The sequence below is a fragment of the Chelonia mydas genome, chromosome 3, assembly GCF_015237465.2.
Source record: "Chelonia mydas isolate rCheMyd1 chromosome 3, rCheMyd1.pri.v2, whole genome shotgun sequence".
In the NCBI taxonomy this organism is placed as follows: Eukaryota; Metazoa; Chordata; order Testudines; family Cheloniidae; genus Chelonia; species Chelonia mydas.
This window is the reverse complement of record NC_057851.1, coordinates 99,866,874-100,155,231: the sequence shown is the minus strand read 5'-3', so window position 1 is coordinate 100,155,231 and position 288,358 is coordinate 99,866,874. Positions and strand designations below refer to the sequence as shown.

The 288,358-nt window shown below is 42.4% G+C and overlaps 1 protein-coding gene and 1 long non-coding RNA gene across 19 annotated transcripts; one reads left to right on the top strand and one right to left on the bottom strand.

Moving 5' to 3' along the window:
- Positions 1-78,675: 78,675 nt before the first annotated feature.
- Positions 78,676-81,821, bottom strand: LOC119565788. The gene is made up of 2 exons (XR_005224713.2): positions 81,129-81,821; positions 78,676-79,617 (listed from the first exon to the last, which is right to left on the bottom strand). It is a non-coding gene; the product is annotated as an uncharacterized LOC119565788 (long non-coding RNA).
- A 220-nt stretch (positions 81,822-82,041) lies between these two features.
- On the top strand, positions 82,042-259,559 carry AHI1 (Abelson helper integration site 1). 18 transcript variants are annotated; one of them, XM_043542959.1, is made up of 28 exons: positions 82,042-82,188; positions 89,137-89,189; positions 91,380-91,462; positions 95,162-95,242; positions 95,448-95,519; positions 95,980-96,101; positions 102,618-103,228; positions 103,993-104,177; positions 106,976-107,195; positions 108,098-108,290; positions 110,414-110,509; positions 118,812-118,997; positions 122,534-122,686; positions 123,737-123,869; positions 125,164-125,287; positions 126,876-127,105; positions 130,425-130,528; positions 131,231-131,349; positions 136,673-136,803; positions 138,861-139,001; positions 145,098-145,300; positions 161,869-161,986; positions 209,670-209,728; positions 224,034-224,099; positions 225,989-226,151; positions 227,591-227,670; positions 248,523-248,602; positions 258,241-259,559. In XM_043542959.1, exons 5-28 carry the CDS (start codon positions 95,510-95,512, stop codon positions 258,449-258,451), a joined length of 3,738 nt encoding a protein of 1,245 aa, XP_043398894.1. In that variant the 5' UTR covers positions 82,042-82,188; positions 89,137-89,189; positions 91,380-91,462; positions 95,162-95,242; positions 95,448-95,509; the 3' UTR covers positions 258,452-259,559. The 18 variants fall into 18 exon arrangements, with proteins under 18 accessions (XP_043398894.1, XP_037750759.1, XP_043398893.1 ...); XM_037894831.2 differs by having other exon boundaries at positions 227,591-227,694; XM_043542958.1 differs by lacking the exon at positions 95,162-95,242.
- Positions 259,560-288,358: the final 28,799 nt, after the last annotated feature.

The following is a 288,358-nucleotide window of genomic DNA, read 5'->3' as shown; positions in this document are numbered from 1 at the left end:
GTCAGATCAGGCTCCTACTGAAGTCTATAGGAAAATTTCCCTGGTTACAGCAGGGTTTGGATCAGACCCAGGGTGAATTGTGGCAGAGGCTGGGTTAGAAGAACAGGAACTCCTGTTTTTCAGTCACATGCCTGGTCTCCTAAACCACACTGCCTCCTGCTTCACAAGTCTTACAAACACACCACACCACTAAGCTTTTTGTTTAAGACATGGGTTTTGCTAAGGTTTTATGGGGATTTTAAGTATTTATGCTTTTTCCATTTGAAGTCTTTTAGTTACTATTAAAACAATCTGAGATTGCTTTGGATGGAGTTTAGCACCATCCATTGTCAGTTTATTCCATAACTTTTGACATAATGGAGCTTGAGGTAGTATTCTGCCCACACACACACACACACTGTATAAATTTATCAGTGCCTTTCATCTAACACCTTATGAAATTATTCATATTTTTCTTCCAAAACACACTGCTTTGGCTCCAGGCTGTGTTTTGACAGTCTGCACTTAAGTATGAGTGAGGATAGGCTCATCTTACATCGGGACATGAATCCCGTTGTTGCAGCTTCAGCAAGTCTTTGTGTAGTTGAGTTATTCAGTATCTTCACTACTTGGCTTGTAAGACAACCCAGTGACTCCTGATTAAATCAAGGACATTTGATGGGTCCAAAGGAAAGATCCAGGTTAGGCTACGCAGCTGATGCAAATCTTTTTGGTCCTGTAACTAAGCTGAAAGGGCAGCAAGAACATGTTATTTCATGAGATTCTGGCACTTCTTGTTAGTTGCAAGGTAAGGAATAAAGAATTTTATTTTTTTGTGTGGCATTTCAGTTTTGGCCAAAAAAGAAAACGAAAAGGTGCACAAAAATGAAATATTAAACTAAACTTTTCCCCATTAGCCTCAGAAGTCTGAGGTTAGGATAATATTTCAGATAATTCTTAATCTACTGGAGTACCATTAAAATGAGCTGAACACAAGCGATTAAGCTTTTACAGGGTGAGCCTAGCTTTCAAAAGGTCTTCAAGTTCTGACCTGTGCCTGGTTTCCCTCCCAGATGGAAAAAAAATCCTGGGACTTTTAGTCCAAGGATAATTGAATCTCTAGGTACAGCAAGGCATGCTGGGACAGTTGCCAGGGAAGTGTAAAAAATCAACCTTTCCTCAGATTAGAAATGAAATGGTGGTGTCATTGGGTCTCTAGAGGCAAAGTGCCCTGGAGTGGCTTTGGAAGTGGCTAGGAAAGAGGTCACACCCTGGTGTGGCTCTCGCTGCATACTGAAAGAGACCCCCTACAGAGAACAGCAGCTGCTAGGAGGACTGTAGTGCTGAAGTCTGATGAAAACTTGTGAGAGGTTCTCAGCTAATAAGGGAGCTAACAAAGGGCGTAGCCCAGGGGGACTGTGCTGAAGAAGCCTGGGGAAAGGCTGGGTTGGAGGTCCAAGAGGCAAGCAAGCATAGGAACTTGACCTGAGGGAAGAGTGAAGTTGGATGTCTGAGGACAGAGGGGGCAAAAGCTTTATAACTGAGACACACTATTCTAGACTGGTAGGCATCAACCTGGAGGGATGAAAGGCAACCAGGAGACTACTGAAAAATCTTATACAATTTCAAGTAAGAGAAAAATCTCACTTCCCACACAGCCTTACCATTCAAGGGCAACTATTAAGAACTTAAGAACAGCCATACTGGGTCAGACCAGTACTCCATCTAGCCTGACTACCTGTCTACCAACAGTGGCAGGGGACAGATGCCTTAGGGGGAATGAGTAGAACAGGGAAGCTGTCCCCGGTCATCCACTCCCAGCATCTGGCAGTCAGAGTCCTAGGGACACCCAGAGCATGGTGTTGCATCCCTGGCCATCTTGGCTAAGATCCATTGATGGACCTATCCTCCATGCACTTAACTAAATCTTTTTTGAACCCAATTATACTTCTGGCCTTCAAAAAAATCTGCTGGCCAGAGTTCCATAAGTTGACTGGGTGTTGTGTGAAGAAGTACTGCCTTATGTTTGTTTTAAACATGCTGCCTATTAATTTCATTCGGTGACCCCTGATTCTTGTGGTTGTGTGAAGGGGTAAATAACACTTCCTTATTCACTTTCTCCACATTATTCATGATTTTATAGACCTCTATCATATCCCCCTTAGTCGTCTCTTTCCTAAGCTAAACAGTCCCAGTCTTTAATCTCTCCTCATATGGAACCTTTTCCATTTTCCTAATCATTTTTGTTGCACTTCTCTGTACCTTTCCCCCTTTCTAATATATCTTTTTTGAAATTGGGCAACCAGGCCTGCATGCAGTAATCAAGGAGTGGGTGTACCATGGATTTATGTAGTGACTTCATGATATTTTCGATCTTATTATCTATCCCTTTCCTAATGGTTCCTAACATTGCGATGGCTTTTTTGAATGCTGCTGCACATTGAGCAGATGTTTCCACAATGACTCCAAGATCTCTTTCTTGAGGGGTAAGAGCTAATTTAGACCCCATCATTTTATATATATAGTTGGGATGTTTTCCAAAGTGCATGAATTTGTAATCATCGGCATTTAATTTCATCTGCCATTTTCTTGCCCAGTCACCCAATTTTGTGAGATCCTTTTGTAACTCTTCACGGTCAGTTTTTGACTTAACCATCTTGAGTCATTTTATATCATCTGCAGACTTTGCTACCTCACTGCTTACCCCCTTTTCCAGCTCATTTATGAATATGTTGAATAGCACTGGTCCCAGATCAGATCTTTGGGAGGCGCACTATTTACCTTTCTCCACTGTGAAAACTGACTGTTTATTCCTACCCTTTGTTTCCTATCTTTTAACCAGTTACTGATCTATGAGAGGACCTTCCCTCCTATCCCATGACTTGTTACTTTGCTTAAGAGTCTTGGTGTAGGACTTTGTCAAAGGCATTCTCAAAGTCAAAATACACTGTATCAACTGGATCACCCTTGTCTATAGCATTTTGACACCCTCAAAGAATGTGGATAGATTGATGAGGTGTGATTTCACTTTATAAAAAACATGTTGACTCTTCCACAACAAATTGTGTTTTTCTATGTGTCTGATCATCCTGTTCTTTATTATAGTTTCAGCCAATTGGCCTGGTACTGAAGTTAGGGTTACTTTTCTGTATATGCCAGTATCGCCTCCAGTCAGCTGGTATAGAGGCTGATTTAAGCACTAAGTTACATAATACAGTTAGTAGTTATACAATTACATATTTAAGTTCCTTCAGAACTCTTGGGTGAACACCATCTGGTCCTTGTGAATTATTACTGTTTAATTTGTTCCAAAGCCTCTTCTACTGGCACCGCAGTCAGGGACAGTTCCTCAAATTTGTCACCTTACAAGAATGGCTCCAGTGTGGGAATCTCTCAAATCCTGTGTAATGAAGACCAAAGAAAAGAATTCATGTAGCTTCTCTGATACAGCCTTGTCTTTGAATGATCCTTTAGCACCTTGATCATCCAGTGGCCCCGCTGATTATTTGGCAGGCTTCCCACTTCTGATGTACTTAAAAAAAAAAAGATGTTTGTTTTTGTCTCTTTTGCTAGTTTCTCTTCAAATTCGTTTTTGGCTTCCATCATTATACTTCAACACTTGACTTGCCAGCGTTTATGCTGTATTTTCCTTCATAGAATTGGACTTCCAATTTTTAAAGGATGCCTTTTTGCCTCTAACCCCTTCTTTTACTCTGTTTAGCCATGCTGGCTTTTTTTTTTTTTTGGACCCTCACTATTTTGTTTTGTTTTAATTTGGCGTCTATATTTAGTATGTGCCTGTTATGGTGTTTTTAATTAGTTTTCATGCAGCTTGTTGGCATTTCACTCGTAACTGTTCCTTTAAATTTCTGTTTTAGTAGCTTCCCCCTTTTTGAAGTTAAATACTAATGCGCTGGGTTTCTTTGGTATTTTCCATCCTAAATTAAATAAAATTTAATTACATTACGGTCACTATTACTGAGCAGTTCAGCTATATTCACTTTTGGGACCAGATCCTGTACTTCATTTAGGACTACCAGTGGCTCTCAACCTTTCCAGAAAAGGAGACACAAAAGAATCCTCTCACATGTCAAGGCGATTTCAGTCATCTACTCCACTGGTTCTAAACCTTTCCAGGCTACCGTACCCCTTTCAGAAGGCTGATTTGTCTTGCGTACCCCAAGTTGCAACTCTCTTAAAAACTACTTGCTTACAAAATCTGACAAAAATACAAAAGTGTCACAGTATACTATTACTGAAAAAGTGCTTACATTCTCATTTTTACCATATAATTATAAAATAAACCAATTGGAATATAAATATTGTACTTGCATTTTAGCTTATAGTATATAGAGTAGTATAAACATGTCATTGTCTGTATGAAATTTTAGTTTGTACCGACTTCACTAGTTCTTTTTATGTAGCCTGTTATAAAATGAGGCAAATATCTAGATGAGTTGATGTACCCCCCCAGAAGACCTCTGTGTGCCCCCAGGGGTACATGTACCCCTGGATGAGAACCACTGGACTAAATCAAGAATTGCCTCTCGCCTTCTGGTTCAAGGACTAGCTGCTCTATGAAGCAGTTACTAATGATGTCTAGAAATTGTGTCTCCATCCCATTCTGAGGTGACATGTTCCCAGTCAATATGGGGATAGTTGAAATCTCCCATTATTATTGGAGTTTCTATTTTTGTAGCTCTCAAATCTTTAAACATTTCACAATTACTGTCACCAGCCTGGTCAGGTGGTTGGTAGTATATTCTTACTGATATATTCTTATTAAAGCATGGCATTTCTACCGATACATATTCTATGGTACAGGTTGATTCATTTAAGATTTTTACTGTATTTGACTCTGCTTTCTGTCACATAGCACCACTCCCCGACCTACTCTGTCATTCCTATATTTTGTATCTTGTATTACCATGTTCCACTGATTATCATCATTCCACCAAGTTTGGGGTGCTTATTATAGGACTATCCTCATTTAATACCATGCACTGAAGTTCACCCATCTTTGTATTTAGATTTCTAGCATTTGTATACAAGCACTCATAAAATTTGTCAATATTTAGTTGTCTGCCTTCATGTGATGTAATTGAATGGGATTCTTTGTTTGACTGTTTCTCTTCAGTTCCTACCTGCACTTTATAAACTTCTATCATCTCCTCTTTACTAGGATATAGCATATCCCCTTGAATAAATCCTCCCCAAGGGATGCATCTGTCCAAACTGTGTGCTCCTTTGCACCTGTCAGCTTTCTTTACATGCCAACAATCTGGTTATGTTTTGCTTTAGGCTGAGCCCATCCTTTCTGTATAGACTCCTCCTTTCCCAAAAGGTTCCTCTGTTCCTAATAAACCTAAATCCTTTCCCCCACCCCCAAACAATTTTCTCATTCATGCATTGGGACCCTGCAGTTCTGCCTGTCTAACTGGCCCTGAGCATGAAACTGGAACCATTTCAGAGAATGCTGCCTTGGAGGTCCTGGACTTTAATGTCTTACCTGGCAGCCTAAATTTGGCCTCCAGGACCTGTCTCCTACCTTTGCTTATGTCACTGATAACAACATGTATCAAAACTGCCAGCTCCTCCTCAGCACTGTATATAAATCTGTTTAGATATTTTGACAGCTTCCCAACCTTTGTGCCCAGCAGGCAATTCACCGTCTGGTTCTCTTGGTCATCACAATCCCAACTATCTAGATATCTAATTATCAAGTCCCCCATTACTATTAACTATCTCTTCCTAATACCTGGGGTCCTCTGCCCCAGAGGGTATCCTAAGTGCAAGAGGAGGATACCATGACATCATCTGGAAGGAGGGTCCCAACTATGGGATTGTTTCTCTCTGCGACCACTTGATGTTCTCTGACCTGAACACTTTCATCCTCAACGGCACAGAGGCGGTCAGACTGGGGGTGGGACCTTTCTCCTGTGTCCCTGAAATTCTTGTCTATGTACCTCTGTCTCCCGTAGTTCCTCCAGCTCAGTCACTGTGGCCACAAGAGTCCATACTCTGTCTCTGACACCAGGAGTTGCTTGCACTGAATGCACACACATGCCACCTGCCCACGAGGCAGGTAATCGTATATGCTGCATTCAGTGCAATAAACCAGATAGCCCCCACTCTGCTGCTGGACTTCTGCCAGCATTATTTTTACTCTTGCAGGGTTTTTTGTTTGGTTGGGGAAGGGTTATTGGCCTAAGTTTAAAATATGTTAGGTATATCTGACACTCACGTTCCCTCTCTAAACTCCCTTGCAAACCTCCTCGGTTGCTAGCTCCTCTGGTCGCTTAAGAAGTGGCTTTTTAAATCCCTGTTCTCCCTGACACCTCTGTCAAGGGATGCTAAAGGGGTTAGGGATCAAAGGATAGCAGGCTAGAACCTCATTAAGAAGTTCTCAGCCTAGCCTAGCAGGCCACTTGGCGCAGCACACAGTGTCCAAAACAGACCACACTATAAACTTTGAAGAAGTAGGCACGTTGCAAACAAGCAAGCACACAACAAACAACAAAGTCACCCCAGTGGGCACGTAGTTGCTCCTCCTTCACTTGGAGAACTCTCGTGTGAAACTCTCCTGTTTGCTACTCCTGTTCTCTAGCTCTCTATCAGCTTGCCAACATGCACAAATAAATAAATCATAGTTATTGATAAATTTACTATAAAACAAAACATGTAGCAGTGTCAAAAATGTTTGACTTCAAAAGAAAGGGATCACCAACCTGCAAACATTAAGGAACATTGGTTTAGAACATCAGGCCTAGACCTCATGATAGAGAGAGGATATGGGCTCCCCTACCTATACCTCAGTAGGGCCACCATGGAGTGGTGACCGAGACCCTTGTAACCAAAGGGGTGAAGGGATGTTTGTAGGGCTCTGACAGCAACTAGACAAAGGCCATATAGACTCTGGACAGAGGGCTGTGAGCCAGAAAGGGTGAAGGGTTTTGGGGAGCCTTTACACAGTCAGCTTCTGCTGTTTCTAGGTTTTGTAGGAAGCTATCCCTCAGACTTATAATGCAAAAATCAATTATTTTGTTTCCTTGTTTCTTCCTTCTGGAGTGGAAAAAAATACATCCAAAGAGAGAGTCATTCAATAAATCCCAGGATTGCCCCTAAACTCTTGTGATGCTCAGATGTGGATTCAGAAAGCTGATTATCCTGCTGCCCTGAGTCACTTGTAAAGGACCACCCAGCTCGTTTCACCACTATCCTGCAAATCCCTTTATTCAACTTTCCTGATAAACAACCACACCAGGAGGACTTTTCTGAAAAGTCCACCCTACAAAGTGATCTTAAAATAGAAGCCCATCAGGTGCTGACCAGATTAATCAATTGGTAACAGGCCCAACAGATGCTTGGTTGTTCTGATCTAATGGCTATATGTGCATATAACAAACCTTCCTTTCCTGCTGGTTTCTGGAGGTTGGCATCACACTATAATCATGACACTATTTCCAGCAGGGAGGGCATGTAATAGGCAGTGAAGGTTTTAAACGGTCTGCGGTAAAGCAGGTGAACAGTTACTGAGACTACCACTAAGCAATGCCAAATGCTTGATGCTGAACGAGCCATTCTGCTTATGGGGTATTTCCCAATATAATGAAATTTAAATGTGAAATCCATTTAGACTCCATTAAAATAAAACAACTTCTGCAGTAGCCTAACACAGTTACTGTTGCTCTAACACAAGAAAGTCTAGTTCAAGTTCAGTGACTATATAAATGGAGATGTAAGCTGTATGCCATGAATAAGTGTAACTTACCAAGTTAGAGTCCAACTCTCATTTACACTATGGGTCCTTGACACTGATGTGCCAGAACAGTGTCAAGAGACCTCAGTATAAATGGGAACCAAGACCCTAGTATTCAGCGAGGTCCAAAGCAGGGGTAGCCTACACCAACTTGATATCCTCCCACCCCACCCTACCTCACCCCAAAAAAACCTACCACCATTCTTGATCACTGCTATCTGGGCAACTGAAAGAGGGGAGGAAATCCAAGAGGACACCCAGGTTGCAAACTGCATCAGAGGAGCAGATATGGTTCCAAACCTTCTGGTTACTTCCATAGCTTGCAAGTACCCTCCACAATCATAACCAGGCCTAAAACTGAATTTACTCGGGTCAAGAAGATTTAGCAATTTCAATAAAGTTATACTAGGTATGAATTTGGCTCACTGGAGTTAGTACCACCTTAGTCTATGGCTCACCTTGGCCCTGAAAGCACTGAAGATGATGGGGGCATAAATTAAAGAGGAGACTTGTTTTATCTTGTACCCTCCTGTGTTGCTTCCCCTGCTTCTACCCTCTCACTATGTACATTGTGTTCATTTTGCACACCCATTGAATACCAAAACATTGCAAGCATCATTTACACAAAATGTGCATCTTACACTATTGCTGAATTTGGCCAAAGATTTATTTTTTTTAAATGTACTGACTTGATGCTGCATTTTAGCTGAATTGGGTCCATGTCCTGTAGGATGTTACAATGGATCCTAATTTATTGTATTAGGAATGGGCAATTTGACCTTCTAATCATTTTCATCATGCATCACAAAATTTGGTGTTACTACAGCAACTGTCCTCAGTTCTTGAATGGGCAACTATCAGTTTTAAAAATCCTTTACGAAGGGCCAGTCCTGTCTTCAATCACTGTAGGTTCTCATACTCCCTTGCATAGCTCATTGTTTCGGTGGCATTGTGCCTTTACAACATAGCATCACTGCTGATTTTCAACATTGCAGGTCAACCATATTACATTGCTGAAGTTTTGACAATGTAAAACAAATCATTAGCTAACAATTGTCTGCAGCACAAACATAGCAATGTTCTGACAAACTGACATCTTGTGGTAATTTTGAAGTACCCTTGGGATGGGGAGGGGGGAAGAGAGATTGTATGTATGTTATAAACTTTTTGCATTAGACAACTGGAGCAGACACGCAAAGAAACACCTCACTCAGGGGATACAGCATTGCATTATATTACTGGAAGCAGGATTTAGTGTCCAGTATGGCAAAATGCAATGGCAGTAGCTGAAGTATGTATCAGACATTCCCCTTCCACCCTCCCACAAACTGTAACTACCACCCTTGATTCCAGGCAGCTTCGCTGTTCCAGCAACCATCATTTCCTCTTTTCTGCCCCAGATGTGCAAAGCCTCATACCCACCACTACAGTAACAAACACTTGTATTGTTTGTTAAAACTCTGTGTAAATTTACCATGCTCAGTACAGTGTCTCATAGACTTTAAGGCCAGAAGGAAGCATCATTATCTTCACAGTATTATTCCAAAGCCAAAAAGCTTCATTTACAAGAAAACAGTGGCGGTTACTAAATGATAACAGTGCACTTATCTGTCACACCATTTAAAAAGCAAGGAATTAAAAATCATTAAAGCAACATTAATCCCACTCTCCTGCTGAGGCAAATCAGCAAAATGCAATCTTAGTTAGGTGCTTATTATGTATTATGGTAATGGCCGCTATTGAAAAGAGATTTTTTTAGATGGAATGGGGGAGGAGAGAAAAACGTGCTTTGCACATATATAATGCTTTTTCTTTTAAATGATTTAAAATCATTGTCAGAGGCAGGAAATCAACATAAATGGGCTAAGAACAGATATTTTGAAATAATTTGGATGAAGGCACAGAAGTTTATTGGATGAGATGTGGGTCTGTTGTTTCACAGGGCCCAGGTTCTGTTCCTTCCTCTAGTCTAGACTTCCTACATAACCTTTGGTAAGTCACTCAAACTCAGTTTAGTAACTTTCCTTACAGTAAAATCTCCATGAAAACTCATGTGCTGACTATATTTTCCCCTCTCCTTTATGAGTAGTTTTTGGCCCAATTCTGATACTGTTGATATCAATGGACAACATTTTTGGCTTTGACTTCAGTGGGAGCTGGATAGATCATTGTAAGATATCTGTTTGAGTCTGATACTCACTATAGGTTGGTTGTACTTGTGGCACCTTAGCGACTAACAGATTTATTTGAGCATAAGTGAATGCATCCGATGAAGTGAGCTGTAGCTCACGAAAGCTTATGCTCAAATAAATTTGTTAGTCCCTAAGGTGCCACAAGTACTCCTTTTCTTTCTGCAAATACAGACTAACACGGCTGGTACTCTGAAACCTATAGGTTGGTTACAGCTCTAAAACATACAGTTTCTTTTGTAGTTGACAGCTAATAGCACTCTTGCTTTATCAACGGTGGTAGAGGCATGTGTTTTTGGAAATGTAAGACCTGGGTACCACTCCTGGCTATCTAGGTTTGTGAGGCATCACTATGGAGGGTTACCGCCCCTCCATGAAGGCTACAACACCAGTCTCATTATAAGAGTGATTTTGATCTCCCTTTTAGCTTTAAAGTGCTCATGTTTTCAATGCTTTAGGGTTAAGTTTCATTGTAGAACTAGTCAAAATCTTTTGCCTCCGTTTTTTCCCCTTCTACTGAAAAATGGCTGGTCTCAAACTTACAATTTTCAGAAAAAGTTCTGAATTGAAAATAAAAATAAACCCCCAAATTTTGTAATTTCATATTTTGAATTTCTGTTTTTTCCTTCTCCCCCCACTTTTTCTCTCATGAATACAAACAGAATAAATATGTTTTCTTCCCCTCTCCTCCTGCTCTTTTTGCTACTTTGTAACTTTTCAAAGCTTTCTTGCCTGTGGAAAAATTAGAGTGGCAAGAGGAAAAAAATGAAAGAGGGGAATAAAAACCCTGGACATCATTCATTGTACTGCACTTTTGGGGGAAGTGGGAGAAAAACATAAAATTTAAAAATTTCACTTAAGGAAAACAGTACTCTTTGAGGTTAACAGATTAAAATGTCCCTGTCTAAAATGTTTGCAGAGTGAGTATTTGAGTCCATTGATTTGCCCCCCCCCCCGCCAAGTGAGGGGAATATCACATCACCTTCCTCGATATTTGAAACTTAGGTAACTATGGACAGTGGCTCATGCAACAGTCAGTTTTCAAGTGCAAGAATAGAAACTTTAGAAAGAATAGTTTATGAGTTTAGAAAGAATAGTTTATGAGTTATTTGAAAACAAGACCCAATTCCCTATCAATTAGGCCAATTAAGGCAGACACATGGTTATGGAGAATGTCCATCACTGGCCTCCTCCAACCTTCAGTATTCCATACTGTAACAGGGTTGGCCACCGCCTGTGTCCCCCGATGGCTCAGAAGTATCCTACCTCAGTTCCCTTCTTGATTCCTCAATGACTTAAAAAAACCCCAAAAAACAAAAACAAAATAAAAACAACCACCCTTACACAAGTCCAATAATAGCCCTTATTGAAGTCTGCTTTCATCAACATAAAATTCAAACAAACACTCTCCTTCCTGCTCTGAGTCACTGGAGAAGACACAAGGTCTGGCCTGCCTTCTTTGCCACATCCCAAAAGGCAAAACAAAACCTCTAGCCCGAGCCAGGACTTTCTACCCAGCTACATCTCCCTTCCTCAGGGACTACTGCAGGAAACTCTCTCTCTCATATCCAGCCCCCTTCTGGCTGTCCACACACTTCTGTTTTTCCACTGCCAGAGGTCGGGTTTAATCACAGGATCATCTGTCATATGATGTAATGCATTCTCTTCACCTGGGGCATAGAATCAGCTGCATCACAGGTGAGCTGAGAAATATCTTCCTTTAGAAGGGACATCCACTCTCATATCCTTAGAACCAAGGGAAAATTCACACAAGCTGGTTTTGTGTGTGTTTGGGTTTGTTTGTTTCTTTTGGTGGGGGGAAGCACACAAAGAATTGTTAGACAGAATTCAGAATGGAGGTAATTTTTTTTATAGTGACCCAACTCAAAGAAATTGATACATTTTCATCAGACTTTGCAGAAACATTCTTCTTTACCTTCAGAAGAAGTCTTGCAGTTTTCAGGATAAACACATTTTTCCAAGCCAAAGTTATAGGATTGCTAAACAGAGCTTTAATGGAAGTTAGTTGCAATCATGACTATGAAGAGTCTGCTTCCTTTCTAAAATACATCTAACATTTTCATTAACTGTGCTTTCTTTCACACCCTGGGCTTAAAATTTATCCAAATCCACAGTTGTAAATTTGACATTTGTTGTTTCAAAGCTGGTGTGCTGAGGACAGCTGTGATAGTGTTATTGTGTAACTCAGTCTGCTGGTTTGCAGCCCAGTCTGTTATTCGGATGTTTGATAGTGTACCCATGCTATGTTCAATTACAGATCACTGGGAACATGATACTTGACAGAAAGGAAGCTATTAGATAGTGTCAGGTTTTATCATCTACGTTTGAAGATGGTAATCTGACTATGTGACTATGCTAAGGCAAGTGAAAGTAGTTAGCAATACAATTTTAATTCTGCTTTGCATATATGAAGGATGTCTATTCTTATAGAAGTGAAGACAAAATAAGAAGGTGGACAAAACCCTAGTGTAATGAAACAGAAGAGGAGTCTATCTCATGGGTTTCTCCCAGAAGCAGATAATGCATTTATCAGATCATTTTTACTATTCTTCAAGGAAATATAAATCACTACTGTGTGGCTAGAAATGAACTATTGAGAACCAGAAAGGATTAAACTCTAAAGAATCCTGATATATCATGAATCTTGCAGACCCAGGGAACTGCTTTGTTTGGTGGGGGGTTTTGTTTGGTTGCAGGGTTTTTTGGAGGGGAGAGGGGGAAAGAATAGGCAACCTCCAGATCTCTCTTCCTATCCTCTTTTCTAGTCTTTTATTCACCTTCTAAAAAGCCTGCACCTCCCATTCCTTTCCACATCCTATCAAAAATGGGAAGTGCTGCTAGCCAGGGAGTGAAAAACAAGTTCAGGACCCGACCTCAAATTTCCCAAAGGCCAATGAGCCAGCCCCTTTGAACTTCTTCTTGAAAGGTTTTCAAATGCTCATTATGTAAACTTACCATCAAAAGTCTGCTCCCCCTTCATACTAGGGTTGTGCAGGAATATTTTATTCTACCTGTACTATAAAGGTTTCTGCCGAAACTGACATTATGGGAGACTAAGTAAGTCCTATATCTTATTTATAGTATTTCTAATTATGTATGCATTAAGTGACAGTTGCACTTAGATATGCTTTAGGCTAGCTTCCTATTCTACTGACTGCGTGTTTTTGCAGGTTGGTTTCAATTATTTCAAGGAGTCAAGCCGGATGTACTAATATACACCCCCACACTCAGGACAGATACAAAATGGCAACATCAATCTGCACTGAGGCTAGCATTAAAAAGGTACAGTACACAAATACTGTTCCAGGTATATATCCACTAGCCAAGAGTCTCAGCAATGCATATCTTGTGTGGGTATCTTTTTATCCTGTTGTAGGTCAGTTATGGTTTTTTGACCCTTACTACCATCCCCCAATCTTGTCAGACATATTTTTGATGTTCACAGATCTTCAGTCACAAAATGCTTTGCCTCACCAGAATTGACCCTAGGTTTTGCAAGACCCTTTCCATTGACTTATGTCCCACCTAAACTTAACCCCAGATGCCTGGGTTATTAATGTCAGGTAGGAAGCATAATGACCAAATTTTGCTTTGGGGGTATGAAGGGAGAAGAGGTGATGCTCCCCACATAGTCATACCAGTGCCCACCACTGAGACAATGAGAATTTCAAAATGTATAGATGAGAATTCAACTCATGGTGTGACATCCTGAACCACTGATATCAACAGGAATTATGCAACCCCACTGAAATAGGTGGGGATAGTGCAAGTGTAACAGAGCAGAATTTGGACCATTATATGCAATTATTAAATCGTACCAGTATAACTTTTGACATCAAACTTAAATCCTACTTTAGTAGGCTATGGGCCTTGTGATTGCCCCAAGAAAGTAACAGAAGCAACCCAAACGCTGCTGTTGTCAATAACTGAGCTAACAATAACTAAGGATAAGATTCTCCTTTGTGCAGAGGGCAATCTATTATTGTGCATACCACGCACATAGGAAACTACTTTTTTTGTACCATATTTTCAGAATATGGGTAAATGTGACCTACTAAGACATAGGCTCCTAAAGCACTTCAGTGCTTTTGAAAGTTTTATCCTAAGTCTCATTGACTTTCAATGGGAAGAGGCCCTTGTTTCCATGGGAAAGTTTCCCAGGTATAATGATATTGTTACAGATATAACCCCCGCTCCCCCACATAGGCACTCTCATTCCAGTGTAAGAGTGGCTTTTCCCCGACTTCTTAAGAGATATATGTTAAAAGCCAGAATAGGAATTTTCCCACCAGAGAGAGAAAGAACTGTACCAGTTTGAATTCACACCTTAGGTTATACCAAAAATTCCCATGTAGATTAGGCTTTAGATTCCTCACTCACTTGGGATGGCAGGGGGTTTGAAGAGCAGTATGGGTCTAGTGGACAGAGCACTGGCCTGGGACCCAGCAGCCCAAAGTTCTATTCCCAGCTCTCCCACCAGCCTGTTGTGTGATGTTAGGCTCAGAGATTGAAAAGCACCCTCAAATCTGCTATTAGAAAGATACAACACAAAAATACATATTCAAGAGAACAGTTTTGTAGTCTTCACTGACAATTCAATTGTACTCTAATAAAAGAGTGCCAGAAATGTTCTGTGGGTTCCGTATGTTTCTTACCAATTACATACTTTGGGTATTCTGTAAATCATTTCCCCATCCCCACCACAAACACAGCAATGGTACTTGTTCTCAGAGAGGATGCATTCCCTGATAGTTTGAAGTTTAAAAGTGAACTTGTATTTTTAAGGCATTTGCTGAGGCCGCAGAAAGCATCTATAGTTTTTCTTAAGGAAAAAGTAATTTTTGTTAATAAACCATGTCACAATACAAATTGTTTGTATTGCTGCAATATTTCAGGTAGATAGATCCACTGTGGCTGATCAAAAGCCTTTTCAGTTTCTTGTGAAGTTATTCCGGGGGAAAATGGGTTAAGATGCAATGACATATAGCAAATGCAATATATTTGCCATGAATCATCATTCAGGTATAAAACTAGACAGATCATTATGTATTAGTGAAGTGACCGCTTTCCCAAATGTTATTTATTTTTAAAATCTAAAAAAGCAATATTACCCTATAGGAGGCAGAGTTTATTGGGGCCTCTCCTTTCTTTGGAGGAAAGGAAGTGATGTTAACAAGTCTCCATGCTGCTGTGTATTATTATGTAGGGGTTATACTGCACTAGTGCTGAGAGACCACAACCAGAACTAGCATAGCACTGTACTGGGTGCTAACTGACATATAGTAAGTGACAATCCTTCCCCAACGATCTTATAGTCTAGACAGACAAGGAAAAAAAAAAGATGGAGGGGAAAAATCAGCAAGTCACTTTATCTCTGAGCCTAACATCACACAACAGGCTGTTGGGAGAGCTGGGAATAGAACTTTGGTGTGCTGGGTCCCAGGCCAGTGCTCTGTCCACTAGACCCATATTGCTCTTCCACCTTTTTTAATACTATGGTATATGGAGATCCACAAACTTTTCTTTCAGCAGTGATGGAATACAAGCTGCAGCTAACATCCTAATCTAGCCTATGTTGTTTGAACTCTAGACCTCTCTTTGAAACTTCCTCTTTATTGTACCTCTGTCCCCTCCCCTCCATAAAAAGAACACAAATGTATACTAACCTTTATAATTGACCTACTGCACAATGAACAGGGCTGATGAGGACTTTGACAGCTGATATATGTTCAATAACTGCCCTGCAGTCATTTATTAACATTTTGGTCAATGCTCATTCAGTAAATTTATTCCAGGAAATCCTTCTATTCACTCACAATCTCCTGAGGTGGATGAGCTGGGTGTGGGTACAGTTAACTGATCTCAGGAAAGTTGTGTACTCTGCAGACTGATGCTCCTGCTGAAAAAAAACTCTTCTAGGAATGCTAAAAATATCACTCTTATCCTGTGTCTTTAGCTTCACAAGTGACATGTACGCTCTCTCTCACACACACAGGAGACTGAACACACTCACTCCACTAGGTTTCCCTCACTTCTCTCTCACATACGCCCACCCTTATATTTTAGTCTTCCCAGTTAGACCACTTCTAAAAGAATAATGTGAGGAACTGTGGTGCTCATAGCCATAATGGGGGAGACCTCTGTGCATAGATCTCCCCATCCTGCATGAAAGGAGGTTTCAGTCACCTCTACAGCATCACCCCCCTGCCACACGGAGACCTCTCTCTGCTTGTCTGGGGAGTTGCACAGGGGAGAGGTGGGGACCTGGCAGGCTGAAAAAGCCACTCCTTGTGCTCAATGCGGGGTTTGAGAATAAGGTGTTGCACCCTTTTTCCACCAACCCCACTCCACCCCCACTTGGACAATATTGTGAAATCCACACAGGAGTCCCCCGAGAGAGATTTCCTCTCACAAAATCCATTGAAGGGAGCTCTACTGCAGGCAGGGTCAAGCTGACCTTATATTCTTGTATCGGGGGATAGCCATGTTAGTCTGTAGCCACAAAAACAACAAGGAGTCCAGTGGCACCTTAAAGACTAATAGATTTATTTGGGCATAAGCTTTCATGGGTAAAAAAAAAAAAAACGCTTCACAAAAATATTTATAAATATATCCACACGCACAGAGCAAAGCTTTTTATTAGTGGGGAATGGACTGAAAGTGAGCCCAACCTTTTAGAGATTTCAAACTGAAGTGCAGTAATATTGTTTGGTTGTTTTCATCGCCTCACACATCTGCACTTCCAGGTTCTAGCCAGGAATAGAAAGAAAGTACGTAGACAGGACAAAACAAAATTGGAAGCTCTTTCCCTTCAGCTCCTGGTATATTTTGTGTCACAGGGGATCCCCATTTGCCCCCACCCCTCACTCCTAAGGAAGTCACCAACAAGATACAAATATGCTTTACAGAATTAGAGAGAATGTGGAGTGTATGAGAATTACACTTGCATTAAAACAGACTCTCTTTTCTGAATTTCATTTTGCAGCAAGAAGAAAGCCTGCTTGAAGACAAATTTCCATTACAGAAAGAAGGTAAACCATTAGGCTTTCCTGTAATGAGTAAGCATTGCTCTGGTCAGATACATGTTTTTGCATCATACTATGCAGCTTTACAGTGGCTTATAAAATATCCTTTTTGGGTAGATCTATGTGTAATGTTTAGAGCTGGTTGAAAAGGGGTTAAATTGTGGGTGAAGTTTTACTAATTTAGAAAAATGTTCCTTGTCGTTGAACATTTTCAAAATATGAAGTTTTTAAGTGAGCTTTAATTTTTTGTGACTAGTGTTTTGATGTTAAGCAGTCATTAACAATCTTATGGGAAATACAGTGACTCAGAGTCTGCATTATGATCCATTCATTTGTAGTGCAAAGTAGATAGATTCAGGCTGCAAATGGTCTGTGGAGAGATCCTCTTACGGAAGGGAACTCCCTACTGGTATAAAGCAGGTGGAGATAGCAGACCTGCCTCCTTGTGCCAGCCACCTACTCCAGTGTATGTCGGGGGTAGGCTGGGGCAGGGCAGGGCACAAATGTCACATTGGCTCTTCACTAGTGTAAATTCATAAATTATGAAGGTCAGATCGTCTAGTCTGAGCTCCTGCTTAACACAGGCCATAGGACTTCCCTGAATTAATTCTTGTTTGAATTAGAGCATATCTTTTGGACAAAGATCCATCTAGATTTAAAGACTTCAGATGATGGAGAATCCATCACACTCCTTGTTGAATTGTTCCAATGGTTAATTACCCTTGTTAAAAAGTTGTACCTTATTTCTAATATGAAAGTGTCTCACTTCAGCTTCTAGCCATTGGATCCTGTTATACCTTGGTCTGCTAGACTGAAGAGCCCTTTATTATTAAATTTCTGTTCACCATTCAGACATTCTTTAACCTTCTCTTTGGTAAGGTAAGTAGATTGAGCTCTGTGAGTCTTTCACTAGAAAGGCATGTTTTCTAATTCTTTAATCATTCTCATGGCTCTTCTCTGAACCGTGTCCAATTGATTAACATCTTTCTTGAACTGTTGATATCAGAACTGGACACCGTATTCCAGCAGTGGTCACACTGCTGCCAAATAAAGAGGAAACAACATTTATTCCTACTGGATATTCCCTCATTTATACATCCAAGGATCATATTAGCTCTTTTGGACACAATGCCATGCTGGACACTTATGTTCAGCCCTTTTTCCCTTATGACCCTTAAGTCTTTCAGAGTCCCCCATCCTGTAAGTACGGCCAACATTCTTTATTTCTTGATGTATAACTTAACATTTGCCCTTTGTCATGGCTGGGTCCCTGGCAGCCAGACCTAGTGGTCAAAGCTAGAGTTCACAGTCATGAGACAGAAATCAAAAGTCAGCTGGGGGGGTCAAGAAATCAGAAGCAGGAAACACACTGGAGATCAGAACCGCAAGTCAGACAGCAGGAGTCAAGCTGGGTTGGGATGCCAGGAAGTCGACTGGGAAGAGCAGGAAGTACAGGCACACAGTCCAGAGCACGGTAGAGACCAGTTGTTCAGAAAGCTTCCTGTTCCTGGCTTAAATAGGGCCAGAGGACCAATTGGCTGCTCTGGGACTCCTCTAATAAGACCTCAAGGTCAGAGCCTCAAACTGGGTTTGGGATTCATGGGTCCTGGGTAAGCAGTTGTCAGCAGGCTGCCAAGTGGAGAGTTGGTCCATGGCTCGTCCTGTGAACCGGGGTTTGAGGTCCATGGGTGATGACATAACCTCCTCCCCTAGGAGCACCCTCTAAGCAACATAGGTCCAGGGTGGCTCCTACAGAAGATCTACACCAGGGCTGGAGTGAACATTCTCAGCTAGTTCTGAAGTGTGTTCCTGAGAGCCATAAACTTCCCAGTCAATCAGGTACCACATTTACACTACTTGACTTTGGAATCAAGGACTTTGTAGAGTGTGTATTCCTCCTGACCTTTTACTTGACCAGATGGGAGTGGTGATTGGGCTGTATTGGGAAGTGTTCTGAGTGTAGAGTTTTAAGAGTGTGAGATGGAATATGGGGTGGACTCCAAGGGAGCTGGAGCTCAAAGATGACAAAGTTGATTTGTTGCCAAATCCAGAACAGGCCAAGGAACTGGTGGCCTAGTTTCCAAGGTCTGTCTACATGGAGTTGTTCTGTAGAAAACTTTACTTTTTGCCCTATAGAGTAGTGGGGCCTTGTGGCTTATACTCGTCTGCATAATTTTTGTAGTCCTCCTTTATCTTCTCAAGCTGTCCCTTCACCTCTTCTTGGATGTAATGGATGTTTTGTATTAGGTCCAAGGCCAATGGATTGGGAGAGAATGTCTGCAGTTGTGGGTAAAATCAGGGGTGGCATCCATAGTTGAAAAAGAAGGGGATTTGGCCTGTGGATGCGTGGTCTGAATTATTGTACAAGAATTCAGTATATGGTAATAATGTAGACCAGTCATTCTGATGGTAGTCAGTGTAGCATTGTAGGCATTGCTCTAGGATTTGGTTGATTCTTTCCAGTTGGCCATTTGACTGAGGATGGTATGCAGAAAAGGTGCTCATAGACCCGTAATAGACATGGGGCCTTTTGCCAGAAGCAGGCACTGAACTGGGGCTCCTGGTCAGACGTGATCCAGGAGGCCATGAAGACAGACTATATTGTTTATCCAGAGCCAGGCAGTTTCTCCTGAGGAGGGTAAATCCATGCAGGGAATGGAATGGATCATTTTTGAAAAGCAATCCACCGCTGTCAGGATGGTTGTGAAACCACTGGATTCTGATAGTTCTCCTATAAAGGCCAAGGAAATGGTCTACCAAGGCCAAGATAGGGTGTCCAGAGGTTGGAAGAGACCACAGAGTTTCTGGCATGGGATCTTAGTGCAGGCACACCTCTGGCAGGAAGCAACAAAAGTCTCTATTGTGGGGCACATATGGGGCCACCAGATGAACCTGGATGTTAATCATTGGGGTTTATATCACCCCACATGTCCTGCCAGGGTAGAGTCATGGCACAACTGAAGAACTCCAACTCTTGCAGATCTAGGGGGAGAAACAGATGTAGTTCCTTATGAACACGATTCCCTCCTGGGTGTCGTGTGGCTCTGGTCAATAATGGCCATCTCGTCGGGTGGAATTCCAGAGACAGAGGCAGAGTCGATGAGCATCAGCAGGTGCTACCAATTGGGCATGTTGGGGAAGTTATGGGACTTGAGAACATGGGCTGGTTCCAGAATGCTGCTGGCTTAAGTAGGGCCAGCAGGCCAATCGGCTGCTTTGGAACTCCACCAATAGGAACTGAAGGGCAGAGCCTGAAACTGGGTCTGGGCTTCATGGGTCCTGGATAACAATTGGCAGCGTTCTGTCAAGTAGAGGGTTGAAGCATGGCTGCTCCTGTGAACCCTGCAGACCCAGATTTGAGGCCTGTGAGTCATAACACCCTTACTGAAACATAGTGTTTGCTTGTGCCCAGCTCACTAAGTGGTCCCAATCGCTTGGTATCAGGGACTTGTGCTCTTCATTGTCTATCACTCCCCCAATCTTTGGGTCATCTGCAAACTTTCACTAATTATTTTGTTTTCTTCCTTAGCGACCTTATTCTAATGATAAGAATTAGTTATAATAGTTCAAGGGCTACTCTAATTCTGGAGGCTGGGCTGGTGCAGAATCAGGAAGATGTAATTGGCTCCCTGATGAGCCTTCCACTCCCCTACAGCAAACTGAGTTCAGATGCAGGTGAGACTTGAGCCTGTGGCTTTAAGTCGCAGCTTTCAGTACAGGATAACGTACAGGCCCAACAAGTCAGTGGGACCTTCAGGAAGCAGCATCTCAGATATAGGCTCAATAGACCTAATTCTTCACTCATTCATGCCAGTGTAACACCACCAATTTTAGTGAAGTGTCACCCAATTTACACCAGAGCTATGGTGGAACAACCTGTGCAGGGTGCAGACCTGCATACCATAAACATGGCCCTATCACCTTCTTCCTCTTTGGTGTTAGCCAAGAGTAGTCCTTTGAGCACCAGGACTAGAATAATTACTAGATCCTGCTTAGAAGTGCAAGGAGGAAGGAAAGATGTTTTTTTAAATGAGCTGACTCACTTGCACAGGACTAATCATAGAATCATAGAATATCAGGGTTGGAAGGGACCTCAGGAGGTCATCTAGTCCAACCCCCTGCTCAAAGCAGGACCAATCCCCAATCAAATCATCCCAGCCAGGACTTTGTCAAGCCTGACCTTAAGAACTTCCAAGGAAGGAGATTCTACCACCTCCCTAGGTAACGCATTCCAGTGTTTCACCACCCTCCTAGTGAAAAAGTTTTTTTCTAATATCCAACCTAAACCTCCCCCACTGCAACTTGAGACCATTACTCCTTGTCCTGTCCTCTTCTACCATTGAGAATAGTCTAGAACCATCCTCTCTGGAACCACCTCTCAGGTAGTTGAAAGCAGCTATCAAATCCCCCCTCATTCTTCTCTTCTGCAGACTAAACAATCCCAGTTCCCTCAGCCTCTCCCCATAGGTCATGTGTTCCAGACCCCTAATCATTTTTGTTGCCCTTCGCTGGACTCTCTCCAATTTATCCACGTCCTTCTTGTAGTGTGGGGCCCAAAACTGGACACAGTACTCCAGATGAGGCCTCACCAATGTCGAATAGAGGGGAACGATCACGTCCCTCGATCTGCTCGCTATGCCCCTACTTATACATCCCAAAATGCCATTGGCCTTCTTGGCAACAAGGGCACACTGCTGACTCATTTCCAGCTTCTCGTCCACTGTAACCCCTAGGTCCTTTTCCGCAGAACTGCTGCCTAGCCATTCGGTCCCTAGTCTGTAGCTGTGCATTGGGTTCTTCCGTCCTAAGTGCAGGACCCTGCATTTATCCTTATTGAACCTCATCAGGTTTCTTTTGGCCCAATCCTCCAATTTGTCTAGGTCCCTCTGTATCCTATCCCTGCCCTCCAGCGTATCTACCACTCCTCCCAGTTTAGTATCATCTGCAAATTTGCTGAGAGTGCAATCCACACCTTCCTCCAGATCATTTATGAAGATATTGAACAAAACCGGCCCCAGGACCGACCCCTGGGGCACTCCACTTGACACCGGTTGCCAACTAGTGACAATCTAACCTTTGTATTTTGTAGGACTAGTATTTTAACGCCCTCGAGATGCCATCCTGCATGGACGGCTACTCTGTACTCCCAGAAATTCCTTGCCATACCAGATAAAGCTGCATCCACTGCTGTTGTTGAATCAAGCAGAACAGAATTCAGCTTACTCTCTTATAGCAGTGTTGGTTCTACACTATTACAGGAATTTGAGAGACTAGTTATAATAAAACAAACACATTTGTGTCACTAAAATGAGTATGTGTGACTCTGAATACACAGAGGGAAAAGATCTGCTGATTAAGAAGCCACTTTTATAGTCTCTTTTCAGACCAGAAGCACACTTCAGGATATGGAAGGAAGGATAAAGAAAGATGAAACATGTAAAGAGGTAAAGTACTGATGAGGCAGAAGATAGGTAGGCACACGAATAAGCCAGCAGAAGTTTTCTCTAATTACTGTGGATGCTGTTCTGGTATTTGTTTACAGTGAAATAGTCACTGTTGGTTAATGTTGTTGCAGTAATGTTTGGTCACTGAACTTTATCCATGTTCTCTCTCCAGTCTTCCCCCACCCCTCACCACACACACACACACACTTTTTGATTCATTGTTAAAAACACACTTGTTAGTCTACAAGCAGGCTGAGACGAGAGATTCACTCAGTTTCATTCTCTAACAGTGTGACTCCAGTTTGTGGCCCTTGGACTTTATGCTCAGTCCCTTCTATCTTTAGAGATAGAATTTTTCACACATAATCTATGCAACATAAGGCTGTAGTGTATCTCAAGACGCTTGACAAACCTCAACAAGAGAGCGTGAGAGAAATTAAGAGGTATAATAGAAGGTGGAAAATATGCTTTCAACTACATTTTTAAAGGAGATAGGAAACCCAACAAGATAGTGAGATACAGGAAAGTTGTTCAGCTAGCACAAGGACAGTGTCTTTGGAATTCTTCCTTTGGGTGAAGGAAGTTTCTTCCAGCAGGGAGAGTATGGGGCGGGGGAGAGGGAAACACTCTACCTTCCAAACACTTAGCCTTCAGCAGAACCCCTCACATATCTTTCCTGAAAAGGCCCCTTACCTTCAGCTTGCTGCTTACCCACTGGGAGGTATGGCAAAGTACCCCAAGAGCAATGATGTTGGAGCACATCCTTACTGGAGCACCTCCTTGCACTGTTGTGCTGGGAAGCCACTACTCAGCCTCAGTTTCCTAGCTGGTCTTCCACTGCTCCACCCAGCCTCCAGTGCCTTCTGGGTAGCAGAGGATAAGCCCCCCAACTGGCTTACTTACAGTTCTACCCCTTCCAAGGGCACTCCAAGTCTAACACAAGTGTGAAGCAACACAAACAAACTCTTCCCCTTCCTCCAGGAGCCCTGCTATATACCAGTCTTGCCCCATGTCAGCAAGCAAACATTGCCAACAACTAAGCAGAGCTCTTCCTTTTAAGCCCCTCCTGGGAAAGCCTACCACCTGCTCCAGGCCTCTTGATTTGGGCTGACTGGGCCTTCAGTAGCTCATTAACCCCTTCCTGCCTTGCATAGAAGCTGTGGACTGTAATAACTTTTAGTTAGTATCAATCTGGATGAATTTGAACTGGCAGCATACCACAAAACACAGATAAGTGCTGGGACAGTTTGATTTTCTCAGCTTAAAAAAGGCAAAGTATAACTGGGACATATGCTGCTCTGCTATTGGAGACAGAAAATGAAGATCAAGAAAGAATGAGAAAGATTTAGCATTTTAACAGGATTCTGAGATAGGTTTTAAAAACAAACAGACCAAAACAGAACAAAAAACCCCAAACAGTAACAGAAGACTAAGTTTCCCAAACGTAAGGTTGGGAAACTAATTTTATTTAATGTCTGTGACAAACTTAAAATACAGTGAAGGGGCTTTAAAACGTTCAGTAAAAAGAAGCTATGTTTTACTCTAGTGGTTAAAAAAGTCACCATTGCACTTCGCTGCCTAGCTACAGTATCTTTCTTAATAACAATGGAGACACAACATGGAGAAGCAAGTTATACTAATCAATTTCTTGTTGCCGCTTTAAAGGGAATGATTGTATATTCTCCCTACCTCACACACACAGAGCCCCAGTAAAAAAATGAATGTTATGGATTAGCACTTTATCCATCTGTCCTAGGAAATGCTGACTAAAGTGATTGCCATTTGGATACCACCCAATTTTGAAATGATTTTTCCATAATAGGAAGCCACATCATTCCACCAATATGCAATTTATATGGGATGCCAAATGTAGAGTCACTGAAGTTAGAGCCAAAAATCTACAGCTGGTTATCAGGTAATCAGCAATGATCCATGTCAGACTGGCAAGATTCACAAGAGATGTTTAATTGTGAATTGTAATTTAATTCTTTTAAAAATATTTTTCTCAATTACATAAACATTTATTATTTCATATGTTTCAGATGATTGTGGCTAATAGCCTCAAGTTTGTTCAGGACTCGAGTCCTGAAACCTTCCACTCCCGTAGAGCTATAGTCTAAAAACATCCTATGAAAATTACTAGGGCCATCACCAAAGAGTCAAGTGAAGTATTCAGGCATCTGCCTAAATCTGCTGGTGCATTAAAATATGCTCACATAAAAAAACTCTGTAAGATATATTGCTTGCATGCTAATTAATTCAGTCTCGATGGCCCAGATCCACAAAGGTACTTAGGTGCCTAAATCCCAGACTTAGAATCATAGAATCATAGAATCATAGAATATCAGGGTTGGAAGGGACCCCAGAAGGTCATCTAGTCCAACCCCCTGCTCGAAGCAGGACCAAGTCCCAGTTAAATCATCCCAGCCAGGGCTTTGTCAAGCCTGACCTTAAAAACCTCTAAGGAAGGAGATTCTACCACCTCCCTAGGTAACGCATTCCAGTGTTTCACCACCCTCTTAGTGAAAAAGTTTTTCCTAATATCCAATCTAAACCTCCCCCATTGCAACTTGAGACCATTACTCCTCGTTCTGTCATCTGCTACCATTGAGAACAGTCTAGAGCCATCCTCTTTGGAACCCCCTTTCAGGTAGTTGAAAGCAGCTATCAAATCCCCCCTCATTCTTCTCTTCTGCAGACTAAACAATCCCAGCTCCCTCAGCCTCTCCTCATAAGTCATGTGCTCTAGACCCCTAATCATTTTTGTTGCCCTTCGCTGGACTCTCTCCAATTTATCCACATCCTTCTTGTAGTGTGGGGCCCAAAACTGGACACAGTACTCCAGATGAGGCCTCACCAGTGTCGAATAGAGGGGAACGATCACGTCCCTCGATCTGCTCGCTATGCCCCTACTTATACATCCCAAAATGCCATTGGCCTTCTTGGCAACAAGGGCACACTGCTGACTCATATCCAGCTTCTCGTCCACTGTCACCCCTAGGTCCTTTTCCGCAGAACTGCTACCTAGCCATTCGGTCCCTAGTCTGTAGCGGTGCATTGGATTCTTCCATCCTAAGTGTAGGACCCTGCACTTATCCTTATTGAACCTCATCAGATTTCTTTTGGCCCAAACCTCCAATTTGTCTAGGTCCTTCTGTATCCTATCCCTCCCCTCCAGCGTATCTACCACTCCTCCCAGTTTAGTATCATCCGCAAATTTGCTGAGAGTGCAATCCACACCATCCTCCAGATCATTTATGAAGATATTGAACAAAACCGGCCCCAGGACCGACCCCTGGGGCACTCCACTTGACACCGGCTGCCAACTAGACATGGAGCCATTGATCACTACCCGTTGAGCCCGACAATCTAGCCAGCTTTCTACCCACCTTATAGTGCATTCATCCAGCCCATACTTCCTTAACTTGCTGACAAGAATACTGTGGGAGACCGTGTCAAAAGCTTTGCTAAAGTCAAGAAACAATACATCCACTGCTTTCCCTTCATCCACAGAACCAGTAATCTCATCATAAAAGGCGATTAGATTAGTCAGGCATGACCTTCCCTTGGTGAATCCATGCTGACTGTTCCTGATCACTTTCCTCTCATGTAAGTGCTTCAGGATTGATTCTTTGAGGACCTGCTCCATGATTTTTCCAGGGACTGAGGTGAGGCTGACTGGCCTGTAGTTCCCAGGATCCTCCTTCTTCCCTTTTTTAAAGATTGGCACTACATTAGCCTTTTTCCAGTCATCCGGGACTTCCCCCGTTCGCCACGAGTTTTCAAAGATAATGGCCAAGGGCTCTGCAATCACAGCCGCCAATTCCTTCAGCACTCTCGGATGCAACTCGTCCGGCCCCATGGACTTGTGCACGTCCAGCTTTTCTAAATAGTCCCTAACCACCTCTATCTCCACAGAGGGCTGGCCATCTCTTCCCCATTTTGTGATGCCCAGCGCAGCAGTCTGGGAGCTGACCTTGTTAGTGAAAACAGAGGCAAAAAAAGCATTGAGTACATTAGCTTTTTCCATATCCTCTGTCACTAGGTTGCCTCCCTCATTCAGTAAGGGGCCCACACTTTCCTTGGCTTTCTTCTTGTTGCCAACATACCTGAAGAAACCCTTCTTGTTACTCTTGACATCTCTTGCTAGCTGCAACTCCAGGTGAGATTTGGCCCTCCTGATATCTTTCCTACATGCCCGAGCAATATTTTTATACTCTTCCCTGGTCATATGTCCAACCTTCCACTTCTTGTAAGCTTCTTTTTTATGTTTAAGATCCGCTAGGATTTCACCATTAAGCCAAGCTGGTCGCCTGCCATATTTACTATTCTTTCGACTCATCGGGATGGTTTGTCCCTGTAACCTCAACAGGGATTCCTTGAAATACAGCCAGCTCTCCTGGACTCCCTTCCCCTTCATGTTAGTCCCCCAGGGGATCCTGGCCATCTGTTCCCTGAGGGAGTCGAAGTCTGCTTTCCTGAAGTCCAGGGTCCGTATCCTGCTGCTTACCTTTCTTCCCTGCGTCAGGATCCTGAACTCAACCAACTCATGGTCACTGCCTCCCAGATTCCCATCCACTTTTGCTTCCCCCACTAATTCTACCCGGTTTGTGAGCAGCAGGTCAAGAAAAGCGCCCTCCCTAGTTGGCTCCCCTAGCACTTGCGCCAGGAAATTGTCCCCTACGCTTTCCAAAAACTTCCTGGATTGTCTATGCACCGCTGTATTGCTCTCCCAGCAGATATCAGGAAAATTAAAGTCACCCATGAGAATCAGGGCATGCGATCTAGTAGCTTCCGTGAGTTGCCGGAAGAAAGCCTCATCCACCTCATCCCCCTGGTCCGGTGGTCTATAGCAGACTCCCACCACTACATCACTCTTGTTGCACACACTTCTAAACTTAATCCAGAGACACTCAGGTTTTTCCACAGTTTCGTACTGGAGCTCTGAGCAGTCATACTGCTCCCTTACATACAGTGCTACTCCCCCACCTTTTCTGCCCTGCCTGTCCTTCCTGAACAGTTTATAACCATCCATGACTGTACTCCAGTCATGTGAGTTATCCCACCAAGTCTCTGTTATTCCAATCACGTCATAGTTCCTTGACATCACCAGGACCTCCAGTTCTCCCTGCTTGTTTCCAAGGCTTCCTGCCTGTGCTTCCTCCCGGTATCCCGCTTTCCCACTTACCTCAGGGCTTTGGTCTCCTTCCCCCAGTGAACCTAGTTTAAAGCCCTCCTCACTAGGTTAGCCAGCCTGCTGGCAAAGATGCTCTTCCCTCTCTTCGTAAGATGGAGCCCGTCTCTGCCCAGCACTCCTCCTTCATGGAACACCATCCCATGGTCAAAGAATCCAAAGCCTTCTCTCCGACACCACCTGCGTAGCCATTTGTTGACTTCCACGATTCGACGGTCCCTACCCAGGCCTTTTCCTTCCACTTAGGCACCTTAGTCCCAGTTTTGGCTCCACTGTGATCCACAAAACTCCACTGAATTAGGGTGACCATATTTCCCTATGCTGAATACGGGACACCTGGTAAAATTACTCATATTCAAGTGAGTTCAACGACAATCAATCAGAACTATGCAGTACAAACGTGCAAATTAACATCAAGATGACTGAGACCCTGTTAACTGGGACCCTGCATAGTTAGATTCTTTTTATTTACCTTCTTATCTTTAAGGCTTTAGGGCTCACATGGGGAGAGGTGACACACACACACTCCCATACACCTCTGTCACACAGGGGGATGATTGACTGACCCGACCCTCCCTGCCTAGAGCTCTTCACCCTCTATGCCTGGCTGGCCCCCAGGACAGACCCGCCTCTCCTAGTATCTGGCACCGCATCTTCCCAAGGCAACACGTGGGGAAGGCAGGCAAAGTCACATACTTCCCCTCCCCAGATTTGTGCCAGGGTTCATAGCAGAATGTGGCCAGCAGCAGCTTTTCAGCACTATGCAGGAGAGAAGGCATGGGAGCTGCTTCCAGCCGCGGGGAGGGAGCGGAGCTTTGCAGAGCTCTTCTCTTCACCACCTCCACCCCTGCTCCACCCCCGCTCCCCTGTGGCTGGAAACAGCTCATACCTTCCTGCCCACAGCGTGTCGAAAGGCAGCTAACACCTCCGGGCTGCGGCTGGCCACCAACATAACCCAGCCACCTCCTGTCCCCTGGCTACAGCATGGGCAGGAAGGAGTTAAGCCCTAAGGATGCATTGTGCACCAGAGCCCAGGGAACCTGACTGCAGGGGCTTCAGCGAACCTGGCCAGAGAGGTGGCTCAGCAGGAGAGGGTGCCTAGGGGACGGATCCACTGCCACTACCCCACCTAATGACTTGTAGACCAGTGGTTAAAGTATAGGACATGGTAGACCCAGGTTGGGTTCCACCCTTAGCTGCAGTGAAGGGAAGAAAAGGATTTGAACATGAATCTCCCACCTCGCAGGAGAGCTCTCTATCTACTGAGCTATGGTATATTCAGATGTGGGGTACCCTCAGTCTCTCCTGTTTATTTATCCACAATGGAACAGCTTCAGCAGGAGAGATTGAGGGAGCCCAGGTATCTCACCTCTCAGGTGAATTCTTTAATCTCTGAGATAAAAGTTATAAGGTGAGCACCACCACCACCGCCTCTGGAGGTTTCGTTTGGAGTGAGGCAGATGCCTAACTCATTCCTACAAGAAACTACTTCGGCAGATAAGCCATCTGATTCTGTGAGAGGGGTTTCTGTTTGTGGATCTCTAGCAGAGATAAGTGCTGAAGTCTGGGCTGCAGGGAGATGCCTATCTCAGTAAGAGGGCAGGGCTCAGTACACACCCTGTTGTTAGCATCTCCCATTGGCTAGCTTAGGTGGCTTCCCATGCAGTGTCCTGGCTTTGTAGATCACATTCTAAGGTAGGGTTACCATATGTCCATATTTTCCCAGACATGTCCAGCTTTTTGGTTCTTAAATCGCAGTCCGTGAGGAATTTTTAAATATCTAAAAATGTCTGGGATTTTGCCGTTATTATTTTTCCCCAAAGAAGAGTTGATCATTCAAGAAAGAAAGTGAATGTTGATCACCCAAGAGAGTGCCCGCTTTTTCCCCCTAGCTCCCAGCGCTTGCGCTGTGAAACAGCTGTTTCGTGTGGCTGGGAGGGAGTGGGGAGGAGGGGGAACATGGTGCGCTCGGGGAGGAGGTGGGGCTGGGGCGGGGATTTGGGGAAGGGGTCCAATGGGGCAGGGAGGGGGCGGAGACTTTGGGGAAGGGGTTGGAATGGGGACAGGTAAGAGGCAGGGAAGGGGTGGAGTTGGATGGGGGGTTGCGAGCAAATACCCCCCCCCCCGGAGTGTCCTCTTTTTTGAATGTTCAAATATGGTAACCCTATTCTAAGGTGCCTATTTCTCCCCATTCATTGTATAGGGAGCCTAGGTACTGAACTTGGACTTTGGGGATTGCAATATTGTTCCTGTGATTTTTCTAGGCACTTAACTTTTAGAGTTTAACACCTAAGTCCCTTTGTGGATCTGGGCCTCGGTGATGAGGAGGAGACTGATACAATCTAAGGGCCCAATCCTGCAAAGACTTATTCACACACTTAACTTTAAGCAAAGTAAGTAGTCCCCATTGTCTTAGAATGGGACTAGTTGTGTGCTTAAAGATTAACATGTTCATAAGTCCTTGTGAGATTGGGGCCTAAAAGAAAAAAAAGTTCTTGTTAGAACAGGAGCAGATTGCAAAGAAAACCAAGTAGAAGCTAATCAAAGTGGCTTTACACCACTGAAGGTGCTACACTGTAGAAAAGAGCAATTTTGCACCAGGGGAGTGGGACAAATCTGCCTTAATGCAGCCCAGAATCTTACCAAAGTATATATTGTTCACTAGATTTATCTAAATTTCCTTTCCTCATTGCATTTGTCTCCTTGGGCCAGAGCAAGTTTTGCCACTGACATCAGTGGTCCAAGCAGGAGCAGCAGCAGGCTTATTAGGTATGGTAAACCCCTTCTTTTGCTTTCTGACAAATGTAATTCTCACACAGACCTTAAAGCTTTCCCACCAACAGCAGTAGACTCAGTGTGAGAAAGGATCCAAGCTCACAAAACTAGTGAAGAGCACTAGAAGTCAGAGACAAGATTGGTAAATATCATTTAGATTTTATTTGGGGATAGGGTTGAATGCGCTTCTTTTAAATTTGCAATTTCAAGTTAGCAGCAGCAGATTAGGCTATGGCTATGAGTCTATTTGATGATCTTTCTTACAGGAAAGCTTTATACAGTGTAGCAAAACATACACTCATGGACAAAATTCTTTGGGGGCAAGGTTCTTGGGACTCACACTAGGTTTTCTCTATGACTCTGATCTTCTGCAACTGGGAGAGATTAGATTTTAACAGTGCATTTCAGAGGTCATCTCGTTCTCGCTACATCCGGAATGCAAACTGTCTTGCTACCTTTGCATAATCTGTAACTTACCAGTATCTGCAGGAAAGCCACAAGAGAAACCTCATTTACGCACATATTCACCACAGCAAAACCACGTGAGCAGCAAGGTGGAAATAACAGACTGATACAGCTGGAATACACTTGCTATATAAATAGCCAGAGAAACTCTGCTCCTTAAAAAAACAGACACCCCTAGAAGCACTTTTTGGTAGGCATTTTTAAATACATTTCAATGTAAAGTTTATAAATGTGTATTATACACACACACACACAGACACACACACACAAGTAGAGTACTATTGTATGTCTAAAAGTATTTTTTAGTAGGCTTGAGATTGGGATCTTTGACTTTTGTCATTTGTTCTATTAAATTCTTTACGTGTACCCAGCTTATGAAGTTGGAAACGGTTTTTAATAAAAATCACTAAAATAGTTTTCAAGAGAAAGTTGTAGGCCCCAGTTTAACCTACAGGACACTTCATTTTTTTTTACCACTATCCTCAAGGGGATGCAAATATTTTTAGTCCTACAAAGAGGTGTTGGATTATGATTATTTTGTTGAGAACCAATATAACAGAGTATATGTCAGAGTTTTATAAGGGAGAGCTTTATAAAAAACATGGGCTTGACTTCAAAAAACGGCACGTTAGTCTTTAATTGTGCACAAAAATACACCACAGGACTAGGGAGGGGTGAAGTGGTTTAAATAAATCAAGAGGCACTTGACCCAAGCCTTCGCCCACAACTCAAACCAAATATGAACCTTTTCTGAGGTTTGAAAAGGTTCCATTAACTTTGTTTGTTTGTTTTCATTTTTATGCACTGTGGCACTTCCTGGTTTCAGCCATAAGCAGAAATATCATAATACAGTACGAAGAGAAAGGCTGTTCCTCTGGTACTGTATTTCTGGCCTGATGAGCAACAGGAAATACCAGGAGTCTCATGACAGTATCTGTTCTCAGAAGATCTCTAGCCCAATTTTGGATGATTATAGGAACCCAGCTGAAAGTCAGAACCTTGTGAGGTTTGCCCATTGCTAATGGGAAGATGAAAATCATTGCAGGAATTCAGCAGCTTGATCATTAAAAATATAGCGTGATTCAGTTACGGTTATAAGCACTATTGCTTGACAGAGCTCCCTGCAGCAAGGACACACTTGACAAATGCTGAACGACAATGGTTGGTGACGCTTATAAAAAGGCCACAACATACCTGGCCCTTTACAAAACAAAGCCCAAGGTAAAGATTTTCAGAAGTGACTCACAATTTTGGGTGCCTCTGTTTTGGGTGCCCAATTTGAGATACTTTAAAGGGGCTGGATTTTCAGAGGGCAGGTGCTCAGCGCTCTCTGAAAAAAATCAGGCACCTTTAGAGACTCTCAAATTGGGCACCCAAAACTTCAGACACCCGGAGTCACTCCTTTTGAAAATTTTGGCCAGAATCCTCTCCCCCCACCACTAGAGTTTACCATTTAAATTAAGTCAACAACAACAACAAGAGAAGATAATGCAAGGAGGGATTGGTATGGGAAGAATTAAAACAAAGACACAGATACATATTTTTTTCCGAAGATACCCTGTCAAGGCTGAATCCCCACCTGGCACTTTGAGTGCAGAAGGTAGGGGCCTGCAAAGATTCAAAAAAATTAATATGTGCCACTCCAGGCTTGTATTAAACTCCCAAGGTTACAGCTTTTCTCTGACCTTGGCTTGGTAAACGCTACCACCACCCTAATGCAAAAAACAAACAAACAAACAAACAACCCAACCCTTAAACCCAGGAAGGAACACTTGGGAATTCCTCCCTGTGGGGTATCCTCAAGCCCTTTCAACTTCACCCCCCACCCCTGGGAAAGAGCTGAGAAAGAAAACAAAGGAAATGAGAGGTTTCAGAGTAACAGCCGTGTTAGTCTGTATTCGCAAAAAGAAAAGGAGGACTTGTGTCACCTTAGAGACTAACCAATTTATTTGAGCATAAGCTTTCGTGAGCTACAGCTCACTTCATCGGATGCATACTGTGGAAAGTGTAGAAGATCTTTTTATATACACACAAAGCATGAAAAAATACCTCCTCCCACCCCACTCTCCTGCTGCTAATAGCTTATCTAAAGTGATCACTCTCCTTACAATGTGTATGATAATCAAGTTGGGCCATTTCCAGCACAAATCCAGGTTTTCTCACCCCCCCCCCCCACACCCACAAACCCACTCTCCTGCTGGTAATAGCTTATCTAAAGTGACCACTCTCCTTACAATGTGTATGATAATCAAGGTGGGCCATTTCCAGCACAAATCCAGGGTTTAACAAGAACGTCTGGGGGGGGTGGGGGGGGAGGGTAGGAAAAAACAAGGGGAAATAGGTTACCTTGCATAATGACTTAGCCACTCCCAGTCTCTATTCAAGCCTAAGTTAATTGTATCAAATTTGCAAATGAATTCCAATTCAACAGTTTCTCGCTGGAGTCTGGATTTGAAGTTTTTTTGTTGTAATATCACAACTTTCATGTCTGTAATCGCGTGACCAGAGAGATTGAAGTGTTCTCTGACTGGTTTATGAATGTTATAATTCTTGACATCTGATTTGTGTCCATTTATTCTTTTACGTAGAGACTGTCCAGTTTGACCAATGTACATGGCAGAGGGGCATTGCTGGCACATGATGGCATATATCACATTGGTGGATGTGCAGGTGAATGAGCCTCTGATAGTGCGGCTGATGTTATTAGGCCCTGTGATGGTGTCCCCTGAGTAGATATGTGGGCACAGTTGGCAACGGGCTTTGTTGCAAGGATAGGTTCCTGGGTTAGTGGTTCTGTTGTGTGGTATGTTGTTGCTGGTGAGTATTTGCTTCAGGTTGGGGGGCTGTCTGTAGGCAAGGACTGGCCTGTTTCCCAAGATTTGAGAGAGTGTTGGGTCATCCTTCAGGATAGGTTGTAGATCCTTAATAATGCGTTGGAGGGGTTTTAGTTGGGGGCTGAAGGTGACGGCTAGCGGAGTTCTGTTATTTTCTTTGTTAGGCCTGTCCTGTAGTAGGAGACTTCTGGGAGCTCTTCTGGCTCTATCAATCTGTTTCTTCACTTCCGCAGGTGGGTATTGTAGTTGTAAGAATGCTTGATAGAGCTCTTGTAGGTGTTTGTCTCTGTCTGAGGGGTTGGAGCAAATGCGGTTGTATCGCACAGCTTGGCTGTAGACGATGGATCGTGTAGTGTGGTCAGGGTGAAAGCTGGAGGCATGTAGGTAGGAATAGCGGTTAGTAGGTTTCCGGTATAGGGTGGTGTTTATGTGACCATTGTTTATTAGCACTGTAGTATCCAGGAAGTGGATCTCTTGTGTGGACTGGACCAGGCTGAGGTTGATGGTGGGATGGAAATTGTTGAAATCATGTGGAATTCCTCAAGGGCTTCTTTTCCTTGGGTCCAGATGATGAAGATGTCATCAATATAGCGCAAGTAGAGTAGGGGCGTTAGGGGACGAGAGCTGAGGAAGCGTTGTTCTAAGTCAGCCACACGCTCTCAAAGAAACTGCGGAATCACCTGATCAACATTCTCTACAGCAAACAGGGAAAGATTAAGAATGAGCTCTCAAAAATGGATACTCTCATAAAAAACCAACCTTCCACACAAACTTCCTCGTGGCTGGACTTTACTAAAACTAGACAAGCCATTTACAACACACACTTTGCTTCTCTACAAAAGAAAAAGGACACTAAACTTTCTAAACTACTACATGCCACAAGGGGCCACAGCAATGGTTCCCTCAACCCACCCAGCAATATTGTTAACCTATCCAACTATACTCTCAGCCCAGCAGAAGCAGCTGTCCTATCTCGGGGCCTCTCCTTCTGCCCTTCCACCCCCACGAACATGATACAGTTCTGTGGTGACCTAGAATCCTATTTTCGACGTCTCCGACTCAAGGAATATTTCCAGCATCCACATGGCCCCACAGTATGCCAACATTTTTATGGCTGACTTAGAACAACGCTTCCTCAGCTTTCGTCCCCTAACACCCCAACTCTACTTGCGCTACATTGATGATGAAGTGAGCTGTAGCTCACGAAAGCTTATGCTCAAATAAAAAGGAAATGAGCTGTTGCTACCAGCTAATCAAACGACATGCACAAACCTCTTAGGATACCAAAAATCCAATCCTGTTCTTAAAAAAGGTAAATTTTATTAAAAACAAAAAGGAAAAAAATACATCTGGAACTTAGGCTTTTGCTAGATTTTAAAAGAGAAATTCTAAAAATTAAACACCCAAACTAGCTTTCTTGGGAGTTCAGCTTAAAGGTTACCAGCAAAAAAAGCATCAGGGGTTAGCACAGAGGAGATCTACAAGCCAAAATAAGAAATAAACCTGATTGTATGTAACTAAACATTCCCTATCCAAATAATTTCTTCTAGGTATGGAAGATACTTTTTCATACCTGGTTCAAACCTTACATAACATTACTGCTCCATGTCCCTCCAGCCCAGAGAACAAGAGACAAAGTTTCTTTCCCAATTTTTAAAAGTTTTAGCCTTCCCATTGGCTCTTTTGGTCAGGTGCCCATTTTTTTTCTTTACCTGGGGGACTTTTTAAACTTTTACAGGTAAAGCAAGTAGAGAACAGCTACCAAGAGGGATTTTACAGCTAACTGGCTGGCTGGGTGTCCATCAAAGGGAGCTACCTGCCCACGCCTTCATTATCACATACCCTATGTAATCCTCAATACACATGTACTACTCTCCCAAGCAACTGCTTCTTTTACTGTCATATGTACATATACAAGAATCCTTGAAGAAGTTTCAGAGTAGCAGCCATGTTAGTCTGTATCTGCAAAAAGAACAGGAGTACTTGTGGCACCTAAGAGACTAACACATTTATCAGAGCATAAGCTTTTGTGGGCTACAGCCCTCTTCATCGGATGCATAGAATGGAACATATAGTAAGATAGATATATATATATACAGATATATATATATATATACACACACACACACACACACACACAGATAAGTTGGAAGTTACCATACAAACTGTGAGAGGCTAATTAGTTAAGATGAGCTATTATCAGCAGGAGAAAAAAACTTTTGTAATGATAATCAAGATGGCCCATTTGGACAGTTGACAAGAAGGTGTGAGGATACTTAACTTAAGGAAATAGATTCAATATGTGTAATGACCCAGCCACTCCCAGTCTCTATTCAAACCCAAGTTAATGGTATCTAGTTTTGCATATTAATTCAAGCTCAGAAGTTTCTCGCTGGAGTCTGTTTTTGAAGCTTTTCTGTTGCAAAATTGCCACCCTTAAATCTTTTACTGAGTGGCCAGAGAGGCTGAAGTGTTCTCCTACCGGTTTTCGAATGTTATGTTTCCTGATGTCAGATTTGTGTCCATCTATTCTTTTGCATAGAGACTGTCCGGTTTGGCCAATGTACATGGCAGAGGGGCATTGGTGGCACATGATGGCATATATCACATTGGTAGATGTGCAGGTGAACGAGCCCCTGATAGTGTGGCTGATGTGATTAGGTCCTATGATGTGTCACTTGAATAAATGTGGCATCAGGCTTTCTTGCAAGGATAGGTTCCTGGATTAGTGTTTTTGTTGTGTGGTGTGTGGTTGCTGGTGAGTATTTGCTGTCTGTAAGCGAGGACTGGTCTGTCTCCCAAGATCTGTGACAGTGAGGGATCATTTTTCAGGATAGGTTCTAAATCTTTGATGATGCACTGGAAAGGTTTTAGTTGGGGGCTGAAGGTGACAGCTAGTGGCGTTCTGTTATTTTCTTTGTTGGGCCTGTCCTGTAGTAGGTGACTTCTGGGTACTCTTCTGGCTGTGTCAATCTGTTTTTTCACTTCATCAGGCAGGTATTGTATTTTTAAGCATGCTTGATAGAGATCTTGTAGGTGTTTGTCTCTGTCTGAGGGGTTGGAGCAAATGCAGTTGTATCTTAGAGCTTGGCTGTAGACAATGGATCGTGTGGTGTGTCCTGGATGGAAGCTGGAGGCATGTAGGTAAGTATAGTGGTCAGTAGGTTTCCGGTATAGGGTGGCGTTTATATGACCATCGCTTATTAGCACAGTAGTGTCCAGGAAATGGACCGCTTGTGTGGATTGGTCTAGGCTGAGGTTGAGGGTGGGATGGAAATTGTTGAAATCATGGTGGAACTCCTCAAGGGCTTCTTTTCCATGGGTCCAGATGATGAAGATGTCATCAATGCAGCGCAAGTAGAGCTGGGGCGTTAGGGGACGAGAGCTAAGGAAGCGTTGTTCTAAGTCAGCCATAAACATGTTGGCATACTGTGGAGCCATGTGGGTACCCATAGCAGTGCCGCTGACTTGAAGGTATATATTGTCCCTAAATGTGAAATAGTAGTGGGTGAGGACAAAGTCACAAAGTTCAGCCACCAGGTTTGCCGTGACATTATCGGGGATACTGTTCCTGATAGCTTGTAGTCCATCTTTGTGTGGAGTGCTGGTGTAGAGGGCTTCTACATCCATAGTGGCCTGGAAGATCACCGATGGATTGTAGTTTCCTCAGGAAGTCAGTGGTGTCTCGAAGATAGCTGGGAGTGCTGGTAGCATAGGGCCTGAGGAGAGAGTCCACACAGCCAGACGATCCTGCTGTTAGGGTGCCAATACCGGAGATGACGGGGCATCCAGGATTTCCAGGTTTATGGATCTTGGGTAGCAAATAGAATACCCCTGATCGGGGTTCTAGGCATATGTCTGCACAGATCTGTTCCTGTGCTTTTTCAGGGAATTTCTTGAGCAGATGGTGTAGTTTCTTTTGGTAATCCTCGGTGGGATCAGCGGATAATGACCTGTAGAATGACCTGTCATGAGAAGGCAGCAAATCACCAGAGAGCATTCCATAGGTGGAAAGAGCTTGAGATGAGACTAAGGTTAAAGGCCACCATAGATGATCAGCATGAAGGGAAGATTGCATCAGAGTCTCTTTACTGGCAAAATGTTCTGAAAAGGCTCATTGCCATTGTGAGAATGCTTGCTACCATGGCACTTCAGATCAGCTGTATGTGCCAAACAGTGGAAACTTCCTTACAATTGTGGAGCTGCTGGCTGAGTTTGATTGTGCACTCCAGGAGCATCTAAGAAGAGTCACCGTCCAAGAAACGTACACACACCATTACCTTGGAAAAACAATTCAAAATGAGATCAGTTACTGGCAACAAAAGTCAAACAGAAGATTGTGGCAGATCTGAAGTCAGCAAGATATTACTCTGTTATTCTGGACTGCACACCTGTCATCAGCCATACGGAACAAATGACTTTAATGGTGCGTTTTGTAACAACAACAGAACCTAGTGAAAATGTCCCTGCAATGGTGACCGTCAGAGAACATTTTCTAGAATTTATTGACATTGATGATACTACAGGAGCTGGTTTGACAAATGTGCTTCTTTTTTTGGATCTGAGTCTTGGGATGGCCTTCTAGCCCCAAGTGAAGCCCACTACATCACCACTTTATTGGTATGAAATATCCAGCACTATATGTATACTGTTTCCAAAAAACAGATTACATGCAAAATGTTAAGGTTACAAAGTAAAACACTCAAAGTCAGGAGACAGCAAAGCTAAGGTTATGTGTGCAGCCTTAACTCTGTCCTCTTTTGCATATATTACTATTGTCATTATCCATTTCTGGTGGCAGATGAGAAGTGATTTTAAAAGCTAGAGGGACAAAGGTTAGGGGAAAGGGCTTCAAAATATACAGTAAGCAGAGTATTCAAGGTGGTGCATGGCCACTCTATGGTCTAGATCAGCGCTTCCCAAACTGTGTTCCGTGGAACACTGGTGTTCCGCATGATGTGAATAGGTGTTCCATGAAAGAATCTAGAATTTAATTTTGACTCTTGTGCTTGATTTTTGTATTACTTTATACACGCTTTCCAGTTAGAAATTGTTAGTTCAAGTTATTTTAAATTTTTATTTTTGCTTTGTTTTATAAAATAAAATATATTTGAGCATAAATAAAGCAATTTTTTATTTGAAAACCAAACGACTACAAAATAATATTATAAGTGTTCCATAATAGGCTAAAAAGTGTTCCCTGGCCAAAAAAGTTTGGGAAACGCTGGTCTAGATATAAGACTAATCAACTAGGTTCCTCATAGGCAGCACATCAGGAGGGGGTTCTAAAGTTATACAATATGAAGGAGAGCAAGTCTAGCAGAAAGGCTGCTAGACTGGCTCTTAAAAAGGAGAGTTGCAGATCTAAGAGATAACTTAATGGAATAAGAGGAGCTGGTGCCATGGACTGAGAGATGGCACAGGGAGTGAGAGCCGTGGAGGAATGGGAGAGTGTTAGGCATGTGGAGAAGCCTAGAGTGGTTGGTTGTAGAGATGCCAGTATGAGAGGAGATAAAAGCAGTGTGGGATCAGTGTAAGGTTGTGAGGAAGAACCAAGACCTTAGCTGGGGAAGTAGAGATAAGAAACCCAGGACACAGTGGTCAGGGTGAATGCAAGACTGCCTTTATTGCCTGTTTTTACTGTCTCTTGCCTCCTTACTTTGTGCCCCCTAGTGGCTACCTGAATGGTATCTCTATAGGTTCACACATCACAAAAGGGTTGCTCCTTAACTGAAACGATCCCAAACCTTGATACCATCATCTTTAGTTTGGAATTGGGCTAAGGTTCAAACTGGCCCTTGTAAATACCAGTTTGGCGAGCCCTAATATCAAGTTTTGGAACAGGAACATAGAATTTGCCATACCAGATCAGACTAGTGCTACATCTAGTATCTATAATCAGTATCCTGTCTGACAAATGGCCAATACCGGATTTTTCCAAGGAAGGAGCAAGAGATGTTGTAATAAACAATTATAAAATAAACTAGCCATGGGGGAAAAGAGCCATGGGGAAATTTCTTCCTAGCCTCCTTAGCTATAGGTTAGTGTGATGGGCTCCCGCCCCACAGGGTGCCACTCAGGGAACCACTGGACCCACCTGACCCACCAGCCTGGGCTCCCTTTACACTGTATTACTGAGGCAAGCCAGCCAAGCCCTCCCTCAGGCTTCAGACTGCACTTTACCAGCACACATACAGGTAGGGACCCATCCAGCTGGAGCTGTCCACACAGATGCTGAGATCAGCTCTGAATGGGAAGGCTCAGCTAAGGAATTGCCTAGTACTCCGGTACACACCGCCCTCTAGAGAATAAACCCAAAATTATATCATCTTACGCTGCACAGAGAACTGTACAGTGTAAGCTCATGAAATTCGCCCCCTCTATCAATGTGGAGAGGAATATACACAGCTTTCTGCCCCAAGTTATGATTTCCACACACACAGGTTTTAGACAAAACAAAAACAAGTTTATTAACTACAAAAGATAGATTTTAAGTGATTATAAGGGACAACAAACAGATTAAAGCAGATTACCTAGCAAATAAAACAAAACCAATAAAGCAATCTAAGCTTAATATACTAACGAAATTGGATATGAGCAGCAAATTCTCACCTTAAATGTTGTTCTAGGCAGTTTGCAGAGAGTCTTGAAGGGAAGCTGCACTTGCTTGCAGCTTAAAACTCCAGATCAGACATGCCAAACGTGCAAAAAAAACAAACAAACAAAAAAAAAACACACCCCAACGCAGAAATTGGGCTTGTTTTTGGCTTAATTGGCTTGTGAATTGCTTGTTGGCTAGTTTTTTGCTTGTAGTTTGTTTGGCTTGTAGTTTGTTGAAGCTTGTTACTTCTTTTTTTGATCATCTCCTGGCAAGCAGGGGCATGGGGGGAGAGAGTCAGGGGTGTACAGTGGGCCCACCACAGTCTCAGACTGCATGCTGGGTGGGTTGTGGGGGGGATCTAGTCACATAGAGTGTTGGGGTTCTTAAGGATTGGCTTGTTTTGGCCCTGTTTTGAAATGGAATTAGCTTGATTTTTGGCTTATTGTGAAAGACAGGGGGCTTATTTACCACGTGAAAGTTGGCAACTGTGCTCCAGATATTTCTTTCACAGGCCAGACAACCCTCCAGCCTGGGATCAGCCCTTCTCCCCTAGTCCAATCTTTTTGTTCTCAGGTGTTTCCAGCAGTCCTCCTCTTTCTTGGGCGGGGAGTCAATGAAGAACCAACCTCAATGATGTCACTCCCCTGCCTTAAATAGTTTTTGCATATAGCAGGAATCCTTTTGTCTCCCAGTGTGATTCCCACCACCTGGTCAGTGGAAAAATACTAGTATCATCATGGAGCCTAGTATCAGGTGACTTGATCACATGTCCCTGCAGCCATAACTCAGAGGCTTCCCAGCAGGAAATTAGCATCTTCAATGACCTATAGTTTTCCCTAATGGCCCTTCCCAACTGGCCATCCAGACTGATTGCATTCTGTCTAGTGGACCTTCTCCAAGTATAAACACATTTGTAATAGATGCATAGACAAATATTACTAACTTCAGATACAAAAATGATGCATGCATACAAATAGCATAATCATATTCAGTAAATCATAACCTTTCTAATGATATCTCACATGACCTATCTTGCATAAAACACATCTTAGTTATGCCATAATCATATCATAACCATATCTCTATGAAGAATATGGGGGCGGGGTAGTGTCACAGTTAGTATGAGGATTTACATCAAACTGTTAGAAGTCCTATCTAGTATAACTATGAGAGTCTGGCCTTTTTGGAATCCTCATAAGCTCTTAGCCTCTGATATCTTGTGGCAGGGAGTTTCACATGAAAACTATGGACTATGAAACATTTCTTTTCTTAGTTTTAAATTTACTGCCTTAAAATACCATTTTAATGTGCCCATGTTCTTGCATTTTGAAAGACGGCCTATAGGAGCACTTGATTTGCCATTTACCTAAACTTGTTTGTAATCTAATAAGTTTTCACCCAAAACTAGAACCGAGCCTTACAAAGTTTGAAAGATTGCATGAAATTGTTTTATTTCACCAAATGATTTTCATCCATATCTCTACTTTTTAGCTCTGGTCAGATGCATGTGTCAATACGGAAAAAAGACTGTTCCCATAGAATCTTTGGCTTGACCAGAAACAAGAATCACTGAAAATTACGAGAAAGCTTGTTCTCATGAGACCTCTAGCTCAAGTTTCCAGACCCAAAAGTTTCAGATAATTTGGGTCACGTTCAAAGATGCACTGGAAATATTGGCTGCCTATCAGAATAGAAGCTCTAAGACTCATTGTTTCCCTCCGTGTCACTATCCAAGACTTTTTCCTTTTCTTTCTCCTCTCTCAGATGTCTTTGGTTCTTTTTGTTTTTCAACCCTTTCCCACGTATTTGATAGTTTAACCTTTTGTCATTATTTACATTCTGCAAAGTACATATCCGGATTTTTAATAGATTTTTCTGTTGTCACTTTATTATGAAATCAAGCACTGACCAAAAATAAGATTGTGAACACTTTTTATAATCCTTTTGTAGGCTCCCATGATAGAACACTATTAGGATGACAAATTATACTGTTAAAGCAATGCTGCACTCTTCATTGCTACCCATAATGTGTAGGGCCAAAACAAACAAACAAACAAACAAGACAGACGAAATGTGACACAGTGAACTAGAATCTATAGGAATCATATGAGGAAAATAATTTAAATGTTTCTCATTTATATTTTCTGTAGTGGTTTTATGGTTATGAGACAAGTATAGCTAATATTGTGACTGGTTAGGATTCATTAATAAAGCAATAGTATCAAGAAAGAAAATTTAACTGATCTAGCAATCAGGGGACGAACTCATCCTAGCAGAAGGATAGGGTTCATTAACTAGGGCCAGATCTACACTACAAACTTTGGTCAGCATAGCTACATTGGTCAGGGGTGTGATCTCTGACCGAGATAACTGTACCAGCAAAAGCCATAGTGCAGATGCAGCTATACTGGTAAAACTTTGCTTTAGTTTACTTCAGTTGCAGGGGGAGGCAGGGGCTCCTAGTGTACACCTGGCCTAAGAGAGAATGTGCTTGTGCTTGGAAAGATCTAGGACTGAACCATAACAATAAAGTAACATGTCCTGACAGAAGGATGGAGCTTGGAAGAGAAGAGAACATACAGAGGGATGGAATTCAGTAACAAAAGCAAGTGAGCCCATCTTTACAGAAGGATGGAATTTGGTTAACAATCAAGAGATGGAGAGATAGTTCCCTTCTAGTTCATTGGGGGTACCTGCTGCCATGCATCTTCGTGGCCTATCTAAATGAAAGACAGAATGACAAACAAAGGAGCAATTCTCCCATACCACTAGGCTGACCAGATGTCCCGATTTTATAGGGATAGTCCCGATTCTGGGGGCTTTTTCTTATATAGGTACCTATTACCCCCCACCCCCGTCCCAATTTTTTACACTCGCTATCTGGTCACCCTACATACCACACCCTCAGGTACTTTTAAATAGTATGTCAACCCACGTGCTAGGATTTGGACACACCTTTTGTACAAATAGGACCATTTCACTCTTAAACACACATATTACAGGGCATGTGTTTAAGTTGTTTATGAAATTGGATGCACTGACTTTCAACTGCATTTCTACTGTTATAAAATAAGATGTTTTCCTTTCTTTATTTTTTGTTATAGTCCCTTGAGGTTCATTGCTAGCTTAGTTTCTGGTTTGTGTCAACTTGTTTATATCAGCTGCTGATTTGCGTCATTGGATTGGCTTTGTGGTCATGTCTGTGACCCAGTGGACACCCCAGTGCATGAAGAAAGTCACCACAACAGCTCAGCATATTGAGATCAGCTAGCATACCCCACTGTTGCACTCTCTCACTCACACACACACAACCCTAGCAAGTTCCTGAAGACAGCTAAGGGAAATAGATATCTGCATGATGTTGACCAGTCTGGATTCTTTTAGATAAAGAGGACTCCCTTGTGTGCATCCCCCTCTCCCCCCACAAAGTGCAATGAGGTTTGATTTTTAAATTTGGAGCAATCACTATAATTAACTTCAGTCCCAAAAAGTCACTGAATATTTCAACTGGAAAATTTGGCTTGTTTATTGTCCAGGAGTACCACATACTTTAGGCAGTTGAGTTGTAAGACACAAATTTTGTGAAATATTCACAATACTCCAGGATGCACATGCAACAGAAGCTATGATTAACTTTTAGGCTATGTGCCCTTGTTTAAGATGGCTGCTGTTTATATGCTTAATGAAATGGCTATTTGAACATTTTTTACACATGCAAGGGCTTTTAAATGGAGTCTTCTTGCAGCTTCTACTCCAGATGTCACATAGTCGATAAGAATGAGCACAGGGCAAGGCTTCTGGAGGCAGATGCTCAGCTTGAAATCCAAATTTGCATCCACTAAGATAGTCTCAACTGATATTTTTAATCAATGTAGGTTTATTTAAAATGACAAAGAGCAAGAGGCACTCAAGAAAAGAGTGCCCCATGGCATTTTAGGGACATAGTAGAACAATTTATAGACCTGAAAGAAAGAAGTGTTGGAAGACGTTGCATGAGAGGAGAACAGATTACCTGGAATCTAGAAACGGTTTATTTGGATTGCATTTTGGAGTAAATAACCCAATGTGGTTATTATGCTATACTTTTCCAACATAACAAAAAGAACTGTCAAACCTTGGAGACAATTTTCATTGCTGGTTAAAGGCTGCCATTTAAAACAAGAGGAAAGGGTTTTTCATTTAGTATAACATCTAGTTTATGCATTTTCACACCTCTCTGCGTGTCATCATGGCAGCCACAAAAAGGAGAGATTACAAAAATATTTACTGTGTGTACTCCCTTCTGCACATCTGCATGGGAAGGCAAAGTGACCATGGTAAAATCTGAAATCAATGCTTGGCACCACAGGCGCTGAATTTTCAAAGTGCCGGGGGGTGCTTGGCCCCCCCGGCCCCACCCTGACTCCACCCCTTCCCCCAAAGCCCCCCCCACCAAACCACTATAGCCATCTGGCTGATTACTGAGTCTGCAGTCTGCTGACACAAGATACCCAGTTACTCAAACATACACCTCTCCCAGAACTCCATCCCACATGTGTGAAGCTTCTGGTTTACAGTTTAAGTCTCTCAGGAGCATGCAGTATTTGTAAAGCATATAACACACACTTTGCTCAGTGTCGAACACATTTATGTTTTTTTATACTTACTCATGTAAAAATACATGAATCTAGGTCATACAAAAACTCTACACACACGTCCTTGTCTCACTTTCCTTACCACTCCAGGGAATTCTCTGGACTGGGGTCCAAGTCCCATAGTCCTTGGACTGTCCAGGCTCAGAAAAGTGGACAGGGCCTCCTGGCCCCATGAGGCTATTACATGCTGGATGACTTGCCCAGCTTTTGTGACCTTGCTCTCTCTTGCCTCATGCTTCCTCTTCCTGTCTGGTTTCCCTGTTCCTCTGTGTTTCTTTATTTAAACTCCTCCTGGTAACTTGATGTTTTTTGTTCTACTTGTGGTAAAGTTTCCACTGCTGTCACCTCTCCTCCTTCCATCAGGTGGGTAAGCTAGACTGGACTTCCGAGGCTTGAGCTACTTTTTAAACATACTCTTTACTAGGGCCAAGGACATTGTTAACCTTAAGTATTTCCTATTGTCCTTGACTGGTGTGTATCTGCTACAGGGCCTGTCATCAATGGTGGATCCACATGCATATAAGCACTCTTTATACAGCTGTTTTTCATAACACAGCTTCACAATATCAATCAAAAATTATAAGTTTTACAGCTATAACAATAGGGAAGACAGAAATTAATCTGTGGGGCTCTGACATTAAACTATTCTTGGTAAAGAAGGTTTTTCTGAAATCCTCATGCCACTAGGCTAGTAACCAGTGTAGCTCAACCAATGCCAATAAAAATGGGAGCACTAGTACAAATGGACTACTGGCATTTTTAGCCCCAGGCCAGCTTGACTGCTTTAGCAGGGCTAGACAACATAGAAGTAAAAACACCACTTGTCAATCCATCTCTCCCCGCCCATGAACTCTCCAGTCCCTATTGCTAGCACCTGTTCAGAACACCACTGCTAACGCAAGAGTCAGAGACTAATAAAAACGACAAGTGTAAACAATATAGCTATAGTTACAATGATGTTACCCGAACATTTTTCAGGGATCACTCTGACTGCAGGGTCCCAAATACAGCTAAAAAATAGAATTCTGGAACACACAAAGTGGAATATCTTGGACTTCTTCAAAGTCTCAAGCCATAACAACATGAGATCTGGTATTGTAGTAATTTTGTTTCTTCAGCCACTGAATTTTTTAAATTTATTTTAAGATTCAGATACAGTTTAAAATATGCAAATGTACTTAATTCTTTTACATTTGATAACTAGGGTACTTCTAAAATAACCAGGTGTGTATAAAAAAGTCAAATGAGTATTTTGAGTATTGCCACTTAATTTTAAGTAGTTGACATGGTAGATATATAGGAAAGAAATAACTAGAAAATTAAGTATCGTTTTATTACATAATCTGCCCCAGGGCTAGATTTTTTTAAATGGCCATTTGTCCAGAATTTCATTGTATGCAACAATTGCCAGCTGGAATTCACTACTCTGTGTTATACTTATAAGAAGCACATGGGATCTTTATGGGGGAGAAGGCAGCATGCCGCATTTATTGAGAATACAACAGTTAGCATACGCTTTTCTGGGAAGTTAGTAAAACACAGAGGTATATTTTGTGAGCTACCAGGAACCTTTTGACAGCCAGACCTGAATGAGAGAAGGAAAGCTTGTTGCAGGGGCAGAGAGAGCAAACCTGAAGGCTGAGCAAGAGGAGAGGATGGTCTGGGGACTCTGAAAGGAGTGTCTAAAAACTCAAAGGTCTCCTGGAGCGGTGAGAACACTTGAGGAAGGGGTTTTGCATGAACATTTTGTTTTGTTTTGCAAGATCTGCAAGTTTCTGTGAATAAAGTGTGCGTGTTTACTTTGTAAAGCCTCTAGATTCCTTGTTGTAAATCTCAGACATCCCCAAAGAGTGAAACTGGAAACCAGAGTATTTGCGAGAGTGAAGATCTGTGAAAGGGTGTGCTTAAGCTCCTGGGGAGAGTTGGGCTGGGTGGGTGGTGGGAGAGCAGTTCACCACTAGTCTTGGGGCCCAGGGCAGCTGGGCCATTGGGTCTCACTTACAAGGGTTACCCAACAGGCAGTCTGCTCCCTGGGAAACCAGAGCCTCGATGCTGGTCAGACTAAGTGGGCTGGGAAAGACGGAACCTAACACAGGAGCCCAGTCATTGTCCAGCAAAGGGAGCTTGACCAAGTCTGACATCTCCTAATGCCCAGTACAATTGGATGAAAGCCACTGCCTTGCAAAGTGGAAGCCCTGACCCTAAGGCACGTAATGAGTTTCTCAAAACCTGAATGAGTAGATAGGTGGGGGAGGGGAGAAGAGAAAACAAAACCCATACTTCCTATGAGTGCTAGGGAACATACTGATTTGTGAGAGATTCTTTGAGCAATACTGCTCCTGGAAACTTTTTGCACTCCGCTGTCTCAGCTCTTTTGGGGAATGTTAGCCTGTCAGCACAAAGCAGTTACACAGCTTTGTCTATTACAGTCTACCTTGCAGAGGCTGGTTTATAAGTAATGTGCAACTTTATTTGGGGTTCAGGGGAGTAGGGGAATAATATATTCTAAAGTTGAGAGAAAAATCCCACAAAGGAAAAGACATGATTCGGAGTTGCCAACTGGTAAACAGTCTAAATACAGCTATCTATCTATATCTTCCTTCCAGTATAGGTTACACTCCCTTTCACTGACTCTAAGGGTCCTTAAAAACACTGCTTGCATTAAGTCCTTCAGAATTCAGTCTATAAGTCCCAGCTTGCATTTTAACTTGTATTTACCAAAGGAAAGAAGTTAAGCAACATCCAACTGTCCATGAGTTCCTGAGAGGTATTATTTAAAATGCAGCAAACTGACAATGATTGCTTCATACACATTTATACCATTTCTGTCCTGTAATGAGTGAATTAGTAAGTACTTAGTGATTTAAAAGCATATGTTGCCATTATATCCATTTATTAACTATAATTAACTTGAAAATTCACCTTAAAGATGACAAATACAGTCATTCTATCTGACTTTGGGAATAGTTTCCCCGAGGGCTATTTGTGATTAGATGCAATATTTTTCCCATAAAAGTCTCTATATAAACAGAGACAGAAACCAAATCCACAGGATAATGCAGCCTCAGTGCAACTTGTCTAATTTTGCCTACCCAGATGACATCAGTGATCTGCAAGGCTTCTTTCCTGTTCTTAAATCTTTTCAGATTTCAATAAATCAGCATTTTAAAGTTAGTACCAAAGGAGCTCAGTCAATAGTATTTAATGGGTTCAGTAATCAAAGCTATATAATAAAACCTTCATGACCAGCATTTGCTGTCTAATGAAACATGTTATAGTATAAATCAGTGGTTCTCAAAGCCAGTCCACTGCTTGTTCAGGGAAAGCCCCTGGCGGCCTGGAGCGGTTTGTTTACCTGCTGCGTCCGCAGGTTCGGCCGATCGCGGCTCCCACTGGCCGTGGTTCACCACTTCAGGCCAATGGGGGCTGCGGGAAGGGCGGCCAGCACGTCCCTTGGCACGAGCCACTTCCCGCAGCCCCCATTGGCCTGGAGCGGCGAACCTGTGGACGCAGCAGGTAAAGCAGTCCGGCCCTCCAGGGGCTTTCCCTGAACAAGTGGCGGACCAGCTTTGAGAACCACTGGTATAAATGCCTTATAGTGACTTAGATATAAGATGATAACCTTTATTTTTAAAGTTATTTGAGAATGTATAATTGATTTTCAGATGGTTTGATGGAAACAAGAGATCCTGAAAGTATAGCAGATTAAATGCTAGGATTCATGTTGCAGAAATTAAGCCAAAAGATTGTGTGGTCAACTTCCATAAATATTTCCTCTCTCTATATATATATATATGTATAAATAAATATGAAACATAAGCAAAGTAGTGTTCTGCAGATCTATTTTGTTTTTATTCTAGAAAGACAGTTATATCTTTCTGGAGTCTGGAATGATGACTGATTTTCTGATTAGGGTTGCCAACTTTCTAATCGTACAAAACCAAACACGATTGCTCTGCCCTCTGCCCCTTCTGAGGCCCCACCTACCATTCACTCCATCCCCCGTCCCTCCATCGCTCACTCTCCGCCACCGTCTTCACTTTCACTGGGCTAGGGCAGAGGGTTGGGGTATGGGAGAGGGTGAGGGATACGGCTGAGAGTGAGGGCTCCGGGGTGGGGCCAGAAAGAGGGATTCAGGGTGCAGGAGGGGGCTCAGGAATGAGGTAGGAGGTTGGGGTGCAGGAAGGGGTGTGGGCTCTGGGAGGGAGTTAGGTTGTGGCAGGGGGTTCCGACCTCAGGTAGGGGGTTGGGGTGTGGGCTCTGGCTGGGTGGTGCTTACCTTAGGTGGCTCCTGGAAGCAGCTGGCATGTCCCGCTCCCAGGTGGAGGGGCTGAGGGCTCTGCATGCTGCCCACGGTACCACCCCTGCAGCTCCCATTGGCCACGGTTCCCAGCCAATGGGAGCTGCAGAGCTGGCGCTCAGGGCGAGAGCAGCATGCAGAGCCCCCATGGCCACCACTGCACCTAGGAGCCGGACATGCCGGCCACTTCCGGGAGTCATGTGGAGCCAGGGCAGGCAGGGAGCCTGCCTTAGCCCTGCTGACCGGACTTTTAGCAGCCTGGTCAGCAGTGCTGACCAGAGCCGCCAGGGTCCTTTTTCGACGGGGCGTTCCGGTCAAAAACTGGACACCTGGCAACCCTACTTCTGGTTCTGAAGCTCTAAGGATACACCTACACTGCAGCTGCGAGTGTGTTTCCTAGTGTGGGTAGGCAGACAACCACTAACTCTGATCAAGCTAGCATGCTAAAAACCAGCCACATAGCTGGGTGCAGCATGATGGCAGCTTGGGCTAGCTGCCTGAGTATGTAGCTTGGTAGTCTGGGTGTTTTTGTATTCAGGTAACTAGCCTGAGGCACAGCTTACTGCCCATGCTATCTTTAGTGCACCAGCTAGTGCAGAGCTAGGATATGTCTGTCTACCCACACTGGGAAGCACTCTCCCAGCTGGAGAATTGCTAACATAGTTCCTATTTTTAAGAAAGGGAAAAAAAGTGATCCGGGTAACTACAGGCCTGTTAGTTTGACATCTGTAGTATGCAAGGTCTTGGAAAAAAATTTGAAGGAGAAAGTAGTTAAGGACATTGAAGTCAATGGTAAATGGGACAAAATACAACATGGTTTTACAAAAGGTAGATCGTGCCAAACCAACCTGATCTCCTTCTTTGAGAAAGTAACAGATTTTTTTAGACAAAGGAAACGCAGTGGATCTAATTTACCTAGATTTCAGTAAGGCGTTTGATACGGTGCCACATGGGGAATTATTAGTTAAATTGGAAAAGATGCAGATCAATATGAACACTGAAAGGTGGATAAGGAATTGGTTAAAGGGGAGACTACAACGGGTCCTACTGAAAGGTGAACTGTCAGGCTGGAGGGAGGTTACCAGTGGAGTTCCTCAAGGATCGGTTTTGGGACCAATCTTATTTAATCTTTTTATTACTGACCTCGGCACAAAAAGTGGGAGTGTGCTAATAAAGTTTGCGGATGATAGAAAGCTGGGAGGTATTGCCAATTTAGAGAAGGACCGGGATATCATACAGGAGGATCTGGATGACCTTGTAAACTGGAGTAATAGTAATAGGATGAAATTTAATAGTGAGAAGTGTAAGGTTATGCATTTTGGGATTAATGACAAGAATTTTAGTTATAAGGTGGGGACGCATCAATTAGAAGTAATGGAGGAGGAGAAGGACCTTGGAGTATTGGTTGATCATAGGATGACTATGAGCCACCAATGTGATATGGCTGTGAAAAAAGCTAATGCGGTCTTGGGATGCATCAGGAGAGGTATTTCCAGTAGGGATAAGGAGGTTTTAGTACCGTTATACAAGGCACTGGTGAGACCTCACCTGGAATACTGTGTGCAGTTCTGGTCTCCCATGTTTAAGAAGGATGAATTCAAACTGGAATAGGTACAGAGAAGGGCTACTAGGATGATCTGAGGAATGGAAAACTTGTCTTATGAAAGGAGACTCAAGGAGCTTGGCTTGTTTAGCCTAACTAAAAGAAGGCTGAGGGGAGATATGATTGCTCTCTATAAATATATCAGAGGGATAAATACCAGAGAGGGAGAGAATTATTTAAACTCAGTACCAATGTGGATGCAAGAACAAATGGATATAAACTGCCCATCAGGAAGCTTAGAGTTGAAATTAGACGAAGGTTTCTAACCATCAGAGGAGTGAAGTTTTGGAATAGCCTTCCAAGGGAAGCAGTGGGGGCAAAAGATCTATCTGGCTTTAAGATTAAACTCGATAAGATTATGGAGGAGATGGTATGATGGGATAACATGATTTTGGTAATTAATTGATCTTTAAATATTCATGGTAAATAGGCCTAATGGCCTGTGATGGGATGTTAGATGGGGTGGGATCTGAGTTACCCAGGACAGAATTTTCTGTAGTATCTGGCTGGTGAATCTTGCCCATATGCTCAGGGTTTAGCTGATTGCCATATTTGGGGTCAGGAAGGAATTTTCCTCCAGGGCAGACTGGAAGAGGCCCTGGCAGTTTTTCGCCTTCCTCTGTAGCATGGGGCACAGGTCACTTGCTGGAGGATTCTCTGCTCCTTGAAGTCTTTAAACCACGATTTGAGGACTTCAATAGATCAGACATCGGTGAGGTTTTTCGCAGGAGTGGGTGAGATTCTGTGGCCTGCGTTGTGCAGGAGGTCAGACTAGATGATCATAATGGTCCCTTCTGACCTTAGTGAATCTATAAGCTGCAGCATAGACGCGGCTTAAGTTTTGTGGTCCATATTTTTAATCAGTCTTAGTCATGGCCTTCAATTTTTCATCTGTGCCACAATTACTTTCCTGATGAACAAATTGAGAAGCAGGGTACCTAACTACTCAGTTTCCACACGCAAATATCTGCTTGCTTTCACAAAATACAACAGCTGAAAATTTGTCCTTGTTGTCAAACTTGAGAAACAAAATTTTGCAGACAAACTGTAATCAGTAATTGAACATAGAGGAGATAGTCATAGCATATGCCATTATCTCCTTAGGTGGTTCTGAACAGCCAGTATTCTTCAGTTTAGTTAACAAGAATTATACTATTGCTAAACAGTGGTCATATGAAGTAATTTTATTGTTTTATTAATGTTTTAAATGAGAAATTAATTACACACATTGGGTGGAATTTTCAGAAGCACTCACTCTTGGCTTAACTCTGTTCCACAGGAGTCAGTGAGAACTTTACTATCCATTTTAAATAGGAAGTTTACTATCCATTGTAAATAGGCTAAGCACTTTTGAAAATCCATTATGTTGTCAGTAAGATGACTGGCAACATAAAAGACAGCTTTCAGGCAGGATGGATAATGATTATGGGCCAGATTCTGCATTGCCCTTATATAGGCATGCAGTGTATGCAGGCAAAGTGTAAGGAGCCTTCATCCCACCCTCCTGTGCGCCCCACAAGAGCCAGCCAGAATCACCGTCCTTGTGTTCTGGGTTGCTCCATCTTTACTTCTTCAGCCTCACTCCCTGTGCACCAACCAGCCAATGGAGCTAGCTGGTTACATGAGTAGTAAACTAACCATTCACAAAGGAATATAGTAGCTGGCCCACTGATTGTATGCTAAGGAGCTCCAGGAGGCAGAGTGGAGGGTTAAATGTTACCTGTATGTGGGTTGTAATCATATCCCTAATAAATAGGCCCAGTTACAAACACATCCATCCATTTATAATGCTCTGGTTACTGTAATATTTAGACATCACCCAATTTGAAAAAAGAATTTGGGCTGTATGGGTTTAGCTAAATATTACAGCTGTTCCATCCCCACTTTTACATTTCCCTTCTATTTTAGCAAGAGTTCAGTGTGACTGCAGGGTGGGTTCATTGGACAAGTGTGTTTCAGAGGATATGTATTTATACATATGTTTCACCATGAGATTTGAGCATAATACACTCACTTCTGGAAAAAAAGAGGATTTTAGTCACTATAGAGTGTGCAAGCCTTGTGCCAAGAGCAGTCCTCTGTTTTATTTGAATCTTGGTCTCAATATTTGGTTTGTTCCCTGTAGTCAGAGTATTGACAGCTCATCTGACCTTTGAAGGCCATGTGAGTTAGACAAATTCCCAGTGCACTAAACTGGGTTGGGAACTACTATTTGTAAATCTCATTGAAAGTGCAAACAGTATTGAAGTTTTCTAGTTTGGCTCACTGTTTAACATGTAGAATTTTATATAACTGTAAGGAACTGGACACTTTTGCAACAGACTCTTTTCAAGTTCTTATAAGTATCCAAGAGTCCCATAGAGAAGGAAATCTTCCTACTGATTTTTGGCCAAAATGTTTTATTTTGTTAATATTTAACATGGACATTTAGTTTGGCTATGTTATAGTTATCTGAGCATGGGGGCAGAGGGGTGGAAGTTGTCTTCAAAATTTAAAAGGAAGTTCAGAAATTTTTTTTGTATGTGTCTAGGTCACAAATGGCTTTGTTTTCAAAATTTAAACTTGACAAGTGAGGAAGTCTAATTTGACAAGTCTGAGATAACATTAGGGAAAAAAATACAAACCCTGTTGTACATGCAACGTTATTCTCTTTTCTGATTCAAGAGTATCTATTTTGTATGTCTGGTTATACACTGAGAATATTGAAAGAGTACATTTATTGTGCTGTGCAACAATTTGATTCTTGCATCAAAAATTAAGTTTCTCCTTTCAAGGTGAAAATAAAATTCACCACACCATTTATATAATCCCCATTCATACAAAACTGGATTCAATATCTACTTCGAGAGGTACTGCAGATTTTAAATGTTAGTCATTTAAAGCCAAGTGCTTTCTCTTTTGTATAAATAGATATTTCACTTCAGAATAACAATCCTCAGCAGTTTCATGCAAGCCAAAATCTTGTGTGTGACCTCTGAAATAACAAAGTGACACAGCTGATATGACAAATCTAATGAGTAACTTGCAGGAAGGATAGAGTCAGATTGATTCGCAGCACTAGCGCTCCCTAGTCTAGGATAATGGAGACCCAATCCCAACTAAGATCTGGAAAGGTGGAGAAAAATTACAGTGACATTCTTAAATTGAAAATATACATGTTCCATACACAGCATAAAAAAAATATGGCACTTTGTTAGTTTAACTTATATCAAGTGTCCTAAACCAGGGAAGAAAAACAGCTTGTTTGTTCTACAATATGGTATTCCAAATGGTGTAGGAAGAAAGCAGTAAAGTGACATTTTTAAATAAAAACAGACCACTACTTTGATTTCTGTAAGGCCTTTCATACTTAATTATATTTTATAGTGTTCTAAATGGTAGTGAGTTAGAAATCAATAGTGAAGTGACTGCAGGCAGAAATGATTCAGAAGTTTTAGTCTTAAAAATTTTGATTTCTAGTCATCTAGCATCCATTCAATGTTATAGGTGCTCAAGCACATGCTAGATACATATGCACTCATGCTCAATTTGTGCAGGCATTTGCATGTGCAAATGCAATAACTGATCATGTGTGTGCACGTTAGCTACACAGATGCATTTCTGGACATAAACCTTTTGAAAAACAGACTATTTTAAAACATGGTCAGCACAGTTCTGGACATGAGGGATAGCTTGGTGGTTTGAGCATTGCCCTGCTAAACCTAGGGTTGTGAGCTCAATCCTTGAGGGGGCCATTTAGGGGTCTAAGGGCAAAAATTGGGGATTGGTCCTGCTTTGAGCAGGGGGTTGGACTAGATCACCTCCTGAGGTCCCTTCCAACCCTGATATTCTATGAGGAAAAAAATCTGAGAGAACGATGGAGAGTCATATCCGAGATCATTGCCTACTCCTGTCAAAGAGTGGCTTTGGACCTGTAACATCCATATACAACACAGCCATCAGAGACTCTAACCTGAAGGAAAACACCTTTAACAATGCAGCATTCCCTTTAGTCCTCTACTGGATCACCATTAGTACTGGTTTGTGGATGGAGCTATACAAAGCTACCCTAAAACTCTGAACTTTACAAGGCTTGGTTCTTATTTACACTAAGGTTCCTTTACACCACTCTGGCAGTGCTGGGAACAAATGTAATTTACACTGCCAGAGTGGTGTAAAGGAACCTTAGTGTAAATGAAAACAGCCTTGCAAGCCCAGAACTCAAGCAAGGCTCATAAGGGCTCACAAACTTAGGCAATTACAGTTTGGGGTAAAAGCCACATGAAACTCATTGGCTTTCTATAACTTTGACCCTGAGGCAAAGACTCTGTATCTTCAGGTAATTTTAACTTTGCAGTTTGTGTGAACAGGGAGTTCAAATCAAAACACCGGGGATAAAAACTACATGAGCCAAAACTGGAGAAAAAGGCTTGCACAAATCCATCAACTGAAGCAGCAAGAGTTAAGAAGCTGCATTGCACCCTATCTGTAGAGGAGCAACAAGCCATCATAGGCGTCACAAACAAACATACTTCAGCAGGAGGTATGGAAGAGAAATCCTTCCCTCTCTAGTTCATTCTTAGGCCCTTCATGTCCCTCAGGTTTTTATAAAAATTTTGTACACACAGCAGAGGGGAAAACCCACATGCAGCCAATCACTAGGCTTTTCCTTGCCCCAAGGAAACCAGACCAATCTTCCCACTTACGAAATGGACAAATAATGGTGGTTCCTTTCCCCTCAGGGAAGCTCTGTTGCTCCTTTCCACTTCTCCAGTCAGGCTTTGCTCCTCAGGTGCCACGCTCCTCAGTCACACAAACTAAAGATCCTCTCTCTGCCAAAGCAGCCAGCCCACTAAAGCCTACCTCCTCCCTTATATTTGCTGTTTCCCTCCTGTTCATTCCTTCCAGATGGAGCATTTCTGGCAGGTGACATTGAATACAGATGACTGCAGGTCAGATCATGAACCCTTCCAGCCCTGGTCCAGGGCATTGTTTGTACATGCTATGAAATTCTGGATCAAATGTGAGAACGTTACCAATGTAACCAATCTGGCATAAACGGCCAAATCTTCCATGTCTTTGCCATTCGAGTAGCCTTACTGAGGGCAATGGACTGTTTGCGTGAGTAAAGTGAGAAAGACATGACCTCCAAATATACAGATACTCTTTAAAAAACAGTAAGCCAAAAAGCATGATGAGGGAATCAGCGTAAAAAGAATACAGTGTTTTATGCTATGACAAAATATTTTCCTAGTAGACCTTTACCATTCTTTGTTAGTTAAACTTTCCTTTTTGAATTGTCCAGCAATGCTTCCATTCAAAAGAAGAGACTGATATTTTCCCACAGAGAGATAAATATTGAGCACTCTCAGCTTCCATAGATTCCAGTGATGATTGCACAGCACCTTACAGATATGGGCCCTAAGAACAACAGGTATATGGTAGCAAAGACCTTTTTCCTCCTTTCTGGCTAAGGGGCACGGTGACATTGTAAATATGTACCGGTGTTTTTTAAAAAAGGAAATCAGAACTCTGACCCTTGATAATATATGAAATTGAAGTATCCTATCTTTATTAAGTTATAGGTGATAGTCAATCCACTAATAAGGGCAGACATTTCAGACAGGAAAATCACTGTTTTATTCTTATATATCATAAAGTGCTTTTGGCACAAGTCTTCTTTCACAAGGTGATTCTAAAAGGAGACCAGGCCATCTCTCTTCCTCTCCAAACAGGGTTTTGAAGTTCACAACTGCAATGCAGTCATTACTAGATGGAAGTGAATGCTTTTGACAGGCTTTGGTCAGCAAATCTGATCAAACATAGTTTAGTAGATGGAAACAAATGGAATAGCTTTCATCTACATTGAAGATACTACTGCACTTAGACTGCCTAGGAACCTTTATTATTATTTTGTGTGTATTTTTATAACTAGTCCAATTATATTTTACTATGTCACTCAGAGATTCTATTGTACTTTTTTTTTTTAAAGTGAAAAACATCTGGGCTAAATAGATATTTTAGAAAGATCAACAGACATGTCCCCCAATTGACTGTGGAGCAGCAGAAGTCAATCTAAATTCTTCTCTGCCTATGTGTTGTAGGAAGCTATGGAAGGAATTTTCAAATCAGCAATTTGCTTGTACACAAGATCACTATTCAACCAGCTTACAGCTCAGTTTTGGAGGCTACAGTTAAGTGTTTGTCGTTACTGTGTTGGTGACACTGGGCACTACTCTAGGTAACTCGGGAGGGTGGAAGACCACGAGTGTTGATGAAGCCCTCTTGCTCTAGGCCCAGGCAAACTGACGCCCCTCTGTTCCTTGAACATTCTGCGACCCTGCACAACTATGAGGAAGCTAGCACACAAACAGACAGGTTTGCACACGGCTCGCTAGCCAAGGCCAGCTTCGGCCTGGGAAACGTATAGATAAGGCAGAAATGTTTAGCAAAAACCAGTAACAAATAGAACCAAGGCAAATAGAAATAAGGCAAGGCCCGGGCAATGCTAATGAGAAAAAACATAACTGGCTGCTTTAGCTGATTGGCTACGGTATTGTACGGGGCAACAGGTAATTGGTTGCATAAGCTTGTGTAGTGAAGTAGGCAACAGGTATAAATTGTATACTGTAATCTGCATTCGGGGCTGCAGGATTTGAGACAGTTCAGTCTCCCTGCGCCCTATCTGATGCTTCAAATAAAACTCTCTGCTTCTCCACCCCGTTGTGGTCATCGGCGTGACGCACACCGGGCAACGAACCCAACTGTTGCTTGCCTCGGGCACTCTGTGCCGGCAACAACTGTATGAAGTTTATTAACAATCTTAACTTGGACTAAGATTATCAGAGGAAGCACACTTTTATGTATGCTGAAAAGCAAGGAAAACAGAAAATCTGAAGGATTGTTTCATAAGAGATTATTCTAGATGTTTCCTCAAATTATAATTTATCCAGAAACTAAAGAGCTTGATTCTCCACTACAATGCACCTTGTATAGTCATTTACACTTGTGCAAAGTGGGTATAAATGCTACTCTTCTGATCTAATAGCATTTTACACTGGTGTAAATGACTACACAAGGTGCAATGCAGAGGAGAATCGGGTCCCAAATACCATTTTGTCTTTTGTGTTTGATAACAAGGAGAATACAATTTCAGACAGCAGTAGAAGTGGTTGCCAGATGTTGTGATATATATAGCAATAGTCATTTCGTTCTATAACTCACTTGATTAGTGGTTGGGAGATGCTAGTCAGGCTCTTCCATGTCACAAAGGGCTAAATTCAAGCAATACAATCAAATGGCAAAAGCCATGTAAAATCACTGATACCATTCATGACAATGTACACTGAAGAGTGAAAAATAAGCCATATCATAGCCATCATTTATAATAGGAATTCCAGAGTTACATGTGAGTGAGGAGTCAGATATTCTTTAGAATCACCCAAAAATTCACAAGTAAATCATTTAGCAGGGAAGACAACATGGACTGTTGAAAAGGAGAAAGTGGCAAGAGAATCCAAACTGTTAAAAAAAAATTGGGGAAAGTGAGAAGTGGCCAAAAGGACTCTATGTGCAGGGGCTGAAATTGTGGAAAAGCAGCATCACTTGCCCCATAACCTCAGCCATGCTGAACATAATGCCATCAACAGCCTCAGGAACAACTTTGACATCATAATCAAAAAGGCTGACAAAGGAGGTGCTGTCGTCACCATGAATAAGTTGGAATATGAACAAGAGGCTGCTAGGCAGCTTTCTAACTCCACATTCTACAGGCCAATCCCACTGAGGATTACCAAAAGAAACACCATCTGCTCAAGAAACTCCCTGAAGAAGCACAGGAACAGATCTGTGGAGAAACATGCCTAGAACCCCGACCAGGGGTATTCTATTTGCTCCTCAAGATCCATAAACCTGGAAATCCTGGACACCCCATCATCTCTGGCATTGGCACCCTAACAGCAGGATTGTCTGGCTATGTGGACTCTCTCCTCAGGCCCTATGCTACCAGCACTCCCAGCTATCTTCGAGACACCACTGACTTCCTGAGGAAACTACAATCCATTTGTGATCTTCCAGAAAACACCATCCTGGCCACTATGGATGTAGAAGCCCTCTACACCAAAATTCCACACAAAGATGGACTACAAGCTATCAGGAACAGTATCTCCGATTATGTCACGGCAAACCTGGTGGCTGAACTTTGTGACTTTGTCCTCACCCACAACTATTTCACATTTGGGGACAATATATATCTTCAAGTCAGCGGCACTGTTATGGGTACCCGCATGGCCCCACAGTATGCCAACATTTTTATGGCTGACTTAGAACAATGCTTCCTTAGCTCTCGTCCCCTAATGCCCCAACTCTACTTGTGCTACACTGATGATATCTTCAATGTCTGGACCCTTGGAAAAGAAGCCCTTGAGGAATTCCACCATGGATTTCAACAATTTCCATCCCACCATCATCCTAGACCAATCCACACAAGCAGTCCATTTACTGGAAACTACTGTGCTAATAAGCGATGGTCACATAAACACCACTCTATACCGGAAACCTACTGACGGCTATACTTACCTACATGCCTGTAGCTTCCATCCAGGACACACCACACGATCCATTGTCTACAGCCAAGCTCTAAGATACAACTGCATTTGCTCCAACCCCTCAGACAGAGACAAACACCTACAAGATCTCTATCAAGCATGCTTAAAAATACAATACCTGCCTGATGAAGTGAAAAAACAGATTGACACAGCCAGAAGAGTACCCAGAAGTCACCTACTACAGGACAGGCCCAAAGAAAACAACAGAACACCACTAGCTGTCACCTTCAGCCCCCAACTAAAACCTCTCCAGCACATCAAAGATCTACAACCTATCCTGAAAAATGATCCCTCACTCTCACAGATCTTGGGAGACAGACCAGTCCTCATCTACAGACAGCCCCCCAACCTGAAGCAAATACTCTCCAGCAACCACATACCACACAACAAAAACATTAACCCAGGAACCTATCCTTGCAATAAAGCCCAATGCCAACTCTGTCCACATATTTATTCAAGTGACACCTTCGTAAGACCTAATCACATTAGCCACGCCATCGGGGGCTTGTTCACCTGCACATCTACCAATGTGATAGATGCCATCATGTGCCAGCAGTGCCCTTCTGCCATGTACATTGGCCAAACCGGACAGTCTCTATGCAAAAGAATAAATGGACACAAATCTGACATCAGGAAACATAACATTCAAAAACCGGTAAGAGAACACTTCAACCTCTCCGGCCACTCAGTAAAAGACTTAAGGGTGGCAGCTTTGTAACAGAAAAGCTTCAAAAACAGACTCCAACAAGAAACTGCTGAGCTTGAATTAATATGCAAACTAGATACCATTAACTTGGGTTAGAACAGAGACAGGGAAATAGATTCAATATGTGTAATGACCCAGCCACTCCCAATGTTTAGTATCCTCACATCTTCTTGTCAATTGTCTAAATGGGCCATCTTGATTATCAATTGATTGTTTCCTGCTGATAGTAGGCCATCTTAATTAGCCTCTTACAGTTTGTATGGCAACTTCCATCTTCTTTGTATGTATATGTATATTCTTACTATATGTTCCATTCTATATGCATCTGATGAAGAGGGCTTTAGCCCATGAAAGCTTATGCTCTAATAAATTTGGTAGTTTCTAAGGTGCCACAGGTACTCCTGTTAAGCACTTTCCTTAATATCACAGCCCTTCACTATATTTATAGTGAAAACAAAAATAAGTTTATTATCAAAGATTTAAGGTTCAAATGATAGTGAGGAAGGATATTGGAACAAATGTTAGATATAAAACTAAATCATAACATGCTTTCTATAGACTAAACTATAGGTTACCCTCCAGTCTAAAAAAGTTGCTCACCCAAAATCTTTTGCAGCTTTTCAACCAAGGTTGGCTGAGATGCCGTTTTCATGGATGTAAACACACTACCTCCTTATTTTCTAGGTGCAGGATGAGGGGGTGTCTTCTTTGCCTTCTACTTATACCCCCAAAGTTAGTTGTCTTTACTCAGAGACAGGATAACCATCTGTGGCTGTTTTTCCTGTGTGCTGCTTTCCCGCTGACTTCACTTCTTTGTTGACTTTGTATGCAAAAGAGCATCCATTGTGTAAGCTTATAATGCTTAATTTACATCCTTACCAAGAGATAGTTGAATAAGCATTTGTCTCACAGAAAACCTGTTTTGTCACCTCTGCTGGTGACTCATACCTTGATACAGACTCTGAGAACATATTTTCAGTGTATATACGAAACTCCTTACATAGTATCTGCACATACATTTCACAACAATATTAATGACCACTGTGACCCCAGCTTTCATTTAAGACCTCACATGACATTCTTTGAACCAGAATGTACATAGAATCAGGAAATTCCTGTCACCCCCTTGCCAGTTAGTTCACAAGAGCTAAGTACAAAGCAAGGGGAAAAACACATTTGCCAAAAAAAGAGTATAGGAACCAAAACATAGCAAAGACACAAAGCATATAAAATCATACATACTTTGCAGAAACATTGCCAATAGAAACATCTAGTAGATAAACTAGTAAAAGAAAATATAATTACTGAGTTAATCTATAAGTCAATGCATGTTGCTATTTTCTCTTTTCCAATACTATGGTTGGTGATGCTTTTGCAAACCAAGTTTTCCACTTGCATTGTTTTTGCATATTGTGACAAAGTTCCTCCTCTGCCTTGGTGGGTCCTGCGCTTATTGGCAGATTTGCTTGCCTCAGAGATTCACAGCAGCCCTCAGTTTGGCCACTCTTGCTAGTGGCTCAAACCTGCTGTTCACTCAGCTAACCTCATCACTGGCCAGCATGGGGGAAACGGAGAACAATCCCCGCAGTCTCTGTATCCCACCTAGTGGGTCGGGGACAGGGCAGATCCCTTTCCAATTTAGACCTTCCCTTGTGGTGTTTCTCACAGACCAGGTCAACTCCTCCTGTGTCCGATCAGGAGTTGTGTGGAAACCCATGCCCACCCTCTACACCAGGTTCCAGCCCAGAGCCCTGTGGATAGCAGCTGTCCACAATGTTCCCTGTATCAGCTGCATGACACCTACAACTCCCTGGGCTACTTCTCCATTGCCTTCCCCCCAGCACCTTCTTTATCCTCACTGCAGGATCTTCCTCCTTAAGCCTGATCACGCTTGAACTCTTCACTCCTCCAACAGCACACCTTCTCACTCCCTGCTCCTGGCACGCCCCCCCTACTTACTGATGAGAGGTCCTTTTTAAACCAGGTGTCCAGATTAGCCTGCCTGCCATAACTGATTCTAGAAAGTTCTTAATTGGCTCCAGGTGTCTTGATTAGCTTGCCTATCTTAATTGGTTCTGGAAGGTTCCTGATTGTTCTAGGGCAGCCCCTGCTCTGGTCACTCAGGGAACAGAAAACTGTTCATCCAGTGGCCAATATATTTGCCTTCGACCAGACTCCTGTATCGCACTGGTCTGGGTCTGTCACAACATATAGGGTTTTGGTCACAATGTTTTTAAATCCTATACTTTTGTCTTTGTGGTTTGCTTGCTGTGTCTTTGTCCCACACTGGTTTTGTTTGTTTGTTTGTTTTGTTTTGTTTCCCCCCTGCTTTGTATTGACATGGAAACAGTGACAGAGGACAGTGGTAATAAGATTCTGCTTCCTGCAGTGAGAAGTCTTCAACGCTATTCTCACTTCAGTCACTATTCTCTTGCTCCTATAAGAATCTCTGGTGTTACAAAGTGGAGATTTAGGGAAAAAAAGAAGCTGTGTTAGTCAAGAAGGAAAGTGGTAATGGCAAGGCTAAGAATTTCAGAAGGGGCAAGGACAAATTTAGACAGTCATCCAAAAACGGTTAGAGAGAGTTTTACAGACAAATGGAATGTAGAAGATAAAGAGAGGTGGGAGGATCAAGGATACCTCCTAGATTCCTGGTTTTAGAAGCAGTCTGAGTTAGCATAGGGAACAGTGAAATCACAGACTGGAAAAGAGAAGATTTTTCTTTTTTGCCATGAAGGATTTAATTCTATGAAGGATTAAATAATAGGAAATTATGGTTGCATTCAGGAGATGACAATCAAGCAAGACATGAGTGGGTGATAGAAAATGCTGAAAGAGTTATGGAATTGAGCAATATCTGCACACAGATGATGTACACCATAGATACTAGTGATAAAGATGTTACGGAGGGCCAGGATATATGGAGAAGCCTGCCAAGGGTAGAGACTTGAAGCTGTACATAGAGGAGAAGGGGATGGGAAGTTGTAAAGCTTCTGAAAAAGAATGAAAAGTGAGCAGTTAGATAAGTATGTTTCCAACCACGTGAGTTTTTTGCTCAAGATGATAAAGAAGGAGGAGGAGGAGAGAAAGAGAGTGTATCTTCTCTACAGTGGGGATGTGCACTCGTTGTGGGGTGGGGGCTAAGGCAATAAGCATTATCAAAAATGCTTTCCACTGCATTTCCCTTAAAAAAGATGCATTTTATTCAGTTCTATACTCACTGAGTCTTTGTTTCATCTAACTGGTTCTTTTTTTTAAAAAAGTCCTCTGGTAAATTGGATGCAATCTTCACCAAGTTTTACTTCGAGATTTTGATTTAATTTGAACTGGTGCCAAACTACACTGCCTGAAATCACAGAATACACATCCTCACAATTCTCTTATGTTTCTTTAGCAGGATCAGTTGTTTTAAGTAAATCACTTGTGAAATGAAGCCTTGGCTAAACTGCGGTTTTCAAATTTCATGGCCAGACACCACAGTATGGTGCCACCCCAAACCCCGCTAATGTAGACAATGCCAGTAAAAGCTCTCTGCTGCACAGGTTTAACTCACCCCACATCCTGTAGAGGTAAGTTGCACCACTGGAGTCACAGTTCAGCCTGGCCACATGAAGTTTGGAGTTCAGTTTTCACTCTGGGTTTCAGATTTAAATGAACTCAACGTCTCAAAGTGAAACTTGGTTCAAGTTGCTGAGTTTCACCTGGTTTCCCAGCCTGCTCCAAAACACCATGAAGCCCAGCCAAAACTTACCCTGACTTTTTGGGGGTTTGGCTGTACTAACAAGTTAATATAAAAACACAGCATAATCTCGAGCCCAAGCCTTCTCCCCAAACTTGGTGCTTCCGACCTCAGACCTGTTCAAACCCAGATTACTGTCTATAAAGGTTTCAGAGTGGTAGCCGTGTTAGTCTGTATCAGCAAAAACAACGAGGAGTCCTTGTGGCAGCTTAGAGACTAACAAATGTATTTAGACATAAGCTTTTGTGTGCTAAAACCCACTTCATCAGATGCATGGAGTGGAAAATACAGTAGAGAGGTATAAATACATAGCATATGAAAAGATGGGAGTTGCCTTACCAAGGGGGGGGGGGGTAGTGCTAATGAGCCAATTCAATTAAGGTGGAAGTGAGCTATTCTCAACAGTTGACAACAAGGGGTAGAAATCACCTTTGTAGTGCTAATGAGGCCAATGTAATCAAGGCGGCTCATTTCCAACAGTTGACAAAAAGGTGTGAGTATCAGCAGGGGGAAATTAGTTTTTGTAGTAATCCATCCACTCCCAGTCTTTATTCAGGCCTAATTTGATGGTGTCCAATTTGAAAATTAATTCCAGTTCTGCAGTTTCTCGTTGGAGTCTGTTTTTGAAGTTTTTTTATTGAAGAATTGTCACTTTTAAGTCTGTTATTGAGTGTCCAGGGAGATTGAAGTGTTCTCCTACTGGTTTTTGAAAGTTATAATTCTTGACATCAGATTTGTGTCCATTTATTCTTTTGCGTAGAGACTGTCTGGTTTGGCCAATATACATGGCAGAGGGGCATTGCTGGCACATGATGGCATATATAGATGTGTAGGTGAATGAGCCCCTGATGGTGTGGCTGATGCGGTTAGGTCCTATGATGGTATCCCTTGAATAGATATGTGGACAGAGTTGGCACCGGGGTTTGTTGGAGGGTTTGGTTCTTGGGTTAGTGTTTTTGTTGTGTGGTGTATAGTTGCTGGTGAGTATTTGCTTCAGGTTGGGAGGGGGCTGTCTGTAAGCGAGGACTGGTCTGTCTCCCAAGGTCTTGTGAGAGTGAGGGATCGTCCTTCAGGATAGATTGTAGATCCTTGACGATATGATGCAGAGGTTTTAGTTGGGGGCTGTAGGTGACAGCTAGTGATGTTATGTTACTTTCTTTGTTGGGCCTGTCCTGTAGTAGGTGACTTCTGGTTACCCTTCTGCCTCTGTCAATCTGTTTCTTCACTTCACCAGGTGGGTATTGTAGTTTAAAGAATGCTTGATAGAGATCCTGTAGGTGTTTGTCTCTGTCTGAGGGATTTGAGCAAATGCGGTTGTATCTTAGAGCTTGGCTGTAGACAATGGATTGTGCGATGTGGTCTGGATGAAAGCTGGAGGCATGTAGGTAAGTATAGCGGTCAGTAGGTTTCCGGTGTAGGGTGGTGTTTATGTGACCATCGCTTATTTGCACTGTAGTGTCTAGGAAATGGATCTCTTGTGTGGACTGGTCCAAGCTGAGGTTCATGGTAGGGTGGAAATTGTTGAAATCCTTGTGGAATTCCTCAAGGGCCTCCTTCCCATGGGTCCAGGTGATGAAGATGTCATCAATGTAGCGCAAGTAGAGTTGGGGCATTAGGGGACGAGAGCTAAGGAGAGGGTTGTTCTAAGTCAGCTATAAAAATGTTGGCATACTGTGGGGCCATGTGGGTACCCATAGCAGTCCCACTGACTTGAAGGTATAAATTGTCCCCAAATGTGAAATAGTTGTGGCTGAGGACAAAGTCACAAAGTTCAGCCACCAGGTTTGCCGTGACATTATTGGGGATACTGTTCCTGATGGCTTGTAGTCCATCTTTGTGAGTAATGTTGGTGTAGAGAGCTTCTACATCCATAGTGGCTAGGACGGTGTTTTCTGGAAGATCACCAAAGTATTGTAGTTTCCTCAGGAAGACAGTGGTGTCTCGAAGATAGCTGGGAGTGTCTCAAAGATAGCTCGACTATTCTCCCCTTGTTGTACCCAGATGGAGTTCTTGAGTCACCTGCAAGAAAATCAGTGGGACTCAGATTTTCCCAGGTGGAACAACTGTTAACAGGCTAGGTCCAAAAGTTCATTACTCCCTTGTCAGTATCAAATCATAGCATTTTTAATGGTTTCAGTGTGAAACCATAAATCATAGACAATAAGTATACCTTCCAACAAATGTGGGCTGAGAATAGAGATCATAATGAAACCAAGTATATTCACAGGGTTAGGTGTCATCATTCACTTTTTTTCTGAAGCTCTAATCAGACTTCACCAAAAATTAATAAGAATCTAACAAAGACAGGACTGCATTACAACAGATATGCGAAAGGGCTTTCAAAGTTAAATACTGGGACCCCTGTTTGGGCATATAGTCATTCTGATGCAGGTGGCAACTTAAAACACATCTTACTGAAATAAAATAAAGAATTTTATTTTAAAGAATAAAATATTCCAGTGCAATAGCCAACATGTGATTAACAGACAGGATTGAAGGTTTGGGGGACTATAGTAAAGAATACCTGTTTAAAAAAAAGAAAAGAAAAAACTCCCTAAGCCCTGGTCTAAACTAGGACTTTAGGTCGAATTTAGCAGCGTTAAATAGATGTAAACCTGCACCCGTCCACACGATGAAGCCCTTTTTTTCGACTTAAAGGGCTCTTAAAATTGATTTCCTTACTCCACCCCTGACAAGTGGATTAGCGCTTAAATCGGCCTTGCCGGGTGGAATTTGGGGTACTGTGGACACAATTCGACGGTATTGGCCTCCGGGAGCTATCCCAGAGTGCTCCATTGTGACCGCTCTGGACAGCACTCTCAACTCAGATGCACTGGCCAGGTAGACAGGAAAAGAACCGCGAACTTTTGAATCTCATTTCCTGTTTGGCCAGCGTGGCAGGCTGCAGGTGACCATGCAGAGCTCATCAGCAGAGGTGACCATGATGGAGTCCCAGAATCGCAAAAGAGCTCCAGCATGGACTGAACGGGAGGTACGGGATCTGATCGCTGTATGGGGAGAGGAATCCGTGCTATCAGAACTCTGTTCCAGTTTTCGAAATGCCAAAACCTTTGTCAAAATCTCCCAGGGCATGAAGGACAGAGGCCATAACAGGGACCCGAAGCAGTGCCGCGTGAAACTTAAGGAGCTGAGGCAAGCCTACCAGAAAACCAGAGAGGTGAACGGCCGCTCCGGGTCAGAGCCCCAAACATGCCGCTTCTATGATGAGCTGCATGCCATTTTAGGGGGTTCAGCCACCATTACCCCAGCCGTGTTGTTTGACTCCTTCAATGGAGATGGAGGCAACACAGAAGCAGGTTTTGGGGACGAAGAAGATGATAGCTCACAGCAAGCAAGCGGAGAACCCGGTTTTCCCGACAGCCAGGAACTGTTTCTCACCCTGGACCTGGAGCCAGTACCCCCCGAACCCACCCAAGGCTGCCTCCTGGACCCGGCAGGCGGAGAAGGGACCTCCGGTGAGTGTACCTTTTAAAATACTATACATGGTTTAAAAGCAAGCATGTGAAAGGATTAATTTGCCCTGGCATTCGCGGCTCTCCTGGATGTACTCCCAAAGCCTTTGCACAAGGTTTCTGGGGAGGGCAGCCTTATTGCGTCCTCCATGGTAGGACACTTTACCACTCCAGGCCAGTAACACGTACTTGGGAATCACTGTACAACAAAGCATTGCAGTGTATGTTTGCTGGCGTTCAAACAACATCCGTTCTTTATCTCTCTGTGTTATCCTCAGGAGAGTGAGATATCATTCATGGTCACCTGGTTGAAATAGGGTGCTTTTCTTCAGGGGACACTCAGAGGTGCCCGTTCCTGCTGGGCTGTTTGCCTGTGGCTGAACAGAAGAATTCCCCGCTGTTAGCCACGGGGAGGGGGGAGGGTTGAGGGGGTAGCCACGCAGTGTGGGGAAGCAAAATGCGACCTTGTAACGAAAGCACATGTGCTATGTATGTAATGTTAACAGCAAGGTTTACCCTGAAAGAGTGTAGCCACTGTTTTATAAAATGTGTCTTTTTAAATACCGCTGTCCCTTTTTTTTCTCCACCAGCTGCATGTGTTTCAATGATCACAGGATCTTCTCCTTCCCAGAGGTTAGTGAAGATTAGAAAGAAAAAAAACGCACTCGTGATGAAATGTTCTCTGAGCTCATGCTGTCCTCCCATACTGACAGAGCACAGACGAATGCGTGGAGGCAAATAATGTCAGAGTGCAGGAAAGCACAAAATGACCGGGAGGAGAGGTGGCGGGCTGAAGAGAGTAAGTGGCGGGCTGAAGAGAGTAAGTGGTGGGCTGAAGACAGGGCTGAAGCTCAAATGTGGTGGCAGCGTGATGAGAGGAGGCAGGATTCAATGCTGAGGCTGCTGGAGGATCAAACCAGTATGCTCCAGTATATGGTTGAGCTGCAGCAAAGGCAGCTGGAGCACAGACTGCCACTACAGCCCCTGTGTAACCAACCGCCCTCCTCCCCAAGTTCCATAGCCTCCACACCCAGACGCCCAAGAACGTGGTGGGGGGGGCCTCTGGCCAACCAGCCACTCCACCACAGAGGATTGCCCAAAAAACAGAAGGCTGGCATTCAATAAATTTTAAAGTTGTAAACTTTTAAAGTGCTGTGTGGCATTTTCCTTCCCTCCTCCACCACCCCTCCTGGGCTACCTTGGTAGTTATCCCCCTATTTGTGTGATGAATGAATAAAGAATGCATGAATGTGAAGCAACAATGACTTTATTGCCTCTGCAAGCGGTGATCGAAGGGAGGAGGGGAGGGTGATTAGCTTACAGGGAAGTAGAGTGAACCAAGGGGCGGCGGGTTTCATCAAGGAGAAACAAACAGAACTTTCACACCGTAGCCTGGCCAGTCATGAAACTGGTTTTCAAAGCTTCTCTGATGCGTACCGCGCCCTCCTGTGCTCTTCTAACCGCCCTGGTATCTGGCTGCGCGTAACCAGCAGCCAGGCGATTTGCCTCAACCTCCCACCCCGCCATAAACGTCTCCCCCTTACTCTCACAGATATTGTGGAGCGCACAGCAAGCAGTAATAACAGTGGGAATATTGGTTTCGCTGAGGTCTAAGCGAGTCAGTAAACTGCGCCAGCGCGCCTTTAAATGTCCAAATGCACATTCTACCACCATTCTGCACTTGCTCAGCCTGTAGTTGAACAGCTCCTGACTACTGTCCAGGCTGCCTGTGTACAGCTTCAAGAGCCATGGCATTAAGGGGTAGGCTGGGTCCCCAAGGATAACTATAGGCATTTCAACATCCCCAACAGTTATTTTCTGGTCTGGGAATAAAGTCCCTTCCTGCAGCTTTTGAAACAGACCAGAGTTCCTGAAGATGCGAGCGTCATGTACCTTTCCCGGCCATCCCACGTTGATGTTGGTGAAATGTCCCTTGTGATCCACCAGTGCTTGCAGCACTATTGAAAAGTACCCCTTGCGGTTTATGTACTCGCTGGCTTGGTGCTCCGGTGCCAAGATAGGGATATAGGTTCCGTCTATGGCCCCACCACAGTTAGGGAATCCCATTGCAGCAAAGCTATCCACTATGACCTGCACATTTCCCAGGGTCACTACCCTTGATATCAGCAGATTTTTGATTGCGTGGGCTACTTGCATCACAGCAGCCCCCACAGTAGATTTGCCCACTCCAAATTGATTCCCAACTGACCGGTAGCTGTCTGGCATTGCAAGCTTCCACAGGGATATCGCCACTCGCTTCTCAACTGTGAGGGATGCTCTCATCTTGGTATTCATGCGCTTCAGGGCAGGGGAAAGCAAGTCACAAAGTTCCATGAAAGTGCCCTTACGCATGCGAAAGTTTCGCAGCCACTGGGAATCGTCCCAGACCTGCAACACTATACGGTCCCACCAGTCTGTGCTTGTTTCCCGAGCCCAGAATCGGCGTTCCACAGCATGAACCTGCCCCATTAGCACCATGATGCATGCATTGGCAGGGCCCATGCTTTCAGAGAAATCTGTGTCCATGTCCTGATCACTCACGTGACCGCGCTGACGTCGCCTCCTCGCCCGGTATCGCTCTGCCAGGTTCTGGTGCTTCATATACTGCTGGATAATGCATGTGGTGTTTAATGTGCTCCTAATTGCCAAAGTGAGCTGAGCGGCCTCCATGCTTGCCTTGGTATGGCGTCCGCACAGAAAAAAGGCGCGGAACGATTGTCTGCCGTTGCTCTGACGGAGGGAGGGGCGACTGACGACATGGCTTACAGGGTTGGCGTACAGGGAATTAAAATCAACAAAGGGGGTGGCTTTACATCAATGAGTATTTCAGGCAGGACTTCACGGAGGGTTCCGATAAGAAATGGTGCACCTAAGTAATTGTTCTTATTGGAACAAGCAGGTTGGTCTGGCCTCTGATTGATACATGGCTAGATTTACCTCACTGCACCTTCTCTGTGAGTGACTGCAGTGTGACCTAGAGGAATGAGTCCCCTGGACGGGGGAGTGAGGGAAGCAAATGAGTACAAAACAAATCTGGTCAATTTCTTATTTTGATCCACTCCATCTATCTTTTACATCTTTGGCTGGCAGCAGACGGTGCAGAAGGACTGCAAGCCATCCACATCTCATGGCTGCTCGGCAGAAGATGGTGCAGTAGGACTGCTAGCCATCCTCATCTCTTGCCTGCCTGGCAGAAGATGGTACAGTAGGACTGCTAGCAATCCGTATCGCCTGCCTGCTCACCATAAGATGGTTCAATAGGACTGACTGCAGGACTAAAGAGAATGACCTGGTCAAGTCACTCCAAATTTAGTCCCTGCGCCCATGTCTGCCCAGGCGCTCCTGATCGACCTCACAGAGGCGACCAGGAGCACCTTGGACATGACGATGACGGCTACCAGTCCTATTGCACCGTCTGCTGCCACAAGGCAATGGGTTGATGCTGCTGTGTAGCAATGCAGTACCACATCTGCCAGCACTCAGGAGACATACGGTGACGGTTACCTGACCGGGCTCCATGCTTGCCGTGGTATGGCGTCTGCACAGGTAACTCAAGAAAAAAGGCACGAAACAATTGTCTGCTGCTGCTTTCATGGAGGGAGAGAGGGAACGGGGGCCTGATGATATGTACCCAGAACCACCCGCGACAATGTTTTAGCCCTATCAGGCATTGGGATCTCAACCCAGAATTCCAATGGGCAGCGGAGACTGCGGGAACTGTGGGATAGCTACCCACAGTGCAGCACTCCGGAAATCGACACTTGCCTCGGTATTGTGGAAGCACTCGGCCGAGTTAATGCACTTAATGCACTTAGAGCATTTTCTATGGGGACACACACACTCGAATATATAAAAATGATTTCTAAAAAGCCGACTTCTATAAATTCGACCTAATTTCGTAGTGTAGACATAAGAACTAACAACTCCAAATGCATCCCAGTTACAAGAGGATTAAAAAAAAATGAAGATGTCTGGCAAATAAAAGAAACAAATAACAGAATAAAAGAATATCTTTCTTAGGATTTTCTAAGGAAAGACTGTGCTGTGGAAAGTAATCTATAAAGGAAATGTTAATTACGGTAGACAATAGGGAGATAAAAAACTTTCTTCATAATTAGTCTCCCTTAAAATGGTATCCTAAGGAGTGTAAGATGAAAATAATTAAAATGTATCCACACTGGCAGTATGACATGTTAATTGTATAAATGAAACAGTAATATGCTAAAAAGATCAAACATAGTAATTGTATACCTACTGTCAGAAAATTTAAGAGCCAGTGTTATGGTAATAGTTGAGAAATTAGATGAGATGTGTTGCTACACTGCCACCTAGTGTTGAGGTGGATACTTGTACTTGCCACTTAAAACCTTCCCTCTGAGACATCAAACTGCTTTACATATATTAATTAATTTAGTATCACAACAGCCTCCTGAGCTAATGTATATTAGTCTTATTTTACTGATGAGGACAGTGAGGCACAGAGGTTACAATACATGTCCCAGGAGAGACAGTGGATGAAATCCTGACTGTACTGAAGTCAATGGAAAAATCTCCACTGACTTCAACAGGGCCAGGATTTCTCCCAGTAAGACTGTCAGATTCAGGCAGGACCTGAATCCCAGTTCTCTGGCAATTAAACAAATAGATTTAACTAATTCCTTATGTTCAAGTTGTATATATTATGTCTTGCCATACACTGCTAATGTAGACAGTCTAACATACTGCAATACAAACTGATATAAGGGATTTTTCACAACTTTTCTTTATTTAATTACAGTCCATTTAAAATGAATAATAAAATTACCAATTAAAATTCTAGAAGCCTTAAAATCCCTAAAAATACTAGATCTCAGTGGTTTGCTAACTTCTGGTTTCAGCTTCAGTCCAGCTCTCCACAACTTGTACCCTTAAAGCAGTCCTGGCTTGAACTTCTTAAAGCACCTGAAAGCCAGAAATTGGATAGACTCTAGAAAAGGCTTTCAAATGGACTAGAGTTTTTTCAGATGTTTGTTTCTCAAGTTTTCAATACAAGAAACTATTTCAAAGGTAGCTTATATGGCTTTGGCTGAGGTGAAAGACTGTAGCAAATTTTGAAGGACTTCTGGATCTTAGTAATTTTAGCTCCTGGAGAAAAGGTGTCCACATTAAGAAGACAAAAACAAAAACAACCCCACATTATAAATGATACTTGCCCTTATTCAGGAACACATACGCATGTATTTACATTTAAGTATATGCTTAAGTCCAATAGAAGTCAATGGGTTTTAAGCATGTCCTTAAAGTTATGCATGCATAAGCATATACTTAATTTCATCCCTATTCAGGAAAGTGCTTACATGCCTTCCTGAATTGCAATCACTAACATTGGCATCTCCACAAAGATTGAACTGGTATGGAAACTAACGTACCTTTTCACCCCTAGGCATTGAAGCACATGGGTAGGAAGATGTATGTGAGCTTGCACTGCTAATTACTGTGTTGTACTTAAAAAGAAAAGGAGTACTTGTGGCACCTTAGAGACTAACCAATTTATTTGAGCATAAGCTTTCGTGAGCTACAGCTCACTTCATCGGATGCATACTGTGGAAAGCGTAGAAGATCTTTTTATACACACAAAGCATGAAAAAATACCTCCCCCCATCCCACTCTCCTGCTGGTAATAGCTTATCTAAAGTGATCACTCTCCTTACAATGTGTATGATAATCAAGTTGGGCCATTTCCAGCACAAATCCAGGTTTTCTCACCCCCCGCCCCCCCACAAACTCACTCTCCTGCTGGTAATAGCTTATCTAAAGTGACCACTCTCCTTACAATGTGTGAATTGGAATTCATTTGCAAATTGGACACAATTAACTTAGGCTTGAATAGAGACTGGGAGTGGCTAAGTCATTATGCAAGGTAACCTATTTCCCCTTGTTTTTTCCTACCCCCCCCCCCCCGACGTTCTTTTTAAACCCTGGATTTGTGCTGGAAATGGCCCAACTTGATTATCATACACATTGTAAGGAGAGTGATCACTTTAGATAAGCTATTACCAGCAGGAGAGTGGGGTGGGGGGAGGTATTTTTTCATGTTTTGTGTGTATAAAAAGATCTTCTACACTTTCCACAGTATGCATCCGATGAAGTGAGCTGTAGCTCACGAAAGCTTATGCTCAAATAAATTGGTTAGTCTCTAAGGTGCCACAAGTACTCCTTTTCTTTTTGCGAATACAGACTAACATGGCTGTTACTCTGAAACCTGTGTTGTTCTTCTTTAAGAGACTTCAGTTTACAAGACTGCCAGAGACCAGGACTGCTCCTTTCATAGCACTAGAAACCTGACCCTGCAGACACAGTACAGGAAGGGGAGGGTGCTCAGCACTTTGCAAGATTGGGCCCTAAATTTACCATAATTCTGTGATAATCTTAGGCTTTTAAAGGCTTTCATTGCTCTTATAAATTCATTTTCAAATTACAACTGTATAATATAGTAGGGGAAAAGCTAAAACATTTTTTCTTATATTTTTTCTCCTTGGCATATTACTTCAAAAGACCAGTGTCACTAACAAATTCCACTGTGACTGTTGCCATATAAATCACGCTGGTTGGGCATTGTAAACCTGCCCACTTTATAAAGAAAAAGAATAAATTACTATCAAGGTAAAATAATCTATTATGTAATTCTGGTAAATAATAAAAGCTTCTGTCAGGATACTTTACCACTGCATTGATTTTCTCTGAAGCCTCAGTTACAGATGTAAAATTTCCAGAAATTTTGCAGGTATGGGGAAAAGCCCCATTCCCCCCTGAAAACCCCCCAGAAATTTTGGGGAAAAGTTTTGGGGGAAATTGAAAACTCATTGACACTAAACTTTATTTACTTCATTAAGAATGAGAAATGTATTATGTGAATTTAGTTAGCCCATTAAAAAGTACTGCTAGGTATATTTATGAAATAAGTATAAATTCTTTGAGTTTGAATAATGACAAATATACCAAGTGTCAGAGATGGAGCTGCATGCTAAGGTACTTAAGAATATATTTTTTGCCTGTTGACATATCTCTAAAAGAAGAAAAATAATTAAAATGTTGAAAATTAAAAGCATCAATATTGTTGAACTGTAAACAAAAAGGAAATTTATATCTGTAGAAATAGTATGTAAAGAGAGATCTGATGTTATAATGCAGATACAGAAGAAACTCATGTTTCTAGAGTAAAAGGTTGGAAAATGAACATCCCTATACATATTCTTTATAATATCATTAACACAGAACAACATTATGCAACATTAGTAAATTTGGGTATATATTAGGGCTGTTGATTAATCGCAGTTAACTCACACGATCAACTCAAAAAAATTAATCGTGATTAACACAATTAATTGCAATTAATCGCAGTTTTAATCACACTGGTAAACAACAGAATACCAATTGAAATTTATTAAATATTTTGGATGTTTTTCTGCATTTTCATATATATTATATTGTGTGTTGTAATTGAAATCAAAGTGTATGTTATTTTTATTACAAATATATGCATTGTAAAAATGATAAACAAACAGTATTTTTCAGTTCACCTCATATAAGTACTGTAGTGCAATCCCTTTGTCGTGAAAGTGCAACTTACAAATGTAGACTTTTTTTTGTTACATAACTGCACTCAAAAACAAAACAACGTAAAACTTCAGAGCCTACAAGTCCACTCAGGCCTACTTCTTGTTCAGCCAGTTGCTGAGACAAACAAGTTTGTTTACATTTACAGTTGCTAATGCTGCCCTCTTCTTATTTACAATGTCACCAGAAAGTGAGAACAAGGCATTTGCATTGCACTTTTGTGCATTGCAAGGTATTTATGTGCCAGATATGCTAAACATTCATATACCCCTTCATGCTTCAGCCACCATTCCAGAGGACATGCTTCTATGCTGAAGACGCTTGTTAAAAAAATAATGTGTTAATTAAATTTGTGACTGAACTCCTTGGGGGAAAATTGTATGCCCCCTACTCTGTTTTACCCGCATTCTGCCATATACTTCATGTTATAGCAGTCTCGGATGATGACCCAGCACATGTTGTTCATTTTAAGAACATTTTCACTGCAGATTTGACAAAACGCAAAGAAGGTACCAATGTGAGATTTCTAAAGATAGGTACAGCACTCGACCCAAGATTTAAGAATCTGAAGTGCCTTCCAAATCTGAGGGATACGGGGTATGGAGCATGCTTTCAAAAGTCTTAAAAGAGCAACACTCCGATGCAGAAACTATAGAACCCAAACCACCAAAAAAGAAAATCAACCTTATGCTTATGGCATCTGACTCAGATAATGAAAATGAACATGCATCGGTGCGCACTGCTTTGGATTGTTATTGAGCAGAACCCGTCATCAGCATGGATGCATGTCTCCTGGAATGGTGGTTGAAGCATGAAGGAACGTATGAATCTTTAGCACATCTGGCATGTAAATATCTTGCGACGCCGGCTACAACAGTGCCATGAGAACACCTGTTCTCACTTTCAGGTGACATTGTAATCAAGAAGCATTATCTCCTGCAAATGTAGACAAACTTGTTTGTCTGAGCTATTGGCTGAACAAGGAGTAGGACTGAGTGGCCTTGCAGGCTCTAAAATTTTATGTTTTATTTTTGAATGCAGGTTTTTTTTTTACACAATTCTACATTTGTAAGTTCAACTTTCATGATAAAGCAATTTTACTGCAGTATTTGTATTAGGTGAATTGAAAAATATTATTTCTTTTGGTTTTTTACAGTGCAAATATTTGTAAACAAAAATAAATAAAGAGTGAGCACTGTAGACTTTTTATTCTCTGTTGTAACTGAAATCAATATATTTGAAAATGTAGAAAACATCCAAAAATATTTAAATAAATGGTATTCTATTATTGTTTAACAGTGCAATTAATCATATGATTAATCGCGATTACATTTTTTAATCACTTGACAGCCCTAGTATATATCCAAATTTTATAGTAAACACCTGACTCCTTAATAGTGCATTATCATTACACAGTAAATGACATAGCTGTAGGCAAAAAAAGCCATCTTATAAATAAACAAGAATAATATAACTTAAACAATTTAGTTACTAATATAATCTTGGAAACGCTAGCATAGCTCAAGTTTTTCCTTGTGATTCCTCTAATCAGAATCTATTTCTGAAAGATCCACAACTTCTGATTCTGAACTTTCACAATGATCTTCAAGTATTTCAATAAACTGAAGATTTACCAAATGAAGCAAGCTTCTGAACTCTTTCGCATGTTAGCCTATTTCTTGATTTTGTGTGCATATTTCCAAATATGGACCAGTTTCTTTCAAATGCTGCAGAAAATGGAGGAATCCGAAGCAGATGAGAAGTCAGAGGTTGTGTTGTACAAAAGTCTTGCTACCGTGTTGTAGGAGCAATACGCTTGGCAAATTCCCAGACTGCACTCCTGGACCAACTATCTGAAGATGTTCTGTACTCTGCAACATTTGAAAGTACTTTTCCAATATCCAGTGCTAAGTGTGTTTGGTTGTTTAGCAGTCCAGTCAATGCTGTAACATCACTACCATTACTACCTTTGAACCTTGGATCTATGAGGTTTGCAGCAACATGTACTGGCTTGCAACAAAATTCTTCTCATCTACAAATGAAGTCCTTCACTTTTACTCCTTCCTGACTTGTGGGTGGAGATGCACTTAGATTCTCAAAAAACAGTTGACTTTATCTTGGCCAGAAGATGATGAATGTTTGACGAAAGTGCTTTGTCTGATTCATCTAGTGATTGCAGAAACAATTGGCTGTAGAATCTTCAGAGAGTTCTGCATGTGAACCCAGAAGATAGCCTCATCAAGTACACCTTTAAGATCTTCAATTATGATTTTTTCTGGAAGAGCTTTCTTTGTTTTAAAAAAACTTTCAAATGACATCATCGTTTTTCTCCATCTCATTTTGCTAGATAGTTTCAGTGTTACCATTTTATTCTTACCAGGCTTTTCTTCTTGCTTCTTCTTTAAAGACTGCAGCTACAATATGAACATATTTTCACCTTTTATAACTCGTTTTTTTCTTTTTATAGATCTTTTCCAGTGTGCCCAACTGCATGAAATCATTAAAAAGCTGTTTTAGGCCATGGGAAGCACGTCCTGTTGCAGTAATATGTAGATATTTGTCCATTATGATGTGCCATGCTGCTATCGTATTACTGGCATTTTGACTCAGCAGAGCAAATACTTTCCCACTTCCAATCTTCTCTAGTACTTCACATATTTTTCTACTAATATACTCTGTAATATGTCTGTTCTCCTCTTTCAATGCTTTTTTAAAAAACCTGGTTTAGGTGTTATCACAAATTTTATGATTCTTTCTCCCTATACATTTGTCCATCTATTTATAGGTACTACTAGACGAAGTGCTTCATTTATTTTTGTCTTGCACAGTTTGCTGACTGGGAACGGTAATAATGTGCCCTAGGGGATTACATAGATAACTATGGTATATTGGCCTACTTGTGTGTAGGAATAGTAATTGCTTAATACTATAAATTGAATTATAGTAACTTCATTTGAAATACTTATTAGTTTTTAGACATCATTTTGAAGGACTGAAGTGCAGCAGTAATATTTTAAATATTACTCTAAAATTTCTTTCACTGTTCATTCTGAGAGAAAATATTTCACACAAGTTTCTTTTCAGTTTTTCCCAAACTTTCCAAATGTAAACAGGATCTGAATGAATGCTTCCCTGACAGCTAGCTGGGAGGAGAAGAGACTATGGGTGTGTTTATGTAAATACAGTTTGCTCCTGTGCTGTTTACATATTCATCATTTACAGCTGTGTCAAAGGATCAACTTTGTCTGGTGTTGGGTACAAATGACCTTAGTACTGAATGCAGGGGTACTGAAATATGGTTACCAATGTTGTAATTATCGTAGGAATACAGGAAAGCAGGACTGTGCTTAACCTGTCCCAAATGAGGGGGGGCACCCTCAGTTGAAAGAACCTTATTAAGCAGGGGCTTGAATGTCAGAGCCCTGTGAATGTAAGAGGGGTGCGGACAAGCTTTTGGGCAGATTATCTCAGTGGCACTCAGACTAGAGATGTGAAGGTCCAGAAAAACCCTGTAAACTTTAAGGGGAAAAAAGCTCTTTTCCCCCCAGAGGCCTAGTATGGAAAAATTGTGTAACCCTTCTGCCACGTGGAGCCAGCAGCAACCAGGGACAGGTTCAATATCCAGGGGTTCCTTTCCATCGATACAACACAGAACTGGCTCAAGTCCCCACGCAGGAACCTGGGAAAATTACACACCACCCCTGGGGGCTTATGAGAGGCAATACTTTCCCACTCGCAAGCACAGAGTCCAAGTGTAGAAAATAAACTTTTAATAAAAGGAGGGAAGTAACTCAGAGTTAATTTGGGAAAAACACCGCAAACAGGTTCATGAACATATACCATGAGTAAAAGACCCACCCCCAAGTAGGTTGGGCAGTGCCCTTTTCCCCTCAAGTTCTTAATCCAACCCAAAAGTCCCTTTCACATGCACGACCCTTCTCTGCACCCCACTCACAGTTGCTGTCCTTAGTCAGTGCAGACCGAGAGTTCAGAGGTGTATCTGCAGAGTTCACCTCTTACCCTGGGGGTTGGGGGTAAAAAGGCATCTTACTCACTCTGCTGGCCGCTCACCGGCCACCTGCTCACCACTCTCACCATGCCCCTCCACCAGCCGGCTGCTCGTCGCGCCTCTCCTCTGCCACCCTGGTAGCCGCTCCTCACGCCTCTCCGCTGCCGCCCTGCTGGTCGCTCATTCACCAGCTGACTGTCAGTCACCTTCTGCATCTCTGCTGTGACCTCTGCACATCAGTCTCTCAGTGATTTTCAGCTCTTTTGCAGGCTGGGCAGAAACACTGCCCCCTCTCAGCTGATTTCAGCTCTCAGTGATTTTAGCTCTTAGAAGGCAGGTCAGAAACACAGTCCTACCACAACCACACAAAGTGACGTGACCCCCTGGTCAACCTCCTCCTAGCCCTGGCCAAAATGGCCATCTACAAAACTAGGGAGAGGAGGTTGGCCGACGGGGTTTCCTGTGACTGCTGGGCCTATTTCCACTCCTCAGTCTGTTCACGTATCTGGGCAGAGTTCTTCTGGGCGGCGTCTGCTGACTCCTTTGACACCGGCAAGGAGCAGTGGGTGCTGTCCGGGGTTCTCTGCTCTGTGTCCCCATCAGGTTCCCTTCGTTTAGCCCTGTGATCTCACTCCCGTTCCTGTTATATCTTTAGTTGTCCCGCACAATCATTTGGAATCCCAGACCTGGGGAGGAAAGAGGATGTGGGCAAAAATCTACACCGTGACAAGTTGGGGGTTCACGTTTAGACATACTTTCCGTCTCCTGAACCTCAGCTGGAGATGATTCTTAAAGAAACGAAAGAGCTATAAGAAGAGAAAGCAGATCCCCCAAATTACCTCTCCCTTTATCTCCACCTATGTGTAATGGGGCATGCATGCCCTGCACTGGGACTGCAGGAGTTAATTCCTCTCTTTGGGCCAAGGAGTCCATGCCCCCTTGACTCTGCCGGGTCCCCCTATCCTGGCCACCGCCCACCCTGACGTGGTGGCCCACCTCACCAACACTATTGATTCTGGCTGCTAGGCCGCCCAGCCCTGATCGTGAGAGCAGCTCTCCTGACTCTGGCCACTAGGTCACGCAGCCCTGATCGTGAGGGTGAGTATATTGACTTTGGCTGTTGGACCACACTACTCCGGGACTCAGGGGGGGCGCGTAGACTTCACCGTGGGCCTATAATGACCCTTGCCCCATCCCATAGGGGGATGGGGAGTGCATGACCCGCGATGCTAAAGCATCCACAATACCTGAAGAACAAAGGAAACAGCTTTGGACTGGGGGAGGGATCCTGACTGAGAGAAATTCAGCCAGAAGAACTGTTGAAACGTGGTGAGAGAGACATTTGCTTTAAATTTACTTAGCTTGTTAAGTTGGGTATTAGTTGTGTTTTACTTTTATTTTCTTGTAACCAAATCTGACTTTTATGCCTCATTACTGGTAATCACTTTAAATTATCTATTTGGGATAATAGGATTTGTGCATATCATTTTCTATTAATAAAATGGCAGACTTTGAGTTTGTATTGTTCAGGCGAGAGCTGGGCAATACACGACCTGCACTTCTGAGGAAAGTCTGGGACTGGGAATTGGCTGGTGTTGTTCTGCAGTGTAATTCAAGAGTGGCTGGCTATAGCACTCATATACTGTAACTGGGAGTAATTTACATGTTGGAGGTTTTGTGAACAGACCAGGAGCGGTAACTGTAACTGTGAAGCAATGTAAAAAGCATCCCAGATTGAAGAACTGAGGGAACTGTTCATCGGTCCAGATTGTACTCTGGGTAATGTCACAGTGTCATAATTGTACTAAGATTAACAAAACGTGTTTTATTAGTTGCATATAATTTTGACAAATGTAGGGCATCAGCTTTCAGAAATCTTATGGACTTGATCATGCTACTTTTACTACTCATGCGAGTAGTTCTAATGAGAATGGAGTTTCCAGACTACCAGTGTAGGTACACTGAAAAACTTTGGCATTTACTAACATATGTGAGTCTATTTGTACTGCCATTTATAACTGAGGCAAAGACTGAAATTGTGTCCTCACCGAAGTCAATAGCAAAATTCCCACTGACTTCAGTGGAGTCCATGATTTCATTCAAAGACTTTCATTTTACAAGTTAATTTTCATAGTTAATTGCACACACACAACTGGTAAAAAAATTAACTTTTTCCCCCCATCAACAAATGACTTACTATTGAAAAAACTGTCTGTTCTCTGCTTTTTTTTGCAAATATTTTTCTGTTCTTTGAAACTGGAAGTCAAGCAAAGCTTTTGAACTTGAATTTTACTGGGCCATCACCCACTACAAGGGCAACAACAGAAACCGATTTGGGGCTTCCCAAATAACAACAGGATAGCTGGTGGGGTTAGGGCCTGCGCCGGCTGGGGCAGAGGGGCATGCACTGCCCCACCCCATGCCCAGCGGGCTCCTCGGCTTCCCAGAAGAGGTCACTTGAGGGATCGGGGATGTGAGGCTCCCCTGCCCCAGTGCCGAGCCCCTGGGCGTTGCAGAAAGGAGAGCGGAGGTGAACCTGATCACACCCCGCAGGCGTGGGGCAGCCTGGCAGGATCGCCACTGCGGGGAATGGGGCTGCTCAGGGGCCCAGTCTGTGGGGACACAGGACCGGCTGACGGGCCCTCTGGCGTCAGCAGGAGGCTTCCCCGCCACCTCCCTGAGCTTTGGGGCAGGCGCCTGCCGCGGCCAATCGCCAACGCTACCAGGAGCCGGCTGCGGGGGCATTAAACCAATGCAGGAGAAGCCGTTTACGCACGTTCCTAAAACGCAGCCTCCAACAACGTCCCGCCCTGAACACTGCCGGGCTAGGCGGCTAGCATCATAAGCGCCAACGTCATGCGCCGCGCATGCGCATCACGTCTTGCCCGCCTCTCCCCGAATGGCATGTACTGCATCACTCTCTAGCGCAGGCGCCTTTCCTCCCCCTTAATTCTAAGGAGCGCGCGCGCGCGTTTCATCTTCGGGACTCAGTAGTGGAGCATGTGTTTCCGTTGTCGTTGAGGTGGGAAGCCTGCAAAGAAGTCCCGGATGCCTCTCCACTCCCAGCGTTCGCCCCAGTTTAGGCGCATGCGCATTCTGCGGAGCGTTGTTTCCTTGGCAGCTGTTGTTTGTTTTCGGCAAAACGAGCGTGAGAGGCCGCGGAGGGGGATGAGGAAGAAACCAAGTGGCGGGGGGGAGAAGGGGCAGCCGCGGCAGTCGCAGCTCTAGTTCGAGGCCGTGCCGGACACCCGGTGAAAGTGAGTGAGAGCCCCTGCCCCGCGCGCTCTGCCGTTTGCGGAGGCACTGGGATGGGGAGCGGGGTAAGAGGCAGCCGGGGCTCGGGGGGCGGGGGGAGTGGGTCTCCACCCGCTACCCGCTGGGCTCTGCCCCAGTAACTGCACACTGGGTCCCTGACTGCTGGTGACACTGGCCGCGCGCTGCTGGTCTCGCGTTGCCAACTTTCTAATCCCACAAAACCCAACGCCCTTGCCCCGCCCCTTCCCCCCTCCTCGCGCTCTCCCCCACCCTCCCTCCTCTCCCCGCCCTGCAGCACGGGGATGGAGTGCGTGGGCGGGGGTGCAGGCTCTGGGATGGGGAGTTTGGGGGGGGCTGAGCCTGGGGCAGGGGTTTGGGAGGGGGTGGGGGCTCAGTTACAGCACAGCAGGGGGTTCGTGCCTGGGGCAGGGGTGGGGGTCAGTTACAGTACACCAGGGGGTTCGGGCCAGGGGGTTTGGGAGGGGGTGGGGGCTCGATTACAGTACAGCAGGGGGTTTGGGCCTGGGGGTGGGGGCTCAGTTATAGCACAACAGGGGATTCGGGGCAGGGGGTCGGGCTGTGGGCTCCAGCTGGGCAGCGCTTACCTCAGGCAGCTGCTGGAAGCGGACAGCATATCCGGCTCCTAGGCAGAGGGGACAAGGGGCTCTGTGGACTGCCTGCCCCCGCAGGCGCCGCCCCACAGCTCCCATTGCCTGCGGTTCCTGGCCAATGGGAGTGTGGAGCCAGCACTCAGGGTGGGTGCAGCTCATGGAGCCTCCCTGGCCGCCCACGCACCTAGGAGCTGGACATGGTATCTGCTTCTGGGAGCTGCACGGAGCCAGGGCAGGCAGGGAGCCTGCCTTGGCCTTGCTGCACCGCTGACAAGACTTTTAGCAGCTCGATCAACAGTGCTGACCGGAGCTGCCAGGGTCGTTTTTCAACCAGACGTTCCGGTCGAAAACTGGACACCTGGCAACCCTATGCTGACCACTGCCCTACCTTGGGGTTTGAGGGGGGCTGAGACTGCAGGGGAGGAATGTGTGGTGCTGTGACATGAGTCGCTAACCCCACTTGCTAGCAGCTGCCTGGGTACTGGCCGCTGGATTTGGGCTCAGGCAAACTTGGGCAGACTCCTGAGTGGAGGCTACTCTTGTGGGAATTCTGTGTGAAAAAATTAAAGATTCTGCACATATTTTAAAATTCTGCAATATTCTCCATATTTTATTGGACAAAATAACACAATATAATCACACAAATTTCAATTATTTTGGTAATTTATTTCAAAATACCTGTCAGCAAGTATGTCTGTAACAGTACAGACAACGAATAAGACTAAGAAATGTTTTTTTGTCAAATAGATTCCTTACTAGGCATATAAATACAGAACTTTGAATAATTAATTTAAACTGCAATGCAGAACCGTATTTCCCGCCCCCCTCAGAAGCAGTGCAAAAGTTTGGGGGAGTCAGGGGTAAACAGAGGAGCTGAGGGAGAGGGTAGGAGCCTGGGAGTGAACCTGGGGGTTGATGGGTATGGGTGGGAGAAATATGGAACAGGTTTTTGGGGGGGGCAGGAAGGGATTGTTAGGGGAGCCTCCCCTATGCAGATCCTGGCTGACCTCTAGCCTCTCCCATTCAGTCAGCTACATCTGCCCTGTCCCCATGTGTCCCTGTACCCTCCTGTCCTTGCACCCTTTCCCCGGTCCCCAAGTGTCCCTCCCCCCCCCCCCCCCACTGAGACACCCCCTCCCCCGTGCCCATGTGTCTCTGTACGCTTTCGCCCATCCCCATGTAGCCTTGCACGCCCTCAGCCAGCCCCCTCCCCCCATGTGACTCTGCACCCTCTCCCCCTGTCCCCCCACTCAGCCACCACCCTTCCCCTATGTGGCTGTGCACCCCCACCTCCGTGCCCATGTGGCTCAGCACCTCCACTCCCATTCATCCCCTGCCCTAGTCTGTTCTCCCCCACTAGCCCTTATGAACCCCACTCTGTGATCCGCCAACCCCGCACTGTCTGTTCCCCCATATTCCCTGTCTCCTGACCTGGCCCCACAGGCACAGCGCTGGGCAGGCAACCTCTTCCCTTCCATATCAGCAGCTGGGGCTACTCCTGCCTTGGAATGGCTGCTCTGTTCTAGTGCCACTGCAGTAACTTTCTAGTAGAAGTTATTTTCTGCAGGGGAAAAAAATTATGCACGGCACATTAATTATGTGCATGCGTAGTGGTGCAGAATTCTACCTGGAGTAGTGGGGGCAGAGCGGCTGCAGCAGGGATGGCAAGGGGAACTGCTATGTTGTAGGCAGTTTCCCACCCACCTGCCTTACCTGAGCCCTGCTGCTTTCCCAGCCCTCGGGACAGGTGTCTGAGGAGGGGTGTTTGCCTGCCCTACAGGGAGTGAAATTCACTCAGCCCGCCAGCGCAGACCTACCTGTTCTTCCCCACAGAAACCTGCCTTGGCACTTCGGAGGAAAAGAGATTAGGGATGTCTCCCCCGGTGTCATGAGGCTGTGCCGCCCAGAACAGTGCTGGTCCCAAATAATTGCTGGTGAAGTTGAGATGAGTGTACAAAACTGAGAATGGCTGGCAACACAGGTTGTACTGCAGAGCCAGTTTTTTAAAAATGGCTGGTACAGGCCGGTAAGCCAAAGTTCAGTACCAGGGAAATTGGTTGAAACTAGTACAGAACAAAATTATGAGACACACAGGTGAACGCTATTTGGGGAAGAATCAACATGGCTTTTGTAAAGGAAAATCATGTCTATCAAAATTCTTTGAGGTGTGTCAACAGACGTGGACCAGGATGATCTGGTAGATACAGTGTATTTGGATTTTCAGAAAGCCTTTGAGGCGGTCCCTCACCAAAGACTCTTAAGCAAGGTAGCCAGTCATCAGAAAAGAGGTGAGGTCCTCTTAGGGATCAGTAACTGGTCAAAAGATAGGAAACAAAGGGTAGGAATAAATGGTCAGTTTTCAGAATGGAGGAAGGTATGTAGTGGGGTCTCCTAAAGATCTGTACTGGGACCAGTGCTGTTCAACGTCTTCATAAAAGATCTGAAAAAAAGGGAAAATAGTGAGGTAGTGAAGTTTGCAGATGATACAAAATTGCTCAAGATAGTTAAGTTCAAAGTAGAAGAGTTACAAAGGGATCTCACAAAACTGGAAGGCGGGGCAAGAAAATAGGAGATGAAGTTCAGTGTTGATAAATGCAAGTAATGCATATTAGAAAACATAATCCTAACTATATATCCAAAATGATGTGGTCTAAATTAGTTATGACTCAGGAAACAGATCTTGGAGTCATTGTGGATAGTTCTCAGAAAACATCTGCCCAGTGTGCAGGAACCATTACGAAAGACATAGTAAGAAAGTATATGTCATAATGCCACTATATAAATCCATACTGCATGCAGTTCTGGTTGCCCCATCTTCAGAAAGATATATTAGAAATGGAAAAGGTACAGAGAAGAGCAACAAAAATGATTAAGGGTATGGAACAACTTCCATATGAGGAGAGACTAAAAAGACTGGGACTCTTCAGCTTGGAAAAGAGATTACAGTGCTAAGCAGGGATATGATAGAGGACTATAAAATCATGAATAATGTGGAGAAAGTGAATAAGGAAGTGTTGTTTACCCCTTCACATAATGCAAGAACCATGGGTCACCCAATGAAATTAATAGGCAGCAGATTTAAAACAAACGGAAGTACTTCACTCAATATGTGGTCAACCTCTAGAACTCATTACCAGGGGATGCTGTGCAGACAAAAAGTATAACAGGGTTCAAAAAAGAATTAGATAAGTTAATGGAGGATAGGTCCATCAGTGGCTATTAGCCAGGATGATCAAGGATGCAACCATGCTCTCAGTGTCCCTAAATCTTTGACTGCCAGATGCTGAGACTGGACAACAAGGGATGCATCACTTGTTGATTGCCCTGTTCTGCTCATTCCCTTTGAAGCATCTGGCATTAGCCAGTATGGGATACTGGGCTGGAGGGACCATTGGTCTAACCCAGTATGGCCACTGCCCCTCTGTTTGGAGGGTTTAAAACAGGCGTGCTTGGAGCATGCACCAAGAACACACTGCTGACTGAGACTGGGGTGAGGAGGCTTTACACACACGAGAAACTCTCCAGCACTTGGGAGGGGGATGGAAAAACCCACTGACATGAGTGGAGCAGTTCACATGTCTCAGACCTGTTGTTCCAGGCTGTAGTCATCTCTTTCAGGTGAGAACATTTCACTGAGATGAATGGGCCACTTTAGAAATCTGTGAGCTCACAGAGGTGTTGTTTTAAACCCACCATGGGCAGAAATCTGAGAATGATCTGTCAATGTTTGGCAAAAAATTTGCCTCTATCAAGTTTCCCAGTGGTCCCCCCCCACCCCCACTCAACATAGTTCCCGTCCCGTGATCCTCCTGAATTTTCCCCTTCTGTGTGTGTACTGGGATCTAAGGGAGCCCTACCTCTCTGCAGGGGTCTGACCCTCTCTCCCAGCCTCTCCATGTGAGCTGAAATCAGATCTGGAGTGAAGAGGGACTGAAAGTAATCAACATGGCCGTCCTTAGGCATATGCAGAATACGCAACTGCGTAGGGCACCACGTAATTTGAGGCACCAAATTTCATGGTGCCCCAGGCAGCTGCATGGTGCGTATGCGGCACTGGCTCCAGCAGCCAGCCCCACCTCTTCCCGCCTCTGCTCCGCCCCCACCCCACCCCCATTCCACCCCTTTCCGACAGCCCCCTCCCCCGAGTGATGCAGCCCGGGATTAGTGTAGGTACTGGAGCTGGCAGAAAGGGTCGCTCCCGCACTCCCTAGCGGCGGCGGGAAGCAGAACTACCCAGCCCCAGCCTGCTCTGCTCTGTTCCACTTCCCGCTGCTGCTGCTGGTGAGTGTGGGGGTGGGCCTGACCCCTTCCTTCAAGCCCCTTCCCACAAGCAACAGGGCTGGGAGCTCGGGGAGCGGAGCAGGCTGGGGCCAGGTCGCTCTTCTCCCCGCTGCGACCGATGAGTAAGCAGGGGGGTGGGTCTGACTCCTGTTGCTGGCACCAGGCCCCCCGCTAATCCCTCGCACTGCCCTAGGCCTCCCTGTCCTGCTGCTGCCCCCCACAGCTTCTGCCCCTGCAGCTCTTGAGTGCAGTTTCCCCCTCTCCAGCAGAGGGGGTGCAGTGCTCGGGCCATCTGCCCCACCCCACCCCCAGGAGCCACTGCCAGACATGATGGCCACTTCTGGGAGTGGCACGGGACCAGGGCAGACAGGCACGCTGCTGCCACCCTGGAGCTGCTAGAGGTACACCCCTGCACCCCAAACCCCTGTCCTGAGTCCCTTAGCCTCCTGCTGCACCCTCCTGCACCCCAACGCTCTGCCCTGAGCCCCCTCCTGCACTTCACAACTCTTCTGCATCCCAACCCTCTGCCCTGAGCCCCTTCCTGCACTCCCTCCCGCACCCCAACCCCCTGCCCCAGCCCTACATTCATGGCCCTGTACCCCTCCTGCACCACCAACCCCGTATCCTGAGCTACTGCCACACACCACACCCCTCCTGCACCCCAAGCCCTTCCCCTGAGCCCTACATTCATGGCCCTGCATACAATTTACCCACCCAGATGTGGCCCTCAGGCCAAAAAGTTTGCCCATCCCTGACTTAACCTATGTCCTATTAATAAATTTGTTTTATTTTAATATAAACCAATTCAGTGCTGTGTTTGAGGGGAAAGGTGTCTTTACCCCAGTTAAGTTAATAAACTGTAATATGCTTTTCTCTCTTTAAAGGCACAACAAACATTATTTCTCTGAGCTGTCCAGGAGAGGACTGGACACTCCAGGGCACAAGGTTTGGGGGGAAATTTGGGACTGGAAGTGCGGTAGGGTCATCTTGCTGGTTATAACCAGGGCTGGCAGGAGGTAGAACGGAGGTGTGGATAGGTTGCTGAGGATCAGAGCTGCTGAACTAGGGCTTCATAGCACATAGGCACAGAGTGTGACCTGCATTCTTGTAGGCTAGCTGTGAGCATTCGAGGCTGGTAGCTATAGCAGCAAAGCATTGTAAGGCACCCAGGGTTGCAGGGCAAGTGGTGACACAACTCTTTACTGGTCTGGATTGCACTCCCAAACTCAGTGACAGAATGGTGGGGCAGACACACTCTAATCTTCTGTCACATGTTTAGTGGCACTCTAACAACCATGTAATAAAATTGAAGGTTTTGGGACATAGACCATGTATGAGATTTCTCTCACTGGCCCTGTTAACAACTACGCATTGCAAACATTTCCAAGTGAAACTATTATGTTAATTCTACTGTGACGGGTTGGATCACAGAAACCCCCTTTGGGACCTGCCATCTGATGTGCTGAGACTACCTCTGAGCCCATTTTCCCTGGCAGCTTGGGACTTCAGACATGCTAGCCTGCCACAGACACAGACTCAGGTCTGAACCACGCCCCCCACAAGCTGCAGGGCTTAACTGAAAACAGCTTAAGAAGTGTTCCTATCTCCAACACTCAGGTACCCTGCTCCCAGTGGGGTCCAAATCCCAAATAAATCCATTTTACCCTGTATAAAGTTTATACAGGATAAACTCATAAATTGTTCACCCTACATAACACTGATAGAGAGATATGCAGAGCTGTTTGCCTCCCCCCCCCCCCACCAGGTATTAATACATACTCTGGGTTAGTTAATAAGTAAAAAGTTATTTTATTAAATACAAAAAGTAGGATTTAAGTGGTTCTAAGTAATAACAGACAGAACAAAGTGAATTACCAAGCAAAATAAAAATATAATATGCAAGTCTAAGCCTAATACAGTAAGAAAGTGATTACAGATGAAATCTCACCCTCAGAGATGTTCCAATAAGTTTCTTTTACAGACTAGCCTTCTTCTAGTCTGGGTCCAGCAATCACTCATACCCCTGTGGTTACTGTCCTTTGTTCCCGTTTCTTTCAGGCATCCTTTTGGGGTGGAGAGACTACCTCTTGAGCTAAACTGAAGACAAAAAGGTGTGGTCTCCCAGGACTTTGTATAGTTTCTCTCTTCTGGGTGGAAACCCCCCTCTCCGCCTGTGTAGAATTACAGCTACAAAATGGAGTTTTGGAGTCACATGTCCAGGCATGACTCAGAACTTTACAGGAATGTTTCCAGGAAAGCTCAGATGTGGATTGGCATCTGTCAAAGTCTATTGTCAGATTAAGTGTTTCTTGATTGGGCACTTACTGAGAATAGTCTTTTCTCAAGAAGCTGACCAAATGTTTCACTGAGGCTACTTAAAATCAAACAAGTACACAGCCAATATTCATAACTTCAAATACAAAAATGATACATGCATACAAATAGGATGAATATATTCAGTAGATCATAACTTTTGGAGAGATATGTTACATGACATATGTAGCATAAAACATATTCCAGTTATGTAATATTTACATTCATAAGCATATTTCTATAAAGCATTATGGGGTGCAACATCACATCTACTATAACAAAATGTGTAGCAGTGAAGAAGAAGCACTGAGGAATTATGTAGTGACTCTATGGTCTAGCGAAAAGACCACTGGACTGAAACTGTTCCTTACTCTGCCACTGGGCCTGCTGGATGATCTTGGGGAAATCACTTCACCTTTCCGTGCCTCAGTTTCCCACCTGTAATATGAGGATAATAATGTAAAGTTCTTTAAGTTATACCAATGAAAAGTACGATATAAATGTTATGTCTTTAATTATTACTAGGCTTGGAAGGATTAGGTTTTTATTGGTAAATGTCAATTTCACCATACACATACACAAACAGATGAAAAAATATATCCATTGACAATAATAGAAATTTACAAATAGGCAGAGAGAGAAATGCTGCTTGAGAAATTATTAGAGTCTGATTTAAGGATATTTGCTCTATATTTTGACATGTGATGTTTGTGATTGGTGTTTTAATTGTTTTAAAGCTTTAACGTTTTGAATCTCAAGGTCTACTGTCATTGAATAATTACTGTCTGACAACTCACCCCCTAAATTTACACAGTTGCAGGAAATTAAATCAATTAAAACAGAAAAAATACCTAAAATAAACATTGATACTTGCTCAAAATTATTTATGTAAAAAAAATTTAATTGTGCCAAGCCTAATTATTACCTAGACATGGGAGCATATAAACAGCAAACCTAGGTGAGAACCACAACTGTTGAAAAGACCATTAACTCCTACCAGCAAACATTTCACTTTCTGTTTAAAAAAACCTAGGAAATTAAATGGCAAAATACTTCATTAGCTCAGAGTTACATTTGCCCAGTGATAGCTCCTGCCCTTTTAGAACATTATTTCAGTAAAGTCTCAGACTTCTGAAAGTCAGGAAGTGCAGAGTTAAGGTAAACTCATGCAACCTTAATTTTGCCCTCTTTGAGCAATGCCCCAATATGTCCATAACACACATGCGCCCATTCTCCCTTTTCACTGTAATGGACAGCTGCATTTGCTGTACACTCAAACACCCAGCCTGCTGCCTCAACAGAATACAACACTTGTAATATTTAAAAACTACTTCACTCTTTTTATAGTCCCTTCACACTTGCATGTAAGATACCACCTAAACCTCTACTTTCCCCTACCCATCATTAAAGCCACAGACTGCTCTCATATCTGGCCTTTCTACTGACAGTATCAGTGCCCTGCCACTCACACAACCTGTACCATTCTGTATTGAAATGATGCAGAGTGGAAACTCAAGGTATATATACACCTCTTTCCTTTCATAAAACACATGGGGGAGAGGACTCAGAACCACATCTTCTAGTATGGCAGTCACAGCTCTGTGATGCTCCTCAAACTAATCCCCAGGTCTCCTAATATCACTGTCACAGCTCTTCCACCTTATTTCTCTTCCACTGAATCTACACCTAACACAGTGAATGCAGCAGGAGTGCATGTAGATCATTCTCAGTGCTATTGTCACCTCCGTGGATGTAGAGTTAAGGTTGTATAGGCATTTACCTTAACTCTATGCTTACTGGTTTTCAGAAGTTTGAGTTTTGCTGAACTTAATGTTCTGGAAGGGCATGAGCTACTACCAGGCAACCTTAACTCTGCTTTAACAAAGTGTTTTGACATTTAACAGATTGAGCTCCTTGCCTCTCTTACTATAAGGCATGTTTTCCAATCCTTTAATCATACTCATGGCTCTTCTTTGAACTCTCTCCAGTTATCAGCATTTTTCCTGACTTGTGGACATCAGAACTGGACACAGTATTCTAATGATGGTCTGCACCAGTACCAAATAAAAAGGTAATGTAATCTCAATACTGATATTTCACTGTTTATACATCCAAGGATTGCTTTAGCCCTTTTGGCAATGGCATTGCACTAGGAGCTCATGTTCAAGGGATTCTCCACCATGAACCCCAAGTCTTTTTCAGAGTCACTGTTTCCTAGGATAGAATCCCCCCATCCTGTAAGTAGGACTACATTCTTTGTTCCTAGATGTATGACTACATTTGTCCATATTATTATTATTATTATTATTATTTATTTTATTTATTATAAATGTGTATTATCATAGCACCTAGAGAACCTGGACCCCATTTGCTATGCACTGTACAAATATAGAACAAAAAGACAGCCTCTAACCCAAAAAACATTCTCATTTTTTGTCTAGTTTCCTCCTTTGAAGTTAAATGCTATTGTGTGTTTCTTTGGTATTTTTCCTTCTACAAGGAATTTAAATTTAATTACATTATGGTCACTGTTACTGAGTAGTGCAGCTATATTCATCTCTTGGATGTGCTCATGTGTTTCATTTAGGACTAAATCAAGAATTGCCTCTCCCCTTTTGGGTTCCAGGACTATCTGTTCCAAGAAGTAGTCATTAAGGGTGTCTAGAAATTTTATTTCTGTATCTCCTCCTGAAGTGACACGTTCCCAGTCAATATGGGGATAATTGAAAGCCTCCTTTATCATTGGGTGTTCAATTTTGTAGCCTCTCAAATCTCCCTGAGCATTGCACAATCACCTGGTCAGCTGTAGGTAGTATGTTTCTGCTGCTGTACTGTGATTATTCAAGCATGAAATTTTAAAATTTCTATCCATAGAGATTCTGTGGTACAGTTTGATTCATTTAAGATATTTTACTATATTTAATTCTGTGCTTTCTTTGACATGGAGAGTTATGTTAGCTGGTGTTGCCAAGTTAGCATTTACATGGTATTAATAAGGCTTCAGAAATGATGCCTAGTTAATCACTCTCTTGACTAAAGTACCCCATTGAGGCGAATGAATAAAAACCTAACACACTTTTTGTTTTTGCATAAATAATAAATGGTGATGAATAGGAATAGTTTGTATTTTTGTGCCATTTTGTCAAGTAATTCTGGGTTGCAGTCTTGTGAGATCTCAAGCTAAGCAGTTACATCTAAGTTACACTAAGCAGTGAATCCTTGGATGGGAAACCTCCAAGGAAAACACGGGGTGCCTCAAGATGGTGCTGGAGATTCAGCAGCTTGGCCAGTCAGTGTCCAAGTTCAGTGTTGGGAAGCATTTTGCTGTGCAGATGCTATCTTTCAGGTGAGATGTAAGCAAACAAAGTCTGGAGTCATGACCATTTGTGATCACTAAAAATTTCATTTCACTTTTTGCAAGAGGGTAAGGGAGCTAGTCTGATCAAATTCTAAATTGTGTAATAAGGTCCACCTACCTAAATTCTTCTGTGGCTCATATTGGATGAGGAATTCTTCAGTTCCTGTAGTGTAGCATTTAACAGTAGACACACACTTCTGCTTTGTTATATCCTACGTGTGGCTGCTTTGCTGTGGTGGCTGGGGTATTTTTTTTCTTTGCAGCATAACCTATACAGCCCCTGGGATCTTTCAGGACAGAAAATGTTACAGAAGTATAAAATACTGAAGCAGCAATACTACACTATCTGTTTATAGACACAAAAGACAATGATGGACAGTACATTAGTTGCCATTCTGAAGATTATTTTTGCTACTTGATGAATTTGAAAAATGTAGTTTAAAAAATGATAGCTTAGATAGAGAAAATGAGAATGTGCAGGAAGATATACAGGAAATTTTTAAAATCTCTGGCTGCAGATTTCTGTTTCCCAGATTATATCCTGGTGTCTGGAATATAACCCTGTACTGTATTATGTGTGTTTGTCATTGCTGGAGGAAAACTGCTTTATTAATCAATATGCTAGAAAAATAATAGATTAAGGAAAACTCTAGCTTTAGTCATTTTGGGATTCTCTGATTGCTGAACTTTAACACAAGATTAAATCTCTCCTATTTTAAAATGAGATTATATAGGGGGAACATCCTTGTTCTTATCCATGTTGATTAATGGGCTATATTTAGATTCCTGATACTGTTAATTAAAGGCTGTGTGTCAAATGTTATGTAATTCTTCCTTCCTATTACAGTGGATAAAAATAACTATTAATATTACGGGTTTTAATTTTGTTGTCATGAAAGGGATAATTTATTCAGCAGGAGAAGAGTGGTGTGTAGAGAGTTCAGTGGTCTTCAGTCAAGCCTGGTGGATCTGTGCAATTTATAGCACTCAAAGCAAAAAAGTGGCAGTGAGAATACTAGCCTAGCCTGTAGAGAAGATGATCAGCTGTGGACAAAATTTATTTGCTTGTGGCCCTCTTTTGTTGTGTATATTTGGATACTAATGAAGATATTTCAGCCATTAGATTGGAAGCAGGTATGCGCTACGCATATTTTATTTGTTTTTTGTCCTGTGTTCCTTTTTATATACTTGAGAGTACCTGCTTTCTTGGTGCTCAGACTCTTGAGAGAATAAAATCAATCACAAAATGTATTCTTCCCTACTCTCCAAAAGACAAAAATAATTGATAAACTGCAGGGTATTATAATTTAACAGTGTTTTGGTTTCTACCTTAAAGTAGTAAATGTTTTCTATTTCTATCTGAGTCTGAATTTGAATTGTGTGTAAAGCAGTGGTATCCTGTTGAGACACATACTTTATAGTGCCTTATAGTGACAATAAATCTAACTTTAGAAATATTCAAATTGATCTTATGTAACTAAAAAACCCCCCTAAGACATGATTATTTAAAAATACATTTTCTCTTTTTTCATTTCTTTTAAGGGTTATGACCATAGGGATGCATAGTTTAACAATGACACTGAAGTAGTTTTGTTTCTGAGCTAGAAATAAATGATATTTCTTTTGGGGGAAAAAATATTGTTGTTAGCTGTTAAATGACAAGCTACATTTTTACAAGAAAAGATGCTCCCTGCAGCCCCCCATGTAAAGCCACTTTTGGTCATACCTGTCAATTTCAAACACCTTTCAGAATGTAAAGTTGGTATGGTTTCCACCTCAAAAGACTGCCTAGCAGCAAGAGGTAGAATTGGTATAACTAGATGTTAATGCGTAGCTTCTGTTTCTCTCTTTTTGGTTTCTAGAGCTGTGCAAATATTGGAATTTTGGTTTGTTGGCAGTTCTGAAAAATAAAATAATTTAAAAAAACAACAACAACTTTTTTTGGTGTATCAAAAAGTCAAATTTCATTTCAGTGTGATGATCATTTTATATTTTTATTAATAAAAATAAATATTGAAATGAAGAGTCGTTTCAAACTGAAAAATCAAAACACTTTGATATTTTTCAGACTTTTTTTATAATTGTTTCAATAAAAAAAATTAAGTGTTTTGGTGTTGCTGAACGTGCATATTTGATGGGTGTGTGTGTGGGGGGGAGGGGTTGGCCAATAAATTTCACCCAACCCTATTTAGTACATCATGACAGTTCAGTAATTGCTAGAACTTATGCTTGGCATATCCACTCAAGTTTCTTTTAGAACTAATATACCTCACATTTTGTAAGAAGGAATTTAGGACCCTGTCCTATGATCTTTACTCCACCAAAGCTAATGTTGACTTCATTTGGAGTATCGTCTGAGTGAAGAGGGTGTGCAGGATTGAGTCTTAATTGTTTTTTTTGTTTTTTTTAAAGAGTGAATCTGTAAAATCTCTCTTTAGAGCATGCCACAAATTAAAGGGAAATGGATTCTATTTCATTGACTCTGTTTATATGGTGAGAAGTATTTCTTGCATTGTTCCATATAAATTGAATTGCATTTTAGATTTATTCCAATCAACACTGGGTTTTTTTTAGTTTGGTTTTTTTTAGTCTCAGTATTACTAACCCAGTCATTCAGGCTGGCATAAATTTATACTATACATTTTGTAACTTAGTTTTGTTAATTAAAATATTCTGAATGTTGGTGTATGTTTTGCAGAATGTTGAACTTTAAGAAAGAAAGGTGTAGTGTATTGAGCCATTCTTAATATAGGACTGAAAATGCCACCAGGTGAGAACTTCTACATTTTTAATTTCCAAAATGCATTTTATTCTTAGAATTGGGTATTAATGTTCTGTTACTTCCATCAATTGATCTTTAGTGCTGCCTTGGATTAATTCTTGGTCAATGCTTATAGCTGATTTTGTTTTGTTTTATGAACTTTTTTATTTAACATTTGCAGGATTTATAAAATTGATAGTTAACATGTGAAACAATGTATTTGAGAATTGTCTTGTTGTGTACAATAGATAGATGATTCTACCTATATTGCTTCTTTGAGTTATGTTCATCTGGTTGCCATTGTAAATGGAAACTTTTTCTCAGTTTCACAAGGTAAAATAAAAGTCTTGATTAGTGTAATTCATCTCTGGTGAAAATGCTGCCCTCTATGCCTAAAAGTGTAATCAGGTGCTGTTGTAATGAACCTAATTATTTGAGCCAATTAATCTTATTTTAACTTTTTTTCCAGCGGAGAGTGAGGCAAAGGCAAAAACCAAAGTTCGCTTTGAGGAAATATTCAGGAGTCATTCTGGGCTAACAGAAAAAAAGAAATCAAAGAAGCAAAAATTTCACTCTCATGAGAATATTATGGTGAGTTTGTTAACCTGAGAACAGTGATTCTGCTTGCCTTCGTGGAAAAAATCCCATATCTCTCAGCAAAGGAAGTATGCTTCCTCCCTCCCAACAGAAAGGAGATGCTGTAAGCTTCAGCAAGCACTATGAAAAGAAAACGTGGTGTTTGCTTCATAATAGAAAACTTTCATTTTTAATGTATGACTTTTATTCATTATTGATGTCCATACTGAACAATAAGAGTAAACCCCAGTAGTTTACAATTTACAGTGACCTAGTGATACTAGTAATGTAATTCGAGGTTAATGTTCAAGGATGCCTACTGGCATGCCTACAGTTAAAATTGTGTCAACCTATTCTTATCCACCACATTTTTCAGTAGAATTTTGGAGGCCATCCTTCAAGCTTTCCAAATTCACATTAACTTCAGATGGAGTGTCGTGTGTGAAGGGCTTGCAGGATCATTCCCACAGTAATACTAGTAGTTAGCTCTTAGAGCATATAGCTCATGTCTGTGAGTTTTACAGATGCTCATCAGTTGTCTAGTTGGTAACAAAGGTAAATGTCAACTTTATTAAGTTTTCCAAAGCTAGTATCATGAAAATAAGAATATTAAAACAAAATTAAATCAAACTAGAACTCCCTCTCCTCTTTCCCACTCATTTCTCTGCTTCTGAACAGCACTGAATATGACTCTTCTCTCCTCCCACCCTCCAGGAGTTGTCATCTAACATCCACCCAGCTCCTTTCCATCAGCCTTCCTCTCTTGATTTTGATTCATGGCTGTCTATCTTCCTTGCCTCACAATCTCCCTCACTCATTTGTGGTGACTTCAGGTTCCATGGTGACGACCCATCCGATCCCTAAGCTCAGTAGTTTTCAACCTTTTTTCATTTGCGGACCCCTAAAAAAATTTTGAATAGAAATCTTAGACCTAGTCTTTGGACCCCCAGGGTGAAAACCACTGTTTTATGGTAATGACAACCTTTCACAGAGCCCTTAGATATAGTCTGTGGATCCCCAGGGGTCCATAGACCACAGGTTGAAAACCACTCGCCATCATCTCTTCGTTCAACTTGCAACGCTGGTCAATAGTCCACTCACCAAAATGGCCACTCGTTTGACTTGGACTCCACCAACCACTGCTCTCATTTATCTCTCTGTTGCTGAGTTCCCCGTCCAGCCAGTAAAAGCTGGCAAATTACAGGAACATCAACACACTCTATTGGTGGCCCAAAAAGCTGCCTGTGGCTTAGTTCCTTAGACAGGGCTTAGTTCCTTAGACAGCTCCAGCCTGTACAACCTTAATTCATGCCACTGGTACGTATGCATTATGATACCGTCTTCAATTACATAATCACATATTCTTTTTCCACAGGACCTTTTCTTCATTCAGTGCACAGCATGGATGGTACTCTCTCAGTTGGTAGCCGGTCAATATTTCATTTCATTCTCAGCACTCCATGTGTGGCCTCAGACCTTATTGCATACCTTTCAGAGCCTGTTCTGAATACAAAATTATTAATTTCCTCGTGGTGCTTATCACCTGTGACAAAGTTCCTGCTCTACCTTGGTGGGTCTTGCGCTTATTGGCGGATTTGCTTGCCTTGGAGCTTCACGGCAGCCCTCAGCTTGGCCGTTTTTCTGAATTCACAGTCCAAGTTGACTCCTCCTGTGTCTGACCAGGAGTTGGGAGGATTTGGGGGGAACCTGGGCCCGCCCTCTACTCTGGGTTCCAGCCCAGGGCCCTGTGGAATGCAGGTGTCTAGAGTGCCTCCTGGAACAGCTGTGTGATAGCTACAACTCCCTGGGCTACTTCCCCATGGCCTCCTCCCAACACCTTCTTTATCCTCACCATAGGATCTTCCTCTTGGTATCTGATAATGCTTGTACACCTCAGTCCTCCAAAAGTCCGCATTCTCGCTCCCAGCTCCTCACACACACACCACAAACTGAAGTGAGCTCCTTTTTAAAACCCAGGTGCCCTGATTAGCCTTCCTTAATTGATTCTAGCAGCTTCTTGATTGGCTACAGGTGTTCTAATCAGCCTGTCTTAATTGTTTCCAGAATGTTCCTGATTGTTCTGGAACCTTCCCTGTTACCTTACCCAGGGAAAAGGGACCTATTTAGCCTGGGGCTAATATATTTGCCTTCTATTACTCTCCTTTTGCCTTCTGGCCCGACCGTGTCACACACCATAGTGCTTATCACCATGGAATCAGAGTGCTTCACAAATATAAATTAATTTATTTTCAAAATACTCCTGTGAGGTAAGTTATCATCCCCATTTTACAGATGGGGACCAGAGTAAAGAGAGATTCACCTCAGAAGTGTCCACTAATTTTGGGTGACCAACTTGAGTGCCCAGCAACTGGAATTCATCTACCAATAAGCCCTAGGGACTGATTTTTTTCAGAGTACTTAGCATTTTATAGCAGTTTATCTGTTTAGAGCAGAGGTGGAAAACTACGGCCCGTGGGCCACATTCAGCCTGCGGGACCCTCCTGCCCGGCCCCGAGCTCCTGGCCCGGGAGACTAGCCCCTGGATCCTCCCCTGTTGTTCCCCCACTGCCTCAGCTCACTGCGCCGCCGGCGCAATGCTCTGAGCGGTGGGGCTGCTAGCTCTTGCCAAGCAGCACAGCTGCAGAGCCGCAGCCTGACCTGGTGCTCTGTGCTGTGTGGTGGCGTGGCTGGCTCCAGCCACGCAGCATGGCTGCCTGTCCTGGTGCTCCGGGCGGTGCGGCTGTAGCAGCGCCAGTTGCCGGTGCTCCAGGCAGTGTAGTAAGGGGGCATGGAGCAAGGGGGGTTGGAGAGAGGGCAGGGGAATTCGGGGTGGTGGTCGGGGGTGGGGGTGTGGATGGGGGTCGGGGCGGTCCGAGGGCGGGGAACAGGGTGGTTGAATGGGGGAAAGGGTCCCAGGGGGCGCAGTCAGGAAGGAGGGGGGGGTTGCATAGGGCGGCAGAGGGCAGTCAAGGGACAGGGAGGGATGGATGGGGCAGGATTCCCAGGGGGGCCGTCAAGGGACAGGGAACAGGGGGGGTTGGATGGGGCAGGGGTACTGGAGGAGCTGTCAGGGGGCGAGAAGTGGGGGGGTCGGATAGGGGGCAGGGGCCAGGCCATGCCTGGCTGTTTGGGGAGGCACAGCCTCCCCTAACTGACCCTCCATACAATTTTGGAAACCCCAATGTGGCCCTCAGGCCAAAAAGTTTGCCCATCCCTGGTTTAGAGTATGGCTCGCATTGACTTCAGTTGTAGGCCTTAGATGTCTAAAGTTGATCACTGAGGAAAATTAGGAACACACAAGTGACTTGCCCAGCGTCACACAGGAACTCTGTGGCAGAGGCAGGAATAGAATCCATTTAACCAGTATGGCAATTAAGTGTCTTAACCATGACACCATCTTTTTATTACATACCTTCCAACTTCTACAACAAATGAGGCAGAGGCCCTACAGACAACAGTTTCCTTCACTGCATAGTCCTGTTCCAGCCCCAAAGCACCATCCTTCCTTCTTACTGAATGAGGCAGGGGTCCTGTGAATAGAATAGTATGTGATCATGTAATAAAAGTCTGTATCATAATGCATATGTACCAATGGCATGAATTAAGGTTGTACAGACTGGTGCTGTCTGAGGAACTAAGGTCTGAGCCTAGCCACAGGCAGCTTTTTGTGCTACCGATAAAATGTGTTGATGTTCCTGTAATTTGCCAGCTTTTTGGGGGCAGTGTTTGATATAGTTAGGAGGAGCTTCTGTTTTGCTAAGAGTTGTGGCTAAATTTAAGTGAACAAAGGGGTTTGTTCAAATTAGGGATATATATGTGTGTGTGGGTGCTGTAGATGATGAACTGCACAAAGTTTACAAAAAATGTAACACACCAGTCAAAATATCTCAGGTATGATTTTTCAGTTTTCTTCAGTGGAACACTTTTTACATATCAGGATAAATTCAGAAAATCACTGACATGTAAATGATTAATTCCAAGTTATTTTCTGAAAGAAAACTGCTTCCTCAGCTACAGAGAAGGAGTAAGGTACTGTCAAAGACAAAAGAGTGACATAACCTTGACTATGGTGTCACTATTGTTCCTCTATAATTATTTGTCTGATAAATAACTTCATCCATTATACTTCATGGGTAAAACCTGCTCAGTAAAAATGCAGATAAGGAGGTGGGATAATCCATCCAAAATCAGTTGATGTTTCTGTATGCTTTGCCTTTTTTCATTTTGTATATAATCTGCTGGATTTTTTTAGCCACTGTAAAAATATTTTTCCTTTCTTTCCTTTATCTGTCACTCTTAAAATTACCTGTACATAATCTGCCACATCCTTTTGGATTGTTGGCTTTTGAATGGAAAGAATGTTGTTGGACTAACTAAGCAGGAAAAGGTTAAATTCATATGATGATGAGTATTTTCATGATTAAATACTACATAATTTTAAGTACACACTATGTAACTAAAAATACTGAAAAGGTGTGTGAATACAGGGCTGGCCTTAGGTTTTTTGCTACCCTAGATGAACATCATTGCATGCAGCGCTATTCCCTATCCTTCCATACATTTACATCCCACGTTTAATAGAATTATTTAATTTAATATTTTAGCATGCATTTTTTACATTACTATGTCTGGGTTTATGCTTCTCTTTCCTTTCCCTCATTCCCTTTTTCTTTATGTTGACTCTGTGTTGGTGCATTTTTTCTCCCACTCTGTTTATCTGTCCAATTTATTTTTCTAGTAAGAATAATAATTCTCTCTCTCTCTCCCCCTCCCTTCTTTCTTCAACATCTCCAATGCCTTTTCTACCTCCTTTTGTAATCTCCCCTCACCCCCATGTCCATCATGGCTAAACCAGGCTTCCTCCTCATCTCAAGGGTAGAGGGGAAGGTTTGGCAGCTAAGAAAGCTGAGGTGAAACTTGTGATGAAGGCAGCTGGTTGGCAGATAGGGAGTGATCAACTTTTCTTGGTTAGTCACATGAAAGGTCAACCATATCCTTCTCTCACTCTTCAGAGATGGATCTCTAGAAATCACAGATTCCAAAAGTGTGTGCACCTTTGTAGCTACATGCTTTGCGCATGTTTAGGGTTGGACCTGCCTGCTTCCTTCCCCAACCCCTCAGGATGACATTTAGTGGCATTATCTAGACAGACCAGGTGAATATTTAAATATCCGGTTCTTATATAACGTTCTTAAGTATTTTAAAAAAAAACAAACAAACCCCACAAAACAAAAAACCAAGAACCCAAAGGAGAAATACAAAAACTATAAGATTACTTAAAGGAACCCTGTCAGTCTAAATTGGTTTGTCTTAGATTTTTTTTATTTGCTATTCTTACAAGTAACACCCGTGATAGGGGTTCTCAATCTGGGGTTTGTGTAAAGGTGTCAAGAGTTCTTTGGCCACTGTGCCCTTCCTAGCTAGATGGGAAGTGAATCCCAGGATTGTCTTGCTATTTAAAATAGGGTAATGGCAAGGAAAAGGCTGAAGAGTACAGAAATAAAATATTTGTACTGGAAGAAATCAGAGGGGAAAAGATATATTTTAGTTATTGGGGTTTCTTGTGGGTGTGCATCTGAAAGCTCTGTCTGTATAGTTAGTTTTACTGTTTCCCCCGTGTAGTCAGTAACACCCCAATCCTGCAATGAGCTTCACTTTGGCAACCCCCTGAGCCCACATGGAGCCCCACTGACTTAATAGGAGCCCCACACAAGCTCAGGGACATATCTGTGTGGAGCTCATTGCTGGATCAGGCCTGTAGTAAGTTTGCTATGTTGTCTGTGTGGGTTTTTCATTCATCCATAAAGGGAGAGAAACCTTTACAAAAGTATTTTGCAAAACCACAAAAATTGACAGAGGGGTTCAAAGATGGGTGTATTATCTGAAAATACTTTCAGCTACATTTTTGAAGTGGACTAGATTTCAGGTTGACTCGGTCCCTTTAATAAGAGTAGTTTATTAATAGATTTTTTTTCCGTAGTTTTATAACTGTCATCTTAAGAGTTGTCAGTTCTTACATTTTATTAAGTCTGTCTTTTGGAAAGTGATTTTCATTGCCAAAATTTGGCACATTGCTCATGGTAAAAAGGACAGGCATTGGCACAGGCATTGGCACCTCTAACATTAATATTAATATCTGTTTGAGACATGTTTTGGTTCTGCATTTCATTTCTCCAGATCTTTCAAAATGTATTACATTGACATATCATACCATTATGGAGTAGTCCTGTTCATTGAGGTAGTTTTGAATTTTACTGTGTGGTGAATATATACATAAGGTGTTTGTTGAAAAAGAACGTTGAAAGTACAGATTTAAAGCTGTCCAAATACAAAAACATATTTTAAGCATGAATGCTCTGTTTCTGTTCCATCTGGTACTTGCTAGGTTTAAACAAAACAATGATTAGATGACTAATTTAATTTTTATATTTCACCAAATAGTGTAAACTGATAATGTACTGAGCTATTTTTATTAATGTAACATTGCATATGATTTATACTTAAAATTATGTTCTGTGTTTTTATTTCAAGCTTGACACCTTTAGAAATAATCTTGATCTAGCTAAAGAAAGTGGAAATGATGAGGTAATTATAAACAACACTTATAATCCTGAGGAAAAGAGCCCCCGGTTTACAAAAAACAAACTAAGAGACAAAGCCTCAGTTGCAGAAAAAATAAACAATGATGTTGTTAGTGGAGAAGAAAACAAGCAACCAAAGTCTAACAAGAAGAAAAAGAAAGCAGTGTTACAAGAACAATTGAATGAGGAGGAAAATGTATATGAAACTAAATTGGAGAGTTTTGAAAAACAGATTACTGATTTTCCAAAGAAAAAAACAAAAAGTAAATCACAAACAGATGCATCTCGTCAAAAAGGTAACAACAAGATAAAAAGTACCTTGAATGAAGTGAGAGATGTAACTGAATTAGAAGAGGAAGAACAGCTAATTCAAGCCTATCAGCTGCAAGTGGCTGAGGATGAGGCAAATGCAATTAAGGAGAAAATAAGAAAAAAACTTACAGAACAGATGTCTGAATTCACCTCCAGTGTTCAAAGCCAAAAAGTTGTATTGAACAATGAAGTGGGCAAGAAGAAGAAAAAGAAGAAAGAAGTGCCAGTTGCATCTGAAGCTGAAACAAGGTATAGTGGTAAATTGTAATCTGTGCATGTATACATCTTAAACAAACTGTTTGATTTTTAAGATGGGGAAAGAATCCTGTGATAGATCTGCAAGGTTTTTTTGTTTTGTTTTTAACTGTGAACGAGCCAGATGATTTTATGTTGGGGGGAGGGAACCTCTTCCCCTATATACACAAATAACTCTTCTACCACATTATATCTAAAAATGTTGCCAGGATCCTTACTAATTTGTAAGAACTTACAAAATTGAATGCATTTTTTTAAATGTTGCAATACTACATGTAATCTGCCAATTCTTCACTGAGGACCCCACTCCTTGACTGTGTGGCCTTTGGGTCAAGCCTGATTAAAATTCGGCATTTATGAAATATTGTCTCAAGTCAAAACTACTTATCCACTCAGCTAACAGAATGCATCATTCTTTAGTATATTTTATTTCATGTGAACTGTGGCTCTGATCCTGCAAAGATCTTGTTTAAATTTATGCACATGAGTAGTCACAGGACTACTCATGTGCAAATCCCCACATGAAAATATTTTAGAAGGTAAGACTTAGGATAATAAAATGGAGAGAGAAATTAAGGATAGACCATTCAAGAATGTGTGCCACTGTTATCACTGTAATAGCTAAACAAGACAAAATTATATTTTTGATAGGATTTTGAAGATGGAGAGCTAATGAATTCGAGAAACAGGAAGAGTCTTTTTAATGCATTAACAGAAATAGCACGTATTTGCTGACAGTGATGTGTGTTGCGTTACAGTGCAATGTCCCTCGCTGAACTACAGCATAACCCAGTGGAAGATGATACCAGAAAAAAGAAGTCATCAGGAAGACTGCTTGTATCGTACTTTAAAGATGAAATGAACACAGAGGAACACAAGGAGGAGGAAGATGTGGAAAAACTGAAACCTAAAATAAAGAAAGCAAAAAAGAAATCTAAAAAAGGTTTTTGTAATCAAAATATTATAGTCAAAGTTTTTCATATTGGAAGACTTTGCTGCTGCTAAGTTCCTTTGCTGTTGCTTGTTCCTATCAATGAGACACAGGTGGCTTAGAATATTATAAAAATATTCAGTAGCAAAAAACTGTTAACTCAGAGTTAATGTTGCTTGGTGGTATGTCATCTCGTTGCAGAGTATTGCGTTAAGCAAAACTCAAATTTCTGAAAACCAGGAAATGCACAGTTAAGGTTGCCCATGTAATCTTAACTCTGCCCTCTTTCAGTAATGCCCATTACGTCCCATTAACACACACATCTTTACTCTGCCACCCCCACAGTTTCTGAAATGTACAAGCTCTTTACCTCCATTCGTTCTCACCCACAGGATTCTATCTAAACCATGTCCCTGACCTATTCACTACATTCCCCTCTCCACTATTGTACCTACGCCTCCCCACTGCAGTGCAACTCCCTGATGTCTTCAGTCCCTGGTTTACAAATGTTTCTGTTGCTGTTATTTTCTCCCTCCTATAACTTGACTTACCTTCTGTGCTTGGAGTGAAGGACAACTATGTTACAGTGGAATAGTGTTGGGATACAGGGGGGTTGGGGTGCACTGGCAGAACTGGTAGGTGCAGGGAGGTTGGGGTGCACTGATGACAGTGGTGGGGTACAGGCAGGTTGGGGTGCAGGAAGGTTGGTGTACACTGGCAGAACTGGGAGGTGCAAGGGGATTTGGGTGCACCGGCAGAGCAGTGGGATGCAGAGGGCTTGAGTTCCAGAGGTTTGGGCTGCACTGACAGAGCTGAGGCCGTTGTAGGGGTTGGCTTTACCTGAGCCTCCAGCCTCTCTTGCCTCCCCTACCATCCATCACTATGGCCCTTTTTCCCTCACTACAGCCCTAAACCCAATCTCCAAATCTCTCCCCCAGTCTCCCACTCCTCCATCCCCTAATGCCCCTCCCAGGAAGTATTCACACGTCATCTCTCTCCCCGCCCTGTAGACTTTAATTACATTCCCTCAAAATAATTTTGACACCCATGACTCTCACAAATTGTAGCAACCTCCAGCTCCTCAATCTAAAACTCCTTTTGTCTTAGGTAGGGGCTTGTGATTAATATATCCTCAGTTATGTTAAACTGAAGTGTGAGTTCACAGCCATGGGTCTCAATGAGGTCTGTGGTTCATCCAGTCATAATTGTCTCTCAGTTTAACAGTACAAGGCAGCAAAAGGAAACCAGTTTCTTGGGAGGGCCTGTAACTCAGGAGCCACTCCCTTCAAATGACCCCAAATGTGGTCTCTACCATTACCCTGCACCTTGTAAGGCATAATCAATTTAAAAATAGTCTGATTAGCTATTCAGATGTTAGACCATTTACAAGAATTGAGCTTCAAAGCATGTGAAATGGTGGGACTGGAAAACCTCTAGCTGTTTTTCTGTATTGGTGCATGCGCAGTGTAAAAAATGTACATTTTTCTTAAATGCTGTTCTCCGTTTGGGTCCCCCAAAGATTTAGTGGGTGCTGTGCACTGCTTTGGGTAAAACTGAACAGATTGAGACCATTTTGCTCTGCATGACATCAATAGTTTAATCTCTAGCTCTGCGAAAAAGAAATACCCACCTAGAAATTTTTTTTAAAAAGGCTATTTTTCCCAGAGCATACATCTCCAGAATCCCTGTCTCAAATGATCCCAAATTTGGATCACTAACTCTACCACGCACCCACATGAGGCACACCAAATTTCAAAGAAATCCGACTAAGCATGTTCAATCTAGAGCAGGGGTTCTCAAACTTCATTGCACATGACTCCCTTCTGATGACAAAAATTAACTACATGCCTCCAGGAGGGGGGACTGAAGCCTGTGCGCTCCCCCCGCCACCAAGCCCTGCTGCCCTGGGGCAGGGGCGGCCAAAGCCCAACCCCCACCACCCTGGTAAGGGGGAGCCAAAGCTGAAGCCCAAGGGCTTCAGCCTCACGCAGGGGGCCTGTAACCTGAGCCCCATCACCTGGGGTTGAAGCCCTCGGGCTCCAGCTTTGGCTCCGGGCCCCAGCAAGTCTAAGCCAGTCCTCACAACCCCGTTAAAACAGGATTGAGACCCACTTTGAGGTCCTGACCCACAGTTTAAGAACTGCTGCTCTAGAGGACTTAGAAAGGTCAACCTTTAAACAAATGATTCAATGCAGCCTTAACTGTAGTGGTGCTCCTGTGCCATTATAATACTATAAAATAGCTAAGGAGGCATATGGCATATTTTCTGTTCCTAGTTTTGGGCTGAATTCGTGGAAAATTAGATGGGTGCAAAGCCATAAGTGCCTATTATAGTCTAGGGGATTCAGCTAATTGTGCTAAATGATCTTGTGCTAGTCTTGCAATTTGGATAGTAAGGTATTTTTAATCACATTATATAACCATTCAACAGCATATTGTGTAGCTATTGAAATCATAAAAGACAACAGGCATACATACTGTCGTTTATTAGTGTAGCTGGCTACATGTATATTGATGTCTCAGGGAAGAGCTGATGCAAATCAAGAGCAAGAGTTGTGGTTCATTAATTTTTATTTGATAATAATCAGTGGTAGAGAATGCTTGTGTTAATATATATGCATATAGACAAACATATGTATAATGCTGTAAATCCACTGACTTTATTATGATACTCTATTGCATAAAAAACAGAACTAAATATGAGCTGAATGTAAAGTTTGCTGTGAAAATGTAATAGATTTTTAATCCTTATAATTTGTCACTAATCTCTGCTTAAAGATCTTTTTGTTTGTTTGTTTCTTTGCTTTTAGTATTAGAAGAAAACACAGAAATTGCTGCAGAAAATATACAGGAAATGAACAGTCCAGAAGTTTGTACTCAATCCAAACTTGCTTTTGATGACAGCCTTGTGTTAGGGGTTTACATCCATCGAACTGATAGACTTAAAACTGATCTCATGGTTTCACATCCCATGGTCAAGATTCATGTGATTGATCAGAAAACTGGTTTGTATGTCAAGAAAGAGCATAGGTGATTTTACTGATTTTTTTCCCCACACCCCCCCCCTCCAAAAAAAAAAAAAAAAAACAACCTTCATGTGCCTGCTTCTGCTGGAAATAATTACTTAAATAAGCATATACATACATGTTTAACTATAAGAATAAATATAGTCTTATTCACTGCAAATCCCCACACAACTTGCATACTTAAAATAAAGTACATGTGTAAGTGTTTGCAGGAATGGCGCCATTGTTTTCTTTCACATTTGGAGCACATGTATTATCAGACTAGCAGTGTATCTGGTCAGACACACACATTTGCAATGTGACTGATTGACTCTTCTCCCAAAACAAAGAGAGAGATGGCAGAATCTTTAGAAGCCTCATTGAGAATAAGCAAACAAACATATTGAGGCATGAATAAGAGATTTCTTTTTGCTTATTGGCAAAACATCCATAAGAATATTGAAATGAAGGTGAGTTCTCCATTCTTCTTACTGGTTTCAGTGTAGCAGTCGTGTTAGTCTATATTCGCAAAAAGAAAAGGAGTACTTGTGGCACCTTAGAGACTAACCAATTTATTTGAGCATAAGCTTTCGTGAGCTACAGCTCTGTTTCACTTACCTATTCCCATGAGGGGCCTGATTCAAAGCCCATTGAAGTCAGTGGGATTTGTATTGGCTTCAATGGGCTATGGATCAGGCCCAATCAAAATGCTTGATTTTTGGGATTTGGAACTCCAGCTATGCTTATTGCCCTGGACTTCATCAGTTGCAGTAGGATCTGCAGTGATTATTGAATATTCTTTCTAAAATAAAGAGAATGGATATCTTGTACATTTTTGTTTACAGTAGTTGAAGTAGTCATAGTATTTTGTTCTTTGCTTACTTTTTTGAAAAATATTGACAATTGCATTTGGTTGTTTTTAAACAGCAGCCGGGCGGTTTCATCTTTTTATGAACAAGAGCGAGTGGAGCACATTCTTCCTATTATGACCCAGCCTTATGATTTCCGACAATTTAAATCAACACTTCCAGAATGGGAGGAACAAATCATATTTAATGAACGTTTTAGTTATTTTCTTCAAGATGCTGAAGAAAGCCCCAAAGTAGTCCTGTTTTTTGAGGTACAGATGAAATATTTTACAGTAAATTTTTCAAGTTGCAATTTTCTGACTGTGTATTTCTGGCAGCACTTTATTTATGATTTACAGTTATATTGCTGGAATACCATAGTTTTTTTAAGACAATATATATTATGGTGAAGATTTTAAAAAACACTCAGCATTGGCCAGCTGTTCTCTCATTGAAGCCAATGGGAGTAAAATTAGGCCAATACTAAGGAGTTTTGAAAATCCCTCCCTCAGCAGGATTCTGTTCTGGGTAATAAATAAATACTTTGGCGAACGTGTCTTATTGACACAATCAAAATGCTTCCAGAAAGGACTAAAAGGGGCATGCCAGACTGGGAGCTATGGTACCCTTTGAAAAGGGTGTAGCATACCCTCCTCTCATTGCACTGGCACTTCTTGCTGACAGAAGAATAGGGTAGGGTCACTGTCCTTTTTTTGGGTTCCTAACACCAGCAGTTCAGAGGCTGATAGTGACTGCCCCCCTTAGTGCTGCCACCTCCTACTTGTATACATAAGCAAGGCTAGCCAACACGTAGCCCACAGACTTTTTGCATGTTTGCCATAAAAAAAAAAAGTAGACATCTGTTTCTCCTTCATCATTACTCAAACAGCAATAACTACCTCAGCCTGTTTATAGGAAAAATTGTAAAGCATGTTCCAAACATGTTTTTGAGCGTAACTGTAGCCGGTATTTATAGACAGCTATATACAAGAGAGTTTATATAGTGTTAATGTGGAAATGGAAACCTAGTACAATCAATAATTTTTTTCATACCCCTGTCATATATTTTTCTAAATACATTGTGCATATGCAATCTAATAACAGTGCCAGATGTTCCTTTATGGTCTGCAATTTTCATAAAATAAATACGTTCAAAATACTAAGAGAGGATCCTGGTGGCTTATCACAGAAGTGATTCCAGTAGTGTATAGAGGCTCTTCATGGAAACAGTTTTAAAGTTTGAGACAAAATCTTTGTCAAATGAAAGCCCGCAGTTTCTGTTGTTTTCACTGGCATTACTTAGGCACAAATCTGAAGATCGATTGTAACTCTAATATTATGCATAGAATCATAGAATATCAGGGTTGGGAGGGACCTCAGGGGGTCATCTAGTCCAACCCCCTGCTCAAAGCAGGACCAATCCCCAGCTAAATCATCCCAGCCAGAGCTTTGTCAAGCCTGACCTTGAAAACTTGTAAGGAAGGAGATTCCACCACCTCTCTAGGTAACCCATTCCAGTGCTTCACCATCCTCCTGGTGAAAAAGTTTTTCCTAATATCCAACCTAAACCTCCCCCACTGCAACTTGAGACCATTACTCCTCGTTCTATCATCTGCTACCACTGAGAACGGTCTAAATCCATCCTCTTTGGAACCTCCTTTCAGGTAGTTGAAAGCAGTTATCAAATCCCCCCTCATTATTCTCTTCTGCAGACTAAATATCCCAGTTCCCTCAATCTCTCCTCATAAATTATGTGTGCCATCCCTCTAATCGTTTTTGTTGCCCTCTGATGGACTCTTTCCAATTTTTCCACATCCTTCTTGTAGTGTGGGGCCCAAAACTGGACACAGTACTCCAGATGAGGCCTCACCAATGTCGAATAGAGGGGAATGATCACATCCCTCGATCTGCTGGCAATGCTCCTACTTATACAGCCCAAAATGCTGTTAGCCTTCTTTACATGCATGCCATGTAAAGTTGCAGAAGTGGTCGGATATGAGGAGATTCTGGTTGCAGACCATGAAAATCAAGAGAATTTGTATACCAAAATGATCTTTTTGACATATAAAGGGTTTGTGAAGAGTTGCTTTTGTCCAGTTTTTATAAAAAATATAAAGAGACTGATGTGAAATAAGAAACTTTGTAAAAAAAAAAAAAAAAAGAGATTTACGTTCTTGAAGATCATAACACTGATGTGGTGGTGTGTGTGTTTAAATATCACTTGTGGTAGATATGGACACTGGATAGTTCATAAATTATATTTTTATAATATTAAGTAAAATGAGAATTTTAAATCCATGAATCCTATCTAAAATACCGTCAGTAGTAATTATTACTTCAGAGAAGTGCATTCTCAATGGTAATGTATGTATATATTCTAATTTAATATCTGCAGATCCTTGATTTCTTAAGCATGGATGAAGCAAGAGCCAACTCTGAAGTGCAAATTCAGGAAAGTGGTTTTCACAAAATCTCTTGGGCATTTCTAAAGGTATTGTGAACTTAAAAATACAAAAAAAACAACCACCAAAAGTAGAATAAAAAGCCTGCATAAAGTATCTAAAAGAAATTGGCAAAGCCAGCTTTTCAAAGAAACATATTACTTGGTGGGAAACTTTTTTAAAACAAACGAAGTATTTTAAACCACAGGTATAGAGACAGATTCTGACAGAGAGCGCTCATGCTATTAAAAGATCATGTAGATATACAGAGAAAATAGGTATGGCAATAAAGAAAATGGATATTTCTCAACTAAATGTACAAAATGCATGAAAAAATACATTTTCTTTTTCAAGTGCAGCATTTAGCAGAAAAAACAGAAGCTTCTGAATAAAGGCTAATCAATTGATAAATGTCATGGGTGTCTTCTCTGTACACCTGGGACCAGAAGTACTACCTCAAGAGCAGTTAGTGTCTTCTGTTTAAGTGCTATTCAAAATTCTAGTAGATCTTTTAGTTAAATCCAGATATTGAGGGGGCACTGTGAGTCCCCCCCCCTTGAAATAATGAAATTGTCATGACTCGCCTTAATCCTACAAAAGGGGAATCATCCTGACAAACAGTGGTCTATCTCCTGCCCCTAGTAGGCAAAAAACTAACTTATGGAAGGGATAAGTTCCAGAGCTCACTTATTTTTCTCTTACCCTGAGTCATGCTATGCTACTTGGGGATGTTTACAGGCGCTACAGTGGTATGCCTGTGGCTTTGCAGCTGCCCCGTTGTAATGCAGTAGCATAGACACTTGCTACAGTGACAGGGGTTTTCTGTCACTATAATAAATCCATCTCCTTGAGAGGTTAGGCAACCAGGTCGATTGAAGAATTCTGACATAGTAGTGTCTATGTAGAGGCTTAGATTGGCTTAACTTCATCTCTCAGATATGAATTTTTCACTTTGGGGAAGATGGGAGAGTTGCTACTTCTGCTGCACCTTCTGTCCTCCACCAGAAGCCTGTAGAAGCGCCTTCACTGGGACATGGAAAAAGTGGGGGGAAGAGCAGGGACCTAGTTGCTCTTTGTGGCAGAAATCCAATTAGTCTCAATGGACAGTGCAACTGTTCATAACATTAAAAATATAATATTTTGTCTTAACCACATTAAAACTAAATCTTTTTTTGACTTTTCCCTTTGGAAAGGAGTTGCAAAGGAAAGTGATGTTGCAAATAGGGATTCTTTCCCAAGTACAATATATTACATAACTACTTCTTGTGAAAAATTATAATAAATTAATGAATGCCTTTTTCTCTTGGGAAAGACAAGGTAGGTGAGGTGATCTATTTTATTGGACCAGCTTCTGTTGGTGGAGGGTTTGAGTTTCACAGAGCTGTTCTTCAGGTCTGGGGAAGGTAACCAGAGAGTCTAAGCTAAATATAAGCTGCGACAGATAGTTAAGGGATTCACACATTGTAGGAGACCACTTAAAATGAAGTGGTCAGTTACGGGTTAGCAGGCAGTGAGGTGTGTTACAACTTGGCATAATGAACTATGAAACTTGTTGAGTCCATGGTTTGTGGTGTCTATTAGAGATACGAATTTAATTTCCTAGGCTCACCTTTTGAAGGTGCTGTGCAGGTTTCCTTTGAGGACAAGTATTGAAAGATCAGATATGGAGTGATGGCTTTGTGAAAAGTATTCATCCAGAGGTGATAAGGTGTTTTTGTCTTATCATTTTTCTGTATGAGTTTATTCAGGAGCTTAGAGATTGTCTGTCTGGTTTTACCCCCATGATTGTTGTTGTTAGTGCATTTGATGAGGTACACCACACTTTGAGATAGGCATGTGTAGGACCCGTGAATCTTGAAAGTTGTATTGTGGGGAGTATTGATGATTGTAGTGATGGAGACATGTCTGTGGGTTTTGCATCTGTTCTGGCAGGTTCTGGTGCTGCTTTGAGTTTTGTGTTTTGGTCTATGGGGAGCTTGCTTCTGATGATGAGCTTAGCAAGGTTGGGGGATTGTTTGAAGGCCAGAAGAATGGGTCTGGGAAAGATTTCTTTCAGGGTGTGGTCCCCATCAAATGTGTTATGCTTATAAGAAGCACATGGAATCTTTTTCAAGGGGATATCAAAACCCCGTGGAGGTTTCACACTAGGCTGCTCTTGCAGACGGGGTAACTTGGGACCAGGAGGGTGGTCATACCCGGATCCCTGATACCTCCCAGAGGGCACTAAGCAGTGCCAACAAGAGGGGGAGAAGGAATACAACTCCATTAAGACAAAGCTCCCCAGCTAGCCTGACGGACCCTAATGCAGCTTGGGGAGAGCCAGGAAAAGTGGGATGAAGCATGGACTGGGAGGCCCTTAAATTACAATTGCAGCAGAAGGAGGTAGCAAGCATAACTCCCAATGCTTCTCCTTTCCCTCCTCCTCCAGAAGACAACGAGGGAGGCCTGCTGGATAGGGAACCCCCACATTACGTAGGAGCACAGCAGTTGGAGGTTCATAGGTAAAATCACCTGGGATCCCGGGGGGCGACCATGTATTTATGTCCAGCTGGGTAGATATGCTCCTATGCTAACTCTAATTGACACAGGAGCTGCTGTATCTTTAATAAAATCCACTCCAAAAGCCTAATGGGGAGAAATTGTCTCGAGGAAACTTTGCTTATTTTGTTAGCTTTGAATTAGTAAGAAGAAATTGTTTTGGTTTTATTCTTTGCTTTATGTGTTAATGATTGTTTGTTTTTAGAAGGATAGAAGTGTTATGGCTATAATTCTTTCTTTTGAAATTATTTACTGTTTTGTGTGTGAGTGAAGAATGTATGGCATGCTAACAGAGAAGACACATGAGGTGCCAGTACTGATGGGCTGGATGGTCAAGAGGGGAGTGGAGAAGTCAAGAGGCACCAACCGCATTATCAGAATCACCCGGATGGCAGGCTGACGACCCTAAAGCAAAGGCATACGCCCCAAGGACAAGATAAAGAGTGGAGCCAAAGGGACGAGATAAGAAACATCTGCGGATACTCCCAGGAACAACCCAAAATAATGCTGATTGGCAGCAACCTTGACTACCTCGTGATTAACAGCTCCGGTGTGACACAGCAAGGTCCATAGACTTTTATGGGAACTTATTACTGTAAAAGAAGGGTGTATTCCTATGGGACTCTGGGTTTGTTCTGCATCAACATCAGAGCTTCAGATGCTTCCGACAGAGACCCAGTTCCAGCTTCTCCCCTCCCTCGTGTGCAGTTTCAGCTGGCCACTGGAACTGACCGAGCAACACTAAGGACTGGTAACTATAAGATCCAGCTGCAGAACCTTTTGGGGTGTGTGTGTGTGTGTGAATGGAAGCACGTGCTGATTTTAATGTTTAAATTGTACTCTCAATAAATGGGACGTATTGCCTTATCCCCTTGAAAAAGATTCTGTGTGCTTCTTATATGCATAACATATGGGTTGTAATTATTTGATAATACCCTGTATGGGTTCCAGTGTGGGGTGACAGGTGACCACTAGGGGTGTGCAGTCAGTAGGTTGTCTTTTCTTTTTTTTTCCTGAATGGAAGCAGGTTCTCCACAAGTATTCTGGTGGCCCTTTCCATGATGTGATCTACTTCTCTGAAGGAGTGTCCTTGTTTAGTGAAGGCAGTTTTAAGGATCTTTAGGTGTGTATCCTGGACTTTCTCTTTGGAGCAAATTCTGTGGTATCTGAGTGTCTGGATATAAATAACAGATTTCTTAGTGTGCCTGGGGTGGTAAAGGTGATCTGTGAATTTCTTGTATATAAGTTGTTTGTAGGGTTCCATTGCTGAAGCTCATCATGGTATCCAGGAAGCAGATGCAGGTATGGAGTATTCTAGAGAGAGTTTGATGGATGGGTGGTGGTGGTTGAAGTTGTGGTAGAAATCTATGAAGGAGTTCATAGAATCATAGTCTATCAGGGTTGGAAGGGACCTCAGGAGATCATCTAGTCCAACCCCCTGCTCAAAGCAGGACTAATCCCCAACTAAATCATCCCAGCCAGGGCTTTGTCAAGCCTGACCTTAAAAACTTCTAAGGAAGGAGATTCCACCACCTCCCTAGGTAATGCATTCCAGTGTTTCACCACCCTCCTAGTGAAACAGTTTTTCCTAATATCCAACCTAAACCTCCCCCACTGCAATTTGAGACCATTACTCCTTGTTCTGTCATCTACTACCACTGAGAACAGTCTAAATCCATCCTCTTTGGAACCCCCTTTCAGGTAGTTGAAAGCAGTTATCAAATCCCCCCTCATTCTTCTCTTCTGCAGACTAAACAATCCCACTTCCCTCAGCCACTCCTCATTAGTCATGTGTTCCAGTCCCCTAATCATTTTTGTTGCCCTCCACTAGACTCTTTCCAATTTTTCCACATCCTTCTTGTAGTGTGGGGCCCAAAGCTGGACACAGTACTCCAGATGAGGCCTCACCAATGTCGAATAGAGGGGAATGATCACATCCTTTGATCTGCTGGCAATGCTCCTACTTATACATCCCAAAATGCCATTGGCCTTCTTGGCAACAAGGGCACACTGTTGACTCATATCCAGCTTCTCGTCCACTGTAACCCCTAGGTCCTTTTCTGCAGAACTGCTGCCAAGCCATTCGGTCCCTAGTCTGTAGCGGTGCATGGGATTCTTCCGTCCTAAGTGCAGGACTCTGCACTTGTCCTTGTTGAACCTTATCAGATTTCTTTTGGCCCAATCCTCTAATTTATCTAGGTCCCTCTGTATCCTGTCCCTACCCTCCAGTGTATCTACCTCTCCTCCCAGTTTAGTGTCATCTACAAACTTGCTGAGGGTGCAATCCACACCATCCTCCAGATCATTAATGAAGATATTGAACAAAACTGGCCCAAGGACTGACCCTTGGGGCACGCCACTTGATACCGGCTGCCAACTAGACATGGAGCCATTGACCACTACCTGTTGAGCCCGACAATCTAGCCGGCTTTCTATCCACCTTATCGTCCATTCATCCGGCCCATTCTTCTTTAACTTGCTGGCAAGAATACTGTGGGATACCGTGTCAAAAGCTTTGCTGAAGTCAAGGAACAACACATCCACTGCTTTCCCTTCATCCACAGAGCCAGTTATATTGTCATAGAAGGCAATTAGATTAGTCAGGCATGACTTGCCCTTGGTGAATCCATGATGACTGTTTCTGATCACTTTCCTCTCCTCCTAAGTGCTTCAGAATCGATTCCTTGAGGACCTGCTCCATGATTTTTCCAGGGACTGAGGTGTGGTTCTGTAATCGCATCCACCAATTCCTTTAGCACTCTCGGATGCAGCGCATCAGGCCCCGTGGACTTGTGCTCGTCCAGCTTTTCTAAATAGTCCCAAACCACTTCTTTTTCCACAGAGCGCTGGTTACCTCCTCCCCATGCTGTGCTGCCCAGTGCAGTAGTCTGGGAGCTGGCCTTGTTTGTGAAGACGGAGGCAAAAAAGGCATTGAGTACGTTAGCTTTTTCCACATCCTCTGTCACTAGGTTGCCTCCCTCATTCAGTAAGGGGCGCCTTCTTGTTGCTAACATACCTGAAGAAACCCTTCTTGTTACTCTTAACATCTCTTGCTAGCTGCAACTCCAAGTGTGATTGGCCTTCCTGATTTCACTCCTGCATGCCCGAGCAATATTTTTATACTCTTCCCTGGTCATTTGTCCAATCTTCCACTTCCTATAAGCTTCTTTTTTGTGCTTAAGATCAGCAAGGATTTCACTGTTAAGCCAAGCTGGTCACCTGCCATATTGACTATTCTTTCTACACATCGGGGTGGTTTGTCCCTGTAACCTCAATAAGGATTCTTTAAAATACAGCCAGCTCTCCTGGACTCCTTTCCCCCTCATGTTATTCTCCCAGGGGATCCTGCCCATCAGTTCCCTGAGGTTGTCAAAGTCTGCTTTTCTGAAGTCCAGGGTCCGTATTCTGCTGCTCTCCTTTCTTCTTTGTGTCAGGATTCTGAACTCGACCATCTCATGGTCACTGCCTCCCAGGTTCCCATCCACTTTTGCTTCCCCTACTAATTCTTCCCAATTTGTGAGCAGCAGGTGAAGAAGAGCTCTGCCCCTAGTTGGTTTCTCCAGCACTTGCGCCAGGAAATTGTCCCCTACACTTTCCAAAAACTTCCTGGATTGTCTGTGCACTGCTATATTCCTCTCCCAGCAGATATCAGGGTGATTGAAGTCTCCGATGAGAACCAGGGCCTGCGATCTAGTAACTTCTGTTAGTTGCCGGAAGAAAGCCTTGTCCACCTCATCCCAGGACTTCCCGTTCTCCCTGCTTGTTTCCCAGGCTTCTTGCGTTTGTGTATAGGCACTTGAGATAACTTGCTGTTTGTCCTGCTTTCTTAGTATGAGGCAGGAGCCCTCCCCGTCGCACTCTCCTGCTTGTGCTTCCTCCTGGTATCCCACGTCCCCACTTACCTCAGGGTTTTGGTCTCCTTCCCCCGGTGAACCTAGTTTAAAGCCCTTCTCACTAGGTTAGCCAGCCTGCTTGGGAAGATGCTCTTCCCTCTCTTCGTTAGGTGGAGCCCATCTCTGCCTAGCACTCCTCCTTCTTGAAACACCATCCCATGGTCAAAGAATCCAAAGCCTTCTCTCCGATGCCACCTGCGTAACCATTCGTTGACTTCCACGATTCGACGGTTTCTACCCAGGCCTTTTCCTTTCATGGGGAGGATGGATGAGAACACCACTTGCACCTCAAACTCCTTTATCCTTCTTCCCAGAGCCACGTAGTCTACAGTGATCCACTCAAGGTCATTTTTGGTAGTATCATTGATGCCCATGTGGAGAAGCAGGAAGGGGTAGCGATCCAAGGGCTTGATGAGTCTCGGCAGTCTCTCCGTCACATCGTGAATCCTAGCTCCTGGCAAGCAGCAGACTTCTTGGTTTTCCCGGTCGGGGCGGCAGATAGATGACTCAGTCCCCCTGAGGAGAGAGTCCCTGACCACCACCACCCGCCTCCTTCTCTTGGGAGCAGTGGTCGTGGAACCCCCATCCCTAGGATAGTGCATCTCATGCCTTCCAATTGGCAGAATCTCCTTCTGTTCCCTTCCCTCAGATGTATCATCTGGTCCACTTTCCACATTAGTACCTGGGGAGAGAACATGAAAACGGTTGCTCACCTGTATCTGTGTTGCTGGTACATGGGCGCTCCCCGTTCTTCTTCTGGAGGTCACATGCTGCCAGATTTCTTCACCGTCCTCCTGTCCCCGCTGCGCAGCCTGCTCTGACTCTTCAGAACATTGTGTCCGTAGAAGCATATCCTGACGTATGCCCAGGAAATCTTCAGTTTTTCTTATGCAATGCAGGGTCGATACTTGTTTCTCCAGACCTTGAACCTTCTCTTCTAATATGGAGACCAGCTTGCACTTTGATGATGGGGTGTTGAGTAGTGCCCATTTAGTGGGTCTTGGTGTCATGGTTTCTCTCAAAGGTGGTATCAGTTGTGGAGTTGTTGTCGTTAGTTTTATTTTTTGTTTTTATGTTGGAAGGCTGTCATCAGAGAAGAGGGCTTTTTTATAGTTGTTTTGGGTTTCCTGCATAATCTCCAGGTATGTCTTTCCTTATTTTTTTATTCCAGTGTGTGGGAGCATGTGGTGATTTCTTGTTTGAGGTTGGCCCTTCTGGAATAAGGTGGACGAGGTGGTTCCTCAGTTTTTCTGAGGTCCTTCCGTAGAGCTGTTCATCATATTTGGAGTTTTATGCAGTGGTCAGAGGGTTATAGATGGTGAGTCGTCTTAGTATGATGATTTGTTTTTTGCGTCTGTTCAGGAAGTAGATGTTTCTTGGGTCTATGTCACTTAAAGGTATTGTAGTTCTGCGCCATTTAAGACTGAGGCCAGATAGGAGTAAATTAACAGAAATATTTAGTTTCTCTTAAATGCTATATGATCTTTTACCAATTTTTTTTTAATTTGCAAAATTTATTTTAACAAATTTTCTCTCTTTTTGTGGCAATATGATACAGATAAAATATTTATTGCAAATTCTTATTTGTCTGAATTATTTCAACAAAATGTAACTTGTAATGCCTCAATCGCTGCAAGAAAAAGATTACACAAGAATGCCAGTTTGAAGAGAGACATAAAAAATGGTAGTGCTTTCTGAATTATAGTAGGGTTTGATCCTGCAAACATACTAGGGTTAGTGCTTGCTTACTCTCAAGAGTAATCCATTGAGTAGAGTGGGGACATCGCTCGTGGGAATAATAGCTATCCCCAGTAGTAAGTTGAGCCCCTAGTTGGTCAAAAGTGTCAGTGTCATCAATGGCTTGTATGAATTTTGAACAAAAGTAGCAATTTTCTTTAATTTTTTAAAATTACTCTTTTAGCTTGTAGGTGCAAACGGAGTCCTAAACATTGATGGGAAACTACGTCTGCAATTGTATTATCCACCTCCAAGGACCAGGACACAGTCAAATGTTGTTGAGGTTTTTGATTGGTGGGAAAAGGGTCCTAGGAATCGTTACCCATCAACATTATATGTAACTATAAAAGGCATAAAACTACCAGATCACGTAAGTTAAGTACATTTACATATTTATATATAAACAGAAATACTTAAGATCCATTCAAGCTATTTATTTTTAACCGAAATCAGATGACAATTTACATTTTTATGTTTTTTTCTGTAACTGTCCTTTATAACTTGCTATACTAAGCATACTACATCTTAACATGCCCCCTTTTTTTTTTTTTAATCTGCTTAGCACTTTACAACTTCCCGTAAAAACGTTCAAATCAGTTTCCCCAACTACTCTGAATTTTCTGCTATTTAGCCAATGTTTTCCGTAGAACAGTCATGTATCAACTTGGCCCTCTTTGTCCTCTCATATTGGTGAAAACGGGGCCAAACATCATTAAAGTTAATTGAATTGAACTGGTATACAATTAGTGCAAGTGAGAGGAGAATTCGGCCCCTAACTTTTATTTTTGTTCTAAAAGCTATATAAGAAAATGTACTTTTTATCAGATTTAACACCTTTTAAAGGAGGTGAAATCTTAAAATCAGAATAGCTATGATTATTTGCTCCAACAGCACCCAGATGGGGACTAAAAAATAAAATTTTGTTAAATACTATATATATTGTTTTATTACTGGCTTCTTTATCTATAATCTTGACAGATTTCTTATCTTTGTTTAATACTGACATGGGTGAAGTGTAGTGGGGTTGGGGCAATGAAATCCACACTCCCAATCCAAGGCCAACGTGTAAGGCTGTTGTGTAGCCCTCTCAGATCACTATTTAAGCCTACGGATTGGAATAGGAGCTACAGACCTTCTGCACTAGTTACATGTATTGTTAGATCCACTGGACTTTACCCCTTGCCTGCGTTGCCCCACTCCTGTGATGCCATTCTAGTACACTGACCCTTTCCATAGAACATGAGTGGATAGGCACCTCCACATGGCTGGCCAATCCACCCACAGTCTCTTTGCATGGCCCCATATAGGCTCTACATTGTGGAGAATGTCTTGTACTGGCCCTCTGAACCACAGGTGAATTTAATTCTTTGCACACTTATAGTATTTTTACATTTTTATTCTTCTTAAATGCTCTTAACTTCTGTCTTTCCTGACTTTCTGACTTTAGGGACTGATCCTGCAGATAGTCACTGCTCCATAATCTCTATTCCTGCACATATTCCTCCTGAAATCTATGGGTCTAAGTGCAATAGTAGCTATTGCATGTGCAATAGTGACTGTTTGCTATATGTGAAATAACATATGCATTGGTAACATATGCACTGGTGTGCTAGGCACCATACAAACATAGAGTAGGAGTTGGTCCTTGACCTGAACTATAATGCCAGACAAAGAGTGGAAGGAAAACAGAGGCAAAGAGAATAGAAGTGACTTGCTTCTCCCTGATATTAAGGCATGTTCTTGGCGGTATTTAGTGTGCATTTCATTAAGATATTTACGGTTTTCCTTATCAAAAGATGGAGCCCGAGTTCAGTAGCCAATGTGGCAGTCAGGCTGCACAGAGATCACGTAGGTTGCTCTCATGCGCTATATTAGGGGTTGGCAACCTTTCAGAAGTGGTGTGCAGAATCTTCATTTATTTGCTTTAATTTAAGGTTTCGCGTGCCAGTAATACATTTTAACGTTTTTAGAAGGTCTCTCTCTGTCTATATATTATATAACTAAACTATTGTCATATGTAAAGTAAACAAGGTTTTCAAAATGTTTAAGAAGCTTCATTTAAAATTAAACTAAAATGCTGATCTTATGCCACCGGCCTGCTCAGCCCGCTGCCAGCCTGGTGTTCCATTCACCTAGGCCGGCAGCAGGCTGAGCGGGGCAAGCGGTTGGTAGCCAGAACTCTAGACTGTCGGCGGGCTGAGCGGGGCTGGCGGCTGGGACCCCAGACTGTCGGTGGGCTGAGCGGCTCAGCTCGCTGCCACTCAGCCTGCTGCCAGTCTGGGATCCCGCCCCTTCCCACATAGAGTGGGTACCTACCTTCTCCCTGGTTCTAGCCCATTCTCTTCCTCTCTCTCTGCACTGAGCTGAGGGTGGGAGTGCACTGAGCTCAAGGCTGGGGGTGAAGGAGCAGGCTGGGGGTTGGAGTGTAGGGTCTGGCCAGGAGCTAGAATGAGGGAAGGGACTCAGGTTTGGGGGTGGAGTGCTTACGCCACTCCCATTTGGTGCGAAGGGTGCAGGTGGGAATGTGGGGTGGGGGTGGGGTGCAGGAGCTCCTGTTTGGTGCTCAGGGTGGGGGTGGGAATGTGGGGGGTGCAAGAGTCAGGACATGGGGTGGGGGGAGCTGGGGGTGTGTGAGTGGGGGTGCAGGAGTCAGGGTTGGGGGTGTGAGGGGGGTGCAGGAGTCAGGGCAGGAGGCTAGAGATGTGGGCTGGGGTCGTGAGGGTGCTCCCAGCCCCTTGCCCTGAGCGGCTCACAGCAGTGGGCTGGTGATTCCAGCCTGATTCCACCCCCCTTCCCCAAGGCCTTGTCCTCACCTCTTCTCCGTCTCCTCCCCGGAGCAGCGAGCTCGCTGCAGCTCTGCTTCTCCCCCTCCCTCTCAAGGGCCATCAGCTGATCGGCGGCAGGGAGGGAGTGGAGGAGGGGCAGGAACCCAGCACGCTGGGGGAAGAGGCGGGGGAGTGGGGAGCTTGCCTGCTCTGCAGCAGCCTCTGGCAGGACAAAGCTTCTTCACCCTGCCCCCGTGGGGAGGGGTGGGGGGAGAAGGTGGAGAAGAGTGGGCTGGGGGTCCCGGCCTGGGTTCGGCAGCCCGCTGAGTGGGGCTGGCGGCTGGGACCGAGCAGGGAGCAGCGTGCCATTAAAAATCGGCTCACGTGCCGTCGGTTGCGGACCCTTGCACTATATGATGTTCTGTCTCCTTTGTGAAATTATTAGGTTCTGCTCAAATATTAGGAGAAGTTCATTAAGCACACTTAGCAGAGATTTTTCAATCACTTACAACTTCAATCTCCCTCCACAATTAATTCCACACATGGTGCAATCCACTTGTGCAGCATTTTTTTTTTTTTTTTTTTTTAAACAGTAGGATTTAATTAATGCAGAGAGCCTATGCTGGCCCTTGGCACCAGGTGTAAATTTCAGTAAAGAGCGGTGTCTGCTAGATTTGGGGTGGGGAGATTAACTTGACTTAAGTGGGAGAACTTGTGCTTAAACTGAATTGGGCTCTATTGTGGAAAAGGGTAATAAAACAGAAAAGCATGAATCAGTTGTGTAAGTAAAAGATTTATCAACCATCGGACAGAATTTTACCACCCCAATTTACTTTTCACCAGTGTAGGCTTGTTGGCTACTTTCATTGCACCTCATTTGTAATTGACGACGAATTTCACTTATTTCTTATGGAAGTATTACGTATTACTGTTTAACAGCATGTATCACTGTACTACCAGGTATTTTTTCATATACAAGGATTGCCCCCATTTAATTTTCTTTCAGTGTTTACACAAAATACATTTACATCCTAAAATTTTTAGACTTATTTCAATTTTGTGAAATATGTTACTGTACTTAAAACATTTTGTGTTTTCCTGAAATAATTGATTTTGCTATTGATATTTTGTCTGCCTTTAGGTATATCCTTCTTTCCGTTCTATGATGGCTGTTCAGCAGGAACAAGGTAGCACGTCATTCTGTGAGCTCCAGAATGAGGTATCAAAAAACGCTAGTGTAAATAGTCCACATGAGAAAAAGGAGCAATTGAAATGGATGAGACTGCCTGGACAGGTGAAGGTTTTTTTTTAAAAGTACCAAAAAAATCCACTATCTGCTAATAAGGTTATTTTATGGTATAAGATTGTGAAACAAGTCTGGTTTTGAGGGTGTGGGTGGGTCTCAGGAACCTGCTGGAGGGCAGGACTCTTTCCATGGAGGCCCTAAGCTCCAATTCTAGCTTTGGGACCCGTGCAATCAGTTACTTGACAACATGATTCTTGGGACTCCTCATTCAAAGGATGTTTCACCAGCTTAGTGGGGATGGAGAGGAGTTAGTGCAGCTCCACTCTTGGTGCTTCTGGTCCTGCCCACTCCTCAGTCATGGATCCCCAGCACACGTCAGAAAGGGGACCTTCTGTGAGCCTATTATTGTCCATATAATCATTCAGTTTATTCTCCAAATGGGAATGGGGTTTATTTCACTGCTGGATGCCATGTAAGAAACACAACTAATACACAGAGTGCATTTGTTCAAAAGAAAATCCCAATTTAATCTTAGATGTAAATGGCTTTTGTTTGATTATGTACCTTGATTTTGAGATATTATATAATTTGTCTTAAAAACTGCCAGTGGTTTTATTTCTTTCATATTTAGTAACAGCCAGTGATTTAAGTAGTAACAAGGAAATGTTAGAAAAATCAACAAATTGTTTTAAAACAGCAAATTGTCCAAAGATGAAAAGGGTATGGAAATAAATTTATGTTTGACATGTTTAGGATGAATAAAAATTGTGCAAATTTAGATTAAATTCCTTTTCAAAATGTTTTATGATGAATTTTTGCCTTTTTACAGAAAGGCAAATAAATGCATGAGCCAAATTAAGTGAATTATAATCTTGAGAATATTGTCTAGACATCCTCAAATATTAAATTATTTACTATTAAACTTGTCCATGTAAACACTGTAGAAGTTGTGTTTTTGAGAGATCCAGGTACTAACAACTTATTTTGCTGATTTTTTTGGCTTGTGGAAAAGTTTGTTAAATACATAATGTCTTTTAAGTTTTGTGTATTTGTTAACATTCACAGCTGTGCAATAACTGTTTTTATTTGGAAATGTAGGCTTGTCGTATACCAAACAAGCATCTCTTTTCACTGAGAGCAGGAGATATGGGCTGTTTCTGTATTCGTTTTTCTCAAGACGGAAAAACATTAGCAGCAGCGTGTGCAGGGAGAGATGGTTATCCCATTATTTGTAAGTTATGAATTTATTACTTCTGTTTTAACATAGAGCTATAACATATGCAAAGAGCTCTTTTTTTCCCCTTTAGTTTTTTATTTTGAAGAGTGTGTCGATTGGACTTTAAAAAAAAAAAAAGTGTTACTTTTTGGAGTATAGAGGTTTTATATTAACAGTTATGTTCTTTTAGTAGATTTATTTAGTAATTCAGCATTGTAAATATTCTTAGCTATAAGGCAACTTTAGCAAAGTGTCTGCTGATTGAAGACAGTATGGCTTTTCATATGTGGTAATGTATATGTCCAGTTTAAGGACTTGATATTACAATATTTCAGCATCCAGTAGAAATCTGAGAGTCTGAAATGTGCCAGGAATATAAGTTCTGATAATAAGTTTTTAAGTGAAATAACTTGCCCCTTTCTTAGATTTTTTTTTTTTTTTGACAGGGGAAAGGGAATTTGTGAATGAATTTAGTTTTCATTAAAGTGGCTAACCAATAATACTTACCAGAGCCAGGCATAATGCTGGAGATGCCAGGCAGTCGTCTTCACAAAAATCTCCCAATACAACTCACTAATGACTAGCAATACTATTCATATCCTGGGCTGCTTCTGTGCAAGAAAATGTCACTTGCTGCATTTTGAAACAGGATATAATCGATTTTTTGAGATTCTTGGGAACAACGTTCCATCTCCACACAGAATAAAAGGCAAAACCTATAAATGCAAGTACTTAAAGAGTGGCTATCACGGTTATATTGCTTCTCTACAAAACTTGCTGATCACCAAAAAATTGACCTCACCATTAATATTCTTATGTAGCTGGCCAAGTGGCAATCAAAGTTTAAAAAAAAAAAAAAGAGTATTTACTTAATGTCCTAGGTTCATCCCTGAAAACTTAAACTGTCTCGTCTGATTTTTAAAGGGGTTAATGCACTTGTGACATATCCATGAACCACTAGATGGAAGTAGATGCTTGCAAACTTGTGTTAAATTATTAACAATGCATACCCAGTAGCTATTTGATTTTGAATTATGGAAATTAGGAGCTAGTGGAGTTGAATTCACTTATGCAAGCAATGACTTGGCCCTAGGAATATATCTAGCTTTGTAGTAATTATATTCCAGATGTTTGTTGCATCAACATCTTCCATATTTAAAGATTGAATTTGTATCGGAACATGCAGTTATAAGTCTTATACATAAAATCTTGGCCCTAAATCGTTTTCTTTTGAGTATCGATGCTTTATTATTGGAAAAGCAGTTTCAAATGTTTCCAAATTTAACCTTTTTATTTACATTTCCATTAGTATATGAGATTCCTTCTGGACAATACTTGAGAGAATTTTATGGCCACCTTAATATTGTATATGATCTTTGTTGGTCAAAAGATAATGAGTACCTCCTTACTGCATCCTCTGATGGCACTGTCAGGTCAGTATGAGTGAAATGTTATAGCAACTGTTGTCAAAATGATAAGTAGGCTTAGTGAACCCAGCTGTGTCTTTATCATAAACTGTGCTGGACAACTTTTAACCATGGACTTGAGTGTAATTTGAGTTATTTGTTAATGTTATTGGAAAGCTATGATAGAATGATAGCTTTTTAGGAATAATTTTATTATGTTTGGTTTAAAATATACGGTGTTCTTGGTCCAAGATTTTAAAATGTAGTTGCCTAAGTATAGGCTCTTAAATCCATATTTAGCCGCCTAAATAAGTGGTCTTATTTTTCAAAAGTGCTCAGCACCCAGCAGCTATTACAGAAATCAATAGGACTTTTGGAACATTTAATCCTTCCAAAAATTACCATATTCTAGATGCAAAAGCCAATCTTAATGCTATATTAAGGCTGCAAATTTGAACACGCCAGTCAGGAAATTGAAAATTTAGAATTCAGTAGCAACTTTAACTTTACCACGTTGCAATTGTGTATAGTAGTTTGAATTCTTGGCTAGGCTGTTAAATGTGTAACTCAAGGCAAATCACTGTATCTGGAATATAAAATCTTAACTCTGAAATTTTTCCCCTCTTGTGTATAAATTTAAAAAGTTACATTAATGCAGTATTTAAGCAGCAAATCTTGAGGTACTTAAAGCTCCCTCATCCCTCCAAAAAAAAACCAACCCAGAACACTTAAAACACAGCAAGAAAAAATATGGCCATAGTATTCCACAAATGTGTTATGGGTAACCTCATAGGTTTTAATCTTTACTGATGTGTAGATGCACAAAAACCTAGCTATTGCCTTTGTTGGGCAACTCCATAGTGCTGCAGGCAGCTGCATAATTAAAATCCGCAAAGAATTGTGATTGCCATATTATATGTGTTGAAAGTGTTAATTTAATTGGTTTTACTATGGGGTAGAGGGGAAATAAATATAAGGTTCTTCAAGTGATTGTCCACATTGTTTCCACTCTTGGTATGCTTGGGTATGAGATCAGGTTTTTTTGGCCAGCTGTGTACATTGGGGTCATGCCTTTGCCCTGGACGTCTTTGCACCATTCATCTAAGCCTGAGGGCATAAAAGGCAGAGTGGGCCAGCTGCCCCTTGGTTCTATCTTACCTCTTGTAGCAGCAAGATGGAATCCTTGCAGTGTCCTTCTTCTCTCCACAGTGTTCGTGTAGTTAGTTAGTAGTCTTACTGCCTAGTTACTAGTTAGTTTGTTCATGTAATTAGATAGTTAAAAATATTTTTTTTCTTAAATAAGTTTCAGTTTAGGCTAGTCCCCTATGCCTGTACAGGGATGCTAGAAACAGGGTGGAAATAAATTTCTGGAGTTCAAAACCTGTCCCTCATGTGAAGCTTAATTCCCGTTGGAATGTTCCACATCAAACTTTTGAGTGTAGCTGCAAAAATTCAGTAGATTCGATTAGACCCTTAAGTATTTGCATGTATTTACATCTAGAACCATTAGCACAAAATTTGGTATTAATTTATATGGTAATATTTACTAGAAAGCGTCACGTTATGAGACAGTTATCCTAACTTTTTGTTTTGTTTTGTTTTTTGTTTTTAAAAGAATGTGGAAAATTGAGACCCAGGCTACAACTTCTGTGAGAGTTTTCCCTCATCCTTCATTTGTTTACACTGCAAAGTACCATCCAGTTGCTGACTATCTTGTGGTGACAGGCTGTTATGACTCTGTGATTAGGGTATGGAATACAAAAGTGAAAGAGATCTATGGTCAGTTAATACAGGAGTTTGATGGTCACAAAAGTTTCATCAATACACTGTGTTTTGATGCAGAAGGTATGTTCAATATGTTATAATTGCATCTCAAACAAAGAGCAGTTCAAGCCTGTTCAGTTTGGTGTATTTCACTGAGATAGTTGTTAAAAAACAGGATGTTTTTTTTGTTACAGTTGTTATTTTATTAAAATGTCTCACTCAGATCTACTACTATCCAGTGTGTTGATGTATTCAATTATTATTTACTGTCTGTAATCTGGGCATGTCTACAATATGCTGGGCACTGTACAAACATTTAGGAAGACATAGCCTGGGCTGGAAAGATAAATAAGCAGGCAAAAGACAGGAAAGAAGGATACAACAGATGTAAAAGGGTCAAGGTGATAACTCGCCAGGTGTTGATGATACAGTTTTTTTAAATTAGATATATAGATTATCCACAATTGACCCTCTTCCTAACTAGTTTTAGTTGGCTAGTTTCTTGTCAGTGTCATTGCAGAAATTGGTATGGAATAAAGAACGGAGACTGTTGTGGGAGAAGCAGGCAAATGGTGTGCCAAGGCTGGTATTATGAGCTGAGCAGAGATGTGGAGAGGCAATGTAGAAAAAAGTAGGGCTGTGAAATGATTACAACATTAATTGCTATTAATCGCAGTTTTAATTACACGGTTAAACAATAACAGAAAACAATGTATTTAAATATTTTTGGATGTTTTCTACATTTTCAAATATATTGATTTCAACTACAACACAGAATACAAAGTATACAGTGTTCAATTTAAATTATTATTTTTATTACAAATATTTGCACTGTAAAATGATAAACAAAAGAAATAGTATTTTTCAATTCACTTCATACAATACCGTAATGCAATCTCTTTATCATGAAAGTACAACTTAGAAATGTAGATTTTTTTGTGACGTAACTGCACTCAAAAACAAAACAAAGTAAAACTTTAGAGCCTACAAGTCCACTGAGTCCTACTTCTTGTTCAGCCAAACACTAAGACAAACAAATTTGTTTATATTTACGGGTGATAGTGCTGCCCTATTCTTATTTACAGTGTCACCAGAAAGCGAGAATAGGCATTTTCATGGCATTTTTGCAGCCGGCATTGCAAGGTATTTACATGCCAGATATACTAAGCATTTGTATGCCCCTTCATGCTTTGACCACCATTCCAGAGGACATGCTTCCATGCAGCATTATCTTACATAAATGTAAACATGCTTGTTTGTCTTAGAGATTGGTTGAGCAAAAAGTAGGACTGAATGGATTTGTAGGCCCTAACACAGGGGTGGGCAAACTTTTTGGCCAGAGGGCCACACTGGGGTTGCGAAATGGTATGGAGGGCCGAGTAGGGAAGGCTGTGCCTCTGCAAACAGCCTGGCCCTGTCCCCTATCCGCCCCCTCCCACTTCCCACCCCCTATCAAACCCCTCCGCTCACTGTCCACTGACTGCCCCGCCCCCTGACAGGCCTCCCACCCCATCCAACCCCCTGCCATGCTCCTTGTCCCCTGACCACTCCCTCCCAGGACCCCCATCTGTAACTGCCCCCCCAGGACCCCACTCCTATCCAACCCCACTGGTTCCTGTCCCCCCCCCCCCCCCCCCCGGGACCGACCTGAGCCCCCGTGACCCTACCCCCTATCCACTCCCCCCTGTTCCCTGTCTCCTGACTGCCCTCCACCCCATCCAACCACCCCCTGACTACCCCTCAGGACCTCCTGCCCTTTATCCAACCCCCCCACTTACCATGCCATTCAGAGCAGCAGGATAGACTTATTGGAAAGCCTGGGAGATGGGCGGGTGCAAGCGGTGCTGCCCATGTGGCTGCGGGGGAGGAGGGACAGAGGAGGAGGGGCCGGGGGTTAGCCTCCCTGACCGGGAGCTCAGGGGCTGGGCAGGACAGTCCTGCGGGCCGTAGTTTGCCCACCTCTACTCTAAAATCTCACGTTGTTTTATTTTTGAGTGCAGTTATGTAACAAAAAAACTACACTGTAATTTGCACTTTCATGATAAAGAGATTGCACTACAGTACTTGTATGAGGTGAATTTAAAAAGATAAAATAGTATTTTTCCAGTGCAAGTATTTGCAATAAAAATAATATAAAATGAGCACTGTACACTTTGTATTCTGTGTTGTAATTGAAATCAATGTATTTGAAAATGTAGAAAAAAATAAAAAAAATTTATAATAAATTTGAATTGGTATTCTATTATTGTTTAACAGTGTGATTAAAACTGCAATTAATCACGATTAATTTTAACTATGAGAGAAGCTCTCTCGCCAGCATAGTGCTGTCTAGACCAGCACTTTGGTCAGTATAACTTATTTCACTCAGGGGTGTGGGTTATTCAAACCCCTGAGTAACATAAGTTATACGAAAGTAACCTGTAGTGTAGACAGGTTCTTAAGTTACAGCCTGGGGAACTGGGAGGATGGTGAATTTTTCAACAATGTCAGCGAATGGAGAGGGTTTGGAAGGAGAGATAAGGAGTTCAGTTTTGGCAGTATTAAGACTGTGTTGGTGGCAAGACATCCAGGAAGAGGTGTTGGAGAAACATTCTAAAATGCATAACTGGATGGAGATGTGAGTTGTTGCTGTGTGAGTAGAGGAGCTCCCCAAAGATGGAACATTTGTATTTTGGAATCTGGGTTTTTCAGATAGGTATTTAATGAAAATGTAGATGCGTTATTTCTGTGATAGGCATGGCAGCTGACCACAGAAAATAAAGAACCTTCTACTTCGTTGTTTACAATGATGTGTATACTATTGGTTTAAGAGCAGCTGTTGAAAGGCAGCAGTTGGAGGGAAATTTGCATTTGCTCTTGCCCAACCTGTTCTCAGTGGGGGTCTTCACTGGATAGTTATGCACTAGGGGTCTAATCTAAGGCCCACTGAAATTAGTGGAAAGACTTCCATTGATTTCAGTGACCTTTGGAACACAACATAGAAGACAATACTAAAAAGCAAATATATTGAATAAAACCAACTTAGCATCTAAGTGTAAAACAGTCAAAGTATTTAATTGTAAGTATTACAGTATTTACATTTTTATTCTGTTTGGAATTTACGATATTGACTTCTGTGATGTATTATAGGCAAAATTTAGGCTTTTTGACTACCCTGCATTAATTGGAGAAAATGGAAGCAAAATATTGCTGTTCAAATATTGGCTTTAATAATTCAGTTTATAATATATCCATGAATGTGGAAATTACTATAAAACTGTTAATAGCACTGATAAGACAGAGTTTCCAATGTATATTTAATTTTGGAGATATCTCTAGCTCACATATCCCCTGTTGTTCATTTAGTATGGTTTCAAAATCTTGCTGTTAATACTACATAAGTGTAATTATTGTTTTACAGGACTTCACATGTTCTCAGGAGACAGCTCAGGGCTGATTATAGTTTGGAATACCTTTGTCAAAGGAAGTTCTCAACATCCAGTCCAACATTGGGGTATAAATAAGGTATACAAATATTTTAATTAGCACGATAACTTTTATGTAAAGCAGTTTCAAATCTAGCCATCTAATTTGCATTTAATTACTTTTTCATGTCACTTTTGTGTGGTTGGAAAGTAAGTTTCCCCTAAATGTCTTGTTAACACTTTGCAAACGGCTGATAAAACATGCTGTGATTCACTGGGAATTTCTAGATTTTTTTTTTTTTGTCACAGTTTTAGATATGATACTGTAAGTAGAGAATGTAAATGCTTATTCCTAGCACCAGCTTCTACAACAAATGTTTGAGAATTGGTAGCATTGTAATTGCACACAGTAACGTGTTGTTTGTACTTCCATAGATAGAATTAAAATAACAGACTGTGTATCTTGTCAAAGTAGCTTTATTCACACTTCTATGGTTAACGTCTTGTCAGCCTTTCTGTTATCAACTCTGGTTTTCAGAATTTCATCATTATAATAGGATCTGTCACTTAAATGGCTGTGGAAACTTGATATGGGCTAAAACTTGTTGATTTGGGATACAGTATCTTGTCTAGGAACCAGTGTTTGCTTTTTAAAATGGCCTTGGTTTTTTTTAAACTGCATTTAATCTTTCCTTGCACTGCCCCCCACCAGTTTCATAAGTTAATATCATAGTGACATCCTTGCCTTTGTTTCCTATCAAATTAGTCTTGCATTACAATAAACTTCATTTTTTCATTGTAGGAAATAAAAGAAAATGATATTAAAGGGACTCCAATAAATCATCTAGAGGTACATCCGAATGGAAGACGTTTATTAATCCATGCCAAAGACAGTGTTCTGAGAATTATGGATCTCAGAATGTAAGTAGGTTTTTGTAGTCAATGCATAGATTTCTGTGTCTCAAGTTGACTCATTGTGATAGTAAAATGTTTTAAAATTTTTAAATAGATACTTAAAAGAGGAAGGATAGTCCAATAGTTACAGTGCTAGATTGGGACTTGGGAGACCTCAATACAAATCCTTGCTCTGCCACAGGCTTCCTTTGTGACATTGGACATGTCCTGTAAGTTAGAATTTCCAAAAGTGCCTAAGTCCCATTTACAAAAATGATTTAGCCACTTACCCGATGTCATTGACTTTTCAATGTCACTCAGGAAGTCCAGCCTCATACAGGAAGTCTGCAGCAGATCAGGGATTTTAATCCAGATCTCCCAAATCCCTTTAAAAAATTATTTAGTTACTTAGCTTGGTTCATTGACTTTCAGTGGGACTTAGGAGCCTGAGTCACTTAGGCACCTTTGGAAATTTTACTCTTTGGGTACGTCTACATTTTAAAACGCTACAGCAGTGCCACTGTAACGCTTAGACACTACCTACACCAACACCTACATTCTCCCATTGGCATGGCAATCCATCTCCCCAAGAGGTGATAGCTAGGTTGACAGAAGAAGTCTTCTATCAACCTAACACTGTCTACACTGTGATTTTTCATACCCTGAATGATGTAGCTATACCAATGTAAGTGCCTAATGTAGACCCAGGCCTTAGGGCTAGTCTACACTAGAATTGCAACAGCGGCGCAGCTGTACCAATGTAGCTGTGCCGCTGTAGCGCTACTAGTGTAGATGATCTATGCCGAAGGGAGAGAGCTGCTCACGCCGACATAATGCTGTCCACACCAGCACTTAGATCAGTGTAACATACGTCGCTGGGGGGGTGGCTTTTTCACACCCCTGAGCGATTTAAGTTATACAGAAGTAAGCGCTAGTGGGTACAAGCCCTTAGTCTCTCTGTGCCTCAGTTCCCCTTCAGTAAAATGGGGCTAATAGCACTTCACTCCCTCCCAGGGTAAATACATGCAAGATTGTGAGGTGCTCAGATACTATGGTCACAGGGGCCACACAAGTACCTGAGATGGATGGGTGGAGAGACATTCAAATATAATCTGTGATTATTATTAATATATTTAAACTATTAGTATAAAAATAAAGAACTTAAACTACGAAAAGCAAAACCGCCCTAAGTGAATGTACCACTAAGGCTAAAACTTAAATCCAGAAAAACAACGGAATGTAGTGTTAAAGCATAAAATCTGTGCTGATGTTTTGTTCTTAGTTTCCGTCTTCTCCCTCCCCCTCCCAAACACAGACACTCAAAGTTTCCCCAGTGTTTTAAGAAAAGATGCTTGGGGGAAAATACCTTCCAAACACTGACAGCACAAGGAAGTATCTGAGGTCTAGGGACATTTTTTCAGAATATACATTTATTTATAATGTAGCTCTCTCCCCATATCACTCTGTTTAAATTTCTTTGACCCTGTCATGTTTTGGGCTATCAAAAGACTTAGCTCTTTTACAGCACTTTTCCTATTGCCAGAAGGGAGAGGATCCTTGGAATGGTCTTGATGGAGAGGCCAAAGCTCAGAACCTCGGTGCAGTGTGGTTGCTTTTCATTGAACCGTCTACAGAATCTGTGTGTGGAGTCATTGTAATGGGCCCTTTGAGGGTCATATGAATGTAGGCGGATCCTACAGAGGTAGAGCCAGTATTATAGTTCCTATACTACAACCCTTCCTGCTACTGGCATGGCAGTGTGTTTGGGGGGGAAGAGGAAAGTGGGCATTGCTAAGGTTTCCCCACATACTCCTGGAGACACTGGCAGCCAAAGAACCTTACATTGGAAAACCACCCAGCCAAGACTTAGAAACAGCGGGTATGTACCATGTGCTGTAGTGGACCCCCCTGGAACTATTATTGTGTTCAGAATCTCCACTCTGACTAAAAAGTTTCTGGTTATTGTGACTGTGAAGCAAACTTCAGAAATGTGAGCTGAGTGTCACCAATATGAAGTTGTCTATGTGAGTCTGCAGAGAGCATGAAATAGTAGCTCTGAGAGGTTTGAACTGCTCTGTTAATCTCCATGAGGTATTAGTTTGGATTCCCAGCAATTTTACTTTTAAATGTCAACATTGTTAACCATTTGAATCCTCACGTAAGAAAGGAGAGAGGGAGGGGATCACAGATCTGGACAACTTGCTGTGAGTGACACCGAAAGCTAAAACAGAGCTCTTAATCTTACCCCCAAGTCCTCCCCACTACCTCCTTCTTTGATCACTAGACAACCCCACCATTCTGCCTATCATTCAGGTCTGAAATGTGGGCATCCTCTTTGACTTGGACCTCTCTCTCTAGGTCCTCACGTCTAGGCTATGTCTCAATCTTGCCAACTTTTTCTGCTTAACATCTCTAAGATACAGCCTGTGCCATCAGTCTATGCAGCTAAGACTCTCATCATCTCATGTCTCAAGTACTGCTGCAACATCCTTCTCTCTGGCCTTCATGAGTGCATTCTTGCCCTGCTCATGTCCATTCAGAATGGTGCAGCAAAGATAATTTTCCTAGCCTGTTGCTTTGACCAAGTCACCCTTCTCTTTGTATCCCTCCACTGACTCCCCTTCTCGAGTGTATCAAACATAAACTATTTGTCTTCACTTGCAAGACCTATCCAGGCCTACCTGTCAACTTTCATTCACTATGAAGATGTCTGCTTCTGACTCCAATTGACCATGATGCCAGTCTCCACCGCTCACTTGTTAAGTTCTCAATCAAGCATCTTTGTGCTTTCTCTCATGTGCCCCTCATGTGTGAGAAGCTCCCCATAAACATCTTCAAAGCTATTTCATTATCCTCCTTAAAATTCTCCTTTTCCATAATGCCTACAAAAAAGCTATTCCACAATGATCCCATCTCTGCAACAGTGATCTGGGTACCAACACACATTGTAGAATGCATGGTGGTACTCAAAGCACATTGTCCTTGTAAATGTACAGCAAACAGCACATAGCTCATAGCTTCAGCAAAACGAGTAGTCCTTGTTTATAAATGTCCTGCTAGGAATTGTGTGGTGCTTGCTGCACTCAAAGCTCCAGGCCCAGAGAACAGTCCAGCACAGGGTGCTACTGTGGCTGACTGTTAAAATGTTCTTTCAAAGCTTCCCTCAACCGCATAGCTCCACACTAGCTCTTGTAATGGCCCAGGTGTCTGGCTGTTCACAGTCAGCAAACAGCCGCTCTACCTTTGTCCACCCTGGTGATTGCTTTTCACCCTTTGCATCACAGATATTATGCAGGACACCACAGAGAGCTGTAGCCATTGGGATATTTTTCTCACTGAGATCCAATCATATGAGTAAATACCACATCATCTTTTCACATTCAGCTGTCATTCTGCACCAGGTGAGCTGGGTGTTGAATCTTTCCTTGGTGCTGTCAAGGTGGCCAGTGTGTGGCTTCATGAGCAAGGTGTTTGCTGGGTCCCCCTGTGTCACTAATGGCTTTTCAGCATTGCCAGTGGTAATCTGCTGGTTGGGAAAGAAAGTCCCCGCTTGCAGCTTTCTGAATAGTCCTGTGTTTTTTGAAGGTGTAAGCATCATGTACCTTCCGTGACCAGCCCACGTTGATATTGGTGAAGCATCCCTGGTGATCTTTCTGTTGATATGCTCTGTAGCAAAATAGGAGTGTGCATGCCATCTGTCTTCCTGCCACAGCTTGGAAACTCCATTGCTACAGATCCATCCACTACATCTTGCACAGTCCTCCACTGCAGGAGACATTAATGGCCCTGCATACTTGCATGATGACTCCTACTGTGGATTGTTCAACTCCAAAATGATTTCCCTCTGACTGGCCGCAATTTGGTGTTGCAGTCTTCTAAAATGTGATCACCACTTGCTTTTCAACGGTCAGCGCAGCTCTCATTCTGGTTTCCGTGCACTGGAGGGCTGGGGCAAGATTGGCACACAGATCCAGGAATGTGGCCTTTCGCATTCTGAAGCTCTGCAGCCACTACTCGTCGTCCCAAACCTGCCTATGTTGCAGTCTCACCCATCAGTGCTTGTTTCTTGGGGCCAGAAACAGTGCTCCACTGTCAGCTGCTGCTCCATGAATGCCATCAACAACCTTGACTTGGTTCTCACTATTTCGCATAGCAATCTGTCCTAGAAGAAACTGTCATGTCCCCCGTTGTTGTGGTACTTTCTGCGGGTCTGCAAATACCAGAGGATCACATGTTCTGTATTTGCAACATTCATGGGAATAGTGTAGAGCTCTGTGCTTGAGTCAGAGGTGGCAGACACTGAAAAGTGCCACCTGGATTTGTGGGATTTTTTTAAAAAGTTGTGAAAATTTATGGACTATGGATGGCATTATGGAATGGAGAAAGGTACATGCTGGGAACTTGACCTCTAGCTCCCAAAGATCCCTGAGTGAGTAATTTCTACCCCATAACACATTGCAAAAATGTCCCAAAAGGCATTGGACCAGACAGCACTGCGTAGCACACTGGGATACCTACCTGCAGGAGACCATACTTTGCATCAACACAGGCACTCCTGCTGAGTATGTGCAGTGCCGATGCAAGTAGCCAAGCATGCATGTGCTGAAGCGATATACAAACTTTGGTGACTGTGTGCCAATATAACTTGAATCGAGCAAAGTTTGTTTTGTAGGCATGGCCTTCTTTTATAATCTCCTTGGGACAGGGACCGGCTTTTGGTTCTTTGTTCGTACAGCCCCTAGCACAATTGGGTCCTGGTCCATGACTAGGATTCCTAGGTGCTATGGTGATACAATTTTTTTTTAAAAAAATCTAATTTTGGTGCCATACATGGGTGATGTTTCGGAGTACCACCTCTTTTCCATCCCTCCCCCAGTCAAGAAGGAGCCAAGTCCAAGGAATCCAGCAAATTCCCTGGGCATATTTAAGCCTCACTGAGGCGAGGAGGAGCTGAGCTCAGAGAGCTGCACAATTATATTTTGAATATCTACACATCCTACTGTAAGGGGCACCTCATTTTGGCAATTTACATGGGTAGAGCGTATTTTGTTGGCAGAGGTGGGAAAAGTACCACCACTTTTTTTTTCCAGTCCAACCCTCTTGGCCCAGCAAACAATCAGCCCAGAATTAAAGAAATGCAAAGACAACTTTTGTACCCACTGTCCAGATCTGGTATTCCTTTGCCATTTCCAAAGGTATGGGCTTAAGTAGATAAGTGTACTGATGCCTACTTTAGGTACAAGATATTGAGCTAGTATTATTTATTCAGCAGAAAATTCATATGTGAGGTATGGGAGATTTTGTCTGTTATGAAAGCAATTGCCACACTCAGACTATTCTTTATTTTTAGCTTGGCTACAAAGAAATACATAGGTGCCACAAACTATAGAGAGAAGATTCACAGTACCTTAACACCATGTGGGACATTTCTTTTTTCTGGAAGTGAAGATGGTATAGCATATGTTTGGAATCCAGAAACAGGTAACCAATCAATTATTTTACAATATTAGGCCAGGTTGTTAAGCTCTCTGGAAGAGCCTTCTTTTTAAAAAGACAAAAACAAAACTTTTTCTTTTTCATTTAATAACATTGGTGCAAAATAAAAATTTAGGCTGATGTCCTTAAGTCTATAAATGTAAGGTCCACCTTTTATGTCAGTGTTATTAGTTATATGCTCTGAGTTAACAATTATATTCATATGGGAATAAATCTCAATCACAGGTAGTATTTCAGATTTCTAGTAGTAATTAAACATTTCTAATTTGGTCTTTTGTTCAGTTATCCTTTCCATATATGCTACCAACGTATTTGTGTATGCAGATTAAGACCCTGTTCCAAAGCCGACTGAAGTCAATGAGTGTCTTTCTGTTAACATCAGTGGCTTTGGATCAGGCTGTTAAGAGGTGTTTATTTTACTTGCACAATTGACTGATTGAAGACCTCTAATAAGTGAATGATCAGTATACATAGCCACCTGGATGTAGGAGTACTAGGCTTCCTCATAAATTGCTCTCAAAATTGGATAATTCCCACATAACCACTAAAATACAAAAGGACCCTGCTGGACAAAGCGCAAGCAAAGCACAACTAAGAGCTAGAGAATTTCTTGTCTAAATTAACCTTATTGTACTGTGTATAGCAGAGAGGAAATTAAATGCGGTGGTTCGTAACAAAAATTTGGTTTTGTTGCCTTTCTGCTTTGTTCTTTTATATCAGATTACAACCTAGATATTTAAAACATTAAAGATTTAAAAACTGGTATTTAGGCAGGCAGGTCTGTTCTGAAGATTTTTTTTTGAAGGCATCTTCATCAACCAGGGTTCAAAACTACCTGCACATCATTGCACGACTTTCCCAGTGTCTATCAAAAATAGATGGAATGTAGGAAGAGAGAATTTGTAGATAAAAGCACTGAGACTAAAAAGACTTATGCATGTGTTTAAGTTTATAGACTGGACAGGGTCAGGCCAGATGGCTACAAAAGAGTGGTCAAAGGTAGACACATTAGTTCCAGGTTAAGCAGGTCCCTTTTCCCTGGGTAAAATAACAGGGACTATTCCAGAACACTCAGGAACTTTCTAGAAATAATTAAGGCAGGCAGGCTAATTAGGACACCTGTAGCCAATTGGGAAGCTGCTAGAATTAATTAAGGCTAATCAGGACACCTGGTTTAAAAAGGCTCTCACTCCAGTTAGTGAGGGGTGCGCAAGGAGCTGAGAGTGAGAGGGCGTGGTGCTGGAGGACTGATGAGTACAAACGCTATCTGGCATCAGGAGGAAGGTCCTGTGGTGAGGATACAGAAGGTGTTGGGAGGAAGCCATGGGGAAGTAGACCAGGGAGTTGTAGCTGTCACACAGGTGTTACACAAAACACTATAGACAGCTGTGATCCACAGGGCCCTGGGCTGGAACCCGGAGTAGAGGGCGGGCCTGGGTTCCCCCCATCCCCCCAACTCCTTGTTGGATACAGGAAGAGTTGACTTGGACTGTAGGTCCCACCAGAGGGGAAGGTCCCTGGCCTGTCCCCCGACCCACTAATTGGACCAGCAGAGACTGTGGGGATTGTTCTCCTTCCTTTCCCCCATGCTGGCCAGTGATGAGGTTATCTGAGGGCTACTGTGAATCTCTGAGGCGAGCAAAATCCTCCAATAAGCACAGGACCCACCAAGACAGAGGAGGAACTTTGTCACAAGACATAAGTTGTTCCATTGAGTTCAGGATCAGGGCCAAAACTTTTATGAAATAGTGGTGTGCAAAACTTCCGTTTCCATTGGTCAGTATGATTGAAGCCCATGACTAAGATAACAAGCATTTTCCCAGAAAGATACAAACACATATTATGGTTATGTGCCATTTAATATTTAAGTGGATAGTGCTTTCCAAGTTACAGACTAGTTTAAAATACAAAGGTTGAAGTCCTCTCTAAGGTTTTTGTAACATAAATATAATATAGAGAGATGAGTGGATTTTATAAAAAGTTGCAACGTTCTCACGTCAAATTTTTATGACAAATTAAGAACTCTATTTTTCCTTTTGTAGGTGATCAAGTAGCCATGTATTCTGACCTCTCCTTCACATTTCCAGTTCGAGATGTTGCCTTTCATCCACATGAACACATGGTGTCATTTTGTGCCTTTGGTCAAAACCAGCCAATACTTGTATACATTTATGATTATAAAGGTACTGTAGAGCATTTCTTGATGCATAAGAATCTTGGTAGCTGTTTGTTTCACTTTTTAGAAGCGACTTGCAAAGGTTCTTTTTTAAAAACAAACAAAACAGAACATCAAAACCTGCTGTGCAAGAATTGTGCTGAAATCTCTAAACCAGTTTAAGATCAGCACAGAAATAGCTTCCAATTTACCTTTCTGTCATGATTTTGCATGACTGAATTCCAGACTTGTCCTCACTTCTCTCTCCAGATCATACCCTCAGCAATCTATGTTGTGCTAGTGATATCATGTCAATCATTAGAACCATATTTCAGTCTTGGGCTGGATTATGGAGTCAGGCAAATTTACATTTTCTCAAAGTACACATAGTTTAATGAAAACCTTAATGTTTTATGCTTGATGGGATGTAAAATAATTTTTAAAAGCTGTATACAAATGGTTTAATTGTTGAGGAAAATCTAGGCTCTCTTGGTCCTCTGTAGGCAAACTCACATCTGCAGTGGAATTCCATAGCAACTGTGTTATCATCAGGGATCCTAGAAATCTGTTTGTTTTGGAAAAACATGGAATTTATGTTTTTACAGAGAATCTTTGAGATTTTACATTTTGTGGAGGGGAAAAAAAAAACAAAAAACCATATACAGTAGAACCATGTTTATCCAAGCCTCCATTATCCAGCTCACTGTATTAAGCAAACTGGGGCTGTCAGCCCTGGGTGGTGGGGTTTGGGCAGCCAACCCCGGCAATGGGACCCCCTATTGTGGCTAGGGAAGCTAAAAGTTCAGTTTGCAGAAAAACATGGATTTTTGTGGGTTTTTATTGGAGAATTTTGGGATTTTTTATCACAGAAAATGAGATCCCCGGCTATCTCTAACATAGAGTTAATTGTAGACTTAATTAGTCTTTTAAACTGGTAGGTTTCTTGATTTTTAGATTTTGTTGGTTATTATTCAGTAGCATCACTCTATTCTTTGTTGCGGATGTTGTTTCCGTTGTCATGTTTCATCTTAATGGCAGATATGACAAAGGTGTGTATATATGATATATTAAGAAGATATATGTATATATATTTACTTTTTTTCCATTTACATCTGCTGTAAAGTAATTGCATTTTGTGCTGATAAAGATGAATAGTTAATGCAAAATATTACATTTTCCATTTAGTTGCTGTCTTGATAATATTGAGTGAATAATTAAAAAAAAAAAAAAAGCAACACTCTTACTAACTTTATATTAAGGTTCAAATCCTCCATCTACTGTACAGACATGATTTTATTGAACTAATTAAACTGAAAGAATTAATGATCAATATTAAATGCTAACTTTTAGTCCACTAATAAATCTATTCTGTTTAGCTGTTTAACTAGAGAACCACAGATAATTGTCTCTTTTATTAAAAACTGATTGTAGGCCTGACTCAGGAAAACACTTAAGCATATTCTCAAATCTGTCCCTGTTCAGGAGAGCATTTAAGCATGTGCGTTAGTATTTTCTTCAACAGGGATGCTTTCCTAAATTGGGGCCCATCACAGTTCTGGAAAGCACTCTGCAAAGAAACAAACTATTATTTCCTGCAAGTAATACATATTTATCATGTCAAATTAAAGCTGAGAACTAATTTGCATTATGACTACATAGATATTTGTTAATATGCATATAAATTATATTAATAAAAGTGAAGAAAATTAGCTATTTGAAATCACTAAACAAAATTACATTCTTGAATTAGACAGATTTCATAGCTGTTTAACTGTGTACCTCCTGGAAATTCATTTTCTATTTAATGGAAAACGTGGTTGAATCTTGAACAATCAAACAGGATCACACTAAGGTTATATTGGTAGTTAAAGTCATCTGTTGTTTTAACAAAGTTACTGATCTTTTGTCATCAGTAAGCCATTTCATAGGTTGCGGTTTTTTGGGCATAATCTGTATGACATACCAGGGTACAATCCAGACTGAGTAGCCATGTCACCTCTGCCCTCGAACCTTGGGTGCCCTTTAAAATGCTTTGCTACTATAGCCTACAGTCTGCTCACAAAAAGCTTCCAGCGTGGAAGTCACTCCCAGCTGTGTATGTGCTGCAGCCAGCTACACCTTTGCTCTTACCAGCCTTGATAATACTGCAGGGTGACCCAGCACATCCACAGTCTTCGAATTCCCCCTAGATATGTGTGTGTTCTGTACTTCCCAGCCCTCTCCTGGACAATACAGGTTTATATAAGATCTGTTATTGCTTTACTAGAAATAATATGTATGCACCTTGTTACCCCCAAATGGAGTCTCACAGATACTTCAGTGTAAACACACTGGATTAGATAAACAATGAAACAAGTTTATAAACTACAAAGAGAGATTTTAAGTGAATACAAGTAATGAGGGGCATAAAAGTCAGAAATGGTTACAGGGAAAATAAAGATGAAATGCAACTGGTGCCTAACTTAAGCTATGTTAAATTCAAAACAGAGTTTTCTCATCACATGCACTAAGCAGTCTTATTGACCAAACTTCTTAGGTTAGGACCCCTTTTCCAGTTCAATGGCTGCTTCCTTTGTCCCTTCTGGTGCAGTGAATTGAAGGACAGAGGGAGAGGGAGTGGAGGAATGTTTGTCCTTCCTTTTTATAGTGTTAGCCCCTCTCCTGAAAAACATTTCTAAGTGAGATTCAGGACACAGAGTCTATAGGGAAGGATATTCCCTGCTGCTTTTTCCTAACGTGTTGGAGCTTCTTTTGTTTCTCTTCCTGCTTGATGACTCTGTTTACTGCTTAAATGCAAATTAAGTAGCACATATTTCTTTGAGACAGACCTGTTTGCCAACCTCAGTTTGGAACATGTGTGAAGAACAGCATACAGTGGAATCGTATAACTTCACACACAATGTTGCCACAGACATTTTCCCAGAACAATAATGACCAGCAAATTATGAGTTTTCAGATAATACCTCACAAGGCAGATATTGAACAAAGATTATTACAGTAATGTGTCGGGTGTGGACACGGGTACATTCTGACACAGTCTGCTGCTAACTTTTTCTTCGTTTTTGGTTAAAAATATTTGCTTTGCTTTCAGAAGATGATTTTATTGCATTGGTGTTAAGGAGTTAATCATACAGTAATATTAATTTTAGTCACTAGTACCATTTTTTAGGATTTCCATAGTTTGACTTAGATCAGCTGGTTTAAAAATGCCTTCTAATGTTTACAATGGGCAAATTTTAAATAAGGAATGCTGAAATCCTTTGTCTTCCTGATGCCACAATCTAGAAACTGTAAAAGCCAAGTGTGTGGTTAAAAGGCAGCTGGGCTTAACTTTTATCAAGATAATACCTGTCAACGCTGGTACCTGGCAGCTAGCCCATGTGATTGTCTAATTGGACCCTAATGGCCCTGCAATGGATATTGCCAAAAGCCTTTTCCCAAAACCTGAGGTTCCCAGCCCCTGAGCTGTTTCGCTGAATATCTCACTCTGCATGACTAGGCCTGCTCCTGCAGGATATCTCCTGTGCCTAAATGTGTTCAGTTGTCAACTTTAGAAATTTTTCTCAAAGACAGTTCTCTAAATGAGCTCAGTGCTGCTGGGCTGGAAAAACCTCCTGGCAACCTTAGTAGAAGAAGCAGTGAGGCTACAGAGAGAAAGAAATAGCAGCGTCTAGTGACAGAAAGAAGTAACTGAAATACAAGCTCAGGATCTTCAGTCCAAGTTGCCCAAGCGGTACCACTTGGTGACTCCCTTGAGCACCTGCTGGACTGGACCCAGCAATTTACTAACCTCAACTGAACTAGAAGCCTGCATTTTAATTTAGTCATCATACTTCATCCTTTAGTTTGTGTTTCCAAATGTACTTGGTGTTTTCAATTTTACTTTTCCTTAATTGTATGGAAAATTGACCTTTTTAAAATAAAAATGGTCTGCAATAGAGCCCTTGTGTATCCAAACCCATTTCTGAAAACAGTCTTTTTCATGTATCTTGGTAGTTTCCTAGACATGAATTAATTACTGGTACATAATCTCTCCTTTATCTCAACCTGGGTTTATCTGAATAAATTTTATCCCCCTCTTTCCATTTGGAAAAACGGTATTCTTCCCTATTGCTACTTGCAGTTACGTTAATCAGTTGTAATCTATTTTATTTGTATAAAAATAAATAAGAATCGGAACTTAGAAAATGTATGATTTGCTTGAATTCAATGCCAGTCACCTACTTTTTTGACTTGTGTAGGACAGACTTATTAAGGTCATATTTTACTAATATTTTTATCAAGAGAAAACTACTGCTGATTAAAGATTGTGATGAATCAGCTCAGTGTTAGAGGATGGTGAATACTAACAGTGGGAGGAAATCAGACTTCTGTGTGGGGAGAGGGAGAAAGAGGGAATTCTGGAATCAAGACATGAGAGCAGCTGCTCTTTTTGGAGATCCTTGAACAGGGATGATGTGGCAGGAGGGAGATGGACCAGCAGAGAGAGAGAGAGAGAAGAGTGGCAGAAGGGAGTCAGACCTACAGAAGTGTACTCTGGAAAGGGAAGCACTGGGAAAGGGTGGCAGGAGGGAACCTGGCACATAAGGCCAAAGTCTTTTGCACTGTTAAGCATGGCATGAGGGGATTTTCTCTAAACTTTACATTTGGCTTTCTTGATAGCACCTTTATCATACATTTTGATAGAGATTCAGTGGAACCAGAGCAGGCACACGTGACAATTGTCAGCTGAATTCTTTGTGTTTTGGTAACTGAATACTAATACTGCACTATTCCTTATATTCCTAGACTAACTGAACTTAAATTGTAGATTCATCACATCCATACTATTGGCATGTTCAGAATACTGCACCTAACTTTTAAATTATTTTGCCGAGGGTTTTATATAATTTACTCTTGTTCATATGTTGTATGCATTGATGCCCTGTATTTCTAGGGGGAGCTGGTAGTGACCCTTATATTTAGGGTCCTTAACACTTTCCATTGTTAAAGATTCCTATGATTCTTTTTTGAGACGCTCCTAACTTCTCCGTTGTTTGCAGAAGGACTTTGAAATTTGACAGGGAGAAAGCCCTCAGGCTAGAAAAGTTCCTTTTCTTTGTCCCATGAAATCCCATTTGGGTTTTCCTGAGTTACAAACTGTTTAAAGTTGTCAATTCCCTTTTCTTGCTTATGTTCCTCAAGAACTTTCACAGCGTACCAAAATAACTGAACCTTAATTTTCTAAAGAACTAGGCCCACACCCTGGTAAAACAGCAGTAGCAGATTGGTAGTGGGAACACCAGGGAACTGCCACAGCAGCAGTAGAAATGGGGTGGTGAGAGACTCTGGCTGGGGTGGGGTTACCCTCCTTTGATTATCCCAGGGACCCAGCACATTGCCCTGGCAACCTGTCTTCCTTTCTGGGAGTACCATGTTGGACAACAATTCCCACCACATTGGATGCAGGGAGTATTAGAGAGTGCTAAGTTGGGCCAGGCTTCTCTTGGACCCAGCTCATGGTGCCATCAGGTCATCAATGCTTCTCCCTTCCCGGGGAGAACAACCTATCCTTTTAACAGCTACTGTAATTAGACCTGTAGCTCAAGTGATAAGTCTGTCCAGTAGTGAAAGTTCAGGTTTCAGCCTTGATATTCTAGTGATATGTGTTATAGGGTTCGTTACATAGTAAGACATAATGAGATTTAGTTTTATTGTATTCCTTTAAAAATACAAAAACCCTAAATTACATATAAACAACCCTAAGATAAGTCATTTAGATTTCAAAGTCAAGAGAGATTTATGGTTGCCCATGCAACTTTAGTATTGCGGCCTTGTTGTATGCATTATGATACAGTCTTTAATGGCAATAATCACATCCTATTCTTTTGCCACAAGATCTCTGCCTCATTACATGGACATGGGGACAGAATTAAGGTTGCCTAGGCAATTGTAAAACTGGCCTTTCTTAACTCAACTATGTAACCTAAATAACTTTCTTTTAATGTAGGGTTTTTATATATAATTTATCTTTATCTGGTTCAGCAAAGTCTTAGAATTTAATATGACCTATGAACTCAGTGTGGTTTGTTTCATGGAACTATTAAGACTTGACCTAAAATGTTAATGTTGATTATTTCTGCAGTTGCACAGCAGGAGGCTGAAATAGTAAAAGATCTCAATGGGTCACTCGCATCAACAACATCCAGAGGGCCACAAATTCTTAGCAATTCTTCTCATATTTCTGCACAGAAAGATTCAACAATGTCTCCAGCAAATCAGTTTGTCAGTGTTGCAAGAGTATCTATGAGAATGCAGAAAGTGAAGCAGAAACTTGACTCTGTTATGGTACGTCAAATTTATTTATATTTCCAAGAAAATTGTAAAGTCCTCTCATACAATGCCTATATTCTGTATAGCACAAGCACATATTACAAAACGTCTGTATATTGTTTGTAGGTCTATTCTCCTTTTGATAAATGAATATAACTCCCATTATTGTCAATGCACTTATTGTGCCTGTTCAGAGACTAGATCATGTAAATATAAGTTATTTTCGATATCTGTTTTTTACCACCCATCAGTGACCAGAGGTTCTTTTGGTAACACCCATTAGCATTAAAGTGAATTACATACCTACATATCCTGACTGTTTTTAAGGGATCCATCTTCATCATATTTTTGCTTTTCAGAACATAAAATTTGGTGGCATTCACAATTCAGCTAGTCATGTCTAAGATGTACAGCACCCCCTGAAAATTCTTTCCTCACCTCAGTAGTAATAATAATATTTCCACTTAAAGTATAGGCAAAAAATAGTCCTGTCTCTAAGTTACACAAGGAGTATTAATACTAATTAGAGGAAATTCTTGTGTGCTTGATACATTTCAAGACACACAATACCTAACCTTGTATGGGATAACAGTGCCTTCAGATTTTAATCTAGTACTGTGCCTTGATACATATATATGACATAGTTCTACTCAACTATGGTTAATCAGAGATCAATAATTAAATCTGAAAAACAAAGTTTTACTGATAAGTAAATATTTCTGATGTAATTGGAGGCAAAAAACCAAATTATACAGCCACCATACATCTCTGCGAAAAGCGAACAACATCCTTATATCAGAATCAAGAAAAGAACTTTGCAAGTCGTGAATGAACACACACAATTAAAATTTTTGGCATTGCTTAAAAAAGACAAATGTTTATGTCTCTGTTAAGTTACATAGTTATGCTATATCTTTCAAGACTGTAAACTCACATGACTATAATACTAATTCAGAAATATTCATGCAATTACTAAATAGTTCTATGGAGGTTTCATTTTTTAATTAAAATGCATTTGTCGGGTTGACATCACTAGTATTTAAATTTTAAAATAATTGCTTGTTATAGAAAATTTAGTGTTATCTCACCTGCTTTTTCTTTTAGTAATCATTAAATTGAAGAAACTTGTTCAATTATATATTTGCACATAAGATCATGTTTACTTGAGTGATAGGTAGTTAGGAAACATCCAACCACAATTATTTTATCATTAAATCTCATTCTTTAAATCAATATAATTAAATGTGATTAGGTCCACGTGTATCCTGATAATCTAGTTTATGTATGCATTAAAGGCTAAATTTTTTACCATATGTCTGAATTGTATCTACAACTTTTGCAGAAGCATACACAAAACTACCCATTTTTCATACATCAATGAGCTTTTCATACATAACTTGCACACACCTGCATTTTGCCTGTGCAAATTAGGCATCTACATTGAAAAAAATAACCATTTGGGCTCAATGTTGATCTGATTATATATAAGCATATATCCTTTTTATTCCTTTATGTGTCTTCTCCATTCCTGGAATGGCTTCTGCTTGAGCAATGAAGAATCATTTTCAGTCAAGTTGTGGCCACTACCTTCTGTGCCGCTCTTTGTACCCAGTCAACCTTGCTTCTCTCTTGTCAGGAGGGGGGCATTCGTGAATAAAGCAAGAAGCTTCCTTTTCTCCCCTTTTCCCCATGGCAAAGCATGCAGCCTTGGAAGCATGCCTATCCTTTGTTAGCCCAGACAATGGGAGACTAGAGCAAAGAACTGAATCTTGGTCTCTGCTTTAGCAGTGAACAGCACTAGTACTAGGAGATCAAGCCAGGCTATATTTAAGTAAAATGAGTTACTGTATATTATCTTAAGCTTGAAAGAGATGCCAGAATTTTCTTTGTGAATCAAGTGTTGTTGATTGGCCTCTGCCTCTCAGAGAAATTGGATTGATATACACGATAGTAAATCTTGGCAGCGCTTCCTATTTATCTGTGCTTCAGGGGATTAAATCTTGATAATTCTCTCAATTTAAAATAAACTTCAGTGACAAAACATTTAATGCCTAAGTGTTCGCCTAACATAGCAAGTCACTAAAAAATTCTTTGTATTGGATTTCTCTATTTGTATAGTAAAATTCCCACTTTCCATTAGCGGCAAAAATACCAATTTAGCTTTTTCATTATCAGAAGATTGTGTAGTATTTCTCATTATGTGGTTGTGGGGAGGAGATTTCATACTGTTACATTAGGGCTGTGAAATGACACTTTTGAAATATCCAGAATTAAACTACTAACTTAATTGCTATCATTTTAGAAGTAAGAAAAGCCTAGTATTTTACAGCGCTTGTAACAAGTCCATTTTTCTTTCTTAGTGCTGGAGTCAGCCATGTATTGGCTGAGTTACCTTGGATGCCAAACTACTCCTGAGCAATATTACACACACCCCTTTTTTTCTTCAATTTTTTTCATGTACTTTTCTCAATACTTTTTTTTTGGAAATTTTTATTGAAAAAAATTGTTAAAGTGATAACTGAAAATTTTCATTTATTGAAAACCTGCAACCAGTATAGGTTTGAAGGCTTTTAAGAGCAATGACAACAGAAGGTTAGGATTTAAAATTAAGAGATCTCACCTTTTGTACAAACTGTAAAAATCACTGTGGTTTTTGTGGTCTTCCAGCATATACTTACCTCAGAGAACCTTTAGTATGAGAGAAACTAGGAGCTTTTTACTTCAGGTGACTTCTAATCACTTATAATGTGATAATTCGTAGCATTATTCTATCTGACTACAAAATCTGACTTTGGAAAATCCTTCAAATTGTCCCCTTACAGACTATACTGGAGATGTAAAATATCTCCCTACTGGTAAAAAACAGAAATTTACAGAACTTGTGCAACTGTGCCTCTGAACGAGCATGCAGCCTTTTTGACAAAAATTTGAAGCACTGGTGAAACATGATACTGATAATATCTTAACCAGTGGTTTTCAACCTTTTCTCATTTGCAGACCCCTAAAAAAAAAAATTCAAATGGAGGTGCAGACCCCTTTGGAAATATTGAACATAGTCTGCAGACTCCCAGGGTCCATGGACCACTGTTCTATGGTAATGACAACCTTTTGTGGACCCCATAGACAAAGTCTGCGGACTCCCATGGGTTCACAGGTTGAAAGCCATTGATCTAAGTGATCAAGTAGAAGAAGCTGGCAACTTGTCCTTTTTGTCTGCATTAAAGAGTAAGAGGCAGATCCTCAGCTTGTGTAAATTATCATAGCTCCATTGCCAATGTACTGAGGATCTCCCTCCACACCCTCTCCCCTCAAGGCCTTCTCTAATTTAGTACATCCTGGAATACCTTGCGTAACAACTTTGGCTTTGAATTCAGGTCAGAAAGATAGGGGTTCCCATAACAGCTATTACAGGTTTCCATGGAGAAATAGAAAATCTCAAGATGAGTATACACCAAATGATCGAAACGTTGTAAAAGCAGTGTTAGTCTTGTGGATATTTCAGTACCGGTATAGGCAGAAGGAGTGGGATCCCTGAACTCAGTCAGTTCTATATTAGAAAATCTTCATCTACCACCTCTTAAATGTGGTACTGATATTCTGTAATCGATGCTGAAGTTGCCCCCTTTCTCTTCCCAAAGAAGCTTTAGCTTTCCTCCAAAATAACCTTGCATGCACAATTTCTAGTGAGCCATTTTTATTAAACCTGACTTCCCATGTTTGAAGTAGGACCATAAATCTAATGCTGTTTGTAATTAGAAATAATAAACTGTTTTCACTCCAAATTTAAAACATTTAAATCCACAAAAATGGTACAATATAAAAATAGTACCCTACCTACTTATTAAAGGTAATTGAACAACATGCTAGATCTTGGATTAAACTCATGTTTATAATGCATTAAGAGAACTATGTTCTAAATTCATATGTTTTATTTCTAAGTTTCTGTTTTGCTAGATAAGGGTGTAAATAGGTATGGATGAGGAATCCTACTGTAAAGATGTGTTTGTCTTTTAATTTTACAAAAATGTTTCTTCTACATATTTTAAATACTATAAGTGCTCCCTCAGTAGAGAACAGGACGTAAAATGGATTTCAATAGATTCCCACACCTAAAAGGATTAATGCACACATTTATTAAATTTATTTTTACCTAGACGCACAAACACTGTAATGGGACAACTCTGCCTTAATAGGTTCTCTTGGCACCCAATCTAATTACAAGATAATACTCTACAAACACACTGCATATAGCCTGCAAACAATCAAATGCCTAAATTAGTAAAAATAAATATAGGTAGAGGGGAAAGCCTGAGGTATTAAAACAAAAAGACATAGAAAAGACTTATGAAAGACTTGCAGAGTTTATTTATAATTAGACTTTTTGTAATTGATAATAGATTGGAGAGGGAAAGCATTTCTATGTGTCACATTCTATGTGTTGAACAGCTGTATCCCCTCAATTCTCCAACCTGGGATACCTTTTTTACACTGCTGTGCTGTGAAAGTGACCATTACTGGTCTGCTCTCACACAGCCTCTAACATGTAAATTACTCCCAGCTGTATTATATATGAGTGCTCTAGCCAGTGACTCCTGAATTATATTACAGAGTAACACCAGCAAATTCCCAGTCCCAGATCTGTCCCTAGAAATGTGTGTCTTGTACTGCCCAGTATTCTCCTGGACAACACAAGCTCATAGGAAGTTTATTTCATTATTAGAAAATTATAAGCACAAACCTTGTTATCTCAAATTGAGTTTCCCAAACACTTCAATCCAAATACACACTGGCTTAGTTAAAACAAACAAGTTTATTAACAGAAAGTTAGATTTTAAGTGATTGCAAGTAATGAGGCCTAAAAGTTAGAATTAGTTTTGAAGAAATATAAAATAAAACACAAACTAATACCTAACTTAATAAACTAAGTGAACTTAAAGCAAAAGGGTCTTTCTCATCACCTGTTTTTTTGCAGTCTTACTGTCTGGATGCCTTTTAGCAAAAACCCCTCCCCCAGTGCTTCTTACCTTGTCCTTCAGGCATTGTGGATGTTGTGGGCAGAGAGAAAGGGCAGAGAGATGATTTGTGTCCTCTGTTCTCACTTCTTATAGTTATTTTCCTATTTGAAAATCATCATCATCTGAGTTTCAAGAGACAGACGGTCTGTGGGATGGGAACTTCCAGCCGTTTATTTACCAACATGTACACTTCTCGCTCACACCCTTTTTCCTGACAAGAATGGCCCCTTAACCAGGTGATAGTCCATTTGATTACACTGACACCTGGCTGAGGTGCTGGCTAGCCTTTAGTCTCTGGGGAACTGGTTTGAAGCTGTTTTCCTAGACTTGGAACATGTTTTATACAGCAAAATTTTATAATTTTACATACAATGGTGCCACACATATTTTACCAGGACAATAAAGTTCAGCAGATTACAGGTTTTCAAATGATATCTCACAAGGCATACACTGTACAAAATTTATCATAGTCCTGGAAAAAGGATTAACATAAAGGTACAGACTGTGACACTATGTAGGCATTGTTTGTTGGTTGTGACTTCAGGTTGTTGTGTTTTGTCATTTACTAGTTCTATTTCTAATCTGCATGTTTCCAATTGTCAACAGGGTGCAAAAGCACTTTGAAGAGTAACACTGATAAGGGGGGTGTGTATGAAAATTGAGTATATATACCTTTTTTCCCCACCAGCTGCGGCTGTTGTCCACGCAATCTGTGATATGTAATAAAATTTTTGGAGCCCTAAACAAGATGAAAATGTTTCTTTCAACTAGGGGGGAACACCACATAGGATATGACATAAACTTCTCTTTCCCAAAAAAGTCTCCATTAAGCAAAAGAATGCAATGCAGTGCAGAGAAGGCAATGCACTTTAAACATGAATTGAAGTGCTAAAGTAAACCGAAAAGAAATATTGTATTAGAAAAAAAATTAAACAGTTTATTACAATATAATTTATTGTGCTAATATAGGATTTAATAGAACCCCAAACTATTAATATTCACAGGAAAGATATGTTCTGACTATAAGAAGATTAAATTTATTTTTAACTAGTCAATATGAGAGATATACAGGACTCTTATATATCTTATAGCTACAAAATTCTGTAAGCATCATGTTCTTTTTTTAAGGTGCCAGCCAAATGTAATTTTGGAATAGTAACTGTACAAAAATGGCACAAAGGCACAAACATATTTTAAAACAATGTGTTTAATTTAACAACTAAATAACAAATAAAAGTGAAAGCATAAGTTGGTTTGACATCTCCTCATTGCATGTTACCATAAAGTACAGTGCAACATGGTACATCTTTACTTTGTTTTTCCTACCAAATATATCCCAGTAAGGTCTAGATTTTTATCTCTGTTCTGGCTCCTGTGTGCTGCGTAGATTGCTGTAACTCCTACTGAGACTAGCGCAAATCAGCCTGCAGAATCTGTAAACTGTAACCAGTTCTCCATTTCCCCACTCTCCTGTGCCAAGTATATATTGGCATAGAAGAGAAAATGCTTCTTAAATAATATCACTATAAAATGTAAAATAATAGCAGAAGGAAAGCTAAATTGGGTAGAAAAAGTGAGGAATATGTTTTCAGTTGAAAATTGAAATTACAGAGAGTGTATGTGTGAGAGCGAGAGAGAAAGAAGCGGGTCTTTAATGTTATCTCTGCTAAATTATAGCTATCAGAACTTGAATTGTACTCTGATCTGCTGTACCTAGGATTTAAATGCTTGTAAAACACAGTAATAGTGATTACTAGGGTAATGCACTGAGGGCCAAATCCTCCTCTCTGTTCAAAGCTTGAATAAATGGGCTCTGTCATCCTCTATTGAAGTTAGAGGAAGATGACTGAAATAGTCTCTGTCCATCAACCCACAGGACAATGCTAGAGATGCTATGAATGCCAAGTGATCAAGGTGGTTTCCGTTAGGATGGGGAGGGTATTTTGACAAGTAGATCCACTGTCTCCATCTCTTCTGTTATCCATCCCCTTTATGATCTTAACGTAGCACAGCTCAGGAGCATGCCTGTGGGTTGTTAATTCTCCTGTGTAGGCTTTTCACAGCCTGCCCTCCTGTGTGCAGTAAAACAATAATAGCACAACTGCTTTTGGGCCCTGCATGCCAGCAGAAACATAGATGTTCGAATGCCATGGAAATCTGCCAGAGAAAGTTCTCCAAACAAACCAAAGGACTGAGACCACCAAAGGGTTGTATTCCCACTCTGGTGGATTTTACTTTACCTAAACCTAACCTTCAGAAGAATGAGAGAAGAGAGGGGACATACACAACCCTCCACAGTCCCTCAACTTACTTGAAAAGTTGTTCCTTGAAAAAGTTATCCTTCGTCCCATGGTTGCTTTCCCCCAATTCTTTCCTCCCCATGGGATGGGATTGATCTCTATCCCTTGGAGGCTCTTCTTCTGGCAGCTCATTGTTTCCCCTCCTTTGCTCTCTGGCTGTCACTCTCAGCAGCAGCTGGTTCCAGCTCTGTCATCCTTCTGTAAACAACTGAGAGGTAGCTGCAGAGAACAGAACTAATTGCTGCTGAGAGGCAGAAAGGGGGCTTGGACAAGTCAGACTGTTGGGGGGCCACTGAGCTGCTGGGAGAGGAACAGCTCAGAGAAAAAATCTCCTGTGCTGCCACAGTCCTGCTGTTGGGATTTTGGTTGAGACACCAATTACCAGAGAGGGATTTTTGCAAACCCGAAACTGTCCCAGACAAAGTAGGTCTGCTTGCAGCTATCCACCAAGGTTTGGGGGCCAAAGAGCAGAGCAGCATTATGTTAGAGGTACATGCACAAGAATATGAACTTGTTTTCACAGGTTACGTTGTTAGAAAGCTAACCTTCGTAGGTTACAGTTGTGCTGAAAATATGATGTGGTTTGGTTGTAGTTTTGGAGAGGTTTTTTGGATATGCTTTCCATTATTTAATGGTTTGCAATGCAATAGCCCCTTGTTTGTGGCTTGTATACTGGAAGATACAAAATTAACATGTCACATGTTAAGTGAATTATAAACAGGCTAACTGACAGGTCTCAAAGTGTAATTATAAATGGGAAATCATCTTTGACTAGTTCCTGTAGGAATCAGTTCTTGGCCTTATGCTATTTAGCATTTTTATCAGTGACATGGAAGAAAGCATAAATTCATTACTGATAAAATTTGCAGGTGACACAAAAATTGGGGGAGTAACAAATGATGAAGAGGACAGTTACTGATACAGAGTGATATGGATTGTTTGTAAAGCTAGGCGCAGATTAACAATGTGTTTTAATAGAGCGAAACGTAAAAGTATACACAGGAACAAAGAATGTAGGCTGTAGTTACAGGATGGGGGACTGTGGTAGGAAGCAGTGACCCTGAAAAAGATTTGGGGGTCATGGTGGATAATCTGCTGAACATGAGCATCCAGTGCAACATTGTGGCCAAAAGGGCTAATGTGATTCTTGGATGTATAAACAGGGATCATTGAGTAGGAGGCGATAGGTGTTATAACCTCTGTATTTGGCAGTGGTGCGACTGCTGCTGGAATACTGTGTCCAGTTCTGGTGTCCACAATTCAAGGAGGATTTTGATAAATTGGAGAAGGTTCAGAGAAGAGCCACAAGAATGGTTAAAGGGTTAGAAAACATGCCTTAAGTGAGAGATTCAAGGACCTCAATCTGTTCATTGTGACAAGGAGAATGTTACGGGTAACTTGATCACAGTCTGTAAGTACCTACATGGGGAACAAAACATTGATAATAGGCTCCTTAATCTAGCAGAAAAAGGTATAACACGACCCAATGGCTGGAAATTGATGCTTGACAAATTCAGATTGGAAATAAGCTATATGTTTTTAACAGTAAGGGTAATTAGTCATTGAACAATTTACCAAGAGTTGTGGTGGATTTTCTGTAACTGGTAATTTTGAAATCAGGGTTGGATTTTTTTTCTACAAGATATGTTCTAGTTCAAACAGGAATTGTTTAAGGGAAGTTGTAGGACCTGCACAATGCAAAAGGTCAGGAGATCACAGCAGCCCATTCTGGCCATAAAATCTAGGGAATATGTGTCACCGTATAAAAGTTATATTGATCTGCGTTGGGGATGGCCACATTACTCGTAGTGGGTTGTGCAGGTAATTCTAAACAAGTGCAACCAAAACCTTTACATTATACCACACTGTATTTATAAACATTTTTGTTAGAAATGTTAAGTGCTTTTAATAAAATGTATTGGAGCTTCTTGTCCTATACCTCCTCCTTTAAAGCCTGCCTGCCTTAGTTGCCATGTGTCCAACTATATGGTATAGGTGTTGTTTTGAGGGTTTTATTGGTGTTTGGGTACCATAGGGAAGGCATGATATAAAGAAATAGATAGAGGCACATACAGGTATTTGTTTGAGATACCACATTTTGCAGGCTAACTGAAAGTCAATAGGATTGAGGCTCGTTAGGCTTTTGAAAATGTTACTTGCTTTGAGGCAGACAATTTTCTTTCTAGAACACAAATGGCATTACTTTGCTAGGAAATTCTGTTCAGATGATAACTTTTGACCAAGCTGCCCAAAGAATAATATCGTAAGGCTATGTTGTATGAGCCACATCGTAAGGACTTTGGGCTCTGAATTCTAAAATGCAAAGCAAAGCAGTATATACTTCATATAAACCTTATTGCCTCCATTTGCCAGTAAATAGTGTTGAGCAGTCAACATTGCGCAAAATATGATCACTAACAAAATGCTTGAAAAATCATTAAAACCTGTTGATCAGTAAAATATTTAACAGTATAAGAATGCTTTACCAGAATTTTCCATTATATTTCCTAAAGAAATAGTGTGTAATAAAAGAAAGGCCTTTTGGAAATGGTTATGTAATTATTTTTCTTGCCAGTTCATTAAGTATGTCCAGGTTTAACTCCAAGATACTTTACCACCCACAGCAGGGGCAGGATTATAAATTGCTTTTATATTTGGTTAACCATATTAGCAAAGAGCTGACCAAATTTCTGCTTTTCCTATCGTTTTTGTCTTATGAAAACCTCCATCCGAAAGCAATTTAATTAACAATTTCTATGTGTATGCAGAAAGTGAGGGAACTTGGAGTCTCATCTTCCTGAAAATCAGGCCCTTGAAGTCTAAACTGTTTTTCCTATAATAATAATTAATAACTTGCACTTAAACAAAATATTTTATATGTGCATTTCCAAATGCCTTACACACATCAATAAATGTTGTTTTAAAGCTTATGAAAGCAAATTTGAGAGGTAGAAAAACATTATCATTATTTTGAAAATGGAGAAACTGGGGCATAGATATGTGACTTAGCCAGACTCAAACAGTGAGTCAGTATCAGAGCTGATAACAGAATCCAGAATTCCTGACTCGCATTTTGGTGCTCTAGCCATTAAGCAACTCTTCCTCCACTATTACCATGGTGTTTCTGTAATATCAAAATAGTTTCCAAGGAGTTGTATTCCCCTTGCAGGATCACCTAACTCCCATTATCATCAACAGGAGTTATGCATATGGGTCCTGAATCTGGAATTTAATCTGCATGGGCATTCCCTAGCACCCCTATAGAGCTCAGTTGACCCATGTGGATTCACTTGTAGGATCAGAGCCATGAAGAAGAAAGGAAGCTCCTTGGTGTTTGAGTGTAGCCTAACTGGAGATCAAACTGTGTGAACGGTATGGGTTCCTGTTTGTATTTAGCCTTTGTGACACCACTATATGAGCAGAATTTTAATTCATTATAAGTGAGAACTAAGTACCGTAACTAGAAGTTTTGTCTCATTTCTATAAACCCACAAGCTTGTTTGAGTTCTTGTTCCTTTTTGTTGCCTTATTATTTCTTTCTCTCTGTGCTTTGGGTTTAAGTCGAGGTTACCTCAGTGTGAGGAATGTATTGCAGTAGTGCCATACTCTAGCATAGTCCTGTAACCCACACAAGTACTATATTTTACTAAAGAAGATCCAAGGAATATTTCTATCTTTGAGGACAACCTCACTAATCAATGCATATTACAGATTGGTATTGTCATTTTATTTCTTTGTTTGTTTGTCTTCTTTCTTGTTTCTCCATGTACATGTTTGTACAAGATTAACAAAGAAAAGTTTTTCATTGTTTTCTCTCTCCTGAACAAAGTGAACTGTGGCATCTGAAAAAGGCTATATTTGATTATGTCATATTTAAAGCAGAGAGGCCAGAGTCACTCTTGCAGGTGCAAGGAGGAACAAATTATATCTGCATGTCATCTGGCTGTGGGGAAAGTTTCCCATGGGAGGGCAAGCAGTGGTGTTTCTGTTGGGGGAGGGCAGTTTTAATCTACAATGTGAGCCCATGGGAACTCTTCCTACAGGAGATGGCTAGGAGATGGATTGAATTAGTACATTAGCAGTGCCCCCAGCCAATGCTACCCACTTGTTGTTTTTTATTTTATTGGGGCTGCATTAGGCACTTGTTAGCCCCCTGATGTAAAGGAAAATTGTGGGCATCTCATGCCACTCGATTCCATCCATTCCTGCTGCAGAGTCCATGTGTGAATTTGGTCATTGCCCACCCATATGCTGAAGGTGCTGTAGATTAAAAGGAAAGGAAGATCAGATGAGATTGAAAATGTTTACAGATTTTGGTAACACTGTTTCACAGTTTTCTTTTCGTGTTTATACATTCACTTGAAACAAAAAAAAACAACCTGAAATGATTACCTCTCATTAAAGTAAAAACCAAAACAACCCACTAGAAAGAATCTTGCATATTTTGCATCCAAAAATGGAATGTGTAGCTCACTCTGTGTGAATCTGGGTAGTTTATTTTAACTTTCTTCCAATTCCAAGCTGTCTTGTAATGAATCAGCAGGCAAGGCAATTTAGGCCTTGTCTACTAAGAAAGTTGCACTGGTTTAACTGAAAATGTGATTTTTGTAAACCAATTTAATTAAACCAATACAGACTCTTGTGTGGACACTGACTTATATTGGTTTAGCTTAAACTGATTTCTAATTGAATTTCACAAAAATGTCATTCTGTTTTTTTGTTTTGTTTTGTTTTTTGTTTAACATAACCATACTATTAAGCTGCCTGGTCTGGCTTATGGCACTCAGAGAGGTTTTTATTTGTGGGGGGAAATGCAGGTGCCAAATAAATGTCTTGGAGGAAGAGGGTTTTGTGTATGCATTTCAGGCTTTTGTTTGGTTTCCTGAAAATGTATTTAAATTAAAACAAACAATCATGCCACAATGTTTTCTGTCAACAGATAGGGAGGAACCAGGAATAGGGTTTTGCATTATTTGTCTGGAAGTCCCTGAGGTATGCAAGAGCACCATATCCCATCAGTTAGGAGGGGAAATGCAATCATAGGAAAGGTTCACTGAGTCAGTTAAAAACAAAAACCCCTCTGGATTGAGATGTTCAAGTGGAACACAACTTTGAATGCTCTGTTTGCCATATCTCGTTGCAAGAAACTGGACTGGAGCCAATGGAAGCTTTATCCCGTAATTGGTGAAGAAAATGTAATGTACTTTCCCCATATACCCTTCAATAGGAAGAAAAATAACCAACCTCTGGGGAGACAAAGGTCACATAATCCTCATAGACTTTATTAAGCAAGACAAATATACTTCCCACTGCTGTTGGTGAGGGCATTGACCAATCCCATTAAAATGGCAGTACCTCTGCATTTTATTATGTAGAAACAACATCTGTCTTAAACCTCATCCAAGAAAGATCACTGTTTCTCTGTATGCCTCGTAAAGGGAATCACAAGTTCTTATGGCTCCAAGGAAGAAGCCTGTTAGTTCAGATGGTTATAGAAATGTTTACGTTTTAACAGAACACAGAGAGGAGAAATGGCCTTGATGTTTAGGCATTGAACTGGAACTTGAGAGAGATTTGTTCAATTCCTGGTTCTACCATAAACTTCCTGTGTGACTTTAGGAAAGTCATGTGATCTTTCTGTATCTCAAAGCCTGATCTGTATACCAGGGAAGATAATTCATTTCACCCACCTTATGTCTGTCTTGTCTACTTAGACTGGAAGCTCTTCGAGGCAAGGACTGGCTCTTACTATGTGTTTGTACAATGCCTAATACAATGGAGCCCTGATCTCGGCTGAGGACACTATGTGCTGCTGTAATACAAATAATAAAAAAAACTGTATATCAGATGTAAACTCGAGATTCAGAATTCACATAAAAATTGTGGCAGTATATTTTTATTTATACGGAAGTATTATTGCATATGGATCAATTCTACTATTGAACAAAATAGATGGTAAAAAAATTTTTTTACTTGATTGCATTGTCAACTTCTTAGACACACAAAATCATGATTTAAAAACTACTTTAAAAGTCTTCTTTAAAAATGGTGTCCTAAAGGCACAAAACCTGGAAAGAAAACCTAAACGGATAAGAAATAAAACAGACCTGGCCAACTTAATTTGACTTGCAAGTACATATGGAAATTTTAATTTATCAGTTGCAAAGTTCATAAAACTGAGTTGTCAGGGAAAAAAAGAAATTGTCAAATCTTGCAGTATTTTTTCTTTTTGTCACATGCAGTTCACTTTTTTTTAACATGAAAACTAGTACCATTAAAAATGTATATTTGCATAATTTGCATAGAGCTGCCCTAACACAAAAAAGAGAATGCAAAGTAGCATTGTTTAAACTTGGCAAAAATTGTGGGTTTCTTTTTACCTCTGCAAAAACTGAGTTTTATAACTTTTAGCTTTACTCAACTCAGGGGTGGTAGTAAACTGTGTCTTTGATAAAGCTGTGGTTTTTGCATGAAGCAAGCAAAGTATGTTGTGAAAAATGAGTAGATTGGTGTTGGTTATCTTAGCCAACCTTACTTGTGGTTATAAAGGTATTTAGCAATTCCTTCCCACAGCATGCATTTCAAAAATAGTGATTGCTTCACTCTATTTGTTCCATAGGTATTATTACATGTTTGTCTATCGGAAAAAGTAGAGAAAATACATAAGTATTAATGTGCTTTTTAAAATATATTTTATTAACACATTCATACCTCAAATTTCAAACAACACTAATAAAAAAGTCATTATCATGTATCCACATTTGACTTCTCTAGCCCTTTTGTAGTGCTGTTCTTCACTATTTAATAAGTTTTTAAAAAGGGATTTAAAATAACATCAGAAACCTAATGGTGTGGAAGAAAGTGCAGGCTCTGATCATGCAGTTACTTCATGTGGGGAGCTCTTATGCCTGCATAGAGCTCTGTTGACTTCTAGGGGCTCTGTGTAGGGGCTCTTCCCACATGGAGTCAGTTGCAGAATTGGGACCATTGCTATAAGATTTATTTTCAAATGAAAGCTTTTAAATTAACAAAGAATGTCAATCTTTTACAAAAAATGCCTTGCTTTAAGGTTTTTTGGAGGGAGGACATGAGTGGGGGCATGAATTGTTTTGTGTTTTTGTTTGTATTTTAAATAAGGGTCATTTTTCTTAAGAGAAAAATTGAAAGGGAGAATGGATATATATTAAAGAAATACAGTCTTGTGGCCTGGATTTCAAAGCAATACATTGTGGTGTGTACAAAGGTTGTTGGGCATACTGAAGGAAACATGAATTTAGAAAGAGAAGTGAATTAAATACTGTACTGAAATAAATTTACATGTGACATATTTCACTTCATCTTTAAAATTCCATGTAGGGTCACCACAACTGAGACAGGTTATTGAAACATCTCTGATACCTGAAATTTTTAAATCAGTTTCTCCTAATTTTTCCTGTGATGTACAAAACAAGGGATTATAGAAAGTCCCAATTTTGAATAGTTTTATTTGTTGTTTGTGTGATTTATTACACACATTAGGTTATGAATTTACAAAATATTTGTGAAGTTTAGAAAAAAGATCCATGATATTGGAAATGGCTCATTTGGAAGAAGAAGGTGGTGTGTATGTAGGAGAGAAGTCAGGTTATAAGGAGGGGAGAACTTGTCTTCATTCTGCTTAGATTTCAGGAGTATTACTTAAAATGTACACACAATTGAATTCTCATACTGCAGAAAAATGCAGATGCTTTAGCGTTTTTGGATAATGCTCATTGGTTGGTCTGATTTTTTTGCACTGTGTGTTGCACTTAACCCAAAACTGAGCAAAACAAATTAGCCTGTTTGGGAAAATATTTATTATTACAGTAGTATGTAGTTGCCAAGTCAAGGCCCCATTTTCATTGGTGCTGTACAGACAAATAATAAAAGATAGTCCCTGCCTCATGGGCACTTAGTGCACAGCAGGCTAGTGCAAGATACATTTACACCCCAGCTTGCTGCAAATTAATTGTTTGTATAGACAAGTCCAAAGTTAAATTCAAGCATACGTTTTTTTTTTTCAGGATCGAGGCCTAGGGAATTGTTGAACATATATTGTAATTTATACAACCAGTGTTTATGTCACTGTACTACTTGTGAAAGCTTGCCCTTTCTTGTAACTGGCTTCATTTCTTTAAATAGAATTTAGAGACTACTAAAATAGAAGTAGGCTTAAATATGTCATAATTATTCTCCACAACTAAAGTTTGAGGGCCTGATCTAAAACCCACAGAAGTCACAAGAAAGATTTCCATTGACCTGTGTGGGCTTTGGATTAAACCCTACGTGAACAAGCTTGATAACATACTTCTTGGCTTTTTGTTTGTTTGTTTTTTCTTTTTATATATGTTACTGAGGAAAAAAACAATTTCAGCTAATTACACTGATTTTATTTAAAGGCAACTCAGTGAATTTTGTTGCAGATATTTTGTGACTATATTTTCCCACCAGTTTGACAGTATGATCAAAGGCAGTCAGTGACAATAGGTGTAATTTATAAGAAAATGTTTTGTTTGATCATGTAAATGCCTCAAATTGTCTTAATATATTTTATATGTGTTATCTAGGATAACTCATTAGGAATAGTTTGAGAAGGGTTTGTATTTGTGGTAACTGCGTGTATGCAAAGAACCTGTGTAGCAAATCAGATTTCAGCCATGTTATCTATGTCATTATGGAAATAAGCATGTATACTACAGATGGCTTTTGTGTAGTCTTCATAAAGGAAGTATCTGGTGTTTTGGTCTAAATATGTTGCACAATTTGCAAAGAATAAATTTCTCTATGACTGAGTTTTAACCCTTTCCTCATAAGTACTCTCTTTAGACACAATGTAATTTAAAATACTAAAATTAAGTGTTCTTTTTCATATCTGAATTTGGTCTAGCATACAAATAGTTTGATAGGCCAATATGAATAAGAGTATTACCCATATAAAATGTACATTATATTTCTTTCTGTATTGTGGAGGATTTTTATTCTATTAGTTTTTCACTACTCAATTTTTTGTTAAGCATTTAAGCTTTCATTTACATTTCAAACCACCAATAGGTTTTCAACTTTCTGTTCCCAAATATGTTTCCCCAAAAAAGCAAACAATTTAAATTGCTCTTTGCCCTCAATGTGACGCTCATTCTGTCTAGAATTTAATAATTATTTATGGTAAGTAAATACTTCTCATCCAGTTCTTGCATCAGTAAGTAACCCAGGAAATTACAACTTACTTTCTGATTTGCCTTTCCTATTACAGACCAGCTCAAATCTCATGCTTCCGGCTCCATCACTGCTCTCGCCACACTCCAAGTTAAGGCTGCCAAGTACTCTGGGCACTTCACTGATTCCTCCGTATCCTTTCACTGCTCAAAACGGTGAGCCTCTTTCCTAATTTGATTACTGTCTCTAATGTATGTATGCTGTTTTAGTTTATGAGTCTTTTTTCCTTTGTTGTTATATTAATCAAGTTTAGTATGCAGCACTTCATGGAGTAGTCAAGATGTCATATGTACCATTGCTTATACAATGCAATATTTAAACCATTACCTCAAACTGTTTTTTCTTCAGTTAGATACTTATTGTTGTTATGCTAAGTTTTTAGTAAAAAGAGTTAGCTCTAGATTTTCTTAGTTTTTATCAGCTTTTGTGTCAAAGTATTTTAAACACAGCAAACACTATTAAATAAGCAATCACAGTTTAAAATGCATAATTGTTGAAAAAAGAAAAGGAAGAAAAACAGTTGGTCTTCAAATTGGGAATGGACTATTTACAAGGGTGTTAATACAAACCCTATCATTAGGCTTAAAACCAGCATTTTTTAAAAATGCTTAAATGAATCCACAGCCTTCAGAAAAAAGACTAGTAGCAACAGAATTGTATGTTTTCTGAAATTCTTACATCTTGGTTTCAAATTGCAATTGTGATGAAAATAATAATTTATTGCAAAACAGCATATTTGATGTTTGTTTGGAGTGCCTGTTAGAATGATATATAAAACTGCTAGGTGGTGGTGGTTGTTGTTATTATTTCTGTTTAAAGCACTAACCAAGAATGTGGTCCAGTTGTGCTAGGTACAGTAAAACACAAAGTATGTTCGTTTAAAGGATTTTATTTTGTAACTTTGGGAGAGGGCAAGAGAGAGAAGAAAAAAGGGTACCATATAATGAGATAGAAACAGGAAATTGAGCTTTTTTAAAAAAACATATATATAGTTTGGTAGAAAAAGATAAATGGGTTCTGTTATTATATAGAATTAGCTAAAAAAGAAGCACCAATAATTATGGCTTGAATCAGAAAGCTTTTCTAGTCAGAATATTGATTGATATGCTTTTTTCTAGTGTGAGCTAAAGGACTGACCACAGGTGTAGGAACTGGGAGTAGAAGTTCTAATTTGCCTCTGCCACTGATTTGCTGTGTGACTTTGACTGTGTCAGTTAAGCTTTCTGGGCTTCAGTTTCCTTATCAGTAAAACGGTGATAACAGTACCTTAGCAATAACTACCCCCTTCACAGGTATATGGTGAGGTTAATTAATATTTGTTCAGTGCTTTGCAAGTGTGAAGATCTCATAAAAGCAGTAAGTATTCATATTTCATCTCACAGAATGAACATACATTTAAATTTAGTAGAATGGCCCTTTCAAGAGAATGAGCATATACTTTAAATCTACGCTGTAATTAACTCGGTACATAGCTCCCAAACTATACTGTCCTGTATCTTCCTTTAGACAGAAACACAAAATAAATGTGTTGACAATGGCTTCTTACATAGAACGATAAACCATGAATGTGTGCTACCACTGTGCATGCGTGTTTGTCTACAGTTCCATTGTTGCCAAAACCGACTACGCTTCAGCACCTTCCTTAAATGCAGAACGTTCTTTGTGAGGCAAATAAAGCTGAGAAAATACAAACAACACTACAGAAGATATGCTTCTAAAGTATCTTTCAAATATACAATGGAACAACCAAAAAATCAAGATTTCTGGAAAAACCACATTAGAAAGATTATGGGATGCATAGACAAAATGGAGTTTCCCATGAGAAAATTTGTGAGACTCCTAAGTGACACCACTTGTCGTATTTTCAGTTTCTAAGCTGCACTACTATGTTTGTAGCACTGTGCTAGAATTGTTTTCATAGAAATATAAGGAAAAAGTTTCACTCATGTAGTTTATTTTTCATCACCAGCTAGCAAGTATGAAGAAAGATACTGGTGTCTTTCAGTGTAGATCTTACTGTTAGTTTAGTTTTAGTTTTGAATATTATGGAATTTGGACTAAAATGGAGATATGAGCTTACAACAGGCTCATCGAACCCGTGTTTCCCTGATTACCTTGTATTCCTGACTGTGTACTATCTTTTTAAAAGTCGGGGTCTACTCTGGCTACTCAAATTCATCTGGCATTTGGAACAGCAAATCATCCTTTTATAACAGGGATCCTTAGTGTTCATTGACTATGAAAAGTTTGCTCAAGGGCCTAGTCCCTGTTTCCTCCCATATTCCTCTTTCCACCAGAACTCCTTGACAAACAAACCTTCATGAGATTTGAATTTAGTACTGAGAATACTCAGGGGGACTCTCCCTTTTGAGCCAGTGGGGATGTAATCCTCAAAGCAAAATTCCTGATGGTCACTATAGCCTCAGTGCAACAAAGCACTTAAGTACATCGATAAAGAGTTATTTTTAAGCATTTGGTTAGTGTAACTGTATGTTATACTACCTGTGTAATGTTGTTCTGATGTTTTGTGATGAAGACCAAATTGCAGCATTGGCACATTCATCCATCTTTACTTTGAAGACCATCCAGTTGCTCCCGATAGTATAAAACAGCTGGGTGTTCCACCTTGTGGTTAGTGACAATGGAGGTAATACTAAGGATTTGTCTTGAGCTTGCAAGATCTTGAAGAAGTAGCTATGAATATTCTTTTTTATTGCTGCAAAAAGGAAACTAGTACTGCTACAGTTTTTTTATCCAAATGTCCCCTAGCAATTTGAGTAGATGTACTCCACAAGTTACCAAACATGTAGCAATTTCAGCTTTTTTTCCACGTGCATTTGGTCATCTTAAGCCTTTTCTGACACAACCCTAATACCCTTCTGTGCGGAATGTCCTTTTTTTGTAGTGTTTACATTATTGCTCTGGAAATAATTGACATGATGGAGCTTCTAGTGCTACCATACTTGATGTCATGTTTGTTTAGATTAGGAGCTGAGGCAAAAGAGGACACTCTGAAGCTTTTTACAAGCCACGATAAGAATAAAAATATGCATTAGTCTCCCTCCCCTCTTCTCCTCCAAAAATCACACTAACCGAGAATATCAGTTACCCCTACCACATATTCTGTGTCATGGATATAGTGACATGAGTATGTGATGTTGTAATAGGCTCTTTGTGGGCTAGGTGGCCTAGTGGTTAACGCTCACCCTGTCATGATGGCAGTAGTATGGGAGCTTGGGCCTGCCCACTCCACCGGGCTCCGACCCAGAACCCTAGGAGGGTCAGCAGTGTTTGGCCTCCGAGGGGGCCCTCTGAGTTACCCTTCCTGGGTTACATCCTACTTTTGCTTTTCTCCCCCAGCTTCTGGTCCCAGATAAGAAAAAGGAAATAGAAGCCAAACCATCAGCCCCAATCAGCCTCAGCATATAGTCCTGTTCCCACAGGGAGGCTTCTTAGGCCCCTTTTGCCAGGAGTCTGTCTTTCTCTCCCACCTCTCCCTTCTGAGCTGGGTTGTTCCATTTTCAACCATGTCTTCAGTTGGAGCATGCTCTGCAGGGCTAGAGGGATGGGGCTACCTGGGCCCAGTACTGTCCTTTAGCCCTTTCCAGCCCCATGTGGGGTTTGTATACCCCATCACACAGATCGTCTCATATTTTGTCAAAATGTTGAGAAGCTGCATGAATTCTTCTTTTGTACAAAAACTTAACAAGTCTATTTTTGAATTGGCCATGGTAAATATGTTCCTGTAAGAACAATGAGATGCACAGAAAGGATATGTATCTCTACCATTGAAGGCAAGTCTTTGTTCATAAGACACTGAAAATATTATTCAATGCAGTTTATCCTTCTGAAATATCCCTTTTCCTTTAAGAATGAGGAGTACTTGTGGCACCTAAGAGACTAACAAATTTATTTGAGCATAAGCTTTCATGGGCTGAAATATATCTTCTTACTGTATTTTCCACTGCATGCATCCGGTGAAGTGGGTTTTAGCCCGCGAAAGCTTATGCTCATATAAATTGGTTAGTCTCTAAGGTGCCACAACTACTCCTTGTTCTTTTTGCTGATACGGCTTCCACTCTGAAACCTTTTCCTTTACTAAATCTACTGCTGTAAGAGCTAACTTGGACTATTAGAAATTTCACATAAGCTTGTCTTGTGTTCATACCTTCCTAAACATTTCTTAAATGAAGAGGAAAGATCCCTTTCTTGTATTTGCCAGGTTTTTTTCCATCACAGACTTTTTCCTTCTCTTCATTATTTTACATTAATTGAGGATTTCCTTTTGTGCAGTAGCTCTTTCTTACACATATTGGTCAAAAATTTGTGAAATGTCTATTGCTGAATTTGTGAAATTGCTCCTGATTCCCTAAACAGAGCATAACAATTGAAAAAGAAGCAATTAGTGTCATATCTTAGGTTAAACATTCTCAGACAATGCATTGCTAAAAATTTTAACCAATAATAATAATTTTTGTCCTTGTAACCATTTTAGAGACTTTCCTTGATTATGGTCTTTTGTCCCTTACCTGTATCAAGGATATGATAGTCATAGGGCCAGATAGAAAGGTCTCATTCAAAGGTAATCCATCTGTTGATCAGCCAGCAAATACAGTATTAGAGAGTTTCTCTCCTCTGTCCTCACATATAATGTAATGTACTTGACTCCTAAGTAATGTTTAATATTTGTGGATCTTCACAAACACTAATGTAATAAATGTCACAGCGCCTATATGGTGTATGTAAATGTTCTTATTCCCATAACAAGTAGGGTCCCACAGGGATCAGTTCTGGGTCTGGTTCTGTTCAATATCTTCTTCAATGATTTACATAATGGCGTAGAGAGTACACTTATAAAGTTTGTGGACAATACCGAGGTGTGAGGGGTTGCAAATGCTTTGGAGGAAACCGGGACAAACTGGAGTAATGGTCTGAAGTAAATAGGACGAAATTCAATAAGGACAAATGCAAAGTGCTCCACTTAGGAAGGAACAATCAGTTGCACACATACAAAATGAGAAATGACTGCCTAGGAAGGAGTACTGCGGAAAGGGATCTGGGGGTCATAGTGGACCAAAAGCTAAATGAGTCAACAGTGTAACACTGTTGCAAAAAAAGCGAACATCATTCTGGGATGTGTTAGCAGAAGTAATTCAAGCATGTAATTCAAGCAAGACACGAGAAGTAATTCTTCCGCTCAACACCTGCGCTGATTAGGCCTCAACCGGAGTATTGTGTCCAGTTCTGGGTACCACATTTCAGGAAAGATGTGGACAAATTGGAGAAAGTCCAGAGAAGAGCAACAAACATTATTAAAGGGGAAGACATGACCTCTGAGGGAAGATTGGGGAAAAAATTGGGTTTGTTTAGTCTGGAGAAGAGAAGTCTGAGAGGGGACATAACGGTTTTCAAGTACATAAAAGGTTGTTACAAGGAGGAGGAAGAACAGATGTTCTTCTTAACCTCTGAGGCTAGGACAAGAAACAATGGGCTTAAATTGCAGCAAGGGAGGTTTAGGTTGGACGTTAGGAAAAACTTCCTAACTGTCAGGGTGGGTAAGCACTGGAATAAATTGCCTAGGGATGTGGTGGAATCTCCATCATTGGGGATTTTTAAGAGCAGGTTGGTCAATCACCTGTCAGGGGTGGTCTAGATCAGTCATTCCCAAACTTGTTCCGCTGCTTGTGCAGGGAAAGCCCCCAGTGGGCCAGGCTGATTGGCCTGGAGCAGTGAACCGCGGCCACTGGGAGCCGCAATCGGCCGAACCTGCGGACGCGGCAGGTAAACAAACCAGCCCGGCCCGCCAGGGGCTTTCCCTGCACAAGTGGCGGAACAAGTTTGGGAACCACTGGTCTAGATAATACTTAGTCGTGCCATGAGTGCAGGGGACTGGACTAGATGACCTCTCGTGGTCCCTTCCAGTCCTCTGATTCTCTGATTCCATTTTACAGATGGGGAAACAGAGGCACTGAGAGATTAAGCAATTTCCCTACATTCAACAGGAAGCTTGTCAGAGATAGGAGTAGAACAGGGGTTCTCAAACTTCATTGCACCGCTACCCCCTTCTGACAACAAAAATTGCTACATGACTCCAGAAGCGGGGTCCGAAGCCTGAGCCTGCCCAAGCTCCACCACCCTGCCTGGGCAAGCCGAAGCCCGGAGGCCTGTATCCTGAGCCCCACTGCCCAGGGCTGAAGCCCTTGGGCTTTGGTTGGGGGCAGTGGGGCTAGGGTTTCGGCCCTGGGCCCTGGCAAGTCTAAGCCAGCCCTGGTGACCCCATTAAAACAGGGTCGCAACTCACTTTGGGGTCCTGGACCCACAGTTTGAGAACCACTGGAAAAGAACATAGATTTCCTGACTCCCTGTCCTGTACTTTAGCTGTGACTTTCTTCCTTCCCCATAGTTTGTCAGTCAGATTAAGTTCTCTGATATGTGATTTATCTGGCCATATCATGCTAATCTTGTGGGGGACTAAGGTCTGTTGCACAGTAATTCTGACTTTTTCATGGATGGCTATTCCAGTGGCCTGTGAATTATCTTTTAAAAAAAAAAAAATAACCCATGCACTTAAACATGTTTGCAAAAATGTTGAGGGTAAACTCTTTATAAGAGCCCCTAGAAGATGTGCACACTACTACATTTAGCTGCTTTTTCAGGGCTAAATTCTGTTCTCACCAGGTGCAAGTAGCCTGAATTGAAGGGAATTTCCCCAACTCCAAATCCAGAGTGTAGCAATGGAGTAAAGCCCCTTATTGTTCTTGTGCCTTTGCTGTGTGCAGAGTAAATGGAATTTCCTTGTTGAGTAATAGGAGAGAGATTCCATGATCTATGCTAGATGTACATGAAAGCTTTAAAGAACTTCTTTAATGCTTGCCTTCTGCAGTCAAATGCAGACTCCTTTTACTTGCCTTCCTCACTCTGCACAACTCTGCTCCTCCGCACATTTCAGTGTTGATATTATCTCATCCCACCTTCCTGCACTTTGTACTATCCAAGCCCTTCCCTCTTAATCACACCCTTCATTTCCTTATAATGTTCTCATCTTTGTACTGTCTTTCATGCTACCCCATTATCTTGGTCATTACTTTTTAAAAACTAACTAATAAAGAAACAACAATGCCCCTGGCTTTTAAACTTTCACTCCCTGGAGAACAATTAACTCCCTAATCGTTTTTATTTACCTATCTCATTTTAAATTGTAAGCATCTCTGGACAGAGACTTCACCTTCCTATTGACCTCTAAAATACCTTTTATGTCTATAGCACAATTTTAAAAATAAAAAATGGGCCCAATCTTGAGATTCTCAGGTATCCCCCATTGAATTCTGTACCTTCCACTGAGTTCAGGAGTTTGCTGAGCAAAGACTATATAAGAATATCAAAATTGGGCCAATTACAATTAGTAATTGGTCTAATAATTAACACTGGTTTTGTGAAAGATCACTGTTTGACTGCAAATACTGCCCAGCTAGTTTCACTAAAATACTGACTTCATTGAAAACAATGGATTAAACCTGCTCTTAAAAATAAATTACATCTGTGTTAGGAACGTGATGGTTCTTGTATTTAAAAAAAAAAATGTTGGCAAAGATGAGAACAATTAGAATGTTTCTCTCAGTTAACACAGCTGATAGTCAAGGGGTTTTCCAACTAAAGAAAGTGAAAGCAACTTCAAAGGAGTCTTTCTTTCTCTCTGAAGATATTAGCAGAGCTGACTATTGTCGTTAAACCCTCCATTATATTTGATGGACTACTTAAAAATATATTTTTATTATGGTCTCAGATAAATGGTAATGTCAAAATCTTACAGATATAAAGGATATCAAAAAAGGACATTCAGATTCTACATTGATTAAATAGCCACCAAATCTCAAATTTTCTCTTTCTTGTAGGGGGAACGCGAAAGCAAAAGCTTTGTTACAAAATCCCACACCTATGCAAGTATGCTTACCATTCATAACTAATATGTATTTTAGAATCCTTGATGATTATTGCAGTGTTGCCAGCTCTCACGATTTTATCCTCTCTTAGAGTTTTTTATAACCATCTCTGTAGTGTGTGAGTGCCTTCCACATAAAACCAGTAGCAATGGTGAAGTCCCTACTTGATTTTCTGGTGTCTTTCTGTCTCTTCTTCCTTTTCAGGGTTTAAACATAAATAAATACAGCCCTGATATCAGAGAAGCTAGTTAGAAAGGAATCACATTATGTTAGTAAGCATATATTTCCTTTTTAGTCTCTATGCTTTTGTTAATATTAGTCCAGTTGCTTATTTGCCCCTGATTTACAAGCTATTTTAGATAATATCCTTCTCCAACTCTTTACGTAGACTGGGTTTTAATTTTAACTGTACAACTGCACTGAGTCACTTTAAACTATACATTCAAAAAGGATTTGGGAAAGAAATTTGATGTGTTTTCCAAAAAAAATGGTCTTTTTTTCTTATGCTTTTATAAAAAGAATTGAGTAGAGCCATAAAGCACTTATTAAAAGGCTAATATCAGCTGAAGATCAGGCTCTTTGTTGAAGTGTTATTTTATTTCACATTTTTACTTTTCTCTCACTTTTCCTGTCAGGAAAAGAAGTAAGAGAAAGGAGACACACCCCACCCCATCCCCTAAATGTATGAAATTTTTTGGTTCAGTAAAAAAAATTGTTTTGAATTTTTCATCAAAAAGAAAACTTAATTTTCTTAAAATCTCCCCCCGCCCACATACTACTTCCCACCTTTAGTGTATGTCTAGACCATTTTTTTCCATACCATTTACATTTTGGGGGCAACATCCTGCAGAATTTTTGTACACAAAACTCTCATTGATTTCAGGAGGAATTAAACACCTGGATTTAATCCTCAACTGCAGCCAGCTCTATTTATGCTACCCTGATACTGAAGCTGCTGAGGGCTGGATCAGCTCCTGGTGTAATTTAGAGCAGCCTCTGGGATTCTTTGAATTATATCTAGCTTTAATGGCTCCCAAGAATTTGTTTGTACAAATTTTCTGACCACGCCTCTCTTCCCCGCCTCCGATCCCAGGGGCTATGAGTGGGAATGACCAAGAGCGAGAGTCTCTAGGGAGCCAAATAAGCCTGCTCTGTGGCCACTGGAGCAGCACAAAATAGCTATATTGGGGTCCAGGATCTGACGTAGGTCTAGGGCATGAATACAGGCCCTACCTCTGGAGTATTATAACTATAAGTGTTTCAAAGTATAAAAGGAATAGTAAAAATGAATTATATAATATTTAATTTGAAAACCTAAGATCTTCATAAGTAGTCTCATCTAACCACAAAAATGTTTTGACATACAATAAGAATAAAGTTAATTATTTTTGTGTCTGTTACTTTACTAATGAGAACAATCTATTTATTCTGTTTTTAAAAGTTGCTCATTCAGTTTCCTCTGGCTGATTGATTAGATGTTATAAATATAAATGTCAGAATAGTTTGCATTTTCTAGTTCAGCTCAGTGTAGCTTGGTGTATTTGTTTATACTGAGATCAAGGGTATGCACGTTCCTCTATTATGTGTTCTTTTTCATGTTACTCCTAGGCATATTAATTACAATCTTTGACTGAAAACTACACTAAATACAGAGCACAATAACAGCAGTCTTTGAAGATTCCAAAAACTTTATCAAGAGAACATCATTTATATTTATGTGAAATTGGTATATGTTAGGATAATTACTGCTGTGCCTTCAGGGTAAAGGAAGTACTCTCGGCCAAAATTATATAAGGGTGCGGATTAAATGAAGCATTACTCTGTTTGGCAGCAATGGATGTAAGTTGCGAAATCAGGGTATGACGTAGCATTGTAAAACTAATCTGCCAAAAATTATTTGGCCTGAAAATGCCCTTATTTTTTCAATTATATGCTATTCTAAAAGAACCAAATTTAATTCAGTCTTAACTGAGAGATCCTGTTAACTACTTTTAGTCCTTTGAAAATAGATCCACTATACATTTTCTAAAGACAGAGAGCCATGAGGCAGGAAATGCTCGCAAGATAATACTTTGAGACAAATCCAGCTGCTCTTGGCAGTGGAACCTTGAAGTTTCACTGCCCAGGGGCTCTGCAATGGAGTACACACCCTCTGCACAGTATAAAGTTCAGGTTTTAAGGGGGACTCCCTTCATGAGAATGAGCATAAGGTGGATGGGGGAAGAGGATGCATTTCTGCATGGCTCCCTCCAGTCTTACTACCACCACCACCTCCACCTCCTGAGGCAGAGTATATTAGGGCTGTGGTCACACTGGTATGGGGGATGATTCTTTCCATTCTTTCCTCTTTTTCCTAACATGGAGATACCTACCATTTGGGCTGCATGCTGGATCTCTGGATTTGGCCCTTCATTTTGGAAATTGGGCAAACAGCAAAGTACACCTACAATAGGGGCCTGGTTTTAAAGGGGCTTCATCTGTCCCTGGTATACACACATGCCTGTGCACACATTTTTCAAACCCTAACACCTTTATATGCATTTTATGGATTCTTTTATCAGTGTGCCAAGATGATCTTTTCATATGTAAAACCCATTTGCTCTTTTATGTGAGTGCTTGAAAAATGCATGCTTGTGTATTTCCTTATGGAGCATTGCACATGAAGAGGCCACTGTTTTAAAAACCAAGCCATATAATTTTCATTGTTGTGATGTTTCAGTGCTGTGTAGCATGTGTGCTAAACCTTAGCCCTGAGAGAAAGTGAAGGTTATCTGTAGGCAATTGCTGATAATGGCAAAATGTCATTTTAAGGATACTTGAGTGTGTGTGTGTGTGTGTGTGCATGTAACAAAATATGAAAAACATTCTCATTTATAGGGAGTAAACATTTAATTTTGCTTTTTTCTTAAACTATCTCAGAATTTGAATTTTTAATTCACCTTCTTTCACCATTACGTTGTTATTGTCAGGATTATAATTGAAGGAATGAAGCAAGATTTTTAGAAACCCCTGCCTTTTCCACATGGCATGCAAGTTTCACTTTGAAGATGCTCAGAACACACCCACCAGGCCTTTCAGGGTCTGAAACAATGGAATACCTGCACAAGGACTCCAGTTATGTCCTTCAATCCACCTTAGGCTGTAATGAGCTTATTGATTCTTCTTGTTGATCAATAGGATCTGGTCTCAAACCCTGAGGTCAAAGGCTGATTCTGATTGCTTTCAATTCTTTAGATTCTGGGATACCTCCTCGTGGGGCATTCCCTAAATAAACTCATGCATTCCTAGCCTCTCATCTGTGGTTTTTGGACTAGCAGATATTGACAGAACTTCTGAGAGGTCACACTGTATTATAAGGAAGATTTATTATGCTGCCAAATAGTCTATTTTTGCTCGTTGAAAGGAGTGATAGGATTGTTTCTACATCAAGGATAGCACAGAAGTGCTTCCAATTCCTTCAAAGGATGGTAGTTGGTCATTCATTCCAACACAAAGTTGATGTGTCTGCTCTCCTGTCTGTAATTATGTATTTGTAGTGAGGTAAGCCCACATGTCACTGTAAACACAAAAGATAAGGAGGAAATAGAGTAACAGATCTCTCCTCACCAGCATCTGCTCATACCGTAAATTAACATGTCCCTTTATAGTCTCTCCATTTTTGAACCATTACTACTACTACTACTTCAAGTGATGGTACCTATTGTATTCCACTGAGGGTTTTCGTATGCACACCATTTGTCCGGAGCTGGAGAATTTGAAAGTAGTATAGTCCATTGATCTACGCACGCGCCCATGGCTCACCTCATGGTTTCATCTGAGGTAAGAAACGGCGAGGCAGGCTGATCACATCTCCAGTTTCTTATCCTTGCTGCATGGTCTGGGTCAGAACTATTAGTGTCCTCTTGCGTGTGACACACTTCTAAAAATATATAGTTGTACATAGTTAATTTTAGAGTATTTTACTGTTTATATAGTTTTTAGTAGTTTACTAGTTTTAGGAGTAGTATTGGGACTTTGGGGGATTTGTTTCTGAGTAAACACTCCCATCCTGCCCACCAACCCACATGTGGGTACTGGACTATGCCGAAGACTCCAGGCTTTAAAATCTGCATCTCCTGCCCATATTCCTTCTCAGTCAGCAATGAACATCAACGCTGCCTGTACTGCTTGGGAGAAGCCTACATTGCATTTATCTGCAGTATCTACCAGTCCTTCCCCAGCCATACCCATATCTCCCCATCTCAGGCGCCTTCAAGTAGATGCTCTCCGCATCTGGAAACACCTCATGGAAGTCACCATGAGACCTCATTCGGAGCCAGGCCGGGCAACCCCCCGGTACATCGGCCCGAGACAGCCAGGAGGAGTGTGCCTCCGGCTACAGAGTCAGAGTCCAGCACCGGTAGTACCACCACTATTCACCCCATGCTGGGGCCTAGTCAGTAAGTAAGGAAGCATGCACATAAGCATGGTAAAAAGAAAAGGAGTACTTGTGGCACATTAGAGACTAACAAATTTATTTGAGCATAAGCTTTTGTGAGCTACAGCTCACTTCATCGGAGCTGTAGCTCACGAAAGCTTACGCTCAAATAAATTTGTTAGTTTCTCAGGTGCCACAAATACTCCTTTTCTTTTTGCGAATACAGACTAATACGGCTGCTACTCTGAAATAAGCTTGGCAGTAACTATTCCTCCAAACCTAACAAAGAGGATGCTCCTTCGATGAGCCCCAGTCATGGGGAGGGAGTGCGCTCTAAAACACACAAACACAAAAAGAGACCCCACAAACTGACAGATCCAACAGTATCAGGTACAAATCGCACACACCATCAACATCAGCGTCCCTCAGAGTTTGAAATCCACCCACTCTGGGGAAGATGACCCTCCTGTACCGATTCCAGGGACAGAAAGAATACCCTTCACTCCAGGGAGGTCAGAAAAAGGGCCAGAGCCCCAGGAATTGTTTGCTGTGGGAAAGCTGAAGTCCTCACACCTTCTGGAACCTTCTATTTCCAAGAGACTATATCTCCTGCTCAGGACACGCCAAAGCTGAAGCACTCCTTGCCCCCTGTTCCTGTGATGGTACCTGCTTCCACCAGCTCTGCTGGTAATACCGATGGAACTGGTCTCCGGATTTTTGTATTCGGAGGAGTTGGATGAGGGACAGGGACCGTCCATCCCCTCCCGTCCGTATGAGTACCAGTGGAGGCCTTCCATATCATAGCAATATGCTCCACTCCAGTTGCCATGGAGTCACTGGTTCCCCACACCATGCGGCCCGCTACAACCTCTTGATCCGTCATTCAGCCCTATTGGGCACCCTGGCCCCAATACCCACCCTCAGAACCCATCTGTTCTGTGAGGGAAACTTTGCCTATCTCCCTGTCTCAGGTGCCTTCAGGTAGATGCTTGGAACCAGTGATAAAGAAGAGCTGCCCAGTCTGGTTCTGACAGTGCTACTGGAGCAGGAAAGATTCCCATCGTCCTCACCTGATGTGGCAGTGGCTTGGGCATCTCCCCCACCCCTTGAGGACTACCGCCGATGCCAAGATCTCCTGCATAGAGTGGCAGCTGCACATTCCCCTGGAGCTGATCTAAGATACTCAGCATAAGCTGCTGGACATACTTCACTCATCGGTGCCATGTAGAGTTGCTCTGCCAATCAACAATGCCATCCTTGAGCCAGCTAGAATGATTTGACATATGCCGGCCACATGTATGCCTACCCCCAAGGGGGCAGAAAAATACTGCTCTGTACCAGCTAAATAGGCTGAGTTTCTTTTCTCACCCTCCCTCCCAATTCACCTGTCCAAGTGACAATGAAATGGGCTAGACAACAGCACCCCATGCTCCACCGCATTCAATAAGGAGGGCAAGCAGTTAGACCTTTTGAGCCGCAAGATCTTCTCAGCCAGTTTTCAGTTCAGGGTTTCAAATTATCAGGCATTATTCGCCAAATACAATTTGCTGAATTACAGCAAACTGGAGGACTTTGCTGAAAAACTGCCACAAGAAGACTGTGCCCACTTCCAGGCAATAATAGAAAAGGGGAAATTAGTTGCAAGGACATCGCTTCAATCAGCAGTGGATGCGGCAGATAACTCATTGCACTCTCGCTACAGGCGTAGTCATGCAGAGGGAATCGTGGCTCCATTCTTCTGGTTTTCCCAGGGAGATATAAAATACCAGTGAAAACCACCCTTTCGATGAATCCCATCTTTTTAAACAGAAAATGGATGATTCCCTTCAAACCCTCAATTATTCAAGAGCTACACTTTGTTCTTTGGGTATTTACGCACCTGCGCTGAAATGTAAATTCTACCACCCACACAGCATTACAGAATCTCCCAATTTTTCCATCAGAGGCCTTATGAAAAACCATGGAAGCATCAAAAGACTCAAAGATCTCATCCTCAGAGTCCACCCTCACAGCCTTCCTCCTTCCAGATGCAACCCCCACAGGAGAGAGATTTCTGAGGAACTCTAGAGAGCAGTCACTGCCTTGCCTACTGCTATACAACCACCCCACTCCCTTCCAGGGTCATCTACCAGGCTGGAATCTAATAGCGATAGACGAGTGCTTGCTAAATGTCATATGATAGAGTTCATCATGGTACCTCATCCAGAGCCCACTCCCCGATCTCTCCTCAGGGACCCCTCTCGCAACAGCATCCTGACCTAGAGATGAACTCCTTACTGCAAAGAGGAGCAATAGAGTGGGTTCCTTTGGAATACCCAGGGATGGGATTCTATTCAACTTCTTCCTTTTTGGGTGTCAGGAAATGCGGATGGAAGCCAATTCTGGACCTCCACCATCATAATCGCTTCAGCCACAAACCCAAGTTTCCTATGGTCACATTAGCAGCAATCGTCCCATCATTAGAAGAAGGCACGTTATTTACAGCTCTTGATATGCAGGATGCTTATTTTCACAGACATTCATCTGACTGACAGATGGTTCCTGAGGTTCACCATCAGCTTACACCATTTTCAATACAGAGTCCTTTCATTTGGACTCACCACTGCTCCAAGGGTCTTCACCAAGGTTTTCTCCATCATGGTGGCCTACCTCAGGCATTGTGGGGTCCTTGTATTCCCCTAGCTCGATGGCTGGCAAGGAAATTATTCATGAAACTGGAGAAGATGGGGATTAATACATGAATCAAAAGGTGGATAAGGAACTGGTTAAAGGGAAGACTACAACAGGTCATACTGAAAGATGAACTGTCAGGGTGGAGGGAGGTTACTAGAGGAGACCCTCAAGTATCTGTCTTAAGATCAAACTTATTTAACATGTTTATTAATGACCTCGGCACAAAAAGTGGAAGTGTGTTAATAAAATTTGCAGATGACACAAAGTTGGGAGGTATTGCCAATGTGGGGGAGGAGTGGAATATCATACATGAAGATTTGGATGACCTTGAAAACTGGGGAAATAGAAATAGGATGAAATTTTATAGTGCAAAGTCATGCAGTTAGGGACTAACAACAAAAATTTTAGCTATAAGTTGGGGATTTACCAGTTGGAAGTGGCAGAGGAGGAGAAATGCCTGGGTGTATAGGTTGAACATGGGATTACTGTGAGATGCCAATGTGATGTGGCTGTGAAAAAGGCTAAAGCAATCCTAGGATACATCAGGCGAGGTATTTCCAGTAGAGATAGGGAAGTGTTATTACCATTGTACAAGGCACTGGTGAGACCGCCTATGGAATGCTGTGTGCAGTTTTGGTTTCCAGTGTTTAAGAAAGATGAATTCAAACTGGAACAGGTACAGAGAAGGGCTGCTAGGATGATCAGAGGAATGGAGAACTTGCCTTAAGAGAGGCGACTCAAAGATCTTGGTTTGTTTAGCCTAACAAAACAAAGGCTGAGAGGGGATATGATTGTCCCTCTGATGTATTAATAGAGAGAGAACAGCGGGGAGGGAGAAGAGTTATTTAAATTAAGGGCTAATGTTGGCACAGGAACGAATGGATGTAAACTGGCCATTAACAAGTTTAGGCTTTCTAAAGATGAAGATTTCTAACCATCAGAGGAGTGAGGTTCTGGAACAGCTTTCCAAAGTGAGTACTGGGAGCAAAAAGCCTAACTTGTCTCAGGGCTTCGCTTGATAAATTTATGGAGGGGATGGCATGATGAGATCGCCTTCAATGGCATATGGCCCATCTGCTATTAGCAAATATCTTCAACTGCCGGAGATGGGACACCAGATGGGGAGGGTTTTGAGTTGGTGGGTCTCACCCACATGCTCAGGGTCTAACTGGGTGGAAACCATATTTGGGGTCAGGAAGGAATTTTCCAACAGGTCAGAATGACAGAGACCCTGAAGTTTTTCACCTCCCTTTGCAGCATGGGGTAGGGGCAGGGCTGGATTACCCAATAGGCAGACGAAGCACATGTTAGGGCACCAGCAAAGCAGGGGGCACCAAAAACAAAAAAGATTTAAAATTTAAAATTGATATTTAATATTTCAAAAAAAGCATTGAAGTAGTCATCATGGGAAAAATCAGAACTTTGTTAGACTTCCTTATACTCCACTACACACTTTTCCCCCATTTTTCTGTTCTCTTTTATTACTTACCCCACCTAAACCAGGGGGGCGTCCTACTAACGTAGATCGAAATAATGCGAGAAAATCAGATCCTGTCATGTATTGCAATAAATTAATTTTATTATTGATATATTCTTCTGAGTTATACGTACTTGATTCTTTTTTTATTTCATATATATATACACTATTTTTGTGTGTGTATATATACACACATAAAAATAGTGTATGTTGTGTAATTTGTTTTGTTTTTTTTAAGTTTAGATAACTGAGATAAGGGGCAGGATGAAACATAACCAACTGAATGGAGCACAGAAACGTAAACTGGCGGAAGAAAAGAAACAAAAAACTAGTGAAATTTTCCATAATCTTCCAAAGCTGACATCATTTTTCAAAGCGAATCCATCAGAAGCAACATCTTCTCTCAGTAGCACAGACATCGTTCCAAAACCTGCAGGTGTTTCAGAGACTGACCCTTTTTCTATTGGTGAAACAAACACAATTCCAGAACATGTGGATGTGTCAGAGACTGTAACTGATCATCCTACTCCTGGTGGTAAAACAGACATTGTTCTAGAAGGTGTGGATGTGTCAGAGACTGAACCTGCTCATGCTGTAAATAATAGGAGAAAAGACCTGATATGTGGGTTAATTTCAGTACCGATGATGTAGCTTACTGGATAGATCGTGGACCAAATGACTGTCAGCACCTCACTGGGCCATTTGAGAAATCACGTCGGACTTTTACCAATGGCAAACACACAAGATATTGGTCACAAAAAAATATTTTTTGGCATGAAAGCGAATGGTGAGCAATACACTCGAGAATGGCTACTGTATTCACCATCAACAGGGTTTGTGTACTGTTTTGTTCGCAAACTTTTTGCATATAAACCTTCAACATCCCGATTTGCTGCAGATGGATTTAGTGACTGGTGGAATACTGTTTTAATTGAACAGAAAATAGTACTCACAGAGATTCAATGTTGACATATTTAAATCGAAGACGGGGCTTTGGATTAACACAAAAATTGGAAGAAGAAATTAAAGGGGAGCGTGAATACTGGCAACATGTCTTACAGCGTCTTCTAGCTGTTACTCAAACATCAGCTAAACGTGGTCTGCCTTTCCGGGGATCAAATGACACATTTGGATCATTGCAGAATGGAAATTTCTTGGGATTGTTGGAGCTTGTGGCTCAGTTTGACCCATTTTTAGCAGGCCATATCTCAAAATATGGGAATGCTGGCACAGGTAACTCATCATACTTATCCAAGACAATATGTGATGAACTCATTGGTCTAATGAGTGACAAAGTTCGTTCAGCTATTGTGGATGAAATAAGTACTGCTGGGTACTTCAGTTTATCTGTTGATTCTGCACCTGATCTTTCACATATTGATCAATTGAGTATTGTACTAAGATATGTGTCTCCCACAGATGGAAAACCAGTTGAACGATTTATAACATTCTTCAATTTGAAAAGCCACACTGGTGAAGAAATGGCAAATCAAGTACTGCATTATCTGTGCCAAGTTTGTAAAATAGATTTCTCAAAGTGCAGAAGTCAGTCTTATGACAACGCTGCCAACATGTCAGGGCGTTATCAAGGAATGGAGAAGAAACTTTTAGAACAGAACAAATATGCCATATTCATACCATGTGCTCAGTGGTGGATTCATGATTTTGCCGCCCCAGGCCCTGAAATAATTGCTGCCCCCGGCCCGATGTGAACTTGTTTTAGTTTTTGTACAAATTCGTTTGAACCCACCAGCAGCTGTTTCCTGTGACAAGCCTAGGAGGGAGGGGGTAGAAGCAGAACAGCTGTGCGCTCGGGGGAGGAGGCAGCAGTGCAGCGGAGGTGAGCTGGGGCAAGGAGCGGTTCCTTTGCACCCCCCGCCCCGGGTTACTTGCTGTGGCCCTCCCCGCTCCCCCAGCTCACCTCCACTCAACCTCCTCCCCTGAGCGAGCCACCGCTCCGCTTCTCCTCCCTCCCAGCGCTTTCTTGCGGCAAGCCTGGGAGAGAGGGGGAAGGAGGCAGGACTGGGGATTTGGGGGGCAGAGTTGAGGCGGGGGGGCGCAAGAACCCACCAGCACCGGGTAAAGTCAGCACCTATGGCTATTATAAATTTGCCGCCCCTGCAAATTTGCTGCGCTAGGCCTAGGCCTTGTCGGCCTAGGCGATAATATGCCACTGCATGTGCTGCACACTCTCTCAGTCTTGCTGGCCACAGTGCTGTTGATTGTTGTCCGGTGGCAGTAAGTTGTGTTTTTTCTCAACAGTCCAGTTACTTTATACATTTTTCTCTGCCTCCACACACCAAAGGGGAGTTCTTAAAACGTATTTGAGCAATGATCATGTGTTGAAATCTCTTTCTAATACTCGCTGGGAGGCACATGCAGGTGCAACAAGTGCAATTCTGGAGTCCTACTCAAAGATTGTGGGTGCATTAGAAAGTACAGCTGAAGACCAGTCACAAAAGGGAGAAACTATACAAGAGGCAGAAAACATTGCAAACAAGATGCAAGAACTAGAGTTTGTATTCATGTTGACCATGTGGAATGAAATTTTACAACACTTTTACCACACAAGTCAAGCTCTCCAGGAAAAAGAATTGGATTTGAAAACATGTGCAGACCTCTGTCAATCATTAGCAGACCACTTACACACTTTGAGGAATGATTTTGAAAGATTTGAAGACAGTATCAGGCAAGATATCTTTTGATGTAACTACAAAGAAGCCCAGTCCCACAAGCGAATCAGGAAAAAACAAGCAAATGATAGCAGTGCAACAGAAACAGCATTGAATCCTAGAGACAAATTTCACGTATCTACTTACTACGCTATAATTGATACACTTGAAGCTCATATGAAGAGGAGTTGTGAAGTGTACAAGGAAGTATCAAGTAGATTTTCTCTTCTAAACGATATGGACTTATCTGACGAACAATATCCACAAGGTTCCCAAAAGCTAGTTGACTCCTACCCTGTTGACTTGAACATGAATCTCTGTGGAGAAGTACGGCAGTTCCACTGTTATATGCACACAAAGTTTAGTGAAACAGGAAAAATGAAATTCAGTCACATTCATCTTCATGACACAATATTGAAAGATGGAATACAATGTGTATTTTCAAATGTAGAGATTGCACTATGTATTTTTCTAACATTGATGATGATTAACTGTTCCGCAGAACGCTCTCTTTCTCAGCTGAAAAGAATAAAAAACCCCCAGAGAACAACAATGTATCAGGACAGACTTGATTCACTTTGCCTATTATGTATGGAAGCGGACATGCTTCGTCGAGTCAGCTTCAATGAACTTATCCAGAATTTTGCAATCAGAAAATCTAAAAAGAAGCTATTTTAATTTCAGCATACATGTAAGTTTTGTGTCTTTTCGAAAAATAAAATTTTATTTTACGGTATAGTATTGTTTTTATTTTGAATTACATATGGGGGGGCACCATAATCTTTTCAGTGCTTAGGGGCTCTAAAGGTCTTAATGCGGCCCTGGGTAGGGGTTTCTTGCTGGTTTGGTTTAAAGGTTTCAAGTTACAGAGTTGAAATCTTCAAGATTTGAGGATTTCAGTAACTCAGCTAGAGGTTATGGGTCTATTGCAGGAGTGAGTTGGTGAGGTTCTGTGGCCTGCAAAGTGCGGGAGGTCAGACTAGATTATCATGAAGGCCCTTCTGTCTTTAAAGTCTATAAGTGTAAGCAACAAAGTCTTATAATCCTTGAGCCCAGAAATGGACTTGGTCTGATGATAATGATGATAGATGATAATGATGATAGAGTTCTTCCACTATTTCAAGCCATTCAGGGATGGCAAACTTCACAAAACTATAGTCCTTCAACTCTTCTTCATTCAGGACTTGGTAAGGAACGTGACCTTTTCTAGTGAAAAATAGAGACAGGTATAGATGGCCCAGGTTAGAATGGGGCCAGAGCCACTAGTGAAATTGCCAGATGGCATTAGATTGGCTGACAGGTTTGGACTTGAGTCTTGAAAGGCTGAAACCATTGCATCTGCTGTGCAGCTGTCTGAGCTTACTGTTCAGTGGGGCTGTATGTACATTAGTTGAAGCAGGGGAACCGCTTCTGTTGATCCTACACCACAGCTTGCTGTGGTACTATAAGGAAAGCTTTCCTCCTTGGTCTCGCTTTGTTGACAGAGCTTTCGACATTCCATTTCTCTGGCACCGCGTTATTACAGTGCAGACTTTCCTCCTCAAAACTAAACTCCAGATCTTCCCTTTTGGTGGATGTAACAAAGTGGTTCAACAAAAGACTGTTCTTCCCTTTCACGGGGTATACTAAAGATTCACAGTTTTAAAAACTTAAGTTCTAGAAAGAGAACAACATCCATCCTTGCCTTCAGCCTCAACTTCATAGATCCCAAGGCCAAAAGGGGCCACTGAGGTAGTGTTGGGAGGCATCATGGACTTCTAACTAGATAAAAGAATTGGAAATAAAAATCCCTGGAATCTATTCCCAGGTCTGCCAATAACCTGCTGCTTTGACATTAGACAAATGAGTGGCATAGCTAGGAATGGAAATTTGGGTGGGCCCCAGCTTATGGTGGACAGGCAATGACCTGAGATCTTGGCTGGGCTCTTCTTTGGCTCTGGCACCTTGCCCCATTTCCTGTCCCAGCTACCCAGTTTTTCCAGTACCTCTTGTGTAATGTGCTGTTTCCTACACTGAAGAAGCAGCAGCTCCTGTTCCCTTCTGTCCTGTAGCTGCAGTGGCCTGGCTCTGACCCTTGCAGCCCTGGGCTGCTTCCCTTCTCCCCACCACAGTCTTTGGGGGTTCTGAGGACCCCATACAGGTCCCTGCAGAGGACTGTGTTCCCTCTAGCCCCTAGTTGTGCGCACCCTTCCTCCATGTTGCTGGTGTGGGGAGAGAGACAGGGACAGAACAGTTACTGACTAATCTGCAACAGCTATGGGAAGTGGAGAAGACAGTCCCAGAAATGAAGGTTCTCCCTCCCCTTCCCCAGCCCCGGGAGCAATCTGCTGCTGTTGTTGCAGAGGAGGGTGGGGTGTTCACACATGCTCAGATTTTGGTGGGCCTGGAGCTAATGGGATGGGCTATGGCCAGCCTAACTCCACCTGTGACTACACCCTTGACACAAACCATTTCACTTCTCTGCTTCATTTTGCTCTAAGATGGGGGAAACAATACTAATATACCTAACAGGGTGGCTTTCACAGTGAGTTTGGTGGTAAAGTGCTTTGAGATTTTCTTATAAAAAGTTGCTATATAATTTCCAAATATAGAAGGAAATGAATTAGAAAGCGCCTTTTTTTATGCATGCTTCAGTGATGGGAATGGATCTCCTTAAAATGCCGTAGTTTATCTGTCAAACATCTTAAATTTTGAAAACATGCTTCTTGTTGCATATGCATGTATATAATGCAAGTTGCATTGCATTTCTGTACTCAAAATATCCAATAACCTAACAGCTTCAAAAACTGGAAAATAACATGGATAAAAGTCCATTGAGAATTGAGATTGTGGCCTTATTTTCTGAATATATAGTAATAAGGCATATCTACTGTGCGCAGATATTTTGTTATTCAGTTACTCTTGGAGATATTACAATTAGTATATTATGGCTGACTTGTTCTCAATTTGTGGTCTTGCATTTTTTAGGTTTAGTAAAATACTGGTCTGGATTTTTTGGCAAGCTGTGATGTCATAGGATTTCCTGGTAGTGTTGTCTGGAAATGAATATTCTGTACTTGCTGAATGTGCTAACTCAAGAAGGAAAATAGGCTGAAGTGCAAACAGTGGGTATTGTGGTCACAGTAAAGATCTGAAAGATAAAGCTGATTTATATTTTCCAGAATACTGCATGTGGGTTTGCTGGAAATCTTTTCCTTGAACAGAGATGAGATGAAAATGCTGCATATGTTCTTCAAGTGCTTTTGGTTGAAAGGTTCATCATTTTTGTTTGTTTTTAGTCAACACTCAATTCACAAACGAAAGCTGGTGAGCAATACAGAAACGTACAAGTTTACTGCGTGCAGTGACTGGTCAGTTTCTCTACTGAGGGGACTGCGTTGCAAATTTTTTAATGGGTGAATCTGTAAAGTAATCAAGGTGGTCTAAGTTCAGGCAAGGTGTTGGATTTTAGTTACAGCTTCTCATCTGTAAAGCAAGATGATAAACTGCTTATCATAAGTGTGAGCGTGACACCGAGTAGTTGAAATGTTACCTACCCATTATCATTTATTTTTTTCTTTTCAGTTGTGGAACCAGTAAACTAGATTATTTTGGACTTTTTTTTCTACCTAATTTTCATTCTTCCATATCTCTTCCTAATCTCGTCCCTGATCCAACAAACAATTTAAGTATGTGCTTAACTTTAAGCATGTGAGTAGTCCTATTGAAATCAATAGGGCTTCTTGCATGCTTAAAGTATGTGCTTAAGTACTTTGCTGGATCTGGGTCACAGTCACATTCTTCTTGTAATAGCCAAACAAAGCTTGTTTCAAGGTTCCAGTAAATGGCATTTACTCAGTTTCAGTAGGGGGTACTTTAAAATAGTGTAGCTGAAACAGCAGTATGACCACGCCCAGAAATTATAACCTCTGTGTGAGGCATCTCCTCTCCCCAAGCCTACAGTCTCTGTGTAGCTCTTGAACACATCTTCAGCACAGTAACACTAAGCACTGTCCGTGTAATAAAAAACTAGCTGCTTCTTTTACTTCACATATTAACATACTTTTCCCCTTTTTTATTAACCTTGATAAACTTTGCAAAAGGATACTTGCTTTCTCAAGATATATTTGCAATTTTGAAGGGAAATTTTCAGTTGTTTAAAAATAAGTTATGTGGCATAATCCAGTTTTTCTTTAAACCTTTTGTGAAAACCATTACCTTTATGACAGTGATGTTATCTATTCAGCACCCTTACCCAGGCTTATTGACACTAGGTCTGCGTTCATTTTCCCTTATCCACTTTGTGGAAAGAAACAGCTGAAAACTACAGGGGTCATAGTGTCTGTTGCCGTAATGGTATGGACTATTAATTAACATGTTCTTGATTTTTTTTTAAACTTAATGGCATTTAATTACCAATGACAAATTATGTACAATTAAGTGCTACTCTTCAGCTATTTGTATGACAACTAAATCAAAGCTACCAGTACTTCCTTAATTTTAATTTTCTCCTTCCTTGAATTAATTTTGTTTTATGACTTATACCTCATAACCTGGTTAGCCCAATTTGGAACTTAGTGTGTGACAAAGACCCACAATAAGGGTCACACAAAAACTATTATCACAGGAAGATTAAAACAATGTCAGACACATTCCTCAATGGCTTGCGTACACCTTGCAATAATGTGCACTACAGGGATGTGAATTCTGAAGCATACCAATGTGTTGCACAGTAACTGACCCATTAAAAGTTTCATAGTGCACATTATGCACACTTTCCATAACCTCACTTAAGATTCTGCATTTTTATGCAAATAATTTACAACAGTAAAACTGGAAAGGCCATCACATTTGTGTGGTACATGAATGAGTGACATCCCTTGAAATGAGAGACATTTCAGAGATGTAACTGTCCTATGTAACATAACAGGAATTTGTGCAAACATGTCAGATACATATTTTCGCAAGAAGGAATTTTATGGGATATATTTTTGTAAGACCTTTTTATTTAATAACAGTATGTAGCTAAAAGGAGAATATGCCCTGTGAGTGTGGGGAAACTGATAGTATTTGGGGTATAACTTTTCAAGAACTGCGAGTGTAAAAAAAAAAAAAAGAGAGAGAGAGAGGAAAAATAGTGCATTTTATTTGTGCACTAGTGGAATTCAGAGCTCCAAAAAGAGGTAAAGTCAAAAAGGGCTGGATCCAGTAGTGTATGTTGAACACACACATTCCTGAAGAGGAAGGAATATTACAGAAAACATCACCTGAGCGTCTTTTTGTGGCACTCTCCTTCAGTTTCCCAGTTTCCTAATGATCCAATCCCCCCAACTCTTTTGGAAAATTATTACTGTTGGTAGGAAGGCGATCCCTTAGAATGATTAAATATGCTGAATAGCCCTCAAATTTCTGCCTGCTGCCTATCAGGTCAGTCTGTGTTTGGCCATGGGTAGTGCAGATTGATCTTATTAGCGTGTATTATGTACATGCTCTTTACTTTAAAACAGTGTCTTGGACTTGAGCTACTACTAGTAGTAAAAAGAAAAGGAGGACTTGTGGCACCTTAGAGACTAACAAATTTATTTGAGCATAAGCTCCACTGAATGCATCCGATGAAGTGAGCTGTAGCTCACAAAAGCTTATGCTCAAATAAATTTGTTAGTCTCTAAGGTGCCACAAGTCCTCCTTTTCTTTTTGCGGATACAGACTAACACGGCTGCTACTCTGAAATCTGTCACTACTTGTAGTGTTTATATATTATGGGAAATTACATCTGCAAGAAACTACATCTCACTAGCTGACATTTAGATAAGATTACCAAGAAATAATGGTTCGGTGCGTAGCCTACTAAATCTATTTCATTTTAATCTCTAACTAAAATGTTGGGATTATTTTGTATTGTTTTTATTTGTGATACTGCAGGCGTAGCTTAGTTATATTTTGGGCCAAATTCTTTATATTGGTTGTGCCTGTGTACAATGCCAGTAAATCCATGAGAAAAGGGAAAGCACAGGATTGAAGTTTTCTGGCTCAAATATTGCTCTCCACAGTTCTGTTGTGGAGGATTACTGTGGTGTGGAACCTAGGGGTCGGATCATAGTCTGCTTATATTTGCATGTATACCTTTGATCCAGCAATGGAAGTTAGTGGGTAGACCTACATCATTACATGAATTTCCCCTACTTATGGTAGTAATAATCAGTGGGGGACATGCAGTGGGAAATAACATCCATATTATAGAGCTTCAGGCATATTAATGCTTCTACTACCAGCTCAACAAGCACTTTTCCATTGGATTCTCAAACACCAGTGACTGGGGCAACTTCTGGCCCCTTTGGGGGAAGGCACAATAACAATTTTTTTTATGGTGTCACTGCAGGCTGATTGAGAGATCTAATCTGTGAGGGGCCGGAAGTTGTCCCATTCATTGGTGTTTGGGAATCCAATGGAAAATTGCTTGTTGAGCTGGTAGTAGAAGCATTGATATGCCAATACGGATGTTATTTCCCACTGCATATCCCTTTTTACCTAAGGCCTGGTTTACACTAAAAAGTTAGTTGACCCCACTACATCACTCACCACACTCTTGAGCGATGTACTTAAGCGTTCTAGGGAAGTGGATTAACTACAGCAAGAACCCCTCCAGTCGCTATAGTGAGTGTCTGCACTGAAGTACTACAGCAGCGCACCTGCAGTGCTGCAACTGTGCCGCTGAAGTGTATACATAGGTTGACCCACACAAGTCCCTTTTTGAAGCCAATATCTAGCTTTAATAAACCACTGGACAAAGCAAGTGTTGCTGATTTTTTTTATTGGAAGTTTGTACCGTCCGATGTAGATTTTTACTGGTTTAATATCTTGAGTAGCCAAAACAATCTGATATAATTGACATAAACTGTCAACTTTGCTCTTTAAAGATTTTGTGATGCCATGAAGCTGAGGGGAAAACAATAGGAGTAAAATTCTGTTTTACTAAGTTTCAGTAGGGCCTTGCATTGGCTTATTGGATTTTTCTTGGGGCTGCCAGCCAGATCAGACAGACCACGCTCGAGCTAGAGCTGTGACAACTGGGAGTAGTGGGGCTGACAGCTATGTTTTTTCATTATGTATATACCATTAAGGCAGCTCACTGGGATCTGATTTCTAATATAATTGAAGGGAAAGTTTCCCTGTATATTTCATGCAAATTAGTACAGAAGATAAGAGAAAGAGTTTATTGTTTTTTGTCTTTTATTTTGAGTGTTTTGTTTTAGTGGACAGACTGGGATTTGTATGATAAACTGGAACCCAGAGTAGAAAGCCATGGCCATCCTTGGGGAGACAGTGGAATCTTTTCAAACTGCTGTAGAGGTTCCCAGGGATATGAAAGGGAAGAAGAATATAGAGGAGGGGATAGTAATGGTGAGAACTGACCTACTATGTGCTGTAGAGGTAGCCTAAGAATGGTAGAACGAATTCTGCAAATTCACAGGTCTATATTCTGGGTTTTTTGAGTGCAAGTAGCACCTAGATCTATTTAGGTCAGGCTGGGGTCCTGATCTAGCAAAGAACTTAAGCATGCACAGTTAAGGACATTGAGCATATGAGTACCATTGACTTTGACGACAATTCAACAAACATGTTTTAAATGGTTTGCCGGAACTGTTTTTGTCCTCGTTCTTGCTACATGTGGAATGCTTTAAAATAGTGGTTAAAAATGCAGCTTAATCTCTCACCTCAACCACAGATTAGTTTTGAACCCAGAAATCCAACAGTTGTGGCAGAAGACTAACAGTGATCAAAACTAATTGAAGAAAAAAAATGCATTGAAGGGTAAATTTTGTTGCAACAGTTTTTGAATATAGTTTGGTCCTTGCCAGACAAACTACGTCCAAAATCATGTTACAAGAAAACTAGGTTTGAATATTGTCACTATTTCAAACAGATCTCCACCTGTAGTAAGGATTGGGCATTAGAGTACACTCTCTTTTCTGGCAAAATAAATTGTTAGGTGATGTCAACTGAGTGATTCCAACTTTTTATTATGTATGAATCACATCTGAAAATATGTGTATGCAGTGGCTTTCAAAGACTGTTTTTTTTTCAAATTTGATCATGGAGAATACCATTTTGTGGCAATGTCATCGTGGCTGTAAAAAAAAGTTGCTCTCTTTGTTGGTTATTCTGCTTGATGCTCTGGATATAGATACAATGGAGGAGTTCAATGTGACCAAACTGTGTCAGGATTAGTCAGAACAGAGGGCAGTTTCTGGTAGAATGGTAGGCGCACGGACGCTAACTCTCTCTGAAGACAGAAGCAATTAGGTAAGAATGAGGAGGTGAAAGACCATCCAGGGCTCCTGTGGTTCAGATACATATTTTAGAAGGTAGGAAAACTGCCTAAAATCTAGTTAATTTTTCCAGCTATGGTTATGCTGATTGAGGATACCCTCCACATAATTTATAGCCAATAGGAAGCGAGAAGGCTAAAGATACACTTTCAGTACTCTGGTGCTAAAATCAATCAGGAATAGGGTAGTGTGGTTTCTGGCTGTCTGAAAAAGTAAGTGACTAAAATATTTATGAAAAGATGCCCATCCTTTCCAAATGATTTACATAAACTCAGCAAATTTTTGGATAACTGAAGGACTTTGTCAGGGGGATTGGGGTGTTTTGTTTTTTGTTTTTTGCCATAAATAGTGAAAAAATACTCTTTGTGAGCAAAAAACCTTAAAGAAAGCTATGCAACATAAAGTTAGATTTCCTATTCTCATGGCTAGCATAATCAGTGGCCATAAGGGTTAAACAGAACACAGAGGAATACTGCTCCTGAGTTGGAAATATGCCAAGGAGGAGTCCTAGTAGTTCAAGAAGGAGCTGCAGTACATCTCATTTTGAGAGGCTGTAATAATTTCTAGGCATTAGTCTACGTACTCTTGAAGAATGTACTGTATTTATTTACTTCTCTCATGTGAGATTATATATGTGAAAAAGGTCCTGGAAGAACCAATGTAGAGCCACAGAGAGCACAGCAATCCAGGATATAGTACTTTCACAGAGAAAACTAGCTTCACAAGGCATATAGGGATCTGAAGGTGAAGGCAGCAGGAGTTGCTGAGAAGGGAAATTGATGGGACGAACTCATGTGGATGATCATCTGGAATTATAAAACTTGTTCTCTATGAGTGATCCTGAAATGTCTGAGAGATTGTTTAGCACAGGCAACTTGGTTTAAGCAATTTATTCATGTTCAGCACTATAAAAGACTCAGTGACCATTATACAGGCTCCGACTAAATGACAGACCCAGTGGGACATGTTCCAGTCTCTCCATTATAAGTCACCAGATAAAAAGAAAATGTCCTTCCATAATTCTGACTGCTACATTCCAATACTGAACTACAGTATTGGAAAGTTTGTACAGGGATCAGGGACAACCAAACCAAGCCCTTCTGAGATATAGTCACACACCTGCTCAGTGTAGTTTACATGCTTCATCGAGAATGGAACCCTGTCGACCCAGCCACTGCGCAGAACTGCTTAAAAAAATCAGGCTTCTGCTTAGCACTATATGAGGAAAAGGAATTGGATAGTCACCTACTTGCTGAATGGACCTTTCTTTATGAATGGACCAGACTTTTTAACATATTTTTAAATATAGATGTAGAAGAAAATCCTGTGGATGAAATTACTAATAAGATGTACAACAGATGAAAAGAACCAAAGGGCATATCTAGATAAAAGAGGTGGAGGTGGCCAAAGAGACCAAAGATGAGATGGAGGAAATTGAATAATTGTGTCAGAAGCTTTAGCAAGCCCTAACCACTGCCAACAAATAACGTTGGCTCCATGGAGTAGTGAATGCACTGCAAAAGTACAGTGTACAGTTTATCATTGTTTCTGAAGCAAAAATGACATGAATTAACTGATTACGTTGGCAGAGGATTGTAGTAACTAATAGAAAATGCTTTTAATCACAGAGTAATTAGAAACGTTTTTGGCAGTGTATTGTTTTATGCTCCTATAGTAACTTAGTAGTATTGACTTTCATTAGAAGGCAAACTTTATTAAAAGACAGTTTCATTAGCCTAAATATTGTTTTATGTTGCTTATAAGGCTAAAACACTGTTTTTAAAGATGCTATTCGCTTCATTATTGTTAAAATAATATAAAATGATGATACTGGAGGTGACAGGTGCCACAGTATTGTGATTAAAATGAAATATCAACATTAAAACTATCAATAATAAGCCAAGGTTTTGTTTATATAATAGTTTCTTCTTTGAGTGCTTGCTCATGACGATTCCATTCAAGATATATGCACACCCAAGTGCACAGCTGTCAGAGATTTTTGCCTTAGCAGTATCCGTAGGGTCAGCTGTGGCGCCCTCTTGAGTGCCGCACTCATGCGTCGGTATATCAGGCACTGCCAGCCCTACGCCCTCTCAGTTCCTTCTTACCGCCCAAGATGGTTAGTCAGAGAACGTTTGGTTGGAGAATGTTTTTCCCTTACCTTCTCTCTCCTGTTTTTAACCTTGGAACAGTAAGTTTGTTTGTATGTAGTTGTTAAGTAGTGTAGTTAGAAGTTAGAGTCCTAGTGGGGAGTTTGTCCCAGATGGGGCATGCCCCGGTCTCTGGATTTTATGTCCTGTTCTGATTGTAACAGGCCTATGCCTGTTAGTGACTCCCATAGCAGCTGCCTGAAGTACTTGGGAGAATCACATGTGAAGGACAAATGTCACATCTGTAAGAACTTTCGCCCCAGAATACAGAAGGAGTGCAATATTCATTTGAGGACCCTTCTCATGGAGGTTGCTCTCTGCCTGGCCTCAGAGCCATCCCGGCCAGACTGTAGTCCCAGTACTTCGGCCTCGGTGCATAGTGCACTCCCAGCATCGGGCTCTACCTAGCACTGGTTGCTGTTGCTGGTGCCCAAGAAGAAGTTGAAGAAGCATGACTCCCCAGCACAGAGCAAGAAGAGCCAAGGAGTATTGGGTAAAGGATCCAGTTCAGGCCGCTCACCCACTCTGGAGCTATGGGGGAGTGCCTCCCCAATGGGATCCCTACCCCCCGGAGGGATCCACCACTGACTCTGTGGAGCAGTAGGGGATCCAGACTCATGGCAGGGCCGACACCTTTCCCAGGCCCTCTTGGCGCCCAGAGAGCAAAGACCTCTACCAGTGCCGCTGGCACCACGCGCATCGCAGGAAACAGCAAGGGTTCCCTACGAGGGCAAGCCAGCCGTAAAGACCTCCCAGAGGGCAAGTGATGGCTGCCGATCTCCGGAACCAAGACAACACTCTCTGTCTCCATGCCCCAAATCTCCAGCTTCTCAGCCCAGGTCTCCCACAAGAAGTTCCAGGTCGCCAGCACCCTGATTGTGGTCTCTGTCCTCTCAACGTGAATCTCCCAGGGGCAGGGGTGAAAGTAAGTCGAGTGACTTACCGGTACGCTGGGGCCAACTGTGGGGTCTAGGGCAGAAGGGGCGGGGTTGAGGGGGTCAGAGCCAGCCCACCCTGTAATGTAAGTGCCCTCCCCACACACACACACATCTGAGTAGCAGCAGCAGCAGCCCGGGGCTCTGGGGGCTATTTAAAGGGCCCGGAGCTCCCCTCTTCTACCGCCCTGGCCCTTTAAATAGCCTCCGGAGCCCCTGCCCTCTGCCACCCCGGTCCTTTAAATAGCTGCTGGAGCCCCACCACTTACCCAGGTAGAAGCAGGGGAGCCGTGGGCCCTTTAAATAGCCCCCGGAGCCCTGGGGAAGCGGCAGGACTCCAGCAGCTATTTAAAGTACTGGGGCGGCAGAGGCAGCTGGAGCCCCGGCCCTTTAAATAGCCCACCGGAGTGCACACCCCCCCTCCAGGACTCTGGGGGCTGTTTAAAGGGCCCGGGGCTTCCCTGCTTCTATCACCCCAGCCCTTTAAATAGCCCCTGGAGCCCTGCAGCCACTACCCCAGGGCTCCAGCAGTGGGGCTCTGGAGATAATTTAAAGAGCCTGGGGCTCCAGCCACTGCTGGGAGCCCCAGGCCCTTTAAATTGCCCCCTGGGGAAGTTGGGCTGCCCCAGTACGGTGCACCGGCTCTTGCACCGGTACCGGGGCGTACCGGCTTACTTTCACCTCTGCCCAGGGAAGACATTGGTCACCGTATCTCCGGCACCGGTTACCCTCCCACCAGCCATCTCCTCAAATCCCCATCTCCTAGACCATGGGAACGGTCTCCAACACGGTACCGGCCTCCCTGCCTCCGGCACCGATGCACCTACTCAAGACACCGGTCACCTGTGGCAACCATTAGCCATCAGACACAGGCTTTGATGGCCCCACCATAGGCACCGGATAGGGATTCCTCTGGCATGGAAAGGGAGTTCAGCCCCTCACCGAGGCAGCACTGGAGCAACTGGGCACCTGAGGCTGCCTCGACCTCCACAATGTCATCTTGATAGCAGGGCCAGTGGCCGGCACAGTGGCCCTACTGGAGTGCATGGGGCATGCCCGTGATGTTGATGCCCTCTTCCCACCATTCTTTGGCGCCACCTCAGAGTAGCAACCGGCAGCACTGGGCTCGGTGCGCAAAGCTTCTTTGAACATCGGGGTAGAGGAGCAAGTGCCCATCCCAGAGTCCCCTTTTCCCACAGGGGATTATTCCCCTGGTGATCCAGTCGTCATCCTTGTCCCTGGATGAGACGGTGGTGAGGCCCTCTCATGCCAGCCCGCCAGATGACTTTAAAGAACACCAGGCCCTGCTTCAGAAATTGGCCACCAACTTGGACCTGGAGGTAAAGGAGATGGCTGAACAGGCAAACACCCTGTTTAATGTACTCTCGGCATCTACCCCTACCCATGTCGTGCTACTGATACATGATGGGGTCTTAAAAATAGCCAAAGCCCTCTGGCAAATCATCCCTCCCATCTCCAAGAGGGCCGAGGAAAAAGTATTTTTTTCCTGCCAAGGATTTTGAATTCTTGTACACCTATCCACCTCCGGATTGGCTGGTTGTCTCTGCAGCCAACAAGAAAGAGAGACGGGCAAAACCAGTTCGACCCCCAAAAATAAGGAGGTCAAGAGGCTGGCCCTTTTTGGAAGAAATATTTATTCAATGGTCAGCCTTCAGTTCCAGGTGGCTAACCACCAGGCTCTTTTGGGCAGAGGCATCTTTAGCTTATAGGTCTCCCTCCGTAAGTTCAAGGAGTCCCTGCCACAGGACTCAGCCCAGGAATTTGGGGCCCTGGTGCTCCATCCAAATGGCGTGGGATGCAGCTGATTCAGCAGCTAGGGTGGCCACATCAGCAGTGGTCATGAGGCACAGCTCCTGGCTTCAGACTGTTGTCCTGTCCCAGGAAATGCAGTCCTCAATCCAGGACCTCCCGTTTGATGAGAATGGACTCTTTACAGAACAGACAGATGCGAGGCTGCGTGGACTGAAGGACACTCAGGCCACCCTTTACTTGCTGGATCTGCATACACTGCAGTCAGCGAGGAAGCAGTTCCTTCCACCCCCTCTGCCAAGGCCTTGGCAGCATCAGCAGGGTTCCGCAAGGAAAAGGGATAGAGATGTGAGTTTTAGTCATCATGACCCTTCCTCCTCTCGCTAAGTCAGCGTGGGTGAACTCAGTCGTAAGTCAGCTTGGACTGTTGGGTGCGAGAAATTGTATCTCTGGGCTACACCTTGCAATTCTCGGCCACGCCCCCTTTTACCCTCCCTTTCCCATCCCTCTTCAGGGACCCTTCTCACGATCAACTTCTCGTTTAAGAGGTTGAGATCCTCCTGCGGCTGGGGGCAGTGGAGGAAGTCCCTCGGGAAGTGAGAGGAAAAGGTTTCTACTCCCATTATTTCTTAATCCTGAAAGCAAAAGGGGGCCTAAGACCCATCCTGGACCTGTGACGCCTCAGAAGATCTCTCAAGAAGTTGAAGTTTGCATGGTCTCCCTAGTCTCCGTCATCCCCTCCCTGGATCCGGGAGACTGGTACTCCATCCTTGACTTGAACGATGCCTATTTCCATGTCTCCATCTTCCAAGGAGAGATGATTCCTCTGTTTTATAGTGGGCAGGTGCCATTTCCAATTCATGGCATTGCCCTTTGGTCTCTCGTCAGCCCCAAGGATGTTCATAAAATGTATGGCGCCAGTGGCTGCTTACCTGAGGCGAGGGGTCCAGGTCTACCCATATCTCGATGATTGGCTCATCAAGGGCAGATCTCCGGAACAGGTGCAAAGGATCCTCGATCTGGTACGTTCCACCTGCCACGACCTGGGCCTGTTGATAAACTAAAAAAAATAGACCTTATGGCTGGTGCAACAGATAGAGTTCATAGGGGCGCGTCTCGACTCCACATGAGCCAGAGCCTTCCTTCCAGAGGCACATTTCCAGGCCATGTTGGGACTGATCTCCCATGTGAAAGACCACTCACTCACCACTGCTCGCATGTGCCTGAGGTTGTTAGGCAAAATGGCAGCATGTATGCATGTGTTCCATCAAGCCCGGCTCCATGTCTGGCCACTGCAAGCATGGTTGGCGTCCGTCTACATCCCCAGTAGGTATGATCTAGACTGGGTAGTCAGGGTTCTGGATCACATCCAGTTACCCTGGATTGATAGTTGAGCTCCATATCAGTGTTGGAGGGAGTTCCCTTCGCAGCGCCGTCCCCGTCGCTGACCCTGGTTTCCGATGCCTCGGATCTGGGCTGTGGAGCCACGTGGGTGAACTCAGCATGCGAGGCCACTGGTTGTGGGATGATCTGTCCCTTCACATAAACTTCAGGGAGCTCAAAGCAGTTCGTCTGGCCTGACAGACTTTCCTGCCCCACCTGGAGAGCAAGGTGGTGCAGATCCTGATGGACAATACTGCTATGATGTGTTACATCAACAGGCAGGGCGGAGCCAGGTTGTCGGCCCTTTGCCAAGAAGCTCTCCGCCTTTGGGACTTCTGTGTGCAGCATGCCATCCATCTGGTAGCCGTGCATCTGCCCGGGGCCAGGAACATGTTAGCGGATCGCCTCAGCAGGACTGTCTCATCTCATCACGAGTGGTCACTCCATCTGGAGGCAGTCAGTGTGATCTTCTAGAAGTGGGGAACTCCCCAGGTGGACTCATTGCATCCCATCAGAACAGGAAATGCCAAGTGTTCTGCTCATTCTGGAGGATGGACAGGGGCTCCCTGTCAGATGTCCTTTTGCTCCCGTAGTCGGGGGCTCTGATGTATGCCTTCCCACAGGTGCCCTTGATCCACAGAGTTCTCATGAAGATCAAACAGGACAGGGTGAAGGTGATCGTGATAGCCCCTGCATGGCCTCAACAGCACTGGTTTGGCATGCTGATGGACCTTTCGGTGGCTGCCCCACTGCAGCTGCCTCACAGGCTGGATCTGCTGTCCCAGAACCAAGGCAGTCTTCTGCACCCGAACCTGGCAGTGTTGCACCTGATGGCATGGCTACTGCATGGTTAAATGCTTGCCCCATGTCCAACAGGTCTTGTTGGGTAGCAGAAAGCCCTCCACCAGAGCAACCTGCCTGGCCAAAAGGAAAAGATTTACATGCTGGACCTCAGGCCAAAGTATCTGGGCTGAACAGGTCTCACTCGCTGCAAGCAATCCTGGACTACCTTCTGCACCTCAAGCTCCAGGGATTATCCCTGTCATCAATTAAGGTCCACTTGGCTGCTATTTCGGCCTTCCACCCTCCATTCCAGGGCAGATCGGTCTTCGCTCACGACATGATGGTTTGGTTTTTGAAAGGTCTGGAGTGACTCTGTTCCCATGTCCCTCCTTGAAACCTGAATCTTTTGCTGTCGTGGCTCATGGGTCCTCCCTTCAAGCCTCTGGCTTCCTGCTCCCTTCTCCTTCTCTCCTGGAAGGTTTCTTTCCCGGTTGCAATAACATCTGTCATCAGGGTGTCTGAGATCAGGGCGCTTACTTTGGAGCCACCCTATATGGTGTTCTACAAAGACAAGGTCCAGCTGTGACTGCACCCAGCGTTCCTACCCAGGATAGTTTCACAGTTGCATACCAGCCAGGACATATACTTACCTGTCATCTTTTCGAAGCCTCATAAATCGGAAGAGGATCGAAAGGTGCACACTCTGGATGTCAGGAGGGCGCTTGCCTTCTACATCGACGGGACCAAGCCGTTTCACAAGTCAACTCAGTTGTTCACTGCGGTGGCAGACAGGATGAAAGGCCACCCAGTGTCTGCCTTGAGGCTTTCATCCTGGATCACGTCCTGCATCCGTTACTGCTATGATCTGGCGAAAGTGCCTCCACCAGCAACAATAACTGCCCACTCAACTAAGGAACAGTTGGTCTTCCTGGACCAGTGGCCTTCCTGGACCAGCTGCCAATTCAAGATATCTGCAGGGCCGCTACCTGGTCATCTAATCTACAGATTTACGTTTCATTACGCACTTACCCAGCAGGCCCGAGACGATGCTGGCTTCAGTAAAGCAGTGTTGCAAGCCACACTACCATGAACTCTGAGCTCGCCTCCAGAGATACTGCTTTTGAGTCATCTAGAATGGAATCGACATGAGCAAGCACTCGAAGAAGAAAAAACAGTTCTTCGAGTGATTGCTCATGTGTAGGTGTGCGCGCTCTCCACATGCACCAGTGTCAGAAGTTTTTCCCCTAGCAGTACCTGTAGAGGGGAGTGCCCCAGCGACCCCTGGAGTGGCGCCTCCATGGCGTGGTATAAGGGGAGCTGCACACTCCCCCCACCCTCAGTTCCTTCTTGCCGCTGGTGAAGGTGCGTTGGAACTACTCTGCTTCAGCTTTGCTGTAGCTCATCCCCAGAACTCTTTGTTCGTTCAATGTTGGTACCTGTAATTAGTTAGCTGTTTAGTTATTTCAGTTTGTCAGAGAACCCAGGCTGGGGCATGCCCCATGCCCTGGGTTTTAAGTTGTGCGGCACTTGTAGGTGATCTGTGCCAAGGAGTGACCTGCATGCAGACTGTCTGCACTGTTTGGGAGAAACCCATATCAGTGATTGTTGCAAAATTTGCAAGTCGTTTACGCCTCAGACCAAGAGAGAAGGGGACATTAGGCTCCGGGCCATTCTCATGGAGTCAGCGCTGACTCCGACTCTGGCGTGCTGCTCCGAGCCAGCACCGCGGTGTCAGTGTGCAGCGACCTTCCGGTGCCATCGACCAGTCAGCAGTGCTCCCTGTTCACGGGGCACACCAAGAAGGCCAGAAAGATGCCTTCCTCGCAGCGACACTGAGGGAAACCCAGGACAGAGGCAAGACCCATGTCGGGCAGTCCTCGATCCCCACCGGCCTCTAGGCCTCCAACTCATGTAGAGCGGAGTAGCCCGGCCCCTTTGGAGCAGACCTCCCCAGATGTCCGGATGTCATCCGCACCGGAGGTCATGCAGGTGGTCCAGGAAGTTATGTCCATGTCGGTACCAGGAGTACCGCAGATGTTGGCCCCACGCTCCAGGGGCAAGTGCCGCTGGGATCTCCACTGTCACCCCCAGCTCGGTACCAATCTTGGTCCAAGGAACATTCCTGATGCCGTTTGCCCAGCGACGGTTCAGAGCAAAGTCCATGTGGATCGCCCTTGACTCCCACCAGACTGTCTGGTTGGGTTCCGTCAGACTGAGACACTCGGCACCGCTCCACCTCAAGGAGTGAATATCAACGGGACCAGGGCAGGTGTCACCAAAGGTCCTTGTCTCGGAGGGGTTTCGCAGCTGGTCATGGCACAGACTTAGATGCCGTTCCCACTCGGAAGCCTGCTCCAAGACTCGGCCAAGGGATTGCCTCCGCAGCCCCGGGCATCCATCGCCAGCGTCTCGCTGTCTCGGGTCTGCCCATTGGAGCCAATCGCAGAGCAGCTGTTACCGATGGTACCAGTCCTCCCCGTCGGGATCGTGGTCGGCGTTGCTCCCGGCGCTGCTGCTCCTCCCGGTCTGCGGACGGCGGCAGGTTGTATGTCAGCCTGGCCTCCATTCGTAGTCATCCATCGATGGGCCAGGCCAAACAGCAGGCCCCACCGGTGCCGTAGCAGGCGCAGTGACACCAGGCGCCGTGGCCGGCCCAATGATACCAGTGGGCACCGTGGCCCATGATGCAGCCCTCGATGGGGGCTTGCTCGGTAGCTGGAGCCTCGGAAGCACCATCGGCCTTCCTCTCCAGACCTCCAAGGAAGGAGTTAGTGGGACATACATCCTCAGCACCATGCCCAGAGACCAACCAGGTGGTGGACCCTCCGGTGCCGGCGGACACCCAGAGTACCACACTGGCCTCCTCGCCCTCCCCGGATGAGGTGATTACAGCCCCCCCCCCCACTCCGTCCCGCAGGAGGACTTTAGGGCCCACCAAGAACTCTTAAAAAGGGTGGCATCAAGCCTCCACCTCCAGGCAGAGGAGATGGAGGAGCCCTCCGACTCCCTGTTTAATGTGCTCTCCTCTTCGGCACCGGGCAGGGTAGCCTTGCCTCTCCATGAAGGGGTGGCAAAAATTTCAAATGCTCTGTGGCAAACACCGGCCTCGTTGGCCCCCATCTCTAAGAGGGCAGAACGCAAGTACTTTGTGCCTACCAAGGAACACATGTACTTGGGCGCCGGGTGGGTGTATAACTCCCTGGTGGTCGAGTCGGTTAACCACAGGGAACAGCAGGGCCAGCCAGCCCCTGACCCGAAAAATAAAGATTCACGGAGGCTGGACTCTTTTGGAAGAAAAATGTACTCGTCCTCGAGCTTCCTGTTACGAGTGGCAAACCACCAGGCTCTCCTGAGCCGGTATGAGTTCAATCTGTGCGGCTCCCTGCCCAAGTTCGAGGACTCCCTCCAAGAGCGCGATAGGAAGGAGTTCAAAGTGCTGGCGGAGGAGGGTACAGCGGCTGCCAGGGCAACCCTGCAGGCAGCATTGGATGCGGCGGACACAGCCGTGTGGTCCATGCCTCCGCGGTGTCCATGAGAAGGGCTTCATGGCTCCTGCTCTCTGGGCTGTCCAGTGAGGCACAGACCTCTGTGCAGGATCTCCCATTTGACAGCAAACTCTCTTTGCGGTGCAAATGGATACAAGACTGCATGGCATGAAAGACTCCCGCACGACCCTCCAGATTCTGGGTGTCTATGTTCCAGCTCTGGCTAAATCTAAGCTCAAACAACAGCAGACTCCCGCTCAGGCCACCCACCCGAAATACGAGGCTGCCCATAAGAAGTTACGGGACTATAAGAGGCGCCCTCAGAGACAGTCTCAGCCCGCCCCCCTGACCTGGGTCCTCCAAGGGCAAGCAGGTGGGGAAAAGGCGTTTCTGACAGGATGCTCGGGGGAGCCCTGCCAGTTCTCATCAGGGATCACTGTCAATAAAGCTTCCCTTCTCCAACCGGTTGTGTGCTTTCCTCCCGGAGTGGTCACAGCTGACCTTGGACCGATGAGTCCTCAACACCATCTCCCAGGGCTACACCCTCCAGTTTACTTCCTCCGCGCCCAACCATCCCTCACCCCCGTCCCTCCTGGGACAAAGCTCTGCTCAAGAAGGAGGTGGGGCGGCTCTTGGGCCTAGGAGCAGTGGAGGGGTGCCCGAGGAGTTCAAAGGCAAGGGGTACTACTCCCACTATTTCCTTATCCCGAAGGCCAAAGGGGGACAAAGGCCCATCCTGGACCTGCGAGGTCTGAACCAGTACATGGTGAAGCTCAAGTTCCACATGGTCTCCCTGGCCTCCATCGTCCCCTTCCTGGATCCCAGGGACTGGTATGCTTCCCTCGATCTGCAGGACGCGTACTTCCACATTCATATATTCGAGGGACACAGACACTTCCTCCATTTTGTGGTGGGGCAGAATCACTACCAATTTACAGTCCTCCCGTTTGGCCTGTCCACTGCCCCCAGGGTATTTACAAAATGTATGTCAGTGGTAGCGGCCTATCACAGGTGTCGGGGGGTCCAGATCTTTCCTTATCTGGACGATTGGCTGGTCAAGGGCAGCTCCCGGTCGCAAGTGAGGGATCATGTGACACTCCTCCTGTCCACGTGCACCGTAAACAACACCAAAGCCACATTAGTCCTGGTTCAACGCATAGAGTTTATCGGGGTGCTCCTGGATACCTCGTTGGCCAGAGACTCCCTTCTACCGGACAGCTTCAAGACTCTGAAGGGGCTTATCAACACGGTCACAAGATTCCTGGTGACAACAGCCAGAGCATGCCTCCAGCTCTTGGGTCACATGTCGGTGTGCACATACATGGTCCATCACGCCAGTCTCAGGATGAGGCCACTCCAGCTCTGGTTGGCCTCTGAGTTCTCCTAGGCCAGGGACAGGATGGACAAAGTCCTTACTGTACCCAACTTGGTGATCGCCTCCCTACGGTGGTGGTCTGCCCCAAGCAACATGCTCCAAGGGGTCCCGTTCAGGGACAGGGCCCTGTCAATGGAACTGGTGTCCAACGCGTTGGACCTGGGTTGGGGGACCCATGTGGGGAACGTTCGGACCCAAGCCCTCTGATTGGCTCAGGATCTGACCCGACATATAAACGTCAAGGAACTCAGGGTGGTACGGCTGGCGTGCGTGGCCTTCCGCTCGCACCTGGAGGGCAGGATGATCAGGGTCCTCATGGACAACACAGCCTCAATGTTCTATATCAACAGGCAAGGCGGGGACCGCTCCCCTGCTGCGAAGCTCTCAGGCTGTGGGATTTCTGTATAGCCCACGACATCTGCCTAAAGGCCTTCCATCTACCAGGTGCCCAGAACACACAGGCAGATCGCTTGAGCAGGGACTTGTCCTCTCAACATGAGTGGTCTCTCCACGCGGAAGTGGCTCACAGGCTTTTCCACCTGGGGAGTCCCCCACACTCAGACCTGTTTGTGACTCGGCAGAACCAGCGCTGTCCCCGGTTCTGCTCTGGGGGGGACTGGGAAGGGGCGCTATCTCCAATGCCTTCCTCCTGTCCTGCTCAGGCCAGTTTCTCTATGCCTTCCCCCCCTTTTCCACTGATTAGTAAGGTCCTGGAAAAGATAAAGACAGACAACGCCCGGGTCCTCCTGATTGCCCCGGCGTGACCCAGGCAACATTGGTATGGGACCCTCACGGGCCTGGCAGTTGCTGCGCTATGGCCGTTGCCGTTCCGCCTGGACCTGCTCTCCCAGGACCAGGGCCGTCTTCTCCACCCCAACCTAGCGGCTCTCCATCTCACGGCATGGCTGCTCAATGGCTAGGTAGGGAAGAGAGAACATGCTCAGAAGGGGTTCAACACATCCTCCTAGAAAGCAGACACCCCTCCACGTGCCGCGCCTACTTGGCAAAGTGGTCCCAGTTCTCTAGATGGGCGGGTGAACGGGGTCTTTCCCCGGTGGCCGCCCCGATCCACCTTATCCTTGACTACCTTCTCCACCTGAGAGTCCAGGGCCTGGCACCCTCGTCAGTCAAGGTGCACCTGGCTGCCATATCGGCCTTCCATCCACCGGTGCAGAGCCACACGGTATTCTCCCATGCTATGACTTTTTCCATCTTTTTCTGTATGCTAGGCCCCCGGTCCAGCAGTGGGACCTGAGCCTGGTGTTGGCCTGTCTCATTGGGTCCCCCCTTTGAGCTGCTAGCCACGTGCTCCAGGTCCCACCTCTGGTGGAAGGTGGCCTTCCTGGTCGTGATCACATCAGCCAGGTGGGTCTCAGAACTCAGGACCCTGACCTTCAAGCCTCCATACACGGTTTTTCATAAGGACAAGGTCCAGCTCCACCCACGCCCTGCGTTCCTCCCGAAGGTGGTCTCTGCCTATCACATGGTTCAGGACATTTTTCTGCTGGTCCTCTGCCCCAAGCGTCCAGTGGGGAGCGCCATCTCCATACACTCAATGTGCAGCAGGCTCTGGCTTTCTACCTCGAACGGACCAAGCCATTCAGAAAATCCTCGCAACTGTTCATCGCCTCGGTTGAGTGTATGAGGGGTCGGTCTATCTCCACGCTGCAGCTTTCCAACCAGATCACTTTATGCATCTGTTCCTGTTATGAGCTGGCGGGTATCACGTCGCCACCAATTGTGAAGGCGCACTTGACTTGAGCGCAGGCCTCGTCGGCTGCCTTCTTGGCCCGCATCCCCATCCAGAACATTTGTAGGGCCGACACGTGGTCTTCAGTTCACACGTTCACCTCGCACTATGCAATCGTCTCCCAAACCAGGGATGACGCCAGGTTCGGCTAGCTTGTCCTCCGTCCTGAGAACTTGTGAACTCCTACCCACCTCCAACAGATATAGCTTGGAATCACCTATTGTGGAATACACATGAGAAATCACTCAAAGAAGAAAAGACAGTTACCTTTTCCGTAACTGGTGTTCTTTGAGATGTGTTGCTCATGTCTATTCCACATCCCGCCGTCCTTCCCCCCTGTTGGAGTTGTCTGGCAAGAAGGAACTGAGGGTGGAGGGAGCATGCAGCTCCCCTTATACCGTGCCATGGAGGCACGGAGCCACTCTAGGGGTCGCTGGGGTGCTCCCCCGTACGGGTTCTGCTAGTGGAAAAACTTCCGGCACCGGTGCATGTGGCGAGCACGCACACCTATTGTGGAATAGACATGAGCAACACATCTCGAAGAACACCAGTTACAGAAAAGGTAACTTTTACCTACCTTTTGTAACTGTTCTTCGAGATATGTTGCTCATGTCCATTCCATTACCCTCCTTCCTGCCCCTCTGTCGGAGTTGCCAGCAAGAAGGAACTGAGAGGGTGTAGGGCCAGCAGCGCCTAACATACCGACGCATGAGTGCGATACTCAAGAGGGCACCACAGCCGACCCTACGGATACCACTAAGGCAAAAATCTCCAACGATTATACACATGGACGCACACACACCTAGAATGGAATTGACATGAGCAACACATCTCCAAGAACAACAGTTACAAAAGGTAGGTAATCATTTTTTCTTTGTTTCAATCCTTGACTTTATCTTTAAAGGTTACAAAACAGCAGGAAAATTTCTTTGTGGCATGTGTCATATTTCCTGATCTAGCTGCACGTCTGACCCCTTCATGGCCTCCTTGAAGGTGCCCTATTAGGTGTCAGGCCTCTAGTCATCGCTGCCCTCAGGGCAGAGTCCTGTGAGTCTCTTCTCTAGACCTGGGCTGCAGACCCTTGTAAATCACTCATCTCAGCAGAATCTGAGTTTCAATCAGCACTTGCAGTCCTGTTTTCTCAGGGGCAATGACAGGGTTAAGCAGTGACCAACCAGCTTTCATAAAGCAAAGAACTAATTATTCAGAACAAAGGTGTTACAGAAAAAACACCTTAAAAGCAATAAACTGCTTATACAACTGCCTATTTTATCAGGTGTCACCCATCTTCCACATGGAGACTCTGGTTCCAAAGTACTTCAGGTCCTCCCCGGGACCTGTCCCTCTTCGTCACAGTCTTACCTCTGTTCTTGAATTGATGATGAGCAACTTAGCTCACCTTTCCTGATCACTCTTGCTTCAATCTGTATGGTAACACCCATTGTTTCATGTTCTCTGTGTATATAAAATCTCCCCACTATATTTTCCACTGTATGCATCCGATGAAGTGAGCTGTAGCTCGTGAAAGCTTATGCTCTAATAAATTTGTTAGTCTCTAAAGTGCCACAAGTACTCCTTTTCTTTTTTCTCCCTATGTCAGGGTGAGAAACTTTATACAGTTTACAATTCAGTTTGCCAGGCTTTTTGAACCAGGTCAAAGCAATATATGATATCTCCCCAGAGGGCTAAGCATCTCCAGAGGTGTTACTTGCAGTAGGGATTCACATTAATTGCCCACCTGATTTTAGTTCCTGCAGGAAACCCTTTAGATCCCCACTTGAGCCAGGAATACAGTCACTAGGCGGCCCATAAAGCTACATGTAACATTTTTTAAGTAGATACATTAGTTTTGAATATTCCATTTTTCACTGCTTCTAAGTGTTGTTGTTTTTTCTTTAATAGATTTATCCTTTTATAGGCCTGTAATTATATCAAAAAGTATCAATACAAACTTTAATATACACTTTAATATACCAGGCTTTTCCCTCCATGCTTCAATATGCTGTGCCTCTCCAACCATCACCTTGAATAAGCATCTGGTTCACTACATTTCAAAACAGAGTCCTACTTTACTATAATTTCTTGGATTAATCAAGCTAGATTTTATTTTAACTCATTTATTCTTGAATCACAAAAGCATTAAGCATATATATTGTTGCACTTTATTTTTTTAACTTTATAACTTTAAACCAAAAAACTTTGTTTTAAAAGGATTTTTCTAAATAAAATTTCTCCTTGTCTCAGACTCTTAAAGCTAAGATTCAGCCAGTTATTTTGGTTTACAGCAAATTTATAATAAATCCATTAAAATAAGGGAGTAAAATCTTTCAGAGTCACAATTTGAGCCCTGCCCTCCTCTTCAGGCAGTGCAGTTACGTGCTGCCCCCTATTCAGGCTGGATTGGAAGATGCTAGTGTGGCCCTAAATCCCTAATCCTGCAAACACTTACATACATGAACTGAAAAGGATTACTCACCTTTTGTAAGGATGTTCAGTTCGGGCCCGAAGAGGTTTGTCTTAGAATCTGACAAGTAATATATATTTTCTTTAAAGGGGCACTGTGAGATTAAAAAAACAAGTAATTAAAATTCATATCTCTGTTATAAAATATCTTAAATTACTAAAATTTAAAGAATTTTCAAATCTGTTTCTTTTCATGTTTACATTCTGCAGTTCTCTCATCTTGGAGAATTAAAATAAAGTAATACATTTCAGTTTTTAGTCTCTTTTGAGTTCATATGACTTTCAGATTCTCACAAACTAGCACAATGTTGGTGTGTTTGATTTGAAAAAATGGCATTAGAAAGTTTAAAGTTTTTAAAAAAACTATTTTCATTGGTTTTTTTATTATTTAATTATGAAAATATGTCTGTTGGTCTTGAGTTTTGCACAAGTTTTTTTTTATTTTTTGTTTTAAACCAAAACTGGTCAATTTGCTGTACAGTTTCCCTTTAAATCCTATGTAATTCTTTGCATGGACTGTGTATGTAATAGTGATTACATTTTACTTTTGATACACTAAGGCCTTGCTCCTGCAAATACATAAGCACATGACTTTGCCTCATGTAGTAGTCCCATTGACTTGAGGGCTTCTCACATGCATAAGTGTTTGTGTAACCTTTGGGTAGGCTAGAGTTTATTTTACTGCCCTTCCCCAGTGCCTAAAAAAACCTAACTTCATAGAAAAGCACGTGGAGACGCAGAATTCAGTCATTAAGGATTTTCAGCAAGGATTCCACAGGGTCAACCTCCCCACAATCAAGTCCAAAAAGAACAAAAGGAATTAACTTAATTCTTAAATACCAACTTTATAAAATCTTATCATAATATTTTTATTAACAACAACTTAATTTCTACAACATAACATAGCTATTTTATAATCCACGTAATCTTAATAGTAATACATAAAAATAAAGAAAAGAAATTAAATCTAAACAGGTCAGTCCCCACAGAAACACGGTGAGAGGAAATTCTGAATTCTCAAACGCTTAGGTTGAGTTCATCTGAGTCTCAGTTACAGTTTTTGATCACCAAAATCTATACAGTCTGCTGAATGGAAGCACTGCATCCACATCTTCCCTCCACTTGCTTGTAGAAATCTTCAGATGGAATCCATGCAGACTGTTCCTTCTCCTCTAGTGAAATCACTCAGTTAGCTAACTAATTAACCAACCACTCAATTTAAGTATACAGGGGGAAAAAAACTCTGTTACAAGAAAAGTACAAACTGAGAATAGCAAAATATAAGTGACTCTTTCCCTGTCATCACATTTAAATAAGAGAAAAGTTGGTGAATCATACTAGTTGAGATAATTTAAGTAAAACAGTTTGGCTAAAATCAAACATTCCAAGTATACAATTAAAATTAAAAAATTAGTTTTTCCTTCCCGTTTCCCCTTTCTATAATTAGCATGGCCAGGAGGGTTAACAATATCACTAACCTGCTGCAAAATGCTTCAGAGTTAGGGAGAAACAGCCTGCTGTCTACTGCTGTGACTCAGCTTCTCCCAACCCACAGAGGGCACAAGGCCTTTTGCAAAGCAGCTGCCCTGGCTATTTGCCCTCATGGATAAGTCTGCGAGGTTTCATGAAAGTCACGGATTCTGTGACCTCCGTGACTTCTGCAGTGGCCTGTGCACCTGGCTCCTGGGCAGCTTGGGCAGCCCTGGCGCCCGTCGTACCAGCCATTGCTGGGGCAGTCTTGGGCCATCGTGTGCCCACCCCCCAGAAGACTTTGGGTGTGGGAGGGGACAGGGGATTCAGGCACGGGACAGGGTGATGCGAGCTGTGGGCAGCGCTTAGCTGGGGGGCTCCCCAGAAGTGGCAACATCCCTTGCACTCAGCTGCTAGGTGCAGGAATGGCCAGGCAGTCCTGTGTGCTGCCTCTGCCTGCAGGCACCACCCCCGCAGCGCCCTTTGGCTGCAGTTCACTGTGTGGGTTGGGAATAGCTAAGCGAGGGGGATGTTGCCGCTTCTGGGGAGCCTCCCAGGTAAGCACTGCACAGAGCCCACCTCAACCCATCCCGTGCCCCTGCCCCCTCCCACACCCAAACTCTGCTGCTGCTGGTGGGGGTGGGTGGGTGCGGAGCAAGGTAGGGAGCCTGCCAGCTCCGCCAACCACCACCCACCAGTACCAGTGGGGGTCCCGGGCCGTACCCTGCCAGTCACCTTCCCCCAGCACCCATGGCACCTCCCTCCAAGTTTTAGTCACGGGTATTTTTAGTAAAAGTCATGGACAGAAATTCACGGCCCATGACCTGTTTACTGCCCATGACCTGTCCGTTACTTTTACTAAAAATACCCCTGACTAAAACGTAGCCTTACTAATGGAGTCTCAGTCAAGCTACTGGGAACCCATTGAGCATACCCAAAACTACCACACCCAATATTAGAAAATTCTGAGTGTTGAGTGCTAATTGTGCATCTGCCTAACAATGACCCAGACACAACTCATTTCTCCCCACCTCCCCAGATAGATCTCTTAAACAGTTATCTCCCTATTAGGCACGTGGGTTACATTTGCAAGATCAGGGCCTAATGAACTGTAACCCTTTGAGCTTGAATTGCACCTGTGATACAGCATGGCCAGAGGGCAGCAGGAGAGTGTTAGAAGGGAGCCTTATTCTCTGCAGAGGGAAGAAAGTTTGCTATAGATTAATTAAACCACCTGAAGCCAGTCACCTGATAAAAACCCCCCTGCTTCAATCAGACAAGGAAAGAAGTTGAAGCAGAGTGGACTGGTGTTGGAGTAGAGAGCAGTTTGGAGGGAAGCAGAGGAGAGTTTGGAGAAGTGCTGTGGTGGGCTAAGAAGATCAAGACCCTAGGTAAAGGGACACCTGGTTTGTGCAAAGGGAGGGCAGGAAGTCCCACAAGCTGAAGGGCAGGAGAGGGAAGTAGCCCAGGGGAAGGAACCGCTAGTTCAAGCGCCTTACCGCTATCCCTAGGGCCCCTGGGCTGGGACCCGGAGTAGAGGACAGGCCCAGGTCCCTCCCTCTCTGCTCCCCTCCTCTAGGACACTAGTGGGGCAGTTAATACCCCAGTTCAGGGGCGAGAAACAGATCCCTGAACCCTCCCCAAGAAGAGAGAGCGCAAGACCCATCAAAGTAGTGCCGGCAATTTGCCACAGCACCATTTAATTACATATATAAATATCTTCCAGTGGTTAAACATTTACAAGCAAATCACTTATGAATATGAATAATACCACTGGCTTCACACTGGTATAGTGCAGGTGGAGGTTGTACAAGGTTTTCCAAGGATCTGTGCCAATGCATCTGAATCTTAACCTGAAAAATCCCCATTATTCAAACTCTGGGCTCCTTATGAGCAGATATTCCCTGTTGTGCTAAATTGAGTTGGGTTTTGTGGTTGGAAACTAGAGTGAGACCTTAGAACTCATTTTCACTTGAAACCTAAACTAGGATTTGAACCCGTGTCTCTCATGGCAAAAAGATGGTGAGCTTAACCCTGTGATATTTGGCTTCCCTCTGCTCCACCTGCTTGAGAAAAAGAGAGATGAAATATTTTGAGCAAAGCTATAGCATTTAGTATTGTCATGTTTAGCAATTTTCAGATGTCTCTATCTTTTAAAGATGTTTTCTTAGAAGAGGTATAGTAGAAGAAACCAATAATAAAAAGATAAATCCATAGATGATGAAAGGATTTTCTTGAGCTTAGCCGATGTAATAATTTCAAAAGGAACAAATTTACAAGTAGCACTTTTTCAAATGCAGTTTATAAAGAGTGAATAAAATAAATATAAAGATGTGTTGTGGTGGGAAGTCAGATGATCAAAGGGAGATACTGAATAGACATCCTTATTTTATCTGAAAGAATAAGTAATTCCTTTGAGAGGTTTTGTGATCATTTCTGACTGAAAACTTTGTATGCGCTACTCAGAAATACAATGAAAAGAAAGGCAGTGTAGCTTAGATAATAGTGTCTGTTCTAAGCACGAGGTGGCATGTGGACATTGCTTGTGCTATTGCTCCAAATCATTTGAATGGAAATATTGGATTAACTAACCTTGTGTCAGGTCTATTAGTTAAATAAACCCTCCAACTGTTCCTGACTGAAGGATGTGTAGTTGCAACTGAAAGATGGTGCTGCTTTTCATTAGAGTTTTGTGAAACATGTCCTGCTAACATAATGTTATTAAAATAAAGTGGTTTATTAGAACGGGGTAACAAGCAAAAATTCACAGCTTTGTCTTTTCACAGGGAGTTTCAGCCCAGTAGGAAGTCCTCTTAGCCGAACGCCATCCGTCAGACTACAGACGGTAAGGAATTCTATTTATGCATTTAAAAAAATTGATAAAGTTAAACTATAAAATGGCATTCTTCACAAATTGCTTTGTAGAAAAGCTTTCTTCTTCTTTTGTGAATAAAAGGAGGTATCTTTAAGGAAACTTTCGTGGCTGTGTAGGCTTTTACCTCATGTTGTTGATATAGAGGTCAGAGGGTTTTTTTTAAAAAAGGTAAAATACAGTCGTCTTCTCTCTGGCGCGCGCTCTCTCTCTCTCGCGCGCGCTCTCTCAATTGTTTAGAAATGAATATGTCAGAATTACATTCCTGTATTCTTGGTATTTATCAGGAATATAGGCAGTACTAAGTCAGGAGGGGAAAATGTGGTTGTAACTTAAAATTGGCTATTGGATCAATTGCAACTGTTTTTTTACCATTAACTCACCTATATCTTATTTCAAGCACTGTTTGTACCAGTTGGCTCATGGTAACCAAAGTGAAATCACTGATATCTTCTGTGTATTTCTTTTATTGTGCATATAGATTGGTGATGATGTATACTCCGTCCTCATCCTTTTTTCCCAACACAAAAGAACCCCCAAACTCTATAAACTTAGTTAACTACGACTATACAATCATTAAAGTATATGTTTTTTAAAATACCAGGGAGGGACTAGTTGTAGAAGAAGTAATGTTCTCAACACTTTGTGTGTGGCTCCTAAAAAAATGGTCCTCTTGCACTTGGACGTTAACCCCCTGGTGCCTGCAATCGAAATGTCCTGACCTAATGTGCTATGGTAATTGCTTGCCAGCTGCTGGCCTCCAGAGGGTTCATCAGAAAGGGACATAAATTAGATTGTGCCCTTAATTCCCAGAACCTGTTCCACCTTTTATTTCCATCTCATTTAGAGCTTTCCTTCACAAAATCCTTTAATGTGTCTTTGTATCTGGCTGATATAATAAATAAGACTTCTCTTGAAAAACAACGCTGAAAATATAGTTTTGCATTCATCTTTTTCTCTGTGGCCAGGTGACTATTATTGTCTGCATATTTTATACATATTTAATTCTAGATATCAGCCAATTATTAGGAAAAATTATGAATTATTCAATATGTATATCAGTGCTTTCCTGCTACAGCAACCCTTAAAAGTATCTATAGTATTGACTCATTTTGGGAAGGGATTTATAAATAAATTAGCAGCTTTCTGTTAAACTTGGTGGGATTGAATATATTTTCTTTAACCCTTTTTCTACTGATGTTATAAATAAAGTCGTAATAGCATAGAAGTGTTGTTCTTTAAAGAAAGAAAGTAAATGTTGCCAGGTAAGGACAAAATAGATCAAAATAGTTTTGCTGTGTATTTGATTAATCTCAGGAGTTGGTTTATTTCACATACTTCTGAATTCATCTTTTTTTTTTTCTTTCTTTATCCCTGTAGGCTTTTCTGAGGCAGCTGTGTTTGCATTTCTGTTTTCTGTTTGTACATTGTAGGATTCAATAAAGTGCAGCCTGGCACAGTTTTTCCTTGAGGCAGATTATAGATTCCCATGCTCATTAAATGCTGAAGAACTATAATCAAATAAGGATCATATTAATTTGAAACCCAAGGAAGTAACATTTACAGTAGTTTCAGGATATTAGATGTATTAATTAAGACCAAAGCCCACTACAGTATTTTAAGATGTTACTACTTTCTCTATGCTTATAGCATTTTAATGTAACTATTAACACTTTCCCTTGTGTTTTTTCCTTTGGGTGTACACGGAATGTATACATTAAGATTCAATATTAAGTGTTAATTTAAAGATGCTTTCCATTTTCAAGGTAATAACCTAACTTGGATGATATTTCTCAGACATTTTTCATTTTGAGGAACATCAGTCATTTTAATCCCAAAGTCACCTATATTCCACACAAAATTAACGTCCCCTCATGCCCACCCGAAGTATCAAGGAGTTACAATACTTCCTGGGGTTCACCAACTTTTATAGGCTGTTCATCTCTGGATTTTCAGGCTACATCACCCCATTGACAGCACTTCTCCTTAAAAATACCACCTTCAGCTGGCCTCCGGAGGCCCAATGAGCATTCGTCCTACTCAAGATGACCTTTATCCCTACCCCAATCCTAGCTCATCCCAACTCAACATGACCCTTTGTTGTGAGGACTGATGCCTCCAATGTGGCAATTAGGGCAATACTCTCTCAAAGAGGTGGTCCCCAATAGCAACTCTTGCTTTGCGTGTATTATTCATGGAAGTTCACTGCAGCTGAACAGAATTATCTAGTTAAGGAGCTTCTAGCCATCAAAGCAGTTTTTGAAGAGCGTTGCTGCTATCTGGAGGGTGCTTGGTACCCAGGACAGGTTTTCTTTGATCATAAAAATGTAGAGTACCTCTGCTGAGCCAAGACTCTCAACCAGATGCAGTTTTGCTGGGCCCTGTTCTTTGCACGCTTCAGTTTCACCATCATGTACCACTCAGGAGCTCAGAACAAGACTGCCAATGCCTCATCCCAAAAAGGGGAATATCTCACCAGCCAAGAGCCCCCCTGTGCTGAGCCCCCCCATTCTTAAGCCCCCGAACTTCCTGGATGCCACAGTTCCTCAGGACTTCATGTCCATGAGCCGCTCAGCTGCAGAGAAGGATCCCCATCCCAAGGAATTTGAGGCAGCAAGCCAAGGGCAACACCAGGTCCAGGTGGCTTGCTCTCTGTCAAGGGCTACTTGTACATTCCGCTAGAACCCCCTCAGTTAGAGGTACTATGGTTCTGTCATGACTTGCCATTAGCAGGCCATTTGGGTTGCTTCAAAACTCTCTGTTTGGCCATCCACTCCTTCTGGTGGCCCTGAATGCACACAACAATCCACTTGTATGTTGATTTCTGTGAGACATACCTGCGCTCCGATATCATGCTCAAAACTCCTCAACACCCTAATGCCTTCTGAGAGCCCATCCAGGCTTTGGGCAGCCATTACCCTGGACTTCATAGTCAAGCTCCCTGTGTCTAACAAGCACACTGATCTGTCTCCATGGAATCCCAGAGCGAGTCACGATTGATAAGGGTCTGCAGTTCATGTTGTGGTTTTGGAACAAAATCCTACAATTGCTTAGGATCTGTGCTTACACATCCATTGTTTATCCCCCACAAACTGATGGTCAGTCTGAATGAGCAATCAAGTATTAGAACAATACTTGTGGTGCTTTATTAATTTCCATCAGGAGAACTGGTTGAGCTTCCTACCCCAAACAGAGTTTGCTTACAACAACTCTGATCATATATCCACCATGCAGAATCCGTTCTATGCAACCTCAGGCCTCCACCCCCATCTCCACCCAGCTGCATCTGTCACCTCCACCAATCCTGTAGCCGCTGACTGGGTGTGTCTGATCCATGATGTCCAAGAAGAACTCAAGACACATATGGACAAGGCCAAGGAAGATTACAAGTGGTATGCTGACCACCAGGGCAGGGAAGGCCTGGCATTCACCATCAGGCAAAAAGTCTGGCTATCAGCCCAACACATCTGCACTGACTGGCTATGTCATAACTGGATTACCAATACCTTGGGCCATATTCCATCAGCCAGGTAATCAACCCAGTGTTCATGAGGCTTCAAAACCACGCAGTGTTCCACGTATCCTTGCTAAAAATCTATGTTGACAACCCTTTCACTCACTGCGCCCAGCCACTGCCTCCTTTGGAACTGATTCAAGAGCACAACGAGTATGAAGTCTGTGAAATACTGGACTTGAAAATCAAATGTAGCTCCCTCTGGTACCTTGTAGGCTGGAGGAGTATGCCCTAGAGGATAATACTGGGAGTCAGCATCCCAAATCCATGCCCCGACCTTATGGCAGTCCATCCAGACAAATATGGGCCGGCAGAGAGTGCCCAGCAGGTCTTGAATCAGGCCTGCAGAGCTGCTAGGTGGGGAACACGTCCACACAGCAGCAGTTGTAACTGGTTCACACACTATCTATGACTAGCTGTGAGCAAAAATCACAAGAAGTCCCTGCCCTCAGGCTCTAACAGGCGGCAGCCTCATGGCTCCTGATTGGCTTCCTGCCCTATATAAATCTAAGGGGCATTCTAGGAAGCGTCCAGACAACAGTGTGGATCTCCTGTAACTTCCACAACTATTTTTGCTTCCTGCTCTCAAAGTCCTGGCTTCGACCTTGGCTTGATTTGGACCTTGCCTCCTGACCCAGACCCTGAAACCTATCTTGGACTCTGATCTTTGGTATTAACCCTGGTCTGGAACTTGACCACAAACTCCTCCGCTACTCTCATCCTCAGATTTGGCCCTGCTCTTATCTTTGGTCCCCACTGCCCTTGTCAGGATCCTGACAAGATGCATTTGTTCAGAGGCAAGGGTATTATATATGTAATGGCTGACTGAGGTTAATTAGAGGAAAGCTCCTTATCCAACTAAAGAATGGCAGAAGGTGTAAAGGAGTTAGGTAACAGTTAATTGGTAAAGGAAGACAGTCCACATATTTACTCTGTTGCAGTGAAGAGCCTGTTTGCAAATCAAAGAAAAATGGCACCTGAATGCATAAGCAAACTTTAGGTGTGATAAGCCTATGCCCGGAGGGGATCCTTGCTCCACTTGTCTGAAGTGCCTGGGAGGAGGGTCATTTGCAAGACAAGTGCACCATCTGCAGAGGCTTCAAGCCCAGAACTAAGAGGGAGAGAGACTATCGCCTCAAGCTCTTCTTGATGGAGTCCGCTCTCCAGCCCCAACTAGCTCAAGAGCCGGCACCAGCAGCCTCTGTGCACAGCTCACCGACCTTGGTGCAGGACATCTCGGCACCGAGGAAGGACCCGAATAAGGAGCATTGGCACCCTTCCCTGCGCTCATCGCTGCAGCACCGATCACTATCCCCAGTGCCGCATAAGAAGGCAGCGGAATGGGGCCACTCCCCCGCCAAGAAGAGCGGAGGGGACTCCAGCATGGTGCATCCCTCTTTGGGACACTAGAAGGCTGGTCCATCGGTCCCAGCACTGTCGACTCCAACTTCGAAGGGGGGTCCGTTGAATCCAGTGTTGGTGGATTCTCCAGTCCGGCAAGTGTTGGAGGAGGACCTGGACCTCCCCTCCACACCAGACACCTTTGAGGCCTTGCGGGACTTAATTGCCATGACAGCACAGTCCCTGGCCTCCTGTTCCCGTGCACCAGCTCAGGTGCAGGCAACGCAAGAAGCGGCTGCTGCACCACTTCTGGTACAGTCCGCGGCACTGATGGCGGCACCTCCTATCCAGCACCGGGGCAAGCCCACCTTGATGCAGTACCGCTCCCCGACACCGTCGGGATCCGCCCCTCCCTGGTCGGGCTCAGACTATTATCGGAATCAGAGGTGGAGTCATACGTGTCCCAACATAGCTGATACTGGTCAAGATCCTGGCACCGGTCTTGGAACCGTAAGGTGGAGGAACACTCGTTACCGATGGTGTCCTGGCCTCCCGAGTGGCAGGGACCGTTACATTGGCCCTTTTGGACACCTTGGGCCTACCACTAGGGCCACAGGCATGGTTCCAGGGCAGCATCGGTAGTCTCCATTGCCCATGCCCCACCTTCTGCGATGTCCATTGCCCCATATCAGTCCAGGGCTCCCGAGGACCCACCATGGGGTTCAGACCCCAGGCCTCCCGTATCGAGCGCAAGGTCAGAGATACCAATGAAGGTGGCTCCTGTACCACCAGTAGCAGCAATGATGGATATCCCTGAGCAAGTCACCAGGAAACTGGAGGGGCAGAAAGACCCCATCCCACTTCAAGCCTTGTCTTCTTCCTCGCCGGACGAGGCAGTGGCGAGCACTACCATGTCCCTTCTGGCGATGGACATGAAAGCCCACCAGGACCTCCTTAGAAGGGTGGTCCAGAACCTCAACATGACGACGGAGGAGGTGGTGGAAGACTCAGATCGCATGGTGGACATACTTGCCCTGGAGGGTTCCTTCAAGGTGGCACTGCCACTTATAAAAATCATTCAGAACACCACGAAGGTGCTCTGGCAAATCCCACCCTCTATACCAACAACGGCCAGGGGAGTAGAGAGGCGTTACTTTGTCCCTCAGAAAGGGTGCAAGCACCTCTTCACCCACCACCCACCCGGGACCTTGGTAGTGGATGCAGTAAACCACAAAGAGCGGTAGGGGCAGCCGGGGCCCACCCCTAAGAATAAAGATGCTAAGAAGCTGGACCTCTTCGGTCAAAAAGTGTACTTGACCGGGGGGCTCCAGCTTCGAATTTCCAACCAGCAGGTGGTACTTAGCTGCTATGCATACAACTCGTGGAATGCCCTCTCTAAACTTCAGGAACTGCTTCCGTCGGAATCCTGAAAGGAATTCACTGCAGTCCCGGAAGAGGGTAGGGTAGTGGCTAGAACCTCCCTCCAGGCTGCTCTGGACTCAGCTGACTCAGCGGTGCGAACCGTGGCTACAGGCATCACAATGAGGCATAGCTCATTGCTACAGGTCTTGGGACTCCTGGCAGAGGTCCGGAATACCATACAGGACTTCTCATTTGACTGTGAGGGGCTGTTCGCTGACAAAACAGACTCAAGACTGCACAGTCTCAAGGACTCAAGAGCAACCCTCAAGTCTCTGGGAATTCACACCGGCACCCCAGAGAAAACCCTTCAAATCCAAGCCCCCCTCACAATTCTATCCAGGTCTCCCCAGGCAGGACTATAATTGAAGGAGGGACAGAAACAACAGGAGGCGTTCCCTGCAGTCCGGGCTCCTCCAAGCAGCCCCCCGGCTCTACACCCAACTTTTGAAGGTGCCCCCGGGGACAGAGCACAGCCCAAATCCTGGATCCTTGCCCTCCCTTTGTGAATTGTCTGTCCCACTTCTGCCATGCCTGGGCCCAGATTACTTCAGATCGCTGGGTCCTGAGCACAGTAGGGGTGGGATATTCTATCCAATTCTGGCCCTACCCGCCTTCCTCAGTCCTCTTCAGGGATCCCTCTCACAAGCAACTCCTGCTACAGGAGGTGCAGTCGCTTCTCACGCTGGGCACAATAGAGGAGGTTCCTCAGGAGTTCAGGGGCAGTGGATTCTACTCCCGATATTTCCTCATCCCCAAGGCCAAGGGTGGGCTCAGCCCTATCCTGGATCTGCGAAACCTCAACACATACATAAGAAAGCTGAAGTTTCGTATGATCTCTCTGGCCACCATCATTCCTTCCCTGGATTCGGGGGACTGGTATGCCACCCTCAACTTGAAGGACGCATACTTTCATATATCGATTATTCCGCCACACAGGAGATTCCTGAGATTCATAGTCAGCGGCCTGCACTATCAGTTCACTGTACTACCATTCGGACTTTCAACAGCCCCGCACATGTTCACGAAGTGCATGGCAGTCGTGGCAGCCTTCCTGCGCAAATGCCAGGTACAGGTCTTCCCATACCTGGATGATGGGCTCATCAAGGGCAATTCCCAAGTGCAAGTGCTGGAGCATGTGGCCGTGGTACAAACCACTTTCAGCAGGCTGGGGCTCATTCTGAATGTGCCCAAGTCTACTATGGTCCCAGCCCAGAAGATAGAGTTCATCGGGGCTCTCCTGGACTCCACTCAGTCAAGAGCCTCCCTACCCAAGTCCCAGTTCCAAAGTATCAGGGACATCATCGACAGCCTCCACTGGTTCCCAACTACCATAGCCAGAAACTGCATGAAGCTTCTAGGGCATATGGTGGCCTGCACGTATGTAGTGCAGCACGCCAGGTTGCACCTTCGCCCCCCTCCAGGCTTGGGTGGCGAGGGTATACACACCCAACCGGGACTCTCTGGACAGACTGGTTACCCTTCCGCCCAAGATTCTCGAGTCCCTCAGCTGGTAGCTTCAACCTCAGGTGGTCTGTGCGGGAGTACCCGTCACCAAAGCTCAGCCCTCACTGTTGCTGGTCACAGACACATCGCAGACTGGCTGGGGAATGCACCTGGGCAGTATCAGAACTCAAAGCATGTGGTCACAACCAGAACTATCACTGCATTTCAACGTTAGGGAGCTGAGAGCAGTTTGCCTGGTTTGCCAGACATTCCAGGCCCATCTTCAGGGCAAATGTGTCTCAGTACTGACGGACAACACCACAGCGATGTTCTATATAAACAAATAGGGTGGTGCTTGCTCGCCTCCCCTGTGCCAGGAAGCTCTCCGACTCTGGGACTTCTGCGTCGCACATTGCATCCAGCTACAGGCTTCATATCTGCTGGGAGCACAGAACAAACTAACGGACCACCTGAGCCACTCGTTCAGCACTCACGAGTGGGCACTCAGAGTGTACATCGCGCTTTCAATCTTCCAGAGGTGGGGCTATCCCCACGTGGACCTATTTGCGATGCGGGGCAACAGAAAGTGTCAGCTTTTCTGCTCCTCTCAGAACCACAGCCACAGATCCATAGAGGATGCCTTTCACCTACCATGGGTGAGTCACCTGCTATATGCATTCCCACCCTTCCCGCTCATACACAAGGTCCTCCTCAAGATCTGGCAGGACAGGGCTTCAGTCATCCTCATAGCACCAGTGTGGCCCCGACAGCACTGGTTCACCACGCTGCTGAACCTATTAGTGGACAGGGCAGTGGCCCTTCCTATGCTCCAGGATCTCATCACACAGGATCATGGCCAACTACAACATCCCAACCTGGAGTCCCTCCAACTCATGGCATGGAAACTCCATGGCTGAACCAGCTTGAACTGCAGTGCTCGTACTCTGTTAGAGAAGTTCTGTTGGGGAGCAGGAAGCCCTCCACTCGCACAATGTACCTGGCAAAGTGGAAGTGTTTCTCCATTTGGTCCCCACAGAAAGGTACCTCCCCACAGCAAGCCTCTATTCCCCTTGTGCTAGACTACCTCTTTTACCTGAAGCAATGGGGGTTGGCGATATTGTCTATGAAGGTACACCTAGCGGCCATCTCAGCCTTCCACCTGGGTGTGGTGGGCAAGTCAGTCTTTAGCAATCCCATAGTGGGCCGGTTTCTTAAGGGCTTGGATAGGCTTAACCCCCAGGTGAGACAGCCCGTTCCTCAGTGGGATCTTAACCTGGTCCTTTCAGGACTCATGAGTCCTCCTTTCAAGTCCCTGGCAACCTGCCCCTTGCCTACCTTTCCTGAAAGCTGGCCTTTCTGGTGGCCATAACCTTGGCCAGAAGGGTCTCCAAGCTCAGACCGCTGACTTCCAAGCCCCCCACATGGTCTTTTACAAGGACACAGTGCAGCTATGCCCTCAGCCAGCATTCCTACCTAAGGTAGTGTCCCAATTTCACATTAACCAGTACATATTTCTACCAGTATTCTTTCCTAAACCTCATGCCAGCAACAAAGAGTGAGCACTCCCTTCCCTGAACGACAGGCGTGCCCTAGCCTTCTACAACGAACGCACAAAGCTGTTTCCTAAGTCACCACCGCTTTTTATTGCAATCACTGAGAGAATGAAAGGGCTTCCCATCTCATCCCAGTGCATGTCATCATGGATCGTGTCCTGCATCAGAACGTGCTATGACCTGGCTAAGATCCTAGCCCCAGTGTTGACGGTGCACTCCACAAGAGCGCAGGCCTCTTCCGCTGCGTTCCTCGCACAAGTCCCCATTCAAGATACATGTAAGGCATCAACGTGGTCTTCCATCCACACCTTCACGTCGCACTACGCCATCATCCAACGGGCGAGGGACGATGCAGCATTCGGCAGGGCAGTACTGCAATCAGCAACACGGTGAACTCCAACCCCTCCTCCATTGAATTTGCTTGAGAGTCACCTATTGGAATGGACATGAGCAATCACTCGAAGAAGAAAAAACGGTTACCTACCTTTCGTAACTGTTGTTCTTCAAGATGTGTTGTTCATGTCCATTCCAAATCCTGCATGCCTCCCCTCTGTCAGAGTATTCTGACAAGAAGGAACTGAGCAAGTGGCAGGTTGGCAGGGACCTATATACACCGCCACAAGGGCACTACTCCAGGGGGCTTCACAGCCGACCCAATGGGTACTGCTAGGGTAAAAACTTCCGATGATTGTGCACGCGGCACATGCACACACACCTGTTGGAATGGACTCGGGCAACACATCTCAAAGAACACAGTTAGGAAAGGTAGGTAACCATCTTTTTTTTCTGGCAGAAACCCCAGAAAAAAAATTTAATGACTTCTAAGCTGGGGAAACACAAGTGGGAATTATTGATGCTGATTTCCCTTGGCCTCTTGGGTCATCTTGAAAGGAGACTGGTTGCTCTTCCACTCAGCAAAAATGGAAATAGTCCAGTCACCCAGCAAGACATCCAGGGTCTGATTTTCCTCTTGCTTACATAGGTGTGAAATGGGAGTTAGCGTCATCGTAGTTATCAGAAATATGCATTGTAAAGCAAGCATTGTATAAAAGTGGAGAACCAGGTGCCAGATTCCAGACTATATGAAAGATACAGGTAAAGAGTCATTTCTTTCACTGTATTTTTCTCTTTGGATGTGAATTTCTGTGGAGTGTTGGATGTGTAATTTGGTTACTCAGCTTAAGTAATTGGTTGTGCATTGCCTATCTTGCAAGACTGCTACTTAGGCTACTTCTCTTTTGCATCTGCTCCCTGTATTTTGAGAGATTACAGGTTTAAGGTTTTCTTACTTTTCTTCTGGCTCCTCCTATGGCTCGGGATCACCTCAGATACAAACATACACCCAGTGTGAGGGTACTGGCTCCTTACTCAAGAGAACTTCCCTGTGTGTTGTACATAAGGAGTGTATAGGTACCTGTGGAATGCAGAAAATTTACTATATTTGGAATTTAGTAATTTAATACTGTCTCACAAAATCTGGCATGAAAATAGAATACAAATTGGTTTAGATTGCTATACTGTTGTGTACAAAACATATTAAAAATATATATAAGGGATGTTTTGATAGAAAAAAGTTGTGGGAGGAAGTGTCTGGCAGTGTTGGCAATTCTTGTTATTTTATTGTATGTCTTGCAATATTTTCTTAGGCTTCAGGATCCATGTGATTATGTTAAAATCACAATTTTCGTTTTTTTAAAGTACGGTAAATTTCTAGTCCTCATGGTTATGGAGAAAAATTGGAAAATGTGACTTGCATGCATCCTAGACGTTCCGCAATCTCAAGTAAAATAAAAAGAATGCAAAATGTATTGGGGGTTTTTTTTTTTTTTTTTAAATCTCATGATTTTTAAGCCAATATCAAAATGGGGTGGGGGGAGTGTGACTCATGGTTTTTAAATGCCTGAGGGTTAGCGATACTGTCGGTGGGATACTGAGGGACTGGTGTTAGAACCAGCCTTATTTTACATCTGTTAATGTAGGAGAGGGAGTGAATAGCATAAGTAATGCAATTTGCAGATCAGAAACATGGGTAGAAAATAACAAAAATGATCTGTTTTGAAAAATACTAGCTTTATTACACCCGAGGAAGAGTAATCTTAAATGCACATATTGAGTGGGAGGTAGAAATCTAGGAAGTATCATAACCATCTGAAGGAACTGCAGCAGTAGTAGTGGAGAAAATATCCAGCTTGGGCACCTGTTCCATCTTCAGGGTCTAGGAAGAGAAACCTTCCCCTAATCCTCAGGTACATGGGCCTCGGCTATGCTCCCCTTCTCCAGTTATATGGTCTAAGGAAGGCAGGGGAGGACCTCTCGGGAGAGGCAAGGACTTCCCAAGCAACAAGCTGCTAAAGTGGGCTAAGTGGGGTCCTTTGTCCCTCTTCATCCTAAAAATCTTGACACCCCCCTAGATAGCCATGTCGCCAACAGAACTCCATCTATGGGGGTTCTTCCATGGAAGGGCTTAAACAGTCACAAAGGCTTTGTTCAGCTAAGGTTAATGTGGCAAAAGAGGGCATTCCGAGTTAGCTTTTTCATCCTGTCTCTCTCAGGTGGACTGGCTCATAGTGTGCTAGCTCCAACTCTGAACACATCCATCCTACACTCCAAAAATAGCAATGTAATGGAATCTGAATACAACATGGTTGAATTGTTTTCACTTCACAGCAAAAAGGAGATGTCTTAAGAGTCATGCTAGAGCTAGATATGTCCAAGGCTTTAGGACAGTTCTGAAAAAAATATGTTTTATAGACACTGTGAAAAGGAGTCATGTTTTAAAAGTATTGTAGGAGCCAGTTATATCTCCATGGTATTATTCTGAAATTTAGATGGGAGCGTAAGTGTACTGGGGAAATTACTTATTCACCACATCAGACCCTATCCTGCTACCAATCCCTGTGTTTGGAGCATGCAGCTGTGGTCATAACTCTGCTTGAACTCTCACTCTGCCAGCTCTTGGATGGGCTCTGTACACACACTGACACGTACACCAATTAAAAATATACTATGTACTCCTTCAAGTGGAAACTCCTTGGGTTCATGTTGTAATAAAAGTTTAGCACAACGTCTGAGAGCATTCATAATATTCTGGGGGGTGGCTCATGGCTTTGAGAATATTATTTCCTAACCGCTCACCTCACTGTAAGGAGAACTTGATGAGACCTTCTTTAGAATACAAATACCTTACAAAAAGGAGAGAGAAACATTCAGTATTGTAAGGGGAGCTATATAAGTTCCTTAACTAGTTACCTAAATAATATTATTAATAATCCTGATGAATCACTGTTGAGCAACAACTCCCACCCTCCAGGCTAAGCACACTGCCTGCAGAGTTCTCTCCGCTCAGAGAATGAAAGGTGAGGAATAGGCTGAAACCTGCATGGCTGTGTTAACTACCAGTATGCCATTTACAAGCCCTTTAAACTGTACTGTAATACAGATGTGGGGTGTTCAGAGCCTGTATATTTATCAGATGAGTCTTAAAGGTTAATCACTGTGTGTATACTTTACAAAAATTCAGTAGCACTTTGGTAGTAGGAATAGATATGCTAGTAAAATGTAAGAATGGACTGCAGCTATTTGCTTTGATACTTTATTAATGTATGGTTAATATGGTAAAAGCCATATTGAATATTATATATTATATCTCATAAATGAGCTGGAGATGAGTTTAGAGACGCTTAAGTTTCATGGTTACCAAATATACCTCTCCTAGATGAGTTAAGACTAGTAGTCATGTGAAAGTGCATTATACTTCTGCAGGGGCAGGAATGGAGGTCACTTGAGATTTCAGAGGAGACCACAAATTCTGCTCTCCTTGCTGCAGAGTGCTATAATGATGGTGCTTTGAAAAAGACGTGGTGAGGGCCTAATGGAAATAGTACTGGGAGAATAAAAGCAGCATCAAATTTAAGATGTGCATTCATTTGCTTGAAAAAAAAAGTTAAAATATCTTTTTTTAAGAGAGAAGGAAAGAGGAAAAAGTTATAGATGCCAAAAACATTTGAAGTGAGTGTGAGATGAAAGAAATAGAGGTTGAATGAGATTTCTCATAAGTTTTAAACTGGTTTATAATTTAGCACAATCTGCTGTGGGTGAAAATGTCACTTCCAAATGCCCATAGTTGATTCTCCCATTAAAATATCTTAGTCCCTTTCACACTGGTTATATGCTGGCGCATATGTGCACAATATTTGTTCTGAGTTGTAGTACGTACTTTTCAGCATGCAAAAAAATCCAGGAGAATCTGGTTTCTCCTTTAATAAATTAGGCAATTGACACCTTCGCTATTTCAGTAGCAAATGCCTTGTATCAGTTCAGTTACTCTGAGGGAGCTGCTTTCAGTATACTGGAGAAAAATAGTTTTGTCATAATTATTCAATTCTAAATCTACCGTCAGCAAATGCTTCTAAATTTGGAGAAACCTGCCAAAGGTTTGTAGTTTTGCTATTTGAATTACATCAAACTTTCCAGGTACTGGCACATCCAAGTTTGAGCACACTTGTAGCATTGCTAAAATGTTAGTGTTATTCCATTTATTTCAGTGAAAGGATAATGAATAATGGCAGCAAAGTGCTGTTAAGAACCAGCAGTGAAAAGGTTGATTGTTTCAAATCAGCCAAAAGTGAGCCATTATATTAAAAAAAAATCAGTTTGAGCATAATAAATCAGAGGTGAAATTCACTGCATCATCTCCATTGTGTAGTTTGTAAGGCAGGCAAGCTCAGAATGAGTCCTCATTAACAGCCTTTTTTCTTACCACAAGGAGTTGTCTTTAGTGGGGTGCATGTAGCAAAGGAGTTTTAATTAAATCTTCTCCTAAATACCTGTTAATCAATACTGCTAGGAATATTCTCCAACCTCACTTGTATTTTCCCTTGGGAAAACAAAAATTAATATTTATTACATTACACTGTTATGTTTACAGTATATGACAAGTGCTCATTTTGAAAACTATCCTTACCAAAATATTGCATGCTAATGTTAAAATAATTTCTTCTTTTAGAGTGATGACCTTCTGGTTACATCATGTGTGAGAGGAGCAAATAATTCTACACCAGTGCAAGAGAGAGTACGTATTATGCAATTGTTTATTGTTTCAATACCTGCAACACTGTATTTATAATTTTGGAAATATTAATCTACACCACCATCACTCTTCCTCCTCTGACCGTTTTGTAAATCTAGCCCTTTAAAAATGCCTGGAAACTAAACATTTTGGCTGAGGGACATGTTTTTGTTTGTTTGTTTTATCCAGAACAGATTTTTTTTGATTTCCTGAAAGTTTTTGGAATTTTGGGGTCTGGTTCAACCCAAATCATAATTTTTTTTTTCTGCCAGCGAACCAAAAAATCAGTTATTTGCCCAGCTGTAGTCCAGATATCCAGTAACTTCCACTTTTATTTTTAATCAGTGATTCCCTAATTTCCCTAAACCAATCACAATACAAAATACAATGGTACCTAAATTTTGATTTGCCTTGCTTTTCTTTTAAGATTGTTGCAAGTTTGTCATGTCATTAGATTTTTGTAATTTTTTTCAGATATTGAACATCCACTGAACATTTTACTATAAGACATTGCCAAAATACACAGCACTTTCTGGTCTGCCTTTCATTTTGTGCATTTTGTTGAATATTTACCTCAAGTTTATGTTCCTTTTACCTTAAGTGACCTATTGGTTTTCACAGTATTATCTCCAAGGAGTCCTTTCATTTCTCAATTAGTTGGTATTCTCAGAGCACCGCTTGCTGGATGTGATCGTGTAAGCTGCATCCATCTAAATTTTACACTGGCAGTGTTGGTTTTGATCATATTATTGTGTTTCCTGATTTGGAGAGGAGAGGAGAGGTATAATTGAGAGGGATGTATTCAGTTACTCAGTTTCTTTGGTCCTTTAGATATGTTAGTGGCAGCTAAGTGAAAGTTTGGATAGATTCCTGTCTAATAGTAGCTGAGCTGATCTTAATGCTTTGAGGCTGGCCAAATCACACAGTTCCACATTAAACTTACGATTATAGAAGCATCCCCTTTTCAATTTATTTAATATCCCTGGTCGCTGTTTGTGATATACGGGTATGCTTTGGTGGCAAAAATAGTTTATGTAAAATATAATATAATTATGTCTGGGGAGGGTGGAGATTCATATCTGTTCATACCTCCTCTATTGTTTTTACTCTTTTCTACTCTCTGTTGGCCAAAATGGGACAGAAATCACTCCCTGATCATATAGTTGTGGAAGCTAAATAAGAAATGATCCATGGTATTTTTATTTTCGGGGCAGTTGGAAAGGCTGTGATTGGTGGTTGTGTATTCTATGTATTATGAAAGGTGGGAGAAGCCTATTAAAATTTTTTCTAGTGGCAGTATTGATGTAGCATGTTTCAAAGGCAAATGGCTTTATTATGTAGATAATATGTGGACCCAATGTACAAATTGTTTATAACAGATATTTGTTTCAAAACAAAACGTTACAAATAAATGAAAGGATCAAAATAAAGCTTTATAATGAAATTGTTCCATTGGAGTTTTCCATCTAGTAAAACAGTCACATTGTTGAAGTATTTATTCAAACATATATGTTTGGTGCGCACACACACACAGAATTGGATCTGAAAGTGGTGTAACAATTCTGAGAAAGTGAATGTACTAAGGGTTGTGTTTTTTTTTTGTTTTTGTTTAACAAGTCAATTGCTTATAAAACTAGCAGCTGCTGTTTTGAAGCTAATCTTAGTGTATTGAATGTTCTTAACCATTTCTACAATCCCACAGTCCTTTATCTTGCTTCTCCTGCTGCGTTCCCACCACCCCTGATCCCATTAGCAAAAATTGAGACAGCCTCAGCTTTTACCAAAGTGCAGCTTTGGTTTCAGCTGCTTTTCTGCAAGAGGAAGTGAATGTTGGGCTTTTTTCTCTGTGGCACAGTTGTGATAAAGATGTGGTGGTCTTATCTCTCTTTTAGGTAGTGGCTCTTTATGACTACACAGCGCATCGATCAGATGAGCTAACCATCCATCGCAGTGACATTATCCAAGTGTTATACAAAGATAATGATAACTGGTGGTTTGGCAGCCTAGCAAATGGACAGCAAGGCTATTTTCCAGCTAATTATGTGGCTGGTGAAAGTAAGTTTACTGTTCTCTTCCTGGTATACCAGTATGGGTTTAACTGATGGTCCAAGATTTTACCATGCTATTCTGCTTTATTACTCTGAATACATATGTTTATACAATACACATGACATATCAAGAACTTACTGTGATGCAGAAACTATGTATAAAATAGCATGTTAACATGTAGTACTTTGTGCTTTTCAAAAGTATCAACACTGCAGTCTCATGTTCCAGTTCACACAGTATCTTTGCAGTTACCAACCACCTCCTTCCTCACTCACCGCCTCCTCCCCCCCCCGCACACAACCACCTGGTTCACATAGTATCTTGGCAGCTCTTTAGGGTTCCCACAGCGTCTAGTTCACAAGCATCTGAGACTTCCACTTGGTAATAGCTCCTGGACTCAGCCATCTCAGGCGCCTAAATATTAACTTACCTGTTGAAGTTATACAACTTTTCCCCACTCTGGTGGAGATGTTTCATTCCCCAATAATTCAGTTCCATTCTAAGGATTTAAAAGAGGAATGCCAGTTAAAACAGCAGTCCCAGGTACAAACTCTGAATTTGCCACTTTGTCCTAGCCATTAAAAACAACTTCTATAGAACACTGATGCAGCCTGAATCTCAAAACAAAACTAAACTAAAAGCTAATTGTAGAACATAGGGAGCAGCCTAGGGAGCCTCTCTGGCATAGTGATGCACACCGTGCTGCTAGAGGTTCTCTATCGGTTCAGAACTTTCCAATTATGGGATATCTGTCTATGTGCTGGAAGCATGGATTCAAGAGTAGAAATCCACTGGGATTATCTCTTCAGAGAATAAGAATTACAGTTATCTAATTTTCTTTTCTAAATAAGTGATGATACTGGTGTTTGGAACATAGAAATTCCCTAACCAGAATAGCCCAAAGGTTGATATCTGGGATCTAATCTTCAGCAGCAGCCTTTACTGCTTGGGAAAGGTGAAAAATAAATCTCAGAACAAACTTAGAGAGCTGTGCAAAATAACTTCAGGAGATCTGTCCTTACCTCATCTGGTGACCCTCTTTTATACTATTCGGTTGTATTATACATGACTAGCAGTGAGCATGGTACTTTTAGATAGCCTTTGAAATATAGTTGTTATGACCACACATGCTACTTTTTACTCATTTAAATGTCTAATCCTTTTTTAATATTTGCTGAGCATTTATGATTGTAGTGGTCATAACTATGCTAAAGTAAATAATCATGCTAAAGACTAGAGTTTACTGGAAAATTTTAATTAAAAAAGGAAAAGTTCTAATGAAAAAAATTGGTGAAAAATATTTTCTGACTGGTGAAGCTAATGTCTCAGTGTTAACTATATAATAATAATATCACTGCCATTCACATTTTTATTAACTGCATTCTTTATTACATAATTTTCATGACAAACATAATGGTGAATTGAATCATGTGTTATATTTTTAGCTGAATATGAAAAGGAACAGTCTTCTGGATTAGTACCAGATTCTACTCCTCTTCTACACAGTGAACAAACAGAAGCAGAAGTAAGATATCCAGTTCCACATGGGGTAATTATTTGAGAGGAGGGGACCATAAACTGTAGAATATGGATTTTAATTTTCCTGCCTTATTTGATAAAATACAGAACATTCAGAATCTTTCCCTAGGCAAACAACTGTGTTTTCAGATGATGTTCAATGCAAATTTGTTGCCTAGATCCAGTTACCTCCATGATTTGTCAATTAAATGCTGGGCCTGCTCCTGCTCTCTTTGAAGTCAATAACAAAGCATTATTGAAATGAATGACAAAGTTCCCATTTACTTCAAAGGGGGCAGGAACATAACCATAGGAAAATAGATATTGAAGCATGAGTATGAAGATGAATTTATAGAGAACTATCCCCCTTTGTTACTTTTTAGATATTGGCATTCAGCTTTTAGTCTTGGGCAACACAACATCCACAATGCATGTGTATATATATCTTCAAAATTGTACTCCTTGTTCTGTAAAATTTCTTATTTATCAAATGGCTTAGATAAAACCTATGATATAACTGGTGGAAGAAGTTTTCAATCCATGTAATAATTTCCTAATTAGCATACACGTTTGGTACCATAAAGCCTCTTCACCAAACAGAGCAATATGCCACATCCAAACCTTACTTGAGCAACAGACATTTTTATTCAAAAGGAGTTAAGTCCCTCCTCTCAGTCCCTGCTCCCTACAGGTGATATGGGGAGAGGAATCTTCACTAACTCGGCCTATTACATTACATGTCTAATTTGGGAGAGTGAAGGACAGAGATGCAGGGAAATCCATAAACAGAAGCAGAATACTGTTTCTTCTGGTCCCTTCCTCTTTCTGCAGGTTCATCGCATTTTCTTTGTTCCAAAGAAACCTATTTTCTATTTAAAATATTTAACACATATCTGAAATTTACATTTATAGAAGTAATTTTTAATCATTAAACCACTTTATAAGTAAAATAACTCTGTATTGTTCACCAGCCAATATATAGATATCCTACCATAGAGGTATGTTCAGGATCCTGCCTGTACCTATTAGATAAGCATTCCCAAGGTGTATGTTCAACTGGCAAGTTCTCATCATGTTGTGTATCATTGCCTATATATCCCACTCTCTATTATATGTTTGATTCGTTGTGGCATTCTTGTTTCCATGCTTTTGCACGATGGTAAGGCTTGACAAAGTGAATTCAGGGTGCAGGAATTAGAACAAAGGCACAAATACCTGTCCCAGCTCAAGGTAGAGAAAATGTATAAGAGGGGAAAGAAATACAGCACTGGTTTAGCACAGAGAAAAGATATGAGAGTATATGGGAAGGATACGTGTAAAGCAGACAGTGTGACTTTCGCATCACCATACAACGTAGATTAGAACCTTTTAATAAGTGATATTCTCATCCTCTGAAGAAAGGGTGAAAATTACAGTCTTAAACTATAGGATAATTTTTTAGCAAAAGTAAACATACATAATGAATAGTTTTCAGAGTAGCAGCCATGTTAGTCTGTATCCGCAAAAAGAAAAGGAGTACTTGTGGCACCTTAGAGACTAACAAATTTATTTGAGCAAAAGCTTTCGTGAGCTACAGCTCACTTCATCACAAAAGCTTCTGCTCAAATAAATTTGTTAGTCTCTAAGGTGCCACAAGTACTCCTTTTCTTTTTATAATGAATAGTGGAAACAAGTTTAATGAATATTAGTAAGAATTTTAAAATGATTTTTGAATTGAACATGTTTGTAACCCTCTTCTGTTTGCTTCCACAAATGTTCAGGTAATCAAACTTTACTAACAAATACTTATGAAAAAATAATTTTAACTTAGAAATTTCAAATATTTTTCCAAAATGAAGTTCAAATTTTGTTTGATTGTAAGATTCAAAATGTATACTGTATTGCTTAGTTAAATAAATCATCTAAACAAAGAAAATATCATGCAACTTATGTTACCAACATATTGCAAATTTTGAGGTTCAAATATTCACAAAGAGCTATTTGGAACCTCCTCGTGGAGAAATAACATTTCATGTAGGGGAAGAGAGAAGTGAAATCTAACAAATTATTTATTACAGATTATTCACTCAGCTCTGCTGAAGCCAACAATTATCATAAATCCACTTACTGAATACTTCTAATTATATTTTTGTAAAATTAATCACTATATTGACCAGAAATAATAATTTGAAATATTTCTGCTGCTGCTTTACTTCATAGCTGTTCCACTATAAGACTTTGTGAAAAATGCATAGCCAAAACAGTATTCCAAATGGTAAACAAATTAAATACAAATGTATACTCTCTTTTAAAGCATACTGGCACAAATATAGTAAAAGGTATTATATGACTGAATGGTGAGTAATTTCTGTTTATATAGTCTATAATAGTCTAGACTAGTGTGAATTTTCCCAATATCTGCATTATCATTTTGTTGCTTAATTACACCGATAGACATTTGAAAACCTTAGTCCATTCCCACTATCTTCTTATTCCAGATGTAGGTAGCTTAATCAGATCATCAGTGTTACCTTTAGAAATTCTGTTTATCAAAGACACACAGAAATTAGAAAGGGAAAAGATCTGTCATAGTTAGAGTTAATAAAGATTATTTTTGTGTTTGTCTTGAGATATTTTTTTTTATCCAGAGTAAATCTAATTAGATTATTGAATAACAACAACCTTTTGGTATAACAGTGAACATCAATCACAACCAATTTGTAACAAATAGCCAACTTGGTAAAGGAGCACTACCCACAGTCTGCAGGGTCATTTACTTCTTTTTAAGACCATATTGTTTAAAGGAAATCATTTTTATATCTTTCTATTAATTTCTTCTGTAGTAGTAGTTTCAGTAATATTTTAGGGGAAAATATTTGTGTGTGTGTGTTTAATCTTTAGATTCTACTCCAAAATTAAATTTACCAAGCATGTACTAATAATGAACGGGGCTTCATTGTGGACCATTCAATGTGCAGTGACTGTCAAAAAAAAAAATGTTAGTGTATACATATAAAGAATGGGATAAAAATACAGTATTGAGAATATTATACAACCATTATATACCTGATGCCCTCCCTGGAACATTGCATTCCATTCTGGTCATCCTGTCTCAAAAATGATACAGCAGAAAGAAAAGGCGTTCAGAGATTTAAAAAATGGTTAAATGGAGAAAATTATGAGTTAGGAGAGTGTGTAAACTATTCAGAAAGTTGTTTGCATTGTTGTTGTTGCCGTGTTGGTCCCAGGAATATTTGAGAGACAAGGCGTGTGAGGTAATATCTTTTATTGGACTAATCCGGTTGGTGAAAGAGACAAACTTTCGAGTTTACATAGAGCTCTTGTTTAGGTCTGAGCTCAGTGTAAGCTCAAAAGAGGTAAAAAAGGTAATAACATTGCTCTACTTCTACTCAAGATCCCCCCATTTATGTATTCAAGGATTTAATTAGGCCTTTTGACCACAGCGTCACTCTAGGCGAGCATATTCAGATGAGTATCTACCAAGTCCCCCAAATCTTTTTCAGAGTCACTCCTTCCCAGGATAGAGTCCCCCATCCTGTAAATATGGTCTAGACCATAATACCTCAGGACATCGGCCAACCACTAACTAGGGAATCTTAGAAAGAAATTTCCTTATGGGCAGGGTATGCTTTAACTGTTGTTCCTGGAGTTTTTTGCACTCTCCTCTGAAGCCTTTGGTAGTGACCACTGTCAGAGAGAGGATACTGGACTAGATTGTCCACAGCTTGATGTCCTGAACTAGTATGGAAATCCCGATATAATAGCAAGTACACAGCAGTTATTCTGGCTGCTACTTTTATTTTTTTCCCTAAACTTTCTAAAGAAGTCAATAAATATAGCATTTATTAGAGAAAATCAAATAGTGCCAATTATTTTTCATGGGAAATTGTGGGAAAAAAGTATTTTTAAATATCCTATGAATTTTACCCCAAAACAAATAAAAACAAAAAACTAACAAACAAAAAATTACCAACATTATGTGACATTTTTTGACATTTGACTATTTACTGAAATGTTTGTTACGCTTTGATTTTTTTTTCACTGAAAACTAGAAAAATATGATCAAAACTATTGGGGGGGGGCCCAAAAAACCACCTGAGACAAAAAATGTTTAGACAGAGTTTTGACCAACTCTACCATTTATGTGCTTTGTTATGCGCTTTTTGAGAAATGCTCAAATATATAAGGTTTCAGAGTAGCAGCCGTGTTAGTCTGTATTCGCAAAAAGAAAAGGAGGACTTGTGACACCTTAGAGACTAACCAATTTATTTGAGGATAAGCTTATGCTCTAAGGTGCCTCAAATATATAAGTTAATTCTGATTACAAGAATCGTGAATATGAGAGTTGTCATACGTGTGATTGTTCTCTGATATTTTTAAGTCCTAACTGACTGATGGCTGAACCTTCAAAAAAAAGCAGATGAAGATTAATGTGGTTTAGGTCACACAGGATTGCACATATGGCTAAACCCTTCAAAAAAAGATACTGTTGAGATGGTTTGGTTACAATCAGGACCAGCTCTAGGCACGAGCAAAGCAAGCACATGCTTGGGGCGGCACAATTCCAGCCATCCTTTTTTTTTTTTTTGGCTTGGACAGTTGCGCTCTCGGAGCTTGAGGCAGCAAATTTTTTGCTCGGGGCGGCAAAAAACCTAGAGCCGGCCCTGATTACAGTCATCAGTCTGAGCTCTAGACTTTCATATTGAACTAATACAACCACATCAGTGGCAAAGTATGTTACTTCTTAGAGACCACTTTGGGTCCTGCGAATACGGACCATTTTTTTGCAGTCTATGATCCACTAGTGTTTTTTGGGAGGGTATCATCACTTTCTACTATTCACTTTGTATATATAATATAACAACTTGATGCAAAACTTTGTTCTCCTGCCTTTTGAATTACTTAACTCCTGAGCCACAAAATTAGCTCATATTCATCTTTACTTACAACATACATCTAACTGCCAATATAAAATCCTATCAGAATCTTCGTGGCCTACAGTTACAGGGCTCTTTTTATCAAACAAAGTTTAAAATTTAGTTAGGAGCCCCTTTTGTTATAAGCACTTGTGAACTTGCTCTGTTCTTGGGGGAGGAGAGGGGCAGTACTAATCATTCTCTAAATCTATGTTAGTGTTATTCTGAAAGTTAATTATGTGAAGTTGACCAGAGCCTAGGATAAGCACTTTTTATGTTTATAAATCTAAATAAACATGAATAATACTCTTCCCTTCCCCACCACCAGAAGCAGGTATTGCTATCAACTCTCTAAGGCCCCAGTCTTGCAATTGAGTCCATCTGGGCTGACCCCTGAAGTCTCTGGGGCTCTTCATGGTGTAGGGTCCATCCTCCTGGGTGCATTTGCAGATAGGGCTTAGTGTATCAGGCCTCCTAACTGAGAGTGATTGGAAACATTATTCAAAACTATTTTGACATATTATGGCTAGAGTTTTTCACTGAATTTCATCAAAAATAGAATATAATCCTCCCTCCCTTGTGCCTTTTCTCAGCTGAACAAGGAAGTACCTCCATGACTTAACTTCATGGCCTTTCTAACATTCATCTTTAAACAGACAAAAGATTTGGAAGCTCATGGAAGTTGTTCATGCATTTTGAAGAGCCAAAGAAGAGGCTGAAGCCCCACAAAAATGTTATCCAATCAGATCAGAATGTGTTTCAATAATGCAAGGTCCAGCCTTGTCCAGTACTCTTAAAATTCTGTTCTTCTAGAAGCAATGCCTCCTCCTGGACTGAAAGAGACAGTGCTTCCCTAGAATAGATCTGCAAAGCTTCTGAGTGATCTTGCACACAGAGTACCACTAGACATTGTGTACGATAGACACACCTCAGCAAATCCAGTTCTTGACAGAATAGTTACATCTCTTGTTCTTGGGAAAATAATCATACTGTTTTCTGAAGGAAATTATACTAAGATCCATCCAGAGAGAACAGACATTTTTTGTTATCTGTAAATGGTATTTCTCTGATGGACAAGATAAGACCCTAACATTCGCCACCTTTTTGTTTTTGATCTGTTATGATGCTATTCAATTCTCTTGTCATGCTGAAATGTCTCTATTCAAAAGCAGCCACTGTTACGAACATTTAATTTGCACTTTTCCAGTTAGATTAACACAGAGTTCCACATCTCCACTGTGTTTGAAGCCCTGTGCTTTACTAGACATCCAAAATTGAACTGATAGTTTCAGAAATATATATGCCAGGGTAAGTCTAATTTTAAAACATCAGCTGTCTATAAAAGTAATTTTGGACCATACTACATCCCAATAAAGAGACCAGAGGGGCAAGAAAACTCCACAGGATTCACCTTACAGAGTTTCCTGCCAATTGTCCATTCAATGGGGAAGTGTTTGGAGGGGCCCAGAATGGGGAGAAATAAGGCAGAATTAGCAGGAAATGGTGACATGGACTCCTCCCAACCTTGTCTCCAAAACTCATGACAGCATTTTCCACAGGAGCCATCTACATGCTTCTAGGCAGGAAGAGTATATTGCCAGGGAGAGAAAAACTTCTTCCCCTTCCAAGTAGGCATGGAGGGATCTGCACTCAGAGGACTCCCACACACACTTAGATCTCTGGGAGATGTTCTAGGTCACAATCTGCAACTCATAAAACTTAAACTGTAGTTTAGGGGAGGAAGGGATTGTCTTATAATTGAGTATAGGTTTGTGAGCCAGGAGACCTAGGTCCTCTTATTTAAGTCTGTGTTACTGGCTTTCTGTGTGACCTTGGGAAAGTATCTTACTTCTGTTGCCCCATCTGCATTATTGGGACAAAAATACCTACCACAGAGATGTTACAAGGCCAATTAGATTGGAAGGCATTTTTGATCCTGGAATGGAAGGTGTTATAGAAGTGCAAAGTATTTTTTTATTATTATTCCATCATACTAGACTGGGGATGATCTTCATAAACCTGCTAGTGAACAAATGGCCACATCATTAAATTAAAAAGTAAATAAAAGGAATAAATACCCCTTTACAGTTGGTACTAATTGGCAGTTCTATTGGCAATCTCTGTCAAAAGGCAAAGGATTAAAAGGTCATGGAGACACTGGTTGAGGGAGGGCAGAATGAGGGAACTTGCTGTCTGTATCATATGGTATGTGTTCTGTGGATAGAAAAACTTCAGACACCCGTGTTAGCAATCTGACATCTAGAAAATCTCGGCCCCAGCAATTGCAAATTAGCCGTTTGATTGTTGGAATCTGGATTACCTTGAATCACTAATACTAAGTATGTTAGAATGTTGGACGCAATGAGTCTCAATTGACTTCAAGTTATGAACGAAAATTGCTTTTAATGGCCTATGACAAATGAAGGGAGTCCTTCTTATAGTCGGGGCTGGTAGCACCACCTATTATTAAAGTTGCCTAAAACTTCCCAATGAATTTAACAGGCAGCAGGTTTAAAACAAACATAAGCAAGTACTTCATCACACAACGCACAGTCAACCTGTGGAACTCGTTGCCAGGGGATGTTGTGAAGGCCAAAAGTATAACTGATTTCAAAAAAGAGTTAGATAAGTTAATGGAGCATAGGTACATCAATGGCTATTAGCCAAGATGGTCAGGAACACAATCCCATGCACTGGGTGTCCCTGAACCTCTGACTGCCAGACACTGGGACTAGAAAACAAGGGATGAATTACTCATAATTGCCCTGTTCTCTTTATTCCCTCTGAAGCATCTAGCACTGACAACTGTCAGAAGCCAGGATACTGAGGTAGATGGACAATTGGTCTAACCCAGTATAGCCATTATTATGTTCCCATTATAAGACCTTGTTTTCAGTTGTTTATGACTTTGCCAAACTTTAGCTGTTTGGGTTGAAATTTTCCAGGCTGGATGTCCTCTTCAGGCTGAAATTTTTTATTTATTTATTTTACTTCAGCTAGCACAGTTCAGTCATTTCTACCAACAAGGAGAACGAGGCTAAGGAAAAATATATTATTTTGCCCATGTTAAAAATTGCTTAGTAGAGACTTGCTAGAGCTTAACAGCTAAAACCTCAGATGATTCCATCTTCACTGAGTTTGCTTGAGACGCTCACAGCTCCTAGTGCTGACCAGACTATGCATGCACTATCCCCACAGAGCAACAGAGAATATACTCCAGCCCAGGGCTGTGGAGGCTTAGAAGGACTTTCCCCGTAATGGCTGCTCCCAGCGGCTCTGACCTATGGTGGAGTTGAGCACTGGAACTGAAAAGCATCCTGTGCTCTCGGTGACCCTCTGCTGGCACGTAGGCCATGAGAAAAAGAAAACTGTCTGATGCAAATGAAAAGGGGACAAAAGCCAAACTGTGGGGAGGGAGGAAATAGTTTGGGACAAGAAGTCTGATAAGATTGGGATAGAATCAGAGGGTTAGAAGGGACAACAAGGGTTTCTAATCCAACCCCCTGCCAAGATACAGGATTTGTTGTGTCTGAACCATCCAAGACAGATGGCTATCCAGCCTCCTTTTGAAAACCTCCAGTGAAGGAGTTTCCACAACCTCCCAAGGCAGTCTGTTCCATTGTCCTACTGTTCTTACAGTTAGGAAGTTTTTCCTAATCTAGATCTGCTATGCTGTAGTTTGAGCCCATTGCCCCTTGTCCTGCCCTCTGTGGCAAGAGAGAACAACTTTTTTCCATCTTTTTATGGCAGTCTTTCAAGTATTTGGAAACTGCTATCAATTTCCTCTTTTCCAAATGAAACATACCCAGTTCTTCTTTGAGTGATTGTTCACGTCCATTCCAATTAGGTGTGTGCGTGCAGTGTGCACGGACGTCGGAAACTTTTTCCCTTAGCAGCTCCCGTCGGGACAGCGGGGGAGCCCCCTAGAGTGGCGCCCTCATGGCGGTGTATATATTACCCTGCCAGCCCAACCCCCCCTCAGTTCCTTCTTACCATCCATGGTGGCGTTGGAACGTTCTCTCCCTCGTACATAGTTATCAGTTAATTATCAGTAGTTTAGAAATCCTTTGTTTCAGGTGTCTGGAAGCTACTTCCAGCACCAGCCTTGGGCTGGGCATGCTGCAAGCTCAGGGTTTTAAAGCTTGCGGCACATGCCGCAAGTCTGCCCAACAGTGACCCCCCTGACTCCTGCCTCCAGTGTCTGGGAGAGTCTCACCAAGCTGAGCGCTGCAAGATCTGCAAGGCCTTTAAGCCATGCACCAATAAAGAGAGAGACTTTCGCCTTTCATTCAGCTCGTAGCATCCTACCTCCCAGGAGTGCAGAACGAGCTTGCAGATTGCCTCAGCAGGTCTTACCACATGCACAAGTGATCAATCAGGTCAGACATCATACAGTCAGTCTTCCAGAAGTGGGGTTGTCCCCAGCTAGACCTCTTCGCCACCAAGAGCAACAGTCAGTGCCCTCAGTTCTGCTCTTTCCAAAACCACAGTCTGGGTTCAGTCGCCGATGCATTCTTAATACCATGGGGCGGGAGTCTGAAATATGCCTTCCCTCCGATCCCGCTTGTCCACCGGGTCCTCTTCAAAATTCACAGAGACAGGGCGACGTAATCATGATCGCCCCGTCTTGGCACCGTCAGCATTGGTTTACAACCCTTATAGAGTTGTCTCTGGAGGCCCCGATTGCACTGCCCATCCACCGAGACCTGATCACACAGGACCACGGGCGCCTCCTTCACCTGAACCTGCAATCCCTGCACCTCATGGTGTGGAAACTGTGTGGCTAAATTCCACGGAAAGATAGTGCTTTTAGTCTGTGAGGCACATTCTCCTCAGCACTAGGAAACCTTCCACTAGGGCGACCTACCTGGCGAAATGGAAAAGATTTTCCTGTTGGTGTGAACCCAAGCGCCTTCAACCACTCCAGGCTACCATCCCAATTATTCTAGAATACCTCCTGCACCTTAAACATCAAGGTCTAGCCCCTTCCTCCAACAGAGTACAGCTGGCAGCCATTTCAGCTTTCTATCCAGGGGACTCTGGGCTCTCGGTGTTTTCTAATCCCATAGTGGGGCTATTCCTCAAAGGTTTGGAAAGGGTGTTCCTGTATTCTCGCCCCCGTTTCCCAACCTGGAACTTGAACTTGGTCCTCTCCAAACTCATGAGCCCACCATTTGAGCCGCTGGCCTCTTGCTCCCTCCTCTACCTTTCTTGGAAGGTGGTGTTCCTGGTGGCCATTACATCAGCGAGGAGGGTGTCCGAGCTGAGGGCCCTCAGCTCTGAACCACCTTACAGAGTGTTTGATAAGGACAAGGTGCAGCATAGACCTCACCCTAAATTTCTCCCCAAGGTGGTCTCCCAATTCCACATGGGTCAGGACATTTGCTTACTGGTGTTCTTTCCAAAACCCCACACGAACCCGAGACACCGCAGCCTACACATCCTGGATGTCTGGAGAGCCCTGGCATTCTACATAAAGCAAACAAAACCTTTCCTCAAGTCGACCCAATTGTTTGTCGCCATAGCCAACAGAATGAAGGGTCTTCCTGTTTCGTCCTGGATCACAGACTGCATTCATACGTGCTATGAGTTGGCCAAGATTCCAGCCCCAGCAATCATGGCCCATTCAACCAGACCACAGGCATCTTCGACAGCCTTTCTGGCTCAGGTCCCTATCCACGAGATCTGCAAAGCTGCCACCTGGTCTTCAGTACACACATTTACAGCCCACTATGCTGTTAACCAACAGGCCGCGGATGATGCGGCCGTCGGCAGAGCTGTTCTCCATTCATTCCATGACTCCTACCCTCCTCCTATGGTAAGCTTGGAAGTCACCTAATTGGAATGGACGTGAACAAACACTCGAAGAAAAGACGGTTACCTATCTTTTCGTAACTGTTGTTCGAGATGTGTTGTTCACGTCCATTACAATACCCACCCCCCTTCCCCTCTGTTGGAGTCAACGGCAAAAAGGAACCAAGGGCGGGGGTTGGGCCAGCAGGGTAATATATACACTGCCATGAGGGAGCCACTCTAGGGGGCTCCCCTGCCGTCCAGAGGGGAGCTGCTAAGGGGAAAAGTTTCCAATGTTTGTGCACGCGGCACGCGCGCACCTAATTGTAATGGACGTGAACAACGCATCTCAAAGAACAACAGTTACGAAAAGGTCGGTAACAGTCTTTTCCTTCAGCCTTTGCTCATATGACTTGTATTCCATCCTTTTGATCATCTTTGTTGTTCACCTCCTTTCCAGTTTCTCCACATCCTTTCTATACACTGCTGACCAAAACTGGACACAATAATTCATTTGAGGTCTAACCAGCACTGAGTAGAGTGGTATTATCACCTCCCTTTACTTGCATGCTAGACCTCTGTTAATGCACCATAAAATTGCATTTGCTTTTTTTGCAACAGCATCGCATTGCTAACTCATGTTGAGGTTGTGATCCACCACAACTCCCAGATCGTTCTCAGCAATGCTGCTGCCAAGCCAGTTATCCCGCATTCTGTATTTGTGCATTTGATTTTTCTCCCCTAAGTGTAGCACCCTACATTTGTGTGTGTTGAATTTCATTTTGTTGTCTATAGCCCAGTTCTCCAACTTATCAAGATCCCTCTGAACTTTAGCTCTCTCCTCAAAAGTGTTGACAACTCTCCTAGCTTTCAGAGTGGTAGCCGTGTTAGTCTGTATCAGCAAAAACAACGAGGAGTCCTTGTGGCACCTTAGAGACTAACAAATGCCCAAATAAGTTTGTTAGTCTCTAAGGTGCCACAAGGACTCCTCGTTGTTTCTCCTAGCTTTGTGTCATCAGGAAATTTGATCAGTAGGGGTCTGGCCTGCATTCCATGTTCCCAGATGATTGGGGGAGAGAAACAGTGATTTAGATTCGGGGCAGTGGACTGGGAGCTGGAGGATCAACTGGGACTGGCTGGGCAAAGAGACTGTGAGCCAAGGGGGGAGCAGCTGGGACTGGAAGCTGTGTTAGGGGAGACTGGGAGCTAGTGAAGGAAATGGGGGTAGGACCAGGAGCTATTTGGCTTTTGGGGGGGATAGGAGGAACACTGATGCCAGATGAGGAGATTAGAGTAGGTTCTGGGGAGAGGTGAAGACTGGGACTAGGAACCAGTTGTGGGAAGGAGAATCTGACAAGGAGCTGTAGTATAGGGGCAGAACTGTCACAGACCGGGCAAAGAGACTGAGACATGGAGTCAGGGCAGGGGAAAATCTGAGATTAGATGAGGAGCCCAGGAAGGAAGACTGGGTCTGGAAGCCAATAGTGGGAGAGGAAACACAGATTGGATGAGGAGCCAAGAGGGGGGAAATGGGTCTGCTGGGCAAGGAGACTTGCACTGGGGTGGCATGAGAGGCCTGAGTAGTGGAGAGTGGGACAAGGTGCCAGGTATGGAGAAGAGAGACTTGGGACAAGGACAGGTTGGAGGGGATGGGACAGAAGAGATCAAGCTTCGGGGAAACAGGCAGAAGAATGTGTGCCCCCTAGTGGATGTTCCCCTACAGATCCTGGAATGGAACCCAAGCTCCCTGAGTCTGTCTTCCTCTACTCTCAGCAACTATCTGTGAAACCCATTGGCAAAATGTGTGTCTTATCCCTCTCTAGTGCTGATCCCCATAAAAGATGACACCGTAGTGCTGCTATCAGTTACACCCTTAGCTGAAGCGGCAGAAGCCTTTGCTGTGTATCTAAATGTCCCAACCCTGCTGATGAACTACAGGGGTATTATGATACCATATGATGGAATTTGTTTTTCAGTTTGTGTACATACTCATATTGGTAGCCCATGCCATGTTCCATGCTGCCACATCTTCACTGCTATTTTTTACTTCCGCACACCAACACAGAAGCTCATTAATTTCTCATGAACAACAGGGAGACTGATTACAGATTAGCTGTAGCTCACGAAAGCCTATGCTCAAATAAATTTGTTGGTCTCTAAGGTGCCACAAGTACTCCTTTTCTTTTTGCGGATACAGACTAACATGGCTGCTACTCTGAAACCTGTCAGTTTTGAAAGCATTTTGTGGTGACAGTAATAAGATCTTTAATTACATGAGGTTAGTTTGACCTCAGTTGTATGCAAGGTATTGGAACAAATTTTGAAAGAGAAAATAGTTAAGAACATACCAGTATGTGGGATAAAATATCAAATGGTTTTACAAAAGGTAGATCATGACAAGCCAGCCTGATCTCTTTCTTTGAGAAGATGGATTGATTTTTATTTTATTTTTTTTAGACAAAAGCAATGCAGTAGATCTAATCTACCTTAATTTCAGTAAGGCATTTGATATAGTTCCACATAGGAAATTATTCGTTAAATTGGAGAAGATGAGGATTAATATATGAATCAAGAGGTGGGTAAGGAACTGGTTAAAGAGAGACTACAACGAGTCATACTGAAAGGTGAACTGTCAGACTGGAGGGAGGTTATTAGAAGAGCTCCTCAATGATCAGTCTTAGGACCAATCTTATTTAACATTTTCATTAATTAATGTTGGCACAAAAAGTGGGAGTGTACTAATAAAATTTGCAGATGGTACAAAGTTGGGAGGTATTGCCAATGTGGAGGAGAAATGGAATATCACAAGCAGATTTGAATGACCAAAAAACTGGAGTAATAGAAATGGGATGAACTTTTATAGTGCAAAGTGAAAGGTCATGCAGGTGGGGATTGACAAGAATTTTTCCTATAAGCTGGGGATGACTCGGTTGGAGGCGACAGAGGAGGAGAAAGACCTGGGTGTTTTGGTTGATCACAGGATGACTGAGCCACCGATGTGATGCAGCCATGAAAAAGGCTAATGCAATTGTAGGATGCATCAGGTGAGGTATTGCCAGTTAAGATAGGAAAGTGTTATTACCGTTGTACAAGACACTGGTGAGACCTTTGGTATAATTACATTGCTCAGGGGTGTGAAAAATCCACACCCCTGAGTGACATAATTATGCCGACCGTAACTCCCCATGTAGATAGTGCTAGGTCGTTGGGAGAGCTTCTCCAGCTGACATAGCTACCACCTCCTGTGAAGGTGGAGTATTAAGCCAACAAGGGAGCTCTCTCCTGTCGGCTTAGACTGTCTTTACCAGATGTACTACAGCACCGCAGCTGCACTGATGTAAATTTGTAGTGTAAACTTGCCCTAAGAAAGGCAAATTCAAACTGGAACACGTGCAGAGAAGGGCTACTAGGGTGATCAGAGGAATGGAAAACCTACCTTAGGGGACTTAAGGAGCTTGGCTTGTTTAGCCTAACAAAACGAAGGCTGAGGGGAGATATGATTGCTCTCTATAAATACATCAGAGGGATAAATACCAGGGAGGGAGAGGAGTTATTTAAGTTAAGCACCAATGTTGGCACAATAACCAATGGATGTAAATTCACCATCAACAACGTTTGGCCTGAAATTAGATGGAGGTTTCTAACCATCAGAGGAGTGAAGTTCTGGAACAGCCTTCCATGCGGAGCAGTGAGGGCAAAAAATCTAACTTGTTTCAAGACTGAGCTTGATAAATTTATGGAAGGGATTATATGATGACACTGCCTACAATGGCTGGTGGCTGATCTGCTACTGCTAGTAACAAATATCCTCAACAGCCAAATATGGGACAGTAGATGGTGAGGACTTTGAGTAACAACAGACAGTTCATTCCCACGTGTCTGGCTGGTGGGTCTTGTTGACATGCCCAAGGTCCACAATATTTGGGGCTGGGTTTCCCCTGGTCAGATTGGCAGTGGCCCTGGGTTCTTCTGGGTTTTGGGTTTTTTTTGGTCTCCTTCTGCAGCATGGGACATGGGTCACTTGCAGGTTTAAACTAGAATAATGGTGGATTCTTTGTAACTTGAAGTCTTTAAATCATGATTTGAGGACTTCAGTTACTCAGCCAGAGGTTATGGATCTATTACAGGAGTGAATGGGTGAGGTTCTGTGGTCTGCAATGTGCAGGAGGTCAGACTAGGTAATCACAGAAGTCCCTTCTGGCCTTACAGTCTATGAGCCTGTACTATTTTTTCCACACGACTCCAGCCATATTTACTGCACAGGATGGATGTGCCCTGGAGATGGATGTTGTCTGTGAGCCCTGTATTCATTTATTTCAGAAGTTGGAAGATGTATAACAAATGGGGCAGAGTATTGCAGAAAGAAGAAAGATGGTCTTATGTTTAAGGCAGTAAAATGCTGCCCTGGGAGAACTGGGTTCTATCCCTGCCTCTGCCAGAGTCCCTTTGTGATGCTAAGCAAGTCACTTAAACCAAACTTTCCAATGGATGTTCACTCAATGCATGTTCCTTATTTTCTGGGCGCCTGACTTGAGGCTCCAGGGTCTGATTTGCAGACATGCTGAGCACTCACAATTGCAACTGAAATCAACGGGAGCTCTGCTTGAATATATAAAGTGCTATATAACAGTAACATCTCTGAAAAATTAGGTCATAGACATCTCAAATTGGGCACCCAAAATTATTGGATACTTTTGATACTTTAATCTCCCTGTGCCCCAGCGCCCATCTGTAAAATGGGGACACCACCATCTCATCTCAAGGGGTTTGGTGAAGATGAATAAATTAATGTTTATGAAGCACTTGGATCGTATAGTGATGACAACCATAGAAAAGCCAATGAGGAAATTAATCATTCTGACTTTATAGCAGGCTTTGAATAAAATGCAGTAAATAAGGCCTAAGGCCACATATTGAACAATGAGGATAAAACAAAATGTTGAATAGCTGCTTATTAAGTGAGCACTGCCCAGCCTATGCACTGAATGAGGCAGGGATCCTGTTGGAAAATATCGTATGTGAACATGTAATGAAAAACTACCCGAATGCATATGCACAAGGGGGCGGAATTAAGACCTTCATTCTAGCATTTCCTAACCTTTGAGTACTTGACTTTACAACCTTAATACTGTTCACTATTATTTCTAGAAGAAAACTTAGAAGTATCTTATTGGAATTGTCTGTGATAAGGAGAAGGCTTTAATTAATTATTGATGCTTCCCCCTTGTTTCTATAAGAAGAATAAAAAATAGCTTATTCCTTAGACAAGTTTTCATTATGTGCTTCCTCTGCATGGCCAATAACTTCCTTTCTAAAACAGGAACTGTTCTAGTGTTACATTCCATTTAGAATTTCTGAGATTCTGTAAACAAATCCAGGATCACTCCACTGACAAGTTGGAGTATCTGAGTTTATTTGCATATCCCATCATTATAATCTTTACTAACATGGGATTTATTTGTTTTCTTTGTATCATCAGCTGGTCCTCACCAGCACAGAACCCTTTTAATTCCCCAGGAACGACAGGAAGATCACTCGCGTGCAGATTACTCAGCTTTTAAGTTTAACAAAAATGTGATTTTTAAAAATATGAAGAATACTGTATCAGACAGAAGTATGATAGAGCGTCACTAATCAATACCCGGGGGAAAGGCCCACTGTAGATTGGTGAAGCTTTATACTAGAGAGTTTTAAGTTTGGGGAAGAGACATCAACATTGAGGGCTAATTAGAATTAATATATATTTATAATGTATTTCAGGGAGTGACCGGAGGTGATGTGTGTGTTGCCCCATGTCTCATGGAGAACTAGATATTACTCGCACTAATCATGACTCTGGCAGAACCTCATTTGGCTGTGTTTCATTCTGAAAAACTCAACAATCCATTTCTGGACTAGGTTCGCATTTTGCTGCAGTGCAGTTTAGTTAGGTTCTCCTGTCTTGTAGAGTGACATGTTTGATTGCAATATTAACAGAGTTAGGAGAGAGATTCCGTTATTAAAGATTGTTGTCTGTATTTTCCTTTTTTGAAAATATGGAAGATGAAAAGCCTTAACTTCTTTCATGTGAGAAACTCCAAGAGAGTGACTTGGCCCAGTTCTGACTACAAGAAAAGGGAGTGTAAAAAGGAAAAAATAAACATCAGGAGGGTGTGAACATTGAAAAATGTAGTAATCACTCATAGTTGCACTCCCTTTAATGCACTCCATTGTATATCGTTATCAGACAGTGACAGTATGTTTCCTTCTTTTGTGTGCAGTCCCAAATTTTATATTATGTTAATGTAGATTTATGTGTAAATTTAACACAGAGAGGCTTTTTTCTGTCATAACCAGTACTCTTACACATTCATACACTGACTGGGTATGGTATTTTCTAACACTGTGATCCTGTCTGCACTGGCCAAGGAAACTGTTAGGACCGCTTCACAAGTCATGTGTGGTGATGGCTCATGTCTGAACATGGCCCTTGTTAGCAATGTGTATACATTAATTCTCTGGCCATTAGGGGCTTGATACTGCTCCCATTTAAGTCAGTAATAAAAGTCTCATTGACATGGAGGGAGCAGAATCAAGCCATAGAATTAGGAGCTTACACGTCTCTTTGTTTACTTTGTTTACTTTGCTTTAATTAATGTTATAGGGAAGCATGATCTAGTAGTTTGATTAAAGTCCAGGACTGGGACCCAGGAGATCTGCCACAGACTTACTGTAAGACCAGTCATTTAACATCCGTGCCTCAGTTTCCGCAGCTTCAGAATATGGGTGATCATACTTGACTGGGAAGTTGTGAGGCTTCATTCATTAATGTTTGTGAAGGACTTTAAGATCATTGATGGAAAGCTTTATTATCCCTGCTGATAAAATTTGTGGATGACACAAAGACTGGCAGAGTGGTAAATAATGGTGAGGACAGCACAGTCATCTGGATCACTTGGTAAACTGGACCCATTCAAATAAAATGTATTTTAATGCAGCCAAATGCAGTTATACATCTAGGAACAAGCAATGCAGACCAGATCTATAGAATGGGGAACTGTATCTTGGAAAACAGTGACTCTGAACAGGATCTAGGAGTCATAAAAGACAAATAACTCGACATGAGTTTCCAGTGCAATGCTGTGGCAAAAAGGGCTAGTGTGATCCTTGAGTGTATAAGCAGGAGAGTAGGAGTAGGGAGGTGATTTTAACCCTGTGTAAGGTGATTTTAACCCTGTGATTTTAACCCTAGTGAGACTAGACTATTGTATCCAGCTCTCATATCTACATTTTAAAAGGATGTTGAAAAATTGGTGAGGGTGCAGAAAAGAGACACAAAGATGATTCAGGGGCTGGAGAAAATGCCTCACAGTGAGAGACTTAAAGGAGCTCAATCTGCTTATCTTATCAGAAAGACGACTGAGAAGTTACTTGGTTACACTGAATAAGTACCTATAGGGGGAGAAAATATTAACTACAAAAGGACTCTTCAATCTAGTGGAGAAAGGCGTAACAAGAGCCAATGGTGAGCAGAAGCCAGACAATTTCAAATTAGAAATAAGGCACAGATTTTTAGTACTGAGGGTGATTAACCACTGGAACAAATTACCAAGGGAAGGGGTGGATTCTCCATTTCTTAATGTCTTAAAATCAAAACTGAATGCCTTTTTTAGAGGATATGCTTTTAGCCAAATACTAGTAATTGGGCTCACTACAGGGTGACATTTAAGGGCCTGTGATATACAGTAGGTCAGACTGGGTGATATAATGTTCTCTTCTTGCCTTAAATGCTATGAAAGTATCAACGAGTAAAGTGGTGGTGGTGTTATTATTTCATTCTATAATAGTGAAGCAAGCCTAAGTTGTACTTTATAATAAGATCATATTGCCTTGAAGGCAATATTTGTTTTCTCTTATTTGTTTAAATTAGAGATGGCATGGCCATGGTATACCTCACCTATTAGCCCATACAAATGCTAATCACCAGTTGGCAGGCTAGCAAAAGTTGTCCTTTCTTTCTTGACATCTCTCCCAGAAGGTGCTTGCTGACTTTGAGAGTGCTATTTCCAGTAGTTACATCACTGTGTTAGCCACTCAGGAGGATCTTAAGGGCATTTTCTCTCCCAATACTATTGGTGGTTCTAGAGAGAGGATTTCAAAGAGAGTAATGTCAGAGAAAATGGCACGGCTATTTCCTGGAGAGATGAGGGTTGAGAGTGAAATGTGAGATTTACGAGCAGATAAGAGTAGCTAGGTAGGTCCATCATCATCTCTAATGTAAATCACTGGGTGTGGTGGGGTGAATTTAAGAACTAGAGTTGTTTGAAATGTCCATAATAAAACACAATGGAATGGGTTTTGCTTAGTTTCATTTTGAACTCAAAACATAACTTGATTTTATTAAAAAATCATAAGCTTGGTCCAAGTTTTATTGGATGAGTTCACTTTAAGTCCACGCTTCTCATAAGCTACCTGGAAAAACTTCTTTTTCAACTTAACCCCTTGCCCTCCTTCAGGCTCCAGTGTCTGAAAATCTCCATGGAGAGCACTATCCAATTTTCAGAGATTCGCATGTTGGCCTGTTGTCTTTCTGCCCACCTGTCTCATCCCAGAAAGATTTTTCTAGGGTGCAGAGCCCTGTCAATCTGCAGCAGAGAGACAAGAAAGCTTCCTGTTGCCACCATTATGTTGTTACGCATGGAACAAGAGATGCCCCAAACTTCTTTGCGTGGTTTTTTTAGCTAAACGTATAAGGCACTGTGGAGCTTCTTAGGCCTAAATGTGTCTATACTGCAAACAGAGGTGCAATTGCAGCTGAGGTAGACATACCCACACTAGCTTCACTGTGTACAGCCCCACCTGGAACCCTGGGTAGGTACTCACGTTGCTAGCCTGTGCCAGGGTCCATGCCAGTACATCATCACTGCTAGATTCAAGCTAGTGAGGGTATTCCTATTCAAGCTGTAGTCACACCTCTGATGGTCATGCGGAATTACCCTAAGCGTACATCTATACTGCAGCTGAAAGTGGTCATTTGAAGCTCAGTAGATGTACATGTGCTAGCTCTGTTTGAGCTAGCATGCTAAAAATAGCAGTGTGGCTGCAGTGGCTTGAACTAGCTGCTCAAGTACCATCTGAAATCCTCGGTACATACTCAGGTGGCTAGCCTAAGATGCTGGCCATGCTACGATGGCCATGCTGCTATTTTTTGCAGATGAGCTTGATCAGAACTAGCATGTGTACATCTGCCTGAGCTGGGAATTACACCCCCCAGCTGCGGTGTAGGCTTAGCCTAAGACTCAGTACTTCAGTTGTGGGAGTAAGTGCTGCATGGTGAGAGGTATGTGTTGCATTCCAGGACAGCTTTTCTGAGTAAGATCTGGGGAGAGAGAGTGAAGCAGCAGGCTTTCCAGTTGTGCCCTCTTCTCTCCTTCATGAAAATTCAACAGTAAGGAACGGCCGCTAGAGGCCTGTGAAGACTCCAGGAGGAAGAGCAGGCAGTAGTGTCCTCTGCCTTGGAAGACTTCAGACCTTGGGAGGAGGAAGTTACAAGCCACATTGAGCATTCCTCCCTATTCCTAAGAGGAGTTCTTGTGGTAAGGGAGTGTCCCAGTCCTATTAGGAGTAGAAGAGGTTTATGGATGTGAAGTGCAAACTGGGCTGACACTCACTGTTTCATAGGAAACTAGAGAATTTTGCATGAATTCACGTTGAGTTTTGAGTCTGTATGAACCCTAACCTCCAAACGAACCTGAAGAGATTTGAACCACTTTGAACAAAATCTGCTATGAAGTGAAGCAGGCCGCTTTTGCACTAGTTAAGGCTGAGATGGGATGACTCCTCAGCATTCTTTAGTTACTAATTCAGTAGCTGAAATAAATTTAATCCCTTACAGACTATGTGCATTTTAAGATTCATTCAAGCAAAGATTCATAACCCGTTGCTTTTGCCACACACCTGAAAACTGTCTTTGTTTGCAAGGAGTTGTTAAGCAGGGGGCTGTTTCCTTGTTTTTAACCACATAGGAGTGAACACTTCATGGCTGATAGACATTCTTTTTTCAGACTGGGTATATTCTCTCCTTATTCAGGAAGCTGGTGGCTTTTCAATGTACATGTGTTAGCCCCATTGTCTTTCTTCTTTCTACCTTCCTGCTTGTTTTCTTTTGCAGATGTCAGCAGTCATCACCGGGTCAGGGGACCTGAAATTTATCTCAGAGCATGACACAGATATAGACTCACCTGTGACACAGTAAGCAACAAATCATTCAAAGCAATTTGCAGTGTTATTTCTACAACTCCTCTTAGGAAACTGAGATATTGTCCGGGGGGAGAGGGGAGGTTACTTTGTTCTTTTAAGCGAGACAGCAAAACAAGAAGTTAAAATTAGGATAATTGGTCTAGAGAAGTGTTTAAGAAAAATAAAGTGAAAAGGAAATAATGGTTTGTTGTACTTTTTTGCATAGGTATGTTACAGAGATACTGTAAGGAGTATAGTGTAAGGGAGTTGAGCTGTAATCCAGAGGTGCGGGATTGCCATGAAACATCCCTCAGCTCTTTTGATTAACCCATATTGTTATGAGCTGCCAACTACTTTCTGCACCTTCTAAGAATTAATTAATGTAAATTGAATGAGTTTGTCACATGTAAGGAAGACAAACAAGCGAGCATCTTTCATTATTACATTTGTATTTTAAGTGTGTGTGTGTGTACACACATATATATGTAGCTACACAATGTGTGAAACTTTGAAATAAATAAGATCTAAACATTTTGCACAAGATTTTCCTTGTGGATGCATAAATACTTGCTTTTCCATGTCATCTTCATGTTATCCTAACTGTCATTTGAAGTATCTGCATTCGTTTATTTTTGAAGAATACCTAGAAAATACTTATGTTCCTTGTCATTAACTTTTTTAGCCGATACATAAATGCAAACCACCTACTGAAAGGGAGAGCTGATCATATAATAACCTATGCTTGAGTGTTAGAGATGGTTTTTTATCTCTAATTTTAACCATGTCTCAAAACCCTCATTGCTAGGGCTCCATCTTTGTGTCTATATTCAGAAATAAATGGTTAAGGGAAAGTTTGTTTAACACTCATGTGCCATAAGAAAAGGGGCTGTACAACTGCACCGTGACACAATATGAGGTTGCATTTTGAGCATAATTGTATTAAAAGGATTGTGTTCAAGAAGAAAATACATGGTTTAGGAGGAGTACAAACAAACTTGATACAGTTTTTTAAAGACAGGACTCAGACCACGGTATGACAGGACTGCATAGTTAAAAATTCAGCAAAGGTGATTTTTTTTTAGCATCTTCAGAGTAGTGTAGGACCAGGGATTTATGAAATATGGAATTCACAAAGAATATGATCTAATTCAGGGTTTGGGGGGCATTACTAGGTATAAAATCTTCATTTAAAAGAGAAGTAAACACATCATGAGAGTAGGTCACATTAGCAATCTGGTTCAGATGCTGGATCATATGAGGGAAATAAAAAGCCTAAGGGTATGTGTATACTACCCGCCGAATTGGCGGGCAGCGATTGATTCAGCGGGGGTCGATTTATCGCATCTAGTCTAGATGCGATAACTCGATCCCCGAGCGCTCTCCCGTCGACTCCTGCACTCCACCGCCGTGAGAGGCGCAAGCAGAGTCGACGGGGGAGCAGCAGCAGTCGTCTCACAGCAGTGAAGAAACCACGGTGAGTAGGTCTAACTACGTCGACTTCAGCTACGTAACTTAGATTGATTTCCCCCCCCATTCCTTCCCCCCCACCCAGTGTAGACCAGGCCGAAGAAACCTTTCAGCTGCAGTTCAGAAAGGTGTTGGATGCCTGAGTCATCAGAAATTAAATTCTAGCAGTCTCTCTTCCCATGCAGCAGGGAGTAGGCATGTCACAGAGGTGCCACTCCAAACATGAGAGGGACTGAAGGGCACGCTACTCAATGAGGGGGAAAAGACAATAACAGAAAATGTGGAAATGGCAGAGGTGCGTAATGACTTCTTTGTTTCGGTTTTCACCAAGAATGTTGGTGGCGATTGGACGTCTAATATAGTGAATGCCAGTGAAAATGAGGTAGGATCAGAATCTAAAATAGGGAAAGAACAAGTCAAAAATTACTTAAAGTTAGATGTCTTCAAATCACCAGGACCTGATTAAATGCATCCTAGAATACTCAAGGAGCTGACTGAGGAGATATCTGAGCCATTAGCAATTATCTTTGAAAAGTCATGGAGGACGGAAGACATTCCAGAAGACTGGAAAAGGGCAAATATACTGCCCTCTATAAAAAGGGAAATAAGGATAACTGGGGGAATTACAGACCAGTCAGCTTAGCTTCTGTACCCAGAAAGATAATGGAGCAAATAATTAAGAAATCAATTTGCAAACACCTAGAAGATAATAAGGTGATAAACAACAGTCAGCATGGATTTGTCAAGAACAAATCGTGTCAAACCAACCTGATAGCTTTCTTTGACAGAGCAACAAGCCTTGTGGGGGGGAAATGGTAGGTGTGGTATATCTTGACTTCAGTAAAGCTTTTGATACTGTCTCACATGATCTTCTCATAAACAAACTAGGGAAATACAACCTAGATGGAGCTACTATAAGGTGGGTGCATAACTGGTTGGAAAATCATTCCCAGAGAGTAGTTATTAGTGGTTTGCAGTCATGCTGGAAGGTCATAATGAGTGGGGTCCTGCAGGGATCGGTTCTGGGTCCGGTTCTGTTCAATATCTTCATCAATGATTTAGATAATAGCATAGAGAGTACACTTATGAAGTTTGCGGATGATACTAAGCTGGGAGGGGTTGCAAGTGTTTTGGAGGATAGGATTAAAATACAAAATGATCTGGACAAACTGGAGAAATGGTCTGAAGTAAATAGGATGAAATTCAATAAGGACAAATGCAAAGTACTCCACTTAGGAAGGAACAATCAGTTGCACACATACTAAATGGGAAATGACTGCCTAGGAGGGAGTACTGCAGAAAGGGATCTGGGGGTATAGTGGATCACAAGCTAAATATGAGTCAACAGTGTAAAACTGTTGCAAAAAAAGGAAACCTCATCATTTCAGGATGTATTAGCAGGAGTATTGTAAGCAAGACACGAGAAGTAATTCTTCTGCTCTACTCAACGCTTATTAGGCCTCAGCTGGAGTATTGTGTCCAGTTCTGGGTGCCACATTTCAGGAATGTGGACAAATTGGAGAAAGTCCAGAGAAGAGCAACAAAAATTATTAAAGGTCTAGAAAACATGACCTATGAGAGAAGATTGAAAAAACTGGGTTTGTTTAGTCTGGAGAAGAGAAGACTGAGAGGGGATATAACAGTTTTCAAATACATAAAAGGTTGTTATAAGGAGGAGGGAGAAAAATTGTTAATCTTAACCTCTGAGGCTAGGACAAGAAGCAATGGGCTTAAATTGCAGCAAGAGCGGTTTAGGTTGGACATTAGGAAAAACTTCCTAGCTGTCAGGGTGGTTAAGCACTGGCATAATTTGCCTAGGGGAGATTGTGGAATCTCCATCATTGGGGATTTTTAAGAGCAGGTTGGACAAACACCTGTCAGGGACGGTCTAGATAATACTTAGTCCTGCCTTAAGTGCAAGGGACTGGACTAGATGACTGCACAAGGTCACTTCCAGTTCTATGATTCTGTGTCATTACTGTCCTGTTTGGGCAGGCAGCAGTGCTGCAGAGAGGGTTAGTTCTCAGGCTTTGAGGATGCTGAGGCCATTTGAACGTGATAATAGGAGTGGGAGAGACACTCCGGCTCAAAATCTGCTGCTACACCTTGACGGGAAGGAGCTAATTTAGAAGGGAAGGGGATTACATTAAAAAATGAGCAGGCAAGTTTTGTACAGTGCTAGTTTCTCAGGGACACATTAGGGTTTTTTTAAACCTTTAGTTTTCTTCCTGATGTTTTGCCTTTTCTAACAGGTTTCAGAGTAGCAGCCGTGTTAGTCTGTATCCGTAAAAAGAAAAGGAGTACTTGTGGCACCTTAGACTAACAAATTTATTTGAGCATAAGCTTTCATGAGCTACAGCTCACTTCATCGGATGCATGCAGTGGAAAATACAGTGGGGAGATTTTATATACACAGAGAACATGAAACAATGGGTGTTACCATACACACTGTAATCAGAGTGATCAGGAAAGGTGAGCTATTACCAGCAGGAGAGTGGGGGTGGGGGGAAACCTTTTGTAGTGATAATCAAGGTGGGCCATTTCCAGCACTTTACAAGAACAGTAGGAGGGGAAATAAACATGGGGAAATAGTTTTACTTTGTGTAATGACACATCCATTCCCAGTCTTTATTCAAGCCTAAATTAATTGTATCCAGTTTGCAAATTAATTCCAATTCAGCAGTCTCTCATTGGAGTCTGTTTTTGAAGTTTTTTTGTTGAAGAATTGCCACTTTTAGTGTAATCGAGTGACCAAAGAGATTGAAGTGTTCTCCGACTGGTTTTTGAATGTTACAATTCTTGATGTCTGATTTGTGTCCATTTATTCTTTTACGTAGAGACTGTCCAGTTTGGCCAATGTACATGGCAGAGGGGCATTGCTGGCACATGATGGCATATATCACATTGGTAGATGTGCAGGTGAACGAGCCTCTGATAGTGTGGCTGATGTTATTAGGCCCTGTGATGGTGTCCCCTGAATAGATATGTGGACACAGTTGGCAACGGGCTTTGTTGCAAGGATAGGTTCCTGGGTTAGTGTTTTTGTTGTGTGGTGTGTGGCTGCTGGTGAGTATTTGCTTCAGGTTGGGGGGCTGTCTGTAAGCAAGGACTGGCCTGTCTCCCAAAGATCTGTGAGAATGATGGGTCATCCTTCAGGATAGGTTGTAGATCCTTGATGATGCGTTGGAGAGGTTTTAGTTGGGGGCTGAAGGTGATGGCCAGTGGCATTCTGTTATTTTCTTTGTTGGGCCTGTCCTGTAGTAGTAACTTCTGGGTACTCTTCTGGCTCTGTCAATCTGTTTCTTCACTTCAGCAGGTGGGTATTGTAGTTGTAAGAACGCTTGATAGAGATCTTGTAGGTGTTTGTCTCTGTCTGAGGGGTTGGAGCACATGCGGTTGTATCGTAGAGCTTGGCTGTAGACAATGGATCATGTGGTGTGGTCTGGATGAAAGCTGGAGGCATGTAGGTAAGTTTAGCGGTCAGTAGGTTTCCGGTATAGGGTGGTGTTTATGTGACCAATTCTGCTGTCAGGGTGCCAATGCCTGAGATGATGGGGCTTCCAGGATTTCCAGGTTTATGGATCTTGGGTAGCAGATAGAATACCCCTGGTCGGGGCTCTAGGGGTGTGTCTATGAGGATTTGTTCTTGTGCTTTTTCAGGGAGTTTCTTGAGCAGATGGTTTAGTTTCTTTTGGTAACCCTCAGTGGGATCAGAGGGTAATGGCTTGTAGAAAGTGGTGTTTGAGAGCCGCCGAGCAGCCTCTTGTTCATATTCCGACCTATTCATGATGACAACAGCAGCTCCTTTGCCAGCCTTTTTGATTATGATGTCAGAGTTGTTTCTGAGGCTGTGGATGGCATTGTGCTCTGCACGGCTGAGGTTATGGGGCAAGTAATGCTGCTTTTCCACAGTTTCAGCCTGTGCATGTCGGCGGAAGCACTCTATGTAGAAGTCCACTCTGTTTCGACCTTCAGGAGGAGTCCACCCAGAATCCTTCTTTCTGTAGTCTTAGTAGGACTACAAAATCAGCGGCACTGCTATGGGTACCCGCATGGCCCCACAGTATGCCAACATTTTTATGGCTGACTTAGAACAACACTTCCTCAGCTCTCATCCCCTAATGTCCCTACTCTACTTGCGCTACATTGATGACATCTTCATCATCTGGACCCATGGAAAAGAAGCCCTTGAGGAATTCCACCATGATTTCAAAGGTCCCCCGCCACCCACTCTCGTGCTGGTAATAGCTCACCTTTCCTGATCACTCTTGTTACAGTGCGTATGGTAACACCCATTGTTTCATGTTTTCTGTGTATATAAAATCTCCCCACTGTATTTTCCACTGCATGCATCTGATGAAGTGAGCTGTCGCTCACGAAAGCTTGTGCTCTAATAAATTTGTTAGTCTCTAAGGTGCCACAAGTACTCCTTTTCTTTTTGCCTTTTCTGACATCATGGGGAGAGCTGCTTTTGAGCCTAAAACAACATTCTTCTCAAGTTCCTGTGCCATCTTGAAAGAAACAGGAAAGCAGCCAGTTATGCATGTAAATATAGCTGCAAAGAAAGAGATTGTGAAGTTATTCCACACAAAAATTCATGTCTTAGACAAGAGTTCAGTCATGAGAGATAAAAACACAGGCAGGATTCAGGAGATTGATCTGTGGGTCAGAGTCCTTGAAAATACATGATCTGGAGTGGATGCCAAGATTCATGATTTCTTAAGACAGCAGTGCCTACCTTGTTGAGACAGTATGGAAGGATGATGTCATTCATGCATTTCTAATTGTTCTTCGACTAGCTCCTGCACTTTCCCACTCATGGGATGCACTGGAGTACAGCTCCTGGTGGTGGAACATTTCATAAGTTTCCTCCAGAGTGCTCTTATGCCCCCTCCTCTCCTGCCTTCACCGTTCCTGAATATTCTGAGAGGGAGGCTATTAAAAAGAGTCATGGCACTCCAGCCACCTCAGTTCCTTCCAAACACAGAAGCAGAAAGACCAAGAACCTCTCCAGATTGATCCATCCTCTTTGAGGACTTGGTGCCTTAGTTAGATTTTTTTTTTTAGTTAGGATTAATAATAGAAATTTTAGCTTATTCATTTTCTTTATTAAGAGTATTTCTTTTTTTAGTGTTTATTAGATCCAGCACCTCAGTACAGGTGTCTGTGGCAGATCTGAAGATGAAGAGACCAGGGTTTAAGAGTTGTGCCACTTGTCGTGCTGTATTCCCACTTTGGATGCCCATACCAGGCGTCTGGCTGGCTTAGGGGAAGGAATGCTCTCCTGCATCGTGCGCAGTCTGCAGCACCTTCATCCCAAGAGCTCACAAAGAGCATCAGAGCCAGCACCAAGCCTTAGTACTTCAGGAGGCCCTAGCAGCCAAACCCTACCCACCTCTGTGAGTGCAGAGAGGCCCGTGTCAGCCCCTACCCCCTCAGGCAATAAAAAGCTCAAGATGCTTCTGAGTAATGTCCTCTGCTCCTTGAGTGAAAGCAAAACCTTCAGTACCAAAGGATCCTAAGCCATCAGATCCCAGTTCGAGACACAAATGGAACCCCATATGTGTTAGCAGAGCCAGTCCTAGTGGGAGCACCCCTTCACAGCCAGCACCTCTGTTCCAGATAAGATTATGGTGTTAGATATGGCACCTGTTAGCAGGGCTGAGCCCCATTCCAGATCCCTCTTGGATCCTTAGGTCAGTTATGAAAACACCCGGGGCAAAAGGTTAAGGCTATGGCACAGTGAAAATGCCTATAGAAGTGTCATGCCCCTAATGCAACAACAATATCCGTTCTGGATCTTGGTTCTGACTCCTTGGTGCCATCAACAGATATCAGATCCTCAGTCTAACATTGTAGTAACATTGTAGAATTAGATTGTGACAGGCAAGTTAAATTACCACTGCGGTTCCCAAGAAAGCATATCAGGGCAAATGCTACACTGATGCTCTACACAGTTCACATAGATACAGACCATGCTCTTACCCCAGTAAGTACTATGATAAGGAACCTGAAGCAAAATATTGGCAGGACTGGCAATTCCCTCCTTGTGCCAGATGACCTTACTGGTTCTCACCTAGGTGTTATGGGGATGGTGAACACACTTGTCCTTACAGGGATCAGTCCCCTCATATAGGTCAGGGGAAGCTTCATACATTGAATCTTCTGCTCCCATATCAATCTGCATCACTGGGCTATAGGACCCCCTCCCATCAGTAGTCCCAGAAATCCTTTCAGAGAAAGAACCAATGGGGCCCATGGAATTCCAGGACACACATCTAGAGCCTGCTGATGAGACCTCTCCTGATGATAACGTAGAAGTTGCTCCAGCATCTTCCCCATCAGAAGATGCCATTCAGTTTCATGAACTGTTAGTCACAGTGGCTTCGATTTCAGCTCTCAGTTGCAGGAGTGTGAAGATATGCTACATGGAACTCTATACACGTATTTACAAAACATTATGCAGTAGACCCAGCCTCCCATTCAGATGTTCACTTTGGTACAATGGTACTTCAGTCATTATTTAATTAGGACTCCACGTCCCACCTTCCTCACATGTCAGAACTGCATATCAAATTATTCCATGAGTGGGGATGTACACAGGCCACTTGAAGAAGAGTTAAAAATGAAGGTCACTCACCTGGAACTAGAGATCTTAAAGATGGACCCTGCACGTTCACAGTCCCTGCCTACCTTCCTATTTTCTCCAAAATCCTAATGTGATCTTGGACCTGAGGAGGAGGTGGTACAAAGAGTTGTGGTGGCCAGAGTGCCTTGCCCCTTTTTTATAGCCTCCTGCTCAGAATGTTCAGGATCAGTGATGGTGAGGGTGCTCCACCAGGCACTGCTGTCAAATATTTCATGCTCAGAGCCATAGGCATCGACTCTTTGGGTGCTCTGGGGCTCAAGTACCCATTGAAAAAAAAAAAGGGAGTGCTGAGCACCCACAAGACACCAGTAGGTGGCAGGAGCATATACATGGCACACAGTGAAACCGGAGGGCGGAAAGTACCCACTGGCAAAAACAAAAGTCAGCACCTGTGCTTGGAGCTGCACTGCTTGCACATCCCAGGGGTGTGGATGTGCACAGTCCATCTCAAAAGAACCCCGTTTACAGGAGAATAACCTTCATTTCTTTAGCAAGATTACCATTTGAAGGGCTTGCATATGAAAGCTTATTGCACTAGAGCAGTATCACCAATATCAACTATTGTTCCGCCTTGCAACCTCCAGGGCAGCTACATGAAGCTCTTTATGTGCTTTGGACTTCAGTCATCCACGCTTATTATTTATTCATTTGTACTGTGGTAGCACTTGGAGACCTGGTCATGGACCCAGACCCCATAACGCTGAGCACTATGCAAACACAGATCAAAGAGATGGTCCCTGACCCAAAGAACTTACAGTCTAAACTAAGTCATTATTTAAGTAAGGTTACATCAACTTCTGCCCAGAACAGAGGGTCCATGACTTTGCCTTGATGAGGGTTGCAGCACTACAATGCACTCAAATTCCTGCTCCATTTGCGGGTCTGTAGATGGCCATCGCAACCCGTAATTGGGTGGCAGCAGTTGGGGAGGGTACATAAGGAAACTGGCTTGATTCATGGTGTGTTTGGTGCTTATGTGAAGTGCCCAGTACATTAGTGGACATGAAAGCAGCTTGTATTTCTGTAAATACGTCCTAGTTCAGATACTTAAAATGACCAAATGAGTTATTCCACTTTGCATGATTTTCCTAGAGTGGGTGAATGAATAAATAAACCAGGAATCTCTCTTTGATTGGAATATTGTGGAAATCAAAGTTGTAGGATGACCAGTATTCTGTAATGGCTCTTTGGAGGGGGCCAGAGGGTTGGTAATTTGACACTTTTAAAATAATTAAACTTATTGATTACTCAAGGCTCTAGTTAGTTTTAAAAATCATGGGCAGCTGTCATCAAACAGGACAGTTAGAACATATGTTGCAATGGATTTGGAATAGAGACTACCATACTTGGTTCTAGTGTTTTTGTCTGTTTTGGTTCTGCAGTAGCAAAGTAGTACTTACAGCTGTTTCACTTCTATACTCAAGGGGGAAAGGCAGACAATTGTTTTAGCATGTCAGCTGTGGTTGGAAATAGCTCTAAACTTTAGCTAATTCTGTATGTTTCTTATCCTCCTTCTCTCCCCCTCCCCCAATAGAATTACGAAGAAGAAGAAAAGGATACTGAAGAATGAAACAATAGAGAATCAGCCAAATGTAATGGCTCTTGACACCCTTGCATCATCAATTACCACTAACAGCATTGAAAACAAACCTAGAACACATGGGTTAGAACTGAAGAAGAAAAGAGCAGTGAAAAGCTCAAGTGCAAGTGGAAAGACAAATGTTGCCTTTGAGCCTGACAGTTGAAGTGTAGTCATCATTTAACTCCAGATACAGGTGTCGCATTCAGAATATTGTATGCAAAAAAATGGATTTGAATGGGATTTATGCTGAAATGATGATCTCACTTTCAGGATAAAAAAACATTGAAAACCAAAACATTAAACATAGACAAACACACAAAATTCCCCCATACTCCTGTCAAGACATGCCATGTCATATAGAGCCTAATTCTGCAAGGAACCTGGCACCTCCATCTCTTACTGATGTTAACGAAATTTGAGTATCCAGCAGTTCACAGGATTGGGCTCCTGGACAGTTCAAGCCTGAAGTTTGGCTCTCATATTTCCCAAAAGCAGCATTTACAGATGCATTCTGAAATAATCTAAATCCCGATTCTGCTACCTTTCTCATGCTGACTAGAATTTTACAGTTGGAAAGATTCCCATTGACTTCAATGGGCGTTGGATCCAAGCCATTTTTGAGCATGAGCAAAGGTGGTAGACTGAAGTCCAAAGTTGTTAGTACTCTGTGACAAGCTTGACCACAATAGAAGGTTTTGTGTTAGCAATTTTGATTTTTTTGCAAGTAAAAAGACAGACAGTATTCTGTATGTAGCATGTGACCACTCTGAAAGAATCTTACACGGGTCTACATGAAAACACACTTTTTATGTCTTCCTTTTGTTGAGTATTCCCTTTGGACTAGATTTTGCAACCCTTGTTTATATTGGTGAACACCTACTCATGCAAGTAAATTGACTTCAGTGGAACAACTTGTAAATAAAGCTAACCAACATGAGTAAGGATTGGAAAATTCATCTTTTTGGTACATTGATTTTTAAAATGAAGGCTTTTTATACATATATAAATGTGCACTAAAACTTTGTAAAACTCAGTTTTTGCTGCACTGAGAGCAGCATTGCCAAATATATTTTACTTTATTTTGAAGAAAGGTTTCATATCAAAATGGGTAGTTTATTTTATGCTGTGTGTAGTATTTATTTCCTTTATATGTTTAGTTTATCTATTTTTGAAAATAATGGCACTATGTTGTGAACCATTATTAATTATTTCAATAACTTCTTACAATACTATCATTTTACATTTGACATTAAATGAAATACTTTCCATCAGTTAATGCTGGTATTTTTTCTGACTGATGGTGTCCAGTTTATTTTTACTCTGCTAGGAAAATCTTCCCCCTCCCCCTCCGAAGCAATAAATAACATAAAATTAGAAAACCCTTATTTAGTAGACAGGGCACTTGATTCCATTAAAAAAAGAAGTGAGAATAACCATGTTGGGCACTGATGTGTGAAATGCACCCAGATGCAAAGGACTAGTTGCCATATATTATAGTGTCATCCCTGCACATGTTTTGAAGGCATAAAATATATAAACATGTTTCGGTTGGGTAAAACTCCCCAGGAAAAAATCCTTTGTTCAGGGGCATTGTTAAGGGCTCTGTTTGCCCAGTGTGTGTGTGTGTGTGTATATGCAAATCCCATATTATCCTAAACAGGAGTTACATGTGTGCACTGGGGTGATAATGAACTCCTATGTGTGTGTTTCCCTAGCCATATATTATAAAAGCATATTATTCCTGTGTAGTGAAACTGCTTAATATTTTAGCCTGGCTTCTTGTCAAGCTGCTGTTGAAATACAGGCCAGCTGCCACTTCAGTGAGGTGTGTGGGATTTAATGCTTTATGAAAGGAAAACGTCAGCATCTTCTGACTTTAAAAATGTCATTGGTCACATTTAAAGATAAGGGCAAAGCATGACATCAGGCTACACCACTGAGCAGAGCAGTAGCCAAGAGCTGGGTGCTCCTTTGGAAAGCCTAGTAAAATGTTGATTTGGCATTGTGGATGCTGAAGTTAAAAATAACACTTCAGATACACACCAGAGAGAAATGGTAGTTCTAATCAAAGGCACAGTGCCTCCTTTCATGCTTGGAACTAGGGCTCCAATTATGTTCACTGCTCTGAAGCTAAACAGAGCTGCTTTGCCACACTTTCCAAATTGAGAAAGGAGAGGCAGAAGACGTGTCTTCCAAGGCATGGTTCCAAATAACAGTTAAGCGGAGAAATCAAATAAAAGACCCAATATGAAAATTTATGGATTTGGAAATATACTTTTAAAAACTGTTTTGTTACTATTCTCATTATTACAGAATCACTGGCTTTATTTGCATTATCCTTTTCTCCCTGCCTCATGAAGGTTAGGTTCTTTTACTGCTTTGTATTCCTTCAGTGCAGTGTTAGAGCGAACTGCATTTACTTCAGAGGAAATGAGAAAGAACAAAGATCTGCATTTAACAAAACAACACTTCTGAGCCATTTTCAATATCCAAATTAGGAGAGTCAGATTAAGATTATTATTAACCTTTTTAAACTAGTACATATCAGGAGATAATATCAAGGACTTGTAGTTTTTACCTGTGTTTAGAAATGTAGCCAATGCATTCATTTTAAAAAATCTCATTTTTCTTTTTAGTGGTGTTGAAGTCTGAGAAATGGCAACGCTTTTTTCCCATAGGCATTCAGATTGTTTTAAATATACATACAAGCATAAAAGAATAAGTTTTCTATTTATCAAGTCAATTTGTAGTAGCAAGGGGATGGTTTAGTAAACTAATCTTGGAAATGAAACTTTGTGTCCTTGTGTAGCATGGTGCCTTTTTCATGATAATGCAGCACACGCATAAAAAGTTGTTAAAAATGGTGAACTTCACACGCTTGGTGGCAACTTTCTAGACATTTAGAGGGACGAAATTTTAATTTAAGGGGAGGGAAGGGTTGAGAATGCATACTGCACACATGATCTGAACATTTTCCCCTCTCCTTATTTTTTTTTTAGCGCTGCACATTAAACATCCCAAATGTGAGTGAGCTGAAACCTTGTTCACTAAGTTACAGCCCAGAGTGGCAGAGTTATAATGAGGGGTTTCTACAGGAAACACAGACTTAACTTTGATCTAGTGGCACAAATAGTGTCAGTGGAATAATGACAATGGCGATCACTGGTGGAACAAAGCAGGTAGAAATCTATACAAAGAGATGAAACATTACAGAAGTTTATAACTACCTGGCCAGTGATAGTACAGTGGTTTGTTGTTTTGGGGTTCTATTGTATATGTTTTTGTGTGGATACATACATTTCTCCATCTGTAACATGTATGTGTGGTGCAGCAAAGACATGTTGAACAATACACAAATGTGAACAATTAAAATGGAAAGGAAGAGACGACTCATTTTTTCCTTGCATTCCCCCATAACCATCAGCTTGCTTTTCTTTTTTCTTTTAATGCTTTAAGGAATGGACATCATAAAACACAAGTCCTATATTTGTAGCATCACTTAACTCAAAAGGCAATAGGCAATGGATCACAGTCAAACAAGGGCTAATGAGAACACAGAAGAATATGACAATTGAAAGTCTCTGACTAGTGAACTAAATCTGCCGGCTGGACCTGATTGTCTGATGAAGAATTGAATGTCAGTATCATTTAGGGTTAACAATGGTCCAACACAAGCAAAAGCAGACAGCTATGAAAAATAGCCGGCATGGTAGCCATTCTGCAGAGACCATGGAGGCAAACTTTATAATGAGGCACTTCATTCACCACATCTTTCTGCTCTAATTACTAAGGTGAATAGGAAATACTTCATCTAAGGCGGGAACAAGATAAAGCAAAAACACTTGTTTGGTAAACACAGAAGTTTTTTTTTTTAAATGATTCTTTTCTAGCATCTGTGAAATTAGTATGAACTTCAGTTTCATACTTACCTTTGCGTTAGCATGTATGCCTGTTCAACGTTTCCTCTCCAAGTACAATGGGTGTTAGTACAGTCCTAGTTGTACTGTAGGATTATATTTTTAAAAGTGTACTGCCTCCAACTGCTTAAAACAAAGCCGCTATAATTTTTAAATTGAATCCCCAACTAAACTGTTTCAGTTTTCCGCAGGGCTGATGTAACAGCTTAATTAGTTTTCCACAATTGACTTAAAGGCCAAGTTAGTGCTTATCCTAACTATTCATTTTATAAAATACATACTCTCTCCAGTTGAAGGGGTAACCTAGAGTGCCAGAAAAAGTTACCTCCGTAACAAAGTATAAAACTGGGCACGCTTTCCGTGCATATCGTACAGTCTTAAAAAAAGTACTTGTAGTAGTCTGGAAGTGGGGGGAAAATGAGAAGCATTTGCTGAATGTTAAAGGAGATGAGAGGTTAATTTACAGGTCTTTCATCTTTTTTGCTTAGCATTCTGTCCTAAAACGACCCAGAATGTTTTGGAGGAAATAATTTATGGATGTGCAACTGTGCCTGTAAAAACATACTGCATCAATTCAAAGGTTTGTATTGCTTAAAAGTGGCAATGTGTGCATTTGGAACAGAGCTACTGAGCGTAAGGAATAAAAGGGAGAGGAGGTTTGAAAGAAGTAAATGAGCAGCTTGAGAAGAAAACTGCTGTCTGGGGCAGATTTAGGAGAATGTAGCAACTAGGAATTGGAGCTTTAGAAGAAGGAACAGGAGAGAGTGGAAAGGCTCATTATAACAGAGCTTTGGTGGCTTCCGTCATGTGTTTTAATCTTTCGGAGCTAAGACCTTTTAATCATCCTACCAAGCTCTTCATCCTTCTCTGGTGTGTACGCTGAGTTCCATGCTATTTACTGGGGTCCTTCAGACTAAACCTTAGAAACCAAGAGGGAGATTCTGGGCCGGGCCTCTAAGAGGCTCAGCATGGAACTCTCAGGCCAGGGGGGAAAGGGGCTGTGGTGGCTTTGTGCCCTCCGACTCCTAGGCTGCTCCAGGCCCTGGAGAGGCACCTGTCATAACTTAGATGGGTGCTGCCAGTAACTGCTGATGCTGTGGTGCCACAGCCCTGTCCCTGACGTCCCCCTGATCATGCAAGCTACTCTGTGTGAGCAGACCCCTGTGCCCAAGTAGAAGCCCATTGAAATCGGGGGGAATCAGTGTGTGAGCAGGGTTCGCCGTGGCTGGAAGACTTCAGAATGAGGGGCTATGGTTTACACGTTACTTGGCGATCCTTCAGGTTCAAAAGGCTGCATTTCCATTTCGCTCTGACAGATGTGGATGGCAACTTTGTATTTCATCTGACAAACTCCCACCACCTATGTTTTGTCACTGTGCTCTTTGCACTAGGGTCGGCTGTGGCCAACCAGTTTTACAATTCCTGTCTAATGCTCAGAGGTGAATATTCAGTAGAAACTGCAGATGCCACTTTTAGCGGAAAAAAGTTTCCACACCGGTAAAGAAATATCAGTAAAATCTATGCACTGAGAAGACATCGAATTCTTGTTACCCTCCTATCTCCTGCACAGGCAGGGAGGGTAACAAACTAGTCTGCAGCAGCTGTAAATTTTCTGAGGATTTATCTAACCACAAATACATTGAAATGGGGAAATGGGGCTATATTAAACTGTGCAAGATGCTGCTGGAACTTAGCCATTTCTGCAACATCCTGTAATTAATTTATTATGACAGGTCTGGCAAACTGAAACACCCAATACACTTGCAACAGACTGTTATGATATAGCTGTTTGAAAACTCTGTAGTCACATAACGTGCAGGTATAGCTGAAAAAATACAGCAGGGGAATATTAAATTGATACATTATTTCTCCAGAGGTATCAATCCTTCCCATACCCACATCTTCAAACCCTCAGAATGGCCTTGGGTAAGTATATATAGACAGTATTCTCCAGAATATACAGACTTGGATCCTGCTCCTCAAGGAGTCAAAGTGATAGACCAGGCAGAATCATAGAAATGTAGGGCTGGAAGGGACTTCAAGAGGTCAGCTAGTCCCCACACCGTGTTCAACAAAAGCAACTGAACCCCACACGTTTTGTGAGGCCAGGCTCAGCAGCCTGTTTTTGTCCATCTGGATGCTGGACACATTCAGTTTTGTTCAATAATATTGGAAGAGGACACCGTTTATTTTGTTTCAAGAGATGAAAAAAATTAATACTCAAAACTACAAAAGGTTTTTGGGGGTATGGCTGGTCTAGTTTAGAAACAAGGTCTGAAGAGGCTCTCTGTTTATCCAACTGCACCTCCTGACTTCACCTCAGTTCACAATTTAAACCAAGAAATACTGAACTTTGTCTTCTCGTGGGGCTCTCCTCAATCCGATGGTATAAATCCCATTGCTGGAGCCGATCGGTCACAAGCTATTAGACCCTGAATCTGTCACTGGTGTAGAACTAAATTCAGCCCACCCTGCACCTCAGAAATGTGTGATCTGAGGGGAAGTCTTTTTCCCCTCACAACATGTGATAACATGTTTAGCTGTTTTGCTTAATTGCTTGGCCAGCTGTTTTGCTTGGTTGGTTTATTGTTTTAATGGCAGCAGTTTGAATCTGTTCATAGATTCAAGTGGTCGAGTAAGTCCCAGCACAGATGCGTTCATAGGCAGCGTGCAGGTGAGGCAGCCAGAGATGCATAATAAATGTAACCTATTATATGAAGATTACCACCATGTGTTTATATTAATATTCGCCTAGCATTGGTTATTTGTAATGGGCCCTAAATGCATAGTTCTGCAATATTATTGATGCTTTTATTTCAGCAGAATACCATCAGCTGTTAATTTCACGAATATATCTGGCATTCATATTTTAATAGCATTGTTGTATAAATGTCTGTAATCGCTTAATTCTGTGTAAGGCATTAATCTTCACTTGTTGGGGATAACTTGTCACAACACACTCACGGCTGCTGTAGTTGTATATGACATCAGCCTCCTACTCGTTAAAATAAATGCTGTCTAAAGCTAAGCTATAACAACATGCATAAGCCTATAATAGGCTTATAAAAGTGGGTGGCTAATCCTCATTATGGTTTGGTGTTATGTCATAATGAGAAAGTGACATTCAAAAAGTCCATGAAATGAGGTAAATCAACATTCCCCCTCCCCCATATAATAGAATCATAGAAGATTAGGGTTGGAAGAGAGCTCAGGAGGTCATCTAGTCCAACCCCCTGCTCAAAGCAGGACCAACCCCAACTAAATCATCCTAGCCAGGGCTTTGTCAAGCCGGGCCTTAAAAAGCTCTAAGGATGGAGATTCCACCACCTCCCTAGGTAACCCATTCCAGTGCTTCACCACCCTCCTCGTGAAATAGTGTTTCCTAAATCCAATCTAGACCTCCACCACTGCAACTTGAAACCATTGCTCCTTGTCCTGTCATCTGCCACCACTGAGAACAGCCAAGCTCCATCCTGTTTGGAACACCCCTTCAGGTAGTTGAAGGCTGCTATCAGATCCCCTTACACTCTTCTGCAGACTAAATAACCCCAGTTCCCTCAGCCACTTGTCATAAGTCATGTCACCCAGCCCCCTAATCATTTTCATTGCCCTCCTCTGGGCTCTCTCCAATTTGTCCACATCCTTTCTGTAGTGGGGGCCCCAAAACTGGACGCAGTACTCCAGATGTGACCTCATCGTGCCGAAGAGAGGGGAATAATCACTTCCCTCGATCTACTGGCAATGCTCCTATTAATGCAGCCCAATATGCCGCTAGCCTTCTTGGCAACAAGGGCACGCTGCTGACTTATATCCAGCTTCTCGTCCACTGTAATCCCCAGGTCCTTTTGTGCAGAACTGCTGCTTCGCCAGTCAGTCCCCAGCCTGTAGCGGTGCATGGGATTCTTCCATCCTAAGTGCAGGACTCTGCATATCTAATGGGCTAACTCAGGGGGTGGAAGGTGCAGCGGAAGGAGCCAGTCAGCCCCTGCCAGTATTCCCTTTTGACTAACCACACGGTGAGGACATAGCTGATGACAGCAGGCTTTAATTGACGGTGAATTTAAATACACATTTTCTATTCACATGTGCAGGGTGAGGAAAGTACAAACAAATATTTTTGGCTGCAGTTATTGATTGAGGCAGCATAGGGTCATGATTAGAGCAGTGGGGACTGGGAGTCAGGAGACCTGGGTCTGCCACCATGTCACTCTAAATAAGTCACCTGGGCCAAAATTGACAAACTTGCCTGCCTAAAATTAGGCCCCCTCGATTTATACAAATCGGGTGACCAGATGTCCTGATTTTATAGGGACAGTCCCAATTTTGGGGTCTTTTTCTTATATAGGCTCCTATTACCCCCCACCCCCATCCCGATTTTTCACACTTGCTGTCTGGTCACCCTATATACAAACAAGTAGTCTGATTTTACCCAAGGTTAACAGCTGGACCTAGGCGATAGGCCAACATTCACAAATCAAGGCAGTGGCAGCCATGAGTAGAACAGGAGTTTTGACTTCCAGTCCTCTGCTCTAACCATTACCCCCAAAGTATTTGTTGGTACTTTTGTCTGGATGCAACCTATCTTGATTGAGGCTTTTTGGGTGGTATTGCCCCGATGATACTTAGCACTGGGATTTTAGTGCCAGTAAAATTGAGAGCAATAAAGCACCAATTTCTATTCTCAAATGGTTTGGATCGGACCCACCACTGCTAACTGAGATTGCCTCAGGGCAGAGGAGAACATGGAGGTTTCTGGAAGAAAGTTTTAAGGCTAAAGTCCCCTGATGAGCTCCCAGCCAAGGGCTATAAAGCCTGGTTTTTAGCCCAGTCTACTTACGACAGTAAGGATTGTGTTGGGCGAGAGGAGGATCTGATTACTTCAGTACATTGGGATTGGTATATGTTTCAAATACCGTCACAGCCAGATCCGGAGCTGTTGTAAATCAAGGTTGCTCCATTGATGTCAGTAAAGCCATGCGGATTTACCCTGCTAAGGGGGTATATTTTTGTGTATCTTGTTTACTTTCTTTTTGGATTTATGGTACTGCATGTTGGCAATTTGTCCTGGCACCATCCAGGATACCTGTTCCTCTTTAAACAGTTGGCATTGTTCTCCAGAGGACTTCCTTGCTCCACCAGACTTGAGATCAGTCAGGTCCAGACACAGACCCCCATGGTGCCTGTTAGTGTGACAACAGCACAACAAACACAAAGGGATAACTGTTCGGTACATTTCTCATTCTTGTTCCTGCACCACTTGTTCACATGAGTAACCCTTACTCAAACAAATAGTCCTCTTGACTTCAGTGGAATTACTTGCATGAGTACGTGTGGCAGGATTGGGCTCCACATGAATAAGGGTACAAAGAGGTGGGGAGAGAGAATTTGGTCCTGATTCTCCACTACCCTTCACCTTGGGCAAAGTGAGTGTAGAAACTCCACCAATTCAGACATAGCCTTTGACACCCACTTTGCACAGGTGTAAGTGACTACACAAAATGCAGAGCAGCAGAGTGTGTATGTGTATATACATACATATATATCTTTGTGAAGGGCATCACCTTAAATCAAGTGTGCTCTGAGGTACCTGCACTTTGTCGTTTTGCTCCCCTTCACTCTCATCTGCTTTCAGTTTTTTTGCAGCTTCTTTAAAATTCCAAACTCCAATTGTGTAAGCCGATGGGTGGCAACATGCCAGGCATTCATGCAGCAAACACCCTTTGACAGACACCCAGGCATCCATGAGCTGACAAGCTTCTTCACACGCTCATGCCTTCTGTAACACAGGTCATTTATTCAGTCTGGGATGCATTTATGCAAATATCTATATTGCTGCTTTGTTTGTGTGAGGGGGTGGTGGTGGTGTTTTGGTTTATTTGTCACTGTATCTTTCGAAGCAGGTAAAGGAATGCAGAAGAGGGCTTTCTGCAGTATGATAGTGTACCAGGAGGCAAAGTATTCAGCTGAATGAAAGCCTAAAGCTATTCTGTACAATCCTAGAGCTGGTTGAAAACCAGCAGTGTCACAAAACATGTTGAAAGGATGTTTCCATTTTGCAGGGTTTGAACCCGAGCTGTTTTTCATGAAGCTTTTCATGCTGTTAACTGTTGTTAAAATCATTATGCCCATTGTTTTCTATACCGAAAGCCAGGTTTTCTTATTGACGCAGTTTTTGGTAAGAGAAAAATTTCCATTGTGCTTTTAAAAATGACGATAAAATATGGATAAAAACTTTCACCAAAATTTTGATACTGTTAATAGTTTTTTACAGAAAGTTTCTTTTAAAAAAAAGGACATTTTTCAATGGAAAAAAATGTTTGTGTGTGAAAAATATTGATCTCCACTGAATACTTAAATCTGCCTCTTGTGGGGCAGTTTACAGATTACCTATTTCCTTTCCTCTTATATGTTCCAGTGTCCCATGTAGTACCCTTTTTCACACTGTAAAATAGGATCTATAATTTCCCACCAAGTCTATCTTGATGCTTAGTCACTAATCTTAGGGCATGCTGATAAGAGAGTTTTTTCATGACTTTGTCATAAATCTATTATTTCAACACATCTTAATTGCCAGGAGTGAAATTCTGACACCCTTGAAGTCAATGGCAAAGTTCCCATTGACTTTAATGGACCTAGGATTTCACCTCAGACTTTTTCAGGGACTCAGAGGCCAGCAATTCCTGAGTTCTATCCCTGCTCTTCCATTGCTTCTCTGCATGGCCTTGGGTACGTCAAATGTCTCCGCCCCAGTTTCCCTAATCTTAAAGTGGGGACACTAATACTTCTCTCGTGGGTATGGCTGAAAGGCTATTTAGTTGATGGGCATACAGCACTTTGACAATACATGGTGCCCATTATTACTATTTTAATTGTTGGTGGAGTCCTCTCTCCTTCCCGACAAACATCTGCAGGGATTCCAGAGCATTGCCATGTGAAGCCCCTGGCAGACAAGCAGTGGTGCCAACATTCTTAGGCTTATCATGAGTCTTGCAATATTTGGTGCTTTTTTATAAAGCCCCAGCTCCTGGATTCAAGTGATTGCATGAACATATCAACTTTTATATAAAAAAATAGTTTCTCGCCCTCATGATTACAGAGAGACTAGAAAACATGACCAGAGTGAAGCCAAAAGGCTCAAAAACCAGAAGACAAATAAAAAGAACCCAGAACTAGTTAATTTAAAAAAACCTCATGATTTTTAAACCAGTCTCATGATTTTGGAGGGTTGACTGAATTTTTGTACCCTTGGGGCTGGCAGAACTGGACATGGGATGAAAAATCCTAGAGCAGCACTCTAAGAGCCATTACTTTGCAAGTTTGGATTTTTCAGCTGTACTTGGAGACTATCCCACTATTACAACACAGTCTCCCCTGGCAATCACAACAGACTCCAGAGCAGGCCCCGCTGAAGCTCCCGAAGTCTGGGATGCAGCTGGGACAGAACAGCTGACAGCCCTGAAGCGTGTTCCATTTAAAGGCAAAGGGGTGCCTTTTCCCTCCGGTTTTCTTGAACTCCTAAATTAGTGATCAAGAGAAGGAGAGGAGAATGCTGGAGATGCTGGCAGGGAAGAAGACAGTTGTTCCCCACAAACAGGACTGTCTATATATCATACTGGATGAAGTGGTGAGGTAATAACTTTTATTGGACCAACTTCTGTTGGTGAGAGAGACAAGTTTTCGAGCTTACTCAGAGCTCTTCTTCAGGTCTGGGAAACTAACTCAAGAGTGTCATTGCTAGATACAAGGTGGAACCAATAAAAGATTTTACCTCACCCGCCTTGTCTCTCTAATATCCTGGGACCAACATGGCTACAATGACACTGCATACGACACTGGACGAAGTGTTTATTTTACAAAAACAGTGATGAAGAGCAAAGAGCTGATCTGCTCGTTATGTCAGGTCTGAAAGCGGTATCAGAAGATCTAAGGATGATCCAGCCGTTCCAGCATCAGTCTCTATTTTCAGGGCTTTGTAACAGAGGAATGGGAGTTCCTTCGGGCTGGAACATGGCTAACAAAGGCTCCGCCTAGCAGGTCGTTTCTTTAAAATATGTCGCATACAATTGTAATCGTAGGCCCAAATCCTGAGCGGTACTGACGTGTGCAACTCCAATTGACTCATTCGTTAAACACATTTATTAAATAAAAAACACACTGATCCAGTCTGAGATGTTTTGCTATTGGAGTGCAAGACTTACTTTTGTTTTTTAACAACTTCCTTTTTGTTCATTTGTAACTTGAAACCAGCTTTTTTTTAAAGTGTCAATGAACACATTATGAGATCACATTTTTGTCTATTTTGAAAAAAAAACAATCCTACCTTTCAGACCCAAAGATATTTCTGTTTAGAAAATGTAGTTAGTGAAGACAACCATTTTTGGGGGGAGGGTGGGGGGGAATAGTGATCACAATGTTTTGATTGTTGGTATTTCCCACGCTTTCCAACTTCCACAAAACACACACCATGGCCAAATCCATTCCAAAGGCTAGATTAGAGTCCAAGATTATTATAATTATTATTTTATTTTATTTATTATTATTTATTTTGCCTCTAAGCAAAATGTGCTCGCACGGCACTAAGTGCAGAGCGATGTGACTCTGCGAACTGCAAATAAAGCCACTGAACCACTTTCCCCCATTCAAAACTTCATTAAAACAGCTTGGTGCCTGATAGAAAACCACAAGAGCTGGACATTGCTTCCTACAGGCCCCATCCAAGGCCCAATTAATTCAGTAGGAATTTTTTCCACTGACTTGGATGAGCTTTGGGCTGGGCCAGGGGTAAAGTTCTTCCAGGATCCAAGTTCAAGTGCTGGAGTAGCTTTTGCAATTATTTTCCATGCTAAAAACTTTCCAAGTCCTTACCCAGACCAAGTGCCCATTGATTTCAAAGCGTAAAGGGCTTGAAAGCATAAATATTTAAATATTTCATTACACTACAAGTCCCACTGAAGTCAATGGGGATTGCTAGGCTTATCTACCATGCAACATCTTTAATGTAGTCTGATCCATGTCAGTGTGAGTTTTACCATAACTAGGCTTCAGTGGGAATTGGCTCAGGCCCTTAGTCATTAGCATTCTCTTTGTACAACTTTTGCTTGGTAAATAGTAAGATATTGTACTTACACAGTGTCCATAAATAGAGAGGGGGAGTGTAACTTCCCACTCTGGTTTCTCTGTTGTTTGTACCTAGCTATGTCATGCTGACAGCACCTATTGTTCTGATGCCACTGAAGGGCGGCCAAGTTTTTGTATCATTAGATTGTCGTCATGGTGCTAAGACTGCCGTCCGTGCACAATAAAGGAGTTTTACTTCACCTACAATCACTATGTGCTGTTATCCCTGTTAATGAAACAGCCAATTATGTCATGGCTGTGCGGGCATACAAATATATGCAAAATGATTTGATTTAAGAGTGGGAGGAAATGGTTTTACAAGGCTAGCGTTCCCTTCGCCGTGGAATTCCCCTCTAACCCGTGAGAGTCCAATTTAGCCAGCGAAGAGCCGGCAGTATTAGGATGTTATTTACAATTTGATAATAACGGATACAAAAATAATAGTAGTACTTTGCAATTTTATAGCACCTTTCAGCGGAAGATTTCTAAGTGTCTGATGAATTAAAACTCACCCCAGTTTATAAGGTGGGGAATATATTAGTAAGACCAAGAAAACATCCAAGCCTCACTGTTAAAAACAGGCTGGCCGGCAGATGAAATGGTTTTCACTTCCCTGGCTGCGCGATGGAGAGGCTTTGTGCATGGGCATTCCAAATGAAGGCCACTGAAGCCATAGCTGGCCCAGGGCTGCAGCTTGAACGTAGCGTATCCAGGCTAGTGGCAGACAATGGCATCATAGCCTTGTTCAGCTTTCCGGAGTCCCCAAGTAGTTGTAGCAGCATGGCCAGCTACCACCTCACAAAACCTCAGGCGTTGTTTTACGTGACGATGGTGACGTTCAGGAGAAAGGGGAAAGGAAAAGGGGGCATTGCTGGGGGCAGGAATACAACGGCAGGCTAGCAAGGTCAAGCTGCCTGAGGTAAGTTATTTTTAACTTCATTATTCCAAGTGAATTAGCTGACACTCTGCCTGCCTGACGCTAGTACAAGCTTCAGTCAATAATAACATTATTCAACATTCCCCCTCCACTGCAACTCAGGTGCCCAGTCTCACCCTCTCAGAGCCCTGGTGATCTCCACATTTCCCCATGCGTTATCCCCTCTTCATTGCGGCTAATGAGGCTTGGCTGGGGCTAAGTTTGGCTCCCATCAATGAAGGCAAGATTGGGGAGCAGCACAAGCCCATCCTTCCCACCTCCCCTTCCCACCCAGCGGGCTGGAGAGCGAGAGACATAGAAAATGAAGCTAGGGTGCCCAAGGGAGCAATGCAGAGCACAGCCTGCTGGCAAACACAGATGCTATCTCCCACCCCTCCTCCCCTTCCTCCTGCCCCTCCTCCTGGCTTGGTCACACCGAAGAAGGAAGGTAAAAGTGAGTCTGGCTGTTTAGCCCCTTAAATCATGCCGATTCCTGGCTCCAGAGAGCGAGGAAGAAGCTTTCAGTATGTGACCACTGGTGAGAGATCAGAATAATGAGATCCACTGTGGAAAAATGGATGTAGGGAAAAATTATCTGGCCCACATGTACTCAGTGGGCGGGAGGAACTGTGTGGGTGACAGTGAAGCGCAAGTGTGACAAGATTTTACCACGTGATATGGCAGCAAAAAGGGCCAGTGCAATTTTGGGCTGCCTATGCAGCGGCCTCACATCATTGCGCGGGGATGTGAGAGTCCCACTCTGCATGGGTCAGGTGCAGCTTCACCTGGAATGCTGAATTCATTTCTGGGACCCGTGTTACCAGAGAGACACCTGGAAAATTTGAGAGCGTTTAGAACAGAGCACAAAAATGATCAGCGGGTTGGAGGACCCTGGGGGAAGTTTAAAGGAGCTAAATATGTATATCTTGGCATTGTGACAGCTTGTTAGGCTGGGATGGGCATGGCAATGTATAAGAGTGTAAACACCAACTATGGAGAATTATGATTTTGTATGATAGCTGGGGGTATAATTAGCCAGAATTGGATGAAATTAAGAGAGGGAAAAGGTAGGCAGACTATCAGGGGGAACATCCTGGCCTTGATACTGTGGAATAGTGCCCCAAGGGGAGTAATAGACACCCCATTGTTTGAGCCGCTGAAAACGAGACAGGAAAGTAACACTAGCCATAGCACATTAGGGAACAATCCTGCATTGGCAGGGCCAGGGACTGGATGAGGTAACAAGACTTTGTTTTTTGGAAGGAATAATAAATTGTAGGTCTCCTTGACCACTTGTGCTCCTTAAAGACCCCATGGAACTTTTTATTTTAATGTTAATGTCTCAATCAACCTTCAGTCTGGGGAATTCCAATCTGCTCCATAAATCCCACCTTTATTTCCAATTGCTTATATTCTTCATTTCCTGTCCCAAAGTGCTTGTCTGAAACTACTGCATAGTTTTACTGACCTCTGTTAAATGACTGCTGCCTTCCACCCCAGAGTTGGCTGCATTTCAGTAGGGAGGGGGGGTGAGAGGCTGAAGTGACCTTGGCATAGCTTAAGTATTTAAGGAAAGTTTTGTAATTAATTGGCTAATGGTTGGAAAGTGCTCTAAGAGCCTAAGAAGAAAAGTACTGTGGAAATGAAACTGCAAAAGTACTATGATTAATCTGGGGGACAGTTTTTGGACTGTCATATCATTAGTTTAGCTATTTATTTATGCAATTTTTAGCTAGGTTTTTTTTGGGTCCATCTTGGGGAAAAAAGGGTTAATAAGTCTCAGTAAAACATTGACAGTCACTAGAGACTACTAAACTGAGATGAAAAACAAGACTGCACCTGTATGCTGGCAATTTCAGCTAGATTCTGGTCAGCTATTTTTCTCTAGTGCTTTGTTCTGCCAGCTGCCTCAGTGCTTTGGATGCAGGTGGAAGGATGGACTTTGCTATCTATAAAAAAATTTAATCGTGAAGACCAACTTCCGCTTCACCTCCCAGGGGATCAAAGTTACTGTATTGCTACATAGCATGGCAAAGCAGCACAGAACAAGCTGCAGGCTACATGCCTAGCTACTGTGAGGGACACTTTATCCAAAGAAATAGCGGGAGATATTCCTCTTCTTTTTGAAAGACATAATGGATGCATGGAAGGAATCCCAAACTGAGCAACTATACACAGAAGGGACAAGCATTCACTTCAAATCAATGCCAGGCAGTATCGGTACCGTACTTCCTCCACTAAGAAGGAGTTGTATTTGTTCAAATAATCCAGTACACGGAAATGAAGTGCCCTGGAACACTACGTATATGGCATGATGTATGTCTGACAAAGCAACTCTGAAGGACCCTACAGAGTCAAGTCATACGTGCTGGCATATAATAAACAGCCCCACCTGCTCCTGGAGGCACTTTCATTGTCTGTGGTGGAAAAACAAGCTACCATCCAGACTTTTCAAAGGGGTTAGACCTATTCTCAGATTGTGAGAGTAATATTGTGAAGTAAATCTTTTAACTGAGATTTATCTAATCGCTTGATCCTCTGGGAGCTCTCTGGGGCAACAACTGCCTTTGTGCTATGAATATTGCCTAGTAATAATGACAATATCGAGCTCTTGTAGAGTGCTTTTCATCAGTAGATCTCAAAGCACTTCACAATCAACGCCACTGTGAGGTTTATCCCCATTTTACAGATGGGGAACTGATGCACAGAGAGACTATGTGGCTTGCACCAGGTTACAGTCCTGACTGGAGTGTTTAGCTGTGACTGTGATAGAAATAAATAATAATCCTCTGATAGCAATGTAAGAACTCAGTGTGAGTAAGTCACAAGAAATATAAAGAATCTACATAAAAAACCATTAATAAGAGGGGAGAGAGCTATCAGATCTGATGGAAAGGTTAAATGTAAAAGAGCCGTGCACCAATTGAGTGGGCTTTGTAAATGCTAGTAGGAGCAAGGGACATCTGCTCTTTTTTTAAGTCACACAAACAGTTGCTTAATTTAGGTTGTTTTCTTAGGTTGTTGTTTTACATCACTGCTCTATGACCCCACGCCTCCAAAGTGACAGAAAAAGAGGAAAAAATACAGAAGTTGCTAAATGGAGATCAACGGGTTACAGCAGCTGAAAATAAGTATGTGGGGGGGGGGGTTGGTTTCTTTTAGAAGTGGCTACATAGCAGACAAATGTTAGAAAGTCAATCTATTCATCATGGTATGCCATGATAATCACAATGTTATCTAGGTAACATCACCTATCGCATGTAAGGATAATGAAATCTCCCCTGAAAGGACCCACAAGGAATTAGTTGCATCATGGGTGGTGCTTACCTTACTCTGAAGTAACAGGTGTTGCCTGCTGTGAAAGGCAAGATACCAGGATAGAGGGACCAAGTGTCTTATTTGGTTTAGTAAATTGTATGCTCTTGTGCATTTTCTGGTATTTGGACATTCTGATGCAGTATTGTGGATGCTGCCACAGACCCGCGTGTAGGAGGGGTCTGTCAATGGGCAAACGTCAACACTAGTTTCATATGTGGTCATGGGACAACTCTTACTTTTCCTGTGCCCCACATACAGTAAATAAGTCACTGTTCCACCACCTATGGCAGATGAGCACTTACCTGACACTTGACTCTGGACTGCCTGAAGCATGAACAAGCTGCCCAGCTTTCCATTAATGACCTTCAGCTTTATCATATGCTTGGCAGAGTACTAGTGCCATTAAGGCACGTGACCTATTGTATTAAAAGAAATATTTGACTTGGGTGGTGCTGTTGCATGCAGGCTCTGGACAGGTTATTCTCTGAGCCAGATTTATCCTGGCTTCAATGGTGTTACAGCCAGGATTAATTTGCTCTAATATGCTTATACTGTTCTAAAGATAATAAATAAGACCAGCCATTTCATTGGACTATGCATGCATGAGTGAAATAATTTCAAAATCTTCTCCCATTGCATGCACAGATTTTGATAACTGGTATTAACTTGTCTGTGGGGCAGGCTGGGATTGTCACTTGAACCAGCCCACCCTGTTAGCAGATGTTGCTGCTGCTGACATGGAATGTATTGGGTTCTGCTCTCACTGACTCAAACAGGTGGCTTGTTACCTCTGCCTGACGTAAGTGAAAAGGTGGGAGAGGTGCTGTAAAGAGAGGGGAGGGCTGAGCAGTCCTGAGGTAGGAACTCTAGGAGCAGCCAAGCCTGAGAAGAAGGTTTGAGCTGAATCATGTGTTGTACTGTTGTTAATTTCTGTGTTAGCAACTCTCCAGAAAGGGGTGAGTTAGGACTCTCCATTGTGTATGGACTGTGTCTGAGAGCTAGTTGGGAATGGCCCCTGATCGCAGTCTTTGTGTAGTGAATGTGGAAATGTACTCTGCGGTGGTATAGAGCGTGGTGGGTCCTGGGTTTATGGCTATATATTAGGAAGGGTTTGATTAGCTACTATGCCCAGGGAGCAAGTTAATGGAATCTCTAGTTTATTTGAATATAAATCCTACTCTCTTTGTAGGCTTTTCACATTTTGATTTCTACATGGGCATACATTAAAATTGCTCTTGTGTACAAGTCCCTCTCCTTCTCATATGCTCCCTGCAATGTCCCTGGTTCCCCTCCCAGAGCTGTAAAATGCGTGAGAACACAGTCGGAGAACACTTCAATCTCTCTGGTCAAACGATTACAGACATGAAAGTTGCCACATTACAACAGAAAAACTTCAAAACCAGACTCCAGCAAGAGACTGTTGAATTGGAATTCATTTGCAAATTGGATACAATTAACTTAGGCTTGAATAGAAACTGGGAGTGGCTAAGTCATTATGCAAGGTAACCTATTTCCCTTTGTTTTTTCCTACCCCCCGCCCCCGTTCCTCAGACGTTCTTGTTAAACCCTGGATTTGTGCTGGAAATGGCCCACCTTGATTATCATACACGTTGTAAGGAGAGTGATCACTTTAGATAAGCTATTACCAACAGGAGAGTGGGTTTGTGTGTGTGGAAAAGGGGGTGGGGAGAAAACCTGGATTTGTGCTGGAAATGGCCCACCTTGATTATCATACACACTGTAAGGAGAGTGATCACTTTAGATATGCTATTACCAGCTCGAGAGTGGGGTGGGGGGAGAGAAAACCTTTTGTAGTGATAAACACCCATTTTTTCATGGTCTGTGTGTATAAAAGCATCTTCTGTATTTTCCACAGTATGCATCCGATGAAGTGAGCTGTAGCTCACGAAAGCTTATGCTCAAATAAATTGGTTAGTCTCTAAGGTGCCACAAGTCCTCCTTTTCTTATCACCAATGATGTAAAACATTTGCACAAAATAAATAACATCCCGGTTAAGTAAATGTGCTTATACACTTTACCAATAATTAGCTCACATATAAACAGTGCATAACCTTTGATTACCATTTGCGTCTTTTCAGTTACTCTTCTCAACTTGAATGAACTCTGGTGTAAAATATTCCCCTTGTTTTGATTCCATATAAAGAAAGGTACATCCAAAAAACTATGTTAAAAGAACATTGAGGTTGCAAAGTCAGGCACTCAGGAGATACCACAGCTGTGGTCAGGGGCGGCTCTACCAATTTTGCCACCCCAAGCAGTCACCGCCGAAAGCTGCCATGGTAGGAAGAGCAGTGGAGCTGCCGCTGAATTGCCGCCATGGGACACGGACTGCCGCCCCATTCTAAATGCTGCCCCAAGCATCTGCTTGGAAAGCTGGTGCCTGGAGCCGGCCCTGGCTGTGGTCCCCCTGGTGTGTATGCATTATGATACAGTCTTTAATTACAGGTTTCAGAGTAACAGCCGTGTTAGTCTGTATTCGCAAAAAGAAAAGGAGTACTTGTGGCACCTTAGAGACTAACCAATTTATTTGAGCATGAGCTTTCGGGATGAAGTGAGCTGTAGCTCACGAAAGCTTATGCTCAAATAAATTGGTTAGTCTCTAAGGTGCCACAAGTACTCCTTTTCTTTAATTACAGTATCACTTCCACCAGTTCTTACCACTCTCAGCCTATCCTTGTTCCCACTTTGCTCTTCATCCCTCAGTAGTTGAGTCAGGTTGCTTCCTCCCTCTCCTCTACACTGCCTTGGGGCTATCAGAGGAAGCATTCTGAGCACAGGAGAGCCAATCCTCTTTCTCTTAGTTCTGATGCCTGGCACCACAACGGCCCTCTGAGTGGGAGGAACATTTTCCGGGATATCCTTCTCAGCCCCTGCAAACTGGGATGGAGCATGCTCTGTACAGACAGAATCTCCAGATAATTTAGCTACCAAACTCAAAAAATCTTTACTGAGCATGTGTGAACTCAGATTTTCAGGTGTTATAATTTGGACAAACTTGGTTCACAAAAGGCACATCCCGGACAGCAGAGCAATCTCTCTGCCAAATGTTAAGTCCCTGATCCCAAGCATGGAGGCACCAGAACTTCTCAGTTAAATGGTTGCAAGATTATTATTTTTTAAGGTGAGCAAAAAATAAAATAAAAAAACGTCCCTACCCTCATTCTCAGAAATGGCTGAACCGTTTTTGCTAAAACTGTTTTGTTTTTTGATTGATCCCTTTTATTTGTTTCCAAATACAGAAAGTGCATTAAGTAATTTCATTACCTGCAATAGTACTAACCTTCTTACTGATTGTGACATGGCTAGTGTTAGTCAAAGAAGACTCACTCTAAAGCTTCAGGTTCCCAGAAGCTAATCCTGAAATACCTTGCTTATCTCAGAATTCTGGATATATTTAAAACAAATGTCACATTTTGGATTGGACAAGGTTGTCTTTGTCAAAAAGCAGCCTTTGGGACTAGCTGTTGGGATGCTGTTGTTTCATCAGAATTTAGATTATTGTACTTCTGTTTATCAACAGTTAACATGAAATTCACCAATACTTTAAGTGAATAGTTCTCCTATGAAATAGTCCTTGCCAAATACATTTTTTGGACAGAATGCCATCTACATCTATGTAGAGGAACCATTGTACAAGGGAACATTTAAAATGAATACAAACCAACCTTCCCTAACTATGTTTTAAAGCCAACATGTATGTCACCAGGATCCATAAGATATAGAATATTTGTTCTGAATCGTTATATCATCTCTGTATCTCTTTTAAGCCCAGAATCAACATGCCCCCAGCTATGCAAACATATTTGACATCTATCTATTCCAACATTCTTAATAAGTAATTTCCAGCCTCATTGTGTGTACTTTCACACTTTGTGCTCTGAAAGGTTGTGGAAAATAGAGAATGTTGTATTTGAGGTCACATAATTCACAGAGGAACATACTACATAAGTGGAGCTTCAAAACCCAGGGCTTCATGGACACTAAAACCTCCAGGGGAAGCCAGATATTCACAGGGTATCTCTGAGCCCACAATTTTTCCCTTTGGGTTTCTGAATCCTCAGGGAGATGATAGCTGCGACACAAGTTGCCCCAGCATATTGCCAGATCAGCATGGACAGCTGTGGTTCTCAACAGTAGGAAGCATTGTTAGGTCAATCTTAAAGTAGGTCCTTGAAGTTAATGTGATTATGCAAATGCTGTCCTAACTACCATGGCTCTCTTTTATCCTTCACAAATGAATGCATTGTCACATTTCATTATGTGGATACAGTCCCATTGGTTTGGTGGTATCATTATATCTCTTGGAAATGGACCACGTAAAGGCCATTCACTGTTGGCATTGCATTGTGCCTTTCCTCAGGCAAAGAAACTTTGACCCACAAATTAGAGTGGTAGGGATTTTCAGGCCAAATGGTGCTTGCCTTATTCACATGATTACTCCCATTGACTTCACTGGGACTACTTGAGTAAGGCAAGCAGGAATTACTGTTAGAGACAATTCTACAGTTAAGTCCAGGTGCAATTTACACATGTTGAAGCTAATATGTGAGAAACATTAAAGCCCTGTGTTGCTGGACAGATCACTATCATCCTAACATATGAACAGGGTCAAATAAATGTTAATGGTTTTATTCAAACATATCAAACATGACTGATTTCAGACCCTTTGTTGATTTGTCTTCAATGAAAACAGGTAGCACGCAGTTTCATTTTTCATAGCAAAAAATGGTCTTTGTTGTTCACACAGTAAATCCCTTTTTGGATTATTTTCAATTTTTGCAGTGGGGGGCTGTCAGTTCCCTCCATTTATTCCCTTTTGTAAGCCTGTGTCTTTCGGGCGAAGAAGGCACATCAATACTCTGAGGCGCATCAATACTTCTCCTGGGTTGGCTGGAAGGGAGTGCCCCTAAGAGAAATATGGAGTGCAACTTCTCAAAGAGCAGCATATACACTGTCACTGGAGCAGTCCTAGTCCTCTGTAGCTCAGGGAGACGGTGAGTTGTACCTGGAGCTCCACGTCCTCCAATTATATTCTTCTCTTCTCTATAATATCTTATATCATCCTCATCAATGTATTCTCTAAATGCCACTAGAGCAGTAGGTAGGTCAGCCCTCTCCCCACCGATGTACATAATGAATAGAAAACCTAAGTTTAAATTATTCTAAATGTAGTGAAATGAGTTTCTCCTTTCTTCCATATATTTCAATTTCCTTGTGAACTTTCGACCCCGTCCTAGGCAGGTAATGCCAATGTAACCAGACTGCAGTTCTAGCACCATGAGTCTCTCTGGCATGACACACAAGTACTTGAAAATTTAAACAGCATGGACAAATTGGCCTTTCAGATGGGATTTCTTTATTTCAAGATAAATTTTTTAACAAGAGTTTATTTCTTGGTTTGGAAATCCTTTGAACAAAGTCAGTTAAAGAGGAAGCAAAAGGAGCTTGTGTCAGTCTGACGGTTAGGGAGGCAAACCAAGGTATCACTTTAAATTTAACAGTCCATCCATTCAAGCTGTCATATCAAAAAGGTGGTTGCTCCATTCATCCAATGCTGAAGTGGATGGTAGCAGGGGTTTTTTGGAAGTCAGAAAGATGCCCAAACCGTAGAAGTGACAGCTTAACACTAGGAAAATAATCCAGCATGTTATTTTAATGATCAAATTGGTGCGGGGGGGTGCAATTTTATGATGCCTAAGGCTGAAGTATAGGGCAGGTGTGTCAGACTTATCCCTTTCACCTCACACTGTTCTTGAGACCTAAACGTTCAGACTATGCCACGCTGGTTGAATGCAGACAACCCAAAGCTGAGCTGGGACACGTTGTTTTTACAGTTGAGGTGCATAGGATATATACACCATAGTTTCTGTGATGGTTTTCTTTCACTATATGAGCTGCAGTTGTATTTTTATGGGTTTTGTGACAAAGTATATAGATTCCAATCAGAGGTTGGCAAGGGAAGGGTTAATCCTATTTTGGTTAGAGGAAGCTAGGGCTATGTCTTCATTGCAGAGTTAACTGAAGTTATCTACACTCAAGTTACTCTTCTCAAGTTTGCCTAGCTCTAGTGAAAGTGGCCACGCTGTGAAACAAAACTCCAGCTGCTGGGTCGATACTGGCTCTGCCGTAGGCGGCAGGTGAAGCTTCCCCTGGGGGAGGATAGCTCCCTGTCCTGCCTCTTCCTCCCATGCCCCCCGCACACTCCGTCCCTGCCCCTGCTCTGCCCTAGGCCTCTGCTCCCTCCCCACTCCACCCTCCATTGGCCACCACCACTCACCACATTGCTCCTCTCCTCGCCCGCGAGGCTCCCTCGCCCACCACTCCCCTCATCCCTCTTCTCCTCCATTGTTCTCCCCATCGGGGGGGAGGGAGAGGTAGGGTGACCAGACAGCAAGTGTGAAAAATCGGGACGGGGTGGGGGGTAATAGGAGCCTACATAAGAAAAAGACCCCAAAATCGGGACTGTCCCTATAAAATCGGGACATCTGCTCATCCGAGGGCGGAGTGAGGAGAATGCGGCAAGTAGCGGGCAGGGAGACCTCTCAGGGATGGGGGTGAAGGAGAGGAGGGACTTGGTGAGTGGCTGGGACTTCCAGAGAGAGGAGGCGGAGTGGAGGACAGGAGAGATTCACCAGGCAGGGGCAGGCAGTGGGGGCCTTGGGGAAGGGGGGAGTGTGGAGGAGAAGAGGAGGAGTGCAGGCGGGACCACCACACCGCCCAGGCATCTGGCAGCCAGTCAGCAGTGGCTGTGCCAGGGGAGGCTTAGCTTCTTCTGGCCTATTATACCTGCCGCCCATAGGCACTGCACTCACTCAGATGTGGCACTAAGCCGTTTAGATACACATCCCACGGTGCCTAGCCCTGCATAAGCTGAGCCACTCTGAATTGTTTACCAGGAAACTGCGGGACAACTAGTCTGGCCCTTTCTGAGCACATGGTGGGGATTGCGGGAAGGCATTGGAGGACTAGCAGCACTCAAATGGTGCTAGCTTATGCCCACGTTGCAGGAGTAGTTGCTAAGCAGCTGATGAGTTGTGCTAATTCAAACTTCAGCCGACGTCCCCTGATGGGCCAGCCAATTCCAGTTAGGGGTTCTTGTGTATGGGTGGGATGTGAGTTGCAGCAACACCTGAGTTACAACTCAAGTTAACTTTGCAGTGAAGACAAGCCCTTAGACACCAAGGCAGCAAGCACTTCAGAAATACCATAGCGAGAACCACAGGTGCCTTCCCTGAGTGCAGGGCTGAGTCAGCTGTGGGCAATTAATATTTTCTAGCTCAGTACTGTGTGGGTCTGATCCGAAAGCCACTGAAGTCAATGCGGTTTTTCATTGGCCTCAATGGGCTTTGGCTCAGGCCCTATCACACAGATGTGCTGTGGTGGCTAAGTCTACCAGCAAGAGAGGAGTGCTAGAAACATGACTGGCGCTGAAAGGCAAAAGAAGAAAGAAAATATTGCTCTTCTTTATTCCATGACTGAAATGAGATGTAGCTAAGACCTTTGCTTTGGAAGGAGCTGAAGTAAGCCCTGGCTTGCCTTTTCTCTGGCTGAGGTAATCCCTGTTGTATTTTGTTTGGCTCTTTACTTTTCTCTTTGAAACAAACCACACCACAGAGGGGTTGAGGCTCCATTGAGGGATGCAGAACCGTTGTCACTGGGTTTAGGCGATCACAGGATGCAGATTGTGTCAGGGAAAGCAGCCAAAGCTTCATACGCTTTCTTCATTGCTCCTATGCTAGTGACACCAGTCTTGTGCCACAGTTCAATACCAACAGCTTTTATTGATCATATTCTATCTGTGCTCATGTGTGGCTATGTTACGGTATTCAGGGGCTATGGTTAAAACTGCAAAAGAGGCATTTCCTTTCCCTCTCTTTATTGATCAGACCTAAGCACGTCATAAACTGTCTACTCACAGCCATCCATACACAGCAATGCAGGGGACGTTGCTGGCCAAAGACATAATGGCAAAGCCCTATATATGAAAAGCGCTATGGAAACTCTAATGTCCATGCAATGCAAATAGGACACTCCATTGTTAAGGTTCCCTCCAACAGACCTGCCACCACTTCGCCACAACTCCATGATGAATTGGACAGTCCATATTTTATCTACCTACAAAAGTTGGAGTAGTGCTTCTAGGATCAAAACCTGTGGTTATTGGGAACATAGGTACTGTATTGCAAACCCATGCCTTACCATCCCCTCAAGTTTAGAGTGTGCCCACGTCTGTTGATTTGAGAGTAAGTGAAACATTATGGCTAGAAAATGACAAACAGAGGAGTATACGTGCATTCATGCCCATCTGTGTTCAGCCATTCAAACTTCCTGATGTATTTGGCATCAGCAGTGCTCTAGTTATGTGCTACACTGGAAATAATTGGGAGATGTGTAGAGTTGGTCAAATAGTGTAAAAATTTGTTTATGAACACTTTTCTGAATTAGAAACGTTATTAGGCACTGTTTGTGAATATTCATTTGACCAAAAAAAATAAAAAAAAATTCAGATAAATGTTCGTAAATGTTACATATTTGTCATTAATCAAAAAACAAAATTTGTTTCCCCATGAAATTTGTTTCTGACAAAAGTCAAAGTATTTCATAAATGTTAAGCTATTCAATCAAGGAACAGAAATAGCAGCACCATGTGACTTAGGTGACCAATCACAAACTTCAGTATAAGGAATTCTGATTAGTTGCCCAAATACTTTCTATGAACAATTCACTTAAAGTTCTTAGACCCAAGTATGTTTGTAAAAATGATTTGTAGAACCATATTAAATACATAACAAATTTAATTTGATTGCAGATAGTTCATGAATAAAAAGCATCAAACGTGCTGAATAAATTGCTAACTTTGAATTGTATAACCAGCCCTATTAATGTGCCTGCATTTCTGAGGGCAGAATTTGGCTCTGGATGATATATCCTCACTCATTTAAAACGCAATAGTCATCCAAAGGAAAAGCTCTAGCTGTTTCTTTCTGGCAGGAAAAGAAGGTTGTGAGTTCACACTGGCACCAGGGACTGCAGTGAAAACTGCCTAGACGCCTGTGTCAAGTCCCAAAAAAAGAGGTCAACAACAACAACTACTCTAGTCGGTTAGGAATGATCAATTTAATTTGAATTAAAGACATGAGTCCTGAGGATTGAAAGATTTGGCCAGGCTGCCTCTCCTTGGCTGCTCAGCTAAAAGCATACCTCAGACACACTGATTCTTGGCAATGCTTGTCTGCTCTATTGATTGACTCCTCCCATAATAATGAAAAAGCAGCCAAGCAGGATGCAGAACAGTGTTTCAAAACCATAATACTTACTCTCCTTAACTCGTTTTCTTCTTCCTAGTAGAAACAGCCTGGTTTATTCTATAAACTAAATCTTTCCTCCTCTGCCCCCTGCACAGGGGAATGATTTAGATATAGAATTTAATCTGGCAGAAGGGGAAGGTAGAAAGGGTGGATAAACCACCTGGTTTAAATGATTGACCATGTGGGGTTGCGGTTTGCTCCAGAGCAGTGGTTTTCAACCTGTGGCCCATGGACCCCTGAGGGTCCGCAGACTGTGTCTAAGATTTTCAAAGAGGTCCGTACCTCCATTCAAAATTTTTTAGGGGTCCACAAATTAAAAAATGGTTGAACACCACTGTTCTAGAGTCAACCACTTGCCTGGCCGGCCAGCGTGAAGGAGCAATGCCAAAAGGATGGCTAGGGAGAATACATTAGGACCAAGAGAGTGAGGGTAAAAGTAATAGCAAAAACAACGAGGAGTCCTTGTGGCACCTTAGAGACTTAACACATTTATTTGGGCATAAGCTTTCGTGGGCTAAATGACTGGTGACTGAATGAAGAGGGTTTTTGCTGATACAGACTAACATTTCTACTACTCTGAAACCTGACACCATGCAAGGCGGTAAAAATAATGAACACCTGGGAAATATTTTTCCTCCAGCTTTTTGTAGCGAGATGTAACCCAGTGGTCAGTTTGTGTTATGGGTCTCCTGTGGTGTCTGATCCACTGCAGATGTGAATCTGTTACAGCCACTAGCTAGGAGAGCGTGGCTCTTTAGCTCAAGATGTACAGACTTATACTTTTTGCTCTGGAGATCCGCAGTCCAAGATGGTAGCTCTCACATAGTTGAGTCTTTTCCAGGATTTGAACCTGGAACCTCTTGCACAGAAAATGCACTATTCTGGAACAATGCACTGAGGACAGGTAAAAAATTGCAAAGCTTGCTGGAAAACTGCTTCATGGGCTGGTATTTTCTGTTACTGTTTCACTGCTCCTCTGCCTCTTTTTAAAATAACCCCCCCCCCCCCCCCCGCTTAAACAAAATACATATATTTGAAATATATAAATGTATTATATAAATATATATAAATATATATAAAATAACACCTTTGAAATTAGTGCCCCCTGCTTAAATAATATACATATATATAATTCTTTGCAAAATTCAAAAGCCTTCACACTGGTGATGTTATGAACCTATAATTGCAGGGCTGTAAAACGGTTCATAGATGTTTGAGCCAAATTCTGCTCCTAGTTAAATGCAGAATAACTTGACTGAATCTCAGTGGGCCAAATTCCACTTTCATGTACACTATTGACTTTGCTGGAGTGACTTCATATTTCCAACAGTCGGGGGTAAATTCACCCAAGTGCAGAAGCTGAATTGGCACAAAGCCAATTACCTCTTGCCAAGACCACTTACAACCTCAAGAGAGGGTTTGAATGCTGCTTAACTAATGCATAGGACTTATGCTGAGCCTCTGCAAGGGGGTGTATTTTACTCTTTGAGCAGAATTTGACCGAAGGGAACTGTTCAGGTGAACACGGCAAGCAGGATTTAACCTTTATTTTGAAGAGCAAGCACAGTGAAAGTTGGTAGAAAAAAATAAATAATCAAATATGTGGGCCACAGCATTCAAACAAAGCCTGTTCTCTTGTTCATTCCAAGATCCACATGAATGCAGAATTCTATGCAAATCAGGCTTAATCTGCTGAGTGTTTTGCATTTTCAATAAAAGGAGTGAAAGGAAAAAGGAAGAGTTTTCCTACCTATTAGCTGTAACTGTCACCATAAATAAGGCACCTATTAAAACGATGTTTGCATGCCATGTTAGGGCGATTAGTCTTCTGCAAAAAGATGAAAGTTCCAATGCTGGGTATTTCCAGAGCAAACCTCCAGATTCTCTATTTAGCTAAACCCTGGCTAGATGGTTACAGTAACGTGCTCTCAAAAACCAGCAGTGCTTTGCAGTTAGGAGTGCAGACCTTCACAGCCAGGGGCAGGCTTCTCAGTGAAATGAGAGACCTAGCATAAGTTTGGGGTTGTTTTAGCTTCAAAGCCTTACTTAAGCTGTAACATGCACAAATAGAACACTTTTCATTGTCCATGAAATCCTGCAGCCCCCTCTCTCACTTTGTATAAACAATTTCATGCCCCCATGGCGGAGGGTCGGTGCTATCCCCCACTGTAGCAGACTACAAAGACAGTAAATAAGCTGCAGGAGGCTGAGCAATTCCCCCAGCGTGTGGGCAGCGTAAGGCTGACGTAAGCAGCCCTCCGCTGGCCTGTGGCTGCTCCTACTTACACCAGGGGCCAAAAGCACCCAAGAATGCAGGCTCTTCAAAGGGGCTGCAAAGTCACATTGGTCCTCTCCTTTCCCTGAACTGTGCTTCTGGAGGTGCACCAGATGACCTGGGCGAGAAACTGTGCTGCACATCTTAGTCACAGCACAGAAGGAAGGCAGCTAAGGTCGCTCCAAGCCATCTTTTGACCTTGTATTATACTGGGCTGCTTTGGGGACTGGAGGGGCCTCCAAAGTAACTTAGGCAGCCCTGGGGAACCTGTCTACACGAGGCCAAGTCTCTCCGGGCTGGCCTATGGGCTGCAGCATCCCTGCAACCTCTGCAGCGCTGGTGTCAGAGGCCCACCCTGCCATACGCCTCCCGCCCAGCACACCCATGTGCCAAAGCTTGCAAAGGGCATCCTTGAAGGGCAACCTTATGGCGATCTACCACCGTGCCTGTACCGGGAGAACCGTCCCGCAGGGGGATATGGGGCTCTAAGAGCTCCTTTACACTGCTCCAGCCCTTTTACCTTGAGTAAAGGGGCTAGAGTCAGGGTGTGGATCTTAGCCCCTGGTTCTTAGAGACTTAGTAGGTTGAGCCTCAAATTATGTTAAATTGTCTCTCAGGTGGAGCCAAATTCTGCTCTCATTTACACCAGTGTATCTCTGGAACACCTGCATCAACTTGAATTTTAGCACAGGATGTTCTGCAACAGTTAAGTAAGCTGAATGATAGTTTTAATAGTGACTTGTATGATAGCATCTCTTGAAAAGCTGATAGAGCAAGTGGCAGAGTGCCCTCATTTTCCAGCTAAACCTAGGGAGGGTGATTCCCCTCCGCACTTTCCTGGATCTGGCCCTACAGGCCTGATCACTTATCCATGAAACTCACTAGGAGTTTTGGGTTAGATTTTGATCTCTTTGGGTTAGATTTTGAGCCGTGTAAAAAAGTACGCATGGACGTCCTGCTGCAGTATATGCACCCAGGATATTGCTTTTATTGCATCTGGTATGCCAGTCTCAAATGGGAGGACACAAATAAACTGGACAATAGCCCAGCAGAGCACCAGTTTTGCATAGAAGCTGCTGCTAGCCCCTCAGTTGCCAAGATTACTCTGTTTTTTGGTGTGGCTGTAGCTTTCAGGCCTGAATCTGCTGGAAGCTGTGCACCCTTGACTCCCATAAAGGTCAATAAGCGTTGAGGGTG

Bases quoted from the DNA above. Each gene is read 5' to 3' on its own strand.
- AHI1 (XM_037894829.2), top strand. The intron at 108,291-110,413 runs GTACAGATGAAA...TAATATCTGCAG, and splicing joins AAGTAGTCCTGTTTTTTGAG to ATCCTTGATTTCTTAAGCAT. The intron at 161,987-209,669 runs GTGAGCCTCTTT...GTCTTTTCACAG, and splicing joins TCCTTTCACTGCTCAAAACG to GGAGTTTCAGCCCAGTAGGA.